This window comes from Lates calcarifer, linkage group LG7_2 (assembly GCF_001640805.2).
Source record: "Lates calcarifer isolate ASB-BC8 linkage group LG7_2, TLL_Latcal_v3, whole genome shotgun sequence".
NCBI classification, from domain to species: domain Eukaryota; kingdom Metazoa; phylum Chordata; class Actinopteri; family Centropomidae; genus Lates; species Lates calcarifer.
In genome coordinates, this window is record NC_066854.1 from 742,439 (window position 1) to 964,026 (window position 221,588).

General features: G+C 43.3%; 5 protein-coding genes and 1 long non-coding RNA gene across 8 annotated transcripts; 3 read left to right on the plus strand and 3 right to left on the minus strand.

The window, feature by feature from the left end:
- The first annotated feature begins 6,891 nt into the window (after positions 1-6,891).
- LOC108873196 (zinc-binding protein A33-like) lies at positions 6,892-10,569 on the plus strand. The gene is made up of 2 exons (XM_018661318.2): positions 6,892-7,062; positions 7,172-10,569. Exon 2 carries the CDS (start codon positions 7,183-7,185, stop codon positions 8,575-8,577), a length of 1,395 nt encoding a protein of 464 aa, XP_018516834.1. The 5' UTR covers positions 6,892-7,062; positions 7,172-7,182; the 3' UTR covers positions 8,578-10,569.
- A 19,664-nt stretch (positions 10,570-30,233) lies between these two features.
- On the minus strand, positions 30,234-34,602 carry LOC108873210 (fas apoptotic inhibitory molecule 1). 2 transcript variants are annotated; one of them, XM_051065911.1, is made up of 8 exons: positions 34,074-34,602; positions 33,732-33,800; positions 33,179-33,374; positions 32,615-32,695; positions 32,233-32,382; positions 31,359-31,587; positions 31,109-31,158; positions 30,234-30,578 (listed from the first exon to the last, which is right to left on the minus strand). In XM_051065911.1, the coding sequence occupies exons 5-8, from the start codon at positions 32,347-32,349 to the stop codon at positions 30,429-30,431; spliced, it is 546 nt and encodes a 181-aa protein (XP_050921868.1). In that variant the 5' UTR covers positions 32,350-32,382; positions 32,615-32,695; positions 33,179-33,374; positions 33,732-33,800; positions 34,074-34,602; the 3' UTR covers positions 30,234-30,428. The 2 variants fall into 2 exon arrangements, with proteins under 2 accessions (XP_050921868.1, XP_018516854.1); XM_018661338.2 differs by lacking the exon at positions 33,179-33,374.
- A 656-nt stretch (positions 34,603-35,258) lies between these two features.
- On the minus strand, positions 35,259-39,634 carry LOC108873209 (ras-related protein ralB-B). 2 transcript variants are annotated; one of them, XM_018661334.2, is made up of 6 exons: positions 39,479-39,634; positions 38,259-38,286; positions 37,910-38,066; positions 37,619-37,827; positions 37,365-37,539; positions 35,259-37,004 (listed from the first exon to the last, which is right to left on the minus strand). In XM_018661334.2, the coding sequence occupies exons 3-6, from the start codon at positions 38,021-38,023 to the stop codon at positions 36,897-36,899; spliced, it is 606 nt and encodes a 201-aa protein (XP_018516850.1). In that variant the 5' UTR covers positions 38,024-38,066; positions 38,259-38,286; positions 39,479-39,634; the 3' UTR covers positions 35,259-36,896. The 2 variants fall into 2 exon arrangements, with proteins under 2 accessions (XP_018516850.1, XP_018516849.1); XM_018661333.2 differs by having other exon boundaries at positions 37,910-38,069; positions 39,479-39,633.
- Positions 39,635-42,134: 2,500 nt separating this feature from the next.
- On the plus strand, positions 42,135-52,802 carry LOC108873208 (inhibin beta B chain-like). Its single transcript, XM_018661332.2, is given in 3 exon segments — positions 42,135-43,136; positions 43,138-43,246; positions 48,350-52,802. Coding segments are annotated over 3 exon segments (1,173 nt in total). The 5' UTR covers positions 42,135-42,848; the 3' UTR covers positions 49,126-52,802.
- Positions 52,803-56,435: 3,633 nt separating this feature from the next.
- Positions 56,436-136,735, minus strand: LOC127139112 (uncharacterized). Its single transcript, XR_007809030.1, has 3 exons — positions 136,694-136,735; positions 134,704-134,881; positions 56,436-56,534 (listed from the first exon to the last, which is right to left on the minus strand). It is a non-coding gene; the product is annotated as an uncharacterized LOC127139112 (long non-coding RNA).
- On the plus strand, positions 129,579-198,276 carry LOC108873211 (zinc finger protein GLI2-like). The gene is given in 15 exon segments (XM_018661339.2): positions 129,579-130,044; positions 139,918-140,028; positions 164,690-164,795; positions 173,447-173,649; positions 176,092-176,274; positions 184,394-184,595; positions 185,203-185,320; positions 185,322-185,396; positions 186,157-186,267; positions 188,184-188,324; positions 190,512-190,661; positions 191,784-191,948; positions 192,750-193,028; positions 194,920-195,268; positions 195,398-198,276. Coding segments are annotated over 14 exon segments (4,308 nt in total). The 5' UTR covers positions 129,579-130,044; positions 139,918-139,928; the 3' UTR covers positions 197,524-198,276.
- Positions 198,277-221,588: the final 23,312 nt, after the last annotated feature.

Consider the following 221,588-nt stretch of genomic DNA (forward strand, 5'->3'; position numbering starts at 1 on the left):
TCTCTGAGGTGTCTCCCTTCATCTCAGGAGGAGGAGGAGGAGGAAGAGGAGATTAACCCCCTCCTCCTCCTCCTCCTCCTCCTCCTCCTCGGCCTCTGACGCTCTGTGGATTATTACTGGGATTAATCAAGATTAGAGGAGCAGCCGTCGGCAACTTTCTCCTTTCACCTCACCAGTTTTGGGGCGTAACACAAACACAAACACTGACGACATGTTTGCATGTGAAACACTGACACACACTTTAATTTACTGCCTGTCTCCTCTCCCCACATCTTGTCATGTGACACCGAACATCAAACGCACCTTCAAAAGACCTCCACCTGACGACACATGAAAGCAGGCGAGGCGTGTGACGCTGAATGCTGAATGCTACTGAAGAGGACGCCATGTCGCGTAGTGATGTTGCAGACACACTGAGTCTTTTCCATCCAACCTGAGCTCCAACAGAAATAAACACCACTGAGAATCATCTGAAGAGATCTGAAACTTGCTTTAGATCCATCGAGGTTAGAAATGTAGTCCCCTAATATTACAAAGTTGTGTAATTATGAGATAAAACTCTCGAGATTAAAGCTGTAAATTTAAGAGAAAAACCCTTGGATATTCTCTAAGAATGAAGCTGCAAATTATGAGAAAAAAATCTGGATATTCTTTGGGATTAAAGTCGTCTAAGTCTAAGAAAAGGGTGCCGGCAGTAAACAGAAATGCTGCATCAAATCACAAATATTTCCTCATTGCTAAATCTGACTGCAAAGTATAATTTGATCAGGTCACTGGAGGAGTTTCTTCTCACAGATGTATGACTTTAATCGTGTTTGTTTCTTAATATCACCCTCTTCTCCTGCCTCTAAAATGTCTTATTCTTTTCTTTAAACACACAAAGCTCTAATTAGCATCATAAACGATTCACGTCTCATGTGGAAATCAGTGTGGTGGACGTCCTAAATATATCACACCAGCACAAACCTGACCAGAAGGTAGAGAATCAATCTAAAATACTGATTCAGAATGAAAAGCTCTGCTCCTCCTTATTTACAGTCACTGAAGACAAAGACTCCTCCTCCATAATTGCAGTCCAGACCATGAAATCTGCCTCAATTAACCCAGTTTGAAGTGAGTCTGGAGGAGGGGGGATGGGGGGGAGTCAGGGGGAGACCACCTGTCCTCAGATGCTAATGCAGGAGATTTTGCAGGAACATCTGACACATCTTTACCCCTGATTCAAGAGAAACACGACACATTTCGGGAATTAGCCGATGCTCTTATCCACGGTAATTTCACAGAGCAGGAGGGTCGGGGTTAAGTGCCTTGCTCGAGGGCACTCAGACGAGATGCCAATGGCCAGAAAATTCCTGCTGTTAGTCAGGAGTGTTCCTATCGATCAGATCAGCAGGGAAGGAAACAGATCGTCCTCCAAAAAAGCAGCTCCGGCTGCCGATGAAGTCACAGGGGCAAAATGAAATGTAACACAATCTGGACGGAGGTATCAATTAGTGGTGGAGGAAACATTTCTGCAGCGCACAATCTGTCAGCTGAGAGGGTTAGAAGTCAGCGGAGCAGAGCGTCGTACCGCTGTTGTTGCTCTGCTCTTTTTTCTGTCTCTTTCTGGACTGTCAGGGTGTAATTGTGGCGAAACCCCGACCGAGCTGAAGTCAAATAAAAATGTAGAGCTTCATTCCTGAGTGACCGGATCATCCCCAACACAGGACGGACTCAGCCTCCTACTCCTGATGGCTGCAGCCAGGAATTACTCTCCTGACTAATTGATTAATTGTCCACAAAACAGCCTCAGATATCTTGTTTCATCTGACCGACAGTCTACAGCTGCAAAACATTCAGTTTACAATCAGAGAGGACAAGAAGCAAGGCCTGAAAATCCTTCAGATCTGACCAGAATAGTTGCTGATTAATTTCCTGATGGGTGAATTGTTGCACTTCCTGTCTTGTTACAGACAGTTTGCTCAAACTCAGCTCTGATTGGACGGTTACTTCCTCCCAATCCCAGTTCATTTCAAAGTGAAAGTCAAAGAAAACAACTCTGTTCCTCTGTCTCAGAGAACCATCTCAGCTTCCTGTCACTGCCTCACAATTAATGACGCTTTACTGCACTGGATCAAGATGTTTACTCCCTGTTTGGTCTCATCTAATGAGCTTGTAAACAGGAAGCAGACTGTCCTCTCTGCAGCAGGTTGCTTAGTTGCAGAAAATACGACAAACAAGGAACAGCGACGGCGAAAGGCAGATCTGCAGACGACGACAAAGAACAATCCAACAATATTTATGTTACTTTTTGTCCATTTCAAGGAAGCAAAGCAAAAAAAGACAAAGAGAAAATACAAGAAAAGATGGTAAAAGCGTAGTTTCCATGTAGGACACCTGCTGCTGAGTGTTCTGAGGCTGTTTGATGAGGTGCGTCTGTCTCTCTAAACCCTGCAGGAGGCGTAAAGTTTGAATCTCAGAGCAGCGAATTGAGCGAGTGCAGAGGTCTGCAGGGTTTTAATCTGTCCACAGGTCTCTGGAGACACCGAGGTCCTTATCAGGACCTGCAGCCTGCAGCTCTAAACCTCCCCCCGCTCCCCCTCGACCCTCCCAGAACCTGACCCAGCATCCACCCTGTAGTGAGAGCAGACCAGCAGCTCCTGTGATGCTGGATGTTTGAAACGGAGAGGGGTGGAAATCAGGAGGGTTAACCAGGGTCAACTACAGCGGTGAGGCAGGTGGAGGCTCACAGCTGAGATGGAAAATGAAAAGACGGAGAGATAAACGACACAGGACGGACGGGAAATGGAATATTTGATGCTCAGTCGACCGAGGAGAAAAACCACAGCAAGAAACCAAACATTTAAACATCTCTACGACTGCAGCTCAGACTGAGGAGAGGGTTCAATTAAAAAAAGACTTGAATATTATTATCACTGACAGACATGAGAGTGGTGTCAAACTGATTAACACAACAAATTCTATCTATTCACAGATATTTATTCATTAACTTTACTGTGTATTAAAGTCAAAATGAAGAAGAAGAAGAGGAGGAGGTGTTTATCTGCTCTTCTTCTTCTTCTTCTTCTTCTTCTGTCGGACAGTTCATCCATCTGCTGCGTGCTCTCTCTGTCTCCATCACATGAAATATGTATCACATGGCTCAGACAGAACTGAGGCATGTCTGATGTTGCATGACTGCAGATAGAATCTACAGCGTCTGAATCACCAGCTCATTATATGATTATTTTTCCATGAATCCGTGTTAGTGTTGGAGTCTGAGTCTGCAGGTGAATCCACATGTTCCAGCTCTTGCACAGAATCAAAAAATGTTACAGCATCAACATCTCATCATATCATTATGAACTATTATAAAATAACTCCTAAAACACTGGTTAGTTTATTATTAATAAGAACTTAACTTTTTATTCTGTTTTATTCTTTGACCATCAGGTGTCTTTTTCAGTCACTGTGATGAAATATTTTACTTTTATTGATTTTAAACCATAAAATTCATCTTGTTTTATCAGTTTTAACAGTCGATCAACATCCTGATAAGATGACTTTACTTTTATTGCTCGTCCCTACCCAGGTCTACAGCTGCAACCAGTCATTATTTTCTTTATTGATTATTTAACCAACAACATGATTTAAACGTCTTTTTTTGTCTAAAATCTGAAATATTCAGTTTATTTTTGATGTAAAGCAGCAAATTGTCACATTTTAAAAACTGCCACCAGAGGATTTTTGACATCTTTGCATCATAAATGACTGAAATGATCAATGAAGAATCAGACGTATTGATCAGTAAACTGATCGACTGCTCACACACAAAGTTTAGGTTTAACTCTCAGCTCAGGGTTTCACACGAATTCTGCAGGTTAAAACACACACACACACACACTTCCCACTGTGACAGTTGTGTTTAACAAACAACCCAGCGGGGGGCGCTCTAATCAAACATCACTCACACACACACACACACACACACACACTCCTCCTACAGGAGTTTTTTTCTGCATCAAAGAGCGAGGGAGCAGCAGGAGGTACAACTCCCCCCTCGCTCTGCCTCACCCCCCTGGAGACGAGGGGAAAATGGGTCAGTTAGCAGAGGGAGGAGGGGGGAGCAGAGGGAGGCCCCCTGCTGGCAGGAGGAGGAGGCACATCCACACACACACACACACACGCTAAAACACAACCAAACTCATAAAAATGCAGCAGCAGAGACGCAGCAAGAGTTTCATTCAGCAGGGGATTCTGGGAGTTTGTGCACGTGGAAACATGGTAATACACGTGCACGCACACACACACAAACACACACTATCTGTATGCACTCTCAGGACTCCAGGAGCCAAGAAACAAGAGACGAGGAGAATACAAAAATATGCACACTTCCTTCGCGCTAACGCTAAAGCTAATGCACCAAAACACCCTGAGCGACCATGAGCACGAATCAACCAATCACATGAGTGTGTTTTTTAAAGGCTGGGACAGGTAAAGACACCTGTGGGGAGGAGGGAGGTGTGTTTTGTTCTTACCTGTGATTGGAGGAGGCGGCAGACAGGTGAGCAGCAGCAGGACATGAGGAGACAAGAAGAGAGAAGAGAGGTCCGATCAGAACAGGTTTATTACAAACAGGTAGACACAGGTGACAGCAGTCAGATGTCCTCTCAGGTAAAACCTGTCAGGTGTCATCGCTCTGAGCTACGGCAACAACAGCAGGGACAAACTGTGACCAGGCTGCTCAGCATTTAAACAAGGTGGAAGAAAAACACACAGACAGGCGACCTTGAAGAGTTTCTGCAGGTAACAGTGTGTGTTATAGAGGAGGACAGGTGGACAGGGAGAGGAGAGGAAACACAGGGGAGGAAAAGAAAGGAGAGGAAAGGAAACAAAGGGAAGGAAAGGAAAGGAGAGGAAAGGGAAGGAAAGGAAAGGAAAGGAAAGGAAAGGAAACACAGAGAAGGAAAGGAAAGTAGGAAAGGGCAAAAGGAAAGGAAAGTAGAAAAGGAAAGCAAAGCAAAGGAAAGGACGGAAGGAAAGAGGAGAAATCTGCCCTGCCCCACCCCGTGTTCCAGACGCAGAGCTGTTGCCATGGTGACCGGCTGGGGGCCTGCATGGCTGGCTTGGCACTTGATGGGTCTGAGTGTGTGTGAGTGTGTGTGAGTGTGTGTGAGTGGGTTAAACAGGGATGTGATGCTGAGCACGAAACCAGCATCAGGACCAAACTGGAAACAGGAAAAAAAAACAACTAGAGAGCTGAACCAAAGCTGATCAGACACCAGACTCCATTGACAAAAACAGCCGTTTTAACAGAGCAGAACACAGGAGCTGCTGGAGAACTGCTGTTAGTGTGTGTGTGTTACTGTGTGGTACTTTTACTTCAGTAAAGTATCTGATTACTTCTTCCACCACTGAAAGTCACACAGTAACACAGACACACTAACAGATGGAGGCAGTGGTATTCCAGCAGCTCCTGGTTAAATCCCTGTTTTTCTCTATGGAGTCTGGTAGAGATATATAGAGATGTTTCTGGTTAATCTAAAAGGATTTTAGTCTTTAATAAAAAGCTCTGTTTATATTATTTCACTGTGTGATGTTGATTATAAATGTGATTTTTTTTTTCTCATCTCTGCTGCAGCACAGATGGAGGTCGGCTGATTATGAATTCATGAATTTCTGACAACAACTAAAACGTCACAGTAACACACACACACACACACACACACACACACACACACACACACTTTTAAAGAGTGTAGGTAGGAGGGAGAGGAGACAGCTGATGTCCAAAATCCCAGGAGAGTCCGGGCTCAACACAAGCTAACAACCTTAATATGCAAAAATTAAAGAGCCACACACACACACACACACACACACTCACACACACACTCTGCTGTTGTGTTTTAATCCCTGGCTACAATAGGAAGCAGATGCTCGGCTGCAGACGGAGCTGAGGTAACGCCACGTTAAAATAAGACGGCTGATTGGTCTGAGGCCAGGAAGTAACGGGAGGTGTGGGGGGGCAGCTGGGAGCAGAGAAATAACGGCACTTAGACAAATCCCATAAGATTCAACACAAGACAGAGAGAAGACGAGGAACCTGAGGAGGGGATGGGTAAAAATGAGACCTTCCTCCACCTGGTCACTGCAGCCACATGTGCTTTAAGTCAGATAAATGGTTTGACTTTGTGATCCAACAACAAGCTGGAAGCAGCAACAACAACAACAACCACCAGTAAAACACAACCAGAAAATCAGGCAGAATTTACTGCTTTTCTTCATCTCTCATGATAATAAATTTAACATCTTTGAGGTTTGACTGTAGTTTCAGATGTCACCTTGGGCTAAATCACAGTTTGTCAATGAAACAGTGGTTAACTGATCTTTAGAAACACCTCATGTTCTCATTGAACTCCTGCACTTTTTCATGATTTTTCAGTCAAAAGAACGGAGGAATAAATAAAATATTTTAAAGTAGAGTTACTTTGTTAAAATACTCATTAATTAAATACCAGGGCTACAACAGCAATCGAGTAGATGTATTTAGTTCCTCCAACATTAACAGTTTCTCGGCTCTCAGGATCAATCAACCACCTACACACACATTCCTCCCATACTGAAAACACCACAGCTCACTGCTGCCACCTGCTGTGGAGAAACCAGCAGTGCACAACAAGACCTGCTTCATATAACCTGCTGGCATTGTTCCCACCATCACAGGATACTCTGCATATATTAGGACCATGAGGCACCCTACAGCTACATCTGAACTGCTGCATCATCTACCTGCACATTATCACTCAGGGTTACCAGCAATAAAACAAAACATTTGTTACAATTAAAGCAACAGCATTTACTACAGGAAGTCTGACGAAGCTCCACCCCTGACAACTCGCCTGATGCAAAACAGAAAACAGTTTGTTCTTCCTCTCTGCAGAGAGACACAGACTGAAGAACAGACGATCAGATTCACCTTCAGACCAAACTAACATCGTCCTCTGAGTGAGTCCAGCTACAGGAGAGAAAAGAGGAAAACTACAACACTGCTGCTTCAACCTGCTGACTCTCCACACACTGAAGGTGAGTTTGACTAAAACCACCACTCAAAGTGAAAGTGAATCTCAGTGAAGTTAGTAGAGGGGGGAGGGGAGCCATGACTGACTGTACTTTCTGTCTGCTGTGTTTTCAGCTTCAGACTAAATGGCTTCCAGATTAGAGGAGGATCTCTGCTGTCCGGTCTGTCAGGAGGTCTTTAGAGATCCTGTTCTTCTGGCATGTAGCCACAGCTTCTGTAAAGACTGTCTGAAGAGATGGTGGAGAGAGAAACAAACACCAGACTGTCCAGTTTGTGAGAGAAGATCTTCAAAGGAAGAACCACCTTTAAACCTGGTGTTAAAGAAGCTGTGTGAGTCCTTCTTACAGGAGAGAGATCAGAGATCTTCAGAGGCTCTCTGCAGTCTGCACTCTGAGAAACTCAAACTCTTCTGTCTGGACCATCAGCAGCCAGTGTGTGTCATCTGCAGAGATTCAGAAAAACACTCCAACCACAGATTCAGACCCATCGATGAAGCTGCACGACAACACAAGAAGGAACTTCAGGAAACTCTGGAGCCCTTAAAGAAGAAGTTAAAGAGTTTAGAAGAAGTTAAAGTGAAGTTTGATCAAACAGCAGAACACATTAAGGTCCAGGCCCGACACACAGAGAGGCAGATTAAGGAGCAGTTTAAGAAGCTTCACCAGTTTCTAGAAGAGGAAGAGGAGGCCAGGATGGCTGCACTGAGGGAGGAAGAGGAGCAGAAGAGTCAGATGATGAAGGAGAAGATGGAGGCTCTGAGCAGAGAGATAGCAGCTCTTTCACACACAGTCAGAGCCACAGAGGACGAGCTGAGAGCTGAAGACGTCTCATTCCTCAACAACTACAAGGCTGCAGTGGAAAGAGTCCAGCAGCGCCCCCTGCTGGAGGATCACCAGCTGCTCTCAGGAGCTCTGATAGACCAGGCCAAACACCTGGGCAACCTGACCTTCAACATCTGGAACAAGATGAAGGACATGGTCTCCTACAGTCCTGTGGTTCTGGACCCAAACACTGCTGGTCCAGGACTGATCCTGTCTGAAGATCTGACCAGTTTGAGACCAGGAGAGAAACAACAGCTTCCTGACAATCCAGAGAGATTTGATTATGACTGGTCTGTCTTGGGCTCTGAGGGTTTTAACTCAGGGTCTCACAGCTGGGATGTGGAGGTTGGAGGCTGTACAACCTGGGGACTGGGTGTGTTAGCAGAGTCACAGGAAGTCAATGAGTCTGGAGGATGGGGAATAGGGCTCAGTAAAGGTAAATACTCAGCAGTGTCACCACCAGCTCCAGTCACTGTTCTCTCAGTTCAGAAGAAGCCCCAGAGGATCAGAGTGAATCTGGACTGGAACAGAGGAAAGTTGTCGTTCTCTGATCCTGATACTAACACACACATGCACACCTTCACACACACTTTCACTGAGAAACTGTTTCCGATCTTTAGCACTGACGATGACAAACACCCACTGAAGATGTTACCTCTGAAGGTCTCTGTGACAGTGGAACAGATCAGTCAGAGATAAAGAGGATGATCGTGTTTATAATGTTGTTTATTTCTTAAAGGGAAAAGTCAGAGGATGTTGAACTCATTATTACAAAGGTCTGTTTATCTTTTTATTCTCACTGCTCCTTATTTCCTTTTCTTTCTTTTGTTGTTGTTTTATATTTATCAGTAACTCTAAAAAACTTTTCAATCATGTTAAATTACATATATGAAATGTTTGACATGTAAATCTACTTTTCTTATTTTTACTTTCTGTTTTTCTCCATGTACACTGTCACATCAGTTACACTTTATTCTCATTGCTTCGTTTTAATTTGATTATCCAATAATTACTTCCTGACTGAAGTTTCCCAGAACAAAACTTTAAGTTGTTTTAAAGTTTAAGAAGTTATAAAGGAAGGAAAAGCACCGGGGAGATCTGTGCCTGTTTCAGATGATTTTAAAAACAGATATTGGACACACTCAGTCACCTCTTCGTGTTAAAAATGCACATATTTCCCTTTTGAAAACAGCTTTCAGCCTCGACTTTGTGCCTCAAACCTCCCTGACCACAAACCTGTGACAAACCTCCTCATCTGATGAGGAAAGGACACGTCATGGGTTTATTCAGCCGGCAGAGGGCGCTGCTGACTTTATAAAAGCTGCACTGACTTTATTATTATTATTATTATTTTATTAAAATAAAAGTCTTATATTACAGTTTTTATCCTTAGAAAATCATTTAAAAGATACTGTCTAAATAAGGAAACCTGGATTTATTCAACCAGGAAAGATTAAAAATCTTGTTTTCAAGAGCGTCCTGGCCTTACAGGCAGCAACACTGAGTTCAAGACAAACAACGTAAGAGATGTAACACAAAATACGCCACAAAATTAGAATTATATTGTCTATATATGTCTATATATGTAATTTCCCTGAGGGAGTCATCCCAAAGGGATCAATAAAGTCTAAGTCTCTATACTGACCACAGTGACAGGTGATAAAGAAACATTTATATGGCTCTGACAGGAACTAAACTTTAATTTAATAGTTAGAAAATAAGACCTCCATGTAATTCCAGGTTGCAGCTGTTTGTCTAGCCTGCAGAGGGCGCCGGTGCTCACAGAATAAACCCACACTGTGATTTACTGGGTCAGATTCCACTGTGCTGGTTAATTTTTAATAACCGTCTCTGTGTGTCGAATGTGTGTAAACACACTTTCCCTCCACCTGGAGACTCTCTACATCTCCCAGAATGCCTTTCAACAACACAAAATATAGTGTGTTCTTGTGATAAGATTATTCTGTGCACCAAACTGGATGAGGCCTCGAGCTGCGTGTTAAAACGGCAAATTTCCAATGGAGGTTTTGAACTAGAGAGCGTAAAAAGACGACAAAGAAATCAAAGCAGAAGGATGAGAATACGCACAACAAACCACCAACTAGACACAGAGGGTTCATCGTAGGTGTTGCTGCAACTTTTCAACTGTTTAAACATCTGGTTAAAGGGACATTACACCTGAAAACAGCAGCATTTACAGTGAAGACAACACGAGGAGCAGCTGTGACGAGGAGCAGGACGAGGCCTGTTCTGCAGCGACTAAATCATATGTGACTGAGAAAAGAACAAAACTGAGCAGATCACACACACACACACACACACACACACACACAGCCCACAGGAATAAATGCAAATGCAGGGAGACAGATACAGAACCACAGTAACAGCCGTGAGCCAAACACACCAAGATGTAGCAGGAGCACACACATGTTCAAAACGCACACACAGACACACACATTAACACACACTCTCAAATATTAAAGGGCAAACACACACCAACACACACACACACACATGTAAATTCACTTACCACAGCTCCTAAATACTGTCAGCTGTCATTAACCAGATAAATAAAACAGCTGCTGTCGCTGCAGCCGTGGACTTTTCGATAACTTAATTTACCCATCTTATATTATTTTTTATTTTATCTAGGTTTGCTCACTTTGATTGTATTAACATAAATAACATGCAGGTTTTTGATCATTTTTGTTATCAATTTGTGTTGTTTTGTCCGACAAAGAGGGAAAAACCCAGAGATATTCACATTATAATGACGTAAAACAAGAGGAGAGCAGCTGATCCTCACAGATGAAAAGAATTTTTCATACTGATATTGGTACTGTATCTCAGTTATTTCACGTTTATTTGATGGCGACAGTAGGAAACAGCCAAACGTCCTGTCTCACAGTCCTCACCAACTCATACATTTATGTGTTTTTTAGGTCGTAGGAGAGGCCAGAGTTTCTTCATTGATTGTTTTGTCTATAAAATGTTTAAAAACAGCCTCAGTGTCTCCCAAACTCCAAACATATTCAGTTTCACTATGATATCAATCACAGAGAAGCAGTGAATCATCACATTACAGAAGCTGGAACCAGAGAATTTTTCACATTTCTGCCTGAATTGTCGGGTTGTGTTTCTATGTGTGTGTGTGTTTCCATGTACAGTATCTGGTGTATAATTCCCCTTCATCCCCAGAGAATTCATCTCTGGGAGGAGAGAGTGTGACCTTGAAAGGAAGATATATGGCTGCCACACAGAGCTATAACTCTGCTGCTGTATGAACCAGGCCACAGCGGGACAGCACTGCACCAAAGACTGGCTTTAACACCAAACACGTCCCTGTTATTACTGTGAGACCTGATTATTCCTATTAATTCTCTGCATATGAACAGGTATTTAGTAAATAAATGCCAGAGGGTTGCTTATAAACTTAAAAAAAAACACACATAATCTATTTCAATGGCTGAAAAAGCTCAATATAAAACATAAAAGTGAGATTATTTCATTTCTGAGCAGAAATAAAATCTGATCTCTGACATTTCATTCAGATGAAGACAGTAGACGGTGATATTTCCAACGCTGCTCAGCCTCCCTGAAATAGCTCGGCAGCAGAGCAGAGAAGAATCGAGGGTCTGTCCGACTCAAATGTTTGGGCCACAAATTGAATTGGCTGATGTTTACTGAGCTTAAAGATCACCACAGTCATGACATATCAACAATACAGGAAGTAACAAGACCCGCTGGTTGAGGCAGGGCTAGCTGGTTAGCATGCTAACTATGCTATGAGAAGAAGTGAACTAGAGGCAAAACATTTGCCTTGTTTTCCACCTCTGGAGAAAGCTCGTGGTGAGTAAAGGAATAAAGTTTGATGCTGAACTCACAGCGTTTCCTCTTGACTGACATGTATATGGTTCTATTAGTATTTCTGATTGTTTCTGACTTCAACAACTTTTACATGTTCTACAGAAATAGTATCGATCATCTCCACCTTGTCAGTGTTTTCAGGGAACCAACATGGAGATTTGTCGCTCTGAAAAGCTGCAGGAAGTCGATACGGAGCCTCTAGACGCACAAAATGATTTCTGTCTTAATAAAGTGTTGGTATCCTCACTATCAGAAAAGATAAAATTACAGTTATCACTGTATTTGTATTATTTATTCTAGAGAACGTGTTGAGTTTCTACAGCGCTGTTTGTTGTTGGTCACTGGTTTCCTCTCGACTGTTTTCCCTCTTGACTTCTGGAGGAATTTGGGGCTTCCCACTCACGCTACATTTCACAGAAGCCTTATTTTTCTCCCACAATTCTTTGTTGTTGGAGGCGTGGCCATGAGGGATCAACTTTCCTCTCCTTTCCTTGTTTCCTCTGACCTTGTCCTTCCAAATCCCCCTTCTCTCGCTTCCTTTTCTTTTCTTTCCCCCCTCTCCTCCTCTGTTTCTCACTTCTGTCCCTGATTCAGTTTTAATCCTCCTCCTCCATCATCCTCTCATCCTCCATCATCATCTTCTTCTCTCTATTTTCTGCTTCACCCATTCCAGCTCCAACACAACAAAACAGCTCAGCTCTGTTTGGAAATAAATCCCCCCCACAGCACGAGGAAGGCACCAAACTCCATTCACACTTCTTCAAATTTTAACAGATGTTTTTGACCTTTTGAAATTCTGCAAAAATATCAACTTCCTGAATTTAAAAAAGGCCATTTCTCTCAAAGCCACTAGATGATGCCACAAGAAAACTGTGTGCATTGAAGTGAGTGGAAAACCCCTGGATTTATGACTCAAAACTGCTGCTTCTTTCTTCTTATTTTCACACAAAAATGTGTTGTTTTACAGCCAATTTAAATGTGACTCTGTGCAGTGAACTGTTGTAAAATGGAGGAGATAAATAACAGTATCTCCATGTTTTTTCCTACAGAGTCTGTGGAGATGGATGAAGCATCTTCCTGCAGAAACATGAGGGGAGAAATTTTGACGCAGTGGGAGTTTCTGCTGAAATACTGCAAATCCATAAAAGACTGACAGACACAGAGAGATGCTTTTAGAGTGAGTCACAGTAAAGTCACTGAGGAGTGGGATGAAAAGAGAGGAGAGGAGAGAGGAGAGGAGAGAGGAGAGAGAAGAGGAGAGGAGAGAGGAGAGAGGAGAGAGGAGAGGAGAGAGGAGAGAGGAGAGAGAAGAGGAGAGGAGAGAGGAGAGAGGAGGGGAGAGGAGAGAGGAGAGAGGAGGGAGAGGAGAGAGGAGAGAGAAGAGGAGAGGAGAGAGGAGAGAGGAGGTGAGGAGAGAGGAGAGAGAAGAGGAGAGGAGACAGGAGGGGATGGGAAAGGAGAAGAGAGGAGAGGAAACAAGGAGACAGGGGAGAAGAGGAGAGGAGACAAGGAAAGGAAAGACAGATGAGTGTAACAGTGAACTGATGTGTGATTGTCTGAGGAAAAAACAAAGACTCTCTCTCTCTCTTTCTGTTCATCAAAGCATGAAGCTCGATCGCCCTGCAGGGATGACTCACACTTTCTCTTCCATCTGTGGGGGTGAGGGAGGGGGGAGGGAGGGGTGAGGAGGGGGCGATCGGTCCCATCAGGAACATTTTACATGATAATCACCAGATATTTTTACCCACAGCCACCTGAGCTGCATAACTTCAGCTCACATCACTGACATCACAACGAGCAGGTGAGAGGTCAAAGGTCAGAGGTCAGAGGCAGCAGCTACACCTGAGTATTTTAACTCACTACAACAGACTGGGAGGTGACCCAGCGTCTCAGCTCCGAGTGATGCATCTGTCAAACACAGAGGATCTGTGTGTGTTTGATCTGTGTCTGCTGCATCCAGAGCCGCATCACTTCCTCTGGGCCTCATTATCCTGCAGCCATGGCAACAACACACACACCTGAGGCCCAGGCTCCTCCACAGGTGTGATCAGCTGACAGGAAATTAATTGACGACGACATTTAGAATTGATTATTTGTGGAAATCAGTTAAAGTCGAGATCAAAGTCCAAATATCATAATAATAATAATGAGTTTTTGTCCTAAAATCACTGGATTCTTATAAAATCATGACATGTTCTTAAAATCTTTTTTTGTGAAATTAGGATTTTTTCTCATTATAGTACAACTTTTTAATCCAAATTCCAACTTTATTCTTGTAATATCATGACTTTGTCTTAAAATTATGACTGTTCATGTAATGTGCATTGACATTAAACAATATTATTCTTAATTTTAAATCATATTATTGAAGTTGTTCTCATAATTCTGACATATTGAGGTCACTTCAACTTATTATAAGTTAAATATCTTTAGTTTTCAGACTATGGTTAAAGAAAACAAGACTAAAGATAATGATTATAATGAAAATAATCTCTGTTAAAGAATAATAATTGTCCATGCTTCTGTCTGATGTGTGTGTTTGGCTGTGTGTCGTCTAAACAGCTTACAGCATTAACTCTGCTCCCGTGCCAGAGGCTCCGTCCGGCTGCCAAAAACCAAAACCCTCCGATCTCGGCAGGGTCAGCGCTTCTCTCCAACTACAGCTGAGGCAGATTAATAATCCCTTACTTAAAATGAAGCGATTTACGTGGCCGGCCGGTAGACACGCTGTCCCCCGAGTGTGATACTCCAAACCACACCAGGCCTCCCTGGTTTTTAACATCTTTACATCCTCATCTAGTTGATTCTGAGACAGGAGCAGATTATCATGAAGTGTGTGTGGTCAGATCTGGAGGAGAGTGTATTATAGATCAGTTAAAAAGACTCAGAAGTCTTTAAAAACCAGTGTTCATCTCTGATATCCAGCCAGGAGACCTTAAAAATATCAAGAATTCTGAATGGAGTTTGGTGTGTTTGTCACTTCCTGCTCCAGGAGCTGAGGATCATGGGTAATATATATGTGTTTCAGCAAAAACAAACGTGTAATGACTAATAATAAGTCATACATACTGCAGCAACATTGACCTGATGTGATTGTTATTGATCCCTGTCCCCAGCACTCAGAGGTCAGAGGTCAGAGCTTCCTGCAGTCTGACACAGACTAAAACAAATCACACACTTAAAGCAGAGTGCAGGTTCCCTCACTGATTACTGCTGTGTCATCCAGAGCAGGCCACACACAAAAAAACCAAAGGAGGACAGGGCATCCTCCTGCCAGATGGTGACCTGATACAAAGACAGAGTCCTCTGAAGACACCGAGGGGAGGATTGATTTTCTGTATGAAGGACAGATGGGCCAGAGTGCCGCCTGTTGACCCTATAAAACCACTTTCTGCTGTCTGTTGGGTTTATGGCTGCTGAAGGACGCTCTGACCGAACAGAGGAACGACGTCTCAGCAGCGGAGACGTCGGAAAAACATGGACGCTCACAGGAGTAAACAGGAGTAAACTTTCTTACGATTACAAGTCATTGTCACTTTTTTTAAACAGCCATCAGCACCTTACTCACGTTGCGTTCGCTGAACAGCGACAGACTGACACTGATTTTTAACCTGACGCTACTTTATTCACCATTTTTACTGTTTTAATCACCAGGTCTGTTTTAGAGTGAAACCTCGGTAAAAACCTCCTGAACACTGAAGGAATCTGAACCTACAGACACAACATGCAATGACTTGTATGAGTCGTTTAACAATGCAAAATATAACGTCTGACTGGTTCTTTCATGGACACTGTGAGCTCTTGTGGAAAACCCAGCACCTTCAGAACAAATCTGCTTCACCTGAAGAAAACCTCAGGTCGTTATTAGGATAATTTGGTGCCAAAACTCAGGATTCTTCAGCACCTCTTCCTCAGCCTCCATGTTCTGGTTCACAGAGCTAATTAGGCTAGCTGCTGCTGCTGCTGGTGGTGGCGTTAAATTAATTAGACAATAAATCATTAATCGGTGAACGAGGCGAGGCCTTGAGGGGGCTCCCGAGCATCTGCTGCGAGCCTCAGAAACATGCAGGACAAACGGAGCTCTGGAAGAATCAGAGAATCATCGGCCAGGTCTGCCTCCGTCCTCCGAGACCTCCAGTAGCACCACGCCTCACGAGGGGCGATCGATCAGGCAGGAAGTGACATCAGCCTCCCTCGGGGGAGTCTGTGGCTGATCCCCCTCACCCATATCTTCCTCTAAACAGTATGTATAATCTGGCTCTGCCAACAAGACAGAGAAACAAGGCAGAGCATTGTTCAGGGGAGAGCAGGAAGCCGGTGAGCCAGCAGCCTATTTTTATACCTGAGATCCGACGCTGGACTCGGCTCGGCTATTGTTTTGGTCAGGTCAGTGTCTGCAGCTTCCCTTCATAGTAAAGAGAGTGGAGGGGGGAGGGGGGGAGGGAAGAGGCCTGATGCAGCTGGACGGCACAGCTGCAGAGACCCTGATACAGATCCAGGTCTCTGCTTCCGGATCACAGACGTATAGAAATCTGTATCACTTTCATGGTCGCGCTCCAGGTCAATAACAACAACTCTGATCATCCAATAATCAATTCATGATTGGTCCTCTGTTTCTCTACATGGTTTCAGCCTCATCTCTCGTGCAGACGTATGTACAGAAAATCAGTTTTGTGGTTGTGATGTTTGTGTGTGTGTCTGTGTTGATAAGGAACAGAGAACAGAACTGAAACTGATCAGGATCTGGAGACTAATACGCCGTCCAAACGGTCACACGGCGAGGGAAGTTTAATTCATTTTGTTATATTCTGAAAGTCTCACAGTAACACAGACACACTAACAGATGGAGGCAGTGGTATTCCAGCAGCTCCTGGTTAAATCCCTGTTTTTCTCTATGGAGTCTGGTAGTGATATATAGAGATGTTTCTGGTTATTACTCTTTAATAAAAAGCTCTGTCTCTGTAGGAATCAAGAGACCACTTCTTAACTACTTCCCTGTGACCTCAGTGTTCATCTCTAGACGCCCTGCAGGTCGTTGGTTCGTATTTCTTGACTTTCCCGCGCCGTCGTTTGCGAACAGCATGGGAACAGTTTGTCTTCTAAACTGTGAAACTCAGTCAGTTTCGCTGTCCACAGCGTTTGTTTTCCCTTTCTGTTCGGTAATCTGAGCCGAGTGTGATGCACGTCCACAAATACAGGAGGAGAACGACTTATTCAGCAGCTTCAGCATCATTTTACCCGCTCTGAAAAACAACGGCTGGACCCTCAAATATGTAGATTACAGACAAAATACAGTGGTTATTGTCTATTTATGTCTCCTCCCTACAAGCTGAGGTATTAAATGGCTGATAATGAACATTATAAATCCACAGGTTGGTCAGAAAGGATGAGTTAAAGTAATCAAAGAGGCTGAGAGGAACCGACAGCTTCCTGCTTTTTAATCCTCTCTCTCACATCCTCAGTGTAACTCGACCGTTTAGCAAAACAAGTTCAAAACGTTGGGTTTCCAGGCCTCAGGACGACATCCACAGCTTATTAGAGGATCAAAGACCAAACGTCTTGTCACCAGACCGACCTCAGACTGAGGACTGCGACGGTAACGTCTCAGCTTTAAAATGAGGAACCCCAGTGAGAGTACAAGCTGCAGTAAATCAGACGGGTTCCTCGCTGCAGCTCTGTGGTTTATCTCATTTGCTGGAGAAGTGAACAGTTCCCTCTGCGAACGACGGCAGATAAAAGTGAGAAATGATGCTGCAAACTGATGAGATTCAGCTGAATAACTGTGATGCCCTGATTGCTGCTTATAATCTTCATTAAGTGCACTGATTGAATGAAAGAAAACAGCTTTAACAAGGTGCACTTTGAAAACTTCACCAGGTAGACATGACTCATGAGAAAACATAAAACGTTTCTTCAAATGTCTTCTTCTGCTCTTGGTTGACAGACGAGATACACCTGGACAGGTTTTCAGTCCATCACAGCACTGATACAAATACTGTAGAGAGAGATATCCACTCACACTCATCCAAAAACAGCAAAACAACTCAGAGACGTTTAATAATGTATAACGCCTGTTAACTTCCGTCCATGTTGAACAAGCAAAGGGCAAAAAAGGACAGATATTCATTATTCGTCCTTTGAAAACAAACATTAAATAAATAAAACCTGACCATGACTGCAGCTGGTTAGAGGAAGAAAGCTGCTGCTTGTTCCTGTTAAAACTAGCTGAGGAGATAACACTGACATCAGGCAGGTGGAGGCCTGAGAGGAGCAGCTTGACCTCAGCTGTCAGCTCCGTTTCTCATCAGTCCGTCTCCCCGGGGAGGAAACAAAGCCGTCCAGCTCTGCTCTGAAGGAACAGGACGGACAGGTAAAACCTCTGTGGACAGAGGCGTCACCTTTCTGTCAGAGCGGCAGGAAAGGTGGGAAAGCTGCTGACAGGAAAATACAGGCCAGAGCAGGCGAGAGGGTTTCAGCTGCTGGACGTCTTAAGAAATCTTACGGTTAAATTCTGCTGGTGGAGCTATGACCTGGTTTATTTACAATACACTGCTTATCTACAGAAAAACCTGGCTGGAGGCTTAAAAACACAAATTCTCAGGATCATTCAGGATGTGTTAGTGGTCGATGGGAGGTCCTAAGGTCTCTAAGGGTTTCTAGGAATCTTTTGGAGGTCCTGGTGGTCACTGAGAAGGTTCTACATGTAGTTTTAGTGGCCAGTGAGGAGGTTGTAGAGGTCCCTTAGAAGGTTAAAGGAGTCTTGGAGGTTTTAGTGGTCCTTTAAGAGGTCCTAGAGGTCATTCAGGAGGTTTCTGATCACCCTTAAAGCCTTTTAAGGGCTCCTCTGGGTGGTTAAACGCCTATGGGGAAACTCACACTGCTACACGATGTTCTACCTGCAGCTTTTAGCCAAACACCACCATTTTAATTCTAGTAGAGAAATACTGAATGTACTTATTTAACTAAACTAAACTAATAAACCAGCATGTCCACTGAAACAATAAAACATGTATGTGTAGAGTAATGCCAGAGCTCTGATTTAAAGACTGAGGGAGAATGATTCAGGGCTACACAACAACACAGTGTCCAAAACGTCAATCCAACACATGCAAATTTCTGCACGCTCTTATAAAACAGCCTGTCATCAGTAGAGAGATGTGTGGGTTTGTGTTAAACTGTCAGAATCAGTCTGATGCAGCTCTGCAGACTGAAACAAACTGAGACAGCAGCACTGCAGAAATACATTTATGTGTTTTTTATCAAATCTAAATGCTGAGAATTTCTCCAGCTGGGATAAGAGGCTCTGATTCTGGTCCACGAAATGACTCAGCCATGACTCACTATGACCTACGACCTCTAACTGTGAAGTGCAGGAAGTGGAAACAAAGCAGTTTGACACCAAAACACGAAGACGCACTGGTCCAAACTGGACAGACCTAAACAGAACGAAGGGATGGATGATGGCAAAAAAGAACGACAAGACACTGAGAGATAGACGTCAGCCAATCAGCAGCAAGATGCCAAACCAAATTTAGCAGCAAAGCCTGGAGCTCTGCATTATTCAGACACAATGACCCATTAAAACTGTTTTTGAGGAGAAGGGAAGCAGCAGAGTCTGACTGACAGATCAGCTGAGACTGACAGATTTTCACATTAATCTATAAAGTTTTGGTTTGGTTTTTATTAATCTCTCTGTCTATACGATGCCAGGAAGTCTTTAAACCCAACATACGACACTGGAACCAGAAGAATTAGACGTTTTTGATCATTAAAGACGTCTCACAGCACCATCTTTACGTCTTTAACTTTGCATTCATTAAAAAAGGAAATACACCAGTCATGTTTAAGCCTCTTTACAAACACAGAGCTGCAACAAATGAGTCATTAATTCATTGGCAGTGACCTCAATTATCAGAATGGAAATGACTGATTTAGTGTACATCTATCCCCTGGGTCAGTCTGGTCTGGACTCTGGGGGCAGGGGGGAGTCCACAAGTGTGGCCTCATGTTAAAGGACCTGGTGTGATTCGACCAGGCTGAGGGATTAAGAAACAAACATTGGGAGTCTCAGCAGGGCGTCTGGGACGACACAGATTAGACATCAGCAGTCTGCGTGGAAAACAACCAGAGACAACAGACGTCGCAGGAAAAACGACCTGGAAGACCGTCAGGAAAAATCTGACTTTAGAAGGAGCTTTGAAAGTACTTTGTGAATAAATGCTTGCCTTTCTGAGCTGATTTCAACCTGTGAGCAAGACGCTGGTGTCTTCAAACACACTGAGATTAAAGGAGGGACAGGTCAAGACTCTGATCTGATCAAAGGACTTTGTCATGAGAGTGTGTTTCTCTCCCTGCAGCAGAGTCTCTGTTTCATGTTTCTTCATCTGTGTTTTCTAGAGCTCCACAACACAGACACTGAAATCTGACTCACTTTATATAAAACCATGAGCATCTCTGTCACAGTTACATCATTTTGAGATGGAGATCAATCTTATATCTGTGTGTTTTTGAACCTGAAACAGCCATTTTATCGCCACGTTCAAAGCCACCAGACTCCATTGAGAAAAACAGGAATTTAACCGAGCAGGAGACAGAAGATTCTGGAATACCACTGCCTCCATCTGTTAGGGTGTCTGTGTTACTGTGTGGTACTTTGACTTCTGTAAAGTATCTGATTACTTCTTCCACCACTGAAAGTCTCACAGTAACACAGACACACTAACAGATGGAGGCAGTGGTATTCCAGCAGCTCCTGTGTTCTGCTCGATAAAATTCCTGTTTTTGTGAATGGAGTCTGGTAGAGATATATAGAGATGTTTCTGGTTAAACTAACAGGATCTTCCTCTTTAATAAAAAGCTCTGTCTCTATAGCTTTCTCTTGAACCTAAACATGTCATATTCTGTAAAACTGTCACTGTGAAGGAACAGTTCAACAAGTAACAGACGTAGGAAGAGACACACACATACTCAGCTTTAACTGTTGTATAATACGGGGTCTCGCAGCCTTGAGGCTGTTTTTAACTGAGACTACATCACCGACCATCATCATTCATACAGAATAAAGTCTCCTGGCTTCTACTTCCTCAGTGATCCACCTCTAAGAAAACAGAATGTGAATAAAGAGCTTTACAGGCCGACCAAGGTCACAAACAGATAAAAGCATCAGACGTATCGCTCATGTAAAACACCCTTACATTCGAGTGCAGTCATGTGTTTGACAGTCACACACAGAGGAACGGCTGACAACTACATTTCCCTAATGGGACCCTGCAGGCAGGAGGATTTTACCCAGAGATCCCTGCATCATCTGCATGCACGGCACAAGGACCGGTGGAGTATTTTTAGCACCGTCGCTCACAGGTGACTCTCCCTGAGCTCGGTACAAATTACAACAAGTCAGGACGTTTACACATGTTTAAGCACAGGCTGATGACACTGTGTTTGCCTGTCGTCCCTCTGCACGTTTATACGCCGCTGTTACACCTGCACATCCTGCTCTAATCACTCAGGTTCAGACACAACGGTGAGCTGAATTACTATTTTATTTAATCATCAACCAGACTTTATCCTGCCTGCTTCCTACTATAAAATCTGTGGAATGTCCAACTGAAACAGCTAAAAACTTTGGCTCAAACCATTTCTGAGAAACTAAATATTCAACTGTGTACGCTGGATGCATTTGACATCAAACAACACGTAAACAAACAAGTTGTCACCCCTGAGTCATTAGGACATTAATCAGACCTGTGCTTAGAATATTAATGTTGAATTTCAAGTTTTATCTTGGCTGCACAAACTCAGACTAAACTGATGCAACTCTGTCCTGATCTCTGAATTTTCATATGAGGCTGAATGACTGGCTCATTAAGGTTCTATTATCTACTTCTATTTATGTCCAATCAATGAAATAAATACTGTAAATGCCATTTATTTCTACAGCTACCTGGAGCTCTTAAAGTGTTAGAAGCTCCTGGGAAATTAACAGACACCTTGACAAGACGAACATGGATCTATAATCACTGTAAGGTGGTGATAACTCTGTAGTGTGGTCTCTCTGGTCTGTATCTGTGCACATTAGCATTAATCAGCAGCTCACACACTGAAAGCTTCACAGAATATTGTTGTATGGACGTCTCTTCTTCTCGTTAAGAACTGATTAGTTCAGTCAAAAAGATTCAATAAATTAATAATGACACAAACATTAAATGATCCTGACATTTTTATGAGTCTGTTACTCGGCTGCAGCAGGTGTCTGATGATGGTTTATCTCGTCTCCCGTGGCAACAGCTACAAACCAGACCTGACGGCTTCAGGCTGGATTCAGACTTGACACCTAATCAAACGGACTGAGCAGCTCGTTTGACTTGGTATTTAGGTTTCTGATGCGTGTAAATCCGTCTCTGACAGCAGCATGAGGACAGTGAATCCCTCCCATTCCAGCACATCACATCTCTGACATTTTCTCCTGAATCAATACCCCCCCACACAACGAGCTGCTTCCTCCACAGACCGATCGATGAGCTTGTCAGGCCGACCGCACAGGAACCTGCTCGGGGACGCTCGTTATCTCGTTAATCTGTGGACACATGCAGCGCGAGCAGGACTCTGCACTGACACACTGACATGTCAGGACGACTCGGTTAAAGCATCTCTACGCAGTGTTTCTGTCTGTCCAGTGTCTGTGTGAGGCAGCTGGAGGTCTCCACCTCTAATCTGACTTTAACTGGTGTCAGCACAGATCCATATAACCCACTGAGTGCAGATTAAAGGAAGCAGGAAAAGTTGTGATCTGCAGCTAATCCTGGAGATCCCAGTTAACCTTGTCTCACTGGTGGATTTCACATCAGATGGTAACAACACCGAGCGACCTCTGACCTCTGACCTTTGTCTGACACGTGGCAGCAGCAGCAGCTCCATATGCTGCTTTGACCTCTGAATGAAAACATGATTCCCCACCTCCTGGGACAACAGGAAAGATGATATCTTCCTCTACTTGATGTCTGATTAAATGTTATGTTACCAACTACCACAATTTTGTTTTGACTCCATTTACTGGTAAAAAAAATAAACAACATTTATCTTGACTGATGTGTGACCATTAGAACCAAAAGGGTCCAGTAGAACCATCTTAATGACTGCTAAAACCATAAAGGACCAGTATAATCCCATCCTTGACCACCAGGACCTCGTTCAGGACTAAAGAACCTCTGAACGTTCTAATATAAACTCCTGTAGAACCTGCAGAACCTGGACCACAGTGCCAGTGATCAAACTGTACTTAAACTGAATCTGTGTTTAGACACAATTAGCTGCTCGGCCCTGATACAGAGCCACATTATCAGTCTGCCTCCCCCGCCTCCACTGAGCGCGCTCACTGTACTTGAGCCTGATGATGACTCATGCTTCACCTCTTACATTAGGCCTAATGAAAGAAGGCCTGCAGGAAAACAAATGACTGTGGGTATATATATAAAAAAACATAAGTACACAACCACTTTACAGAGAGAACATAATGTCTGCAGTTGGCCCTAATCTGGTGCAGTCAGCATGGGTGGGGGTGGGGGTGGGGGGTTTATGGACAAAAGGTGCAGAGATCTCAGCATAATTTCTCAAGACAGACTGGCGTGCTGGCAGCGGTCGCAGTTATGTAACGGCTAAAACCCTCGTTTAAAAGCATCCCCGCAACTTCTTCTTACTGTTATTACTGTTATTCCCGGACGTCAATCAGCAGCGGCGTTACATAATCGCTCTCTGACGGACGATCTGCCTCCCAGCCTCCATTTAGCACGATTACATTGTTCTGATATTGTGTGAGCGTTGAGGGAGAGTGTGCTGCAGTCAACAAACAAATAAACAAATGGCTGCAAACACTGATTCCTCTGATAAGATGCTGTTTGTTTCTGAGTCACTGAGTCGTCCACAAACGCTTATTTATCTATTTGTCCGCAGGGTTTCGACAAAACTACTACAACAATTGCCTGATAACTCAAAGCAAAATACACACTCTGAATCTTTCTAGAAAAGTAATGAGTTTTAACAACCTTTTATCATATCACATTCATTAGAATCATTAGAACTAGTTAGTAGAGACGTGCTGTGGACTTTCTGCACCTCCACACCAACAAAACAACACGTTTGGGACAAGAACTGTCCAATAATCTGATCCAAACATTAACTTTAAGAGTCTTAAACTCTGCACAATGAGCTGGAGGTCGTTTGAATTGGAAATATCACTTTTAAAACCTGGAAACAGGAGCAGCAACCAAGTCTCGTGCTGAAATGATCCATCAACGAACCCACAGAAAGACAAATGATGACGAGTGTGAAAAGAAGAAATGTTCTGCTTCCAGCTTCTTCGATGTGAAGATTTACTGAAAGTTGAATATCTTTGGGTTTTGGACATTTAGTGTTTGGTGCCTGTGTTGGTTCATGAACACAACTGTTCTCGTTTTCCCAGAGATTCTGCCTTGATGTGACTAATGACTGTACTTTAGCCAGAAGAAACAAACAGGAAAAAGACCACAAACTGAGAGTAAACAAAGCAGTGAAGCAGCCAGAGCAGCAGGTAACGCACTGATTATTCTATAAACATTCAAACCCTGCTTGGTGTTCTTTTGGTTCCCTGGCAGCACAGGAGGGTTTATGTCACTACAGGTGGTTCCAGTGGGAGTTGAACCCCAAACCCTGCCCGCCTCTGTGCCTTACTTTATCCCACGCCGGCCCTGAACATGACAGGAGTTGCATCAGAGCAAACAGCTGAAACCTGAGAGCGAGCGCTATGTGGGTACGGTCCTGACAAATGAGAGAGGATACACAGAGCCTGGAGGGTGAACAAACACACAGCAGTGAGGGCTAACTGGGTCACATGGTGCGTTCACTGACTGTAGGCCAACTGTAAGACAACTTCAGACAAAAGCAGCGGGAGACAAAGGCTGAAGTGGAAAAGAAACGGCCATGTTACTGGAGAGCAGCTCTGATAAAGAGGCCGGAGAGATTAAAGCCTGTCGCTCTCTACTGCACCTGTTCTACTCTGATCTACTGTAATCTACTTTCTGCTCACAGGCCACAGCATCAACCAAACTCTGGGACTACCTCTTCATTCCAACATATTAATGTGTCCTGTAATATCTGCACAGCATTCATTCTCATTTAAGTTTTCTTAAAATCTGCTGCGCCTGCCTGTCCACGCTGACTTACACTGAAATAACCATTTTACTGTCATTATATCGAGTGCTGTCGCAGTCTTTATTTGTGAAATTAAGACACACTTTGGACCATTTCTTCCTCTCCTTCTCAACTCCCTCTTCCAAGTTTTGGAAGCAATTTGGAACGGGATTGTAACTGGAACAGGGTCTCAATAACCTAACCCTAAGTCCTTAAAGTGCTCAGGTACATGCAGAGTTTTAATATCTACAGTTCCATAGTGAATAAGCACACATCATCTGCTAATAACAGCTCCAAAACAAGCTGACAAAACTGGCTGGAAATGACAATATCTGTCTGAAAGGTTCCATCAGATAACTCCGAACCAAACATCCACGACAACTTCCTGCTGACACAAACACAGAAGAAAGTCTGTGCAGCTCTGGTTCTGTTTTTAATCATCATTAAGTCTGATGTGAGTCTGTAAACCCCTCTGAGGACAAACCTGTTTGTTAGAAACCTCCCCATGAATAAAACTTCACTGTGTTTCCTGCTGTGGGAAAACAAAGTGAGTGATGTTGGAGGCCAGACGCAAAAAGTGGGTCAGTGTCACCTGGCTGGCAGGGCTTCCATCCATCCTCAAACACACCTCACATGCAAATGAGCCCCACAGCGCCGGAGAGACGTGAGTCACGGCACCGTAAAACTAGGCCGAGTCCCGACGTCTCCTCACCTGCTTAATGAGAATCAGAAATCGGCCGAGAGGAGCAGCAGCAGCGCGAGTTTCTCTGAGAGGAATCGACAACTTATTTACATAACAACACAAACACAGAGTTGGGACGGCGGCCTCTCGAGCTGGGAGGTTGCGTAACATGACATGAATCTGAGCGACGCGTCCAGATGTGCGCTGAGGGGCGAAGAAAGAGGATGACAGCACTGCTGCTGCTGCTGCTGCTGTCGTTCTGGGTCATTTCCAGCATGAAAGCAGGCTGAGTGAGTCACTGTGTGCCAGCAAATTCAGGGGAAATGGAAATGAACAGAGGAGCGGCGAGTCACCGCTCTGACTATTGTGTTACGTCGCTCAGACAGCTGTGCAGCTGCGTGGCCGCTGAGCAAGTGCTACTGTTTGTAACAACACTAAAACTGGTCCTGATGGAGAGTCTGATCCAAACCAAACCCCATTCATTTTAGTCTGAATTTATCACAACATACAAGCATCCAGGAGGGAACAAAACTGCAATAATTTGGTTTTTATCAATAAAAACCTTGATCTAAGTCAGTGAAAATCGACTATTAGCAGCAGACTTTGATATTTTCTAGGTGGGAAAGTAAAAAATCTTAATAGAAAATGTATTAAAAACATAGCTTTTAAATCTGTCTGTAAACAAAATGAGGTTTTGCAGAGTTCAACATGTGTTTTCAGAGACACATCTGTACCACTAAACTAAACAAAGCTGACCGACACACAAACACAGCAGCTTCCAGTTTAGGTCTAGACAACACATATCCACACTCTGGTACGACACAGACAGACTTCATCCTCCTCCTCTTCATCATGTGACCCAGAGGTCTGAGCAGAAATAGAGCTCAGTAGTCCTCAAACTAATCAAATAAAGGAAGAGACTGAAGGAGTTTCAGTTTCAGTCTCTTGTTGCTAACAACAACCCTGTGACTCATCCCCAGCAAAAACCAGAGTCCCTTTAAATTTCTGCTGATTTTACTCAATTATAAATGATGCTGTTTTCATGTTAGTGATTGAGAATCACCTTGGATCAGCAACACTGGATTTCCAGTAAATGATGCCGTCATATTTTATCATCCACCACCATATGGAAAGACTTTAAGGACAAAACTGCTCATTTAAGCAAACTGCAACAATTCCTGTGTCCAGTCTTTTACTGTTGGCACCAGTGACTGTTTTCAGGTGTTAGTATGGACAGAGGTAATTTCCAGTTAATACACTGTTTTAAAATGAAAACATACGAGTGTAGAGTCTTACAGAGCTGTGAGGTGATACAGAAGAGACACTGGACCAATGTGACACAGTACAGCTACACACCTGTGCACAGTCAGGTCACACAAACAACAAGCTAACACCACCTGTCGTCCTGAGGCACGACTCCATCATTTATTCCACATTTTAACACATATTTAAGTCTGAACGCAGAAAACCGTCACAATAACAAAACAGGAAAACAGAAAATTCTCTCAGAGCATCACAAGCAAGAAGACTCGTTTTGTGCAAAAGCCTCGTGATTATCAGACTCTTTGTGGCCTGTCTCCACTTTACATTCACTTCAAGTTTTACCAGACTTTTTAATAAAAAGCAGACAAGCAATTTCATCAGTTAAAACTCTGACTTCCATCCACCAGATCAACTCTTCACACACATTTGCACAAATTCAGGCTCAAACTGCTTTTAAATAGATGTTTGTTTAGGTCATAAGAGGTCGTGTTGCTGTTATTTTGATGTTAATTTGACTGACTCAGCTAGAAAAACACAATCAGACAGCTATTAGTGCTGCTAATAATATGTAATAAACAACACTGAGCCTATGTGTCAGATAATACCTGAGCTGTCACTGTAACATCTGTGCAATCACTGCTAAAAAACACCAAATATTTACATCTAAACTCACAGATTATAAGATAAAATCACTGACAACTACTAGAAAAAGGAAATAGCTGTTATCACCTCACCTTCACATCATATATGAGTGGTAATAATCAATACTGGATCAATACTGAATGGCTCTTATCAGGTGTCATGTGTAAACAGAGCTCCCTGGTCTCATCTGCAGCAGCAAAATTTCAAGGAATTGAAGCGACAACCCTGTCACTTCGCTCTCTGTGCAAGAAGACTCTGTCAAACCCTCATCAAAGGAAACCACCAGGAAATGAAACCAGCGTTTCTCACCAGAGAAACCACAACACACGACAAGGACTCAGCTCAGTGTAAGGCCATCAGCTAGTGCGGTGTCTTACCTTCAATGGCGATGACATGCTCCCGGATCTGGTTCTGCAGCAGCGGCTCCTCCACCCGCTCCAGCAGCTCGTAGATGGAGTAGATGTTGGGGTGGACCGACTCGAACCTCTGGATCTCGGATCGGATGGCGGCCGAGTTGGCGAGGTGCTGCTGGTAGTTCATCGCTGCAGCTCCTGTCCGGGTCCCAGGGTTTAAACAAAAGGAGAGGAGAGGGAGAGGAGACTAGCTGGACTTTCTCAGGTGATCAGACCAGGTGTTTTTGTAAACAGGAAGCTGTGACCTCCAGGAGAAACAGCCTCTTAATTCATGCTTTTCCCTCTGTATCCTGATGAACTTCACACACTATTCACCACCAGGTGTGCAGCTAATTTAAATGTCTATGTGGGTAGTCTCTCGAGGCAAATAAGACTCTTTATCCTGCTCTACATGCCTGGAAGTTTTAACAACAGTAATATGTCCAGGTTGGTTTTGGCGGAGGGGGCCAGGCTGCTGCTACTGGCCGCTGAAGGCAGCTGTTCCCCGGGGTGTCCCAGCTCCCAATTCCGGTGCGGCGACAGATGTGCGGCAGCCCGAGCACCGCCTCCCCATATCCTCACAGTCCGTGAGAAATCAAACCGACACCCGCTCTGGTTTAAAACAGCTTTTAGAGCCACTTACAGTCATAACTGACCACAGGAGGAGGATAAAAAAACGGCCTTGTTGCTAGGTGGCTAAGGGCTAGCCGGCTAAAGCTAACTAGCTGTAGCTTCCAAGCCGGGAGGTGAAGAGGGAAAACTCACCGTTTTTTCCGCCGTTAAAGTCGGTTTTCCATAACGACTGAGAGGGAAGTTAAAGCTCCGGAGAGGAGGTTAACGCTGCCGTTTTAAAAATATAAAGCCAAAGAGCAGCTGGTGACAGTTGGTAAACAGTTACTGGGTCGTGGTGGGGGAGTTAGGATGCCTGTTCCCGTCCGTCCGTTGTTTTGTCTCCGCTCCGGGACCAGCTGCGTAAAAAAATAACGTCCTCTGTCCAGATTCAAACCCCAGCAGTGGGAAACCAGCGGAGCTCGCGCGCCTCCAAAATTACTCCAGGTGTTGTAAACGACGCGTATTTACACAGGTGAGTCCCGCAAAACACGCAGCCGTTGCCCCCCTGCCAGAGCGGTGAGGTCCATCCCGTGTAGACCGGAGCCACTGTATCCCAGCCGGGAACGTCATTACCGTCAATGTGTTTCCTCCCACGAGCTCAAGCTACACGCGCCGAACAGCGAGGGTTCCGGCGCGGATTTTCAAAATAAAACCAGTGCGTTTTCGGGATTTTAGGAATACAGAGGTCACGAGTCTCTTTGTAATCACTTTATGTCTATTTTTAATCACGTTATGTCTCCTTGTAGTCATATTATGTCTTTTATAGTCATTTGGTGTCTCTTTGTGTTAATTTAATGTGTCTTTGTAGTTGTTTGACTGTTGTTTCCAAGACAAAGAGTGAGCTTTTAACACACAATGCAGTGGACATCCAAATAAGTCAGATATAAGTAATCATGGAGAGAGTACTGACCAGGACTTTTACAAAAAGTAAACATGTTCTTTATCAGCCATTCTGCCAACTATCTTTTTGATTACCTGATTAATCACTTTGTAAAATGTCAGAAAGTTAGAAATGTCCAGGACAAAGTAAACAACAAATACTCATGTCTGAGAAGCTGGAAGAGGCAAATCCTTTGACACCTTTGCTAGAAAAATAACTCAAATCATTAATCTGCTATTAAAGTAGTTTAAAGCAGATTAATTGATCGACTGGATGTTCATGCGTACACAGCTACTCTACCTGTTAAAAAAGATGCAGGTGAAAGCTCCATTAAAAACTGCATAAAAACATAAAATACACACACAATGCAATGTTAAGAATTCAGTTTTGACATTTATAAATTAACCTGATACTGCGCTTCTTCTCTTTTATTGCTCTTGTGTTTTAGTTTTTATTATTCCCATAAAATTATTGATCTCAGATGTTGTGTTAAAGTAATAAATAGAAATATGGGACAGAAACTGTTTCAATTACCTCTTTTCCATATGCAATTCATTTCTAGAATGAATTCATATTCAAAGTTGATGCAGTGATTTTGATATTGCATATTTAGTTGCGCTAAAGTGCTTTTATTTTGACAGTAACACATCCCATGTTCCGGTTTTCTTCTATCCAACTGCTGCGCACTTGACGCACTTGCATCAAGCAGATGGTTGCTGCGCGGAGGCTGCGCACATGAAGAAAACGTTTATTCCCCTGATTTCTTCTTTTAATTCTCTTATTTTGACAGCGGCATTTATTAAATGTAGAAACCCCTTCAAAATAAAGTTGCAAAATAAGAACCCAGTGTTAATACTGCATATTCCAGAGTTTATTTACTATAATTTGCATGAACATCTTTCCATCTGTGTTTCCTAAATGTGTAATAAATCCCAGCTGAATGATGAGAAATAAAAGTATTGATCCCTCTTCATGAAGCTCAGCAGCTCAGTACCTCATTCAGAGTCTCTCTGAAAGTTCAGCTCTGCTCCAACACTCTGGTCCAGCACTATTGTGTAGTAGCTGGTATTTTCTCTCCGTCCAGCAGCAAATAGTGCACAATGCCGCTCTTCTTCTTCCCACTGCTCATAGCCTTGATGCAACACTCGTGTTCCCCGACCATGAAGTGTGTCTCTGTGCCGTCATCCACAAACTCTCCCTGTGGACAGGAGAGGAAAAGATGCTCAGAAACAGAGGTTTAGAGTTTCCCTCCAAAAGGTTTTATATCTGATGTCAACACCTTCATCTTCATTAGGTCAAAATCCTACAGAGACAGTGCTTTTTATTCAAGAGGAAGATCCTGTTAGTTTAACCAGAAACATCTCTATATATCACTACCAGACTCTACTGACAAAAACAGTGATTTAACCAGGAGCTGCTGGAATACCACTGCCTCCATCTGTTAGTGTGTCTGTGTTACTGTGTGACTTTCAGTGGTGGAAGAAGTAATCAGATACTTTATATGAGTAAAAGTACCACACAGTAACACAGACACACTAACAGATGGAGGCAGTGGTATTCCAGCAGCTCCTGGTTAAATCCCTGTTTTTCTCTATGGAGTCTGGTAGAGATATATGGTGATGTTTCTGGTTAAACTGAAGGTTACTTTTTAATAAAAAGGTCTGTCTCTTTTTGAGTTTACAGCATATTAAATGTTTATATTTCCATACAGGAATAAATGATTCTCACCATTGTGTCCATTTTCTGCCCGTTGCACCAAACATCCATTGTGTCTTTTTCTGTTAAAAAAGACGAGAGTAGAGTTTTTATTTAGTGCCACTAAGCGGTCAGGTTCCTGCTCGTCTCCTAAAATAACTGCAGTGACCTCGGCCCTGAGCAGATTATACTACAGTGGGTCAAGTGTTCACCTACATCCTGTCCACGCTGCAGCTGCATCATCACACAGCAGATTAAAACAAAACTGAAGTGAGCCGCTCACCCAGGACCACCCTGTAGTCCTCCCCGTCCACTTTGAGCAGCCATGTTTTGGTGGTCTTGGCCCGGTTGTCGATGAACTTCTGCAGGCTCTTCCCGCCCATCTCCAGCGTGTACTCGTAGGCGAAGCCGCTGACGGCCTCGATGTTGATGGTGGCTTTGGTGTTGGAGTTTCCCACCATGAAGGTTTCCTTCCCGACCAGCTTGAACATCCAGTCTTTCCTGATGACTTCCTGTCGACGAAACACAGAGGTATTCATCCATTCACCAGCTCCTCTGCCTGTTTACTTGCACACAACGACTGATTAGTGGTGGAAGAAGTACTAAGACTAAGTACTAAACTTTATCTAAAACAACTCGTTTTAGGAGATGGAATCTGGACTGCAGTGAAGAGCAGTGAAGTATGAAGATGTATAAAGTAGATATTAAACAACCTCTCAAACATGTTTCTCTGAGTCTTAAAGACACACAACTTGATTTATATTCATATTAAATATGGAACATGTCTCTTCCACAGTCACAGCCACAGAGAATTAAACAATAAAATCTTGTTTTTTCTACTTATTTAAACTAATTTTAACGTAATTGTAATTTTTCATACTTAAAGTGCATTTAGCTGCTGAACTTTTACTTGTAACTGAGTATTTTAAACTGTAGTACTGCTCTTTTTACTGCAGTAAATGTTGGGAGTACTTCTACTACATTAGAGGAATTTTCTCTTGAATGTATGGTTCCCACACTGAGGTTCAGGACCTTAGAAGGGGTCCTGATATAAATCTGAAGGGTCATGTGGTGTGGTGGATGATGTGGTGTCATAAATAAACTTCATCTTCAGAGGTTACAAGGTGAAAATGGTTGGAAATCACAGAGCGTCTCACCTGTCCGTTGACAGTAACGACTCGTTTCCCGGTGGTGGTGCCGTGAGCGAACTCGATCCTGTAAACGCCGTCACTCAGCGCCACCTCCCACACGGCGACCAGATCTCCACCCAGCATCTCTGACGCTCCTCTGGACCTGGTCTCAGACGCCTGGAAATCACAACATGGGCTGAAATGTCATGTTCAGGAGCTGGAAATACACGAGGAGAGTCCGTCCGGTCGGAGCCCGGCTCTGCTCAGCTCTGCTCGGCCGTGGTGTCGGCTCAGCAGCAGGTGTATTACTGTAAGAGGCTTAGAGTGTGAGCTCACTCTACACTGCCACACATAACCAGGACACGCTTTGGTTTGTAACTCAGAGGTGTTTGAAACTGAGGAAACCCACCTGCTCTATGTGAAGCTCAGCTGGGACACTCCTTCAGCCAATCAGTGAGGCTGTAGGTCCAGCTGACCTCTGACCTCTGACCTGCACATGGACAAGACAAAACAGGTGAGACACATGTTAAAAACGGACACACAGGATCAAATAGAAACAAGGCTTTGAGAGAGGAACCTTTTTATTAAAGAGAAGATTCCTTTTTGTTTCACCAGAAATATCATTATATATCAGAACCAGACTCCATTGACAAAAACAGGGATTTAACCAGGAGCTGCTGGAATACTGCCTCCATCTGTCAGTGTGTCTGTGTTACTGTGTGGTACTTTTACTCAGTAAAGTATCTGATTACTTCTTCCACCACTGAAAGTCACACAGTAACACAGACACACTAACAGATGGAGGCAGTGGTATTCCAGCAGCTCCTGGTTAAATCCCTGTTTCTGTCAATGGAGTCTGGCAGTGATAAAACGGCTGTTTCTGGTTAAACAAAAAGGATCTTACTCTTCAGTATGAATCATTTACACCCAAAAACATGCTTAAGTGTTCTTGAAAATCTAATTTTCCCAGAACCAAAGTGGTGTCATCGTGAACTTCAGCAGTGAGAAGTGAATCCGACAGTGTGTGCATCGCTGCATCCAGCAGGAGTCTCTGTTGTGAGAGCAGCTCTGATGGCTCCAGCAGTGACTCAGAGACAAAGCTTCTATTGTTGTTGTTGTTTTCAGAAGACACTGGATCTACAGACGGGTTAATGTGTCTCATATCTGAGCTGCAGCCAAATCATGCAACAGAGAAACAGAGAAACTCTCAGCAGAGGGAAGGAAGTCGTTAAAAACTGAAAACAACAGCATGAGGAAATCTGTCAGTCATAACACGTTTAATCTATTCATCCTCTCTTCCTTTCCACAGGGAGGTCAAAGGTCAAGCTTTAGCTCAGGATTTACTGGTTAAAGAAACACAAAGTGAGGGGGGTCTGAATACTTTTTGATGCTGCTGTAAAGTTCAAATCAGAGCAGGACGAACAGAAGAAACAACGAGCAGCAGCAGCAGGAGGAGGAAGAGCTGCAGCCGGTGGTCCGACCAGTTCCACCTGTACCAGGTTTAAGAGTCTGGATTATTACCTCACCTGGTCTAATATGTGATAAGAGCTGAGGTGAGATCAGGTCCACGTTTCACTTCAGGCACAGCTACATTCCTGTGGAACAGAAACAACAACATCACTTTCATTTCACCTCATCAGCCTATTAATAACTCACCACTGAGGTTTGATCTGTGGCTGCACATCAGTTTATTCAAATTAACGTTGTTCTGAATCTGATTTTACCAAAACATTTGATATAAGTCACTGTAGTTTCTGAGATACAGACATTTCTGTGTCATTAGTCACTTTATTCATGTTGAAAATCTCTTTTGTCTTTTTGAATCTGCGTCATAAGAATCCAGACGATAATGAAGATGTGAACCTCACCTGTTGCTGTGGACGTATGTTCATGGAGAGTTCACGCACCAGGTAACAGTCAACACCTGAGGACAGAGCAGAGCTGTTACACACTGACACCTGCTGGACAAAACATGCTCCTGCAGCCGGAGGTTAAAGGTCAAACACCTGGAACCGCTCACTGTTCTTCATCCTCTGACATAAAAACCTTATTTTCTAAAACAGCTCCTGCACATCAGGAAGTTATCGCCTCAACTGGAGAAGATTTCAGGAGTGAGATGTTGTAAATAAAGTGAGTTCAGCCTGTTTCAACTAGAAACAACAATCAGTTTGAGCTGCAGCTGATGATCAGTTCATTATCAGTTCATTTGCTGATTATTTTCTGGATCATTTGGTCTGTAAAACACCACCTGAGTGACTTGACTTAATGTCTTATTTTGCCCAAAACCCAAACATGTTCAGTCACTATCATGAAAAAACTCTGACGTCTAAGTTAATTACTGCAGCTCAGGCGTCAGTGTGCAGCGAGGACGCTGCAGCAGAATCAAGAAAAATGAAAGTTAATACAAAAACTGGAAACAATTTTACTTAATTGAAGAAATATTTAACAACCTGATTCTGACTTTAGATGAGATTTAAGAGTAAATACAGGTTTTGATGAGATTCACTCTTTAAAACTGAGCTTATGGCGCCATCTTGTGGCCACAGTGAGCTGATACACTTCACTGTTTCATTCATTCAGTTAAAGTCTAAATCTAGAAACAGATAATTAAGATGTTTATGAGTCGTCTGCTGTTTTTATTAAATTAACTGATGGTTGTTTTTATAAATATTTTCCTCCACTCTGCATCTACAGATTTAACTCTGAATCAACAAATAAAAACTGATTCCTTCAAATCAAAGACAAAAATAAAGAACTGAAGAACTTAACTGTGTTATGAGGAGCAGTTTGAGTCCAATGAACTGTGTTAACATGTTTATTTTCTTGATTTATTCTTATTTTTTATACATTTATAGGAGGTTTGCAGGTCATTTGGTGCAACTTTTAGGGAAAATGTGACTGTATTTGACAGAAAAGCTTCATTTTCTTTTATTATTTATTCACTGTTATTTAGACTAACTAACCTGCTGTGCACTAATACCATATTCTGGGACATTTAAGCTTTAAAACACTGGATTAAACCCATGCGATCGGCACAAAGGAAGCGTCAACGATCAGTCTGTCTTTCCTTTTATTATCAAATGAATACGAGTTTGTCGTCTGCGAGTCAACGACGACACAAACACAAACTGATCTCAGCTGGAAAAGTGCAACAGAACGAGTTCCCCTCAAACCACAGACGTCATAAATACAAACAGCTTTAGGATAATGATGCTGCCAGTGATTTAAATAGTATTTCCCTTTGAAAGTGTGATTATAAATTATACGTGTTCATCAGGGAGGTGGAGAGGGAAGGAGTGTGTGGTTACATGTCAGGAATGTGTGAAAAACACATGCAACACATAGAAAATAAAGACTGATTAAAGGGCATTCATGACAAAAACAGATCAAACTCTTTGGCTTCTGGAGAACAGCACAGGTCAGAGGTGATTTCTTCACAGATTCCTGGAAGTGAATTAGTTTTAAAACAGTTTTACAGAGATGACAGAGACCAGGAAACACAGTTTAAGGCACGACATCTCACACTGGAACATTCTGGAAAACAAAAACACGACTTTTATCGAGATTGTCGTCAGAGCTTCTCAGACACGCTCGTCCTTCATGTCTTTGTTTTCCACTTTAAAAAGACTCTCGGCTGCTTCCTGTGAACACTGAAGCTGCAGGAGGAGAGAGGAGGCAAACAGCAACACTGAGAGGCCAAAAGTATGTGGACACTTTGGTCATTTTAAAAACAAAAACGATTTCCATCGAATGGAAGACAACTTTTCCTCTGCAGAGGTTTAACGGGAAGACGTCACAGCTTTTTCTGTTTGGGATTTACTGGAAATTTGGACGGAAGCGGGGACGACGCAGAGCAAACACTGCAACATGAATGCTGATTTCTACCTCTGCTGTCAGAACAGAGGATAAATGACACTGTCAAGCCCCATTTTCCTCCAAATCAGCTCCTGGTTGCAGTGAATTTCCACCAGTTTTGAGTGGAACCACTCTTTTTTTCTCAGACTCTTTCTCACGTTACTCCTCCATCCTCTCTTTCCTTCCTTTAAGACACGATTTCCACCTCAAAACCTGATATTTTTGGGGTGTTTTTAGGCTGAGATATTTTGGTCTAAAAGCTCCAAACTGTTCAAATTTAGGTGCACAAACCAGAGGTGGAGAAGGTGTCACAGTCTTTAGAGTTTTAGTGTCTGATACATTTTCCACCTTTAAAAGTAGGGATGATACGAAGCTGGTGAAGGAAATCTCTCGTGCACAAATCCAGCTCTGTAAAGAAACGGTTTTCTCAGAGGAGCTGAGGCTGTTAGAGCAGGACGTTCAACGCATACATCCACATACTTTTGGCCATGTAAAGTAGTTTGACTCAACAGGATCTGTACATAAAGAGGAAGCAGAATCGGGGAAGTACCGAGGTTTCCAGACGACTTTAAAACAAACACACAGCAACAGAAGTGAGACTCCTCGAACACAGAGTCACTAACACATTTTAAATTTGGGTTTTATACATTTGGAGAAAAATACATTTTAAGGTGTAAAAATAAATGCCCCAAAGAGACGAGCAGGTGAGGGACTGTCAGGTGTTTCCCTCACCTGCTGCTGAAGTGAATGTTTGGACTGTTCCTGCTTTGGTTCAGCCCGTCTGAGCGTTTCTTTCTCTTTATTTTTTCTGGTTTTGGCACTTTGTCACCTCGAGGTTAAAGTATGCAGCAGGGCTTTTTCTTCTTTTTGCCGCTCGGTCCGTTTTTGTCTTTGCTCTCGGACATTTTCTTCTTGCGAACCTCCCGCATGAGGTCGAAGAACACCTGAGAGGAGGAGGAGGAGGAGACAGAGAGCTCAGTTTAAACAGTGGGAACAGGAAGGTGGAGGCAGACACAGGTAAACTCCCTCCAGGCAGAAAGAACCGAGGCGACGACGTGTTTCTACAAGATGGTCATTTTTTAACTGCACTGAAAATGCTGCACTGATCCTGGAGCTGAGAGAGGAGGGAGCAGGGAGGAGGCTGAGTTCTGCTCCTGGATGCATCTTCAGCACTTCAACAAACATTTGTAAACATTTTAAAGGCACAAACAATAACTTTACTAATTATTATAAACATATAAGAACCTCCTGATGCGTTCAGGAGCTTCAGAACGTTTATAGTTTACAGAGGAGGCAGCGAGTACCTTGTCGACGTTGGCTCTCGTCTTGGCTGATGTCTCCACGTACTGAACCCCCCACTCGCTCGCCTTCGCCGTGGCCTCGTCGGCAGACACCTGCCGCCGCTCCTCCAGGTCCGACTTGTTCCCCACCAGGAGCAGAGGGATCGCCTCCTCCTCCTTCACCCTCAGGATCTGCTCCCTGACAGAGAAAAAACATCTGGGTGAGTGTTTTCTTCACCATTTTTATGACGGCGTGCGCCAAGCGTGCGTTCACGGACCTGAACTCGGACGTGGCCGTGAAGGACTCGTGCTCTGTGATGGAGAAGACCAGCAGGAAGCCCTCTCCGCTGCGGAAGTAGTTGTCCCTGATGGCGGCGTAGTCCTCCTGCCCCGCCGTGTCCAGGATGTCAATCTGAACGTCCTCGCCGTCCAGCACCACCTTCTTCCTGTAGCTGTCGGCCTTCGTGGGCTCGTAATCCTCCACGAACTGCCGACCAGGAAATAAAGAGATTACGTAACAGGAAACAGAAGCAGAGGGGCTCATGGGAAATGCGGTCTTGGAGCCTCACCTCATCATACATGAACTGCAGCGTGAGGGCGGACTTTCCCACGCCGCCACTGCCCACCATGATCACCTTGTGGAGGACCAGAGAGGTCTGGTTCTTGTTCTTTCCGGAGGCCATGACTCTGGTCTACGTCAGTCCAGCAGTTCACAGCTCCGCCTGACTACTGGAGACCAGCAGGGGCAGGCAGAGACCAGCAGAGACCAGTAGAGACCAGCAGGGACAGGGAGAGATCAACAGGGAAAAGTAGAGACCAGCACAGGATGAAAATATTATTTATTATTTACTTATTTTATGACTGATTTGATAAATCTAATCTAGATAATGTATCTGTAAAAACATATTTCCTACTCACCAAACTCTTACACCACTGTAACACAGGTCTGCAACAGAGAAAAGGATTTATTGATTATTATCTAGCATTAATGATTATTTGTTACCCACAGTTTTCAAAGACAGAGACAAAACTCTAACCATTAGCATCTGTTGCAGTTATAGCATTCAATATTTAATATAAAAATACACATAATAATGATAATTAGTCACCTAAGTCGTGTGATAAACTATCAAAACTTCTCCTATCATCTCTCTGCTGTCTGATAACAACACGTCACCTCCTGAAAAACAAACACTACATGGAATCTGTGTCAATGCAGATTTCATTCAGTAATATTTTCATAACACGTTTATTTCCCCTGCGTTGTGGTCGTGTCCAGCTGCCGGCTTAACTGGGAAAACTGGTTCTGATTGTTTGAGTTTTCTACAACGATGAGGGATTTATCTTTTCTAAAATTTACACTCAGCTCAGCTCCAGATTCCTGTGAAGTTCAAGTTGATTAACTGATTACTCCACTGACAGAAAATTTGCTGACAACAGTTTAGACACTTGGTTAATTGTAAAAGTCAGTGTTTGAAGCTAAGAAAGCCTCTAAAAGTTAATAATATCTACTGAAATCTGCAGTAAACCTGGGGCTTCTGGGGCTGTTACCTGGGTCTGAGGCTCCTGGGTGTGCTCCAGTAGCAGTGTTAGAGAACGGCCCTGAGATAAAAAGCCACTGTAAATACACTGCTGAGGGAGATATGTGGAAAAACCCTCTTGTCAGTGACCTTTCCAGCTCCCTGTCAGGGCAAGGACACTAACTAACATAAGGCCAGAGCAGCATGAATAATGGAGGGAACTTTGAACATCCTCAGCTGGAGAAACAAAGAAGAAATAAATGAATAATTGGCCTGGTTGTGCCTAAAGAGGAACTATAATTCATCCTGTCAACACACAGCCTCAGCTTCCTCTCTGTATTAGCCAGCTGACAGCTGTAAAACACTTTCTACAAGACACTCAACAGCCACCCCGCTGCCCGCCTTCAGCCCGAACGACGCCTCTGATTGGACGACGCCGCGAGCAGGACGCCGCTGATTGGCTGCGCGCCGGTGTCGGTCACCAGGCTGATAGCTAGCCAGTGAAGCAGCTACAGATAACGCTTCTCTTTCCCTCAACACACATTAAACCTCTCCCCCGGCGGAGCGGAGAGAGTTTAAACCCGGGTTAAACAAACCGGGAAAAGTCCGCTAACTCACCTGCTAACGTGTTTTCCTGTCGCTCGCTGAGAAATCCGCCATTAAGCGACGAGCACTCAACTTTTACAAGTTGACCAAGAGACTGCCCCACCTTGTACCCGGACTCAGCCAAAGATCGTCTATGTCCACTCGGACGGGCCACTCTGTCGCTGAAAATGGCGCTAGCTGCTACTAGCTAGCGAAGCCTTAGCCGAAACGACACGTTAAAAACAACACTAGATACAAACGAACAATGTTCACATGATATGATTTAAAGTAAACTCACACCACACGTGGATAGATGTGGCAAAATGCAGCTGCGTCGTTTGGAAGCGGCACGTGAATTGACAAACCCGGGAAAAGCACGAAGTGATACATCTTACTTTTTACCTCCTCTCAGGGCAAGACCGATAATATTAACAGGATATGATGTCACGGAATTCCTCGTGTTTATCTATGAATTTATTTATTTATCTATTTAGTTATAGATTTTGTAAATACATTACTTTTAAAATTATATTAAAACATAAATGTTTGTCACAAACTATGTTTTTCTTTTTCAAATTTTGTCAGTGAAAAATGTTCCTGATCTAAAACACAACGAGGTTCAGTTCACTGCAAATTATAGAAAATCCTCACAGTCAACAAAACTGATTATTTCTATGTCTCTTAATCAGATTATTTCATCTAATCACCTACAAAACTTTCAACACCTGCCATACCAGCACTGATAAATGACCGAATTTGACCTTTAACCCCATGAACAGTGACCACAGTCAACACCCAGCTGCAGTCTGAGTATATAAACCATACAGTGAGCTGCATTGTCTACTCAGAACGACTGAACAGATGAAAACATTAAAAATAAAACACATTACATTCAGTTTTTCATGTATTTCTGAAGTTTCTGAACTTCAGCTCATCTACAGCTGATGTACGAGCATGTAATTCCCCTATTTGGACCAAAGATGGCGCTGTTTCATTACTTTGCAGTGTGAATCCAAAGAGGAGCCACAGCTTGTAAAGACATTTAACTTCCCTGAGTTTCCCTTCAAATGACCTCTGAGTGGATTTAAAGTCAGGGACGATGTGTTTTGTCTTGTGGCATCATTTCATAGACAAAACAAGATATAAACACTGACACGTTTAGTATCTTTGGAAACTTTAAAAAGTCAGATTTGCACTAAACAACATGTGGTATTATTAATCTATGGTGTCTGAATAAGTCAAATCCGCCTGATGTGACTTCATTAAAAACAGGGTCACATGAAGGAGAAAAACAGCCCTGACCTGCTTCTACACTTCTTGTTGTTTTGCTCTTATGATAATCGCCAGCTGAAAGGTCAAAGGTCGTGTCGTCAGCGGCTGCTGCGTCTCGTGTTGTGAGGAGCTGATTTGGTTTCTGGAGTTTTTACTAACAAATGTTGTCGGCGACGTCCTGTCCTGCCATGTCTCAGGCTCTCATTAGTCTAAGCTGTTTGCGGATTGTGTTGAATTTGACTAGAAAGGCTCAGGTAATTTGTGTACGTGGACGTCTGTTTAGGGTTTATAAGTTGCTACAATAACACGGTGATTAAAACTGGTCGTTAAAATGATCGTCAATCAACCGTCTCATGAAAACAAACCTTCACAAAAGTCCCATTAGGAATGAGTTGATTTTAGAACGCTGGAAAACACAATAACGTGCCATAAAAAGTGAATGTTCAGCAGCAGAAACACAGTAAGGTATTGTTAGAGTGTTAGGGATCGTACATGAGATAAAATCATCTTTAAAAGCATTAAAGATCCACTGATTATGTTTGGATGTCTCAGTACAGGCTGTAACTTTATCTACACTGAATATTCTATGAGGTTTTGACATTAGTTCTGCATATTTATGTTGTATGTTTTATGTGCTTCATACTCAAATCAGACTTTTTTCTCCTGGCTGCAACACAAACTTCCCTCAGTGAGGATAAATTAAAGTTGAATTATCACAGATCAAACATTAAGTCAAGGCTTCAGATATGATCTCAGCGCTGCAGTACAGTGCTCTGCTATCAGGCAAAACTAAAGACCTGAAATAAACACAACAGGAAACAAGAATAAGAGTTTTGACTTGTTTTTCCTGGGTTAAAACACACCTCACATCCTCTGGTCAGAATAAATCAAAGTGTCACTATGAGACATGTAGGGATTTGACAGCTGGAAAGTACAGATCAGGTACTTTTCTGCTCCTTTATACTTTAAATAACTACATTTACAATCACTGCATGTGAACATTTTAAATATGAAACACATGATTAGCTTTTAAAATATAAAAAATAAGCTTCCTCTGAATATTTTTGCAGTTTTACTTTAAGATTTTGAGTTTCATGCTGCCACTAGTATCTGATTACTTCCTCCACCAGCTGACCAGTGAGATTGCTGAGTTGTACTGTGTAGTAATTAAAGTAGTACTCGCAGTTTTTTGTAAACAGGAAGTACTAGAAGCTACAGGAATATTACCAGGGATTAAAGTGCAACATGAATCCCTTTAGGAATAATTCAATGATTTCTCCTCGGGGAGCGTTATTAACACCGCCCCCCCCTCGCCTCCCCCCCTCCCTCCCCCCTCTCCCTCTCCTCATTGGCCGCGCCCACCTGATTTGACCCCCCCCCCTCCCTCCTCCCTCCCGTATATAAAAAGTTTTCGGTGTGTGGCGGCTCCCGAGTCTCAGACGCCAGAATGGAAACGCTCCTCGGTGCGCTCACTGGCACACCTCCCTCTCCTCCTCCTCCTCTTCCTCCTCATCATCTTCTTCATCTTCCTCTTCTTAATTGCGCATCGGCACTCCGGCAGCAGCAGCACACTGGGAGTCACGACCACGAGCGTTTGAAGTGAAGAAGTGAGGATGATGATGATGAGCTCTCTGCGTCTGTGGAGCGACCTGATGATGGATTGAACTTGAACCATGTTGAAGGCTTTGTTGGATTCAGATCTCGGTTTGTGGAATATGTTGCAGGGAGATCTCCAGCGGGGCTGATGCTGATTCATGAAACCATGACACGTTTTCTGCTCCTGACTGAGGTGATGCTTTTTGTGTGAAGCTGCTCCAAACTCCGACGCAGAGAGTCCCCCTGAAAACCCGGACTAAAGAGGACTCTGCTTCCCGTTTCTGACAGGCCGCTGAGAAAGACCAAAGACATCCATACAACGATGTAATAAAAGATTTCCTGCACACACATCTGCGAGTGAATGGAAATAAACTGCACCGACTCGCATCCAAGTGCGTCAGACCTGAGCGGACCGCCGTTACGCATGGAGACAGCTCTGGACTGAGAGGATTCTTTACCTGTTTATATCCCAGTTGATGATTTTAACTCTGATAAAAGAGGGAAAAAAGTTATTCCACTCCTCCTCAAACAGAAAATGAGTAGCTGTCTCTTCCGACTGGCACTCCTCGTGGCTTGCGTCCTCTCCATCCGCTGCACCGCTGCGCCCGGGACCGAGGCGGAGGCGCACACGGCGCCCCGGGATACCTGCGCGTCCTGCGGCATCGCTCAGCCGGAGGACCCCGAGTCGGGCCGGCTGAACGTGGACTTCCTAGAGGCGGTAAAGAGGCACATCCTCAGCCGGCTGCAGATGCGGGAGAGGCCCAACATCACGCACCCGGTCCCGAAGGCGGCCATGGTGACGGCGCTGCGGAAGCTCCACGCCGGGGAAGCTGCGGGAGGACGGGAGGGTGGAGATCCCCAACCTGGACGGGCACCCGATGAGCAACGAGGTGCTGGAGGAGAGCTCGGAGATCATCAGCTTTGCAGAGAAAGGTGCGTGATGGAGACGATGCTTAAATATGAGTTTTCCTGACGAGGAGGCACAAACATCTGATATTTGCCAATACGAAAGTTCCATTTGATTTTAACGCATTTAACCCTTTTCCTAAAACACTTTCATTTTCATCAGGATAAATGATACATTCTTGTAGACGCTGCAGAGAGTAAGAGGAGACAGGATGTTAAATAAAACAGAAATCCTTCTGCTCAGTTAGTCTGTGAAGGATAAGAACAGCTGAGGCAGAGGAGAGCAGGACACAGGTGCTGCTTCTCAACTAAAACATCACATTTTACCCTGAAAAAGACAAAACGTCCACCGTCTCTGAAACACACAGAGTCAATTACAACAACAGGTTGTGAGTTTTTAGAGTCTGATGTGGCTCTGCTGAGGGTTCAACACATTTATAAAAATAAAACAGGACGTTTGTCTCCATTAAACTCAACCTGAGAGGGTTTGATGCCTGGATCTGGTGAGTCAGGGACACACCAACCAACTCTACTGCTCTGTGTGTGTGAGTGTGTGTTTAGGTGTGTGTGTGTGTGTGTCTTTATATACTGACTGAATGAGAAACAGCCCAGAGAACATGCTGATGTTGAACAGATGTTGATGCAAGGGCCTGAAAACCCGCCAAAATAAGAGCAGAGACCATCTGTAGCTGCTACCTGCATCGCTTTGAGAAACTGAGAGCTTCAGTTTCTAAACATCTTTTTATCTTCTTTTGTGCTGTTTGGTATATGTTGGTTGTTCCCTGTGTAATCAGGCACATAGCTCCAGTAACAAGTGCTGATTTTGTTTGGTTTAAGACTTTAGTTTGTCCTCTGAGGCTCAAGATTTTCACACTTGACAAATAAAGTTTTGCAGGTTTTTCTGTGATAAACAAAGCTGTAAAAAGGATGTTATCATCTAGAAAGACGAACCAAAAATGGTAAAATTCAGACTGTAGTTTGGTGTGTAGAGAGCTGGTTCACAGCCTGGTTTGTCCTCCTTTAGAATTTGGATTTTTATGCATGAACTCCTCCGCTGCATTCATGTGCTCGAGAGAAAGTTGGACTTCTGGGACTTCTGGCTTCTACCCCAGTGCTGTGTTCACGTTCCTAGAAAACTCGGGCAGCTCTGCTCGGTGTCGGCGGAGGTTTGCTCCCCGCTGAGAGCCTTTTAGTTTCAGATGTTTCTCTCTGTGGCCGCTGTGTTGCGGACCTTCCACCTCGGCGCCGTCCGTTTGCCAAGTTGGCCGCGTCGCCGGCACCGAGCGGGGCTGCCAGCGGGGACATGGCACGGCGACAAGGCCCAGAGGAACAATTTACTCAGGGGGGCGGCTGAAAAGGAGCAGGGCTGAAAATGATCAACGACGCCACCTGCTTCGCCCACGTGCGTCCGTCCGCTCGCCTCTGAAAGCGACGGCACTCCACGGAAACATCTGCTTTCCACACCAACCAGCCGCTGCTTCTCAGGACTGTCGCTCTGAACCTGTGTGATCAATATGTCACATGTCTCCCTGTTTGTGTTGTAGTATGAGGGCTGTTGTGCGCCTGTTTTTTTAAACTCTATATCCAGGAATTTGTGTGTTGGTGTTGATGTGTGTGTGTGACATGGCAGGCTTGTGTTGAGTCAGTCCTCTCAGTATAAGGTCAGAGCTTTTGTGTCGGCCGTCGTGCAGCCTGAATGCAGATTGACGGGCTGAACCCTGCAGCCTGGCACCACATTAGAATTCACTGTGTGTGTGTGTGTGTGTGTGTGTGTGATCTAACTATATGAAAAAACACCGTGGCTCCAGTACATCGTGTTAGTTTGTTAGTTCACTGTGAAAACATTTTGTGTGGCAGAGTTTAAAGGCTGAAACTTCTTTGTGAAGTTTGGGAAAACCAGTGAAATTCATGAGCTGTTGAGTTGTTTTCACGACTTCTACAGACAGAGACTTCCTGACAGCTGCAGGTACTGACTGTTAAACATCACATTAGCTCCAAACAACATTAAAACTGATAAAACATGTGTCTGGTAGCTGCTGTGGAGCTTTCAATCATATCAGACGATCTTCAACAGCAGATGCACTTTCTAAATGTTCACATTTCCTTTGTTTTCCTTTGTACAAGTTTAGAGACTGTATTAAAAACCTGTTCTGAAAAGTGAGCTACAAATTTCAGAGCGCCGTGTTGGTTGTAAGTCAAAAATTGTTGCCTGACATAAAGCTTTAGAGGCTGCGACCAGGGCCGTAGCTGGGATTTTAGAAACACTGAGGTCATGAGTCAAACACCTCCAACTGGACACCAAAATAAAAGTCTCTTATCATGGAAATGTAACATTCTTTTTATCTGTTATATTTTCTGTGAGTTTTATTCAGAAAGGAGCAGCTCTCTCTAAGAAACTCCTCTGCAATCAACTTATTAAACTTTAAACTAAAATTATTGGGGAGATAAAATGTCTGTTCATCATTTTCCTTCATGCCACACTGGCATAAACACCATGTGGAAGTTTTCCCCAAATTTGAGCAAACACAACAACAAAAACCTCTGTGTCCTTTATCATCTAGTCTTTTCTATTTTTTTCACTGTAAAAAAAGAAAATCATTCACTAATTTTAAAAAGAAAAAAGAGAAGGAACTCGAGCCCCCGCATTTGATGCCAGTCGTTTAACCCTTTGGACACCAAGGATATCGTGTCCTCAACTTCCCTCAGCTGCACTTCAGCAGCGGCGGCCTCAAAACTGGAAGAGAGTCAGCATTTCTGTAGCCGCAGGTTTCCAGTTAAAAAGTCTCGTGTTCATGTTACCAACAAGGTCTTCTCCTACGACATGTATTTAGCAGCTGAGGGATTTTTAAATGTGGTGGTTATATACTCTTTTCCTGGCAGAAGGTGTCTGATTTTACAGCTGATTTTAGCCTAAATTTAGTCTTTTTTCTTCCTATATTAGAGATGAATTTGGGAAGCCATGATGGAAGTAACTCGAATGTTACACAATCGCGTCATTGCTGCAACACAGTGTGGTTTATTTATCTGTCTGTTACTCCTCGCTAAACAGTCACGGCCCTCACCAGAGAGAAATCAAAACCTAAATATTTGCCTGATGTAACGTCAGGCCTTTCAGAACAGCTGCTGTCTTTCCTTCTCAATGCACGATCATCGCTTTATTTTAGTGGACACTTTCTGTTTTTTTGTTGAGCAGTTGGACGTTATCAGACCGTCCCCCGGTCGTCTCCCTGCTCCTCACTTTGTCTTTGAGTTTATCTTGTCCTGGAGTTCACCATCTCCTCATTACCATCTCAGACAATGCAGCTGGTCGTCTGTGACAAATGAATTCCCTCTCAAACCGTCGCTTAACTATCCTCCTCGATCTCATTGTGAGGCGGCCACTCCCCAACAGCCGCCGATGCATTCAAGGGACTCCTCCTGCAACAGAGCATTTGTTTATATCTACATTGCAGGCGTTTTGGCTCTCGCTTTGATCCCGGCAGTTTAGAGTAAGTGAGCGAGTCAAGGTTTTAGCAGTTTGATCGAATACTCAGTGACAGATCCGTACCACCCGTGAAGTCTGCACCTGCAGCTCAACTTAACCTTTGTTTGATTTTGCAGGCACTTAAATGCATCGCTCTTGATTTTAACGCGTCCTGGTTGACAGCAGCGCTCTAATCTGAGGGCACTGTGTGATCTAACATCCAGGCTGCTGAGTAATGACTCCAAGATTACCTCGTCTTGTGATGGATGAGGTAATGCAAGTGGAGGCTCGCTGAAAAGTGCCTTTGATGATTGCAGACAAAGTCCGCTCCCCCTGAAACTTTGAATAATCCCTAACATTTCAAATGTTTCTGCTTCTTTGAAAGCTTTCACAGCATCTGGTTGGACTCTTCCTGGTAAAGACCCTGCAGTGCACAGGGTGCATTCTGTTCAGCCATGAAATCCCAAGTTCATCCACTGGACTCTGTGTCCTCCTGTGCTCTGATTTCTCACTAACTGTCAATCTCAATTTCTCCCAGTCGGCTTCCCTCAGAGTTCAGGAGGTTCAGACCTGATGAATGGCTCTAATCTTCTTCGCCTGACAGCTGTCAATCAGCCTCTCCATGTGTTGTCCTTGTCGCCGTCTCTGTAGTCCAACTGCTTTGCGGTTAAAAAAGCAGGAAGTGATGGAGATGGTAGAGCTCTGTAAGCTTCTCAAGATAAAGTGCCTAAAATGTAAAACACAGTAGATTAAGGAGCTTCAACTCCTCAGCGTCCTGTTTCATCACACCATCAATAACCCAGGAGTACTCTCAGGATATTTACACATCTCTGCTCAACATCAAAACTTTATCCATCCTTAATGGGAGCACTGGCTTGCAGAGAAGCACAGAATGAAACCCACAAGAGCAATAAGTGAAGAGATAAATTGCAAATACAGATTGAAACAATCTTTTTGTTTTAGCTAAAGCACTTTTAGTGTTCATTACTTAGGGGAAAAGTTTCAAATGACTCAGGAGTGGGGGGGGGGGGTAATCTGTATAAACTCTTTGTGTCCCTAAGGGGATTGAACTCCTCAGCCGCCCTGCTTCCAAACTTTTTAATCGTTCCACACATGAGGTGATGGTTACCAAATAAAGAGCCCAAACCATTTGCAGTCAGTAGCAGAAGCAGCCACAGCTTCAGCTAATGTCATGTAAATGGTTTTTCTTGCGTCTTCATTCTTCCAGTTTGTTGCTGCATCTCCTGCGTCTTGTGAAAACAGTTAAACTCCATAAGATCACACAAAGCCTTTGAACCTTTGTGTGCCGCTCTCTTAACCCCCCTCCCTCTCATATCTGTGCTGACTCGGAGGCCAAGTGGCCCTGAGCCCAACACCTTCCTGTCACAGTCCACAGGATCTGTGCCACCCTTGAGCTGAGGGGAGGCTGGGGGCTGTGGTCCCACTTTAAGCTGTTCCCAAAGTTCACCCCCTCCTCCAGGGCTCCGTCCCCTTTGCTGTTGTTTGGTCTTCAAAATGTTGCACACCAGGAAGAGCTGATATCACTGTTGTATTGTCCAAAGACTGTTCTCAGAAGCCATTAAGAAATATGTAGCATAGATTTACTTTTTTTAACAAGCTTTTACTTTATCATTAATTAATCCCTCTGGTGTGTTTTTGTTCCTCAGATGACATGGTGACATCCAAGTCCAGCCTCTTCTTCCTGATCTCCAGCGAGGGCAACCAGAACCTGTATGTGACGCAGGCCACCCTCTGGCTCTACTTCAAGCTGCTGCCGTCTCCGGTGGAGGTGCGTTCACGGCGGAAGGTGACGGTGAAGGTGTACTACCAGGAGCCCGGCCTCAGCAGCAAGTGGAACCTGGTGGAGAAGCGGGTGGAGCTGAAGCGCAGTGGCTGGCACACCTTCATGCTGACTGACGCCGTCCGGCTGGTGTTTGAGAAGGGCGACCGGCGGCAGAACCTGGACGTGCGCTGTGAAGGCTGCGAGGCGGAGGGTGTCATGCCCATCCTGCTCAACCACAATGACGAGTCCCACCGGCCCTTCCTGGTGGTGCAGGCACGGCAGGCCGACAACACGCACCGCATCCGCAAGAGGGGGCTGGAGTGCGACGGCAGCAGCAACTTGTGCTGCCGCCAGCAGTTCTACATAGACTTCCGGCTGATCGGCTGGAACGACTGGATCATTGCGCCGTCAGGCTACTTTGGGAACTACTGCGAGGGGAACTGTCCGGCCTACATGGCGGGCGTCCCCGGTTCGGCCTCGTCCTTCCACACAGCGGTGGTGAACCAGTACCGCATGCGGGGGATGAGTCCGGGCTCCATGAACTCCTGCTGCATTCCCACCAAGCTCAGCACCATGTCCATGCTCTACTTTGACGACGAGTACAACATTGTCAAGCGGGACGTTCCCAACATGATTGTGGAGGAGTGTGGCTGTGCTTGAGTATGTTTTATTCCTGTTTATTTAAGGTGGAACTGAAGAACTTAACTGTAAACAGATTCACAATATTACAACAACAAAAAAAGAATATAGAAACAGAATATTTATGGACGATGGAAAAAACATGTGCACACACAACCTCATCCACACATATCTACACACCCTCATGTATGCCTGCACAAAAACTTGTATATATATTTATGTTTGTTGATATATTTTGTTATATTCTCTGGTGGAAGACTGTTTCTGTCTAGTCTCCTTCAAAGAGACATGAAGAGTTCGCTTCCAAATCTTTACAATCAATATCCGAAGTTCTTCATTAAGTATCTCTAAGATAGTGAGGATCTGGTTTGCTAAAGTGTTCAAGACTTACATTACCTACTAGCCTTTACAAAGCAGCATCATTTGATGTAACGTTCTGCTCTCAGCCACGTTGTTAGAGTCGATGCCTCTTGTTTAGAAGTGGGTATCGTGTTTTGGAATGAAGCTCTTCATGTATAGAAAATAAACCCAACCTTGAACGTCTCCAGAGGAGGTGTAGGGAGCCTTACATGAGTCACAAAGAAGGTTGGGGTGATTCAACTATGCCTCTTTTAAGAACAGTGTGTGCAACAAACACTTGGGACAAGCACTGACAATGTCTTCACACCAGTCACCAACGTACAGCACTTCTGGCCGGGACTCACATTTACACTTTGTTCCATTCACAATAAAACTGGCTTCAAGCAGATATAAACATTTGGACGCATTCCAGGAATGGATGGAAACAGAGGAACAAAATCTGTAGAGACTTTTCAACAAGGATTCTGTTACACTGACGCTGCCACCAAACCATGAATTAATCCTCCACACTGACAGCTAAAGGCAGACTTACCAATGTGAGGTGTCACACCTGAAATTCAAAGAAATTCTAACTGTTTGGGGGGCGTTTCTCTGACCGTCATTCTCATCCTTTTTACATCTCTGGATTATTCTCTTTCCATTATCTTCATTGTTGAGTTAACACTGAGGCATGATGCTGAAAGCTGGAAAGTTCACCTTCAGCCTAACCTTAACTTCTGATGGGATTTCTACACAGCTTACTAAATGTTGTGGGATGTGAAATGAATTAAATTTGTGGACTCAATGTTCATATTTCCTTTCTAAATTTAGGAATTTGCAGCCTCAAATTATTTGATTATTTCCCTTGAAAAAACATCAACTCTCAAATTACAAAACTGATCAGATTAAACCGTCACTATGAGCTGCTCAGATTTAAAAACACTTTGATTTTGATCTTTAACTGTAAAATACGTTAAACACAACAGTAACTTATCTTTAAAGGTGTATTGCAGCCCACTACAATCTGTAGATTTCATTAGTCAGAAACAACACAAACTATGTCCAGGTCTGCCTAGTCCAGTCCATTTACAAAATCCCAAATGGACGACTAAATCTGATGTACATTTCATCATTTCTGACTTGTTCCAGACATTCTGACTGGAAGTTTATATTATACGTGACTAGTAATAACTTGACCAAACTTCCACCCTTCCCTCTTGGTCTTGGTATCATTTAAGTTAAAAAGAATCTTCTTGTTTTCCACAGTTTCGGTTGAACAAATACTCTTTTATAGTGTGTGACCAGCACATGAAGATGGTGGAACGACCTCACATTTATCAGTCTTTGTTAATGTTTGGATACTGCAAGCAAAACCTTCCCTCAGCTTCTCCTCGAAGGGGAAAGGGAGGCTCGATTCCCTCCAGTTTCTCAAAATCAAATCAAATATTTCTCTCATTTCAGTCAGTGAAAGTGAAAAGTTGCCATATTGCTCAGTTTAGTGATGGTGCAGCTTCGCACTTCCCGACGCACACTTTGATAGCACTTGCAGAATTGAAATGCCTTTAACAAGCCCTATGTGGCGCACCATTGCCCACAGTCCTTCTAAAAGAAATAAGTGCCGCATGAGCTATGCAATGTATAGTATTTACCCATACACCAGACAAGCTGAACTTAAGCTCTAGTGACAAACTATCACCTATACTTGAAATGTAAGTGTAGCAAGCGGGGGCAGGTTGGGCTTCAGCTGGGAGGCAGGAGAAGACAGCAAGTCTCAACAAAATGCTGATGGGATGGTTAAGTCTGACAGAAAGACCATTTATTTGACTCTAACTGCTCCACTTAAAAATAAATAAAAGTTTAAAAAGCCTCAGTATGTCAGTGTATAACAGCCCTAACACTTCTAACCACAAGTGATGACATTTATGAAATTCTCACTGTTTGGCTGGTGGAAAAATATCAACCCTGTCTTCTAAAAATGACAGTTACGTACTATTAATTGGCTTTGACAAATACGTTCTGGAGGAAAATATAATTGTTGCTGTTTTTTCCAGTCCACAAACTGCTAGGTTGTTGGACTGGACAGTTTGTTGGGGTGGATGGTGGGGGGAGAGGACACAGCAGGACTTTGACAAGGTTTCCATCGTCCGCTTTGGTTAAGGTTAGGAAAAGATGGTGGTTTTGGTTAAATATTGAAAAATTAAACACAGCCTTTCTGTTGAAAAGGAGTCACGACTGGAATAAATGTTGTATCTACTTTAACTGCAGTGATAATGTCAGCTGAAAGTGACATATCTGTGACAAAAATATCAATAAATTATTATTAACCACTTCCCCAAGGGGGTCATGAGATAAATTTAAGGGGCTTTGAGATGATTAACACGATTGGAAAGAGTGGAAACATATTGAATTGTTAAAACAGCAGTCTTCCATTTATTCTGTCACTCCCATTATGTCATCATTAAATGAAATGTCTGAAATCTAAAAAGAGGCTAACTGGGGCTAACTTTGACCCAAATGTGGTGATTTTTGGAGTCTAAATGAAAGTGTCCCTGTGGAGTTCCCATCATGGCCTGTTTGGCACCGTAACACACTTTGAGACACAGTTTCAGGCCTCAGTCACTTTGACATCACTTTGAGATTTTCAGGTTAAACGTTCCAGCGACCTGTTATTTCACTAGTCTATTACATTCTGCTCCCATTCGTAGGCTTCACCACCATGAGGTATACATTTAAGAGAAATACCTGAGGTCCACATACTGCTTATTATCTCACCTTTTCCCGCCTCCTGTCCGACACTCGACCTGGACCTTGCTTGCCACTGTAATCTTTCGCTTATTCTTCAAAGCGAATGGTTGTTAGAATATTTGCACTGAGGACTTGCGTGACTAGTAATAAGAAAATAAACTAAATAGAAACTGCCATTGAATAAAATAAAAAAAGTTATTTTTATAGAAGCAAAATTGAGCTCTGTTCAAATGTATTATACCTAATCATGGAACCAAAGAGGCCAAGAGGTTTAGCTATTGAAAGATGGCACTGCCGTCGTGTTTTTGTTGTTGTAAATTACTTTGACAGTTAAAAGAGGCCTAAACACTGTATCAGGGTATAATATCAGTCCATAATCTGCTTAATCTCTTTTCTATTTTGTACCTAGACATGGAATATGTCATATTTTTTCATCAAATTACTTAAATATTCCTAGTTTTCTTTCTTCTTTTTGTTAGCGCTTGTTCCAGAATCATTTAGAGTAAAGCACACGCCATCTGATCCCTGTACAGTTGATGTAACATATGAATATGCTTTTGAAATATTTTGTTCTTTGTTATTGTTGAAAAATAAATTTCTTATTACCAAATGTATGGATTTGTTGTTGTGTCATGACACTGGAGAGCAGTTCCTGGAGGCAAAAATCAAACCCTATCTATCGTTTGGACGGATGGGTCGAACGGTTGACAAACATTCAAAGGTTGTTTGAAAGTTCTCAGTCATTCTTATCAAACAAATGTCAAATCAAAGGGCCCTGGACGTAGTTGTGGATACTTAAAGACATTTCACCTCTCATCACAGAGGCTTCTGAAATGAAGAAGTCTTTGAGTATCTACAACCAAGTCCAGTTGCCCTTGATTCAACTTTTCTTGGAGCGCTCAGGTTAGTGGTTCTAATCCCAAAATAAGTCTCTGCCAGAAAAAGCAAGGTACCAATACTGTAATCACATCAAAAGAAACAGAGGAATCACGTCACATCTTGTTGCTACAACAAAGTACAGGCTTTTGCAAACATCACTTCAAAGATGGTGATCGTAAAGCCAGCTGTTGTTGTTCCTTCTTATCACAACATATTTAACATTCAGTTGACGTGATATCTTCCTCTGAAAAACCACAAGGCGCAATTACCTTGGGTGGCTGACGGGTGGTTTTTCTGCCATGTTTACCCACATGTGTCGACACATCTCTACAGTTCATGATACCGGGTCGGAGAAACTCCCTGTATTTGTAATTATCAGCAGAGAAGCTAATGTCAGAGGGGTTTTCCCAGCTGATTGCTAATCCTCTCAGGTCATACTTGATATGTAACATGAATTTAGCATCTCGCTTTGAGGTTCTCGTTCATGTTTTGACCAACTTTGAAATGTGGCCTACATCTCTTTTCATGGAGTTGTTGCCTTGATAATGATTCATAGTGAAATAAGCAATTACATTTTAAATAGTTATGATGACAAACTGGTTAAAAATAATATTTACATTGATAACAACTGAAATATTCCAACTTGATGAGCAAGGATTTAGTTTAAATTGGAAAGGCATTTACCTTATTTGTTTTAAGACATAAATTGAGATTCATTTTACATATTATTAAAGTTATTATTATTAGGGAGGAGGAATACGTGACATGATTGAAAGCTCCAAACCTTGGAGTCAGATTTTTCTTTAACATGGTTTACACTTACAGATGTTTTTCACCCAACTGTGCTGGGCTGTCATTTAAAGTTCTATATTTCTCAGAGATAAGGAACAACATGTAGCTTCATGACAAAAAGTAATTATGGATATTTTTAAAAACTACTCAAAAATAACATTTTCCTCTGGGCTGTAGCTGTGGAATGCCAGCAAACTTGATGTTTCACAATTAAAGCCATATTTTACAAACTGATTCCATCATGTTTAGACTTGATTTACTCCAATTTGATTACAACTAGGTCAACAAAAAAGGGAAAAAGGGACTTGGACTGGATATAGATACTACTGCTAATATGATACTATACTTATATCACAAAAAAATCAACAGAATATTCATCAATCTTCTTATCAATCTCTGCTATAACAAAAATGTTTCCTGAATCTAATTAAAAAATATGTGACTATAGAATGAGCAAACAAGCCAAGAATATAACCAAGAACTTGAAATGTTTCAATACCCAGCTCGACAAAGGATTCGTTTATTTCTGGTAGTTTGGAAAACTAATGAAAGATCAATTAACTACACTGATAAAACCTCAAAAACCTGAACTTTTAAAGGTGCAGGCTGCACTAATATGCATTAAGGTGACTCACGACTTCAGTATTTCTAAAATCCTGGTTATGGTCATGATTAGCTGCAATGCTTATACATGTTTTCTGCAGTTATTGACATAAGAGAGCTGTGGAAGGAGTATCCATGCTGACAAGAAAGTACAAACAATCTACACGAAGCTCGGCCGCCTAAAACCAAACTACATCCCATAAGTCCACTTAGCACGTTCCAACTACAACAATAGCTTTTTTTGCAGAGAAACAGCATACATATTCTCCTCAGTGGCGAGGTTGTTTCCTCGGGGCTGGGAGTAAGAGCAGACCACTCTATAGAGCTCTACATGTGCCCACTCAGGCATACAAAGGCTCTAAACAGGCCTAATTATACCTAAGCAAATCTCAGCAGGACTTCAAGGGTCAAGTGTTTGACCTGCCAGGGTCACACCCTTCATGATTGGGAGGAGAGACGCAATCTGTGTTATTCTGTGTTGATTTAGTTTTGTCCCCTGCCTGAGCTTGTAAAAAAAAAACTCACATAGACGACAGCTAAACAAGAAAACTGAAAGAAAGGTGAAGAAATACCTGAACCATGTGGCGGTACATTAACGTGCCATGCTGACATTCATCTGGTATAATTGCTCCTACAAATAATCTGGCGAGCATCGGCCAAAGTCGTGAGAAATGTTGTTGTTAAGTGGTTTGAAATGATATGTTTCAGAGAGAAAACAGCTGCCCCTTAATCTGACAGGTGATGAGCGGATGAGTCAACTCTGACATTGTCTGCTGCTCCTCAGGAATGAGAAAGAGAAAGACAGATGGAGACAAAAACAAGGACAGAAAAGGGCATCAAAGGAAAGAAAAGAGAGGGGAATAAGTACGTGCTAGGTGTATTTTATGCTGCAAGAAAAGCTTTTTAAATAGAGGACAGAATGGTTCACACACTGCTGTAGAGGTAAACTCCAGAGCCAACAACCATTCTGATTTATAAGTATATTAAGCTTAGACAATTATTCTCTTATTCAATTGGAGGTTTTTGTGCCATAAACTGCACAAAGGTGGAAATTGTTCAATATCTCAACATAAGGAAACATTTCCTCCAACGTACAGTATGTAATTAGCTATGTGCATCAAGCAGTCTAGACTGAGCTCTATCAGTAATAAAAATGTACCTACATAAAGTTATTTTACAGGTGCTATATGTAGTTTTGCTATTGCTACATAGCTAGCATTAGCATTAGCAGCTGTTCAGAATTAAACTTTATTCCTTTTCTCACTAAGAGCTGTCTGCAGTGAAGGAAACCAGCTATTGTTGTTAGACAGCACAAAGCATCTTTGCTCTTAACACATTTAATTTGTACAGGAGATTGTAGGAGCTAATATTAGCAGTAGCATGTAGTCGGTCAGTTAGCTAAACTTCTTGGCTAGTTAGTAGCTAAAATGAGCAAAGTAATAGCAGCATATAGTGGAGAACTGCAGCATGGCTTTACATTGGCTTTACATTGGTTTTTGTGGTTGTAGTTCTGTAGAAACACAAAGCTAAATCGAAAAGGGGAAGGCAGTAGTCTGGTTATGTTTTGAGTTTCAGAGCAGCAGGCGTGTGGTGGAATTAAGTCAAGATTTAGTCAATTATAGAGCGGAGTCTGCGGCGATGTCAGGTGACAGACGAGAGCTGTTTTATCATGTTGCTTGGCATCAGCAGGTCCACCACACAACACAGGAATGTTAATGAACAAAGCCCCAGGGCCACGCCGCGTGACATAAACTTACCTCAAATCAACGCGCTGTCGTTAAGTTTGGCAGGTCAAAAGAGTTTAGTGTTATGACAGTGTGGGGATCCCTGACAGACACATGAACGGGACTGAATGTGCTTTTTCTGATGATTTATGGCAAATGAGTGGCAGATCTAATTTGTTTTAAGACTGGGAGAGGTTATGAATCATAAATCATACATTTACAGTATGTGACAAGGTACTGTACCTGTACCGCCTGGAGGGAGGGTTTGGAAACTGCCGTGAAACAGGAGCTCTCGTCTCTGCAAACCGTGATTCCCTCTCTTCACATCAGATCCTGATTGCATGTGCTCTGCAAGGTTTAAAAGCAAAAACACGTAAGAGATAATTACATCAAAAACACATTCATTTCTTCAACAAAAATGCACTCTTATATGACAAATATAACCTAAATAAATACAGAAAATAGCCCAGATTATCAAAACTCGACCAGAGCAGTTTTTACAAACCCACTTAAATAAAAAGCCGTCCAGTCTTCACACCTCCCAGATCTCAACAACACTGTGTTATCCAAGTTTCTTTGTAGGTCAGGGGAACAAACAATTTTGGGGACTTTAGTGTGGTTATGGAAAACCTTTGGCTGGGACACAACAATGCAGGCACATTACTGTCAACTCAAAGAACATGTGTGTTGGATTAATGAGGCCTCTATGTCCACTTCAGGTCGACGTTCCCACAGAATAATGAGAATATCGATCAGCTTTTTCCATCTGAGGAAAGATCAGGGGAAAGTCGACGTGTTCTCAGAGGACGCTGTGGTATTTCAAGGCCATGTGCAGGTAGATATCAAAAAATCATTTTTATGTGTTAGAGTAGAATTCAAGATGTGGAAAAAAACTAATGTTGCATGCCCTTATGGGGAAAACTATAATTTCTAGAGGTTCATCCCTCAGCATCCTTAAAATATACTGGTTTCCCTGTGCAGAAGGTGCCATTAGTTTCTCAACTAAGGGTTTAAAGTCTCTTATTATACCTCATTTAGCACCATAACTCACTCTGATTTTACTTCAGGTGTTGAAAAATGTCTTGTGTTTCCAAGAACTTTGGCTCTGGTGAGTGGTGTATCCAGGACAAAGTGTTTACATTCACAGTTACATTAGCGGTCGGTGGAATGTGCCGTAGGGAAACAGAGATAATAGAGATAACTCATCACATCATAAAGTGTTTAACAAGGACTGTGGGCCTGTTGAACAGCACACTGATCACTGTGGAGGCTACATTAACACTTTTAATCATGGATTTTATCAAGACTGATAAATATTCCCAGAGGATGAACCCTAATGACTTTAGTGATTCTTCTACTTTCACTGTTGCTCCCCCTTAAGTTTGAAATATTTTGGTTTAAAGTAAAATAACTCAACAACTGACTTTTCACCATCATCAGGTCAAAGTTCTTACTTATTCTCTGGAGTATCTCAGCAGCTTATCTCAACTTTTCTTTGGCTAGTGCCATCAGCAAATTGAATTCTTCAAGTTAGAACTTATCTTAGTCATTCAGACATTCATGTTCCCCAGAGGATGGACTTAAATAAGTTATATTAATAGTCATGCTAACAACGCGGCTGCAAAGATGGTAATATCAGTCGGTCGGCTGAGTAGTCTACCACTTTGGTTCAGACTGAAATATACTGACAACTGTTCAGACATTCATGATTCCCAGAGGATAGGTTGACCAGTGAGAGAGCAGTGCACATCAAAATGGCTGAGATGACGAGTCTGATGTGCACCAAAACTGCCGAATAGCAGACGTATCACAATGCTAAATATAGTTCTTAAATATAGCATCTTTTGCTTGTTTACGTTGTTTGTTAGCTTGTTAGCTTGAAGCTGGCAAATCTCACTGTTTGTAATGACAAGTCTGCTCTACACTGGATGTTTCCAGGTATGAAACCCAGGCTGGCTGAATCCATACTTTTGAGACTGTCATTGGTTCACAGCAGCCCCAGGGTGGAAATACTTAGCTGTGGCATTGACTGCTTTGCTCATGTATCATATAAAAACACCATACAGACATGCTAACATGGTTAACATCTTGATTTCCACTGAGGGGGTCTTTAACTTTACAGTCATGCTGAGTGTTTACGCTTTAACTGTCAGACTCTGGCTTGTAATTAAGCCTTTTTCCACTGCAGTGTTGCTACATCAAGTCCAATCTTTGGGTAGTTTTTCCACCGCTGGTTGCTTGTAATGTGGGCGATCTAACATTTCTCTGCACTTGAGCACAGTGCAGAAACATAAACACATCTAAGTGCATTTCAACATCTCAGACAAGTGGAAACCTTCTCATACGAAGCCTCATTATGTGGACGTGAGTCTTCAGTGAGCATTAGACAGAGAAAACATGACAGGAGCCCGGCAACACGTCTGAATGAGGCGCAGCGATAGCAGGGTGAAGAGGGATCTCGCTCTGAGGGGCGTCGGCCCCTCGCCGCTGCTCGTTCTCATGAGTTTATGGTGGAGAATGACTGGAATGTTCCACAGCACTTATCAAAATATGCACGTTACATCTCCAGGTTTTCTTTTACCCGAGGCATCAGCAGCCGCGACCCGCAGCTTCGTCCTCACCTTATCAGTTTTCTGCAGTTTCTTCGACACGCTGTAAAATTGAAGTGAGGGTTGGAGCTGACACGCTCACCACCTCACCCCTGATGCAGCAAGACCTCCAGGGAAAAAGATTACTGTCATACAAGATGAGTGATGGCTCAAACTCATAACAAATGAGGGTCAGTAAGATTTTTACGCACTAGTTTCTCTGCACTTTAGGTTGTTTCTGGAGTGATTTTAGATTAATTTAGATCATTTTATGACAAGGTGCTCTGGGGTTAAACAGAAACAGGCAAAACAAGAAGGATTGTAATAAACTTAACTGCTCTTCCTGCCACCCTGGATTATATGGGAGTTCATTTCTGCCAGGAAAACACAAAAATAAATGAAAAGTTTGAATAATAAAATGGATTTAGACTATAAAAAGACTATAAAAACATCCTGAAATAATATCTTTTACATAATTGTTCTTGCAATGATGATGCAATGATCTCTCTTTCAATCTTTTAACATAGTATTTCATTATTTTGTATTAATATAATACATTCTTAATATCACAAAAAGTCACAACACTTTACATAATTTTGATTATTTTTACTCATAATTTTTACATTTCTCATAATTGCACCTTAGCATCTCATTATTGTGACTAAATATACAATCGTTTTTAAACTGTAATAATTTTGACATTGTAAATGATAATTTCCACTTAATTTCTCATACCTTAAACTTAATATTTCATATTTTAAACTTAACTGCAATTTTGTAATAATTTGTACAATTATTAAAATATTAACTTAGTATCTTGGAATTTTTATTAAGTAAATAATCATTTTGACTTGATGTTTTTATCGTTACATGCGTAACATTTAAACCAACATATTTTTTTTTTATTATTCTGGCAGTAATGAGCCTCCATATAACACTGCATTTAACAAGAAAACCAGTATTTTTATAGCACATTTCTTTCCAAAGAAGATAAAAAATGTGCTTCACAGAGAGCAGAGACACAGCACGTCGCCATAAACAACTAAAACTATCATAAACACAACCACAACAAAACAAATCTAATCAAATCTGGAGAAAAGGAGTTCAGTCTGGTTTTTAAGAGCATTCACTTTGGAGCATGTCTAAAATATTTCAGCTGTTAGAGCCATAAAAAACAAAAGCAGAAACAAATAAGATAAAAACAAGTAAAATAAACACGAGAAGTAGAAAAACATTTAAAAACAGAGACGTGATGAGAACTGGTCGGTGTTTGGTGCCAAGCTGCCGCTTGATCGTCCTTATTTTGATTTTCACTAGACAGTTTCTGCCTGTTTCCAGCTTTCAGGTGTTAATTCACACCTCCAGAATGCTTGGTCTCCTTCCAGAGGCGTAGGGTGGATCAGAGTCTGACTTGTGGTTTCCCCCTCAGCTTGTTGTTGTTGTTCAGATACCTCCTGACTCACGCTTCAGGCATTCACCCCGCTCAGGTCTTTGGGACACTGGCTGTCCACTTGCAGTCCCACCCCCAAAACACTTATGGATATCAGAGTGTGAGACTTAAGGGACAAAGCTCGGGATGATAAGTGAGTCACAGTCTCTGAATCACAACAACAACTCCTCCCTGATTAGTCAAGACTCCTCAGGTGACACAAAACAAAGTGTCAACACAGTGCAAAAAAGCTTTGTTTATCATACAGAAGCTCTGAACCAGTGAGTTAAAAATGAAGAGAGGTTCAGGTGTTTTTATGTACAGAAAACAAAGCCTGAATCACCGCAGAATGGTGTATATTACCCATGATCCCCTGCTTCTGGAGCAGGAAGTGCTAGTGCTGCAACAATCACCAAAACTCCATTTTAAATTCTTGATATTTGCATCAGTTTCCTGCCTGAATATCAGAGATGGACGCTGGTTTTTTAAGACCTCTCGGTCTTTTTAACTGATCTACAGTTCAGCCGCCGACTATCACTCAGAGAGTTTAGGTAGAGACTGAGATGAACCACAAGAGGCGCCACTCTCTTTTGAGCACCTCATCTTCCATTGAAGAGAAATTGAGCGATAAAGTCTTTTCAGGCGTTTAAAAATGGTGGTCAGCGGTGATGCAATTCATCTTGTACTTTATTTTTTGGGGGGAGCTGATGGGGGTGTGGCACATTGTGCTCCCTAAACGCTCCAGATGGTTGGTTAAGCCAGAGCCGCTGCTGGATCACTGCGTCCAACTGACCCGCACGGTGACGAGCGTCCTCCTGTCATGAATATTCATGAGCAGGAGAAGAAACTCGCCGCGGCCTCATTAGAATATTCATACCACCGAGGGGCTCATGAGAATGACGTGCCGGCCTTATGACTATTCATGAGGTTGGTCTAATCTAATGGTTAAGAAGGAACCGTTTTTCAGTGGAAACGTCGCCCCCTCCGATGATCAGCACCTCTAATAATGAGAGCCTCATTCATAAGTGTACAGTGAGCAAGCTGCCATTTTTGTTGCCTGATTAAGCCTGATGCTTATCCCTGTTTCTAGGTCAGGGAGAGGCATACCAAAAGCATTAGAGCATCAAGAATCGGGCTGATGACATGGTTAAGAAAACATACAGTACACTGGGGCACGGTTTAACTGCGACCACCAACTTTGACACTGCAAACAACTTCCTGCAAATAAACAGAAACTCTCAGGATTTCATACCTGTTTGCTTGAGTTATCACACACACACTGTGGAAGCTTTTTCCTTCCTTCCCTCTTTCTTTCTTCTCTTTTTTTTGTTTTTTTTTTGACATTTTCATTGTTGCACCCAGTGCCCAAGGAAAGTAGGACAAAGCAAGTTGCAAAAGGCACAATGGGGGACAGTTTGCTTTTCTTGGTAAGTCCCAATTAGGCATTGTTCTTCACTTGAAATGTTTCTTTTGAATAATTGACAGTAATTTAAAGGAAACTAAAAAAAATAATAAAATAAAATCCATCCATTATCTAAATCAGGCCACGTGTCTCTCCAGGCTTACATCAATATTATTTAAGAGCTCTCATTTGAGTGAGGCACCTACAACGTTCCCTCGGAGCATTAACTGTGTGCCCTTGGCAGTTATTGCTGTGTTTTTTCTCCTCCTCCTCCTCAAGGATTCAGAGGTTGTGTCCAGGCAGGTTTGGTCTTGTTTCAGGGCTAAACTCCCTGAATAAAGGGTTAAAGCTTCGTTACAGGAGCCGTTTTGGCTGATTTACTTTTTTTCCTCCTGCTCTCTAAGGGTGCTGGGTCCCTGTGCTGCTGCTAAGTCTCTCTAGGGCACATACTTGTGGGGCACATATATTCTCTCTCATTAGTTCTGCAGATTTGGGGCCCTCAGGGTACTCCTGTGCACATGTGTTGGGAGTGTGGTTCCCACTGTGCTGCGCAGCTCTGATTGAGTCTCTGATTGCCTTGACATTAAGGGGGCTGCAATTCCTGTGTCATGCCCGGCCTGATGAATTGGCAGTGCAGGAAAAAGGGGAGGAGGCGGGGGTCGGAGCACACTGAGCTGTTGTTGTCGTTCCCCAAGGTTCGCGGCTCCGTCACTCGGGACCGGAGGACTGATGGAATTTGGCTCCGGCACCTGACAGTTAAAATCAACCGGATCCTGATCAACGCTAATCAGCTCTGGACTTCAGGTGGGCGGGGTTGGACTGCAGGGGCTGACTTGTATGTTGTGGGCAAGCCTAATAAATCTCTCCTGATTTAAAACCCTACTCTTTCATTTATTTTACTAGCAAAGGCCTCAGAACAAAACATTTATGCAGTGATTCAGCTGAACAGCACAGAGAGATTCAGTCCTACAAAAAGTTATTTAAACCTAAACAGATTTCAATGAAGGATTTAGAGGATTCATTAAAATCCTGTTGAACCCCAGACCTCAGTAGACGCAGGTCAAACAACTAGTTTATGCCCATTAAAGCAACAAATGCAACTGTTTAACCTTAAAATCTCAGCTCAGAGTCACTGTGATGGTTCAGTGACTTGTAACAGGGAGAATGGACTCTGTCATTTGAACACCTGTTGTTGCTCTGTGTAACTTTGGTTTTTCAGGTTCAATCTCCCTCTAACTGAGTAAGGCTGAACTGGTAGATGAGTTAAAAAGACTTAGAAGTCGATAAAAACCAGCGTTCATCTCTGATATCCAGCCAGGAAACTGACGCAAATATCAAGAATTTTAAATGGAGTTTGGTGTGTTTGTTGGAGTGACAGCACTTCCTGCTCCAGAAGCCGTTTCCTGAAGGCCACACTCGGCGGCCGTCATAGAGAGATAATCCACGACATATGAAGATACTGATGAAAGCTTTCGGACAGTCTTTCCTCCTTGACTTGGATTCACTGTGTTGCATACAAAAAGTGATGATAAAAAAAGGAGGAGAGTCGTGAAATCCAGAAGAGTGATTCCCTGCTTCCTCCTGTGCTGGCACTGAACTCCAGGACTACACATAAATCATGAGGCAGGGAATCATTCATTAAGAATGCACTGTAATCCTGGGCTTGATCGGGCACACCTGGGTTTTAGATCTGATGCATCTGAACGCACTCAGTGACCCGTGAACTGAAGGTGAGGTCACCAGAGTTCAAGGTGAATCTTTTGGCCTTCCCTCCTCTCAGCTTGTTTCTCGTCAGTCCTCCTTCATGTCAACCTGTCAGACTGGGAAAACATAACTCTGCTGCTCTGCTGCTGTTTCATGCACACGATGTGCTTTTTTTTTTTCATCTTTAATCATCGGTTTGTTTGGAGCCAGGCTGTGATAAACTCATTAACACTGGAAGAAGCAGCTTTCAGCTCCAGACTCTGCTTTGTTTTTCTCTGTCTGACACCTGGTCTGGATTGAACTGACGTGAACAACACAATGACTGCAGCCCACGTGCACAGCAAAGGCATCTCAGCTCACCTCACCTACCTCACATCATGGGTCAGCAACGAGCTGCCCCGCTCTTTTTGAGGTCGAGGCCTCCCAGTCAGCTAATCTCCTGGTATGAGTGACTTCATCGGTTAAGAAGGCGCTCGCCAAAAGACTGTACAACTCATATAATTAAGAGGCTTAGATGAATTTGTGCAGCAGTACAAAACGCCATTATGGTCTTAACATGGATTTGGTGTTGAATTATTTTCCTCATAACCACACACTTAGCAGATTATTGGCTGAATAGCTGTGAGGCGGCGTGGTGGATGTTTAAGCTCGCCTCAGCGCTCTGAACTGTAAGAACACGAGCTGAAAGATTAATGAGTGCAGTTGTTTTTCCAGGAATCACAGGAGTCATGATGCATGATGAGTATAAGGCAGTTGCTCCGCTCGTGGCTCAGTTTAACAAAGTAAATAATACTCATTAGTTATGACTTATAGCTCTAACTGCTAATCCTGTCATCGCTGAAAACCAAACACTTCAACAAGAGGCGGTTTTCAACACACACTGTAAACTTTAGTGTCATCTGGCTGATGGAGCAGCTCTGTCGGCTCCAGTTCCTGGGCTTCTGTTTGCCTGACAATCATTTTATTAGCAATAGAAAAAGTACAGAGATTCTTTACCAGACTAACCAGCTGTGGATGCTGATGGTAACAAAACAATACGAATTTTATCCTCATAATAATGAGCTGAGTGAATTTACATAATGTACAACTTCCACTTCAAGTCTCTGACTTCTATTTTGATTATTTAGCTCATTTTAGCTAGCAACTATCTAGCCAGCAAGTTTAGCTAGCTGACAGATCTACATCTAATATTCGCTCCTACTAGATATAATCTCCTGTACAAATTAAATGTGTTGATAGCAAAGATGTTTTTTAAGTAGCCACAGAATGTCTAAAAGTAAAAAAACTCCAGGGCAGTCTGGACCCTACAGTGTGACGCAATCGGAAAGTGACAAGACAGGGAGGGGCTAGCTAGTTAGCATGCTAACTTAAGCGATAGAAGTAGAGGCAAAACATTAGTGCTGCTTTCCACCACTGGAGACAGCTCTTGGTGAGTAAAGGAATGAAATTTAATGGTGAACATGCAACATTTCTTCTAGACTGGTAAGTAAACAGGTGCTAATGCTAACGTTGGCTATGTAGCGATAGCAAAACCTTGCATATAGCACCTTTAACTGTTAGTTTTATGCACAGTTAGGTAGTTTAATCTTCAGAAGTGCATTATACTTTGTTTTCTGTGTAAAATTAGTCTCTACAAAGTAATCAGTAATCACAGCTGTCACTGGTTTGAGCTCCTTTAAATAGCTGCACAGATGAAGACATGACAGTTTTATGGCTTTAGAAATACCAGTAAATTATGAATACTAGTGTGGTTCAGAGCATAAGCTAAATATGCATGTTGACGTGGGTTTTTTTTCCAGTTCTCACACAGTGACAAAGCAAAACCACATCATGTGGGTTTCCATCGATGTATTTGCATAACGAAATCATCGCCAACAACAGGCCAGGCCAACATCCAGTGAACTAATTTAACCCCTCTTGTTTCAGGGCATTTTTGATTACTGACTGACCTGGTAATAGCACGTGCTAACATGTGTGAAAATAAAGAAAGCCTCCACACACACACACACACACACACAGAGACTCGCAGTATCCTCCAGGAGAGATGGCAACGATTCAAGAAGGCAGCTATTAAGGGAGCTTACTCCATTCTGTTTCAGTTCATTGCTGAATGTGAAACGCCGCTCAATGAATGACATCACTCGCAGCTTGTGTTCATACAAATCTCGCCCGCACCCCAAGATCTCATTTGAGGCAACTTGAACAAATATTGGCAAAGGACGATGGCTCTTTAACTCAGGAGCATGAATGTTCCTTTCCTCTTTTTCCACACACACACACACACACAGGCGAGCATTTTGATGGATAAACCACAATCACCATCACTGCCTAATATGCTGTGATAATTTATGGTAATATATGGTCGGGGTGTATATTTACTTTAAAGGCAGCCTGATAAGGATCATGTGGCATGTTCTGGTGAGCGTTGGGGAATACAATTGGGAGATTTGTTGCGGGGCTCTGGGGGCCCCCGGTGGCCCCCCGTGGGGCCTGAACAGAGCGGCTGTGGTCTGAACACACTGAGGCAGTGTCTCCGCCTCGGGCTCCGTCCATCACTCACAGGGCTGTCCATCAGAGCCCGGTGTCCCCTGGGTGAATGAATGAGGGGCTGCTGGGACAGGATTCATTCCCAAACATGATTCAGCAGCATTTCTCTGCAGTTTCCTGACTCGCTGGAGTGTTTCTGCCAGAAAGTCATTCAGGGGAGGTTAGAACACACAGGGTATTTACAGGGAGGATGCAGAAGATCCTGAATGATAACTCCCTACACGGGTGACATGATGTTGTCATGGCCGATTAAAAACTTCTTGTGTTGCCACAACACAGCAAGAATTTATGGCACTATGATCGGTCTGATCTGATCTGGTGACCATCTCAGCCTTAGATGAAAAAATATGGCAGTCGTTTCTGGAAATGTATCTGTGCTCTCACCAGGTCAGAGTTAGGTCCTGTGCAGAGGTTAACATGAATCTGAGTCTTCTAAACACCTGTTCTTATTCTAGATTAGAGAAAATGCAGGATACTAACTCTGATTTATTACTGCAAAGACGTGTGTTCTTATCACAGAAGGAAAAAATATTAAGTTATGCATCAATCAATTATTACAACTTGGAAAAGTGGATAAATCAAGAGAGCCAGCGAGTCCAGAGAGGCAAAGTTTTTGAGGCTTTTGGTTCCTTTACAGCAGGATTTAGGAGGATCATGATACTGTTATTGTTACTAGTTTCTTCTTTTTGTTTTTCCACTGGAAATATTTATATACTGCTGGACAGACAGATTATGAAAAACCACTGCTGTTTGTGTTTTACTGTCACCAACACATTGTTGGTTGCACCACAGTATGTGTAGTCTGGAGGAGGAATAAATAAACATGTTCCTGTTTGAAGCCACAAAAGGTTGATTTATTAGACAGTTGGCTACTGAAAAAGGATCGTGAAGGAGTTTTACACTCTGCCGAATTTAAAATCAGTTTAGGATGTAATGTTTTGTTTACATTGTGAGTGCACATCCTGGCTGTAATGGTCATAACTGTGCTTCCTTCTTCCTAAGGAAAATATATGATGAAATTATAAAACCTAAGTGAGAATGTGTTGCTCTAGATCTTGATTTTGTCTTATCTGCAACTGTGCAGTTGAAGTCTGATGTGCTGGCTGCCATTTTGTGCCAGTGACTGCTCAGCAGCAGCCTTGATACTTGATACTAAATCTGTCCCACAACGGTTTGCTCAAAGCATACAACTTAGTCAGTCCCACTTTTACCTTTTTAAAACTTTAAACTCAGCAGGTTTGAAGCTCAGGTTTTGTGCAGTAAGGCTCCAGGATACGAGCTGCAGTGGAGACTTTCTCCTGTTTTCATCAATGCTCAGGTTTTTTTGTTTTCACAGAGAGGTTGTCAACATGCCAACGTGCAGGGACCTGCGTCCATCAGTCCACATGACTGACACAGAGGAGCCTTGTCAAGTCTGGGCGTCTTCATGAATGTCTTCATCTGCTCAGTGGAAACACAACATCTGAACAGCAGCTACTCTGTAATGTGGATGATGTTGTTTTAGCAGCTAACAAGCTATCAATCACAGCCGCTCGCTGGTGTCATTATGATGAATGACGTTCATCTACATATTCATTTCTCCTCGTTATGATGGCGGAAACCAGCACAACATGACAATAAACTGATAAGAAGTGTTTCTCATTAATCCACTCATGGGAAATAGAACATGTAAAACACTAAAGCTGGAACACAAGGAACTCATATCAAGTCCAGCAGTGATTCTGTATCTGTTCATTTTATCCTCAGTATTTTCCATGTGCAGATTCCAACAGGAAACGTCTTCAGCTGAAAGTCTAGAGTTTATAGTTCTGTGTAGAACTGGTGCTGTAGCCTCCCTAGAAATATTAACTCCACACATTAGGAGAAGGCAGGCTACCTCAACTGTGATTGGTCCTCTTGGAAGCATCGCGTTTCCTCCTACACATCTGCAGCTGCTCCTTCCTCGAAACCGTTTTCGGACTGAGCTGAACAAACACAAGAGGTTACTTCAATGTGATCTGCTCAGTTTCAGTAGTTTCAGGATTTAAAAACCACAGACAGGAACAGAAGTCCAGAACTGCAGAAAACTCTTGGACCAGAGGCGAGTATCTACAACCAAATCCAACTGCCCTCGAGTCAACCCTTCCTGGATAATGGACAGGAAGTCAGAGAAGGTTGTTGGTTTTGGTCTTTTCATGGGATTTGATAACAGAAAGAAAAACAGAGAATAAAACCAGACTAATACTTTAGGACATTATGATTTTAGATATGGATGTTTTGTAAGGAAATTAAAGAATTCACTCTGGCTCAATGCTTCTCTCCAGTGTTTGAAACTGAAACCTTGATGTGACACAAGCTGCAAACACACAGAAACTGTCTTCTGTTATTACAAAGGAGACAAAACACGAGGCCGAGGGATTCCTAAACCTCGAATGCCAACATCTTGGACAAGATGTCCTGCCGGGGAAATAAATCACCATCAGAGGTGACGCTCCCAATCACATTGTAGGAGCGGGCCTCTCCTCTGCAGCCTTCTAATCAAGCCTGAGAGCGGGGACAGAAACCAGCTGCACGGCTGATATGAAAGGCAGTGTTTCATGAGAAAACAGGTGAGACGCTTCTCTGCTGTCTTTGATGATTGTGAGGAACTAAACAAAAATACAAATGGCCTTTTTTCTCCTCTGTGACACGAAGGAAACACGACCGAGTCTGCAGCGGCGTGTCAGCAGCAGCTTTACCTCCAGATGAGTGATTTCCATGCTGCCCTGGGTCACACGTACAGTAGTTGAGATGTTTCAGGATGCTGGAACATTCCCATATCTCAGAATAACTAGAACAAGATGTCCTCTGGGGTGATAGCCAGTAAAAAGGCAAATGGTTTGCATGAAGGAGGGGGCGAGCGGCGAGGGCACGGTGCGAGATTGAGTTGGAAAGGCGAGGGGGAGAATTGGAATGGCAGTGGGCCGGGTTCCTAATGCACACAGCGAAGGCCAAAGTTTAGAGCCGCTCTGTGCCGGGAATACCAAGCGCCTGGCTCCCCGCTCGGCGGACAATGGGCTGATGGGCGTGCTACGGCAGCTTAATTTTCAAAGAGCGAGAGGCGAGCGCTGCCCATCTCTTTCAGCGCTGAGCAACAGGCCCAAACGACATAAAGACACATTGTGAACGTGGCAGAAACTGAGCCATCCGTGTTTCCACAGAAATCTACACATCCAAAGTCAGGGAATCTTCAGCTAAACCTCCATCGACTGGACTTCACACTGACTCTCAAACTTTTTCCAAGCCTGGTTACAATTTATAGCAAACCTGAGCAGGCTGGGAAATCACCACAAGCCAACAGCTGAATGCTGCTAAGTGAAAGTTTGGGGCCTTTAACCGCTTCTTTGGCAAGATTTCTGCCTTAAACCTGTCATTGTTTGACAAAGTTATTTCTAGAAAGTCTTGAAACAACTTGATTTCAGTTGCTCTTCTTTTAAAGGGACATTCACTTAGAAAAAAACCGTCAAAACAGAATCAGCAGAGGTCGAGATCTCCTGGCTTCAAGTCCCTGAAATTGGTCAAGCTCCAAAAATGAAATCCCATGATGCAACTGGGTGGTGTCTTTTATGACACCCTGCCTGCCTGGTAAATGTCAGTGTCTTTCAGATCCCACACCTCCGGTTTGTGATGCAAATTGTCTGTTTTAAATTTGTCATGAATGAAGAACAAGTCCTGCAGAGTAACAAATTATCACCTCATGGAAATCTGCCAAGTCCTGACTTCAGAGTCCGGATCACAGTGTCTCCCAGGTAGGAAAGAAAAGCTCCAGTGTTCTCTAGAAGCAAAATGCCTCATACTTGAAGAACTGTGCAGAGATGCATTCTTGAGTCCAGCCAAACCAATAAAGTCGCCTTTTTTGTTGCTGTTTTGTCCCAAAAATGCAACTGACTGGACATTCCCCACAGCTCAGCACGGAGACACTGTCAGGGGAGACTCTTGATTTGTTTACCTCAGACTGCTGAAGCCTCGATTCAGCTCCAGCCGAGAATTAAAATACATTTTTATTGTCTTATAGTGCAGTCAGGTTATGGTGCTATCAAGAGGAATGATTATAGCCACCAATACAAATCATGAAAACAGCCTCCAAGTCCAAAGCAGAAAGAAAATAAGACTTTAGGAGTTTACAGAGAGAAACTTGATCATATGGAGATTGTTGCAGTGATGGCTGTATGAATAAATACATATCCCCTGATGGGCTTTTTATGTCCTGCATGGAGCCAGTGATTCACTGTTAGTCCTGCTTTTGGAAATGTGAACATTTAGCTTTGTTCTAGAGGAGTCCTAACCTGATACTGTGAATGACTTTAGGGCCCTTAATGAAACAAAAACTTTACTTAATCCTGAGACAGCTCTCATTATTGTAAATGACACATCACTTTCCAGATGGACTGCTGTAAATCTTGTGTCCTTCCACGGGATTCCTCTTTCCATGCACTTAAACAAACACGCAGTCCTCAGTCTTCGGGGTGAACTTTTCGCTCTGTAAGATGTTTGAACTGCGAGCGAGAGGCAGCACGCTGCAGTTTGTGCAGAAAGTTTTCGTCCTGACAGCGGCGCTGACGGCGGCTCTGCTCCACGTGTCCCATGATTAATCTGCTGGTCATTAGGCTCCGCGCAGCGCCGCTGAAACCCGATCCTTTTCACTGCTCACTTTTTTTGTTTCTCGGCCCCGGCACTGAATTAGTAGAGCGAATACATTAGCATACTAAATACCAGCGGCAGGGCCCGGTGAGAGAGGAGCTGGGACCTTTTCTCAGAAGCAAACCTTCGTTCTCAGGAAGTCAAGTTTACACATGACACACAACGTCAAACTGTTTGGCTAAAACAAGGCAGAGGGAGGTTTATTTGTAGAAAGTGAGAGTTCTTAAATGTGTTGTCCTCAAGTGACTGAAGGCTCATTTTATGCAGTTTGGTTTTTATCACGGTTTTCTACTGATTATTGGTTCTATTGATTCTAAATCATTTCCTTCAAAGTAAAACTTTTGTTAGTTAGTGTCCCAGCAGGTCTGAAATAGTTGTTTTATGAGAAAAGATGAATTACAAAACTCCAGTACTTTCAGGTCCATGATAAAGAAAGTGAAGGACAACAATGCAAAATAAAAAAAGAATCCATGATTTGTATGGTGCTGCCCATAAAGGCAGGCAGGGGGGTTCATTACCATAACAAGTGCAGCGCAACCAAAAGCCATTTTGCTTCCTTTGTTTCAGCTAAGCAGCTGTCATTTGCAGAACATTATGCATTTTGGATTCTTCTATGCTAATTTTTCGGGGGACAATTTTTCCAACAATAAGCACTCGGGCATCTAACAGAAAGCCTTTCATGGCACAGACCCCGGGGTGCCCCGAGCCGTGCCAAGTCAAACAATGGCTTATTGCTCTGAGCAAGCACATCTCAGCCCTTCAATAAAACATTAAGTTCCCAGCACACTGCAGCTCAAATCCCCCAGAACTGCTCATACACACGTACAAACACACACACTGAACCTGGTCCCCAGGGCCGTCAGGCGATTAATCAAGATATTAATCAATATTGACTGGGACATGCATGGAAATCAATTGTTAAACGCTGAGCGACGTGAACATGATAAACTGCACGAATCGCAGATCTCAGAATCTGGACTGATGAAATAAACGACGACGTAGAGATTCACAGTTAATGTTTGACCTTTTAAAAACTAAACTAACTCAAGGTCCACGTGCTCATTTGTTCCAGAGCTTTCAACAGAATCACACAGAGTGACACCGATGAAGAAACTGTGGCTTCCTGTGTCCAAACTGTCTCCAGGAAATGACGTTTATCTACAAATAAAAGCCAAATATTCACTGACAATGTGTTTCCAGTAAAATATCCAATCTCAGTGCAACAGTAAGATTTAAACATAAGCAGCATGTGTTAAGGTTTAGAAAGTCAACAGTGACTTGAGATTAAGTCGAGACCATGATCTTGAGTCTGGATGTGAACCCTGGTCACCTTAATCACCTCCTGGTGACTGCAGTGCTAATTAATCTGATTGTCTTTACTGAATATTAGATGTTGAAATCTTTCTCCCATCAGTGCTACTCACTGATTTTGGAAAGCAAACATGCTAAATGAGTTTGATTCAGTGCCTTCAGTTACAGTAGTGTGCACATGGACCTGACTCTTACACTCTCCAGATATAGGTCACCCTGTTTTCTGTAAGCTGCCTGAATAATTGGGGTCAGACTTAGCAAACAGTTTGATCCTTCACAATAATATAATTACTCACTGTTCAAAAGCTTGTTTTCTTTCTTCTCACGCAAGTAACGTGTCATTAATCTGTCTACATAACTGACTCAGCTATTTACTCAGCAGAGTGTTTCACGTGAAGGAGGTTTATTTTTTCTTTGTTAATGTTGTTTTGTGTTTGTCTTTATCTGAATTAAGGGTTTAAGGATACAGACTGTACTATACACTTTATACACTCAACCTAATGCTGAAACAACGTGCTGATTCATAGATTACTCAGTCAACACACTGTTCTGATGTTTTACAGACTAAATGATTGTTGAAAACAATCAACAAATGTGAGAGCTTATATTTATGGGGGCAATTTTTTCAATATATTTTTTCAAGCTGTTGTGTTTGTCACAAGTGCTTCCACACGGGACGTGAACATAACACAGTGGAAAACACATTTTCAACTGTCAGAGGGTGAAAGGATCCAGTAGTTGATCCTCTGCCTCCTCAGATGTGGTGCTAGCATCCCTAACAAAATGTCCCATGGACAGTCTAAAATATGTCTGGCACTGGCTGTGGTGGAGCTTCGGCTCCTTTATATTCACAAAGTATTAGTTTGCATTTTCCTGTTGTTTATTCGCCTGGTGGTGTGTAAAGACCTTAAACCTCCTCATGACCCCTATTGCAAGATTTTAGCACTTAACAAGTGCTTAGCTCCACAATTAAATATGCAACCTGCGAATGAAAAGAAAATGTAGTGCTGAGAGAAACAGCTTTATCGCCTCAGATCGGTCCAATGAATGAAATGTTTGGTGTGAAATGTATTTTATTGATCCTCTCAGCAGAGCCTTTTAAAAAGGCACTGAATGAACAGAGTGAGATCATGTGTGTAAGTGAGTATATGAATGTGCGTGTGTGTGACAGTGCGGGTAGATAGGGTTATGTTTGACTTCATTGTATTACTTGAATTATAACAGTGTGTAGCCCCGGGCCACGGCTCTCCCTGAACGGGCAAAGTCAACTCAAATTGGGTTATCGGAGACCTCGGGCTGAGCAGCCGGGCCACCAGGAATCCAAAATAAAGCAGCGGCCCCCTCTCCCCCCCAAAAATAGACCACCATCAGCAGCCAGAAACCAGGTTAACGCTGAAAAAACTTCCCAAGGATTTTCAGTGAACTCATCTCCTCCGCGTCTCCTCCTGATCTCCAGGATCCGATCGGTTCAGTCCGCAGAACAGCAGATTAAGGGGTGAGCTTGTAATGTGATTTTCAACCTTGCGGACCAAACAAAAGGGAGGGGGGCGGTTTAGAGGTCATTGCTTGACCCCTGAGGGCAAAATCAATGGCATTATTATTACGGGGAACAACGAGATTACATTCAATCAGCCAAGATTTGAGAGGATGTGGAGGTAAAAGTGCCGATGATGAGTCGGCCTTTTTACTCCGTCACATCTCCAGCCGACACTCAGACAATAAAGTTGAATAGAGAAGTCAGAGTCCACGATGCTCATTGGACGGGTAGGGTACCTTGCAGAGATTAGGCCTGAGGGAAGGTCAGGAAGGACTAAAAGGGGAGAGAGAGACGATTGTTCTCCTTCATTCAAACCCACCATTTCTGTCTTCTGAGTACAAAACGTCATCATCCACTCTTTACAAGTTCTTCCTCCACGAGTGAAATATTCTGCGTTTTATTCCACTGCATTCATCTAAAAGTTTTACATTCAACATGAGATAAACTCACAAGCTGTCACCGTTGTAAAGGAGCAAGTCTAAAGCACACCGATCATCAATAGGATTCATCCTCTGGACATCACCAATGTTTATCCATCAGATAACTGATGCCATCCACTGAGCCAAGGAAGGACAAACAGCTGAGCTCTATCTTGTTAAAGAGTTTTAAAAAGACAAGCAGGTTATATAATCTATTCAACCTCAACTGTAAAAAACACAGAAACCCCTCCCTATCACAGCACATCCAAAGCTGCATTTTATTTTGAAAACATCAAAATATGGAACAGCTGATTTTCATGCATATTTTTAAAACTGTGTTTGTTTTGGGGATTTTCTTTCCCGTGTTCCTGCATGTTTTAAAAATGCAGCCAACATGAATGAAGCCCATGGTGTGATCGGTGACGTTGAGTAGATTCATTCTCTCTCTTTCACAGGATAATCAGGCATGACTATACCATGCGGTATGGATCATATCACATGTCTGGGAGTGGGGGTGGGGGAATATGTGTGTGGTGGTGGTGGTAATGGTGGTGGGGGGGTTGCTTTACGTGAAACAGGGGCTTCTAAGCACGGGCTTGTCCAAACATCTTGTCCAGCCCTATTCTGACAGCGGGATTAGAAGCACCTGCCATCGAGACAAAGGCAGGCCTCAAGCCAGATGAATGAAGTGCCACTAACTGCGAGCTCCGCCCCCCACCCCCTCCCCTCACCATCCTCGCCGCTACGAGCCCTCGCTGATCCACGTCTTCTCGACTGCGGGCCTCGTCTGAGGGCAGATGCAATGAGTCAATTCAGCTCTGAAGGCTGATGACCAGACGCAAATAGAAGACCTGAAAGAAAAGGCCTGAAATAAGAGTTTAGTGCTGGAAGAAGCAGCTTCTCTCCTCATACTCTCAAATCACTTAGAGAAGGAAAAACTGGCAAAAGAGATGGAGCAGAGGAGCAAAGAGACAAAGTCTCTAAAAGGTTAAGTCTCTAAAACGGTGGCATCCTCCTGAGGGGTCATGAGATAAATTTAAGGGGTGGCAGAAACATATTTTTGCTCAATAAATTAGCCACTATTCTCCGGCAGAATCACATGTATCAAGGAGACATACTGCAGCTTTGTTTTAGTCAAAAAAAGATTTGGAACCACTGCTTTTAAAATGAATTAGATCTGGACCAAGAAGTGGAGCCATTATTCACCCTGATTCCTGCTTTATCTATGTCACAGTACTATACTATGGTGTGTATAGTGTACATTATTATTACTGCACTACTGGACTCTTTTGCACAAATATTTGTACAATAACTCTTCTAAAGCTAATCTTATAAAATGTAAAATCAATAAAATCTTATCTGAGTTTAATCTGAGAAGTAACAGAAAACTACTCAAACTATTGTAATCCAGAAGAATGTGAGCTGCACATGGACGTAAATCAAAGTCAATAAATCGTCCACCTTGCTGTTATAACTGAGCGTCTGTCTCTGCTCCTGTAGTTGATCCACAGATCTCACTGTGAACACTTTTCTTTGGGACTATTAGTACCAGTTTTAGTCCAAGCTTACATGTTACTGAGGCCTCCGTGAGCCACACAGCAGGTTCAATGTCCTGCATGTGTGAAATTACTTGTTCAATAAAAGAGATTTTCATAAATTATGTCAAAAAGATGCTGAATTATCTCAGTGGAGGATAATGTCCTCTGCTTGGGAAACCCCAAAGCCTCCTCTAACACCGGGTTTTGAGGTTGTTGGGGAGGTTGTTGGTGTTGAAGGGAGGCACAGGGGGGAGGAGGATTATGGGAGGAAGGGGAGGGAGGTGGGGGAGTTGTGCAGGGTGACAGCGCCCTCAGGGATCTTTCTCCTCAGCGCAGCGTGGCGCTTGTCCCCCGCTCTGTCCCCTGATTGAGGGAGCGACCCGGGGGCTGGAGGGCCGGCCGAGTTTGCCACAGGCTCCGGCCACGCCAAGTCACTCTGAATCAGGCATCAGGCTGACGCAGGCTGGACGGAGGCCATCAGGTGCAACGTGACATGGATACAAACCATGTGTGAAGACACGTTCAACAAAATCCATCCATCAGGAGCTGCATTTGACTGGTTATTTTCTTACCACTGATCAATGCTTTTACTTTGACTTCGTACTGTGAAAGGGGTTCTTCTTTCTCACAGCTCGTTTTAGCCTCTTTCAGCTCCTAGTTTTGTTTTTTGGGGCACGTCAGAGACCAGGTGGTGAACATAGCAGAGCATTTAGCAGCTGAGGAGTCAGATATTTCCCTCAGGAGACCAAAAACTCGTCAGGTGAACACTATTTTTTTAAATAAAGGAAATGAGATGTTTATAAACTGAAAGGCAGTGGCTGGTTGGATGCTCAGGCTTGAGGTGGTTACATCTTAAATATTTTAATATCTAATATTTTACAAGACAAAACGACCATCTCTCCTGAACCTTAATCAAAGTGCTGTGACCTGTCTAAGCATAGCCATTAAAGAAAGTTCTCTTTTATCAACGTTTCACAGCTTTGTAGAAGCTCGCTTCTTCTTTGTGACAATAGAGAACACAACACCATTAGGTCTCTTACAAAACACATTAGCTGTGGTAAGTTAGTATTATATAAGCTTAGATTTCTACTGTTAATTACTCTTATGTAATCCTACCTGATTTGGGCAAATGCACTAAATCGTCTTAGTCTGGAGCTATGAGGATTTTCTCTGTTGCCGCTTGTTTCTAAATGTTCTGCATGAACAAGCTTTGATTTTCTTTATTGCCGAAGTTAAAGGACGAGCTGTCTTTCTAACTCTCTCCATTCACTTTGTTTTTTCTTTCTTTCTTTGCTGCTGTCAGCTGGTGTTTCAGTGTCAGCTGTATTAAAATGGACAATCAGCCTCCTCAGAAGGTGTCTGTCTTGACGACTGCTGCTCGTTGTGCCAGGACTTATTACTCTGTGCAGTCACTCTGGTCTCAAACTGTCCCCTGTTGGAGGTAGAAGGAGGTCTCCCCTTGGTATCATCCAACTGTCAAACATGAGCGCTCCCCACAGTGACGTATTTGGAACAGTCCTTTTTTTTTTCAACCCTTGCATGATTCCTGGGTGGTTCTCCCCCCTCCTCCCTCCTCCCTCCTTCCTCCGTCCTCCATCCTCCCCTCCCCGTGTTTTTTTGCCTTTCTGGTCCAGTTCCCATTTCTAAGCCCTGGGGTGTTGACAGCAGCAAACATGATCATTGGGGTTCACATGCATGTCCAGGCTCTGGTTTTCCACGGCCTCTTTATCTGACAGAGCTGGAGAAGCTGCTGCTCTGGGAGCTGTTGTGTGGCGTACAGGTGAGCGTTCGTTAAAGGAGTGGTTACCGCAGGACATCCAGCGTGCTTTTGATCCCTCCTCTGCCATTGATTTGTTGCACGACAGAGCACAAAAAAGACTTTGAATGCAGCACCTTTCTTCCTGAGCATCAGGGTTGACGGGGTTAATCTCTCTCTAAGTGGGTGAGTTAGGCAGTAGCTCATTGAAAACTGAGGGGAACGAATCTGTTTCATCACTAATACAACATAAATGGAGATTTTCAGACTTCATGCAGCATCTGCAGTAGAAAAACTGCATCTCACAAGAGGAGTTGATTCATAAAATGATCAAACTTTAAAAGATCCAGTCTGTAAAAGTGATTTTTGACTACTGACCCTTAATATTGTTTCTTTCTAAGCCTCTGTTTCTTCCATAGTTTGTCTTTTAAATACACAAACCTGATAGTAAAGCCAGTGGATATTGAGTTTCTCTGTGCTGAGTTTGGGTTTTTCCATTGACGTGCTGGGGAGGCTGGTTCCTATTTGTGCCTCTCATCACTATCCATGACACGACTTCATTTCTCACTGCCTCCTATAACAACATACACAGGTATTTTCTGATCTGGCGCCCACGCTCGTCAGCACATTACATAAAGTAATTGATTATGAAGTTCTTGTTCTGCCATCTCTGTGGTTAAGGTCTGGTCAGGTTTACACACTAAAACCACTTGGTTAGGGCACAGTTGTGATTATGGTTAAACAGGATGGAAAGAGCAGTCTCCTATGTTGACGTCCACTGGTTTGTTGACCTAACCGTCCACTCCACATTTCCCCTATGAGGCTCTGTAACAATGGCATGTTCCATCTGAGTCATAATTCATACTGACACTAGAGATCTTTGGCAGGAAAGCAAAACAGGTTGTTTCAAACCAACAATGTAGATTTTCCCATTCCAGTACCTTTTTCTTGCCAACCAACTGACCCATCCGAACCCAATGTTTCACCTGACCAGTGGGGTCAGTCAGAGTCTCCTAAAGGAAGAAATGTGCATCAACTGATACGTCCATTTCAGTGAATGACGGAGCCATACAATTTAAATAAATGACACAGAATTGTCAATTAAAGCTACATAAGGTGAAATAAACAGTGAAAAACTCTCTTTAGAAAGACAGTCCAGAGTGTCATTATTGGCCTGAGACTGTCCATTTCTGCAGTAATAAAATACACATGATAAAATCATGGAGGATTATGTTCAGCTGTCTCTCAACCTCAACCAAAAAACACTGTTCTCAGGGTTTTTGGTTTTCTTCAGGAATACTCCAACATGCTTGGTTAGTTTAACTGTCCTGAAAGCAGAACTCCAGATCTAACAGATTTCTTTGCCAGGCTTGTTTTTCCTCAGATATCGTTATTACTGGTATGAGCGCTGGTATGAAATGTGACTCTGCGTGACGAATGCACTGTTGGGGTTAGTTGTGGTGGTCCAGGCGTAAAGGAGGCTCCCGGCTATAACTGACGCTGCAGAGAAAACAAGAGCGTGAAACGAAAGCCTTCTCTAAACGAAACCTGGGCGGTGATGAAGTCAGATAGCTAATCCTCGGCTTAACATCTCGGTTTGGACACTGTTGATACTTTAAGATTCTAGGATTAAAAACCAGAGCTGGAGAAATTTTTGTTTTTCACCCACCTGCAGCACTGATGGATGGATGCCATTCATCACCAACTACTCTTACTATTCTACCATCTAAATTTGATCATGACGCTGAAAATGAACCGCCAGATGTTTGTGTACAAGATACACGAGACACAGATGTTTCCTTTTTAAACCGCATTTTGAATAATGTCTTTTAAACATGTTTTAAACATGTTTAATTGGATCCATGGACCCATGACAAGCGTATTAAAAGTCATCAAACATCTTGTAAAGGTGGGCGTTTGTTTTGTCGTGTGATTGTTAAAGGAGAACCAAAGCTCTTCGCGGTGGAAAACAGAGGTCAGCCCTCCGCTGCCCTACTCTTTCAAACGAAAACACCCACTCGCCTGTGTATGTTTTTTTGGTACTTACTGATCCAAGACCTGCTCTGTTGACTGACTGTGGTCGACCGCTGTTGTGCTGCTGTTTGTTTGTCAGCGTGGAGACCTTAAACTCAGGGCAGCGATTCCTGCTGACTCCTATTAACCCTGACGTAAAATGCTGCCAACATGAAAAAGAAAGACTGAAGATTTCAGCGTTGAATATCTGGGGGAAAAGTCACCGCCATCTCACTGGTAGGTGCAACCAACTGACATTTGCCTTGTTGGATTCAGAGAAAAAGAATAGTTTACAAGGAAGCATAATCCGGAAGTTTAATTTTGGGAAGTTTGGGAAGATTTATGGTTCCAAAAAACTATAATCAGTAAAAGCAAAACCTCAAGACTGGCAGTACGTCTTTGGAGACATCTGGAGACAAGACTCTTCTACCCCTTGGCTGCTCAGTGAGTAAATTTTTTTCACCTGTTTAACATTGTGCAACAAAGATGACGACTGTATACGTAAGCAGCAACAAGTCCTCCGCACTAAACAACAAAATGTGTTTCTCATTGCCCTCCAAAACCTCCACAAAAGTACCCATCGTTCCTTGGATCCAGCCAAGAGAGGAGACACACTTTCTGAAATTACTCAAATTTTGTCTTCAGTGTGCAAAGGAACAAGTTGTTTTGCTGTTTTCATTGTCAAATATAATCAAATAAAAATGGTGATTTTATTATGTATATAAATCAAGGGGAATATGGCCTTTTAAAAAACTCAGATTTTTAGCAATAAAAACGTCTGGTTGAAGAATGTGGCCTGAGCTTAAAAAAAGAGGACTGTTTCAGCAGAGACTGTGCAGGGGTACCAAACCTCAGGGCGGTGGGTGTCCATAATTTATGTATAATTCAAGCTGTTAAATGTCCCTCTAAGCATGCAGGGGACCTGACTAGCCTCTCTTTAGAGCGTCCTTCACAAACATTATTAATCAGGTCCCCATTCTCACAGGCCTCTGCTCTGGCTCTAGACAATGGGCTAAATGAATCCCAGCACATCGGGCTTGGGAATGGTTCTGCTGCACATACAGTATTCATCAATCATAGTCTGAATCTATTGTCAGGATGCTGTGAGTGCAACCCTGACACCGCTCACTGCCACTGCTATTAAAAGCTCCGATCTGGGAACGTGAGGCTCATTCTACTGCTGTAATAACATCAGCTCAGTGACTAAAATGTAAATGCACGAAAATGCTCAATAAAACAGCGAGTCAGGGTCAAAGGTTGATCACAAGCAGAACATATCCTCAGACATTAAACTTCAACAAATACAGAGTTAGCAGCAGAGATTTGCCTTCATTAGTTTTCCAGATAAAAACTATGTTATATATGAGGTTTCATTTAGTCTCCTCTCAACAGCCTCAGTGCTATTTATCTTGCTTTTTATCCACTTTATAGCCTATTTTTTAAGATACACCTTTAAGATCTTGGTTGTTTTTAACTCTATATTTTAACCAGATGAAGGATTTCAGTCGTCAGACGTCTGGATCTGAAGCTATCAGAGAAACTAGCTGAGCTAACGTTAGCAGCAGCAGCTCAGCTCCACCAAACCTCATCAGAGAAACACAGATTTTTAACATGAAAGTGTTTTATTCAGAGTTTTCCTGGTTTTAATCAGCTGCTCTGTTTGTTTTAAAGAGGAGGAGACGACATCACCAAACTGTCTTTTGTTAGAAGTTACATATTGAGAGTTGAAATATTTCTAAATAGTTGCTATAGATGGACATATCCTGAGATGATTGGTTGGTCTTTGATCATAAAATACGATCAGGTCGTCTTTCAGTTATTATTGTACCACAGTTGACGACTGTGTTTAAGAGCTGAATTCTTCTGTGTCTGGCTGTTTGGACATAAAGAGGTCAGGCAGCAGCGGAGGACAACAGATTTAGACATGTTCTCAGAGGTCAGTCGACGGGGGGACGGGCGGAGCGACAGGTAACTCAGTCAAGCTGGTAATGAAATGAAGCTCGCCTCTGGGCTGGAGGGGACGGAGAGTGCTGCCAACGCCGTCACCACCCACCGCTCTCAGTCTACCTAAGACAGGTCAGATTTAAAGAACTGTCTTTAGATCAGTTTGACCACACTAGTTTTATCAGGTTTCCATAAAGTGAAATCATTGTTAGCTTCTCCCTTTCAGTTTTTATGGCTACAGGTTTGTGCCCTTTGCTTTTTATCCAAGAACCATAAATTTTCTAGGAGAGCTGTTCATCTTTTGAACTCAGGATTTGACCGGCAGAGTTTCATATCCATCCAAGACTTGAGAAGAAAGACCTGTCATCCTCATAACATCTAAAAGAACACAAAGCAGACTTTTACTGGACGTCTCAAATAACACGGTTGGCAACGCTGTTACCTTTGAACTCGACTTAGGATGTTGAATATTTTGGCAACCTTGGTGAGACGCTGTCTAGATGACCATCCTCTGATCTAACAGCACTGTGGTAAATCTAAGTAACACCAGCAGTGCTGAGGGTTGAGTTCCCACCAAGGCCTCTCTTACTCATCAGTAATGTGTCGAGTGTCTCTCATGTACTGAAGCAGCTTTTTAACCACAGCTGTAACCTCATGTGCTCCCAGATCTGCACTGAACACGCCTGTCTTTGATGCACGGATCACCTCTTTCTTTGCTCAACTCAGGGGCACCTGGGAAAACTTAAAAGACAGAGGGACGAGTCGCGAGAGTCTTTGCACATCAAACTGCGGTATTATCCTAAGTCAGAATGTGGAGCACTTTACCCCTCATTTTTTCTGAGAACTTTTTTCCTCCTGTTGTTGTTGTTGAGAGAAGAGGATTATTGATGTATATGCTTTGAAATATCAAAGCGTTTGATCCACGCCAAAAATAAAGTGATGCCTCCGTTCTTTTATGCCATCACTCATTAGGGAACTTGTGCTCAAAAGGCAGCTTTGTACGGGGAGTCGTTTTAAGTTGGAGATGGCTTTACAATAGATTACCACGAGCACAGTGAGATTTCAGGCCGAGAAAGTGAATGAAAGGCTATGCAAATTGCAGCGTGTACATCTCTGGATGAAAGAAAAGCATCAAGACTTTCTGAACTTGAATACCCCCCTCTCTCTTCCCCCCATCTCCTCCTGCTTTATGTTCTCTTTTTTAAAAATCCCAGAGTTTTTTCTCTTACAGTGGCGAGCCCAGCATGCTCGGCTTTGTGACAGGTGAAATATTTATCCAGGGAGAGACGAGGGAAGGAGTCAAAGGCGGCCTATCTTGTTTGAGTCCCCGCGTAGACAAAAGCTATTGAAGAGCTGACAAGCTTGTGCATGGAAGGGCCCAGCATGGCTCGGAAAAGTGGTTGTAAGCGATTGAAAGTGAGACAAACGGGGAAGAAAAGAAGGGTGTATCTCCGGGCGACTATAGGCTATATGACGCTGTAATCTGGGGTCTTTTTAAAAGCCATCTCTCCCCGTCAGGATGCGGGGGTTTCTCTCACGCTGAGGCCGAGAGCGTGGAGACGGAGCCTTTTCAAAACCGCTTGACTTCTGCCACGGTGGCTGGCCCCAACTATCTGATAGCCTTTCTCCTTTTACACGGTGGCCTTTATCGCCTGGCTGAATGGAGACAAAGTGCCCTTACCTGACCTGACCCGGAGCAGCCTTCATGTACTCTTTACAGGACTGTTACCAAGTCAGCAGAACACTCGGCTGAATGAAGAGACTTTAAAACGAGACACAAAGAGAAACCTTTTACTACAAAACCAAGAGAACACTTGAATCTAGTTCTGAAAGAAATAGAACAGCTGACATGATTGATTTGTTATCAATTAATAAATCGCTCCTTTCATTACATTTCATGGCTTTGTGGGTTGTTTAAACTGTTTCCTTGGGATCTACTTTAGGAATCAGAGCTTATTCATCTGCTGCTGTCAGTGTAGGTCACTCTGGATCAGTCAGTCGCACTTCTCCACCAGCAGCCCTGACTTTTCCGGTTATCTCCAGCCTTTCCTTTCAAGCTCTCACTCACATTTTACAGAGAGGGTTAAAAGAACAATAAAAGCCTTTGAGGGGGTTAGAGGATCGCCCTGCCCTGCCCTGCTCCTCGTTAAACACAGCCAGGCACGGACGCTGCAGGGACACAAGGTAGATGATTATCAGGTCACATTTGTTTGACCTTGAATTAGCCTTGACATTTATGCTTGACCACCTCAGCCCGGGCTTGAAAAGGAGCGCCGCTGCCCGAGAGGTCAGGGAGTTCAACGCAGACACATAAAGTGACAGACGAGGCGAGAGGAGAGGCAGAGAAACTCTCAGTTCTCGTTGCTCTGCAGCTCAGCTTTTCTGTAGCGTATCACTGACCTACGCTTGGCAACAGACAAAATGATGAAAGATTCACCACATTAACTCGCAGCCAAACCACAACTGTTGAGTTGAGTGTGTGCAGACACACAGCCTGTTTCCCCTCAGCAATTATCCCAAGATGGGGAAGATTTAGGAAACATTAACATGACATTTTGGTCGCTCCGAGGGGGTTTATGTTCCACTCTTTGTGCTCCGCCTACAGAGCTGGTGTATATGTTTCTTAACTGACGAATGAAGACAATAAGAAGAAAAAATACTGTAAGGGAGGAATCGAATTCAGAAGAGAGGACATTTTCTTCACAGAGGAACAAAAACAAGGTGAAAAATGAAAATCAAAAGTTCAAATGGTGCAGAAAAGTAATAAAATTTGAAAAAGGCAGAGGTAAAAAGGTAAACATGAAACAAAACATAGCATTTCTTTGGAAAAGGAAAAAAGAAAAGAGAGCTGGAAAGTCCGAGCGTTGAGTTTAACTCCTGGATGTGATAAATACTGTCTGGATTCAGTTTTCTTCTCACGGGAAATTACCATTGCGACCATTTGCAAGGTTAACCAGAGCTATTCAGAGTCGGTCAGTGTCTCTCTCTTTTGTTTTGAGATCTGTTTTTGAAAATTAGCAGTGGTTTGTGAGAAACTGTCTTGTTATTGAGTTCGGGGAGTCAAAACATTTTGTGGCGTGAGACTCTGACGTTTTACGGCAGGCCTGGTTTACAGATACAGGGATGTTATCTCAAACGCATAGACGCACCTCTGGTTTCTGCAGAGCGTAAACTACTGCTACACACACCGCCAAAATAAAAGCATTTGCATTCTGCATCTCAAATCCTGAGCAGCTGGAAACTGTAATCAAAGCCAAAACCAGTGAAACAGTATCCTGAGAAATTTCTGCAAATGGAAATTTCTCCATCTGTTTACATGTGGTTTTCATTCCTAGAAGGTTTTAAAGTAAATTCATTAAGAGTCAGGAGAGAAATTACTGTGATAAGACGAACATTTATCTGAGAACGAGCCCATAACATGTCGACGTCTGCGCTGCTGCAGCTGCATGTTGCAAGGATTTGTCCTGGTAATGCCTCTGACAGCTCCTTACTTTTGTTAAATTCTTCCCACCCACTGTTCTGCCTGCGGGACACTGCCACCATGTAGAGCTGTCACAGGCTGCTTATACAGAGAATATGAACATGCAACACATGAATCAATAGATTAGACTTTTCAAAAGGAATGTCCTGAAATAATCCTGCTACAAGGCACAACTGAAACCAGTAAAAAGCAGTTAAACAGAGCAATAAATCCTAATAAAACTTTATGTCATGTCTTAAATACACTGCGAGGTTTGAAATATCCAGGTCGTAATTTTAAAAAAAGTTCCTGCACGCCATAAAGTCACAGTGACAGGAGCAGGATCAAACGCAGAATCCTGACGACTGTCCACTACATGAACTCAGGCAGGACTCAAACAGACAAAACAAGAAATGCCTTGTGAACAAAGTGAGGTGACCGACTGTCTGCTGGATTCTTTATAATATAAATTTGTCTGAATAAAACTCTGGCAGGTCGACTACAGTGAATGCTGCCTACAGACGTCTCCAGCTGAGCCTGGCTGATTGTTGCTGATGTGGATCAGTGTGGGTTGAAAATCAGCCCTGGTTAGAAGCTCCAGTGATGCCCAGCATCAGTCCTGATTCAGATTCAGACGCCATTACCACCGAGATTTACAATGTGATCAACCGATGAGGAAAAACACGTGTCTCTCAGCAGGTGTTCAAAGTTCAAAAGTCCTGACCTGGGACATGACGTGTTTGTTCTCCAGGAAAATACATTCACACACAACTAATTTACTCCAAATACAGCATGTTTTTTTTAACATAATAAGCAAATTAACGTTGGCAAGTCACAAAAATACTGATGCTGAACGTCTCAGTAAAAATATCTGGCAGAATAATCTGCTTTCTCCAGCATGATTTAACTATTTTCTGGTTCTGTTTAGACTCTCACAGCTGTTGGTTAAGGTTTGGGAAAAATCCTGGTCTGATTTAATACAGAAAAAGTTTATTTGTGTACCATCTCTCACTGACCAGCCTGAACCGAACTGAACTGAGTCTCTGGATGTGAACCTTGGACTGGACACAATTAAAAACATTTCTCTGAACATAATCCAACCAGTTGTCACCACAGCGTTTTGGAAAAACACTGAATTAGTTTGTTGACAAGTCGTTGTATGTGTATGATACCAGGCAGGGAGTTAAAAATCAGAAAAAAAGGGGAAGAGAAAGTCATCTAAAAGGAGAAAAATGATCTTTGTTTGGTAACAATCAGGGATGGAAGACGTGAGACGTTCCTCCCCCAGAGGAGCACACAGTGATATCTTCATATTCTCATAGCTCTGTAATAATTTATTTCTTTGCTGCTGGACCAAATTGAAAAAGTTTGCACTGAAGCAAATAAATTGTTCATTGTGCTAAATTCAAGTGTCAAGTGTCTGCACGCAAACCAGCGCCTGCCTAGGAAGAACATGAGGCAGGTTTGACAGTGTTACATTCCCATATGTTAACACACAGGTTAACTCTCTGCACAAAAGCCACTACAAAGACCAGTGTTTGTCCCCGACGCAGCAGAGCGGGGATCTGCGGACGAGCCCCTTCATTTTTCCTCGGAGTTGTATGTGCTGGTGCATGCATATGTTGCCGAGTCCTGTTTATACGAGCAGATGTTCGCCTCAGAATGGCGTGCACGGAACAACTTAGTTGTCGTGGTTTTTACAGGAACACGCCGCAGCGACACAAGTTCAAATGGATCCAGGAAGCAATGGTCTGGAAAGAGAACAACAACCTCTTAAGTGTCCTGAAACTATAATGAACCGTCACATGGTGCTGATTGCCAGGCTTTAATGTGGGCAAACAAGACATGAAAGAGAGCCATAAAGAGTCCAATGAATAGATAATCTATCTCTCTTATGGGACGCCTGACAAACGAGGGGTTTAGAAGTTTACTGCACCCAAAACACCCTTGCTTTTATCGGGTGTCATTGTCTCTGAGGCCTCACCTAATGCCGTTTAATGCATAGGTTTCTTCCACAACATATGCCTGAGCATTAAGAATCAGACTCAGCATTCAGGCGCTCCTGTTGTGGCCTCTTCAGCGCGTCTATTGCCGTTCGCGGTGTGGAGAACAGAGGGTTAATCACCTCACTAATTGGCAGAGACTGTGCTTTTTCCCATGACCCCTCTACACCCGTTATTAGCCGTATTGTTCTGGAAAGCAGAATTATCATATAGGCTGCACAAACATCACAATTAGTACGATTTGACAAAAATAAATGGCACAGCAGGTGACCCAGCCCTCCGCTGAACTCTGGCTTTATGCTGAGAAATAAACAGAAACCGCTGATCTGAAACAGGGCAGAGGAAACGTGAGAAAAAGGCTGGAAATTACCAGGGGAGTTTTACTCCAACATGACACACAGTTAAGACATTATTGTTGTTGTTCATCTAAAGAGACAGAGCAAAGCCAAACTCCCATGAGCTGCATCATCAGTGAAACATCCTGAGTGTTTGTGGTCAGTTTAGTTTGGATCAGCGATGAACTTAACTGCTTAATTGTGTCTGTGGTTGCCTGGAGTTTAATATAAGCCAAGTACTGCTTTAAGTTGATGGTTGAACTTTGTAATTTTTTTGTATTTACACTTATCGGCACATCATGGATAAATTCTGGCGTGCGTACCGATGCTAACGTGAGCAGATGTGGAGCAGGAGACTTTTCTAAACTCATAAAAAAACACTCGATCCTTCACCAAATCTGGAGGACTGAGAACTTGATTTTCACGGGACAGGAAAGGTAAGTAGGTAAGAAGTAACTAAAGCTGTCAGACAAAGGTAGTGGAGTAAAAAGTACACGATGTTCCTCTGAGATGTAACGGTGCAGAAGTGTGGAGACATCAGTGACCAAAGTCCAGAAAATAACACTATCATTGCTCAATCAAGATCACAAGACTTCTACAGAGGTTCATTCTCACTGAAACCAAAGCTAAACTATTTCTTTTGTTTTTGAGGCATCTGAAACTGTAGTCTGCAGATGATTATCAAATCAGGTTCGATGGCAGGGATTATCAGCAGACCAGGTTTTGGAAAAGGCTTACTGGCATTAAAAGGACTGTATGTGCTGTTGGATAAAATAAGACAAAATAATCTTCTCTGTCAAAAGAAAACAATCTCACACCTGCCGATCGAATACGGACTGAATCAAAGACACAGACTGTCTGCTCTCTGTCTGTTCACACACACTGTAAAAATATGAGTCAGCTTCATGCTATAGAAACACAACATCAGTTCAGTCCAGAGACCCACACCTCGTTCCTCATGTGTACCGCTCCCCCCCCTGCACCTCCCCGAATCGACCCGTCCTAACCACGGCAACTGGAAAGCATGCATAGCTAACGCCTGCTGGATTGTGTGGAGGCTTTTGTCTGGCCTGCAGGCTCGGTGAGAGGACTTGATTGCCCGGGACTTCTTTGGCATCATACCCCGATCCACTATCCTTTTTTTTCTGCAGGATGCAAAAGGAGCCGTCGTACAAAGCTGACATTCATAATATGAAATGAATTCCCAGGCCGGGCCAGTTAAAATTCATTTTAAACTGTTTACCCAGGCAAAACAATGGGCAGCGGTCACGGCTGTTATCTGCTGATTTATTAGAGAAATGGAGAAAGAGAGAATTGGCAGGCATGCAGTCGGTGACAGTTTGGTGAGAGGGCAAAAGGAGATGGGTGGAGGGGGCGGAGGAGGGGCAGAATAGATGCACTTAAAAATCACTTCTTTCACCGTTACTCCTTTGGTCGTCGTCTGTCGCACAAAAGGATGAAAAAGTCCTGGCACTGAGCGCTCCTTTCACTCAACACAGCTCATCATTGTGTTTGCAAAAGGCCAATTTCCATAAGCGATTGGGAGGACAATGTCATAAACAAGCGTGCATGCAGAGTGACAATAAGAGAAGAACAAAAGACTGTCCTGGATCGTCTCGGTGTGGGCATCCCTTATGTTACAGTACAGAGGCTTTTGATCTCTGATGTTGGGATTAGAACGAGGGCAGGAGAAGTGGGAAAAATGTTCTGAAACTCAACATAGCGGCAGAATTAACGTTAGTTAATCACTTATCTTCTTGATCCACTTGCCTCGTTGTTCTTTTTGGTGTCTGAAACAGCAAAACTAGCTCATACAGTTCACTGGAAAACTACACTTCAAGATGCTAGAATCAAAGATGAACTGCTAGGTAAAACCATCTGATGATGGTTGGAAAAAGAGAAATGTGCTGTCACAGGACGACATCAGGGAGTGAATCAGGTAATGAATGTCACCTGACTTCCTCCTTCACTCCCGATGAATCCCTACAGCCGCTACAGGACATCAACTAAAGCTTTAATTTCTCTTTGGATCAGTGTCTTCAATCGAGGACGACTGCAGCCTGACAAGACTGTTCAGGCTTCAACTTTGGACTAGAGTGATGTGCATTGGGCTGTCAATGCTGTGAAAACACATCTGAGAGCGCAGCAGAGCTGTGGCTGAACAGACCCAGTGTCAGACGGGTGGAGGACTGCGGCAGCTGCTGACCTGCCGCTGTTGACGAGGACTCACAGCTGCAGAGAGCGACCGCGAGCCGGCCACAGCACACGACACGACGGCTTCCCACACTCACAGAGGAGGAGAGTGTCTGAGCGCAGAGTGTTGGCAGATGCTGAGCGAGCCGCCGCCGCCGCCGCCGCCGCTGCCAGTCCCCCACATCCTCCTCAAGGCGGTGATGTCACAGAGGAGGAGGAGGTTATCTGAGGACACGAACGAGCTCCACTCAGCTCGAGTGAAGAGTGGATGACAACCAAGATCAACACAGGAACCAGAGTGCATTTGGGCTTCATGTGTTCACACACACACACACACACAGAGCATGTATTCACTCAGTTTGTGCAGCCTTGACACTCCCCTCATGGCACATTAACACACACTCACATGCATACTATACACTCTAGTATTTCCTCCCTCTCTTGGGCATACAACACACACACACACACACACACACACACCACACACACACACACACAAAGTAGGGAGTAAGAGCTTTGTGGGGAGCGGAGGATGTCATGGGCCCCCCGCTGTGCTTCACACTGCAATTCAGTGATGGGACATTGCATGACTGGGAGCACAATAATGTGTGTGTGCATGCATGTATCTGTGTAGCGGTGTATGTGTGTGTTAGAGGTCTTTCTTTTAATGTACTCCTGCACACACACACACACACTCACTCACGTCATTGGAGTGGCCCCCTGCTGTGTTCCTATCAGCGTCAGCAGTGAATCGGCGCGCTCAAGCAGCAGTAAAGCCCCCAAAATCTCACTCCACTGACCCTGTGCGGACAATAAACTGCATCTAATTACTGGCGCATGCACTCCCAGCACTCCCGGCGCGGCGCTCCCTGGCACTGGCCATGGATATTCACAAAAAGCAACCGGAGCGCAGGCCAACTTCTCTTAGAAGATATAACGTTTTTTGACAGCTTAAGCCTTTTTGGGTGATGCGCAGCATGGCATACACAAAAAAAAACAAAAAAAACAAAAAGGGGGGAGGAAAAAAAAGGGCAGCGCTCAAGTCGTGCGGCGGAAAACAAATTTCTGTCTGTGTGGACATGAAGCCCCCGCTAAGTGCAACATGTTGGCCTGTTCTTAGCAGCTTTCAGAGGGGATATAACATGTCTTTGTTGGCCTCTGCTGCCACGGTCCAACACTCTGGTTTGGTCCAATTGTTGCAGCTGTGGCCATCATTTCTTGAAGCTACAATAAGATGTTGATTATTAGTCAGAACATCCACCCTTTCTGTGCACCACCTCCCATATAGGAGTGCAGGTTGAATTCCTTTATGTTCCCTCCTTACCTCAAAAGGAAGTGGTGGAGGGGACCGAGGGCCTCGCCAGCTGACAGCGAGCCTTTATTAATGACAGCTCCCCCACCCTGCTCTGAATAGGTGGGCCGTGACAAACAATAGCTGTTGTTGGGACGTTGGAGGGGCAGCTCGGGCTTTTGAAAAGGGCCTCGGCGCGCCGACAGGTGCTGCTGAAAAGACGAGCAGGGTGTCGGTGCCTCGGTGCCCTCGCAGGTGTGGAGACGTCAGGGATGACAGAACACCTGCGACATCTCTCCCCTTCACGCTGATGATTTCGCCGTATCGCTTTTCATACACCGCCGTGATAAAAGATACAGGGGGGCGAGGCTGTGACCGCGCTCCGCTGACAGCGCCGCCACGCTCCACCTGTCCATTTCATAACACCAGATTCAATACGCCGCTCCAGAGCATGGAGGATGCTGATATTTGCCAGTTTTGATGCCTGAAATTAAATAGCTGGCTTCATGCACCGCTCTCCTCCTGAATAACTAAACACCACCATCACTCAGCTCGTCACAATCACCAGGTTTCCTGGACAGACCCGTCACATGGAGAAAAATCTCTCAAATTCTACCTTTAAATGCCTGTGTGCCACTTTACTGTAAAGCCTCAACAACACTCTTCTTCTTCCATAGATCTTATAGATACACCAGTATTTTGAAAACTGATACGAATCAGAAGCTGCAAAGGAAAATTCTCACGTTACAAAATCAGCCTCAGGGTCTTAAAGCAAATCAGAGTTTCACAGGTGAAACTCCTCTTTTATCCTCTGCTCTTCGTCAACAACGTATCCCCTCGCCTTGTATCGCTCTGTGTAAAGATGGAAACACAGGCGCTAAGCTAGATTTCCAGCTTTGATTTGGACTTTGCTTTCATCTTGCATAGTTTTATAAACATTACAAATGTTTAACAGGTTGTTTAACTCTATTTTTATTGGTAGAAAACCCGAGCAAAGACGCAGCTCTCCAGGTTTCTTGTAACACAAGTGGTTGGTGTATAAGCAGCAGCGTGCAGCGTGGGTGGCGTTACGCTGCTCTGATAATGAAATAATTGGCTGCAGGAGGAGGGAGGGATGTGAAGGAGGTGCTTATCGCCACACACCCAACACCCAAGCACAATTAAGTCTATTAAGCCAGAGATGACGAGCAAATAATCATGTGCCTTTTGTTTCACTAAACCTTCTTGGTAAATATGTATGAAGTGACCTGGAAAAACGCACAATGGCAACTTTTGCCTCTTGAGTCCTGCAGCGGGAACAATGCTCGTATTCACTGACGGAGATGTCGTCATGGCGCTGAGTTATCATCAACAACCTGCCGTGTTTTGTCCCCCATCACCGCTCATTAGGCACATACATGTATGCATATGCACACACTCTCACACACACACACACACACACACACCATTCAGATGGTTCCCAGGCAGCATGAGCGATAAGGAAGGAAATTCAGATTCAGGTTCATCAGTACAGACGTTTAAAGATAAATCAGCGCTGCTGGGGCCTCTAATGTGCTGTGTTTGATCAGATTTTGTAGCTTTAAAATAAAATATTGGCTCGTTGCAGTCTATATTAAAAATATTAAAACTTGACACCAATAAATATTTGATGTCCATCCAGAAAGAGACAATCTGACCCTACAACTTTTCTTAAGCACAATGTTGAGCACTTCATGCACTTCTTGTCCTAAAGTTTAGACGTTCAAAGTTTATTCTTGACCTTGGAAACTGGTTTATTCTCACCAAAAGGTCCAATTTTGTGGTTGCTCACGAGCTTTTCCAACAGCTGCAATCTGTCAGAGCTAAAAATAGGAAATGCACAAAGTATAGATTTTTCTCCCCATCAGATCAGCTTCAGTGGGAAGTTTTTAATTTCCCATTCTAAGATTTACTTGCAACAGTTTCCCATTAGGGCAGTTGTGCAGTAAACTGCTGCCAAGTGCCCATTAGCAGAGAGAATATACAACATGAGCTGAAACACAGCGCTTATGTTACAGAACAATGGCAACAAACAAACACTACAATAAGTTGCGTGTTGGCCTGAGAGGCAGAAGTGAATTGTGGGAAACTGGGCAGACAAAGTCAAATTCCACCGAGCCGGGAGTTTGAATTATCATAATTGGAGGCCACAGCGGCGGGGGAGAGTTTGGCAGCCAGTTCAAAATGTGATATTATGAACCCCAAGTGCACAAACAATAGACGTGATGTATGATTATGCATGACTCTCCTCTGAGCCAGGAGGAGAGGAGGAAGAGGAAGAAGAGTCTGAATCTGGCATCAGTTTCTTTCTTCTTTGTTGTCAATTTTCTTTTTGAAGAGATGAGAAAAGACAGGCGGGTTTCGACTCCCTCCCCCTCCTCCGATGTCTTAACGATCGATGGTCTTTCCAAGTCACTAACCATGAAACCGCAGTGTTTGATCTGCTCTCAAAGGTTACGGAGGAAATACTGAAGGATGACTGCAAATTTGTCGTCAGCGTCTTTGTTGTCAATTCTTGGGCAAAAAGGAAAATCTGTGCCCTTTATTTTGTTCACCCTCCTCCCCCCCAAAAAATGTACATCAGTAAGCGTCTGACTCGTCCTCGTCTGTGCAGCCTGAACCACAAAACCAAACTGGGAAGGTCAGGAAGTGAGTACAAGACGGAGGGATGCAAGTGACCAAAACACATCTCCTGTTCTTGTGTGTTTTTTAGGGCAGGATCACACAAACACATGTTCAAGCTGGGAGGAAACCAGGGGATTTGAGGAACCATCTGTTAACCAAAGCCTTTGGGAAGCACACTAAGATGATCTTAGGATATTGTTCTCTCCAGGTGGGAATGGCAGGGGCTCCGCGGGGCCCCTCGGGTCCGAGCAGAAAAGGGAGGGAAACAGGGAGCTTAGGGAGCGCCGGCTCACTCATGCCATAATCCCATTTTCATTCATAACACTCGGGCATTCCAGGTTAGAGAGAAAAGGAAAAAATAACAGAGCATCGCAGACCCGGACTTGCGTAATGTCGCGCAGGTCACAGGGTCAGAGTTTGCCTCTTCTTTGAAATCAACTCCACAAGCAGAAAAAAAAGGATTATCTGAATTTTTAAGCATTGCACACCGCCCAACAGGACATCGCTCACAGGTCAGGAAAGAGAAAAGAGGAGGACGGAGGGAGGATTCCTGCGTTTAGGCAGGAAGAAAAAAGAATCACCAGCGGCCCGTTAAAAAACATCCACCATCCTCGTCACCGTACAGTACAGGTTCAGCTCTGATGGAGGCCTCCGGGAGCTTAAGCAGCTCTAATGCTTTTCAAGAACTTTAAGTCATTCCTGCTCCGGTGTGAGATCATGAAGTGAGAGCAGACTTTACTCCACAGAGAGGCTCTTGACTGAGCTTAAGACGGTTTTCCAGGTCGGTCTGTTTGAAACTATTAGCTGCTCCTCCTACCTGCAGTTACACCTTACACATCCCTTATATCATTTAATGTCATGTCCCAGGTTAATCTAAGAGCACAAATGACCAATCTGAGATCTTTCAGGCCCCTTACAGACATCATGAATCGAGGGGAATGACGGCCCTGGGCACCCACAAGTCCAGTTCATGAGTCTACAGGTTTTGGGAAGTCAGAGTTTTTACTGATTTCAGGACGAGACCTCTGAGGAGAATTCATCTCTCGGTAAAAACCTCCTGAACCATCAACACTGAAGGAATCTGAGCCTAAAAACACCGGAAAAACACTGATTTTTAACATGAAACTACTTCATTCAGTGTTTTTCCACTTTTATTTAACAACTGAAAACAATAACTCAGGATGTCTCTACAACATGGGAACAAATGTGAATGAAATTAGGTGAAACATGAGGAGCATGAGCCTCCAAACGAGTCATTCATTTTCATTCATCTTGATGTTTTGTGCTCTAACTTCTGCACAGATGTAAAACTCTGAGTGTTCTTCACCAGCAGCTCAGTCACAACAGCAGAGTGTTGGATTTAATGATGTGTTTCCTTCGTGTAAGGAGCAGCATGTGTTTGTGTGTTTGCACGCTGGGAATCAAACCGACGACCTCCTGATTACAGGACAGGACCACGGCTGTGCATTGGTTAAAGATCTCCTTAAAAGCGGCTTGTGCACTGTTAGGAGCATTATGGATTAGTTACAGTCTGCAGGCTGCAATAATTACCACAACAAACAAGAGGCCCCTAAGCCGGGCACTTTTCTGCTTCCAGACTTTTCCAACCTGTAATTAGGATTTTACTCATCTCCTCCTCGGCCTCTCCTCCCTCCCTCACCTCTCTCCTCCCATGTCCAAAACCACCTCCTGATTCTCCTCATCCTTATTCTTCTCTTTTCCACCTTCCTCCCTCTTTTCCCTCTAATCAACCTCCTCTCCATCATCCTCCTCCTTTCACCCCCCCGTCCTTCTTCTTCTCCTCCCTCCCTCCAAGGTAATGAGTGATTTAAGTCGAGGAAAAACAAATCTTGGCGGGGCGAACAGATTGTTGGATGCTTGTTGACCTGTCAAAGCGAACAGAATTGTGGCACAGGATTGAAAATCTAAATCTGCATTAGAGGCTTTTGTTGGGCCTGAGGCGACTCGCTCCGCACGAAGGGGTCTTTATCTCACCGTGGAGAGGAGGGGACGACACACACACACACACAGTACACAGAGTACCACACACCCTCCCTACATTTAAAGCCTACACAAAGTCAATGCAATGTCAACGTGTGCGAGCAGCAGCTTCCTTATACAAGTTGCACTTTCACGTGGTTCAGACAGATTTCTACTTTCAACACAAACTTCAGTATCAGTTCAACTTCCTGCAGTGAGGACGCTGCAAACGACCATTTCCTGGAGTCGTACTGACGCAGCGTTCAAAGATGCTCCAACTTTTCAGAGTTAAGTTTATTAAAAATGTAGGAAAACTGAAATTTAGAAGTTTAGAAGTTATGACTTTAATCTGAAATTCTGACCTCAGTTTTATGACTAACTCACAGTTACTACTTTAAACCAACATTATGACTTTAATCCTACATTATTATACAGTGATTTTAGGATTTGAAACCCAAATTCTGACTTTAACTAAAATCATAATTTCAATCTTATGATTTGACTCCAAATTCTAATGTTAGACCAAAATATTTAGGATTTTACGCTAGAAAATTATAATTTGACCTCTGAATTATGAATTTAATTTTATATTAATCATGAAAATATGACTCTAACTTTATGACTTCAACTCAAAATTATGATTTGAATGCAAAATTCTGACTATACTTTAAACCCCAAACTATTAAAGTAATTAAAAGTAAGTAAAAATGCAACTTTAATCTTAAACTCTGAGCTCATATTTGTTACTTTAATCTAAAGTTAAAAGCAGCTAAATCTAAATCTGATGCCTGGCCTTCAAATGATTATTCTCTTGTCATTTTGCCGTCTACATTTTTGTTATTAGTGACTGAAAACACACAGCACATCATCTTTAACTATGAACTCATCACAGGCCTCAGAAGATGCCACATCAGAAACCTGATAAAGTGTGGAGATGGTTGGATCACTGAGGGATCAGAGGCAGCAGAGAGCAGAGGTATAAGACTCTGTACTGTACGTTCAACACAGACGGGCTTTAATCTCGTCTGCATGCATTGTTTGTTTGTTTACTTGCTCCGGTTGTTGTCATATGTGAAAGCATGAGGGTCGTGGAACATGGATAATCCTTCCTGTGGTTAATGCCCTGGCCCAGATTGCTGCACAGTCCAGCATCTAATAGATCAGATCAGTTTCCTAAACTGTGGCTCCCGACTCAAAACAGGTCATCACCTCCTCTCTGAACGAGCTACGGGTGCCTGAGGAGGGACAAACTACAGTAAAGAAAGAAAAGAGAAATATGTGGAAGAAAGGAAGGCAGAGGAGGAGAGGAAAGTCACATGTGATAACAGAAAAGAAGAAGTGTTAATTTAAGAACTGGAAAAAGAAAATGAGAAGAAAAAGGGAAAATCTGACGAGGAAATGAAAGAAAGATGGGAGGAAATACGACAAGAAAACAGCGCAGAAGAGAAAGAAAAAGAGTAAGAAAGGTGATGAAGAGGAAGAAAAAGGGGAAGGGAATTTAATGAGATGAATGGAGAAAAAATGAACATGTGATAATGGAAAAGAGGAATGAAAACAAGGGGAGAAAAAGGGAAAATCAGATGAGGAAATGAGAGAAGGATGGAAGAATAAATGACAAAAGAGGGGAAAGAGAGGATGATAAAAAGGGAAGGTAGGGAGGGAAAACAGAGACAAGAACTGAAGAAGAAAGAAAAAGGACAAACACAAGAAAAGGAATAAAGAACAGAGGAAACACTGAGAGAAAAGACGAGTGGAAAATGACTGAACAGTTTGATGAAGACAAAAACTACTTCTACTTCTCCCCTCTCTACTATCTCTACTACCAAAACCACTGCCACTACTTCTTCCCCTTCTACTACTACTACCACTACTACCTCTCGTCGCAGCACCATCAGAGGTGGAGGAGGTGATGCAGTCATATGGCTGCAGGACAACACCCAGGGGGGATTAATTAAACTGATGCGTCCCAGAGGCGGTCCTGCTGATCAAATCAGCACAAAGACGCTTCTTAGCAGATTAATAGCTCCAACATTAAGCCATTAAAATCTTATCTCAGAGTAATCATCTATCAAGGAATTCATTCATTCATGAGCCATCAGGACCAGATAAGTCCTGATTAGCATTAGTCAGGATGACAGTCTGTCCACACCAAAACAAAGCTGGAAATATTAAACCATTTCAGATCAGAGCGTCTTAATCTACACTAATTATTACATCTACTAGACTGTTGGTGATCTAACTAAAGTTAATCATCTCTTATATTAGACATAAACTGATACCTGTTTCTCTGTAACTAAAGGCCTGTTCACACGCAATTTGCGATGTTTTTTTTTTCTGAACGGAGGTTGAACTTTCTGAGCTTTCGCACCACGAGTAAAGGCATCACAATTCATCACAGGCTGTCAGAGGCAGCTCTGGGTCAAAGGATCCTGGTAGTTAAAAAATATGTCTGAAACCAGCCGCAGTGGAGCTTCAGTTTCTGTACGTTCACTGGGTGAGTTTCTGTACTAGCTGCAGAAAACATCTGAAATATCTAAACATCTGACTGTAGCAGGAATGTGATTCAGTGAATTCTCAAACATTTGTTTTATGATTATTGCACCGATTTACTCTTTCACTGCTGAAAGAACTGGACCTTCGGCTAGTTGCTGGTTGCAGCAATTTACATTCTGACTGCTGAAGGAGTTGAATCTCTTATCACTGCACAGTTTGACCCCTTGACTGATGCAGGGATTGAAAATATAACTGTTGCATTAACTGAGCTGGAACCACTGCAGGAAATGAATATTTGATGGTTGCAGGAATTGAGTCTTGAGCATGAAGTGCTGCTTAAGTCCTGTTCCACGTCACTGGTCGTTGAGGGGATGTGGGTGGTGGTTGTGGGAGGCGGGGGGCTGCCAGAGCCACAAAACACACCTTACAGTCACTTTTGTGTGGCTTTGATCTGAGATTACTTTCATAGTCCTGAAGAATGCACAACGAAAATATCTCACTGTACATCTCTGCAGTTCCCTTCCGCTCTCTTCTTAACCTACGGTTCAACTGTAGCGGGCTTTGTTCATTCTGAAAACCAATGTGAAACACAATTGAAAACTTGGCAACAGCACGGCAGATACATAGTAACTCAATCTGGACTGGCTGCTTTAAACTCTATCTTAGGCAAGGTGGCTTTTGTAAACCGTCAGACAATGGCGAGCTCTGTTGAAGGCTCAGAGGTTGATTTTCACCTTTTAAGTGAGGACACCAGATACCTGCCTTTTCACTGTGTTTAGTTTGAGGACAAACTTTCTTTCTCAAGGCCTTTTTGAACATGAGCAGAGGACGAAACATGACACAGGGTCAGCGAGCGCGCTCCAGTCATAGCTCGAAAAATATTTGAATCGCTCAAGAATTTCTCAGGCAATATTCCTTCTGTCTGCGGAGGGTTTTCAAAAGCGGATTAGGACATTGTGTATGTCGCCCCAGAAGATCGCTGCGAAAAACGTCCAACCCTGTAATTTGATCAGTGTAAATACATGCTGAGCTGTCCGCAGAACACTTCAGATGTGGTCGGGATGTGACTCGTGTAACCACAGGGCCATGAGATTAAAACACCACTTTAGAGCACTTCAAAATAATTTCATCTTTTATTTTTTCTGCCTTTGAGATAAAATTACTCCTCTGCCTTCAACTTGCTTGCATTTTTTTTTCATAAACTCTGAGCACTGAGATGTGCGGCTGCTTCCTGACAAAAAAAGGAACCGAGAGGAACTGAAGCCTTAACCCCAGAAATGTCAAAGATGTGTTCGCCCCTTTGAGCCAAACAAGACCTCAAACCACAGGAAGATGTTTAAAAAGCGACAGATATTAAACTTGACAGCCAAATTCAATACTTATTTAAAACACTTCACTGCTTCTTCACCCTTCACTTTGGGTTTATTGTCCAAATGATTTATGAGCAAACTTTCTTTGAGCACAGAAAACAACCAAAAACATCTTTTAAAATACTGACTTATGGTTTAAAGCTGGACATTTTTTTTCAGAGTGACCTCTGTGTCTTCTGGTCCATTCACTCCTGGGACTTAAAACCAAAAGAAATAACTGATGTGTCCATAAACGTCAGCAGATTTCAGACGACAGCATCTTCAAAGACCTCCTTTACTTTTCATCAAGCCTCCCTTCTCTCTCTAAATCCTTTACAATAACACACGCAGTACACAGCACATCAGTCAAACAGGGATTTTCTACGACAAGACACTCGATAGTAGAGTCGGACAAAAGCAGCTTACTTTAAAAAAAAAAAAAAAAAGCGTTTGTTTATTTACACAGGTTAGCCTGTGGTGCTGAAGGAGGCCCTCTGACATTTGAGAGAGGCAGCGGGCATCAAATATTGAGCAGTGTGAGGTGGAGTGAGCGTCCAGGAGGTGGACCTGCTGACCTCTGTGCTGCTGTGTTGACTGTCTGCAGAGCTACAGCCTTCATCCAGAGAAGAAGAAAGTCTGAGACATCGCTGGGCAACAGTTAATTAGTGTCTGACAGCATTATAGACAGGATTCCTACTTTATTTCACCAGAAACATTTCTGTATATCACCACCAGACTCCATTGACAAAAACAGGGATTTAACCAGGACCTGCTGGAATACCACTGCCTCCATCTGTTAGTGTGTCTGTGTTACTGTGTGGTACTTTTACTTCAGTAAAGTATCTGATTACTTCTTCCTCCACTGAAAGTCACACAGTAACACAGACACACTAACAGATGGAGGCAGTGGTATTCCAGCAGCTCCTGGTTAAATCCCTGTTTTTGTCAATGGAGTCTGGTGGTGATATACAGATATGTTTCTGGTCTCTGTTCTCTGTAGGAATCCTACCCATAATGTTGTCAGACACAATAATAACATGACAAAGTAAAAGAAGTTGTTCTCACAAAACTTTTTCAGAGCGAAAATGTCCAAAATCCTGAAGCCAACGCACTCTACATTCAACTTACACACATCCCAAATCCTAAATATTCAAGCAGGGGTTTTGGTCTTTCTTCATTTGCTCCCAGTTCTTCTCATGTCCCTCCTGCCTTGTACAGTAATGCACTTCAGGTCCAACTGGCCTGTTAAAAGCCCTTCATAAATAAATTGAAGTTACAGTAACTTCACTTTAGCTGCGTGCGCGAGTCAGCGGAGGATGGAGAAACGAGGGCATGACCCCGGCTGACTCCTCCTGTGCTCCGAGGAGATGTTCTGAGCTTTCCCACCTGCCACTGGAAAAACATCAATCTGCGTTTACGTCCGGCTAATTGACGACGTGTCTGTCCTCCACCCACGTTGTTTTCACAAAAGCTCATCCCTTAATGGAGAGAGCTGTGGAAGTGCTTAGCTCGTTATGGGCGGCCTTTTTGGGCGGCAAGCGGCAAGTGGAGTAAGAGCAGGTAGAGTACTGAAGTACAGGCATGAGGAAAGAGCTGATGTGTACGGACGATGCTGCATTAAAACATGATGTATATTTTATATAGCTACACACACACACACACACACACACTCATCAGGCGTCCTGAGGGCAGCGGTGTCTGTGACAGGTTAGTGGGACTAACGACATGGTGCTAATCAGCTTTATTTGTGCCACTAAAACCAATCAGTGGGGATCAGACGTGCCAGCTGTCTGCACTACAGGACGATTATTGCAGGGTTTCATATCACACAGCTCAGGAGAAAGACAGTTATGGTTCCACCACTGAATCATTTTCACCGGCGCTGAGTGACGATTGGCTAAGAGCAGAGCAGAGTCGTGCTCGCCTGACGCCTCCAATTAGCTACGATCGTGACAACCTCAGGTGAGTGAGGCGTCAGATCAGTCAGTCAGAGTAAAGTGGGACTCTGATGAAGAGATGACAGTGGCTGACGCCCGCCTCCCCGGGCTCCTGTAATCTGTTGGTGGATTAAACGATTCTTTAGCTGATTATTGTAAATCGATTAACAGCGCAAATGAAAACAAAAGGGAGGCCTTCGGGGGAGGAACCTGAACAAGTTGTGCGTGGTCTTAACCTAGATTCTGCTTCGTCAAGGTTTGATTTAGACTGAAGACGCAGGAAGACTGACAGGATGAGACAGTGGGTTAAAGCTCCAATTAAATGATTTGGTATTAAACGATAATTCCACTTTATTCAAAGAGTTAAAGGAGGTGGTTTTAAGATTAAGTTTTAAGACTGACTGCACTACATCAGACACGACCCTGACAAAGTAAAGAAAGCAGAAAACTTGGCACAGTGGAATTGCCCTTTAATCCTTTTTAATAAATGCCTTTTCAAACTTGAAGAGTCATTTGACTTCAGACTGGTTGTTTGCAGCTGTTGCTACCGCGGCCGCAGGGTGCAACCATCAGCCTCCAAACGACGGGAAAACAAAGTCGAAACCCCCTCGGACGTCTTTGATGTCGCCAAAACCCTCATGTTCTCTCCGTGTTCAGACACGGCTTCGCTCAACACCGCAGCACACAACTGCTCGCCAGCGACGTAAACACCCTCTCGCCGCCTCTCTTCAACATTCACTAATGACTCCCATGCAGTGCTGCGGTGGCAAGGGGGGTTCAGAGAGAGTTCAAGCCACACGTTCGCCACATGTTTGAAGCACGCTCACCCCCCTCCTCCTGCACCACACCATCAAAACCATCACCCTCATCAAAAAGTCCTCTTTGAATCTGGGACCACATGTGTCCTGGACGGGCATGGATTGGATCAGAAATAGTGTGACTGAGCTTTTTCTGCTCCTCAACCCTCCCTCTCTGCTTGTCCACGGTCGAAACACAAAAACAAAAAGGAGCTTGTGACGGAGGGTGAGAAAAGTCCTGTCAACACAGATCACAGTATTTTATCTCCGGACAGTGATTGATGGATGTCTTCAGGATAGAACAGGCAGGATTTAGGCCTTTACATTACAGCACAGAAAATCATCTGAAAGTTATTTCTTATGCTACTGATACATGATCTTTGTGTGATTATATGGTCAACATCCAGCGTATGAGTCAAGTTGTTGGAGGTAAAGGAGGTCAAGTGACTTCTGTGTTTGACACTGACAAATTACGATGACGCTAGCAAGATGTGGAAAAAGTCAGGTGTCTGGAATAACTTCCTAATCTGAGATGATAATCCTCAAAAAGCTGAGCGTCAGATCTGAAACTGTCAGTAACAGGTGAAGCCTCTGCAGCTGATAAAATCTGCTTTTTTCCTGTTATGGCTGATGTCGGTGCGACCTGCATGCTAACAGAGTCGCTGTCAAAGCTTCAACTCTTCTCACTGAAGCTGCGAAGCCCCAGAAACAGATTTCAGAACAGCTCTGTAAAAGTCAAACTCTGTTTCATCTGTGTCTGCCTGAAGCTTCACTGAAGCTGCTCCACGCTCTGTGAATGATCCAAGAAAGAAAAAACCCTCCTCACTCAGCATGAAAAACTCTCTGACAGCACTTTTAAATAAAATGTGATGGGGCTTTGATGGACTCAGCAGAGACAAATGAACCACTTTAAAAACAATCCCTCTTTCCAATAATTCAACCTGCTGAGGAACCTGTGATAGGGACGTTAAGAAAAAGCTCAGAGAGTGAGATGAAGAGGAGGACGGACCGGATCAAGGAGATCTAATTTGTCTTTAACAATGTGTGGCTGTGTGAGCGACGCAGCTGGACTCTGTTAACGTCAAACCTTCAAACAGAGCTGCGGTTTTTCTCCTCGACGACACGAAAGGCTGCGGGAGAATGGATCGTCTGAGGAAGAGACGCAGCCATACACAATTTCATGTGCAAACAGGAGCTGGGCTGTTTCATATGATGATACTCAAGATGCAGTCTCAAAGAAAAGGACGTAAAGTGACAGATGAAGTCAGGGACTGTCTGAAAGGTGCAGGCTAACAGCTAAATCTTTGTCAACAGGTTCCTCATTTTTCCTGACCTCCTCCTATTCCACGTTCAACCTCTTCTTTCACAGCCTGGTATCATCAAATAACTGACTTCATCATTTCCCTACTTAATAACCGCTAACCCTGACCAAAGCTGGTGTTAAACAAGAAGTGAAATGTCCATGAGATCAGGTTATCTTCTTCTAAAAGAAGGAAAAAGCACCTTCAGGTAGAGGCTGTAGAAGACAGAGGTCAGAGGTCAGGCTCAGGGGAACTTCAACAGGAAAGATGCTTCCAAACGAACAGATGTAAACCTAAAATCCACCGGTTGAACCTTCTATTCCCTTTTTATTGGATCTTTATCTTATTTCCTTTAATATCTTTTCATATTAAACCAAAGAGACAAATCTGTATTTTTCCTCTGTGGATAAAAGCTGACTCCAGATGCCCGGGCCTTAAAGTGAATTTCAGGTGGCACGTCAACGGAAAGAACGTGAACAGATGGAAATTTGTTCTATGTTGCGCAAACTAAGACCCAGACTGATCTGTGCAGGTTGAAGAGTGGAAAAGTCCAAAGCTCCAAACCTGAACGACTCGTATTCATGAAGGTGCTGAGACAGAATAGAGGCAAATAATGGAAAGAGTTCCTGATAAATCAGAGTCTGAGCCACAGCACACATCTGTAAAATAAATATAAAGTGAGTCTTTCCTGAGTTTAGGAGGAAAAATTAACCTGAATTTGTGCAAACGGAAAACTTAAAGAAATCCCATCAACACGTAAAGTCTGTTTTGAACAGGTGTTTTTTTTTTTTTAATCCTCATCATCACATGATGTAAACGCTCCTCGATCACACATTTCACCATGATTCCTCCCAGTCTTCCAGGCGCCAAATTAACAGCTGACGTCATTAAAGCCCAGAGCTGAGTTACGACACAACGGTGACGCACTAAAAAATATCCAGCGATGGAGCAACAGCACCGACGAGACACGTTTACTGTAAGATCGAGTCCAAACACGCAGGGTCAGCATGACACATCAACTTTATCACCGTGTGTTACTTCATCTACAAATGTACATCTCCACTGTCACACACACACACACTCGAATCATGACGCACAACATGAAAACAAACTCCTCAGAATTTAGAAATGTTTGCTCTCATATCCTGCAGATGTATTAAAATACAAGGGTGAAATATTCCTGTCACTTCCTCTTTTACACATTATCCTCTGTTCTTAGAAGACTTCAGCGTCAGCAGTTTTGATGCCAGGCTGTACGATCTCTTGGGTTTTCCTAACGTACTTGTGAGGCTGCAAAGGCAACAAGGTCGTCTGCATAAGTTCCATCGGTATGCAGATCAACAATGAAATATCTAATCCCGACTGTTTCTGTTCTATATGATTCTCATATTAAAAGATGATTAAAAGATATTTAAACTCCAGGATTTAGTCTAAATAACACCCAGCTGACAGGAACTACTTTTTCTTCCGCCTGTCATAGTCATACATGAGCATGCAGGACAGGTTGACAGATTAGACTCTCGTCTTTTTGGTTTTTCTTTAGCAGACAGCGGCCGTTTCAGTTTTTGCATGTTGTTTTTACACACTAAATATGGCCGCCAGTGTGTCCCAGACACACAGTGACAGTTTACTTTAAATTTATCTGATCACTAATTTCAGGACGACCTGATTAACGAATGGTAACGTGTCTTTCTTTTTCCCCTCCCTCTTCCCTCCTCCCTCCTCTTCCTCACCCTCTCTTATCTTCCTCCCTCTGCTCTTTCTACTTTTCTCCTTTCTCCTCCTCCTCCTCTTCCTCTCTGCCCCACCTCCCTCCCTCTGTACCAGATGGACACATAGCGCCCCCCTCCTCCTCCTCCTCCTCATGCCTCCTCCTGCCTCCCCCTCCTCCTCCTCCTCCCCCCTCCTCTCTATCTGTATTGTCTCACTGGACTCTTTAGAGAGATAAGCCTCGCGGATTTCTACGCACGCCAACCTCGTGAACTTGACCCCTGGACGAATTCATCAAAGGAAAAAGCCTGGTTGACCCCCCCACCCCTCCTCCTCCGGCCCCTCCTTACTCCCCCTCCCCTTCACAAACACATCACCCAATCTCCCCCTTCCTCCCCTTGCTTGTTTTGTTTGTTTTCCTTTTAATTATATTCAGCTTTTTATTGATTTTACTCATTAATAATCTATATTTATTTTGCTTTTATATCTTTTTTTTCAAGAAAAAAGAAAAATATAATAATAAGAATAAACCTGAGGAGGGGGTTGGGCTGTGTCTGTTTAAAGACAATAATAATAATGAATAAATAAAAGATCATTAGGATTGACATGGACATGTCTTCACTGCAGTTTCCTTTCCTGTCTCCGTATTCTTTATAGTCTCTGTTAAAAGTTTTAGACTTCATGTTAGAGCTCGACAGAAAAGTTGAGTCACTACACCTGGACGGAGTCTGACACATGCTTGGATTAATATTGCTAAGTTACTATGACCTGTTACAACACAACTAACAACAAAAGTCAAGAGAAAAAGAGCCCTCATCTCCACACTCATCTCCAACTTCCAAGTCTGGATGGAGTAAATGCTCAAGTCCAAGTCATCAGCACTCAAGACCAAAATTCTGTTTTGTTTCCTTTGTTTTCTGTGATTGTGAGCTGATTAGTTTTGAGTTTTAGTCTTTTGCAGCAGCCTGGTCTCATGAAACAAGAGTATGAACGACACAAAAAGTCGTCTCTAGGTGTTATTTATCATTTAACGCCACATATTTCATCCTAACTCAAACCGAACGGCCGGGAAACAACACGTGAACAGTCTTGAAAGCGGAGTGGCGTTTGCACGATATCCCATGAGATCATGTTGTTTGGAGACATCACCGCTGGCTCAGGTGAAGCATGGGGGACATTTTTCACTACTCTCTGACATTTTAAAGAGACAGAAGGAATTAATGATCGGCAGATTATCACCAATCAATCAGCTACAGCTCTACCACACCTGTCTAGAGTAGATATAGTACTGTACATACTGTAGCATCTGTTCTTCTACTCCAGATTTACCCACAGTACTTATAAATGTGCTTTTAATTCTTCGTTGTTTTTAATTTGTTGTCTTATGTGCATCACGTTTTTACTTCTTTTTTAAAAAAATGTTTTCTAAATAAGGAGAGCTGCTCCCAAATGAGCCTTTAGAAAATCATTATTGTTGTTCCACAGTCTTAATCATGTCCCGCTCTGATTATTATAATTATTCTGCAGCAACAATGGGCTTATAAATAAACCTTATCGTGCCTTATGGGCATCATTTCAAGCAGGAAACAGTGGAAAAAAAATCAAATGAAACATGCAAACCGGGATACACGCTCTATTTAATGGTGGGTTATTAAAAACAACAGTGTTACTGTCTGGAAACAGAGAAAATTAGATTAGAAAAGCGGGAGTTGTGATTTTATTGATTCACAACAGGAATCTGTGATCAATATCAATGATGTAACAGCGGTGAATCTGCTCTGCCTCATACGAGCACCAGATGTCGGGTTAAAAACTGTAAAGGCTGAGGTGAGGAGGACAAGGACAGAGGAAAAGGTAACAGAGGAAAGGAAGATGAGGAGGAGGTAGAAGAAGGATGGAGAAAGATGAGAGGTAATGAAAAGGAGGGAGGAGAGGGAAGGTGAGACAGAGAAGAGAAGAGGAATAGATGGAGTAAATAAAAGAGGGAGGGGGTGAGGATGCAGAATGGAGGAGACAGGAGGAAGAGAGGAAGGAAGGAGGACTGGATTCAAACGGAGAGATGGAGGAGGAAGAAGGAGAGAGAGTGCAGTTTGTTTCCAACTAAAGGCTTTTATATAAAAGAGTCCAACCTGTTGTTCCCTCAACAATCAGCTCATTAGATCATGTGGTCTGATCCAAAGCTGGATCACAACAACGCTGCCAACTGTTGTCCAACGGTTGGCACCTCTGGTCGGACAACACAAAACCTTTAAAGACTCAGGCTCTGGGCACATGTGACAGACACGGTTCACACTTTTCTCAGAATAAACCTGATGAATCAGCTGATAATTACAACAATGCATCGCTAGGTGATTTAACAGGAGTGGACTCTGGTGTGAAGCGGCGTCAGGGACGAGGCTGTGGCTCCACATTTCTGCTCCGGTGTCAGTTCAGGCCACGCCGCCCCGAACTCTGCCTCACAGGCTTAGTCAATGTAAATCTGAAGGAGTCCCATTAGGCTTTGAGAAAGTCTAGACTCTGACTGTGCGGCTCGGACCTGAAACTGTGGTGTTTTATTACCCTGGTCCTGCTCCATATCTGCGCAGCATAAACACTGATTAGCAGCCTAAATCCCCTGGAAATGTTACGGTTTGTTGAGACACACAGTAAATCCTGCCGCTGAGCTGTGTGATCCAACTCCATGTGGAGCGATGTGGGAAAAACCTGCCGGCTGTGACTGCTCGAGACAGAAGATGTGGGTTATCTGGCACAGCTGGACCGTCTGTGCGAGCTATCAAACCCTCTACGACCGAGGCCCGATGCTGGAAACACTCTGAGCCAAAACCCCCACGACTGAAAAAGTACTTCCACAGAAACTTTAATCTAGCGAACAGAGAAAATAACCACAGTAACTAAAAATAATTTTTTTGTGAATGACGCATGTAAAGTAAAAAAAAAGGATGTGTTAAAGGATGTTGTGTTGAGGCCAGATTTGTTCCTAGAAAAGAGGATCTTAGTGCCTCATGAGATTTATTTGTCTAACATTGTTTTATTACTGGACTACGTGTTTTTATGGCATGACATATTGTTCTTGTTAATTACTCTGTCCTGTCTTGTTAAATCACAACCCTTCCTTAATGAATATTTCTCTTAAAGTAAAAGAAGATAATAAGACCCAGTCATCGCCTAAAGAGAGGATCCTGTGTCTTTACAACAGTTAGAAAAATATTTTTTATGGTTTATGTGGTTTGATTAAGTCACGTTTGATGCAGAAGTGATGCAGCTATACAGTTATTCAGCACAGATTTCATGTGCACAACAGCACAACTACCCAGATGATCTCCCTCTGACTGAGTGAGAGTCAGCAGCTTAAACAGCTGGAATCAGAGCCAGAGAGTTCAGAGTGATGCTCAACTGTACATCAGCTAAAAACCAGAGTTCATCTCTGATATTCAGCCAGGAAACTGACAGAAATATCAAGAATTAGAAACAGAGTTTGGTCTGTTTGTTACAGCTACAGCACTTCCTGCTCCAGAAGCAGAGGATCATGGGTAACGCAATGCAAAAACAAGGTTTTCAGCCACAGCAGGTAGATGTTTTCAAAATAAAAGTCTACTCAGTGAACAGTTATCACTCTGCTCTATAAAGAATCAGTATGAAAAGTTTGATAACTTTACACAAGCAGCAGTAAATGTTGGTGGAGCTGAGGTTAGTTCCTCACAGCATCATCAGGAAGTGTGTTGAAATTCATTTCACACACCAGAGGCCTCAGTGCTGATTCACGCGACCACCAGGGAACGGAAAAAGGAAGGACAGGAGGGTTTTCTTTCACTATGACACCTCTCAGAAACACCTCCAGGAACACAGGAACGTCCAAACTGTAGACAGAGCAGACACCTTCTCCTCCGGTGCCGTGTCCTCACTCCATTTCTCAGATAATCCTCAGCGTCATATCTGATGCTAACAAACTGAAGCCACCACATCACACAGATCTCGGCGGGCTAATTGCACGTGGACTAAAACCTTGTCAGCGGCGTAGTTAAAAGTGATCCATGGGGTGAGCCGTGGTAGAAGCCGGTCCCTTCTCCGAGCCGAGCCAGGGGGCGAAGCAGAGGTTGAGGCCCAGGCGTGCTGCTCGCAATCGGCCCCGTCCGGTTTTAAGAGGTGCCGGGTGATGGGCTGTAACAGGAGGAATGCCTGCTGCAGCTGCCCGCCAGTCAAGAGGGAACCAGGCCCTCTCGAGTCCACCTCAACCCCCCAACAAGGCTCCCGGCCCTTCATTTAATCCCCTCTCTCAGACCCTGACGCCCAAACCTCAAAGCTGAACCCAGTGTCCTTTAGTCCCAGAGTCGCTCCTGCCTCTCCCCTCCCCACTTCAAACCGTTGTGTTACCTCTTAAACACTACACTCCTCCAACGATGTTGATTTGATTGAGTGGGGAGTCATGTGAGGCAAGTGGCCTCGACGGTGCTCTTTTCAGCCTCACAATGAAGTCAACAATGACCTTTTCACCTTGTCAGAGAACTCGACGTTCAAGAGGAAACGCAGGACAACAACAAATTCTTTTCTTCTTCTAATATTTTTCAATCAAAACCTCAGTGTTCCCTCTGTGGACACAGCGTGTCTGTGGTTATCGTCCTTTTCTGTCTGGATTTGAGTTGATAAATGAGAGTATAATTGGACTTTTATGTCCCTGCAGGGCAAAAACACATGAACATTTGAATATAGAAGTGGAACTTAGGGCTAATATATCGAGTTTCCTGAGGTTTCATCCTGTCAGAGTTTATTTATTTTGCAGAATCTGACATTTCTCTTATCGAGTGCTAACAGTCTTGTCCTCTGTCCAGGTCTTCAGGGCCAGAGGAGGTTTTGTGGTCCAGACAACCAGTCCTGATCATTCTGTTTTCTCTGTTTAAATGACACGCACCACCTGTCTGTCCATCAGCAGGGATCCTTCCTCAGTTCATTCTTATTTTTTCCTTGTGTTTTTCCATGTACATACTTTTTATTTGTCTGATACAAGGGTCTAAGTAGAGATGTTTTTACATGTTGTAAAGCCTTTTGAGGATTTTCAACTTGTTTCCAAAATAAGATAAGTGAAATAATCTGCCAGTGTCAGTCGGATATTTCAGTCTGTTTCAGAAAACAAATCAATTAGTTTTAATGAGTTTCTAGAAATGAATGAAAACTAGAGAGAACAAGGCAGGTTGTGGCTCTGGAATCAAGAATTTCATTTGTTTTTACTGAATAATTCAGTTTGTTTCAGGAGAATACAACTTTAGAGACTCAGTTACAGCCCAGAACTTTGTAAGAATTAATTTTTTACAGTGTTGTTTTTACCCACATCAGATTAAAGAAGTAAAACTCAGTTAAAATGCAGTTTCCTTGTGACTTTCCAGATCCCCTGCCTCCTCTGCTTCCACAGAGAAAAACCCCTCCATTAACATTTAATCCTTTCTTAAAAGTTCTTGCTCGCTCATCATCCATTCTCGCAGCTTGGACTCTTGTATCTTTGCTCTGCAGCTGGGACTGTAATCTAACCCTGCACTCACTCTGAGCTGACCTGGATAACAGCTCCAGCTAAATGCTTAAAATGCAAAAATGTCAGCCACATCCAGTCCTCAAAAACTGGAGCTCCCGGGCATCCACACGCCTCGCTGAGACCTGCTCTGTTTACAGTGTTCGGTTTACAACATCCAAGGCCAAAAAATACTTGACATTCTTATCTTGGACGTTTGTATCCTCATTTGGGGGAAGCTGAGTGCATCTGCATGTCCACACCACCTCATCATTTCTGCCTGGGCCCAAACACATGTTTCCCTTTTAAAGTCACTTCGGAGCGGAACATTTGTACGTTTAGCATCAACATTTTGACAGGCTGCTCTGTGAATCTTTGCCAGCCCTCCTGGGAGGCGCGGTAGAAAGCGCCGGCAGCCCTCCGGCCGGCCAACTCCTGCTCGACGAGGAGAGGTCACGAAGGGTCGTGGGTAAAATAAGCAGAGGGAGAGAGAGGTCTCTGTTCCCGTAAAAATGATCATAAAGAGCGAATAAGAACACATAAAAATCCAGTGTAAATACAGAAGATGTGGGAGGCAGATCCAGTGTCGGGGGAAGGACTCTGTGACCAGAATCTGAGGAATTTTTACATTATTATTATATTCAACTGTGCAGTGAAGAACAACAGATCCAGGATGACCCAGCCTTCATGTCGAGGATCCAAAGACTGAAGGAGATGTGTCAGGGTCAGGAGCGAGACCAAGAGCGTGCTCCTCGTTTTCATCTACATTCACTGGTTTGTGCAGCTTGAATTCGTCCCCCCAGGGTCAGACTGAGAGAGGACGTTCGGCACAAATGGCCTGAACAGCGACGTGCCCTGATGGGTGCTCCATCGTGACTTGCAAGTTTTTTGGCTGCAGCAGCACAATCGTCACTCTAAACCCGCTCTACATGCCCGATTTGGCTCCCTGCGACTTCTACCTGTTCCCCAAAGTGAAATTCAAGCTGAAGTGTCGCCGTTTTGACTCAGTGGAGGAGATCCAGTACGAGGCACAGATGGTTTATACAGAACAGGTGGGAGCAGAGTATCGCTGCACAAGGCGGCCATATTTAAACCAGGTTGATTTTAAATGTTATAGGTGCAGTCTTTTTTATCACATCTCATTTGTTAAACTAATTTTTCTATGGGAGAAATTCCTCTACTGTTTGTTGTTGTTTCCTGACCTGAACACCATCAATCCACCATGCAGCATCCATCACACACACACACACACACACACACACACACACACAGGACACCGTCATCCATCCTCTGATCCCACACAAAATGTACACAAAATCACCAGACATCTACACACACACACACACACAGCCTGGATGACCTTATCTAACACACACAAACACACTGCAGATTCCTTCACCTACAAACAAACACACACACACCCTGGATGCTCTTATCTGATGACAAAGACGGCGTCGGCACATGAAGAGCTGCAGCGAGGTCGTGAGGTCAGGCGGAGGTGGAGCCGGCTGGAAAAGGTCCAGAGATCAGGAACGATAACCCCGCCTCCCGATACAGGCTGATCCCCCCCCTTCGATACAGCCCGTCGCCCAGGTCAGCGCTCTCAGGTTACTCGCTCGTGCTTGTTTGGACACACCCCCCCTCCTCCTCCTGTAGCCTTGGACATGGACTTGAGTGCCGTCCAGACATGAAAGATGGAGCAGAAGCAGAGGAAGCTGCAGGTTTTGAAATGCGATACCTCGGTGTCTGTCATTTATGGCATTTAAAAGGAATCGTAAAGCTTCAAAATGCTGGATTATTGTGCTTAGAACCAGTTTTCCTCAGTTTATTGGACGCTTTTTCTTCTTTACTGAGCACAGAACATGACGTGCAGCGTTCTTGATCACTGCTTTTTCACTGACCTTTGACCTTATGAACTTTTCGACTGTTCTTTAGGAAGCCATTTACAGAAGAACAGCCCTGCCACAGCGTGCATAAAAACAACACAACGATGAATGCGAACACTCCTGGAAACTCGGCCGCAGATCTTACCCTTCCCCTCCATTTGTGCTAAAGTTTTAAGTTCATTTCTAATGAATAAAATGTGAATTAGTTCATGTTTCTGTCAACTAGCTTTGCACAAGTACGATCAAAAGCAGGCAATGAGATGACGGAGTTAATGGAGCAGCTGTAGCTGAAGCATCAGGGCCAGGTGTGAGGACTTGTTTGCAGTTTCTGGCATTTCTACTGAGGATTTTTTTATGCACTGAGTTATACTAAAGTAGAAATAAAGGTCAGTTTATTGCTTAAAAATGTAAAATATCTGGTTCAGTGGGACTGTGTGGGTAGAGGTATCAGACTCTGTCTCAAGCTCCAGAAAATCAGCAAATAAAAACGCAGATCACACTTTCATTTCACCGCTGAGGGCACGCTGACAGTGTTCTCTACCCAGGTTCTTCCAGATGATGTTGGATTCAGTCCAGTAATATTCTGTGTTTCTACATCTCAAGGTCCTGACGGGATGAAAAGCCACCGGTGGCTCTTGATAAAAGCCCAGGTGTGAGGCTGCAGGACAGTGAATCAATGGGAATTCATACACAAAGCAGGATGAGTTGTTTCTCAGAGGGTTTACTGATATTATATTCTGCATTCACAGCAGACTAAGAAGGAGTTCATTGTTTTTTTCTTCCAAATCAGTGGGACTCAAGGCCTTTTGCAAAAACACACTTCCTCCAATCATAAGGTCACTCTGCCCTGCAACCACTTCTCACCACCGCAGAGCTGGAACAATGGAGAAGTTACACAGAGTCACTGATGCAGTTCATTTTAAGCCTGTTTACAACCATGAGCTGTAAACAAGGCAACCAAAACAAGGCCCCCGTTTAGTTCAGTGGCTCTCAGACTTCTTGTGACCCTTTGTTAAACATCTGTGGCCAACCAAAGAGTGATTGTACAGAAAACCAAAGAGGGAAAATTATCCACTAAACCCCATGAAATAAGCAAACTGTCATTTTGTGCCACATAAATATTCAGAGTCCTGTTTGTCTTACAGCCTAGGTTTGGTTTACAGAATGAGATGTGTCATCTCAGGATAGATATTTGGTCAAACTGAAGTTACACTGATGAAAATTCAAGACAACTCGTCTGAGATATTTCAGTCTGGACCAAATTTCCACTGTAACTCAGAGGAGACTCACTGTGATTGACACTTTTTCCACAATGTTTTTGCAATGTAGAATCTCAATTTTCATACACTTGCTAATTTAAGTGCATAGATGCATCCGCACTGAGTAGTAGGGAAACATGTGGTGCACTAAAAGAACCAGGATGTTGAATGTGAAGTGACGGACACTTCTCATCTTTAACGGTCGCCATCTTGGCTGCGAAGCAGAAGAGAAGGGACTAAAAACTTATTTCAAACCTGTGAAAATGGCAGCCGAGGTCATATGCAGAATTTGAAGCATGATGTGTGTGTAGATCCCTCGTACATCAAGAAGTGACTGGTCAAAATGTCCTGATGCACACAGGTATTATCGCCTCAGACGCTGCAGCTGATGTAATGTATATGTTGTTGTGGTATACAGAGTGTCTGACGTGCTCAGGAGACTCTTTCATCCCTGCAGCTTTCATATCATATGTCACAAAGCTCAGTCTAAGCCGGCACAGCGATAAGGTCAAACGGCAGCTTATCACCGCTCTAAAAAAAATGCCGCTGTGACCTTTACACCCGGCACACAAAGCCGCCAATCAGGAAGCTCCCTGGGCTTCAGTTCTCCCTCTGGTTGAATGACGCTGCCGGCCAGACATCGATGACATGCCAGAGCGGCGTGTCGCAGACGCAACGGAGCACCGCTTGTCATCAAATGCATCTATCTGAGAGAGGAGGGGGGCGAGAGGGGCCCGGTCGCCTGGCACTGAAGTTCAAAGTGACCCCGTGTGATTGTGATTCATCACTGCCGCGGCGTGGGAACAGAAGAAAAAGATGAGGGGAGAGGAAAAACAAAGGAAACCTACTGACCTTTTCCTCCACACACCTACACCTCCCAAACACATCCACTGCCTCATTCATAAACACATATGTCAACACAACTCTGCTGCCATCCCTCACAGCTGAAACTCACTAATGATAAGCTACTGTATTTTAAAGCTAAAAACACCAGCGCTAGGCGAGAGGTCACAGGGTCAGTAAAGTCTCCGGAGTTCACCCACTGGGGAGCTGATTCAGAGGATGTCATGTGCAACTTTTGGCCTGATGATGGAGTGAAAGAAATCATGATTATACATCATCGTTTACTGAAATCCAGCCACATTAGTTTGGTTTTTCGACTGGAAATTCAGCCTGACTCGGCCTTGTTTTCAACGTCCAGTCATTCCCAGGAAAACCGTTGTTTGTCATACTTGTGAGACTCAATCCTGGAGAGAAATGCTTTGATGAGATGGAGATTTTTTTGCAGTGTGGACCAAAGTGTTGTCAAGGTATGTCTGTGTTCTCCCCGTCATCTCCCAGCCATCCAATATGTCCACTCTTAAGTCAGGAATGTGCGTCGCCTTGATACTTTACAATCTTTTCTCAGCTCGGGGTCCCTCTGCCTCATTTCCTCGCTCCCAGATGCAGAGGAATTCCTGCTCTACAGACACACGCACATGTCAAACCACAAACGCTGCCGTCGAGCGGAGCGGAGCTCAGCCGCCGGCGCACAATGGCCGTCCGAGCTTTCGGCTATATCTGGAGGAGGTTTAATGAAAGTTGGGATGGATGTCAGAGGGGGTTCAGAGGAAATGCCTTGATCTGCAAGGCCTGTGCTGAATTATGATGCCGGGGGTCGGACGCATCTGGAGCCTGAGACAGACATGTTTCCCCCGGCCTGAGACTCTGCGAGCGGGGCCAACTTCTGCAGACGTCCAGGTGGACAGGATGATGGCGATGCCGGTTCCTCTCTCCTTACACAAACATGTGCGCTCCACTTTATTGGACGACATTTCTCAGACAGAGATTCCTCTCGCAGGCTTGGAATGCAGAGGAAGCTTATCGTACGCTTCCACCAAAATGAGACAGACAGCGAGCTGCTAACAGGACAGCTGCAGGGTCAAGTGTCCCAGATAAAGTGCACATGATCTTTACTGAGACAAATAAATCCTGTGATGGCGGTCCAGGCATCGCTGCCAGTTGTGTATATATAAAATGCCTTTATTTAGAAATGAGAACACATGATTCACAAGTGAAGCTCCTTTATTGGAAACACTCAAAAGAGGGAAAATTCTGAATTTCCCACTCATGAGTGCTTGTGGGTTGTTTAAAACTCTGAGGCATTTCATGAGAAATCAAACGCTCAGCACTTCCTCATTTCAGATTTCTGGCGGAAACTGGAATCTATATTTGTCATGATTCATAACCGGGACATGATTACTGACCAGGAGCTGAGCTGTTGTTTGTAATCGAGCACAGAAGGCCGTTGAGGAAGGACTTCAGACGCTAAATATTTGTGGGCAGCGGGAAGCTGACTTGGTCTGCTGACAGTCATTTCTAATTATTTCCATATTAATGTTCTCCAGTCTCTCTTTTCTATTTTCTCCACTCGTCGCATTTCTCCAGTTCCTCACGACTGTTTCAGGGTTATAAGTCATCTGCTGTCAAGGTGCCATGACCTTTGACCTTCTCAAGCCTTACTCCAAACTGCATGCAACAATGAAGGTTTAAGACTTTCGGTTTATTCTGAGGTCACTGTCCGTATTGTTTCAGATAACTGCCTCGGCTACAGTGAATGTTTTTGTAAGTGAGCTGGACTCAAAGCCTCAGTGGTCAGATCCTCAAACATAACTTTGGCCACACACAAAAAACACAGAAATGCAAAGATTTCAAGTCATTTTCATCTGTAATTTGAGTCTTTAAAACCTGCCAGTGCCGTAAAATTTCCACTTGCATCCAAAATAAATTGGATCCTGTCTTCCTGGTCTTTCTCTTCATAATTTGGTCCCATATTGACTTAAATCAGGTTTTGTTGTTCTGATTTCTGTTGCAGTTTTTCTCTTTTCTTATTTGCAGGAACAGACACAGGTTTCCAGAGGTTTCCTGAGGCAAGTTGATTCAGCAGCTTGATTCAATTTCTCTGAGCAAAATGGTTGTTAGGACTCGATTAAAAACAGAAATGACTTGATCGAATGGGGATTTTTTTTGTTTTTGCAGAGTCACAGACATTCCTCCTCCCGCCTCATGAATAAAAGACAAACCAGTGGCCTCTACAACAACCCATATCCATCACCTCTAGTTTTAAGGTTTGGTTCAAAAAGAAGTAGTTAGTTAAAGCTGGAGGACACAACACTGACGTATCATCAGCTTATAAATTGATATAAATTGTTATTAGACACATCCAGCTGTTACAGACCAACACACAAGGCCCAAAATTTCACTCAGACAAAAAGGAAGTGATGATGTTTTACACCCAAAAGGTCAGAGGTCAAGCTCACCGTGACATCGTTCTCAAGGCCATAACTCAGGGACAGAGGGGGGCATTGTGACCGTATTTCACATTTAGTTGGATACTGATCTGGTGACACTGATTTTGAAGCTGTGGCGACTGCACAGATCGTCTGTGCTGCCGGGTTGAAGATGCTGATACTGAGCTTCAGGTGATTGTCGCTGCACCATGTGACAACGCTCTGTATCAGTCCTCTGTACTCCCTCTGTAAAAATAGCCTCTAAGTGAGGACAGCATGTTTCTCACTGGAAATTATTCAGTGGAATCACACGTCTGTACAGTGATAACTTCCATTTCGCCAAAAAATGCACTCACTACCTTTTACTAAATTCCATCCAAAGTCCTTGCTACATATTTTATACACGTCTGGACAGACAGAAATGCAAACTGCATCCTGTCTGGTCGGCAGAGGCAAACGACCATGAGGTGGTAATTCTAGTTGCTCTAAAAATATGAGTCCTCATCTTGAACTAAAGCCTCAGTAAAGCCAACAAAACGCCTTCACTTGGCCACATTTCCCCTCACATCTCAGACCAGGTGAGGACATGTGTCAAAATAAAATCATCACACGCACCCACACACCTGAAGACGATATTCCTCTCCTCGCTCTAAAACAGCCATCGTCCTGTCTAAATATGATTACACTCACTCACTCAGACAGAAACACACACCTTCCCGTCTCACGTTCCTCCTCCAGTCGTGTTACAGTGAAAACAAAGACTGGAAATATCATTGATCTCGTGGCGGCCAATCAGCTGCCAACCTGAACAAAAGCTGAAACTGAAACATGGCTGGCCGGGAGCGGAGCAGGCGCCAGTGAGAGCGCCGCGGGCCAACCAGCAGGTACAGGTTCGGTGTCTTGCCCGAGGGCACTTTGACAAGATTTATGGCTGCTGTGGAGGCATACGTCACGGTACCTGCGACCTTTAGACACCCAGCGTTAAACGGAGGTGAGGGGAAACACCTGAGGCACGTGGTGTCTCTGACTATACATGTGCTTATTGTAGAAGAAGCTGCTTAAATCTACCTAGACCATCTTCCTGCTCCTAGCTGGAGTTAGATTTTCCAACAGGTGGCGATATATCGAGGTCACACTGGGCAGGAAAATACAAAAAAATTCAGACTTCAGGGAATCATTGGTCTTCCCAGCCGCCACATCACTGTGCTTCCATTACATCACTTTACAAAGCTCATTCATCGTTCCTGACGTCCATATTCAGGTCATCTGTCGGCCACGACAACATCGTTTTATCTGAACTGAGCCTTAACCAGTAAAACCAGACTGATGAAGGTTCCTGGCCAATAAATGGGAGTGGAAGTGGTTTATTTTGCAATAATTTTGAGAAAGCACATGACTGGAGACTTAAATTATGCAACACAAGTGCTGTTTAGCCAAACTTACGTCCATATATGAACAAGTCAGGGTTTTCTTTTAACATCCAGTGCTGTTTTTTCTTATTTTTCCACAGTCTGGGCATATTGTGGTTAAATAAGAGACAGAGTATGTGACATCTGTCAACAAGAACATCGTATTTTGATGCAGATTGTGACGCAGGTTCAACTTTCCTACTCTCTGTGTCTTTACAACAAAAATAAATAACTTAAATCACTTTGGATCAATTCATCAAACAGACGTTGTTTTACCAGTTACAGTGTTTGCATGGCGGACAGAGAAACAGAAAACTCATCAAACCCTGCCCCCACCTCTCAGGGCTAATTGTTAGCGATATGTAGCATTAATATTTAAACTTATCCAAATTTTGACAAGGCCTGATTAAACATTTATCCAGTGCGGCTTGTGGCAAAATGTGGAGCACTGAACACAATCGTAGCGAGAACAATAAGCAGGTCAGACATGAATTTAAGATAAATCTAACACCAGTTTCCTCTCATTCGCCACAGATTTCTCTCCACCTCTGCTTCTCCTCTTTCCTCTCACATTTGTGCATCATGTTTGTCCACTGCAGGGTCACAGGGATATTTTGTTACGTCCGCTGACCTCTGACCTTTCTACTATTAGTTACTTGTAATGGCCATCGTGCAGGAATGGATGTTTATTTGTCTGGATGAAAGTCTGAACTGACGGCATGAAATTAAAAGAAAATGTTGATTTTTGGCAGAAGGATGTTTCTCCTGAATATTTTATGTGAAGTCCAGAAAGAAAACACACTCACACACACACACACACACACACACACACAGCTCCTGCTCAGTGATGGATGAGGCAGGCAGTCATGTGATACACTCCCCCGACATGGGACAGTGGCCTGGGGTGAAGGCTGCCACCTTCCCCAAACCCACACACCATCAGGGAGGCAAAATGTTCCTCCTCCAACATCGTTTAGTCACGAGCCGTTTACATTTAACAATATGAAAACATCAACATGAAAATATGAATATATAACTTTTTAAAATGATTTATCTCCCTTAAAAGACTGAGAGGCAGGTGAGGAGGTCTTCTTCTTTGTCTATAAACCTCTAAATGTCCGCCCTCCATCCGACACATGCTTTAAAACTACAAGACCTCTCAGGTCAGGGACTCTGGCTGGACCTTTAACCGTCAGGAGCTGAGCCCAGATTCTTTTCCTCCATCAATAAACTTTTAAAATCTTCTGTTTCCATGCATTTTTTTTCTTGCATGTGTGGATTTGATTTACCAGATAATCTGCACATGAATATTCCAACCACTTAAACGTCTCAAACCACAATGAGCATCATATCCAATACCTCCGACCACTATTACCCCAAATAAACCCATGATACAACGGCTGTTTTGATAATAATTTAGCTGCTGATGGACTTGATATGAACCATGAGTCCACCTCAGTGGAAGTACAACACGTTACCTATGGAAGAATGAGGATAATGACTGATTCTTTCGTTTTTAAAATAACATTACCGAGAGCATGTTTGTGCTTCAGCTGTCAGCCAATAAGAGAAGAGTATTTCCAGGGGGAGAAAAGGAAGGAGGAAGGGAACAAGAGAAGAGAAGAGGAGGGAAGTGAAGAGGATGGTGATAAAGGAAGAAGGAGAAACATAAGGAGGAGAGCACAAGATGAAGGAGGAGGAGGAGGAGGATGAAGCCCTCACCTATGTGGAGTAAGAGAGCAGAGAAAGAGGGAGGGTCAAGGTCAGAGGTCAGAGGTCACAGACGGTCTACATGTCAGTGAACACACCACAAAGAGATCTCCAGAGTGAAGAGTGTTTTATGTGTCTGATAAATAAAGAAGTTCATTATGTTTTAGATATTTGTTTTTATATCTTCTCTAACACTTCTGTCATCCTCTGTAAATAAAATTAATTCATTTTAACTCTGCTGTTTCCTGCAGAACAGATTTTTCCCTTTAGGTCTGTTTAATAGAAAACATATAAGAGGTAATAATTTAATAATAATAAGCTGCATTTATTTATTTTCCCTGTGGATTTAATAACTGGAATTCATATTTTTAACCAAGCATTATTTAAAAAACAGCTACAGGAATCTTACTGTATCTCTGCTGCATACTACCACATACAGTTATATATCTGTATATAAGCACAGCCTACTGTTTAATATATATGTTCATAGGAGGCCATTTATCAGGTTTTTATCACGTCAGCTTGTCATTTTTGTAGATTTTCCCATCATCTGATGTTGAACCTGATATATTTTCTTTAATAAAGAACCTTTTAAAGTCTCAGTTTCAGACTGGGATTACAGAGATGAAAGAATCTAATATAAAGTCCCAGGACAAACTGGAAGTCAAGTTCAGAGGTCTGAGATGTAATCTAGTTTTCAAGTTCAATGTCTTTCCAACAAAACTGATGTGGGAGTCTTGTTTTTGGCCCACAGCTGCTTACTGACCTCTAGTGGTGGAAGCTGCTGATGGTTAAACCTGAGTTCATCTCTGTCCACACACTGGTTTTCTGCTCTGAAACCAAACTCGCGACCTTCTGCGATTTCACACGTCCGCTGACGTCCACCATCGTCATGCTGAATTAACCGAGCCGGGGCTCGCACCGTAGCAAAAGCTTGGGTCAACCTTAATTCAGCTGCGAACCACAGCTCCTCTAAACTGCAGATCATTTGAAACAGGCGACCTGAAGAAGACCTGGATCACCCTGCAGCCTGAGTTTACTCAGGTGAAAATACTTTGTGGTGTTAGAGCTGTTTGCTTTCTCTGCATGGTGTATCCGTCACGCCTGGTGACTGAGCTGCTACAGGACAAATAATCCTGCTATGCAGAGATATACTGTCCTTACTTGTTTGGAACTGTACTGATAACTTCTCATATTAACGGAGAGGACATATGTCCCCTTCAAGAGGACGAAGTACAACAAATTGAGTGTGTTAGTTATCAGGAGATTGGAAAAATAAATGTTGAACTGAAAGTTAGACCATGCTTAGAAAGAAATGGAGATGATTCCTCATTATTCATGCAGCAGAAACCACTGACCAATGTTTTTATACAAAGCCACATCTTGCATTTTTACCTCCCACCAACTACAGCTGCAATAATCAGTCAGTTTATCTATTTCTACCTCTATCTCAAACAGAGGAATTTTCTTTGTCAAACATGATGCTAAACTGAATATCTTTGGATTTTTGTCCAACAAAGCAAAACATCTGAAGACATCACCTTAGTTTGTAGGGAATAATAAAAGGCTTTCGTCAATATTTTCTGGCATTTTATGGATAAAACGATTGATCCATAGCCCTACAATGAACCCTGTGACCAACTATGACCAGTGCAGGCGACAACACAGCTCCACTGCTGTTTTCAGTCTCAATGTGACCTTCTGAGAGCATCAGGCTCCATAAATCACAGGAGGATAATAGAAACATCACATCAATCTCACTCTCTCATGTGTGGGGACATGACACTGAAATAAGGCAGGGGACACCCAGTGTTAGTAAATCCACAGGCGGGTTTAGCCGGGGGGGCCCTGAGCCTAGAGTGAACACCCCCCTCCATACGAGTGACAATGAACGGAAGCTGCCCTGCTGCTGCACATCGAGCAATTCCCAACGCCACAGCACAATGGGGCCAAACCTGCCTTCATCCCTGGGCTCTAATCTCCTTTCTTTCCCTCCTTCTCTCTCCGTCTCCCTCCCTCTGTCCCTCATTCACAGCCTCGGTCCGGACGAATGACAGCCCACCATGCGGTACGTTGGCACAATGGTGCTAGTGTCCCCACTCCTCCTGTCAAACAGTCGAGGTTCGTGTCCTGGTAAAATGGCTGCTGATTGAAGGGAAGGCGCTGTTTGAATGAAGGGTCTGTGCACAGATCTAATTAAAACACAATGCAGCAATTACTGCTGTTCTGTATGTGACAAATGAACAGTTAGACGCTGCCAGGCCAGAAAACACTCACATAGTACAAGTACACACCAATCTAAACAAAAGTAGGGCATGTGTTGTTTTTACAAGCAGAGCTGAATTTAACGTGAGTTAGACACAACAAGAGCCCAGTGGTTTCCAAAGTGAGGTCTGAGGAACAAGCAGGGGTCTTATCAAGAGTTCCATGACTGACAACTTAATTTATCATGAGATCACAGCAGCTCATTTCCCCTAAAAACAACAAACATTTAACGTAGAAAACGTCAGGAAATAAAGAAAATGAGTCGTCTCCAGACGTCCTGTTTCATTCCACCAACAATCCAAAACACATTCAGCTTACAATGAGAGAAAAGCAGCACAACCTCACACCAGAGAAAGTTTCACATTTTTTGATCATCCAAGTCTTTAAGTCTGTCCATTGAGGGCAGAGCTGTTCTATTTTTTCTTGCTTAAAATCTTCATGTGAAAGTTCAAGTCTCAGACAGGTGAGGTAGAGGCAGGTAAATAAATAAATTCTTCAAATCTGAATTTTCTATTTCTGCATGAGATAAGAGAATTCTGCTTTTAAAAACAGGTTGGTAATGGTGGCAATGTCATCTTAAAATGACCCAGAAGCTGCAGATGAATTTGTGTATGTAATTAGTAAAACATGTGGGAAATAAACTCCTTTTACTGTGCAGGTTGGAGTTAATTAAATGGCTTTTGAAAAAGTTAAAGTGTGGAGAACTTTCTCAGAACACAGAGAATCCTGTGATTCTTTGGCTAAATTGCAAAAATAAAAATGTTTGATTGCTGTAATGAAGCTCTCACGCAACAATAAGGAAATATCAATATCTTTTTTTTTTCAGCTTACTGCACTCCTAAAACTAATATTTGCCATAGGAAGGAAGGCCACAAAAGGAAGTTGGACCAAGCCAAAACAGTTACCACTCCAACGCAGGCCTCATCTGAAGTAGCTCTCAATAAAAAAAAAAGAAATCACCACAGAGACCAGTGTGAACCAAACTCCAGTGAGAACAGGGAGATGGGACTGGTCAGATGTGACGGGACCTCCACGAGGGGACCCCACTCTGCACTTGACATTCATCTCCTCTCAGATCACTTGAGTGTGACTTTCCCTTGGCTTTGCCCAGCGTGGAGCCCGCAAGTCCTCAACGACGGCGCTGACATGCATTGTTGGTGTGTCACTGGGTTTTGGAGAGGGCCACGTGCGTCCAGTCGGCTGAGACAAGTGCTCCCATACATGATGTCAGACATGAGAACGGACGGTCTCCAGAGCAAAACACGCTCCCATCTGCAGGGCTTCACGGGCACAAAGAGACTTATCTGAGAATCGGCTCAGGGACCGTTAGAGCCGGCCGCTTTATGCGCTTTGTGCAGAGAATGACGTCTTCGTGATCTCCGGGAGCCAACAGGAATTTACATTTTTAGCGTTCTGTGTGGCTGATGCTCTCATACAGAACAATTTGTGCAGGTCGAGTGCTTGAGAGTTTTGCTCAAGGACACTTGAGCAAGAAAAATACTCAATGGCTGAAGCATCTGTAACCTTCTGAATGCAGGATAATCTCTGAACCCACAGGGCCGCGCTGCCGGGCCGTTAGAACGTGGATTATGAGGGAAACCAAAACGCACACAGCTGCTGCAAACTGTTCACCTGTTGCTGCACTCACACTGTTCACTGTTTATTGTACAATCACCCACTCATTCTATATAAAAGTTAAATGAGTTCAGGACGGCAGAGCGTATCTAAAAAGTTCTGTATCAAATAAAGATCATGTTATATTCAAGACAATTAAATACCTGTAACAAAAGACAGGACGATAATTATTGACATTTATATCACATTTTTGTCGGTGCTTTCCAGCTGTATGTGACAGTAATTCATTATTTCATCATTAAATGTGACCTGAACCTGGATAAGCAGCAGAAAACGGATGGATGAACAGATGGATGGATTAATCAATTAAAAAATAACTATCATTTAATAATAATTAATTCAAGGGCCACATGTGGAGATAATTCCCCGCCAGAAATCACTAAAGAAAATATTTTATAACTAGTTTTATACTTTATAACTCACCTGCCTGAGGCAGAGAAAATATTTAAGACCTGTGTAACTGAAATTTAAGACTTTTTAAAACGTAGTTGAGGGTGAGTTAAATGCTTTTAAAGATGTTTCAAGGCCTGCAGATATCTTGTTAAAGCACTTTCAGATACTTTAAAACTGAGGCTTTAAATGAGTGAGAACTGAGCAGAGAAGAGACAGTCATGAGGAAGAAACGTTGGATAAAATGAAACACGAAAAAAGGAAACGAGACAAAATCTTGTTGTGAATCTGGTCAAACTGCAAAGTGACAGCTTACTCATTCCTCAGTGTTATTTGCAGATCAATCAACGGGGCCTCACCGGCCTTCTAATAAACCTAACCTCCATGTCTCTGGATCAAAGTGGAGCACCAGGGAACAAACTTATGCAAGTACGAAGGTATGAAGAACATGCAGACTCCACACGGAAAGGCCCCCGGTGCAGGCCTCAGTCATGACATTTTAATTTGTTACTGGTCAGAGCTGCTTCATCTTCATGGTTTTCTTCAAGTTTACATCTATCACTAATCCACCAGGGATGAAAATGTCAGAACAAGTCTGTAAGTGAACTTTGAGTGAAGACTGTCTTGTCAAATTTGTTTTTCCAAGGTCAAGAATAAACAAAGTACAATGAAAAACACAAAGCCTGAGCATCTATAGTTCCATGAAACTCCATCCGCTGATAAAGACCACGTGACACCATTGAAAGCTCCACTTAGTGGACCTTGAGACAAGATACCAAGACCGAACTCTCAAGCTGTTACATGGAGTTCAGATGTCATCGTTATCACAAATGAGCTGAATGAGCTAAAGAGTGCAGAGGGTGATGAACAGCCTCAGACCTGCTGGGTGTGAATGAATCCGTGTCATCAGTTAGTCAGACAGCGAGACAGGCTGAGACGGCAGGGGAGTCTGTGTCGACTTCATTGTCCTGCCGGACAGAGGCTGATGGGTCTCTAAAAGACTGACAGATTTCACTTGGCCTGGAGCCAGCAGACAAACACACACTAACATTAACGCACACACACATTTACATACAAGCGGCACCCTACACAGCATGGGAACTTTTGGGGCTGCTGGTTTCGATGAATGGATGACGGAGGCGGAGGACAGATTGTCGAACTATTAGTGTCAAACACGGGATTCAAAAATCTTGTCCCCCGCCAGTTAATGGAGAAGCAAACACTGCAATCATTTATTTTTAATTGAAAAAGAGTGACGTGTTCTCTGTGAAGCACGTTGAACTGAAAGACATCCTTTTCAGTCACGTATCATGAAAAATTTGACATAGATAGTCCGCAACCGGTGCTCGAGATAACAAGAGCGCAGATAAATTAAAGTGATGAATTCTACTTTTCACAGTGTGAAAAAAGAGACAGTGCGTGGGAAAGAAGTTGAATTATTTCCTTTTGTGTCCCACGGAGGATCTGAAGGTCAGACTGAACCTGCTCCTCCTCCCAAAAACCAGACAGGCCTCACAGAGAGCAAAACTAATGGTGCGTTCAGGCACTCCGTGTCAATTTGAAAAATAAAATATCAGGTTTATAGCCATCGGTATTGCTCTAAAACAATCAATATAACTTAAACTAAGTAACAAATATGTTCTTTGCTGTAGTTCATATGATAAAATCTACCTGTGACTTCTACCTGGTAAATGCAGTGTGATATTTCCTGACATTACGAGCCGATGAAGGTCACCTGAACGCAACACCACAAGGTAACAACCGACTAAACCACTGTGAACCACTGGATAAAACAAAGGGATTTACTGGTTGAAATCTTCTGAATCTGGACTCTGGACTCAAAATGAAGCCTCAAGTCTTTGATGACAAGTCCACATCAAGTTCCAAGTCTCTCAAAACAAGTCAAGTCAAGCATCAGATCCTTGAGGACGTCCAAGTCAAGTCTCAGGTGCCTTAAAAACAAACCTGAGTCAGGTCTCAAGTCTCGTACAGCTTTGTTATTTTTCATTAACACCTGGTTTAAAGGTAACGGTTCTTGATTTGTCTCAAACTGAACACAGCAATGATGAAACAAAGAACAAAGCAGGCCTGTCAACAACCTCGACCCACTGCTCTCAGTGTTAATGAAGACCAACCTGTGGTCTCGGTATCTGCCTTTGAACCGAACTCAAAGAATGTAGCTGTTCAGCCTCTTTCACACGTAGCCATTTCCTGTTTTTCTGACACTGATGTCGTCACCCCACCTATGTGGAACAACAGTGAAAAAAGGGGCTGAGGTGGGGGCTGTATATTAATCTGCTCCCCTGTATTAAGGTCAATAGAGCCTCCCAGCAGTCACAGCAAACACAGTGGAGACTCGGGTCTAAATCAATTTACTTAGGAAAACCTGAGGTCACTGAGGGTTAAGTAAGAGGTGGTGGGGGGTGGCGGTGTTGTTCCTCCATTCACCATATCTGATTTAATACGCATCGGAGCAGGGGAGGCGAGGGAGGAGCGGAGGGGGGGACGTAGCAAATAAACTCAGCGGATATTAAAGGTCAAAGGGTCGTCTAACATGTGTTTTCTGAGACAGACTTACTGAAGACTAAAGCAGATGAGTCACAGCTGAGACAGAGGTGGCACAGATGTGGACCCGGGTCAAAAACGAGACCTGTTTTTATCCTGAACCACTTCGACGGTAAGGTACTCAATATTTACATCCAGTACTTAAAGGTTAAGATCATAAGTTTTATTTTCAAATGTATCACAGCTCAGGATTAAAGCAGCTTCTTACAGATGTTTTGCAAAAAGTCACAATACTGTTACCTCTACTCTGGTTTCCATTTACTCGCTTATATCTCAAAATAAACTCAATTTATTTCTAATGAATCTTTAAGTTTGATACATTAATACATTAATAAACACTGACATTTCAACTTTTAGGGCAAAATTCACCCAAATTTTTTTTAGTTTTAGTGTTGATGAAGCATTTTTTAAATTTCCATGAATAACAGACCAAACACTGATGATGTTACATCAATTTCTTGCCTCTTACTTACTTACTTTCTCACTTTTATTTATTTCTCAGAGTTGTTTTAGTCTTTGTAGCCAATGTTGTTTGATGTTTGGTAATAATACAGATGATTTTATACACCTACAACATCCAGTTGTACCTGAAACGCACCAGGAATCACAGATAAATTGTGGTAAAATCCAGTGTAATCCCTATAGGTTTAGAGACTGACATGTTCAGTGCCTGGCTCAAGGGGACTTCAGCAGTCTTATGTATCTGCTGATGGACTGAAGCTGTGAACTTTGTCTCCCTCCACTCTGACGCACTTGAATATAAAACCTTAATAAGGCAGATTTCCACGTTTTCCCACACTGGTGACAGATACGAACACGGTAACGTCTCATGGGTGGACGCAGCTCTGTGGAAGTCATCAGTATCAGATGGTAAGATGGGGAAAAGATTTCTCACGCAACAGTTTTAAAAGACATTCAATATCATTATTGCTCCGAGGTAAGATTATTTCCATATGGCGGCGGGACAAGTGATACCATCATTTTTTAACAGTTATGATATAAGTTACGAGTTCTATTTTCATTTAATTTGAGTCATTTCACTGTTGTGCACTTGAACTGGCCGGCCAAACTCATACAGTCTGAGAACAGCCTGCAGATGGTCATTTTTTACTGTCAAAGCTTTTACATGCCTAGAAAGAGCTGAACTGAACTGTCTATAGATTGTGCTTTATCTCTCTCTTCAACAAAACCAACATCACACAGTCACTTGCTGCTGCCTCAGGATAGCAGTGTGATTGACCAACAGAAAACTGAAGTCAGTTATTTTAAGGAGCATTATCAAGACGATAAAATGCACCTACACAGGCCATGAGACTGTTAAAACAGCCCACAGTGTGTTTCATGTTTCAGAAACTCTGTTGCAGTTACACAATTTGTCCACCAGAGGTGGTGCTGTTTCAACTCAGTGCACAGCCCAGTAACAACCTCAAAACTCCAGAATCCCTAAACGTACTTAAAGCAACATCTGCAACCGTTCTGCTGCCACTGATTACATTTCGTTTCCCTGTGTATTAATGATATTAATGATATCTTAATTGTTTTTTGTGACTTTGTGACTCAGTTATAAACAGAAGTGCACAAAAACCTATTAAAGCTGCTAAATAAATAAAGTTGGATTCACTGGCTGAGTCAGTTGTGTATATATTTAAGTTGTCTACGCAAGTCAGATTCAGAAAGTTCAATCTTAGCTTTAAGTTTTGCCTCTACTCAAACACTAATGCCACTGCAATCAACTACAATGATTTAAATGGACAGTCAGGTTAAAGTTTCAAAATGAACACCACCCAAACCACATATATTTAAGCTTTATACATACATCTACATTAACATTTAGTCATTCAGCTTTTATCCAAAACAACTTACTAGTGAGCGACAACAGTAAAGCTGAAGGCAAAATGAATGTAGAAACAGGGTTTCCAATGCTAAGCCTTCCCTGTGATCTAAAATCTAATGAATTCTAAGAGTAAACTGTGCAGTAAGCTGTTAGAAAACTACTTCACAGACATTCAGACATGAAACCCAGTACTTATATCTACTCAATCAGCACAGCTTGATGCCTGAGAGGCAGTTATCGTGGATGTAGATGTAGTGGATGTGAGCTGCCACTAGATGTCAGTGTTTGATTTAAAATGACCTCAGCGGATAAACAGCAGGTCTGAAAACTACCAAAGTAAATTATTCACTGTTTAATCATCCTGGAATTTAAGTTATATTAGTTTAATAAATACAACAGTTACACATGTTCAGTGTCGCGCAGGACATATATTCTTAAAGTTAAATTCATTATATTTATATTGATCCTGGGACACTTGTGATATTTGGATTTACTTTAAAACCTACAATATATTCCTATGAGGGCTCACACTGTATCAGAGACATTAGTTAAAGTTTTATTTAAATTCTCAGTTAATTCACTGTGTCATGATTTCTCACCACATTATTTTAATTTGTCATCTTTAGTTTAAATCCATGAAACCGGTGATTACAGAGGAATTCACAGATATTATTTAACTTTAAAAAAAACTTTAACAATGCGGAAGAATTACTAATACAGCTGGAAATAATTCTTTATAATTACTTTAGAAAATGAGGAAACTGAGTTGTTGATTAATAACACAGTATCGTGTTAAATTAGAGTTAATCAGCTAATTACTAAGTGATAATCGATATTTTTGACTGATTTAACGTGTATTTAACAGGGTGGTGGAGTGAGAGCAGAAAATAAAAATTACTAAAATTGTTGATAAAAGAAGAAAACATCAAAACAAACCGCGGATAAGAGATAGAAATATAATGATAAAGAAGGGGAAATATTTCTAATAATTGATAATCAATGAGAATAATTTGTTTGTGAAACTTAATCGATACTTTTTAGATAGATGTTTTTTTCCTGAGTTTTCCCAGGAGCTGCAGCCTTATAGTCGTGTTAAGTCTCCGTTAGATTTAATAATCATTTATCTATAATAGGTTATTGATCGTTTATATCGACGTATTATTGTAGGAATTTAAAAAATAGCGCATTTTTGATGATCGGGTGTCCGAACAGCGGTTTGTCTGTCCCGTCTGAAACCGGAGAGAGAGGGGGAGGAGGGACGGGGGGAGCGAAGGAGGGAGAGGAGTAAAGTGTGGAGAGAGAGAGGGGGGAGGGCGCGGTGAAAAACAGCGCATCCTGGAGACTCTGCAGCTCCGCAGCATCCTCATCAAAGCCAGCGGTGAAAAAGTTGCGCCTCCTCACTTCTCTCCGTCACTCCGCCGCTTCTTCTGCGGGTTTCAAACTTTCCTGCTGCTGGATGGATCCGTGATGCGGACAAACGCGGAGAAGTGAACTTTTTCTCTCTCTGTCTCTCTCTGCTTCTTGTTTTGTGTCCATGCTGAGGGGCGCGGACTCATTTTGGGAATACTTTCTTCTTTTTCTGCCAAAAACTCCGCTCCGTGCGCACCGTCCTGTAGATGTGGATTTCACGTTGTTGCAGCGGATTTTCTGCACCGTTGTGTTTTTTCTTTCTTTTTTTCTTCCTCGCTGAGAGAGAGAAAAGAAAAGTTTGACTTGAACTAAAGCGAAGAGGGAAACGGGGCGGAGAGGTGTCCGGACACACTGCTCGGCCGGGACGAGAGGAGACTGGGGACAGTCCGGGTGAGTGACCATGTGCTCAGAGAAAACAGTCGTGTCTCAGTCTTTATCGCGGACTGAGCTCAGAAACTGATGATGAACACATTCGTTGAAACTATCAGAAACTTTAAAGTCATCTTTTATCGCTTTAATTCACTCATCGTGATTCTCCTGTTTTACTTTCTCTTTATTCACTTTAACTCCTCGCATCTTAACAACTCTTCACCTTATTGTTATTTTATGAATTTATAAAGACGCCAGTCACTTCAGGCGCTTTAAATAAACACAGGAAAGCTGTTTTTAATGCCTGACTGTCCTTATCACTTAGGGTTATTTGAGGTTTACACTGATCCTGGAATTCCAGGAATTTGCAACCTGATATTTAAGATGCTGCAGTGAAGCAGCCTGCACAGCACTGATTTTAAAAGTTCCTCACGGGTTAAGGAAACTTTCATTCTCCCTCCTCGTTTCCCTCCAACCTCTCTGCATCTTTACTCTAAAATGAGATAAAACCCTAAAGGCTTCTTTCGTTAAGTTGAAATAAAAGGCTGATGTGATTTTGCAGAGGAAGTCAGGTTTTATCACTCACAGCTTGGACTGATTTCCTCTCACAGAAGCACATAAAAGCTCATTAAGATTAAAGTCTTTAATTGGTGATTTAGGTGTTTCTGTGCACATGAAGGCCTCACACATTCAGCCTCATCTCGTTTTCTTTGTTGCACATTAAATAAAATCATCTGCACATTTTAATAATTAAATAAAGACAAATAAAAGTGAGTAAAATCTAGAAAAAACAACTAAATACAGCAGGCTGGTTTCCCTCCCTCTCAGAGTAGATTTTTTTAATACTGAATGGCCGGTTGCATTCATTTGCATCAGAAAAAAAGTTTTAGTGCATTTGCTATTGTGCAGGATGAAGAGTTCCAGCAGTCAGGGAGCAGGGGGGAGTGAAAAGATGTGAAGAAATAATGGGGCCCCTCACATTATTCAGGATGACATGGGGGCTTCCCAAACCTGTGATGGGGATGTCACTTTCATCCTGCCCCGAGCGCCTTCCTCCCCTCCTCGCTGTCATTTTCACACATTTCCACACAACCCCCGCGTCCCGGCCGCTCGCCATTAACCACAGAATCTGTGCAGCGTTTAATGACTGAAAAAATGTGGGGAAGTTAGCCGACGGATTCCATGCAGAAAAAAAAAAAAAAAAGGGAAAGAAAGGAGTCTGGCATGCAGGCGGTTGCGGGGTGCGATAAATGTGAATTGGAAGTGAGTAAAAACGCCCCGCTGTGAGGACTCAAAAGTCTCTTATCCCACAAAACAACAAGTCCACACCAATTACGCCATGTGGCCCTGGGGCAGTTGTTGTTCCTTGTGAGGGTTTTTTTTTTTTTGGTGGAGAAAAGAAGCATCAGTGGCTTTACACAAGCAGGGTTAGTAAATCCACCAAAACCTCCAGACCTGCTTAAACACACACATTTCATTTAACAACAGGCTGAGCCACGACTCGGTTTATCTTAGCCTTTTATTTCCTCTCTAGTGTAACTAACTATAACCATAATAACCAGCTATTAAACCAGAAATTAACTGCTGTTATTTAAGAAACTGCAACTTGTAAATTTCCCCATTGTGGGACTAATAAAGGATTATCTTATCTTATCTTAACTTGAGAGTTTCTGACATTTTTTCATAAAATATGACAAATTATTCTGATTAGTTCTCTGTCATTTCACTAATTAATTCATCAACTAATTGCTCTAATGACAACTTGATCATCTCTTTTTCATCAGGGAATCATTTAAGGTATTTTATGCAGAAATAACAAACAGTCTCTGGGTGCAGCCGCTTAAACATGAACATTAGTTTTCTGTCACTGTAAACTGAATTTCTCCTGGTTCCTGATCCTCCTCTGTCTGATCAGGAATTATCACAGTTTTAAAATAATGTGAGTGTGTGTTTCAGCCTTTGTAATCACAGTGAAACTCACACTCCTCCTCCTGCTGCTGTGTGTGTGTGTGTGTGGATTACAGCTGTTATGGATTTCTGTTTAAGTGGATTACACTGTTTGCTTTTCTCGCTGACCTCGGCTAATCACCGGCAAACAGCTTCAGAAGTTAAAACAGGATCAGATTATTCTGACAGTAACGGGCACATGAGGACAGATTCAGCTACAAGTCAGAAACTCTTAAAGTTAAATCAAATCAAATCATGTTTTTCTTTTTTCCACCCTCACACACACACACACACACACACACTCGCTCTCTGCAGCTCTACATACATTTATTCTGTGAAACTCTGGTCACTTTTTCCACCAGATCTTTGATGACACCAGAAACTTCCTCTGACAGAGGAAAGCAGCTATCAGGCAGCAGCAATTACACATGATGAAAACAGAGCTGTGTTTAATGCAACGCCATCACACACACTCACACACACACAGAGCGAGAGACGTCAGAAATCAAAGGTCCAGGGGCCGCTGGGGGCCTGTAGTTCCTCCTCTTTGCTGTGTACATAGAGCTCTTCGGGATGGGCTTTGATGCGTCTGTTAATTAACTCCTGAAGGGACGGCAGCAACGCCACGTTCAGGCCTGACAGCCGCTGAGCAGGGGCGTCCATGAGTGTGTGTGTGAATGTGAAGGGCGGATGTGAAGGATGCCCCACACTGTGAGCAGAGACGCCCGTGATGACATGTCGACACGCTGTGAAAACGAATGATCCCACATCTCAGAGAAGTGTTGGGCTTTTTTCTGCGGAGGGGGACAGATCGTTTCTCTCCCGTCCTTCGCCGGGCTGCGATTTGCTTATCACAGTCCCAGTTATCACCACATCTGATGGCTTTTGCCGTGTTCGATGATCGCCGGGCGCTGCGTGGAGCTGACTGGCTGCTCCGTGATGAAGAGCCTCTGCCTCTTCCTTCAGATGACGAGCAGCGAAAGCGAAAACAAGCTGTGAAACGCTGCCAAACCGCACAAGCATCAACCAGGCCGAGCAACAAACGGGAAAGAGCTTTGTTGCTTTTTTTTTTCCTTCCCCAAAATTTTTAAACATGTGGCGTCCCTGCGGGGCCATGTGGTATTCTTTAGCAATCAACCCCCCCCTCCACCTTCGGCCTCGTCTTTCCGTGAGCTCAATCAGACCTTGAGGTCAGGAGGAATCTGTCCGGCCCCCGGAGGCCCCCTGCTTCTCCTTCTTCTTCCCGCCCTCCAGGAAGGGAGGGGACCCGTCACAGGGGCCCGGGGACAGACTTCATCCCTGGGGGGGGGGGGGCCCTGCAGGTCCTGTGACATGCCGTTAGTGACAGGGGGGCCTCAGCAGGTTTTCCGCCGTGTCAGCGGCTGTTAGCTGTGATTTCAGGTGAGACCTGAGAGCATGTCCACACCAGAAACAAAACTAGAAACATCACTGCTCAGAAATACTGCAATCAGAGAGAAAACTACAACTATCAGCAGCAGTATGTACTCTTCTAGTACTACAAGTAAAAGTACTCGCTACGCAGAAATGCATCTAATTACAGATGTGAGTTGGAGGCGATTTTAACTACGTTATCTAATGTGGATCATCACAGATAAATCTTAATATGCAGTGTCTCACACATGTAGAGGAGTATGAAGTACAGTAAAGTACAAATACTTCAAGCTGTACTGTAGCACAGTACTTGAATAACCACAGAAGCTGCTGGAAGAGTAAATTACTGAAGGTGTTTGTTGCTCAGCGAGGGTTTGTGGTTTTGTTTTTGAAGATTTCTGAATCTTTTTGCTTTTATTGATATGTGATTGATCAGTGATTTAAACTTCATTATCAGAGAACCATGCACACACAGACCAGCTGTAGGTCCAAGTCCTCCCCGGGTCTGCATGACGTACATGTTCTCATATGAGCGTGTCCTCAGGGGACTGCACTGTATGTGCCAAAAAAAACACCAACACAGAAGAAATAAACATGTGGACAGGTTCAGGTCCACAGACTCTGACCGTGAAGTAAACACACAGTTACTGAACTAACTTTATGACATTGTGATGCAAATTCAACTCAAGTTATTTTTGACTGCATTACGCCGTGCAGGTGTTCACACACAGTATTATGTAGGCAGACATATGCACACACACACACACACACACACAGAGTTCTGATTAGCCAACTGTGACAGAGCAGCAGGGAGTTTCCCTGGACGCTTCGTTTAAGAGCTGATGCCACGATGCTGAACAGTTATTACCTCCAAACTCTCAGAAAGCAGAAAGGATGGAGAGGTTGAATGTGACTTGCAGAGGCAGTAAACACAGCGGAGACACATAAACAACCAGAACTACTTAGATCCGTTTAGCAAACAGCCTAAAAAAGTCACAAGCCGAACAATCCGACAGCGCGAAGCGACATTTCCTGTTTATTTGTGTAAGCTGTGTAGCTGTGGATGATGGAGGTTCACACATTTATCTGGACATCAGATTCAACGGCTTTTAAATGAGGTTCAGTCTTGTTTAGTAAAGTTAGGGGACGCTACACATCAAGTTTTATGAAGCACATAAATGTAAACCTGCTGCTGCCAACGGTTCATTAAGAAATACTGGTTCATTTCTGGGATGAAAAGAGTTAAATCAGGCCTTTGTTGGACCGTTCATCTCCCAGGTGTGACAGCACGTGGACAGAAACCTTCACTGGAAGAATAAAGTTAAAGAAAAAAGGACTCACTGTGGGTGTTGATGAATTAAAGGGTCGGTCCAGGCGGCGAGGAGGAAGTGAGTGGTCCAAACTGTGGCTGTAAAACAGCGAGCGGCCGTGCTGCAGCCGGACCATTTGGCCGAGGGTCAGGGATCAAAGCAGCGGGTCTCGGCGGTCAGTGTGAGCTTCACGCCGTCGGCAGGCCGAGCTGAGGAGGCACACATATGGCAGGAGGTCAGAAAACTGAGAGGGAGAACAGGGATCACATTTTAGACTGTTAACTGATGAGTGTTCTGCTCATGGAGGTTTTGGCAAGATCTGAACCCTCCACCCCTGCTGCTTGCCGTCATTTTGTGCCTCTCTCTGAGGTATTTTGCAGCTTGACTTTAACTTTAACGGTCTGCTGCTGCTTCATGACTCCTGAATTGCAGTAGTTTGTTAATGTAAACCGCAGATATGTTAAATAATAATACAAACGCTTTTCTCATGTCACAACCAAAACTAGCAGCTGGGCCTTGTTCCTATTCTTTTCCCCTTTTCCTTTTGCATAATTTCGAGTTTATTTATGGGGCCAGTTTTATCTATACAGTTGAACAGTAGGTTTTTATTCACTCCCTCCCACTCAGACCTCTTCACCGAAAACTAGTAAACATTTTGGGTAAAAAGACGCAGCTCAGGGCTGCAACTTACAATTATTTTAATTATTCATGAATCTTTTGGTCATAATTTCCTAAAACTCAAGGTGATTTCCTTCATTTGCTTGTTTTTTCTCACCACAAGTCTAAAAATATTCAGTTTACGATTTTATAAAGCAGGAAAATGGTGGAGTTTTCTCCTCAGGTAATGACAAAAGTATGGAGTATGGCCGAGGAGCATGGATGACCTGTGTGCATTCATACAAGCCTCACAGGAAGCAGTCAGCTACCTTTAAGCACCGCTACTGCTCAAAAAAAAAGAGAGAGAAGAGCGAGGTCAGGGTCTGCTGTGGGAGGCGTTGGTTGGTTCTTTCGCTGAGTCCGGTGGAGGAGCTGAGCGGAGTCCTCCTGCAGCGGGGGATTTCTCCTCTGAACTCCACCGCCACATCTGTTTGCTGTTGGTGAGGGCAGGAGGAGATCAGCCACAGGATATTGAACATCCAGGCTGAGAGAGGGGTGTGAAGCTGCTGTTTCTTCCTCTCCCAGGAAAAAAAAAGACACCGGTTGATGGTGTGATTCAGAAACAGTGAAAGTATCATTCAGTTGCTCTGGTTTTTCCTGCATTTCCTCCTCTCTCTGTCCCATCAGTGTCCTCTGTTTGTTAGGACAAACAGTGAAACAAGTAATAAAATAAAACACAAACAAGAGGCTTTATCATGTCTGGCCTCATGGGAACACTTCCTCTCTCCCCTGTGCTCTGTTTTTAGCTTTCAGATCGGGGATTTTGGGCCTCATTGCTTCTCTTCTTGAAGTTAAGAGGAACAAGTCTCTGGAAGTCGGTATAAATTCAAATGTCACTGTTAGCCTCTATTTGTGCATTCGCCGCTCGTACAATAAACAACCCCCTGTTCGGTCGAAGCTGTATTCTATTTTAGACTCGCCACCGACCTGGGCTTCTTTTACGGGATAGCTATTATTCAAAGGAGAATAGGTGTAGGGCCCAACCATAAATTCCAGCAAGTGGCCCTTCGAAAGGGGTACGGCGCCGAGGAATTGACTGCGTGCTCTGTGATTTTACTCTGCTACGCTGTGACCTTTTGAGTTGAGACAGAGTCATTTGTTTGCTTGACAAGAGCTGCTCTAATAATTCAGGGGGACAGTGGCTGCTGGTAATATCCGGTGATGAGCCAAACTGTACTCCTGTAAGCCGGCTACACCTCGAAGGCAGAGGCATTTGTTTTCCTGACGCAGGGAAAACCCTCTCGCTGCGAGCTGTTTGATTTCTGCGAGTCGTGGCCCTCCACAGGACTCATATATATCCTGAGTGTTTGTGGGCCCTTAGTTAATTTACAGAGTGTCAGAGGTGTTACTCTGGGGCGACTTACTCTGGTACTTTCAGGAGCGTCCACAGCCTCCGTGCAGTCTCTGTGGAGGGAAATAAAAAACAGGAGATCATGATTTAAGATGTATCATCATTTAATTATTAAAGCTTTCAAGTCTGGACCAAGGTTCATGTTGCATTTGATCCAGTTAGTTTTGGTTTTATGTTTCTGTTTTGTGAGCACACTTAAGAACTTTGCCCACGTCTACGTCTAAATGTGCTGCATCTGATACTCGACACTGATAGTTTGACTGGTTTCTGAACAGACGAGTGTCTCAGAAAATAAGCTTTAGATTTCCTGACAGAGTAAAAGAGTAAAAGCTACAATTTTGTGACATTTATGCAGAAACCAAACAGCACAAATGGATGACAAAGCTATAGTAAAAGGTCAAATCTTCAGACAGATGCAGCAGCAACTGATGGAAACTAAAATCAATCATGTGTTGTCTCTACAAACAGATGAGTGTTTCTGTTCCTCTCAGAGTGGTTTAAAGTGGAGAAGCAGTGACTTAGTGAGGGGAAAAGGATGAATTGACAGAACAAACAGTCATTGATTTCAGCACAATGACTCGACAGAAAGGGGGGGAGGGGCTCCTCTGAGGTTGTTCCTTTAAATAACCTTATTGTAAGGATCTCTTTGTTGGCCATTATACTCAAATGAATCATTGTGAGCCCTTTGAGAGGAGCCTCCAGTCAACAGGGGGAGGTGACAGTTAATTACACCACTAACTGAGCTATTGACTTGCTAACCTGGTTGTTAGCTACCCCTACACGTAACTCACTGATTCCAGGCAGAAACTCTGCTGTGTCACCACGTCTCTGTCCTCTCTGGTGTTTCACAGAATCATTTAGCTGAAACCTTTATGTATGAGAACTAGACAAAGGTTTTACAACAAGATTAGAAGTTGCTGGGCTAGCTGAAGTAGCTAGTTTGGATTTTTTAAATCAGGTTTGTTTAACCAGAAACATCACTGTGTATCTCTACCAGACTCCATTGACAAAAACAGGGATTTTACAGAGCAGAACACAGAAGCTGCTGGAATACCACTCCATCTGTTAGTGTGTCTGTTACTGGTGACTTAAGCAGTGAAGAAGTATCAGATATTTACTGAGTACAAGTACTACAGACACACTAACAGATGGAGGCAGAAGCTTCTGTGTTCTGCTCTGTAAAATTCCTCTTTTTATCAATGGAGTCTGGTAGAGATATATAGAGATGTTTCTGGTTCTTCCTCTTTAATAAAAAGCTCTGTCTCTGTAGGAATCTTATCATCAATGTTGTCACACACTTAGAGTAACAATCTGAACCCATCAGTAGCAACAACAAGAACTTTGATGTGAACAAATGTCTGTTTGTTTACACTGCAGCAGCTGTTCAGTCACCCAATTCACTGAACTTCCTACTGCACCGATTCCAAAGGTTTATTTCCCTTTTTCCCATCATAAATACTGGATTTATACTTTAAGATTATCAACAGTTACTTAAAAAAACAACAAAGATCCTCTCTGACTCCACACTGTCGAGGATATACTGTAAATCAAAAGAAGAGCAGTGTGTTATACTGTAGTTAATCTTTTTTTTCAGGCTGCTACACCAATCACTAAGCACCTCGACGTGTGAACAGCAAATGTTGAGCCTGACTAATAATGATTTGCGAGGACAGATCAGAGGAGTGTGAGCGTGAAAGACTGCCATTATGTGCCTCATATATCACCTCAACTAGAGGGGGTCTGTGTGTGTGTGTGTGTGTGGGGTGAAGGACTTCCCATGAGGCTTCACTCCTGGCCTCTCACACCTGTTACACTGATTCATCCACAGCAATAAAGACACCAGGCAGAGCTGTCAGTCAGAAGCTCAGCTTTGTTAAAGAGGTAATAAAACGAGTTTGGTCATTTAAAGACTCAGTGAACTGCTGCTTCATTTGAGCGTGTGACCTACAACCCTCCGGTGGTTTAGTCAGCGTTGTTACAGGACCTGTCCCGTAACCAGAAGGTCACAGGTCTGGTTCCTGAAGCGGCAAATGATCAGGTTAACAACTGTTTCCAGTCAGAGATGCAGCCAGTTTTACCTGAAGAAGTGAAAACTCTGAGAGTTTAAGAAGTAAAATCGACCTCAGTGTCCTCTAAAACTCATCATGTACATGTTTCATTTATAAATGAATCTATTCATTATTTTGTCTATGAATTAAAATGACATCAAACTGTGAAAAGAAGCAAATCCTCTCAGGTTTCATCACAATGCCCACTGGTTAACACCAGATCTACCTCTTGGACTCAATCCAGTCTGAGCCTTAAAACCAGGTCCCCAGATGTTTAGTTTTTAGTCTCAGTGACCTGATGGAGGCTGAGAGAAAAGTCCTCCTCACTTCTCTCTGGGCTTTGAAGATAAAGTTGTATTGTTCTAACTGTTCAAGCCACAGAGCCGGTCTGAATAGCGCTGGCAGAAAGGTCAATAGTCAAATAAACTTTGATGACATGCAAGCCAAGACCCCCACCTCTTCATCCCCCCTCGCCTTTAACCCCACTACCCTCCCAGAAAAAAAAAACCCTTCCTCCTCGCCGACCCCCACTGCCCCGCTGCCAGAGAGCAAATTGAGTTGTGAGTTGCAGGGGAAAAGAGCCCTCGCATGGTGAGCTGTCTTTCATGATGAAACCCTCGGACGTGTTTGCACCGCGGTCGAGGATAAACTCAGAGAATCGCGAAAGACAAACACGTGGCGGCGAAGGCTGCGGGCGCCGAGTCACGTGGAGACGGTCGAGGGTTTTAGGCATCATGCTGCTGTTATTTTCCATTTATTATGAATGAATGAACAGGTCAGTGTTTCTGATGAAGAACACTTTGGCGTTCACCTTTTGACCTTTCCTATTTCCTATTAGTATTTATTCCCTCAGAGATGTGCATGTATTTGTTCCATCATCCAGCTGGCTTTTTTCTTTGTTAGTTTATTTTCACTTTTATTTAAATGGTAAAAACAACCTGGCCTTAAACAGGTAAACCAAAGGTGTGGATGAATGTGTCTCGGCCTGACTGTCTCACTCAGCTCACACTCCTGACCAGGCCTTTTTTAATCAGCACTCTTGAGCAGGAACATCTAAGTACTCTCAGTGAGTCCTGAGTGTACTCATCTCATCCCCAAATTAACACACCCTTTCCTCAAGCACTGGCCCTCTGAGTGTACTCCACTCATTCGGCATTAACAGCTTCCTTTTGTGTTCCTTTGCTTTCAGGGACGTCGGCCATGGAGACTTCAGCGTCGAGAGCCGCCGAGAAAAAAGACAAAATGGACGGGAACGCTTTCGGAGACCTCCCGAAGAAGCCCTCGCCCTCTGAGACAAGAGGTAACATGCTTTTGAAACTTTCTCTCAATGCACCGATGTCCGGTTGTCTGCCAGGACTTTGCATGCTGCGTGTCAGACTGAGCCGAGGTCTCGTAGGTGCTCAGCCAGGGGGCAGACGGAGAGCGAACACGACTGATGAAATATACATTTCAAAGATAAGGTGCCATCTCGGGAGCCGATGCTCGTGGCTCTCCTCAGGCCTGATAAGGTACCAGCAGCAGTCAGAGGTGACTTACAGTAGATGTCTGATAGGAATCCTAAGCAGACCCAGGTCTTAAAAGAGCATCATTAATGCGGATCGCCCCGGTATCAAGGCCTGGTGTGTACAGTCGAGGAGTGTGGCACCATTTGAGCCTGTAAACGCTGATGAATAGGTAACATGACAAAAGAAGAGGGGGGTCGGGGCAGGTGAGAACGAGTGTTTGTGTTGTTGAACTAAATGAAAAGTAGCAGCGATCCTCTCTCGCCGGGGAGGGACAGGCAGAAAGAGAGAATACATGTTTTAAAGATGTCAGTGAACGTGTGATGAAAGCTCGGCATAATGAGGCCGAAAGACCTTGTTCTTACCTCCAGAGTATAAAGGGGGAAAAAAATGGCAGTGGCTGGTGGAGCCGAGGACGACACGGAGCTTCAGAGACTGACAAAGATGCAGACTGATGGGCTGCCTTTGAAATGGAAATTAAACGTGTGATTTAGTGACATTTTTACGCATTAATGAAGGACTTGGTGGCCTGCCATTATAAAGAAACACTCATTAATTGATAAAGAAGGAACAAAGCTGAAAATGGAGCTGGTGTCTCACCAGAAAACAACTTTAAAGGACAATTCTGGTTTATTGTAACTTGGACGTAACAAAGTAATTGCTGGAATCTATGAATGAGGCAACGTCACTACACGGCAGTCAGGTAAAGGTAGAAATTACCTGGTGGAAAGTGAAGTGTTTCCAATGGAAGGTGGTCAGTGAGTTGTGGACGTTCATGTTTATGGTCCAGACAGAAATGCTGGTTCTCACTGATACTGTGGTTGAACAACAAAGTCGAGAAACGTGAGCAGTCGTATGATGAAGGCCACAGACCAAAATGTGTTGGTCTCACACTCAGTTTGTCCTTTATACAAGTTTTTTTATTTAACTGAAGTTGTAGACAAGCCACCAGTTTGTCCAGATCATTTAAAAAACTTCACTACTGCCCCACTCTAATCTCTCTGGTTAAACTGCAACCAAAACTATGAAACATCAGAATTGTAAAAATCAGATGTATCCTTTAAGTTTCTTGTACCAGATATATGTAGATGTCTCCGGAGCTTTACAGCATGTGAAGGAGAAGAGACGTATCCAATGTTCCCCTCTTAGCATTAAAAAATCATCTAGAGATCCAAATGCCAAAAAAAAGGGGGGGGGGTGGTTGTACAGTAGTTCAGCCTGTCAAAGCACTGACCCACATTTAATCTACACGAACAACCTGCTGAGGTGTTTTTCATGGCAAATGTCCCATGAAGAAGAGAGGCGAGGACAACATGAGAGGCAGAGAGAGCGATGGAGAAGGACGCATGTTTTAAAGATGTCAGCCAACGTGTGATGAAAGCTCAGTATAATGAGGTTAAAAGACCTTGTTCTTACCTCCAGAGTATAAAAGGTATGAATTACTGAGGGAAAAAAAAGCTGGTGGATCGGCACAGAGGACGACATGGCAGCGTTGGAGAGATGGATGCAGAGTGACGGGCCACGTTTGAAATGGAAATCCAGCTGGTGATTTAGTGACATTTCTTCTCTTTAATGAAGAACTTGGTGGCCTGCCATGATGAAGAAATCGAACATTAATTGTTCATAAGAGAATATCAATGTAGGACAGTTTTACATGTGGAGCTGGCGTGTTGGCTGCTCCATTTCTTTACATGATCTTCTTCAATATTTGAACAAAGCTGTGAACTGTCGACATTTTCTCTCCACTGGGTTATAAGCACAGTTCCCAGGATGCATCAGTGGTCACATGTTGTGTCCGGTGTCTTTATGTGACTTTTTTAAACTAGACAAATACGGTCGCTGTCTACGTATTCGTTATGGCTTTATTTAGACATGAAAGGATCGTCTGCCTGTGCTGTAGGTTGTTTTAAGATTTGACTGAACTGATGGTGCATTCAGGTGCTCCTCAGACGGTCCGATTTCCCCAAGTTGGGAAAGTCATCCTTCTGATTTACATGCTCCAAAAGTGGAAACAACATGGACACTACAAAAGAAAAGATGTTGGCAGCTGTTTCATGTAAAATTAAGCCTGATGTCGCCCTGCTGTCACTTTACCTGGACATTTAAATTAAATGTTAGCAAAAGAATGATGTGCAATATGTGAATTTGCACCATTATTCCAAAGTCTTTCACCATCAATTGATTTATTTTCCTCATATGTGAAGGAAACTGTGCTGCAGCTTGAGTAAAGTCTTCAGACTGAAAGCACAACATTAAAAACGAGCTGGTTTTGTGCGTTTGCGTTGCTTTAGGAACCAGTGGGACAATGAGAAATGATCGAGTCCAGTCTGAGCTTATCAGACGCCAAAACACAGCACGGCGGTTTCTACCACAGCATTATGATGTTCATGTCATAAACCAAACAACAGAGTTTCCAGGTGACGTCATGTTCTCTGCTCTGTGTGTCTGCACCCCCCCGCTGTGCCAACACAGTGGTCTCATTGAAATAAACGAGGTGGGGCTTGTGGTTTCTCAGGCTAATGCTAATGTCGGCCTGAACACGGCCTTAGTGTCCTTGAGCAATGCACTGAAACCAGATTCACCCACAAATTAGAAGCTGCACAGACATAAAAACATGAAAATGTAAAGTGGTCCAGCTGGTTGAGGCTGGAACAGAAGAAGATCAGTTACAGAGTATTTTTCGACAGAGTAGCACAGGTTAGGTCGTTAAAACGCCCACTCTGGATACAAGTCCCAGCTGAATGCCTGAAATGAAATTGTTCATGTAAAGTTGGGCATGAATGGACACTTTTTTCAGCTTCTTCTATAGTGGAGTATTCAGGAAACTGAGAATAAAGTTGACATTTTATAAAAGAAAGTCATAATATCATGAGAATTTAAAGTAATATCAAGTCTTTTTTCCTCTAAATATTTACTTTTTTACTTATTTCTTTCTAATAGCAGATACATTTTTGGATGTTATTGAGGAAAACAACACAGACCAGTGAACAGAAACAGTCCAGAATAAGACTGAGCCTTGTTTTACATGAATCTTGCTCCTCTGACCCTGAACCCAACCTCAGCTGAACCTCAGTGCAGCTGTATATTCATGCACGGCCATTTTCAATATCAGCTGCTGAGTTTTTAATCTCCTCATACCTAAAATAAAAAGTCCCTCCATAACTCTTCTCCCCTATCAGCTGTTGTGTAAGAGCCCCGTATTTTAATCTTAAATAAACAAGACGCCACCCGCTCCCGTCTCGACCAATCAGATATCGCGGAAGAAGCGGCGCTAAAAACCACGACCGTCTGCCACTGCATCGAGACGGAGCAATTACTTATCGCGGTAATATGCATTATTATTCCAGTTGCGAGCTCCTGATAAGTGAATATGCAGTTTGAGAGGGAGGCAGATGAGACAAGGGTCCTTGAACCTGAGAGCTTATTCCCAAACAAGCCGGTGGCGGCGGCGGCGGGAAAAGCAGACAATTCTAATATACTGCTGCTGTTCGGGGCCTCTTTTATTGTCAGTGTATGGTTTACTGTTGGCTGCAGAATTCCTGTCACCTAAGTCATGCCCACCTCTGAGCCTCGACGCCGGCTGTATAACAGCCCGCCCTGTTTTATATTCCCATCCCGCGTTATTTATTTCGAACAATTTCCTCTCTATCAAAGGACATGGCTAATGCCGAGTTTTAATATGTTATTTACACATAAAAACAAGCTATTTACAGCGGTGTATGTGTGCAGAAGGGAGGAAAATGAATGGGCCCCCGCGCCCCTCTCCGATCTGTTATATCACAGTTTAACAATCTGGATTGCTAATAGAACCATTTATCATGGAGCGGTCATTTATTTTATGTGAGCAGCCCAGGTCCCGTTCCCAGAGGCCTATGGAAATGGGGTGCGCATATAATGAAGCTCAAGTGAGAGTCACTTTGTTTAAAAAGTGGATACGCCACGCTCCGAGTCAATTAGAATGGACCCAGGTGCTCCAGACGCTCCTATCTGCTCCTTTTTGATGATCAGCCCCCTCCTCGCCTCCCTGCTCCGTCCATCCTCCTCTGACCCCCTCCCTTTGTGTGTTTTTTTGGGAAGTGAAGGAACAAGCTCTAAAATAAAATAAAGCTCTGGCACGTTGACTCCTGGACCCAAGTTCGGTGTCGTTTACCAAGAACCGGCCTCGGCGGTGCCAGTTGTTTTTGGGCCGAACTCCCCCTCTCCTCCCCCCTCATCCCCTGGCCGAGCCCGGGGCTCTGCTGCCCAGTTAATAGATTCAAATGAGCGCTTGTATTTCCTCTGACAGCACACATCTGTCTGCTTATACAGGCTCGGGCCGCTGCGTTCAGATTTACACCATCTCAGGGACCTTTATGATTTCAAACCCATTCGTAATAACCGAAGGTATTTAGAGCGAAAATATCAGGGAGAAATAAAGGAAAATGACAAAGAATCCACCGACTGTTATTGATGTATGTGTCAATTTCTAGACTCGACTCTCAGAGAATTAAAGTCAGCCTTTATTAGGGATAGAAATTTCCCTCTGTTTATATACGTATAAGTTCGGAGACATTTCACAACGGCTTGGTTGGAATCTGATTTCCACTGGATTGGTTAAATTTAGAGTTATTGCCTTTTCAAAAAGCCATTCTTTTATTTTTTTTAAAGCAGTTTCAGGTCACAGCTGAACTCGATTCTGATTGGCTCCCTGCCTTACATGACTTCCTGATGTCTGTCCAGTCAGATCCGCCTGCAGGATGTGAACTTATTTGGATCAGAAGATGATCAGTTTGTGCACATCTGAGCTAAGAATAGCTTTTTAAATAAATACAGTAAAGAACAAGCACTTTGAGAGAAGAAATCCAGCTTTCAATCACACCACATGATCTTCATCGAGCAGACAGACTTTGTCCTGGTGTCTTTTAAGCCTTTTAAGGAGTTTTGATCATGTCACATGACTCAGCAGTTTCAAGAACAAAGCTAAAATTTTAAGCCAGTGAAAAATGGAAATTTGAACATGTTCAGTAGTTTTGTACTTATTATTTGTTGTTGTAAAGTTGTGAAGTATTTTCTTATCCTGAATCAGAGGCGGTTTGAAACCCAGATTATGGAATCTGAAGAATCTGTGACCTTTAAATCCGACACTGGTGCAGATTTCTTTTAGGGAATATTTTAGAGGGAGCTGTGTATTTCGGAGGTTTTGTTGTACGTTTTTTCCTCTGCTCTCTGTCTGTGTCTGTAAACTAGGCCAGAGGAAACTACTGTGTGCTGCTAATGATTTGATTAACTGGCTTTGGTGGCTCATGACATACATCTTGCCGAGAGTGAGTTTGTCATTTGAGAGGGAGATTGATGTGCCGTGCTCAGCGCCCTCCCCTCCCTCCCAGACTCCGATTCCTCCCTCCATCCCTCCCTGCAGCCTCCCAGGTCTTTCTGCTGAGTCTGGCTGGTCCGCAGGGAGGGACCCTAAGTACTTAGCACCTCCTAGGCTGCCCCAGGGCACACTGGGTGGGGGGTTGAGGGGGCGGCAGACCTAAACAGGCTTAGTACTCCCTAGTATATCTCTCTTGACGGGCAAAAAACACACATTTTTCAGGAAAGAAGAACAGGAAGATTATCCCCTCCCTGCCCTGAAGCACTGTATTTTTTAAACACTGGATGTGAAGCTGCTGCAGATTAAACACTGAGCTGACTGACAAAATTAATATTACAATTAATAACAATTCAGTTTTTCTATGAACCAAAAATGCCAAATAATATATTGTTCTACTTCATTAGAGGGAGAATTTGCAGTTTCTTTTCTGTTTTATATAATTTCCTCCTGAGCTCTGGACTGGTCAGACATCACCTTTACCTTTTTTCTTTTTCTTTTTTTATTTATCAATTAGTCAGAATGAGAATTAAAAGCCAAATCAGTAAGAATTATTCTTATTTACTGACTTTCAGTGGAATAAAATCATGATTTTATCATTTTATCCTACAACAAAATTGATGCTAATGACACTGCCATTATGGCTGTATTTTTCTTACTATTGTGTCTGCAAATATTTGGGATTTTAACAACCTCACGTGCAGTTTACATCCTGTAATTACATACAGATTAAATATATTTAATTTGGATGTTTAATATCAAAACTGATTAAAATATATGGAAGGCAAACAGCAGAGTAATGGAGAACCACGTTAACCTGAGAGCAAAAATAAATATGAAGGACTAAACATCTCTCTTGACACTCAGTGCTGCAGTACAGATGCCACTTTTCCCATGTTTAGCGCGGAAATATTTCCTGCAGTGTGCAGTGAGGTTTTCCAGGGTTTAGGGAATAAATTCCTCTGGTCAGCCCTGAAAGTAACAAGCGATCTTTAAGGTGCTTTGAATTAAAGTAAATACTGGCATCTGCCTCAGCAGAACTGGAGCTGAGGGCCTGGTGGCCAGGCTGGCCCATTAGAAACAAAGGGATTAGTTTGATTGTGATGAATCCTGAGCTCTGGACAAAAGCGCCTCCGTTAGATGAATGGAGACGGGGGCCAGGCTGTGTAAATAGTATTTTAAGAGAGGTGGGTTAGCGATAAGGACAGATTTCTTTATCAGGCCGGTAAAGTGGGGGCTGTGGACAGTGAGTAATTGATGGTGGCTGGATGCGCAGGCCCCCACCACAAGCTAGCAAGCTGCACAGGGAGCACTCAGGGGGTCAGGCCCGCTGGCAGAGAAAAATGCGACCGAAAAAGGCTCAGGGTCCACCTCCTACTCCAAAAGGACAGGCCACTAATCTTCCTGAGAAGAAGAAGAAGAAGAAGAGGGGGCGGCGGTTCTTTTCTCCTTCCCTGCCTCTGTGCTGTCTAAATGAGGCCCAGCTCGGGGAGGCCTCGGACAGGCGGGAGCAGAAAAATAGCCCCCTGATATTAGCACAGGCTCACTAACACACAAACCTCTACCTCTGCTTTACTGTGGGCTGGGACAGCAGGGCTGCATCATGCTCATTTTCTGTTTGATTCAGCAGGAGGTGCCATGTTTGGATTATCAGTCGACTTTCATATAAAGGAACATAAAAAATTAGCATCAGACACAGTGACCAACTAATGTGAGGCTATAAACCAACTACTCCACAGTCACACGACGACAACCTCTGTAGTCTCATTTAGACACTCGTTAGCAACCGCCTTTTTTAAGACACGTAAAAGCTTCAAACATCAGGAGTGGGGGATTTACTGACCCATTTTATGTCGGAGAATAAAACCTGAAAATGTCTTGGAGCTTGTGTTAAAACCACAGACCTTATTTCAGACATTTAACCAGAAACACACTGACTCTGGGACGAGGGAACAGGAAGTGCTAACATGCTAACATGCTAACTGACTCGAGAATTTCAAGCTGACATCAGATGTTTCTGCAGCATGTGGCCCCTGTGCACGGCCCCGCAGTAACAGTACCACTTTCCAGTAATCACAGTGACTCTCTGGATGGCTGTTTCCACATGAGAACCCATATGTGAGCCCACTGCACACACAGTCATCTGGGCTAATGGGATTTCTGCACACACACACGCACACACACATTTCTGTGGCTCTTTGTAAACATTTAGCTTGATGACTTTCCAACGTGCCCTCGTCCCGTTTTATCTGAAGTCTCACTCAGGGGAAAGGCTGGTCTAAGGAGCCTCAAGATTAGATATACTAAGTGAAAACAGGAATGTTTTTTCTTATATTTAGTCTATTTATAGACAGGCGGTAGATTACTGGATAAAAATCTGCTTTAAAAAAAAAACATTAGTCTTTCTGCGCTCAGTGGCTCCTCACTTATTAGTTGTTTTCAGGCGTGAGAACAGTCATTAAGGAAACTTGTAAAAACATGGCCTAGATACTCCAGATGAACCACATGTACTTTAAAAGCATCCAACATAGAGTAACCAATCTACTGGAAATATACTAAAAGGAGAATCACCTCACAAGAGCCAGGAACCTGGGGAAACCAAAAACCGCTAGGAGGAGAAAGTGTGTGTCCTTCTCTAAAATCTTGTGTTTTTTTAAATGTTAACATGTAAAGCTAATTGCTGTTTCAGTTCTCACCACTCTCCGGGCCTGAGGATCAAAGTGAGGTTTCTCAGAGTTTTTACTGAGCATCGCTGGTTGACTAAAGCCATCCCAGCGCTGAAATATGCAACCGCAAGCTTCAGGCAACGTCTACAGACATCAATCTCTCAGAGCCATTAAGGTTTGCTTGCACTGATTCCAAAAACAACAGGCTACATTCCTGGAGATTTACAACTGTGGGGAGTGAGCGGTTGGGAGCGATATATGGATGTTTTAGAGGATTAAGCCAAAACTCCCCCACCTCTTTTTCCTTTTTTTTCCTATTTGGTATCCTATCCCTCCTTTCCCGGTATAGCAGACTGCAAATTAGTTCCCCGCCCCCCTGAGAGGTGGCCTCTGAGGTTTAGGGGCAAGTCCCAGGTTTGTCTGGGTTCAGCCTGAAGACTGAACAGCACTTACACGGTCTATCCTCTACAGGCTGCAGATTTAAACACGAGGAACAGCCACAGTGTCACAGTGCAACAAAGAGAAAGTTTCAGCAGCAACAACAACAGCTGCACTTAATGTAAAAGCTTTTAAATTATGACATCTGGAGCTGCTGCATCTTATAAACTGCATGAATCAGACGGGAAATTTAATTTTAATCAGCCACCAAGTAAAAATGCTTTTATAGCTGCAACAATCAGACAAATCTGCTGCATCCTGTCGTCATCAATACACCGACTTCATGTCCAACGTGAGCTCAGCTCCTACTGAAAGACTGAAAGAGAAAACTGAGCTTGTGTTTTTTGTTTTTTGCAGCAGCAACATGAACCTTAACAGAGTGAAAATGACTCTGAAAGTTTCCTCTGAGTTCACTGTCTGAACGCAGCGCACATCTCCCTTAAATATAATAAACACAGACGGGGGAGGAGGAGGGGGTGCAGCGTCTTGTATAAACAGGTCGGGGGCCGTGGGACGCTCTGACGAAGACTCGACTCAGATTGGTACGACTTGTCTTTTTTTTAAAGCTCAGACAGATCTGCACGAGTCAGAATGAAAACACTGCACATGTGGAAATACTGCATCTGTGTGTGTGTGTGTGTGTGTGTGTGTGTTAGTTTAACTTGTGACCCGCTGAGCAAACAGAGGGATCAGTGTACGTGTCACTATGGAGGCCATATTGTAATAGGCTCATAGATCAGGGGATCAGAGTGAGTTAAATAAACTGGTTGATCTTTGTTTAGAGCAGAGTAAGATAACACACACTAATACTGAAGAGGTATCAAAATATACTAAAACCTAAATATAACTGGGATCAAAGGTCGTTCGGAGCAGCCCACAATTACCTACAATTACCACCAAATCAGAGCTTCCTGAACAGACAGAAGGGTGAGTTTATACAGGCAGGAATCTCAGGTAATCATTAATTTGATTGCACTGATCAGCGCCCTCATTAATCCACAGATACAGTGATTCAGAAGGTTTCCTGTAGCTTCACAGCTCATCACTTCTTGTTTCTGATCTGGGATCTGGTCTGAGAGGAGACGGACTCCGAGGCAACAGTGAGGGTCTGACCACTCATGTGCTACTGATCTGATGTGTGCATCCGACCGGCCACGACGCAGCGAACAGACCACAGAGCTCCTAATCACCCTGCTCCACATAAGAGCTTATGTGTCCCCTAAAACACATGTAGGAGCTGTTGGATCCTGACTGAGTTCATACCCACAGTTTATAGAGACAAGCATTTAGACAAACAAGGAACGCTAAAACTCTCCACTGAAGCCCAGATAAATTAAACTGTCTTTGGGTTTTAGCAGCTTGTTTTGGTTCTAACCAGCACGACCACAGAGTGGAGGGCCACCCTTGGTGTTACAGGATGAGGAAAGTAACTGTAAGAGAGTGAAGTAAAAGTTTTTGGAGATTAAAGCCGTGGTATTCCAGAGACTCCTCGCTCTGCCAGCTGATGGAAATCCCCTGGCGTCTGGCCCTCCAAGACAAATACCAACTGCATAAAGTAAACCAAAAAAAACCACCCTCTACATTTCCTAACATCAGCCCGTGTCACGTAAAGCCTCGCTCCGCTCCACGCCTCTTCATCAGTCACTACAGCCCTGAAACCTGCTCGGTGAGGAGATAAAACTGGTGCAATGAGAGAAAATGTCTGAGCTCTGAGATCAGCAACATTAACAGAAGCACAGAGATGCAGGAACATGATAATAATACTGAGAATTATCATTATAACTCACAGAGAAGTGCTGGTAACAGGCATGGTCAGAGGGTGTGATTCAGATGGTGAAATCATGAGTCAAATTCTCAGGAAATTCATCCACAACACTGACAGGCGATTGTACCTTTAACGTCCAGATAATGTCACACAAAGAGAGAGTTGTGGAGACATTTTAAAAAGTCTCTGTCTGGATATTAGGGTGAAAACTACCTGTTGAGATGGATATTTCTTGCAGTGTGTTGAGGAGGATGAGGGTTGAGTTCATGCTAAGCAATGGGCGACTCCCACGTCCATTCAGCTCCCCTGCCTCAGCTGTCCATCACCATGTGATCTGGTTTGGTTTCTCGTGCTTGTTTTACCTCTGCACACACATGTAAAAAGTCCCAGGGGTTATTTCTGTTGTTGCTACCAACCAAAAACTCAATTATTCCATGTTACTCCATATAATTTCTGTAACTCTGAGGGCCAAACATTTCAGCTTGACACAGTCTGAGGTAGTGACAGGCCTGAAGTGTGAACCTCCGCCCTGTGAAACAGCACACAGCTGCCATCTGAGCGCTACAACACTCTTTACTAAGTTACAGTGAAATGAGAAGAGGCAGACTAATTGCCTTGTAAGTATTGCAGAAAGCAGCTGGAGATTAGCAATAACAGCTAATTAGCTCGGCTACAGTGGAAATCAAAGCTCGCGCATGAGGATAAACACACAGTGTGGTGTTTGTCTGCCAATTATAAATCTTTATGAAGCACCGGGTTGTCACATTCAGAGATTTTAAAAGCTCCGGTCTGAGAGACAGCGAGGAGTGTTGTATTTCAGAGAGCTGCAAACTTTCCCCCTAAACACCAAACCTGTGTCTGCATCGCCACCGGCCCGTAGCAACTGTTAAAACACTGTAACATATGACTTGGCTCTTTTCTTAATTCAACGCCGAGCCGCTCTGAGGAATATTTTCCCTCATAAACACGCTGAAGTAAGTGGTTCCCCATTAGCCTGGCCTCATGTTCAACACTCAGAGAGCAATGAAAACGATTAGAGTCTCAATAAAAGAGCTTTTTGTTGGAGCTGGGAATCAGTTCTAACACCTTGGACTGACTCTTTAAAGCATTACGTTCAGAGGGATTTGGACAGAGGGGATGGTCCTGATGAAGACGGAGAAATTAAAAACATCGAGGTGCAGAGCAAAGCTGTAATCTGGTGCCAGTATTGTGAAATACAAATTTGAAACTTGACACTTTTTTCTGTGGTGGACTGAATTATTGTGGCTTGTTGTGGTTTTAATGAAGAGATGTTTACATTATACACTCCATATGGTGGAGTTAGAGGCTGACTGGTACACTTTAGGCTCATATTTTTAACAATAAATGACTTAAACTGGGATAAAATTCATATTTCTACCTCTGAAAACTGCTGTGGGTGTCTCACAGACATTACCCATAGACACATGGGTGGACAGATGAGAGATGAACACGGTCTTGCGTTAGCAAAAACGCCCAAAAATGAGTTCATGAACTCGACGACTGTGCCACAGGTCTTGGTAGCTCTGTGATGTGGTCTGATGAGGTTTTTCTGTGAAGTCACTCCTGACTGACTAACCTCCACGCTGAGTAACGGTTCCTCTCTGACTCTGTAAAAGTCGTCTAACTTCCCAGCATTTTCCTCTGGTTTATTTTCCTGTATTGAAACTCATCCCACTCTGAGCTGCTCTTTGTTACCGTGGCGACTCCCCCCGCCCTCCCTGCCGCCTCCACTGAACCCACAGAGGGTCACGGTGTTGCTTCCACTTGAAGACGTCTCCTCCCTCTCTGCCTGACTTACGGACTCTGCCTTTGTACTTTTGCAAAAGGGGGGTGTGGATGTCTCGCCCGCCGTCCTCACAATATTCCCATCATCTGACTTCGCCCCAAAACGAGCTCTTTACCACACGGAGAGGACTCTGGGAAAAAGTTACAGATATGCACATCCTGAAAACCTAACTTAAAGAATAACCTGCAGGTGATGATGTTTGTTTTCCTGATAGTTTCAGCTCTGATCCTGGAAGCTGGATTCAGTAAAAATCTAGCGACTGCTCGGGTGATGAGTGTAGCTCCAGTAACTTATCCACAAAGCAAGTGGAGACCAGTTCAGTTAAGATGGTGCAGTAGAGAAGGGGGGAGGGAGTGGGTGAGAACAAACAGACAGTGATTGATCTGTTTTTAGTAAAGATTTGGCAGCTGTTCAGATGACACTATCAACAAGCTGGACACAGTTTATTTACAGTCCTCTCCTCCACGGCTAGTTTCTGTCAGTCCACTGCCATCAGCAGAGGCCCCAGACCTTCTGCAGCTGAATCCAGTCGTAACTGTAAAAGCACTTTTTCATTCGGAAGTCAATCTGTTTCCATCCTCCAGCTCCTGGAGCGTCAGAGAGCAGCAGGAAGCAGCGGCAGGCTTCAGGATAATGTATGTAAACTGTCTGGATGTGGGTGTAATGACACGCTCCGTACTGACGGGGAAACTCGATCACGGCTGACGGCCTCGTCTGCTGGGCCTCGTACTGACAACACACCCGGCTCAGGTGGTAACACGAGCCGACGCGAGGACGAGGACGGACGCGAGACCTCGGCAGGCAGCCTCCTGCCCCCGTTCAGGCTCAGCTGGGCTGCCAGAGAAAAGGGAGCCTCCCCTCTTTCAACAATCCCCTCGGCTGAGCTCTCGTTTCCTAATCACGGGCTTCCCCTCCGTCTCTCAAATTGCATGAGGAGTGAGTGTAGTCCCTGAGCTTTCTGCTGTCAGGAGGATCAATCATGGGGCTGAAGTGAGTGATGAAGGATTAGCTCCACTCAGGAGCCTAACAATGTTTGTTTTAGCAGAAATTCAGTAGTGATTTTCAAATTCTCTGAGCATTTCTACTGAGTTTCACCTGCTAACTACATTTCTACTTCTCCTGCAACACATTTCTGAAATACTATACTTTTAACACCAGTACTTATGTACATTTATGCACTTAACATCTCAAAATTATGACATAATTATAAAGATCTCACAATTAACAGATCGCTAAGATTTTGTATCTTGTAACTAAAGCTCAGGTTTTCTCGCGATAAAAACGTCCACAATCTCGTATCGCGATAAAGGAAGACAGAACAGTGGATTTGTTACAGCCCTCTGAGATAGCTTTAATATATAATGCATCAGACAATCTGCTAATGCAGCGTTAAACCAAAAAAATGAATGGATCTGCTGTGAATCTGAAAGGTGACATGCTTATTTTGGCCTCAGTATTTGTGGCTCTGACGCTGGGATGCTTTTTCTGCAGAGCCTCTAATTTGGTCAGGAAGCTAATGGCTCTTTTAGACTAATTGTTGTCCTGACGTGCTTTGTCTTCTAGCCATTGGTGGTGTTTGCACGAGCTAATTAGCCACCAAACCAGGCCAAGCGAGGACTGAAATAAGGTCAGGAAATATGTATATTAGCGCTGCTCTCATTTATACCATCTCTTTCTTAATAAGTCGATACACGAGTCACAGGAAACTCATTAGACAGGACTTTTAAGATGAATCACTGTAATGATGCTTCATGGACAGAGGGTTTTTTTTTTTTTTGGTCAGCATTATGCAATGGGAACAAAGTTGAAAGGCGGCTTGTAGTTAATGTTTTGTTCTATTTCAAGAGGGATTATTTTTTTCGTTTGAAATCGGGTGCTTGATCCCTGCACGGTTAAAAAAAAAAAAGTTGTTTTCTTCTTCTTCTGCAAATGCTTTTGTCCTGCTCCGGTTTGCTGAGACGAGACGAGATGAGGTGCGAGTCAGCATTTAATTGTGCGCCGTGCTCTCATTGTGTGAGGTGGCCTCTTCTTCTTCCTCTCTCCCCCGGCTAAGCACTTTATCATTACACACTGCCATGTTTGCCGGGCTTTGTGGCCCTCGCCGTCCCTATTCAGCGGCTGAATTGTGCAGGTCAGAGGTGGCCCGCTGGGGATGAGACGCAGGGGGGAGGAGGAAAACCTCACCCTCCTCACCCTGATCCAGAGCCAGATCAATACTACACGTGGAGGCAGTGGTATTCCAGCAGCTCCTGTGCTCAGCTCGGTTAAAATTCCTCTTTTTGTCAGTGGAGTCTGGTTCTGATATTTATCGTGAGGGTCATCTCTTTAGGCTGGGAAACTCTCTCACATGACATTTCTCACTCACTTGCACTGGTTGTTTGTTCAAACTGTAACTCTAACCTTAGAGGTGGCAGATGAGAAGAGCCTCGCAGTGGATGCAGAGATGGTTAGAGGAAGAGTAGCTCAGAGCTTTGGCGGCTGGAGATTCCCCTCCTTGACTTTCTGCACCTAAAATTTGTGCAGAACAAATGTTTAATCAAGTACACTTCTCTCAAACTGCTTTGTTCCTCGTAAAAATACCCCTTCTCCCTTATTTTTTTCCATGTAGCGGCAGCTGTCTTTACTCACAGACAAATAGCTTCATGACAGCAGGATTTGCGTGCTTTGGCGTGAAGCGTAACAACAGACTCACAAAGGCTGCTCCTGAAAAACGTGTTCACTGTTCAGGGCTACTTTTTTTTGTTTAGCTCTCTTCTTCCTCTCAGTACAGCTTGATTGGGTGCGTGCAGTTCATAAGACCACATACAGTAATGTTGTTTCAGCCGAGGCCTTGCGGTTTAACCAGCTGTCCTTTAACTAAACCAAACAATCTCCTGACAAAGCTCCTGCTCATCAGCAACATGTCTGTACTTTAAAATTAAAAGTCTGGACACCATCACGGCCTCTAATCTTCCCAGAGGAGCTGGGATAACTGTTCCATCAGTTATCCTGATGAAGTGTCTCAGTCATCTAAACTTTTACAACAGGAATTAAAAATTAAAACTGTTGAGCTTTTATGTTTACAGTGCTTGCACAAACTTCTAAAACACCATCAGTGTTTACAGGCGAGTGCTGAGAATGACTGTTGCGATATTTGAGGCATGATAAATTCTGTGTTTATCCACTTCTTGGAAAAGTTTCTGGGTGTAACAAAAGGCCAGAACATGCTTCTTTAAGCTCGGAGGTCTACATGATGCCGGGTTGAGATTTGGGAAGTGAGAGACATTTTCCTCTATGTGTAGAAACATCACAGGGGAGGTGGGGAATGAAATCTTCACTGGGCTTCTCAGTAATTTAACTCGTTTGAACCACTGTGAGATCTTTTCCATAATGGACACGAATACAAAGGAGGAAGATAAAAGAGTCAGAAATCATCATCCTCCTCCTCAGAGTCATAACTCAGTCACATCTGAACACACAGACATGACTTACACTTCCTGAGGATGTCAGTATCTCTGATGTCCACCCAGAATAAACCTCCAGAAATCCACTGAGAAATCAGGGAACAAAGCTTCAGAACTTGTCTGAGAATCGTCGTGTTCTGAAGTTTTCCTCAGTGTCACAGTAACCCAGTGATAGCTGTCTGTACATCAATGGGTACAATGGCTAATTCTGGATATTTTGATGGTGCTAAATTGCCAAAATGTAAACAAATATAGGCCAAAAAACAACAGGGCTCAGCAACAGCCTTTACGAGGCCTCGATCTCCTGATGGTTTCAGTGTTTTCTCTCATCATAATCCAGTCCAAATGGGGCTTTAGTGAAGCAGGCGACTTTTCAGATTTAATCAGTCGAGTGAGGACGTGGTCTGAGGACGATGTTGGAGACGTATCTCCAGAAAAGCATCAGTCAGATCCACCTGGTGTCTCGCAGGGTGTAATCACACCTACAGTCCCCTTTTTCTTCCTTTTGAACCTCAGTGGTTCAAAAACCTTTGTGTTTACTAAACGCTTTGCTTCACTCTGCTCGATTACAAGCCAGCTGAGGCTTGTAAACTAAACTAAGACGAACTCCTGAGCAGCCTGTTTATGGGAGTTTCTGTAACGTGTCATCGCACCGGGGCAGAGAGTTCGGTGGCGAGGGACGTCAAAACAAATCAGAGTCCAGATCTTGTAATTTTGGCTCAAAGTGATGGGAGCTCAGTGTTGTAATTCCCCCCCTCTGGTGTTCAAGGGCACGAAGAAAAAGCTGAACATCATCATCAGATGAGATGATATCGGAGTTGGATCCAGTTTCATCATGCTCTCTGTCCTGTTAACTCATTTTTTCCTGGTTTCTTTAGTGCACTCTCAATAAAAAAGTGAATTTTCTTGAGTAAATGACCAAACATCTGTACTTAAAAAGTGCCTTTAAGCATCCTGACCTGCCTCATCACTGAGATATACGCACCATAGAAAGGTCCTCTGCAGTGGGAAAGTGCTAATCAGGATTAGAAAGTCAATTCTCTTTAGGTTTGTCTCCTTTTCTCTATTGTCTTCTCTCAAGCCGTCTCCCACATGCTTCTCTTTACCAGAGAAAAGAAGAAGGGGAGAGGAGTGAGGAGTATTGTTGGGGAAAGGTCATTTTGAAGTGTGGGTGAAGAGGGCTTTGTGCAGAGGCAGGAGCAGAGTCCAGAGTGTGAAGACAAAGGCCGTGATGTGTGGTGGGAGGAGGCAGTGGAGAGGGGCAGTTGTTCCTCTGCAGTATCAGATCATAGATACATGTTTTCTGCTTCATCCCGCTATAACACCTCCGCCTTTGTTGTTTCTGAGGGAGAGAAATTCATTTCTCATTACGTCAGATTTCCCACCTGGGTCAGAGACCTGAAACAAAGCTTCGTCAGATTTCCTGCTGCGGCCTCTGCGTCTCTGTTTGAAGACGTTTACTCAAGCTGAGGAGGTGCGACCCATCTTTAGAGGACTGAGGAAGTCAGCCAGGGGCCTGCTCTCCATCACGCACAATGGCACAATGTCAAACACACAAAACACAGCCAACGGTAAAATAAAGCTGGTTAGGAGAGCAGAGCCAGGGGAGCAGCTGGGTCAAAAAATAGAGACAGTTCTGCTTCAGCAGATTGTGTCAGGCATGCAGCCGAGTGTTTATCGACACGGGAGGCGGCCGAGTGCTGACGCAACAGCGCGGACCTCGATCTATTTTGGTAGATCGAACTGGAGGTCCGGGCCTCCTCGGTGGCGATCGGGGGATTGGCGAGGTGAGCGGTGTGAAGCAGGAAAAGACGTCTTCTGCTTCCACCTGCGACACATTCATCACCACGAGGAAGGAGAGGAGGCGCATCACTCAAAAGATTCCCCTGTGTTCCTTCTCTCTCGTCGTTCTCTCCCTCCTCCAACATCTGTATCTGCGGAGGCCTCCACCTCATTAAGACATCACAACAAGAACCTTACAGAGCTAATGTGTAAAACTGACTCGCCTGTGCTCAGGTGTTATTCTTAGCTCAGGTTTTCTCCCCTCTCCTCACCCTCCTTCCTCATTTTGGAGAAGAACTAGGTCTTTGTTTAATTTACAGATGGCCCATTGGAGTAATTTCCCATTCAGCTGCTCAACTAGTCCGGGACGAGGCATAATCCCAGGCGCCCCCCTAGCAAGGGTGCCAGCGGGGTAATATGGATGTTAGCTGGGGAGCATGGTGACAGCCCTAGAAGCGACAATTTAATTCATTGTATTTTAATTATCGCTCTCATTCACCAGCTACAAGCCCCTTTCTTTGGCTCCCCTCGACAGCGAACCTTTATCACTGGCCCGTCGAAGAAGATAATAAACTTTTGCTTTAAGGTAATTACTTAATCTGGACAAACCTGTGTGTTAAGCAGTGCTATTAAGCGAGGGGGTGATAAATCAGGCATGCATTGGAGGTGGGTGATTACTCGACGGTGCAATCAGTCTTTGAACCCTCGCAGTCTTTTAAGTACCTAAATTACACAAACAGCATGCTAACAACATGCCGCTCGTGACACGGCGAGCGGAGGAGGCCCATCAGCGCCGCTGCCTCGCCGCCTGCCTCGTTTGGTTAATGCCAGCCGCCGCACGCTCACCTTCAGCCCAGTGATGCATGGAGGTTATTAGCACGTGGCCTGAGCCCAGCTGTCGAAGGCTGATAAGTAACTCTCCCTCGTGGTGGTTTGCCACTGGGGCCACCTCACTACAGCCACACAGGTTAGCCTGGATGGAGAGCAGAGTGGAAGGATGGATGGTTCACTGGTGGACTGGATTAATAGGCAGCAGGGTGACTATGTCCAAATGAGACCATTTGACAAGGCAAAATAAATTTTTTTCAAGTGGTCACACCTTCATTTTAAGGAGCCACAAGCAAATAAGTTTGGGAGCCAGGGCATCAAAGGGAAGTAGGAAATGTGTTTTTTGTAATTTGGATGACCTGAGCCTTTTAGAGATGTTTATACACAAACATTTTGGTTTGAATGTTGTGGTTTTGGGATCTTCTGGTATTGATTAGTGTTTGTTTTCTACTCTCCAGTTTATAAACTCATCTCCTCCAGCTGTGGAATAACTGACACTGACACGTCACGATTTTCTGGATAAAAAGTCAGCACTGAACAGGAAGTGATGCGTTTTACGTTCTCTGCTCGCGTTCGGTAAAACAGACGAAGGAGAGCTGTTGTCGTGTGATGATATCGTGATCACACAGCTTGAGTGCAGTATGACGGCCTGTATGCAATAGTCTGTGGATTCGGGACTTGAGCCAAAGTTTTCTGCTGCAATTTCCTGCCAGGATCTTCAAATTCCCCCCTCGTAGAGTGAGTAAGACAGAAAAGATTTCACTGCAGAGGTCTGTAAATACTTCTGTCACTGAACAGAATTTTACTGGCTTTAGTCTGGTTGTTACAGTCAGTGTAAATCACTGATGATCTGCTGGTTTATCTGACTTTCAAGGTCACAGAGATTCTCCAAGACTGATAACTACTGTCCAGATGTGGAATGTAAAAGTATGTAAAAGCCATAAAAGTAATCCAGAGTTAACTGACTCAAACGGTCTTTGCATGAGGAACCTGAAGTGAACAGTCACATGCCTCAAGAAAATATAACCTCGAATCTGAGGTTTCCTACAAGACTTTAAGGTATTTTGGACAATATCCACAGAGAGGAGAGTTTAATGTGGATTCTGCTGAGCATTAGCAAACATTTGGACAGTCTCTCTTCAGCTCAAAATACTGAATTTCATGAGTAGTTTCCAACGGAAATCAGCTGTTGACAGTTGCTGTAAATCTGCAGAATATTGTTGAAAACTGGTTGGACAACTGGTTTAATTTTTAAGTTTTGATATCAGCCTCAAAAATTCAAACAATTTACAGCCACAACCTCTCATGTAGTCAGTTTACTTTAAAAAGAAGTGCTTGTCAGATCGATGAACAGCATCTGAAACCTATTCCTCCGAACCTTTCCAACATTAGAAACTGACATCTCGTCATTGGAAACAGCGTTACTAATGTTTTCAAACTCAAGAATTAACTTTGAAACTTGACCTGCGAGACGGCAGTGGAGGGAATCTAATCACAAGGTCCATTTAGTAGCTGTTCTGGAGCTTTCCATCATATCATATGATCATTGTTAGCAGACAGAGTTCAGATTTCAAGCTAACATGGATGAGAACGTCCTCAAAAACATCTAACCGTGACAACAGGGGAAAGAATAGTTTAGTCAACGTCTCATAAACTGAATTACTGCAGAACTCTCACTAGTTTTAAAATATGCACACAAGCACGGTTACCAGACACACTGTTTGAAGTTTTAGCCTAAATTTAGCTCACACTAAACTTAAAGATAACATGCTGCAGCAGTATGAGAAAACAGCATTTCTGCTGCGTGCATACAGGAGGGGGGCCTGACTTTGAAAAACTGTAGCCGGCCCACTGCAGCGCTCCACCAGACGCTAAAACAAATGTTATCAAGCAAAGACTAATAGATGGCTGGAGCCTAAGCGGGGGCACGGCAGCGCTGCCTGACGCTGCGTACGCCCAGGGGGGATCGGGGCCCAGTGAATCAGGTAAATGTGCCTCTTGAACTCTCATGAGCGCTCGCCTTTTGTTCTTCCTGTGGCGGCAGAACAATGGAGCTGTCTCAGTGATGGAATAAGCCTGCCTGGTCAATCCCCCGGCCAGGACGCCGGGGCCGGGCTGACTGGCCCGGGCCCGGGCCCAGGCCTGCAGAGGGAACCTCAGGCCTGGATGACTGGATTGTGACCGGTTGAATTACTCCCTCTAGATCCGACATGTCCAAACTAGAAGGGTCATTCTTGTTGAGACATCTGTGACTAAAACTTCCTCTGTAACAAGTCATCCACTCTGAAGTTTTTCTGGCTAAACAAACAAACAAACATTTCAGTCATATTTTCTATTTCTGTAACTGATCCATCAACATACTTGAGACCTGATCTGGTAGGAAAAACTACAAGTACTTTCCACTGTTGTACCTTGACCTTTGCTTAAAGATTTAAAGACGACTTCCCCTCCACAGGGCGACTCTGACCATCATGTTTTTGTGACCCAGATTTAGCTGCTCTTTGTCTCCCCCCCTTCTCCTCCTCCCCCCTTGACCCCCTCTTATAATTCACCCCCAACTGTTATGAATGGTGCATTAACTGGAGCTGCTCTTTGAATGGGGCCCTTTAGCTCTCTCTCTCTCAGCCTACACAGTGTATGGAGGCAGACGGAGGGTAATTATACCAGAGTGAACCAAATTACAATGGAGAATGTCTGGGACAGAGAGGGCGGTCAGTTTGGGCACAGAAAAGGAGGGAAAGACATAATCGAAATACATTTCTATTGCTGTTTATATCTATAAAGTAGAGATAGAGATTTATACAGAGAGACTGCATTAAACATAGATTTAACTAAAGATAGAGAGAAAGTGATACAGAAATGAATAGAGACAGATTCAGAGATAACAACTGATAGAAATAGTGATAGAAATATAGAGAGATGGACAGAAATAGAGAGAGAGAGACAGTGAAATAATACAGAGTTGGACATAGACATATGGAGTTAGAGGTATATAGAAATAGTGAGAAAGAGAAATAGAAGTAGTTGTAGAGCAGCAACTGAAGCAGATGGAGATAAATTAGAGATAAACAGAGATAGGTAGAGACTGAAAAGATGCAGAGGTGGGGATGAACAGACAGGAAGAGAGATAGAAACAATTAGAGATGGTGAAATATAGAGATAAGAGATAAATATGGATAGACCAATATAGCTAGATATAGCAATAAAATGCAGATTTACATAAATAGAGATAAACCGATAAATAGAGGTGGACAGAAATTGAGATAGTGACTGAAATATAGCGAAAAGAGATGGAGATGTTAATAAAGATAGAAACAGAGATATAAAGACAAACAGAAAGAGACAGGAAGAGAAAACTAGAGTTGGTTGATATGATGATACGATTAGAGGTGGAGATAAATAGATGTATCAATAGAGACACTGATAGAGATATAGCCTGACTGATACACACACACAAAGACAGGCTGATCAATAGATTTCCCTCTGCTGTTCTACCTGTTGTCATGTTGTATTTTCTCTGCTCACAGCTGCTCAGCAGTACAGCTGCTGCTGCTGCTGCTGCTGCTGCTGCTGCCGTGCGACTTTTGAATGTCAGGTGTGGCGTCTTTATTACAGTGTTTCAGGTCAATTAAACGAACGACCCCGAGGGTTTTTCCATGACAAACACGAAGTCAGTCGACTCGAACACACGGGAACCATCATCTAGAAACATTCAACAGATCGTAATGTAGTGTTTTTGTTATTAAGTATATTTATTCTAGTTACATTAGAGCTGAAACTATTTGTGGATTAACTGACCGACAGGAAAATAAACTGCAATTATTTTAGCAATCGATTAATCATTTTCAAGCAAAAATAGTGAAAAATTGCCAAATATTTCTCTGTTTTTAGTTTCTGAAATGACAGAATTTGTTGGTTTACACTGTAATAATACTATATAAACTGAATATCTTTGAGATTTTGTAGCACTTAACAGTAGTTTATCTTGAGATTTTTTTTGCTAAAAACATTAAATCCTGTGGTTGGTCTGCTTTGTTTTCACACCACAAACAAACTGCACCAGAGTCTGACTGAATCTGGGCTGTAATCCACCTTCTCAGTGTGGTTACCAGCCCAAATAAACTGAAACAAATGAACAAGAGTTTGTTTAAACTGCTCTTAATAGGTTTGGTGTCACAGCACCTATAACAAATCTGCAACATGCCACTGATTTAAGATCTGAATTTGCAGAAATGCACAGTAATGAGCGCTGACGGACAAAGATGAAGAAAAGTTGTGATGATGAAACAAGTTCATCCAGAATTCACATCAACGGCTAAAAACACACAGAGGGATCAGTAAACGGGGTCACAGTCTGTACTCTGAATCACGTCCTCTTCCAAACTAAACACAGCTCAGACGGCGGCGTCGACATTTTCGCTTGTCACGCCGCCGGTCGCCTGAAGGAATCCAGCCTGGTCCCATCAGGCCTCGGTGCCATTGTGCAGACCAAAAATGAAGTAAAGAGGGCTATTTCTGCGGGCGTTCAGGGACCAGGTCTGTCTGTCAGGCTGTCAGGGCGCAGAGTGAGAGGAATGGACCTGGAATGCTGACTCACTCAGGTCCCGGGCCCCTGGGAGCCCCGGGAGGCCCCGTTATCCCCTCTCGACACTCGGCCGAGAGCAGATAATGATCCATGGCCCTGACCCCTCCGCTCCAAAAATCCCAGGTCACCCCCGCAAGATTCCCACTAGAGTGTGTGCTAATGTGTGTGTGTGTGTGTGTGTGTGTGTGAGAGAGAGAGAAAGGGGAAGAATTTTAATGCAGTCCAGAGATCAGCTGGCTCACCTCTCCCTCCTCTCTCTCCATCTTGTCTTCTCCGATCCGGCAGCGCGGAGACGAGACACACCAGGTTGCAATTAACAGGATCCTGAAAACTGTACCAAGGGCGGGCGAGGGAGGACATGATGAGGGAGAGAGAGGGAGAGAGGGAGTTAGGCAATGCCCTCATGGAGCTTTTCCAAAATAAAAACCTGAGAAAAATGTTAACAAGAAACATAACTCCATAAACTGAGTTAAAGACCCCAAATGGCTCCGTTTATATGGTGGTAAAATAAAGACACGACATCTTCTGCGGTTTGCGTGTTATCGCAACAGCTAATTAGTTCTGATGTTTTTGGGTAAACTTCCCAGATCGGAGAAGAATCCATGAAAGGAAAACAGGGCTTTAATGAAAAATAACAAGGGCCATTAAAAGGATGCAACGACGAAACACACAAAGCTTGTTAAAACAGACGACTATTAAACGGAGACAGGGTTAAATTGGAAGCAGAAATGTACCTTCATCACAGAACCTGGGCTTTGTCTTCAGGTTTGTTTGACATAACTGTATATGCACTGAGGTGGACAAAGTGATTTTACCTTATGGAACTGATAAATTGTAAACAAACGCAGGGAAACTGTAACTTTACTGTAAGATTTTCATCTCCTGTGGTTGATAAGGTCGCACTAAAATGTAAAGGAACAGCTCAAGATTTTGGGAAATATAGATGAATACTGATGCCATGTGTTAAGTGAAGAGCTTTAGAGTCCCGTCTGTGGTTAGACAGCTTCTGATGAGGTTAAATATGAACAGGTTGTGCCTGAAATCCCTGTTAAACCAAACCAGGATCTTACACTAACCTTAACCTAAGACCCGTGTGCATCAACAGAACCACGAATAAGGAAATGCATCAGTACATTAAATGTTCTGACGTGAAGACGCAAAGATTTTGACCCAAACTAGACACTAAAACTTTGGAAATCTTGGCCTTTGCTGCTGGAATCATTAAATCCTGAGAGCTCAGATCAGACAGTCAGACTCATGCCCATCCTGTTTACAGCTGACACAGGAGTATGTACTGTGTGTACTCAGTGTTAAGTGAGTTCAGGGGGTTTGGCTGTGTTTTTTTGTGAGCCCGGCTGTGCCGTTTGCAGTTTCGGATGCGAAGAGGGAAGAAGTGCGAGCAGAAGAAAGCTTTTCCCAGTGCTGTCAGTCCCGGTTTGAGTCGGGGCTGCAGCTTCCCTCCACACAGTCCATCATCCCGTCTAGTTCAAAGACCGTCTAGCTGCAGGTCTTTGTCAAAAGCCCGGTTGGATATCTTTTATGTTCAAGATGTAGGATTTCTTAGGATGACTTTGATTATTTATTTATTCCACTTCTCTTGTGTGATAGTGCCAATATTTTACACGAAAGTGCTCAGCTTGCTCTGAAATTCATGTTGCTTTATTGTAGCCCTTTTGCCTTTGAAATTTCTCCCTTTTTTTTTGTTTTGAAAGGCAAGCTCTTTTTTGAAGTCTCCTCTCCCTCCCTCCCTCCCTCGTCTAACTCTCTCTTCTTCTTTGCTTTTCTCCTCTTGCAGCCCCCCACCACATCTTCCCAACCTTCCACACGCCGATCCCGATTGACATGCGCCATCACGAGGGACGATATCACTACGAGCCACACACTCTACACACCATGCACGGGTAAGTGGCCTGTTTTTTCCTGCTGGGTAAATATTTTCTACATGAGATTACTAACACGCAGGTTGAATGGAGTTAAAGTCGTCAGATCTTTTTGATGAAAATCGTTATTTCATATTCAGTTACGGCTTTACAGTGCAGAGGTTGTTTTGCTTTTTGAACTCCGGAGGATTTGCTTGCGAGTGTATGTTAGCGGGCGCTGATGAGAGCTGAGCGTTCGCCAAGTTCAGTATCAAAAGCAGATGACAACATGCTGACTTCCAAAGTGAATAATCAATGCTCGTTCTAAATTTCCCCTCTGCATCCCTTGTTTCCGATACAGTTTGATTATGTGGGCAAGCCTCGCTCTTCTGGCTACAACCATCAGGGGATGAAACACTCTGATGCTTTGAGAAGTCAGCTCGCTCTCTGAAGTTAGGCTACTGAGATCCAAACTGGGAAATTCTCAGAGAGAAAAATGAAAAATTTCTTCTCCTCCAGTAGCTGAAGTGCCACTGAGCAAGGCATTTTATCAGCTGAAGTTATGGCATGTAATGTGTCAACTGTGGATATGAGGAGGAGCTCATCTACACTAGAGAAGCAAGGACTTAGATCTTTCACTGGATCGCTCAATATCACTGCCAGACTCCATAGAGAAAAACAGGGATTTAACCAGGAGCTGCTGGAATACCACTGCCTCCATCTGTTAGTGTGTCTGTGTTACTGTGAGACTTTCAGTGGTGGAAGAAGTAATCAGATACTTTACTGAAGTAAAAGTACCACACAGTAACACAGACACACTAACAGATGGAGGCAGTGGTATTCCAGCAGCTCCTGGTTAAATCCCTGTTTTTGTCAATGGAGTCTGGTAGAGATATATAGAGATGTTTCTGGTTCTTCCTCTTTAATAAAAAGCTCTGTCTCTGTAGGAATCCTCTCATAATGTTGTCAGATGCTGATAATAACAATCTGAATCTTTAGTGGACAAACTTTGACATGGACAGTTGATCAATACTGCATTGATTCCAAACATTTGTGTCCTTATCAATCATTTACACCCAAAAACATTGGAAAATAAGGCCCAGCTTCAAAAATACCAGAGTTATCCTTTTAGTTATTCTTGACAGATTAATTTTTTCCTACATTTGAGCAGTTACTTAGTAAATGGAATTTATCATTCCTTACGTTTTTAGTCTGTTAAATCTAAATTATCCTTCTCCCCTCATGTTTCTATTTCTTAGAATCTGTGTTTTTACTTGATTAAATATATTCAATTCTGCATTAGGTGGATCCAGGGTTGAATGTAACAGTGGTGGAGTTTCAACTAGTGTTTGATATGCAGCTTAATATACTCCAACATTTTTATTTTTCTAACATCAAACTAAGGCTAAAATGCACTCTAACGTTTCCTCTTTTAAGACACCTGATACACCTGGATTCTCTGACTGAAACATTTGGTGTCACTGAGAATAAGAGCTAAGAGCTGAATGAAGAAGATGAAGTAATAATGCAGAAACTTCTCAGCTGATATTGTACTAAAAAAACTGAATTAATCATATTAGTAAACCCTGGGTTTGTTGGGCCCCTGAGGAATCAGGCTTTTCCCAGCTGGTAATCCAGCCCTGTATGCAACCTGCTTTAAATTAATGGCTCTCAAGCCAAAATATGGAAAGTGTTGGCTTAATCTAGAGCAATGCATCATATTTAATAAACTGATCATTTGTTTTATCTGTAAAATCTTATTCTCCACATTAACTTGGACTAAAACGTCGAGGAATAGACACATAAAATGCAAATACTCAAAGTAAAACTAGCTGGAAAATTACATTTTTGTACAGTCTTTGAGTAAATGCACTTCCTGGATGAATAAAGGGGTAAAAAATAAATAAATCTCTCTCAGTTGGCTTGTATCAACCTGCAGCTCGCTCCATCAGCTGCAATCAGCAGGGCCGGATCCATCACCAATGACATAATACACCCAACCTCCGTCCAGCACCTCTTTATATTCATTAATGGCTTGTTGTGGAGCTAATCTGTGTGGTGCAGGCCGTGTTGCCCCCGAGCTAGCACGGTAATTAAACTCCCAGAGTATAGAGGTCACAGCGCAGGCTGCCTGTGCTGCTGCAGCGCTGGTGGTGAGTCCGACTTACAGGCTGCTGTGGGGTTCAATAACAGATGCAATCCCATTTATTTTCCTGAGGGAAATTCAGTTTGTAAAGAAAACAGAGTGTAGTATACACACCAAGCTGTACAAAATTCAACTTTACACATTTGTTATTTCTATCAGGAGAAATCCCCTTTTTTCTTGCTGTTATTCAAATGTTTACACCACGTCATTTTCATCAGCAGCTGCAGGTCAAGAATTAACTCTGAACGAGAAGTCATTAAACTGCAGTGAAAAAATAGAAATGTGAACGTCTACAGCTCCGTAACAAAGAGGCAATTTGATCAAAAGCTCCAGAAAGGCTACTAAATGGACTTTGCAGTGAGACTGTCTTGAAGATTTCTTGTTTTATTTTGGTTGAAGTTGCTTTCTGTTGTGGGGTGGTGGTGCGTTCAAGCACCAGTGAGAGGCTTCTAGGAAAATATGAGTTTGTTAATTGACCCAGAGTTCAGAGGCAGTGACTTTCTGAATCAACATCTCAACAACGAGAGAGCAAATAACAACAAAACAAGTTTTTGATGTAAAAATGGTGGCGTGCGGTGATAGATGTGAGAGGGATGAGATCAGCCAGAGAGCAGCTGGAGTTCGTGGCACACTTTGAAACAGAACAACGAGGTTCCTGCAGGAGTTTACTTTATCACAAAAGAAAAACTGGCGCCAGGACAAAAAAAGTCAATAGAATTCTCCAAATAGTACTCTTACATTTAAATTCACAGATTTGATGGTGATGCATACTTCGCGCCTGGCGGAAGCAGGGCTATTCATCACGCCGGCTGGGAAAGTGGAGGGCGGGGGGAGGAGAGGGGAGGGAGGGGGGGCTGTCCGCGGACTCGGCCACCTTGATTAATGTGATTTGATCTTGACAGTGGACCCCTAATTCATCAAGACCTTGATCTAGCTGTCGCTCCCCCCTGCCTGTGCCAAATTCACCTAATTACAGGAACATTGCGCAGCAAATTAAGTGCGGTGTCATTTGTCGCCTGGTGCGGCACTTTATTATACACTCGTGGCAGCGTGTCAGAGGTCCCCTCCTTGATTGTCTAACATGACATCTCCGCGCCATCCCCTTTATCATTGTTTGCATATACCGTAATGAGAGGGCTGGTTATTTTGTCAAGCCTGTCATAAAAAGCAGCCGAGGGGAAGCCTCTTTTTTCCTCTCTTCTTCCACCAAACACAGAGGACGGTTTTTCTTCCCCTCGCCATCCCCAGCAAATGACAGTGAGGCGAGGAAGTTGCAAGAAGAGGAACACAAGGGAGCGGGGTGGGGGACACTTCCTCCTCTTCCTCCTCGTCTCAGGCCAGAAACCATCAACATGTAAGAGGCTGAGACAAGATCTGGACAAAGAACATTTCTAATTCTGGAGATGAAACACTGAGACTGATGGAAGTGACAGTCAAGTTTTCAAGTCTTTATATAAAGTTGCTCCAGTTAATCAGCCACAACAAGGACCTGATCAAACTAAATAGAAGCTGTGCTCACATCATATGTAAATATACAACTGTTGTTCTATAACTGCAGAGTTTCTGATTTTGAGAGTTATAAATACTTTAAAATCTGTGTTAAATTACAGTGAACGACAGACTCTGGCTGACACGAGGCGTCCATGTTTGTCTTACTCTGAGCCAAGAATCAGAGCTTCCCAGTCGTGATTACAACTTGAAAGATGTTTACATATCAGAAAACATGACATTTCACATGATACCATGCTGCACTAGAAGCACAGGGCTGTGATTATTTTCATTATTGACTCATCTCGCATTTAATCTTCCAATTGTTTGCTCTACGAAAACTCAAAAAAGGAGATAAGGTGCGATTGCAGAGCCCAAGGTGGCGTCTTAAAATGTCTAGTTTGTTCAACCACAAATCTGAAAATCCAAAAAGATGGAGTTTCCAATCAGATATGACAAAGAGGAGGCTTTGAACCTAAAAAATGTCACTAACAAAGACAAATCAAATTGCTTTTCTTTCCATAACTTAAGTCTCATCTGGTCTGAACAACATCTGAGAAAATAAAGACACAATTTTATGCTTCTTCTGTTAATTAAATACTGATTTGTTCCTTTGAAAGATGCTGTAGGAACACACACACGTACAAACTACATATTCACAAACAAACTCACAAACACAGTCATCAGGCAGAGAGTCACCTCCTTAGAAAGGAGTCCTGAAGCGCAGAGATCGACTGTTAATCCTGAAAACACCAGCTGCCCCGAGGGGACGGTCACACAACAATCCATTACTTTAGGAACAACCTGTCCACCTTGGACAGACAGGTATGGTGAGGCAGCCCAAAGAAAGGACAGTCATTTAATTTATGCGATCAACTGACTCACTGCTCTTTTATTTTTAGTTATGTGTCTTTCAGAAAGTGATTCTTCCTCCTCAGGAGCGACAGAATCATCGCTGCTGCACGGCTGCTGTAGCTTTTGGTTTGTGGCAAAGAATTTTTTAGAAAAGAAAAATGTTTCAGCTTCTTCATGTACGGTGACGCCTGGGTGTGAAAAATGTCTCAAACTAAAGCTCACACATAGAAAAATCCCTGTCCAGCTCTGAGGACGGAGCAAACTGGAGGATGAGATGATGAAATGACTTTTTAAGGAGGCCATGATTTGCAGCACCGTGATCTGTTTGTTTGTATCTAGGTCATTTCTTCCTCTGCATGAGGAGGAAGGCGTTCGGGGGTTTCAGGATGAGGTGGTGGTGGGGAGTTGTTGCCTGTTAAGTTTGAGGTGTCCGCTTCACGCAGCAGACTCATAAACCTACAGTGGGAGTTTATTCAGCCGTGCACTGGACGACGTGATTTATCTAAATCAGAGAGCTCCCTGAGCCCCGACACCGGAGACGAGACTCACTGTCACACTGTAATTCATCTCTGGTGTCGCCGAGAAGAGGCTCGCAGCACACACACTCCTGCGTATGCACACAGACAAATGACAAAGACACAAACACTTGTACAGGCGCGTGCAAACAAAAAGAAACACACCTTAGATGCATGCAGAGGAACGCCACGCAGAACAGCTCAGGTAGAACTTTTACTCAACAATTCATCACTTTCTAACATTAGATTTAACATTTTCCAGCTTTTCCAGGGTGAGGACTTGTAGATTTTCTCTGTTTTAAATCACCTGTGTGTTATTTAGCTTTCATTCAGACAAATTAAGCAGGTAGAAGACGCCATACTGGGCTTTTGAAACTAAAAAAACCTGACCTGACCCACCCCTCATCTCCACAAGTGGAACATCTCTCTGAGCCTTTTCACCAGTCACCAGGTGTGTTTAACACTGGATTTTCAAGCTGAATCGATCATGAATTGCAGCTTTTAACAGTGGAGCTTCAAACTGCTGGTTGTCGAGCTTTAAACCTTATAAACAGTTTTATATTCAAGCTGCTCTGTCGACGCCCTCATTTTAATATTCTTTACAATTATGGTAGAAAAAGCTTCGAGTACAGGATCTACATTTTCATCACGTTTCTGGGACCCTGGACTCATTCTGGTGCTGAGTATGTGTTTTAACACGACCATGAAGTCGTACACCTCATTAATGGTACTGATATCGTGGAAGCACCTGCTGCAGCCTGTGCCATTAAAAACAAATGTAAACAGCAGTAAAAAGAACAGAGAATAAGGTCACGTCTGCTGTGAGGTGTGAGCGGCGTCACGCCTGATTTACCCCTCCTTTAAAATCTTACCACTAAATACATTTAATGCTCAGGCAAATGTGTCGGGGACGTTTGAGCTCCACGTGGCCCTGCTGCCTGCTTTTCACATCATCCAGACGTGTTTCATTCAAGAGCGAATAGATTCAAGCTCAAGCTTCCAACAAGGAAACATTTAGACGCTGAATAAACTGCGACACATTTAGGGTGTTTCACTAAGCCTGGTTTTTCAGGTTGGATCTCCCTCTGACTGAGTGAGAGTCAGCAGCTTAAACTGCTGGAATCAGACCCAGAGAGTTCAGAGTGAAGCTGAACTGTACATCAGTTAAAAACCAGTGTTCATCTCTGATGTCCAGCCAGGAGACTTGAAAATATCAACAATTTTGAATGGAGTTTGGTGTGGTCGTTACAGCGGCAGATTAATTGTTTTTCCCAAACCTTAACCAGATGGTTATTACTGTAACATCCTCTGACATTAACCCAAACCATGATCGTATCTGGGTGAACGAGTTAATACGGCCTCTCCAGGACGGCTCCCTCCTGTATCAGCCTGCTAACCCGGCGCCAAACCACGATATGCTCTGACGGTCGAGCATTGTGTTCGCCCAGCGCCACGCAGACGCCCAGAAAACTCACCCACAGCCAGACCCCTTTCTGAGCATCTGAATATTACATGACTTATTCACCGCGACCACTCGTGAAGCGCGGCCTCTCTAGGCAGGCGTTTGCTCAAACAGAGCTTTTCAGGCTGGACGTAAAGAGAGAAATATTTATATTCTTCATATGATTCACTCTGTGATTGTTGGAGGAGCTTGTTATCACGGTAAACAAACCCTATTAGACTGGATTCAAAGACAGACAGAGCTCACCTGCAGGCTGCTACATGATGAGAGCATTAATTATTAAAACAGACTGAAGGGCTGATTATCTTTTTAGGTGGAAAATCAGATCTTTATCTTCGGCACGGAGAGAAAGAAAAACATTGCCTCACTCGTGATGCAATCCAACAATCTGGCTGCGGGCTAATAAAAGCCTTTGTTGGATGTTGGATGATGGAGATGGAGAGTGTATTTTTAAAGAGGGAGCCAGGTAGGAGACAGAAGTGATTTGGTAAACACTGAGGATAAAGATGTGGAGATTTACAACCTGAATCATCAGCTGGTTTTCCAACTTTTTAACCCTTGAAATCTGTTTAAAACTCTTATTAAGAACCTCGGTGTTAATAGAAAATGAAAATATTCATCTCATCAGTCTTGAAAAACTTTCCTCCTTCACATGAAAGGTTTTTGCTGACAGTGACTTTGGCTTTGGAGGCGACTCTTTGAACTCTTTTCTGGTGCTGAAACATGAGGTCAGCACATTTTTGCACAATTAACAACTGAAGAGGTGATTTGCGTAAAAGAATCTACCTTGTTTAATTTTTCCTTTTTAAGAATTTGCTGCTTTTATGACTACATTTTTCTCACCTCATGCATATTTAACATCACTGTACGAATGGTTTTCTAGACTGAAAGCAAAGCCAATTTCTGAATTTGAAACACGTCTTTCATTGTCTTGTGTCAGGACCACACACTAAGGATGAAAAATAAGGTGATCGATGGACTCAAGTAATCAAACACTGTTTCACCTGCACAGTTTCATCAGTGCGTATGATTATTAGTCTACACAGCGATCTGTAAAAAGTCCTGTAAACTAAGTCCCCTCTCTGATATTTGATGATGATGATCAGTGTCAGTGGTTTACAGCTACATGGGATGAATTAATGATGGAGTAGGGATGCTACAGTTTTACTCTGATTCCCCCTTTTCCACCAACACGGAGCAGCTTCTATTCTGGTTTTTGTGCACCTAATTTTGAAATAAATTGGTGAAGAACCAAACAAAACAGCCATTTTTTGAGTTTGGAAAGAGAGGATGCAGAAGGCATCATCGGAAAGACAGATTAGATATCTGTAATCAAAGTACAAACACTCAATCCACCATTTTTCTGCTGCTGCTTGTGCAACATCCTCCATTAATGATCTTTGATGACAGTTTTTCTGCTCAAAACTGGTAGCAGGCTGGTAAACCATATGCAAACATATGTGATACAAGGAGACACTACTGACACTACTATGGGAAATGTAGGCTGCAGTGCTTTTGGAAACAGATGTTCTTCAAGACCAAGGTGTCAGCTTTACGTCTTTAATCAGGCTCATCTTCCAAAAATCACAAACGTCCTACGATTCACCTCGCAGTATTTTTCTCTCCAGATGATCTAACACCGATAACCGACACCGACAATGCCCCGTGGATAAAAGTGTAATCTGGAGAGGTGGTTACTCGCCATACAACGCTTCCTCCCTCCCCCTGTCTGCTCGTCTCCGTGACCCCGGTCTCACCCTCTTCCCTCTGACTCTCCCAGATCAAAAGCTTGATAGAGGAACCGCGTTAGACGTGATCTCACTCTCAACGCTGTCTGTGTACACACAGAGGTGGAGGCTCAGAGGATCGGGTTTGCAGATGGATTACTCAGGACGCTCGCCAGAGGAGTTTGTCGAGTGTGAAGGCACTTCAGGTGGTCGTGTGAAAGCGTGCGCGCAGTTTTACAGCGATGTTAAGGATGTTTACTATAAACTGCTGCTGAAAATAGTCCCCAACAAACGCACAAATTCCTCCTGTTTGTTTGACAAAAACTACAGTAAAGAATCAAAGTATATATTAGTGAGGTGGAGCTGAGAGCCACAGACAGAGACATGTGTGGATCTCAGCAATGAAAAATGACTAAACAGACTGATCTTCAAACTGAGCTTCACTGATTCTGTGATCTTCATTACACCACATCACTAATTTCTCCCCTCTCCTCCTGCAGCCCTGCGGGTTTGGCCGGCAGCCCCGTCATCTCTGACATCTCCCTGATCCGCCTCTCGCCTGCTGCCGTAGCGACCGGCGACTCCCCGTTCAGCCCGCCTCATCCCTACGTCAACCCTCACATGGAGCACTACCTGCGCTCCGTGCACGGCAGCCCCACCCTGTCCATGATCTCAGCGGCCAGAGGACTCAGCCCAGCCGACCGTAAGTCCACCAGCCGACATCTTTCACCCAGTTTCTCTCCTAGAATCTGCTGTGAATGTTACGGTCCAGTCATTTTTCATTAGAGTTTACTCTAGCTGGAACTTGCACAGGAACCCTTAACATAAAACAACGTAGACATGAGTCCAACCAAAGAGTGATTCTTTAGAGAGCTGATGAGGTGAAAATGTTCAATATTTCATAAGAAAAACAGCAAGAATTTTAAGAAAAGTCAGAGAAATTTAACATATTTAAAAAAAGAAAAAGAAATATTCCTAAAAAAAACATTTTTTAAATTTTGATTATTTCTTTTAATTTCGTTTCTTTTAACCTCTTCAGGTCTTTAAATATCTTTAAAATGAAGCCATCACTTCCCTAATCTCATAATCAAACAGATGTCTCACAAACCAGAAAGTGTAAACACTGCTCACACACTTCTGTTTTTAATTGAACTACAGTCAAAAATAAAGATCACTCAGCCAATCAGTCAAGCTGATTTCTAAAACACGACTGACTGTTTCTAATTCTTCTTTATACATGTATTCAAGTCTGTATTTTTCACTGTATCCTTGATAAAAAGAGGTTTTATTTCAGAGTAAAATCCTAAAGCGGTGGAAATGCATTATTGGAAAAGGCCTGCAGCAGCAGAAGCCTGTGGTCTTCTTGTATTTTTTAGCAGGAAAAGAGACCTTAAGAGGACCTCGGTCAAAAAATGATATTCAGGAGGGAGCGAGGAAATTGAATAAAGTGATTGCTGTTTGCTACATACAAACATGATTACATGAATCGGCCTCGCAGCGGAAAAACCTTGACCTGTGCTTCCAAGTGCTTTGATACCGAGAGGGGATCCTTTAAAAATAAAATCTGTGGAAATTGATAAAAGAGAAACAGCGCTGGCAAATACTTATCCACCCCTCCTCCTCCTCCTCTCCAAATTTACCAGGACGTGATGACAACTCTTTCTTCAGCGCTGAATTACAATAACAGATTGGAGCGCAGCAGCGGGACGGGGTATAAATCTTCTTTTACAGTCTGTCAGTGGTAATGTGGCAATGCTTTTAAACTTAAATAAGCGGCCGCGCCTGAGATCTGCTCGTGATAAAGCCGAGCGAGAGGAGAGAGGATGGGGGGGACTGTTTGCGGTGGAGGGAATGCAAATAGCTTGTTGAAAGACGAGGCCTCGGGTTTGGGAACGGAGGCCGTCGGCTTTTATGTGCTCCAGGTGACCTTCCTTTTTTTCCCACAAACCGCTCACAACGTCGGACGTGTAAGATCGGATACCATCCCATCATCACCTGGAGTTTTTGGAATTAGGACTGCTTTATCTTTAAAACATTTTTCTTTTTCTTTTTTTGTTTTTAACCCTGCGGTGCTCTGTCTGCTCTCTGTCACATTCCCCCACAGAGTTTCATTTCATTAAGGGGGAAAAAAAACTCTGGCCTTCAACTTCTTTCCTCATTGTTCAGATGTTTTTAAGCTGGAAATACGATCCTGTAAGCGAGACATAAGGGCAGCTACTTCAGCTATGAAGTCAGCACGAGCACGGCGTCTGTTCTTCTTTACGTCCCGAGCCCTAACGTCGTCTGAAACATCACTTAGGAGACGAGGGACGGGAGGGGAGACGTTTGGTTTGTGGGGCGGCATCTTGTGTGCAGGAGTTTATATTAACAGGCCAGGTGAACACATGAAGGAAGTTAAATTTAGATTAAACACATTTTTACTCATTTGAACATAAGACAGAATCTCTGACTCATGTTAAACATGATCAAAGCTGCAAATTTATAATAATCTAAATGTAATTTTCTTTTTTGCATCGACTAAATTTGTGAAAGTAGTAGTCCTGTTGCTTTGAAAACAAAGCTTCACTGACTTATCTTTTACATGATCTATTTTTATTCTAATCGCTGTTTTCTTGTTATTATGCATCTTAAAGCAACATTATATAATAATTTAACCTTAAAATAACAGCTTCAGTATCAGTTAAAAAGATTAAGAAGTCTTTAAAAACCAGCGTTCATCTCTGATATCCAGCCAGGAAACTGACGGAAAGATCAAGAGTTTTAAATGGAGATTGTTGTGTTTGTTACAGTGAAAAAAATGTGAGGATGAAACAGGTAAAAACACTGCACTGATAAAGATGTTTCATCATTACGGAGGAGAGAGAACCCTCAACATACTCCTGCATCTTTGGTAAAGAGATGAACAAACTCTAAGTGTCAGTTTTCTTTCTGAGACAGAGGAAACAGTGGGGTTTGGTGGGGGCGCCTACACGGGCCATTGCACATCAGTGCCCCCGCCCTGCCGGCCCCTCAGTCCATTCAAACATCTCCTCAGCGTGAAGCAGGACGCACCAGGAATTCACCCCCTTTACCCCCCCCCACCTTTACTCCCTGCCTCCTTCCTCCTATCCTCCCTCGTTGCTAACCCCCTCCCCCTCTCCTACAGTGGCCCATGAGCACCTGAAAGACCGCGGGCTGTTTGGACTTCCTCCCCCTCCTCCCGGGGCCAGTCCGGCAGAGTATTACCACCTGATGGCCAGCCACCGGAGCCCCTACGGCGAGCTGCTCATGCAGGGGGCCGGGGCCACCGCGGGGGCCCACCTGACCGACTACATCACCCCCATCGACGGTGAGTAACTCTGGGATTCTGCAGCGTTTCCAGCCTCTTCTAGCTCCTAGTTTTGGTCTTACTGTGCCTTATGTTTACTGAGGGACTGAGGACTCAAGTTACCCAGTACACATGACATTTCTTTCCCCCTCTGGATCTATTCTTTTTCCAAATTTATGTCGTGGAGTCTGTCTGCATGAAAAAAAACACAAAAATAACATTTATAATCAGAGGAAACAAACTAAAACCAGATCTTTCAGAAGGATGGAGCAAATTTTGGCCATTTCTGCTTGAAAAATAATTGGAAAAAAAGAAAAATGAAATTATTGCATGTGAGCTTTCTGTCCTTTGACTAATATTTTCAGCCTGAGTTAAAAGCGTAGCTGTGCTGTATATAGAACAGACGTAGACTGAGACATTTCTCCCAGTTTGTCTAATGACAATTCTGACTTTTCTCATTATAATTGCCATTTATCGTTTTCTCGTTCTGATTTCCAGTGACTTTTTGAAGGAAATCCAGCTTTTCAAACACCTCTAGAAAACAACATAAAACCCATTAAAACACTCATCTCTTTATTTTCATAACTGACTCTGATTGAGATACCAGAATTCACTTCAATATAGATAACTTACACTACTTTTCTGTCTGATCAACAGTCCAAAACAACACATATTGACTTTATAATCATAGAAAACTCAAGTCAAATTGACAGAATGTATTTGCTCTGCCACTCAGACCAAAAAACTGAAAAAACATCTGAACTTCTTTCCAAATTTTGCTGCCACAGCCACAAACACTCCAGGAAAAACTCTCCATGAGAACTGACATGTTGCAGATGATTATAACGCAGCTGCAGAAATGAATAAAACAGCTAAAGGGAAGATGTGCAACTTCCTCCTCTGGCATCTGATGGTGAATGTCAGGACACTCTGTCATGCAGATGCACCAGTAAAGGGCAGTTGCTCTGTTTTTACGGAGCTTGTACCCGGGTCATGCAGTTAAAGGAAGCTCTCCCTTCCCAGCAGCCCACCCTGCTCCGTCCAACGAGCTGCTTTGACGCTGATTAAGGAGAATGAAATTCCTATCAGAGCGTCGAGTCCAGGTGGATGATGAAACAAAGATCACAGGAGAGGCGTATAAATAAAAAAGCCTTGTATACATTTTTCATGTCAAACAACTTCAAACGGCCGAGGGCCTTCAGGTACCGGCCGCGCGCTGCACAATATTTCTCCCCCGCCGAGCCTCCGCCAGCACTTTTCCATAAACAGCGAGGACTTATTGTGCCGCTGTGACATTTCCAGCGTACGCCATTGCGGGGCACGTTAGGTCGCAGCAGGTATATTTAATGTAATGAGTGCCTACTTTGATCCGGCGCTTTGCTCGGCACCTTAAAAGGGTAGCCGTGTCTGAGAGGGAGACGGATGGTGGAGGGGAACTCCTGATGATGAACACCAGAGAGGGTAACGTCACGTCTCCGGCTCTGTGATGCTACATGCCAGCTTCACTTCTCATCTCTGCTCAACCAGTAAAGTGACACCTCCTTTCTTTGTGATGCTCAGATATAAATCAACAGGCGCACATCACTGCCATTACTCTGATTTGGTTGCATGTGTCTCCTCTGCAAATGTGCAAACAATTATCTTTTTCTTGTCATCCAGCAGTGAGTTATTTTCAAGACTCCGCAGACGTCTGTTGCCCAGAACAATAAAATGTTCGCTCAAGGCAAACTGAGATTTAAATCCAATATTTCTACAGACTGAGCTGCTCAGCTATGCTCCCCTCCTTTGCTGGAACTTGCATTAAATCCACTGCAGGCTGTGCAACCTGACAACCAATCATGCTTCATCTTTTGTTTGATCAGGAAACAAAAGAACAGAGTTGCAACTCTGGAATATTACGCAGGCGGCACGTAGGGCTGTGCCATAACACCGGTACTGTAGCACGCAATCTAGTCTAGAAGCCAGAGCGGCTTCGACCTCTGATGAGGAACTGGTCCCTAAAGGAGGAGATATGTTTGCTGTGTGGACGTGGTCACAGCTGAAGGCGGCAACACAACCAGCTGTGGCAAAATCACAATATGGCGTCACTCTGAAGTCGCCTGAGGAGCAGAGTTTATCTGCTGTAGCTCAAGACGTGCAGCCAAAAAGTTGTACGACTGCAATCTTTTGTCATGAGCCAGGTTAAACTTTATGGCTAAGTGAACCAGGTTTTTTCACGCAGCCTCACACCTCCTCCTAACGTACAGCAAGCGAACGAACTCTAGTCGATGGATGGAGCATGAAAAACTGTTTTTTTTGCAGAGCTTGTAATTCCTCCCTCTGGAAATGAGTAAGTTTTAATCATTTCCTCAACAAGAATGGCTATTTTCTGTGATATAGACACTGTTACATCTTATTATACTGACTGACATTTTACAGCTGACAAGTTCTGATGCAAACTCTCTAAACATCAGATATCAGAGGGAGAAGGTAAACACCAACTTTATATTCCAAACATCAAACTGGTTTGTAACTCTCAACATATTTGTTGAGTGTAGGCAGTGCACTAACAGTTAGAGTCAGTTGAAAAGTTGATTTCCAGCCGTGGAGGCCGTGCGTGCAGAGCTCAGTGGCTAACAGGCGGTCAGTCGGGGTTAAAGCCTTCCCTGCAGGTTCAGCAGACACAGCTCAGGGTTGTGAATGAGCCTGCTGTGTTGTGGTGTTGGAGGCCAAACTTGTGCTGCTGAGAGCGACGGCAAGCTGCCAGCAGCGTGAAGCCGGCCTCACTAAAGCTGTCATAACTTAGTTTCCAGCCGTCCCGAACACTGTGCAGGCGCTGAGGCCAAAACAAACGGAAAGCACGTTTGGCTCTGTCTCGCCAAAATGTCATTGTTAAGTTATTCAGTGAAACTGCTGTGGCTGTGAGAAGGGCAGAGAGCGAGCGCTAAAAATCATTTCACCTGCCAAGAGCAGTGTGTGTTTGGTTATTTGAAACTGTGGAACAGGCTGAGAACTCATATTTTCATTCTTGTACATCCAGAGAAGAGGAAGGAAGGCTGATGGTGTTTGCATCTTTGACAAAACCGCACAGAAAAACTCCAAAATGACAAAAACTCAAACACAGAACAGACGTTTCGCTGCTGATGTGACATGAGATAAGTCCAAGATCTTTTCTGGAAGAACAAACATCTTCTCTTCCTGTGTTTGCACTCAAATATTCAGACTGTGTCGGACTCTTCTCCAGTGTCAGTGAAGCATCGTTAAACCTTTACAGTCAGGTGAGGTTTCTTTAACAGCCTGATTTACTGCCTGACTCATCACTACATCACACAGACCAGACACATCAAACAACGTCCCACAGATCCTACACTTTCAGCTGATACCTCTACGACGGCAGTTTAAGTTTCAGAAACATGATGCAGTCCTTTTAGGATGACCCTGATGACCTCCTTTCCTGATTGTCTTTATTTCTGTTTTATCATCGTGTGATAAAGAAGCTAAGAGCAGATTGATTTCTGCACATTAACATGTAACTAGAGAAATAATTAAAGCAGCTGTGCAGCTCCTTCTTATCGAGTCCTCTCTGCCTGTAATCTGAATCCTTAACGTGATGTTTTCTGAAAAATCCAGAGCCTGGTTTCCTGATAATTCAGATCTGATACTTATATGTACCTGGCAGGTTGAAATAACAGGCGTAGACTACTTAATTTGGCACACTTTAATTTCCACAAGCTGCTTCATCTAAGGTTTCTAAACTTAAACTAGAGGAGAGGGAGGCTGGCTGTAACATCAGGATGTTTGCTGCACGTATCTACTGTGTTTAAACATTTCAGTTTTATAGTATTAAAAGAAAAAAGTGTTCTGTGGACTAAACATATTAGAAAACTGTGTTAGACAGAGATACTGGAAATGTCTTACTTCTAGTAAATAGACATAATAATTAGCTCCATTTTAATATAAGACTTGAAAATGTTATCTCAAAGAATGATAAAGGTTTATTTTGTTCATATTTGGAAAGATTAAAAACAAAGCAATTATATTGTTAATTAATTATTATTAGAAATTCCACCTGCTGAGATGTTGTTTGGATTTAAATAGGGCCAGATATTCCATGAAATGTTCATTTTTCTTATCTTAATTATCTTTGAATTAAATGCTAAAATTGTTTTAAATTTGTTGTAACTGTGGCATTTTGAAATTGTGCCAGCCAAACCCTTGATGTAGCTGGTTGGCACAACATGACTTCCTAATTTTAGAACCATTTGTGTACATTAAAACATTTATTTGACACTTTAACCTTCCAGCTGCTGCTGAGTAGAATATTCTAACATTAAATTACACCAGGGAAATACAGCAGAGAGTGAAAAGCGTCTCCTCCTGATATGATATTTTTTGAGCAATAAATGTTTTAGACAACAGTTGTCAGTCATGCAAAGATTATGTGACTGTGTACACAACACAGAAACAGTGGTATGGCCCTTTAATAGCCTTCTGCCACGGCGTCGTTTAAACAGTTCACACACACTCTCCAAATCACTCCACACACACTTCTCCGTCCCATCCAGCCCTCCCAGTGGCGGCTGCTGATATAAATTACAGTGGTGGGGGGCGGGGGCTGAGGAGAGGGTGAGGGAGGGGGGTCGACCCAGGCTTTTCCATTGGTCCATTTATCAGGGGAAGTGGCACATTAATAAACACATCTCCCCAGAGGTGAGAGGAAGTAACAGAGATGAATACGACTGCCAGTCCTGAACGGCTTCACCCGAGCCGCCTGCGATCATCGATAACAAAAACAAAACCACACCTGATCCTCTACACCTGCCCCCACCCTCCCCCCTCTCCTCACCCCACCCACCACCATCACCATCAACCTGAGCTACATCTCAACTTTAGCTGGTTAAATGTCCAAATTAGCGTCCCATGACAGCAGGCCCACAAACGGTAATGTCTTTGGTAATAAACCTCCTGAGCTGAGACGTCCCCCGAGAAACGAGCGTCTCATGTTTTTCTCTTCTGAGGATCTGTTGTATCATCATTCAAATTCCATATGTCCCGGGATAAAGACATCTCCCCTCCTCCTCAAGTCTCAGAGCACCAATTTCCAAACAGATAACATATGTTAGAGATTTGTACCGGAGGACGTACTTAGAAACAACCTTTTAGCCCCCGTCATTAAGGACGGCAGTGAAAGCAAACAAAGCAGAATTAATCGGTGGGGGGAGATTACACACTGTCGCAGGAGTAAGCTGAACGTCAGACCAGTGGGTTTCCTGAGAGGCTGTGACAGGAAGTGAAGGTTTGATCCACGCCAGATGTGGTCCTCCCCCGTAAAGCCGTCAGTAGAGATGGTCTTAAAGTGGAAGGCGGATAAAACATTTTAATATTTTTCTCTCAGAGGAACCCTGAAGAGTTTATTTACGTACGTTTCCTGACAAACCTTCACTTTTGCAAACTAGAAGTCGTCGTCTTCTTCTTCTGTCCCCTTTTTCTAGCACACTGCTGCAGTTCCTTTCACATTATGACCACCAGCTGGTGAACGGTGGGATTTTTATTTGACAGAAACAGCGTTACTTTGGGTGATTTGATGCGCACACCCCTCAGGAAATGTTTTTAGCCGAGGGAAAATGTTTGATACACACCTTCACATCTTCATATATTAGGACAAATAGTTCATTACGGGGCCGTAATGATTCTGAAGCTGGGACGGAAAAGTTACTGTCGGCCTCTCATGTCCAATCCTTTATTCATCATCACTAGGTAAAGTTTATTGTTGGATGTATTAACCTAATTTTATCCTTATTAGCATTGCTGATGTATGAAAGGGAAACCAATTAGTCAATGATTAATTAGGTAATTTTGATAATAAATGACTAATTTTAGTCAATTATCAAGTAAAAAATGCTAAATATTTCCAGTGTGCAGTTTCTCAAATGTGAAGGATCTGCTGCTTTTCTTTGTTTCATGTCATAATAATCTGAAAACTGCTGAGTTTTAAATGGCCGGTCAAACAAAACAAGATATTTTAAGGTGCCTCACTGAGCTCTGGGAACTCCAGTGTCACAACATAAACAAACAGGAAGTTAAACAGTTTACTTCCTCTGCTCGTGGAAGAGTTTAAATCTCAAGTCCTTGTCTGAATTTACATTTCAGAGCCGAGGATCGATCAGATCGCTCTGCATACATTTCCTCGCAGTTGAAATCAATTCTCTGTAAATTGCCCTCATTTAACATCGTGAAGTACAACCCAGACTCTGTGATGTTTATCTGAAGTAATTACGGGGAATTATTGTGGGAAGATTGATTAGTTATGTCTGAATCTTAATGGGGTCGCCACATGTGGGCAGATGTCAGCCGCACAGCTTCACTGGCGTTTTATACAGACACATTTTAGGACCAAAGACTGATGGGGCAATGTACTGCTTCGTCCTGCTCAAGGAACGTCTGCAAGGAAGATGCTACTTTTTGTCTGTAACTGAATGAAAAAACTGCCGGTGCCTGACCAGTTTATCACTGAAAACACAGTTACGGTGCCTCTCTCCATTCATTTAGACAGGAGCCTGGTCTTGTTGGCCCAAAATAAGCGGCCAGGGACGCTGCCAAGATGGCTGCCGAGGGGCGAGGGACAACAGGTTAATTCATGAGCTTTAGAGGTGCAGGGAGGAGGATTTGTTTCCAGTTTGTTTTTCCTCTTTCCAGTCTTTATGCTAAGCTAAACTAACCGACTGCCGGCTGGAACCGTATATTTATTATTTATTATTATATTTAACATGTAAATCTCTATCAGCACTCACAATAATCACAGGTAGTTTCTTTAGGAAATGCTTCTCTATTTGCTGGACTGAAAAACAAATGAAGGAAATATTCACATCATTGCAGATTTCCTTTTTTCTGTATCCAAATACTGAGTCGTATCTGTGAAATTACTGACACAAACTGAAGCGGAGTGAATTGTTGTTACTGTACTGGGACATTTTCCCACTCATTTAAACACAGTTAGGTCAAATGAAGATGGGAATTAGAGATTTTTCCTCCTCTTCCTCCACCTTCTGCTTAAAATTTGTGTCACTGGGACAAATTTCCACCGGCTGCAGGTAAAGACTTTTCTTTCAGTGGATTTCCTGCTGCTGTTTGTGCCTCCATGAGACCCCAGTTTATTTAATAATACCCTCTGCCAGGCTCAGTTTCCATCACTGTGAACAAATTGTTTACTGTATTAGCTGTGAATCAATCTTCAGCACTTATTGATAGGGTTGTCCTGTGTCCGTGGGGTTTGAGTGTCGCGGGGAGGCTGCGGCGGCATCAATCACGTCGGTCCCGGCTGGAGCTAAGCAAAGCAAAGCTCTCTCTCTCTCTCTTTCCCTCCCTCCTCGACACTTTAACGCCACGATCCTGAAATAGCACAAGCGAGCGACACGGGCCGATGCTAAGACGACAACGACGAGGAGAGGAGTGACCGTTTAGATTTCAGGAGTCATTCTTTTAGATTGAGGGAGTTTAAAGTCTCGGAGGTGAGCGGAGGGCGTCAGCATCGAGGATGTGCAGCATTTATCACCTCTGTCACATTAAACACCAGGTATCTGCTGAGACCTTTGAGGCTTTTGGAAATCATAAAAAATCTACCTTAAACAAACTCAACTTTTTTTGTTTTTATGCAACGGAACAGTTATATTTCTCCAGTCTGTTTCTCCTACTTTAAAATATCATACAGGATCTCTGTCAAACTACTCTTGACTCAAGGTCTCCTTACTAGGTTTTTTCCAGAGTTTCCAGGACTTTTACTCTCGTGCCACAAGCAGGTTGACATTTGTAATTTCAGACTGAAACATTTCATGGACTTTGATGCAGACTTTTCATTAATTGCAGTGATTTTTGGGTGTCTGGATTTTAATCATACTTACAGTGATCAAAGCTGTGATGTCTGGTTGGAAACCTAATGTCTGAACCCTCACAGTTTAAAGGTTTGCACTCATGTAGGTATTCCAGGTGACTTAAAGGATCCCTGGGCCTTATTTTCCCACATTTTGGGGGGTAGATGAAACAAACAAACTGACCAGTCAAGGCAGCGCTACTCCAAAATTCCTGTTTCCTCTCCATAATGTCAGAAATAACGAGCACTTTGTGTGGATGCACTTTGACGTGGACTCACCTGTGTGTCTTGCAGTGTCTCGGTTCTCCAGCCCCAGACTGACGCCCAGGCTGAGCAGGAAGAGGGCTCTGTCCATCTCGCCGCTGTCCGACGCCAGCATCGACCTCCAGACGATGATCCGCACTTCTCCGAACTCGTTGGTGGCGTACATCAACAACTCGCGCTCCAGCTCGGCCGCCAGCAGCTCCTATGGACACCTGTCGGTCGGAGGGCTCAGGTAAGTCAGGTGACATGACGTCCGCTGACGTCTGTGTACTTACAGTGAATGTGAGATGATGTTCTCTGTGTTTCCCGTCTGACTTTAATAAAGTTATTCAGAGACTTAGGTCCAGAGAATTCCACTTTTTCTTTGAGCACAAACACCTGCAGCTCTGTGCTTTCCTTCCTCAGAGTGAACAGGTGTGTGTGTGACTGCATGTTTGTCTCACCTGACCAGCTGAGGAAAATAGGCTGCATTCTGCTTCTCTGCCTCCCTGCCTCCTTCTCTCCTTTCCTACTTCACCCTCCCATCTGTTCCTTTTCCTTCCCCACTATTTAGTTTCCTTTCCTAGCCCCTTTTCCTTCTGCCACCTCCTTTTAATCTTTCCCTTCCTCCTTCTTTCCTTTTCTACCTTCTAATTTGTTTCTCTCTCCCAGTCCTTTCCTACCTTGCCACCTCATTTCCTTCCTGTTTTGTCCCCTCATCTACACTTTCTCTACCTCCCTTCCTTCCCTACCTCCTCCTCCTTCTCTACCTTCCTTTTCTCTTCTCTGCCTCCTCATTTAATCCAAACTAATCTCAATAAATTCCAGTACAATACACATATTTCTTTTGCTCCCTGCAGCCCGTCCTTCCCCTTCCCTCATCCCATCAACCCCATGGCCTACCAGCAGCTCCTGTCCCAGCAGCGGGGGCTCAGCGCCTTCGGACACACTCCTCCTCTCATCCAGCCTCCGCCTGCCTTTCTCCAGCCGCCAGCCGGGCCTCGGCCTCTCCTCCCTGCCCGCCTCTGCCCACAACAGCGACCTGACGTCCAAGGTAAAAACACACACACATCAAACACGATGTCTTACAAGTTTACATGTCTTAGAAAGAAAAGAAAAACTTCTGCTTCTGTTGCTGGAACATTTTTGGGTTAATGATGTGAACTTTAAGATAATTGGGGTTTGTGTACTTTGCGCTCTCAGGATGATTCAGTCCTCCCATTGTTCGAATGATTTCTCTGTGGATTTTGGCTGAAGGAAATTCCCCTTTCAGCTCTCCAGGTATTTTACGTTGGCAGCTGCTGCAACAACTATTTAGCCAAACCTGGAATTTTGCTGCTCCAGTTTCCAAACTGTTTGTTCCCACAGTGGTTTTAGTTTGCCATCGCTGCCTTTTAAAGTCAGCGTTATCGCCCTGTTTTGCTGGGGAGCAGTGCACCAGTGTTATGATTTGTGGCGTCGACCCTCAGCACAAGCGATGTGTGCAGTGTGTGCAGCGTCCCCTCGGTGGTAAACACTCGCTGGGGGAGACTGTTCAGAGGGAGACCCATCATTTCCCTCCACCCACACAGCACTGAGCTGGCCTTTCTCTTATCATGTCAGCCTGAAATTACAGATGTGGGTCAGAGGTCAACGTGGGCATGGGAAGGTGGAGACGCTCAACCATTAGAGTGGAGTCTCATACAATAATTAACCACTGTATCTTTTTAAAGAAGGTCTTATAAGTATAGGCTCATCACGTGTTATAATTGTTTAGAATTTAGATTTTTTTCCACAATAAAAAGAAGTTTTAACGCACATTTTTCTGTCCTCAGAACCCCGGCAGCGACTCGGCCGTCAGCAGCACAGTTGACCCCATGATCACCAAAAGGTCAAAGGTGAAGAGCGAAGCAGAGGGACTGAGGCCTTCGTCTCCTTGCTCACCGGTATGAGAAATAATGAAATAATGATCCTTTAATGCAGCGAAAAGAGAGAGGAATACTGTGTGGAACGAGTGCTGGGGAAAAACTTTCTTAAGGAAGTCTGGTCCTGTAAGTAACTTCAGTTGTTGACGAACATTTTGGACAGCGAGGACAGTTTGGTGAAGTCAAGACACTTTCAGATAACGATGACATTTTTGTAAAGTGCAGTCGTTTCTGGAAAGCGTCTAGGTTTGCGAGTGATGAGCTCCTGTGTGTGTTTTTCTGCTGTTTGGTTTGTGTCCTGCTCCGTGGCCTGACTCGCAGCCCCAGGGAGCCACAGCCTCCCCTGACCCCCTTGTAAAATATGTCTCAGATAAAGAAAAACTCCACATGATAAGAGCTTTGCATCCATTCATTTGGCCACTCCTGCCCCCCCCTCCTCCTCACCCCCTCTTCCCTCCCTCCCGCTCTCTCCCTCGCCACTGTAAACTGTGCCAGAGCACTTCATTTTCATGAAATATTGGCTGGGCTTTATTGTCATCTGAGGAGCCTTTTTCTCTTTCTTTTGACAAATTTGCGGCTCCTCTCCGATAGCGAGGCAGGTTTGGGCTTGATGCATGGGGACGGCGGTGCGCGCAGTCGTCTTGGGGCCACCAGAATTGATGAAGATACCGTGCGTGGGGCAGAGACAAACATGCTGCAGTCAGCATGTTGTGTGTGAGTGTGTGTGTGAGTGTGTGAGAGTCTTTGTGCTGGTGGAGGCGTACAGGAAGCCGGGTGGGACAAGCTATGTGTCAGTTTCTGTCTTACACATGTGTCTCTGTGAGGACAGTTTGAGTGTGAGACATTTTAAAAGTAGTGAAAACAGATCTGGAAGGTATGTGGGGACTTTTTGGAAAGTGTGAGACATTTATGGACAATCAAAACATCTTGGGAAACACATAAAGGGACACATAAAGAAAGTGAAAATGTCTTTTAAAAGTGGGGACAGTATTTTGGAAAATGATGACATTTTTGAGTGAAACTTGAACAAAATGAGGATATTTTTCAAAAGTTAGGACTGGTGAAAACATTTTTATAAAAATAAACACGTATTAAAAGTGAGGACATTTTAGAAAGTCAGGGATAACAGTTCTGCAAACTTAGAAAATCTAAATATTTTGGATTTTGAGGAAATTTTGAAAGCTACACAAACACATTTTTAAATGCACAGACATTTTTGTCATTTTTGGAAAGTAAGGGACTTTTTGGAACCTTGGAAAGTTTTTTCTTGGACAACATCTTGGAAAGTGAGGACTATTTTGAGTTTGGACCTTTATGTTTGAGTGAAAATATTTTTAGAAAGCTGCAACAGTTTTGGGAAGTCACTGTATTTTTGGAGAATCGGTGAGGACTTTTTTGAAAGTCAGAACACTTTTGGAAAGTGAGAAAATATTTTTGAGGGTTGTCACCTGTTGAAAAAGACCCAACAGTCTGACTTTTTTTTCTAATGTCTGAAACACAAAGTTCACGTTGTGGTGTTTTTGTGTTGGGCTCGTTTAGGTTCACACTGGCTAATTACAAGCTGAGCCGGTGGTTGTAAACAGAAGTCACGTGTGTGTATCTGTGGTGGAAGTTGTCAAAACAAATCTTATTCCAGCCTCTTTAACTTCAGTGGAGCATGATGGCATTGTGTGCACTTTAATCTGTAATTTACCATCTCTGGTGATCGTATGAGGTAAAACATATGAACAAACAGCTGAATGTGATTCCTAACAGCTGTGTTTTAGGCTGGAAGCTGTTCCACGTGTGCTCAGAACAAACTGAGAGGATGAAGAGTATGTAAATCAGTGAAAATTAATGAGAGAAATTAACTTGTTTCACTTCAGTGTAACTAATTATCGGGGTTTTCTAGTTATGGGCTAATTTAACACATGTTCTCTGATGTTTGATCTCCACAGAACCATCATGGCAGCCTGTTGGACCTGAAGGACGACGTGGACCGGGACGAATGCAAACAGGAGCCCGAGGCCGTTTATGAAACCAACTGCCACTGGGAGGGCTGCAGCAAGGAGTACGACACGCAGGACCAGCTGGTCCATGTAAGTGTGGGTTTGGGAGTTTGGCTGTGATATCAAAAGGACCTTCAACAAACACACAAAATATCCTGTAATCTGGGGAAAGACCTTCTCTATCAAACACTGTCTGACCTTATACTTGGGTAAAATACTTCTCAAATTTAAGATAAAGATTGTTGAAACTAGATGATTTGTGGTTGTAGTTCCATGAGGATCGTTAACAAGTTTCATACTGTACTTTTTCTATTTATTTTTTGTTTTTCCTACATAAAACAGCTCACACTGCACATATCTGACAGCAGACATATTACATATTAACGTCATTAAAGCCTTTAGATGTTTGACAGTTTAATAACTCTGGTTTAAGAGCATATCTCCTGCATGTTTTCTTGCTAGTTTGTATAATGTTCTACAGTACTCTGTTGTGTTGTTTCTGTTGTTTGGATTTAGACAGCCTCTCCAGGACCTTCAAGGCCAAAAATCAAGGACCACTCACCTTGAAACAAACACACACAAGATTATTTTTCTTGGTCTTGAACTGCAGTTAAGATCAACTTACAGGCTTTTTCTAGAGCTTAAAACCATACGAGGCAGGACACTTGAGATACCTGGAAACTGATAAGAAAATTCCCACAGAATTCTCCATTTAATTCTTGCAGATACATGTTCAGAGGTTTCAATCTAGTCGAGTATCCGACTTTTAAACCATCGTCAGTTTCGTTTTTCTCCCCCATCGCAACAAGCAGAGTCTTGGTTAAAAGGGTCTTAAGCATTCCACACTTCCACTGAAGCACAGAGAGAAAGGACGGAGCAGGGTGAGGGGATTAGTGAGGGTCTGGGGGACTGGTTGGGGCGGTGGTGCGTCATTCATTAAATTCTTTTTTTCTGTCTGAAGAAAATCTCACATAAACCACCCGCCGCCGCCTCACCTCTGCGACTGTTTACAGATTTTAAAGCAGCTCTGTGCAGCATTTTTAAACATCAGTGTTTCATTGTCGACATAATGCTGATGCTTTGAAGTGATTCCTGTAAACAAATGAGACTGTGGTTGAGATAATTGTGAGCAGTATTGTTATAGTGCTATTGTTTTCTACAAATTAAGACCACATTTCCCATAAACTCCATTACTTCCTTCCCTGTCCCTGGCAGAACTCCATGGTTTTTCTCTTAGATTTAAAGATAAACAGCTAAAGATCATTTTTCCACTGACCTTTCACAGAAACCCTGACAAATTTAACTCTGTTTGCTCTGGAAGAACAGCGCCCTCCCTCTGTTTCTCTCTAGCAATCAAAACCTGCACTTGACAACCGACTGTGACGCTGCACAGAAATACAGGACGGGTCGATGTTGTGTACAGGATTGAACAAACGAGATACAATGAGCTGATCAGTGGTTTTGGAGCTGTTTCTAGGTGAACTTCTGACAGAGCCAGGCTAGCTGTTTCCCCCTGCTTCCAGTCTTTATGCTAAGCTAAGCTAGCTAAGTCCTGAGCCCAGCTCCAAGTGAACAAGATTAATCTTCATCTATTCTGTTTTAGGACGTGATTATAGACAGAAATGACTTGATAACAAGGAGGACAAGAGAGGGAAATATTCATCCTTTAAAATCATTTTTATCCATGATTGGATTAATTTTCCTGAGAAAACTGACAAAGCAGCATATAATCCCAATATTATTTTAGGTAGATTAACAAAAAGACAACAACAATATGAAGAAAAAAGACGGCTGCATGTGGATGTTCTACAACTTTGACATTACTACATACAAGATGTCCTCATTAGATGACCTGAAGATATATTGGTGGTATTTTTTTATTAGTTAGACCAGTTAAAATAATAACTTTAACATCAATATCAAGAAATAAGAGGAGGGAGGTCAATAATTAAACTCATACTTGATAAATATTTTTACTGCCCTGGCAGATTTTGTCACTTGCTTTAAAAGAATAAAAATTTTAACTGACGTTACAGAGAAAAGTGCATTGTGGGAGACTGCCTTTCATTTGGGCTGATATAAAGGATCTATGCGGTCCTAATTAGTGGGACTGTAACACTTTCCTCTGCTGCAGCCTTCCTTAGAGATTTACTCTGATAAGATGGATTTCTACAGAAAAACCCTGCCGAGAACAACATGAGAGCCTCTTAGTGGACAACTCTCTCCAGAAAACCACTCATTTCTGTGTGTGTGTGTGTGTGTGTGTGTGTCCCACAGCACATCAATAATGACCACATCCACGGAGAGAAGAAGGAGTTTGTGTGCCGCTGGGAGGACTGTTCGCGGGAGCAGAAGCCCTTCAAAGCTCAATACATGCTGGTGGTTCACATGCGCCGACACACAGGGGAGAAACCACACAAGTGCACGGTGGGTAACAGATGGCCTCGGCGCCCCCACGGGCCCCCGACGGGCCCCCGGAGGGCGGTAGCTCACACACTCTAAACACTGTATGCAATTCTGTGCACACACACACACCAGTTTTTTACAGATAGTGTAGGTAAAACACACACAAACACACACCCCTGGGATGGCAGGATTGAAGATTTCTTTCTTTGTGTACTCATGACCTATTATATAAACACATAAATCTCACAGCAGCTATTTGATGTGCAGTTTTTTCTGTGAATTAAACAATTAAAAAGACGTCCAACATCTTAAAATATGAATACTACTGCATATTCATGTAACAGTTGATCAAAATAACTCAAACTCTGAGCACTTTGTCAATACTTTTATTCACAACAGGCTCATTAATGTTCATAAAAGTTACAAATAAACAGTAAGAAAGATTTTTACTGATCTTCGGGGCTGCAAATAATGATTATTTCATTATAGATCATAAAAACAATGTCCATTATGATTTCCCAGAGACTAAAGTGACATTTTCAAATGTCTTGTTTTGTCCTAAAACCAAAAAATATTAATTTACTGTGATATTACATCGTGAAAAGCTGCAAATATTCACTTCTGAAAACCTGAAAACAGAGAATATTTACTGAAAAAACAGATATCTGACATTAATTGCTGAAACAGAAGCCACATCTCTTTTTAACATGCAGCCCAAATCAATGGTCAATACCAAACTAAGACCAAAAAGTTTGTGTTAGACGAGGGTCTTGAACTCATCTTTCACTCAGCTGAACCTCAAACAACTCTACACATTTACCAAAACCAAAATGAAAACATCAGTTTCATCCATCAGCAGGAGGTAAAGTTAAGTTAGTCACCGGAAAAACAAAACACTTGTTGCTCTTGTTGCTAAATTCCTCAAGGAATAAACATGTAGACATGTTCTTTCAGATGAAAATGAAGCAGATTATCTGTAGTGTTTTGGGAATAAACATATTTTAAGTTGCTCAGGTCCAAGAATCTTCATACTGACATTGAAATAAAGGTTTGGCCGTCTGTCTGGACAGTGATCTACTTTTCTAATATTAATGTTTGAGAGAAAACAGACTAACTCTGCCTGTTTTCTTTGTTCCTCTTCAGTTCGAGGGCTGCTCCAAGGCCTACTCCCGTCTGGAGAATCTCAAAACCCATCTGCGCTCACACACTGGCGAGAAACCCTACGTCTGTGAGCACGAAGGATGCAACAAAGCCTTCTCCAACGCCTCGGACCGAGCCAAACACCAGAACCGGACGCACTCCAATGAGGTACAAAAGACTTCACGTCACCTTCCCTCCTCCAGATGAAGCTGCTCTCGACCGCTGTCCTTCCTCACACACTGAAACTTCACACAGACTCCTTCATAAGAAATTCTCTCAGAGATGAAATCTGCTCGAGCTGACTGAAGTAGCCGAGATGAAAAACTGCACAGAGTGACAGGGGTTCACCTTCGTCTGTGGTGATCTGTGGCCTGAATTTCCTTTGCACAGAGATAATTAGATTTTAGGCAAATTGTTCCAGTCTGCACATTTGCCTCCGTGCAGGTGTCGGCACAGTGTTTGTGTGTTGCCTCGGTACCCCTGTGTATGTCTGCAGACGTCTGTGAGTAAATAATGAGGTGTAGACATAATGAGCACGACGGCCCACAATGCATTAGGGCGAATCATGCTCGCCGCTCCCCCTCCGCCCCTCAGAGTGGGACCACCTGCAGACGTCGGGCGGGAAATGGAACCTGGAAGCGTTTCAGAAAGCTCGCTGCTTATCCATCACTGCAGGGCGGGGGAATTCACCGTCACTGCAACAACCCACAAACACAACGAGGCTCTTATACCACACACACAGACACACAAACACACCTGTACACCAACATTAACTGTATGCAGATCAGTTGATGCTCTCGTTTACAATCTCAAATGGCAGCAATAGGTTATTAGTGACTGACTAATTTCTTTCAATTACTGATTAAATGTTTAGAGTATAAAACAAAAATAAGCTTCAACATTTTCAACAATCAAAGAAATAAGTTGATTCAACTGTCCATCATCTGTGCATTTCTTTCTTTTTTGCAGAAACCTTACGTATGTAAGATCCCCGGCTGCACCAAGCGATACACAGACCCCAGCTCTCTCAGGAAGCACGTGAAGACGGTCCATGGCCCCGAAGCCCACGTCACCAAGAAGCAGCGCAGCGACCTGCCGCCCAGGCCGCCGGCACCCAGGGAGAACGGAGAGAACGAGACGGGGCCCAGAGAGAGAGTCCAGACGGAGGACAAGATCTCTGACAACGGCTCCTCCAGAGGCGTGGGGGACTACCTGCATGTCAAATCCATCAAGACAGAAAACTCTGTGGTAACTGCTTTTTATTCAAACAGCTACACTATTAACATTCAACTGAGTACTGCATTGTCTATCAGTCCTGTAAATAACAACACACCTCTTTATCCTAACCTCTCCTCTGCTTGGTGCTTGATTATCTTCATTTTTCTCCCTTTCCTGACTTTCCTTATGGATAGACCTTGCTAAGGTGAGCTCACCTGTGGCTACTTATTCCATCTTTCACCATTTCACCATTGTTTAAAATGTCTTTTGCTGTTTTACTTCTTCATTCAACAGTTTCATTCCAAAGTGAGATAATTACTGATAAAAAAAAAAAAAAAAACAAGGGAGGAAGCACTGCTTGACTTTCTTGTACTATAAGAAACTGAATGGATTCTTCCTCCTTCAAAAAATCAAGTTACTGTCCTCTGTTCTCTTATTACTGTATGTTTAAAAACAAGGCCACTGTTTATCAACCACATTTTGAGAGGAAAACTGGTGTTTCATTGCAGCAGTGAGAGAGATAACAGACAACTTACTATCCAGCCAGACACCTTTGCATACAATAAATTCAAATTTCAACCCATCACTGGTTGAAATAATCAATTAATTTATGAGCCATGTAGTGAAGGTTTCAGTTAAAATGCAGATCCTGTCAAATGTTTTGGAATCAACCTGTGAACTCATTTCTTCATTTCATCATTTACTACAGCAAGTTTTTATTTGATTTTTTGTTCCAACTTTGATGTTTTTATCATAACTATCATTATAATAGTGTTTATTTGTTTGTCTGCTTGACTTTTTTTAAAGACTCAACACGCTGTAAATGAGAATCCTTTCAAGGTGATAGTCCAAAGCATCAACAACGCCCAGTTTTACAGCTCATGCTGAAGAAACAGGGATTCATCTGTTTATATTTGTCATGTGAAGCTGCTAACCTCATCCAAGAGACCATGTCCGTCACTATTCCTGCACACAGGCAGTTTAAACCTACAGTGGAGACCTATCAAACAGCCGTCAGAGAGCCTGAACATGATAAAAGCCACTCCAGGATTAATATTCAAACACTGGGAATTGGCTTTGGTGCTCTGTGCAAACAGAGCCAGCTATCAAGCTGTGATCAAGACAGCTTTTTAGCAGTGAATATATTAGAGCCTGCGAGGAAATTGAGGATGGGCAGGGTCGATTCAAGTGGATACACACTGTATAACCACTATTGTCTTTAAAAAAGAGAAATGAACTCATGATGTTGGACCATATGTAACAAATTAACTCCCATTTACACCAGTAGAAGTAAATATCAACATAAATTTATGTCTGTGTGACGCTCATTTGCACTTGTGCAGCACAAATCTTTGAAGAAAAGAAGAGGAAAGTCATGCAGGTGACAGAACTTTAAGCTCTGAAGCCTGTTTACCCTCCATCTAACAGAGACAAATCAGTGTGACAAGCACAGCTTCATTTTCACCTAAAAGCCTCCACCCTCAGAGTTGAGTTTTTTGGAGGAAGAAACGTGATCACATCTCATGATGAATGGCCCGGCACTCTGGCTCAGGCTCAAGCAGTCTTTCATCCTGCCCATTTCTAATTCACAGACAGACTAAGACAGTCTGTAATCTGTGGTGCACCCCCACCTCTTTGCCCCATCCCAAAAAACACTCATTATTTACAATTAAGCTGGGAGAGGATAAAAGACTCAATGATTCACTGTTCTTCGTGCCATGTTTACCACTGCACCACTTTTGTTCTGGTAAAGAAAAATTGTTTTTTTTAGGACAAATAGTTGTGTCTTTTCTGCTTTTCTCATGCTCTTTTTATCTCGTCTGCTCTCTTTCTTCCTTTTTTTTTTTTTGCATTTCTCCATCACACCCTCGCTTTCCTCTCGCTCTCTCCACATCCTCCGTTCTCTCATTCCTCTTTCTAGATGTATCAGTCCAGCCCTGGCGGTCAGTCATCATGTAGCAGCGAACCATCACCACTTGGCAGTGCCACCAACAATGACAGTGGAGTAGAAATGGCGGCGCACAGCGGGGGAAGCCTGGGGGACCTCAGCACCCTGGACGACCTGCCCTTTGTGGAGTCCTTGGGCTTTGAAGATTCCACCGGTGGAGTCGCGGCGGTGGGTCTCCACTTCCGAAAGCAGCTCGGCACCAGCCAGCTCCTGGAGCATCTGAAGAAGGAGAGGCTGAAGACGGTGAGGGACTCGTGTCGGTGGGCCAACAACCTAACACCCCCGGTCCTCGGCACCAAGCTCCCACCCATACCAGCAAGCGGTGAGTAGAGAGACAAAGAGCTTCTTTATGACAGTGGTTGCGTTAAAGATGAAAAAATTAACATAGATTTGGTTTATCAGAGCTCATGTCAGCTCCAGTGTCTGAACATTTTCATCTGCTCATTCACAGGGTCCCTCCTGGAGAGTCCAAGTATGGGTGGTGGTCTGGTCTCCTTCCCTGGTTCAGGATTGGGTAAGCTGAGCTCTGGTAAATCAACTCTGCTGGAAAACCTTTCAGAGCGCCGTGACAGCACCTCCAGCACCCTGAGCTCAGTTTACACCCTCAGCCGCCGCTCCTCGGGCATCTCCCCCTGCTACTCCAGCCGGCGCTCCAGTCAGGCCTCGCAGTTTGGTGCCAACCGCCCCAGCAACGTCAGCTCTGCTGACTCTTATGACCCCATCTCTGCCGACATCTCACGGCGCTCCAGTCAGGCCAGCCAGTGTGGAGGAAGCAGCGGAGGAGCAGGAGGATGGGGAGGAGGAGGACTAGCCAGCCCCCTCAGCCTGACCCCAGCCCAGCACTACCGCCTCAAGGTGAAATATGCAGCTGCCACTGGGGGTGCACCACCCACCCCTCTTCCATACATGGATCAAATGTGTCTAAAGACCCACACAGCCCTGTACGGGGACCCCCAGAAATCCTCCACCACCAACAAAGGCCTGTCTTCCAGGCAGTACAGCAGCTATGCCACAAGGAGCCTGATGCCCCATGAGGTCCCGTCTAACATCCCCCGCCGAGCCAGTGACCCTGTGAGACGGGTGACCTTAGACTCTCTCAGCCAGCCACAGATGCAGCGCTACAACAGCATGGGCACACTGACCATGCAGCCCCATCCACCTCCTGCATCAGATCGCCGTCATTCATCCCAGCAAGGCTGCCAGCGATCAGATGGCCTCCACCACTACCCCTACAGCCTGCGACCGCCCAGCATCTCTGAAAATGTCACCATGGAGGAGATGACGGGTGACATTCCTGAGGAGGACCTGATGCTGCCTGACTTCAACACTGACAACGGAGACGCAGCCTGCAGAGTGTCAACCAATCAACAGGACTTCCAGCAGTCGTACTATCAGAGAAGGATGGCCATGACCAACATGAGCCCCAGCATGAGTCCAGGGCAGCAACGACAGACGTGTCCATCTTCACCGAGGGACAACAGGTCCAATTTATCTGTGACACTGGGACGTACAGACGTTGGCCAGCACTACTCCAAACTACAGGTCCGAGGGAACCTGGCTGTCCTCCAGCAAAACCAGAACTTTGGATCTTTTTACAACAATCTGGGCTCCAACCAGCAGATGATTCAAAACCATGCTAACACAACACAGCAGAGATGCAAACAGCTGAACACTGAACCAGGAGCAAACTGCATCCAGCAACAGAGATTCCAGCAGCCGTCAAATCTCAACGAAGCCACTGGCTGTCAGTACAGGTTTGACGAAGGCATCGGCCCCTATGATAAGAATGGTAACACCACCTGTCCGACTTACACAGCAGCAGTGAACGGGAGCATGCTGAGCCCCACCTGCAAACAGGAGCCAGTTAACATGGAGAATGTTGACATGCACTTTGCTGATGCTGGATTTCAGCCTGTGCAGGTTAAAGTTGAGGACCGTGAGGGATCTATCATGATTTCAGGTCAGCAGAATTGTAATATGACCTCCCAGAATCCCTTGCAAACTGGCAGTCAGAGTCATCTCCAGCCAAGACCACCAACAGAACCCAAATCTCTAAACAGGCACCTGTCAGGGCCGAAGGTGATGCAGCAAACACGGCGCCCAAATAATGCGAACCCAGAATTATCAAGTGGTGGAGTTTTAGGACTTCACTGCAGCAACAGCTCTGATGACAATGCCATGTACTACACAGGGCAGATTCAAGTATTTGAGCCAAATGGGAACATGGACCATCGTGTTTCTCCTGCAGTGAACGTCCCTCCTTTTGAAAATGATGCAGCGTCTCCCAGTTCAGGCGACAACCAGGCGTCCAGGACTGTAGACGCAGCACTGGAACAAGCGCAGATAGACTTTGATAGCATGCTCGACGACGGGGATCACTCCAGCCTGATGTCAGGAACCCTGAGCCCAAGTCTGCTCCAGAATTTGTCCCAGAGTTCCTCTCGCCTGACGACACCCAGGAACTCGGTCACGCTGCCCACGGTGCCAGCGGGGACCGGAAACATGGCCATTGGGGACATGAGTTCGCTGCTGACTGCTTTGGCAGAGGAGAGCAAGTTCCTCAACTTGATGTCTTAGCCACATGTCATAGAAAATTTTTGCAGAAGTCTTGAACTCCTTATGCACAATAAACATTCATCCACAGACTTAAAATTGATGTGACTATGTGCCAAAAAGCCTCTGCAGTGTGTGGCTCTTTTCTTTGTTTTCTTGTACAGTCTCATTTGATGATTATTTAAAATGGCAATTTTCTATCTTTTTTAAAAGCCATATTTTTTGTTTTTTGCCTTAGGTAGTAAATATTATGTAAACAACAGGTCTGCAGTAAAATCAGTTTACTAAGTGCCTGGCTCAGCCGAAACATCACTACATTTAAAACGTGTAAACAACCAGGTAATTATCTGACACGTATCATCGTCACCAACATGTTTAAAACGTTTTACACTGTAAATTACTTGAGGTCAACTTTATTTTATCACGTTGCTCATTTCTGCTTGAGGAGAAAACTGTTTCTCCATCACCACAGCATTTCAAGTTTACAGTCACTGTCCTCAGCGAGCCATTATTTGATTGCTGCATTGCTGCTGAGATTAACTGTGACATCTCAGTGTCAGGCATCACAGACTTGATATGTGACTGGAATTATGAACTCATGCGTTGAAGAAAAAAACCGGCAGAGCTCTTTCAGCGAGAACAGAGGACTTCAGTGAGTAGCATCTGAGGAGAGAATCAAACTTTTTCCTTTTGTACATTGTTGCACCAGTTTGTTGTGCTGGTTAAATGTAAATATCATTTGTACATTTTTTTTTAAATACAATATTGATTTTTTTAAACAAATATTGTTTGTGTTGTCCTTCATACATTCATGTTTTTATTAGGATCAGGATTTGCAGGATCATTTGTCTGTGACCACTGAAATATGACTGTTTCTGTTTTTATAGTTTGGTTAGGCACAGAAGCTACTTTGTTAAGGTTATAAAAACATAATTATTTGGGTTGAAATAACTGCTTTCTTTACAAAACAAACTATAGTCACCTACGTCAAAGTCACACACATCACCATCTGAAAAAACAACTTTGTTATGGTTTGGGTCAAATTCTGGTTTAGGTTAAAAACTACTACTCTATTTACTTGGTTAAAGTTTGGGAGAAATTGTGGCAATGGTTAAAAGAAACAAATGCTGACTGTAGGAAGGTAAAGGACGTGATAGAGGTGAGGTTGGTTGCACCCGGTTTGAGACGTTGCTGTGGCCAGAAAAGGATACTGTAAAAGTTTTGTGTCTAAGATTCAAAGCGGCGGCAAACTGCATGAAATGAAAACATGAAATATATTCTGTTCTCAATAACTTCATGTTAACTCAGGCTGAGATGACTGCTGCCCAAAGCATGAAGACAGCTGTGGTACAATTAAACGCACCCTGAACTCAGCCGTGGTCTGTTCTCTAACGTGTGCTGTCATCTCCTGCTTCATGTTGTAACTGAGTAAATATTATTATTCATCAGTCTGTCTCTTCATCGCCTCCTGTAGAATGAGTGTTGATTGCTTCAATAATTCAACAACAAAACTTTTGTCTTTGAAGCCACATTCCCGCACCCTTTGCCAACAACGCACTTTCCTCAAACCTTTCTTGTTGAATGTCAGACTGAGGCGCCACGCGTTCTCGAGACGTTGCACGACCTCTTTCAAGGCAGCTTTGAAATAACTTCCCCTGACCTCGTCTTACCTCGCCGGCAAGAGCAGGCTTGACATAATGTAAATTCGCAGTCGGAAGCTGATGAGAAAGGACGCTAACAGGAGGGGAAGAGGCTAGACGTGTGCAGAGAGGCCGCTGCTGCTGCAGTTAGCCTGTGTGTACTTCAATATTAGCTCTGACAGAGCGGCCCACAGGACGCAGCTGCTGAAACCACATAAAACAAAGCAGCTGAGAGGAGCGAGAGGTTCCGGGGACGCAGCGCTGAGCGTTAGCGAGAGGAACAAATGATTTTAGTCTGTCAGGGAATTCAGCCGAGGACACGTTTGATCTAGAGTTTGTGATTGCTTTTGCCACTGGAATTCCTTATTCTCTCAGAGATGTGAAGTGGGAGAGAAAATAGCCCCGGGCTGCGAAATCACACCAGGCCCTGAACAAGAGGTGGAGATGAGACTTGCAAAGATCGTGCATTACCAGCACCTTCATTTATTGATGGAGATAACTGAGTGAGAAAGATGAAAGAAGGGTCTCAGCACTCTGCCAACAAATTCACAGATTATAAATGTAATTATAGTTTGTTATAAACGAACAGATTGCAGTCATGAAAATGGCTGATTTTAGAGGGACATTTAGACTCCTGTGACTCATTTTAGAAACAACTCAATTAAGCAGCGAGGAGCAGTCAGAGGCTCTTGACCTTGAAAGCTTTTTGGAGCTGGGTTTAATTCCTGAGATGGTTCAAGTTTTACAGAGTCCAGACCAGCAAACGTAGAACTATATTTCACTCTTTCAATCAGTGCAGAACCGATGAGAAAACATGGGATGGACATCATGAAAAGCGCTGTATGAATACAGCAGTTTCACTTGAATGTACCACTGTTGAGTCTAACTAGCACATGAATGCACCACTGCTTTCTTTGGTTTTTCTCCCTCAGATGTCATAAACAGAAAATCATTTTAAAATGCCAGAAATAACAAGAAATGAATCAAGAACGTCTTAAGCGTACACAAACTGATAAGTGAATTCCCAGATCACCCTTTCTCAGATTTTAAAATGAACACAAAATTAAATGACTTCTACAGCTCATCTGAAGTAAAGTACGACTCACCTAAGAGTCTTCTCCTGAGAGCACTTGAGGCTGTTGGAGGTTTTACAAGCTGAACTCATGGCGGGGCAGTAAACAGGCCGGTCTGCTGAGAGTTTAAAGGGCTTCAGAGGAATGTGTTTTACAGCGAGCGTTGACATTCTCCGACGTCTCTCGGGGCTTGGAGTTAGAGAGCCTCTTTATGAGCAACGAGCTTTTCAAAACAGTCAGACAAACCTCAGCACGGCTACCTGCAACCAACACACACACATACCGCCACCCTAAGTTTAAAATCACCTGAACTTAATCTTGAGATAATGAGATGTTTTTTGCAGCACGGGGCCCATCAGTGATCAGGGTCCACTGTAATTTTTCTGTAACTTACCGAGCAGCAGCAGCAGCAGCAGCAGAAAGGCAGGAAGCAGCTGAAGCTGGAGGATCCATCAATAAGTGGAGGTATGGGAGAAAAAACATGATGATGCTCCCTCCAACACCGACCATCAAGACCTGCTATATGCTCAACAGATTTCTCTCTGTGAAAAATAGAAAAGAGCACTCTCAAACTGTGAAATAATAAATCAATATACATGTCAGTGAATGATGCTTGTTTCCGCTGAAACTGAAATTGTTTTGACTCGTTTGAGCGTGAATCCATTTCAAAATCCATCACAATACAGATTTAAAAGTTCATTATGATTATATTTTTGTTTTTCCTCACTCGGCCACTTTGGAGCCACTTTTAGCATCATGACGTTTTGTGAACGCAGCCCCAGATATTTCACTAAAGTTCATTTCTTTGCACAGGAAATTAATTCTTATTCTTCTGTGGTTGTTCGTTTAAGCACCAGCGACACCACCCACCAGCACAGGAGTCACAGTGACTCGTCGCTCTGTGCGGTCAGACACCGGGTTGCCATCGCTGCAACGCTCACCGTGACGATATGGAAAGTGACGAGAGTCTCCGCTCTGACCTCCACCGCCGTCTTCCTTCCTCCCTCCTGATGACACCACATCACATTACCACAGCTCTGCATTACCGCGTTATTATTACACATGTGACAGTCTAACAAGGCCGATCCCTCCTCCAGCTCCCACTGTCAGCGCAGATGATGGATAGTGCTCTGCAGTCACTGATGCCTCATTCATTTCTATTAGACTAATATGTAAATTCCCTCCAGAGTTCAGCCTCTGCCTCCTGAAGCTGGGAGATGATATTAATCTATGAATCAATTTCAGAAGCTTGTGGTCAAACTGGCAGCTGAGGAGTGTGTCTGTCTCTATTAGTATCTGATCTCACGTCAGAAACACAGTCCTGAGTGTGATGGAGAATTCACACAGAAGGAAACTCTTCCTAATTTTCCCTATAATCCAAAATGTGGTTTGGCCTGTTATGTCAAAGTACAGACAATGTTGGTACGTCCATAAACTTTTTCTTGTAAGCATTAGCGAGGATGTAAAAACTGACAAATCCTTCTCTCAGTTTGGGCTCGGAGGCTACGCATTTATGGACTTTAAAAGATGTTGCTTGGGTCTGATGAGAAGCCAGAGGAAACCAGAGGAGTTCAGGCTCTTATATAACAGCCTTGGTGTCACAGTCACATGCTCAACTATCATATGTTCACGTGTCCACTTGTGTTTAGTCATAAAACTTGTAAAACAACGTTTTCTTAGGGAGATGAGCTTTAAACTGTTCAGGAATGGTTTGGTGAATTTCCTAAAAGCATCTATAAGACGTCAGGATTTGTATGATCCAAAGCACCTTCCAGCTTCACAAATGCAGACACTTTTTTCCCCTGTGGGATAAATGTATTATTAAGGTACAGCTCATCTCATTTCAATAGGGCCACCTCCCCGCCAAGAGCGAGTGCCGGGGCCCCCGTGTCAGCGCCTGCTTAATATTAACTAAAGCCCTCTGAATAATCTCCATCCTCAGAAACTGGGGTCAGCGCTGCAGTACAGTCTTAAAGGACAAAACACTGGTATGGTCCTTTAACAAGACATTCAGCACTGAGCCTTAAAACTTTAATAGAGAAAGTGAAGAAATGTGCAGAAGCTGCCAGCAGCATGAGGCAGGTTCACCAGTGTCCAGGCAGTTGTGCATTTTCCCAGATGAAACAACACGTTGACCTGGCTAAGCGGAAGATTGTCTGGGAATGTTGGTGGAGATGTTTCCTTTGTCAGAGGTGAGAAGTTTCTGACGGGTTTGAGGTCTGCAGACAGTTTGGAGAGAAACTGCAGCTCCTGGAACAAATGCTGGTGATTTATGTTCATTCATTGTGTTCATTTTGCTCTTTGGTTTATTTCCTGATCCTACTTAACTTATTTCTATTGTATAAGTTCTAGTGAAGCCTGATTCGACCCTGTCAGGAGGGGCTGTGACATGAAATCAGATTTCGTGGTGCAGGAATGACCCAGGAAGTGAGTTAGCATGTTAGCATGTTAGCACAACAACAATATATAATGTCATCAAAGATGATCAAACTGTGCAGTTGTGTTACAGTTGTGGGTTTTGTTCAGAGGAGGAGAATCGCTGGCCAATCATCAGCGGGGCCTTCAGTGTCATGAACTAATACAACATGCATATTCATGATATGTTCCTATGCAAAATAACATCTGTTTTCCAACAACGTGCCATCTGTTTGAGGGACTTTGTGATATTAACAGCTCATCACTAAAAAACAAAAAACAAAAAAACACACCACGACGACAACACAGAGGCTAAAAAAAAAAAGAAAAAAGGATTGTGTCGCTCATTATCTGCGGTATCTCATGCAAACAGAGTCTCCAGCACCATTTACATGTAATCACACACACCTGAGAGACAAGGTGTTCATTCACATTCCACACAGGCTGAGGTTTGGAGTGTCGCTCAACAAAATTTGATGGGAATCGAATCTGTGACCTTTCAGACACAGGGTAAACACTGCAAGACCCTGAGGACACACTGATTTACTTGTTTTTTTAATAAACTGTTTAAGAATTATTTAGGAAACTTATCATCTCAGCTGTTCTCAGCATCAGAGAGAAGTTTGTAGGTTTTAATTTATTGAGTTTTAACCTATGACCACTGAATTTTATACCCACCTCCTCCTTCTTCTTCTTCTCATTCTCCTCCTCCTCCTTTTTCCTCCTCCTTCTCCATCTCCTCCTTCTCCACCTCCTCCTTCTTCTTCTTGTCGTTCTCCTCCTCCTCCTTTTTCCTCCTCCTTCTCCATCTCCTCCTTCCGCAGAAACCTCGAACAGAACCAGACTCAGGGTGGGCGGCCATCTGCCTCGACCGGTTGGGTTTAGACAGAGAGAGGGGGGTGGGGGGTAAGAGAAAGACAACATTGCAAATACAAAGTAAAAATGTAAATAGTAATAATAATAATAATAATGATAATTCTAGCTAAAGGAATAATAATGACAGAGCAGTGAATAGCAGAGCAGGATATGGAAGATGAAGACGAATAAGGAGAAGGAGGAGAAGGAGGAGAAGGAGGAGAAGAAGGAGAGTGAGAAGGACAAGAAGAGGAAAGAGGAGAAGGAGAAGAGGCAGGAGAGGAAGGAGAATGGAAGAAGAAAGTGGATCTCAGCCTCCCTTCATTGGCTTCCTATTCATGTTAGATCAGACTTTAAAGTCTCCTAATGACTTATAAAAGATGGGCTGGCCCCCTCATACCTGTCTGATCTTCTTAACCCTTATATTCCCTCCCGTGCTCTGTGTCCTCAGAGTGCAGGGCTGCTGTCTGTCCCCAGTTAAAAAGAAGTCAGCAGGCTGCAGGGCATTCTCCTCCTCCTCCATCTCCTCCTTCCGCAGAAACCTCGAGCAGAACCAGACTCAGGGTGGGCGGCCATCTGCCTCGACCGGTTGGGTTTAGACAGAGAGAGGGGGGTGGGGGGTAAGAGAAAGACAACATTGCAAATAAGTAAAAATGTAAATAGTAATAATAATAATAATAATGATAATTCTAGCTAAAGGAATAATAATGACAGAGCAGTGAAACAGCAATAACACTAACACTAATAAAAGTTTAACTGTTCTTACATCGTCGGTTGAGCTGGATCATGGGAGCAGCAGGAGACTCTACAGCTCCAGAGACAGAACCCTGCAGTAAGAGACAGTAGAAGAGAGAGAGAGAGAGAGAGAGAGAGAGAGAGAGAGAGAGAGAGAGAGAGAGAGAGCAACTGGGCACTAATGTGCTTGAGGGAAGAAACACACAGTTAGAGTGATGCAGCCACATTAAGATGGTTTATAGTAATCTCGTCAGCAGGACAACATGGACAACATTTATTAACTACTAAGCTTAACTGATACAACCTGCCAAAGGAAAAATGGTAACCTGAAATAAGGAGCATAATAAAGTGCTAACTGATAGGAGAAGGCCCTGCAGCCTGCTGACTTCTTTTTAACTGGGGACAGACAGCAGCCCTGCACTCTGAGGACACAGAGCACGGGAGGGAATATAAGGGTTAAGAAGATCAGACAGGTATGAGGGGGCCAGCCCATCTTTTATAAGTCATTAGGAGACTTTAAAGTCTGATCTAACATGAATAGGAAGCCAATGAAGGGAGGCTGAGATCCACTTTCTTCTTCCATTCTCCTTCCTCTCCTGCCTCTTCTTCTTCTCCTCTTCCTCCTGCTTCTCCATCTCCTCTTTCCTCTTCTTGTCCTTCTCACTCTCCTCCTTCTCCTACTTCTCCTTCTTCTCCATCAGCTCTTCTTGTCCTTCTCACTCTCTTTTTTCTTCTCCTTTTCCTCCACCTCCTCCATCTCCTTCTTCCTCTTCTTGTCCTTCTCACTCTCCTTCTCCTCCTCCTCCATCTCCTCCTTCCTCTTCTTGTCCATGTCCTCCTCCTCCATTTCCTTCTCATTCTTCTACTTCTCCTTGTCCTCCTTCTTCTCCTCCTCCTCCTTCTCCCTTCTCCTTCTCCACTTTCTTCTTCCATTCTCCTTCCTCTCCTGTCTCTTCTCCATCTTCTTCTCCTCCTCCTCCTTCTCCTTCCTCTTCTTGTCTTTCTCATTCCTCCTCTTCTCTTTCTTCTTCTCCTCCTCCTCCTTCTCCTTATTCCCCTTTTCTCCAGAGAATACAGGTCAGTGCTCATGCTGGGTGCCTCAGAGATGGATACGTGGTCTGACTTGTCTTCATCTTCCATATCCTCCCTTGCACATGAGGTCTGGCTGTTAAGCAGCAAGTTCTCATCATTGAAGGCTGCTTCCTGGTCAAGATGACTCCTTGAGACAACTCCTTTATTCTCAACCAGCCCTGCTGCAGTGTTGTTGTCTGCAGACTGAGAGGGGCTCAGACTGACCTCATCTGCAGACTCCTGACATACAGTCACACTCATCGTAGCACTGTCATCCCCGAGAGCAGTGGACCTCTCCACTTCCCTGACAACCAACTCCTTATTCGTGGCAGTTTCCGAGCCACGGCTCCCGCAGAGGTATCGACCTCTGGTGCGCCGGTCACAGACCCGCCAGCCGCCAAAGCGGCCACATCCGCCGCTCCAAAAATGCGAGCGGCTCCGCTTGGCGTGAACACGCCATTCTCGATCAACTGGTGAACACAAGGTTCACTTTTCAGGAACACGACAACCGCCTTGTTCATGCCAGAGGCATACAAAATGTTGTCATGTTCTACCTGCTCACTTGCTGTCAGCAGAACCTCCTCCAAGGAGACTGAACCGTCTGGAGGAACAATCTGTGCACCATGCCAGACAGTCGGAGGAGGCGTCTCCGCAGATGCCATACCTCCCGACAGCAGCTAATCTCACAGACTCAGAGCGTGACTGTATGTCATCAGTCTGCAGATAAGGTCAGTCTGAGCCCCTCTCAGTCTGCAGACAACAACACTGCAGCAGGGCTGGTTGAGAATAAAGGAGTTGTCTCAAGGAGTCATTTTGACCAGGAAGCAGCCTTCAATGATGAGAACTTGCTGCTTAACAGCCAGACCTCATGTGCAAGGGAGGATATGGAAGATGAAGACAAGTCAGACCACGTATCCATCTCTGAGGCACCCAGCATGAGCACTGACCTGTATTCTCTGGAGAAAAGGGGAATAAGGAGGAGAAGGAGAAGGAGAAGAAGAAAGAGAAGAGGAAGAATGAGAAGGACAAGAAGAGGAAGGAGAAGGAGGAGGAGGAGAAGAAGATGGAGAAGAGACAGGAGAGGAAGGAGAATGGAAGAAGAAAGTAGAGGAGGAGGAGGGAGAAGGAGAAAGAGGAGAAGATAGAGGACAAGGAGAAGAAGAAGAATGAGAAGGAAATGAAGGAGGAGGAGATGGACAAGAAGGGGAAGGAGGAGATGGAGAAGGAGGAGAAGGAGAGTGAGAAGGACAAGAAGAGGAAGAAGGAGATGGAGGAGGTGGAGGAAAAGGAGAAGGAGGAGAAGAAGAAGACTGAGAAAGACAAGAAGAGGAGATGGAGAAGAAGGAGAAGAAGGAGAAGAAGGAGAGTGAGAAGGACAAGAAGAGGAAAGAGGAGATGGAGAAGCAGGAGGAAGAGGAGAAGAAGAAGAGGCAGGAGAGGAAGGAGAATGGAAGAAGAAAGTGGATCTCAGCCTCCCTTCATTGGCTTCCTATTCATGTTAGATCAGACTTTAAAGTCTCCTAATGACTTATAAAAGATGGGCTGGCCCCCTCATACCTGTCTGATCTTCTTAACCCTTATATTCCCTCCCGTGCTCTGTGTCCTCAGAGTGCAGGGCTGCTGTCTGTCCCCAGTTAAAAAGACCTCCACCTCTTCCTTCATCTTCTTGTCGTTCTCCTCCTCCTCCTTTTTCCTCCTCCTTCTCCATCTCCTCCTTCCGCAGAAACCTCGAACAGAACCAGACTCAGGGTGGGCGGCCATCTGCCTCGACCGGTTGGGTTTAGACAGAGAGAGGGGGGTGGGGGGTAAGAGAAAGACAACATTGCAAATACAAAGTAAAAATGTAAATAGTAATAATAATAATAATAATGATAATTCTAGCTAAAGGAATAATAATGACAGAGCAGTGAAACAGCAATAACACTAACACTAATAAAAGTTTTACTGTTCTTACATCGTCGGTTGAGCTGGATCATGGGAGCAGCAGGAGACTCTACAGCTCCAGAGACAGAACCCTGCAGTGAGAGACAGTAGAAGAGAGAGAGAGAGAGAGAGAGAGAGAGAGAGAGAGAGAGAGAGAGAGCAACTGGGCACTAATGTGCTTGAGGGAAGAAACACACAGTTAGAGTGATGCAGCCACATTAAGATGGTTTATAGTAATCTCGTCAGCAGGACAACATGGACAACATTTATTAACTACTAAGCTTAACTGATACAACCTGCCAAAGGAAAAATGGTAACCTGAAATAAGGAGCATAATAAAGTGCTAACCGATAGGAGAAGGCCCTGCAGCCTGCTGACTTCTTTTTAACTGGGGACAGACAGCAGCCCTGCACTCTGAGGACACAGAGCACGGGAGGGAATATAAGGGTTAAGAAGATCAGACAGGTATGAAGGGGGCCAGCCCATCTTTTATAAGTCATTAGGAGACTTTAAAGTCTGATCTAACATGAATAGGAAGCCAATGAAGGGAGGCTGAGATCCACTTTCTTCTTCCATTCTCCTTCCTCTCCTGCCTCTTCTTCTTCTCCTCTTCCTCCTGCTTCTCCATCTCCTCTTTCCTCTTCTTGTCCTTCTCCTTCTCTTGACTCTGTGACCCTGTGGAGGTACAACGTGAAGTCCAGACTGAGGCTGGAGTTTTCTTCCACAGGATCACAGTGAATTACATGTGTTTGAACAGCAGTGAGCTCATGAGGAGCTGTTGTGCCGGGGTGATGGTAGAGAATTAACATTTTGCATCATTCCTCAACTGATTTATTGATTGTAAAACTCTGTTTGTTTTTCAGTTTTTCACTGTAAATAAAGTACTTTCTTCTCCTTGTCCTCCTCCTTTTCCACTTTCTTCTTCCATTTCCTTTCTCTTCTCCATCTTCTCTTCTCCTCCTCCTCCTTCCTCTTCTTGTCCTTCTCATTCTTCTTGTTTCATCTTCTCCTTCTCCTTTTTCCTCCTCCTTGTATTTCTTCTCCATTGTCTTCTTCCCCTCTCATTCTCCTCCTGATTGTCTGTCCTCTTCTTTTTCTCCTTTCCTTCTTCTCCTCTTTCTCCTTTTAGACGTTCAGCTACAGAGATACTTGTGATCCGACGTGCAAAACTGAATTTTATAAAATCAGAATTAGGATCTGATGACAGATGTTGTCACCAGGAAGATGTTGTTATCAAATCAGATCTTTTCAAACCACACTGATGAAGCAGATTTTTGAATTTTTGGCATTAAACTCAGACGTATGGTGAAATAATAATTAATTAAACTAAAAAATCAGCTGACAAAGAGTGGATGTCCAAAGTTTTCCTGCATCAATAAAACTTTTTAGTCACATTTCAGGATTGGAGGCGGAGGATGAGGAGCAATGCGGGTTCAAACTCTCCAGCTGAAGGGGGGAGTCAGGGGTTTCGCGGGGGGAGTAGCGGATCCCGGCAGCAGCTGAGGGAGGTCAGCACCGCCACCTCGCTGCTCGCCGGGGCCCTCTCCAGGTCTCCGCTCTCTGGAGGTTTTGAGGATGGAGGTCCTCATTAAAACCTCCCATCGCTCTGCCCTCTCCTCCTCATCGCCCAGTCCTCCTTCTCAGAGGATTCACGCCACTAAACATATGCCGGGACAGACCAGGTGTCATCCGGCAGGTGTCTGCTGACAGCTGGACTGCTCTGATTAGATCGCACAGGAGAGAGATATTTCAGCCATCATTAATAAAGTCCACGATTTCTCTAAATCCAGTTGTTATTTAAGTGAATAAATCTGATTATTTTACTACATATAATTAGTTCTTTTGCTCTGTATACAAGATGGATGTGTTTTGTTGTGTCACCATAGTGCCAGTAAGAAACTCTCATGTCTCACCTGCCTGCTGTCTCATAAAGACAAAATAATGATATAAGTACACATATATGTCTTTATAGGTGAGAGCTTCATAAATATTTTAACTGCTGCTGCCAGCTCCATCCCCAACTCAAGGGGACAGATCCACATTTTGGAAAAAATAAACAAGTGTTTGCCTCTTGAAAATAACTCTCTCATGTCCACACACTAAATACAGATTAGCCTAGCTTAGCACACAAACATGGGGTAACAGCTGGTCCGGCTCTTCCTCAAGAAACAGAGACATCATGGACTGGAATAAACCAGTGTCCATGTGAAGAAAACAAGCTCTGCTGTGTATACACAGACAGAAAATGACAGTTCCACCTATACTTAGGAGATCACATGATACATATACATTGCCTGTATAGGGTGCATAGCCTGTGTTCATACGAACATTCGCAGGTTGCACTAATAAAGGAGTTTGGAAATGTCAGGGTGTGGACGGCCTCTCCTCCTCCTCTGTCCAAGTCCCTCACATCACAACACAGGTAGATCTGTGCACAAAAAACAATCAGGGAACCGACGCTGACCCTCAGCAGGAAACAGGAGTCACAAAAAGTCACAGCTTTACTAAAAAATGTTTTGCTGTATCAGCAACAACTCAAAATGTGACAATTCAGGCGTGAACTCTCTCTCTCTTTGTTTGATTTGGTGATTTCAGACGTCCCACAGCTGCCAAATTAAGCTTTTTAAAATCAATGTTACACACAAGAGGCAGTTAACGCTCCAGTGTTTTTCACGCGGGAGATGAGAAGACAAACGTTTCAAGTGGAGCGTACAAACCTCCACAGCACCTCCGTGTTACCCTCACTCAGGAACACCTGAACCTGAGCTGCAGCCATCTTTGATCTGGCACATACAGTAACATCAATGGTGTTTATTTATTTATTTTTAATCCTGACAAGAGAGGTGGTTTTTTTTGGAGGATGGTATCCCGTTGTGGTCGGGCAGAGAAAACACATTCTCCTAGAGGGGAGTTCATCTCTTCTCGCCGTTTCAAAGCCAAAAAGCAAAAAGGCAGAGAACAAAGCAGCTCTGTGTGTTCAGGCTCGCTGAGTGTTTGTGTCTCCAGTTTTTACTTCCCCCTCCTCCTCCTCTTCTTCTTCTTTCTCCATCACTGGCAAAGGCAACGCTTTAGCAAGGAGTGAGCACTATTATTTCATAGCCCGTGAAAACAGAGATATGAACTGTGCGTAAATTTTAACCATGAATCATAAATACCAGATTTTCTCCAAAGACTTGTCAGAGGAGTAATCAGTGTGAAGAGAGTTGACACACCTTGTTCAGAAACTCTTCTTTATTTCTGCGCTGGAGGGTTTTGCCAAGGAGTACACAAAGAACACAGACAGCATAAAACATTCACCACCTGATGCAACGGTGATTTAAGTTTGTTAATGTTTTTCTCCCCATGGTGAAAATGGGCTCACGTCGTGCCAAAAGACCTCCAAAGCCTGATTATTCTTCCTCGTCTTTAAGACTCTCAGTTTATAAATCAACCTTTTCTCTTTGGAGGAGGGGTACGGATGGAGATGTGGAGGAGGAGGAGGAGGTGGAGGAAGAGGAGGTGGAGGGGGTTGTTTTCTTTACAAGCTGGTTCAACAGGCGGGAAATGCAGCATCATTTTCCACTGCAATTAAGAGGGAGGCCCTGATGCTGAGGCAGCGCCCAGTGCCAGCTCTGTGTATGGCTCTGGCACCTTCCAGCCTTTTTTCTGGGAAAGACTTAACAGGGGTCCCGGCTGCATGTCTTGGCTCCGGGTTTTGAGCTGGGAGTCGGGCCTCTCCCTTGACGTAATCCTTTAAGAAACGGCTCTCCCCGCTGGCTGCGAACCACGCCGCCTCTCCAGAACATAAAGGAAGCCTTGCTGTGATTATCAGCACGGTTAATAACCCACCCGATGTGGAGCCAAAGTTAGCAGCAAATATCTAAAAAACGCTCCCCGCTCTCCTCTCCAGCTCCACATTAGAGTCCATTTATGCAAAGCGTAGCTCGGCCTGTCAGCAGCTAATCATTACAAGGATGATCGATGGTGTTTATTTTCTGATGATGGAACGCAACCCCCTGCCTGATGATAATTGTAATAAAAAGGACAGATCAAGCCGGCAAAGTTATTAAATTATCAGACCATAATTTGCATTAATGCCGGCTGCAGAGATGTAGGGGTGGGGGGGGTTTGACGGAGGCAGGGTCCACCTTGAAAAGATCCCAGTGCCCTTGGCCCCCCGCAGATCCTAACGACACACCCATCACTTGACTGAGGCGTCAGATGGACGGCTCAGACACTCTGAGGTCTACATTTTCTAATAGAAAATGCTCCCAAATTTCTCTACTGCATGAAAGCACATTTCAGGACCAAAAGAGAAGAGTCATGCTGAACTGAAATCACAGTATTTAAGGATAATTCTGGTATTTTTGAACCAGAAACAGCTGTTTTACAGCTATATTCAAACTACCAGTGTGATTGTGTTACTGTGTGGTACTTTTAATCATGTAAAGTATCTGATTATTTCTTCTAAAAGTCACACAGTAACAGAAACACACTAACAGATGGAGGCAGTGGTATTCCAGCAGCTCCCAGTAAAATCCCTCTTTTTGTTAGCGGAGTCTGGTAGTGATATATAGAGATGTTTCTGGTTAATCTAAAAGGATCTTACTCTTTAATATTAGACACATTTTCCTCAAACTCAGCTGAATATAGTTTGTAGTTCTGTGGGTTAAAGGAGAGGAGTTGAAGTGTCTTTGAGTCGCTGGATTCAAGCACCGTGGTAAAACCTGAATCAAGCTGCTGAGTGTCCCAACACGCACCAGCATCTGTCAGAAAAGCCCTCTCAGACCTGAAGTCGAGCCCAGATGGACCCTTGAACCATCAGAGCCGAGTGATGTTCATTAGGCAAGCCAAGGACTTTTCTCTCAGTTGTCATTTTTCCCTCTACTCTGTTGGTTTTTGTTTTTTTTTTTTTGAACCGGCCTCAAGGGGAACGGGAGCTTCTGGTTGGGAGCCAGCTGGACGGAAAAGATCCAACATGGGGGGAGGGGGGGGGTAACCAGACCAGAGAGAGAGGAAAAAAAAAGAGGGCAGTGGCTAATGGGGCTCCGCTGCTTTTAAGTGCAGTGTACCAGAGGAATACATGAATGTGGATAATTCCCCGTTTCCCCTCAACTGAATGTCTGTTTCTCTGAGAACTTCAAACCAAAACAACACAGAGAGGTTTCAGACAGTGACATACATGTATTAACAAGTGGCTGAGTCCCAGACGAGCAACGCTGTGTTACAGGTTGGAGTCCGTCACCTGACTAACTCATCACGTCTCATTCTTCTCGTTTTAAGGGTATGTGTGCAGCCAAATGTTGCTCGGAATTGTATGTTTCTTAATTTAAAATCCAGGATTTTTCAAAGCTACTTAAAGCTGGCAAATGTCCACGTCAGCAGCCAACCACTCAGTGTTTTTTCAGATGTGTCCCGGCTGATTTAAGGCCCCGACACGAGCAGCTTCACGTGTCTCTGCTCTTAGTTTAAACTCAGAAGGCTCGTGTGCTCTTAAATTGTGCTGAGAAAAATAACAAACAGCTCCTCTGCTTTCCAAACACACACAGACTGAGAAAACAAAATAACGCCCTCAATTATCACAACAGCCAGTTTAGTCCAGATGTACAGTTCAGCAAGCAACGTGTGTGTGAAGTCCTCCAACGGCCAATCAGGACAGAGCGAGGCCTCTGATGACCCAGAGGTCGGGGGGAGGAGGAGATGGAGATATGAGGATGAGACAACCCCATAAATCCTATCTTTGTCTCTCTCAGGGGAAAATATCTTTCACTTCCCCTCTAAATAAAACCGTGATCAGAGCCTGATGTTGAGCCAAGATTCAGATTTATTTTCACACATTCGTTTGATTTTCACTCCTCTATATTTTTCATTTGGATGACATATCTTTACCATCCTGTCCAGGTGGTTTCTGGGAAGTGTAGTCCACTTCAACAACAATAAAGAGCCTGTGACCGGCTTTAAAAGGCCTGTACCTGCATGTTCCTGCCTCATAAATCCACACTTTAACACCTGACTCTCCTCCACGTTAAGCTCCTGTTCAACAGGTACAAGTTACAGTCAGCAGCTCTGAAGCGCCATCCACTGGCACCACATGGAACAGCTTTACTGTGCAACAACAACTCACACAATAAAATCAAACCTCCTCTGAAAAAACGACAATAAATCTGCTGAGAAGCTGCACAGGAAGAGAGAAATAACAGGAAAGAAGAGAATCATTTGATAATACTTTGAGGGTCATTACTAATAAAGAGCAGTAATTATACAGGAGCCAGATGTTATATTGAAGAATATTTCTCTGCATGTTTCCCTGTGCTCAAAATTAAATGCATATTTTGAGATTAGCCTGCAATTTCACACCTTATTTGCCTTTTAACAGCTTTACTGTTGTTAAAGTGTCATATATATTAAGCATTGGCTTGTTTTAATTGATTTTTGAAGGTGTAATGTTCACACTGTATGAAAAATCTAATAATTTTTTTCTCAGGGAGAATCCTCTGCATCATTTTAAACACATTTCACCCTGATTCAGACAAAAATCATTGGTGTTTTTGAGAAATTAAATTGAATTTAAAATAAAGTTCTGCAGCTGCAGACACTAAAATAGGCTACTGGTAGATTTGAATCCCTCACTGCAAAGTTCATTTAAAGCATCAACGTCAGAAGCTTTCTGCATTAATTCTGCATCTACATCTGTATCTGTAACCTGGCTGATTTGTTGTAACAAATTAAAGCAGAATAATTATGATTTGAAGTAGCAGCAGAAACTTTGGCACCATTTGAAAATGTAGAAATTAAAAGAGAGTGAACAGGCTGAGTATGTTGCGGCAGAGCAGCACTGCAGTGCGGGTGAATCCTGCTCTGTTAAATAATCATGATGAATAATGAAGGTGTGAGTCGGCCTGGCAGATCTCCCCTCCTGGGCGGACATTTAGTGTCAACCTGACAGGTCTCAGCGCAGCTCAGGGACGAGGGGGGGATGAAGTTGTCTCCATATTAAGCAGGCAGATTAGACCTGTTAAATGGAGGGCAGCGTGGAGGGGTTCTGTACGTGGACCTCCGGGGTCTGCATCTCATCAGGTGAGCCCAGGCCCAAGCTGCAGGGGCGGGTGAGGGAGAGCAGTGGCCCGGCCTCTGGCCCGCCTCCACCACACCTCACGTCTTCCGCATCCACAAACTGGAACTGACCCTGCGCTTCTGCCAGCCTCCGCCGCAGCTAAGCCCGGCCCTTCCCATCATGCACAGGGGCCGCAACGAGCTCCCATGAGCCTCGGCTCGCTCCCTGCCATCTGCCGTGATTTATAGAAAACGGCCGATGATTTATGGGCCAGTCATCTCACAATGAAGTTGTTCTCTTTCATTTGCGCGACCTCCCGACCCAGCCGCCACTCCCAGCCAGGTTGGGGAAATGTGCGCTAATCATACACTATGAGGGCTTTTAAACAGGAGGAGCTGGGCGGGTGGAGGGAGCGGGTTGGGGGCTGCAAATAGAGGGCCTTTAATGAAATTAATTTTCAACAGCGTGTGCATACTGATGATACAGGCAGGCCTCAGCGACAATGCGCGGCCACCACTGAGACACGCTAACGAAGCCGTTTCAAGGTCTGATGGTGGGGAGGACTCATCCAACACCGCAGCACCGTCCCCACGCCCCGCTTTGATCTACGAATGAAACGCCCCATTAGGAGCCAGTGATCCAAGGGATGTGTTTAAAGATTTATACAGTGTTGGAGCAGAGCTTGTAAACCAAACAGTGTGGCCCCTGCAGGCTGATCATCTGTAATCACCAATATGGCCTGATCAGATCAGTGGAGCTGTGCAGACACCTGACCACACACAAGTACTGTAATTAAGTACAATCTACACTACATTTTACTGACGGTTACATTTCAGATTCAGATAAAAGTCTAAAAACTGAAAACAGATCTGTGAATCAGAGCTTCATATTTTCCTCCTTCCTGTCCCATTTATCACGTGCCGACCCCTCAGATTTATCTGGTGACCCTTCGGAGGAGCCTAACCCTTAGCTTGGGAACCACTGGACTGAACTGTGTATGGAGCGGTTAAAACCAGCTCCAGCTGGAGCAGCTACAACAGTAAAATGAATATCAGTCACAGGGAATAATTTATATTTAACTGATACTTGTGTACTTTTACCTGCGCAGGGTTTTACACCCAGGACTTTTAGTGATAATGGATATTTTTACGTTGTTTTATTCTAAATTTGGCCTTAACATATTCTGAATGTTTTTATTTATAATTGTTCTGCCTTTGTCCCTCATTTGACAGATAAAACTGATAAAACCAGGGCCTCCTCCTCTCACCAGTCAGCCATTTTATACTGTTTACACTGTGTGAGTATAGAGTAAATCCTCCACAGCATTACTTTATATATTTACTACAGTACATCATTATATTCATCAAGCCAAAATAAAACTAGCCATTCAAGTACATTTGAAATATTAGCACCGTTTTCAGTCTTAGTTTTTAACAACCTCCCACTTTTCATTATTTCAATTAACTCATTGTTTTATTTTTTTAGTTATTTGGTTATTTTATCATCTTTAGTTTTATACATAATTTCTCAGTTTTTGTGTCATTTACTGTTAATATATGTTTAAATGTGTGGTTGATGGCAACAACACATCTCTTCTAAAATGTTTGTCTCTTCTGTTCCTAATAAATATTCAATTTAAATAATCTTTGAAACAAAACAAAGTGTCTCACAGCTGTAAGCAGTGACGTTGCTTTGTGTTTCTAAAATATAATAATTTAATTTACAGAGATCTTTTCATACAGAATCAAAGGTAAATATTTCCAGTATTTAAATTCCCCATTTGTATTATTGACCAAAAAAGCCACCTTGTTATAAAAATGTGTTTTTGCTGATGAATTAACAGAGTTAAAAGCATGAAATAGGAAAACAAAGGTAAAGTGGTGTCACAGTGGACTGTTACTGATCATCTGTACCTGGTAGCAGCTGTTCTGAGTCGACATCCTGAGTCTGAAACCCTGACCTGAGCTGAGCTGTCCCTGCCTGCCTGCCGCCGTCTGTGGATCTGACTCACTCATGGTTTATGGGACGAAACTCACAAAAAGGAATCCAGGAGTACTGGTAGTACAGGCCTGTAACAGAGACAAGTCACAGGTTTGATCTCCACAGGAGCAACACAGTTCTACTGTAGCGTCCCTGAGCAGCAGATACACAACAACCAGACAACTCATGAGACAGAAATGTCAGAATTCATCACATTAACCAAAGAATGAACCTGTGATAAACACATAACCTCAAACTGACATATTTAAAGATAAGTGATCAATAAAATAATTCAACCACCATTAATAAGGATGCACAGTGGCAGCCTGGTTAATCGTGTGTTTAGGCCGCCATCTGGTGGTGGATTTTGGATTTTAGTTTCTGATGGTGACAGCAACTGTCGGTCAAACTATTTCACACAAAACAATATTAAAAGTCCTAAAAACCTTCATATCAGCACACTTTAAAAGCAGGCAAAGCATCTGAGTGGGAAAGACCTGGAAAAAATTTAATTCTCAAATTACCTTCAAACACAGTGTATTTTTCATGCAAGTGCAATGCAGTTCACAATTGTAGTTTTCCAGGCACAACTACGCAGGAAGCTCCACATGTAGAACATACAGCAGTGGAGGATGTATTCTCACCTTTTACTTAAGTAAAATACTCAAGCAAAAATCCTGCACTTTAAGCCTTAACTAAATAAAGGTTGTACCTTAAAAAGTACAGTACAAAAACATTAGTAAAACAAGATAAAGAAATGACAAAAGAAGATAGAAGTCTGATAGTTTATTTCAAGTTCTGCAAAGTCTATCACAGGTGAAAGAGAACCAAACATGTAAATATATACAGTCATACACAGGAAAATAAAACATAATATAAATATTGTGAAGCATGAAATAAAACTAATAACCTAAAAAAAAGCGAGCCATGCATTGTGAGTGGTCTCAATGGAAAATATTGCCATTTCACCTCTGGCTTGAAGCTTATTTACAGCACTGCATCTCTTCATTAAAACGCTTTGTTCTCACATTACGTCCACTTTAAGAAGCAGTGTGTTGTAGTGTTAGTACAGGTTAGTATTGTACAGGACAACCAGGTATATTGCCAGGAATCTTTACCCAAAGGCACACATTCAGGAAATCAAAAGTACATTTCTCTTAAATTTGGAGTTTTTGCTCGACTGCTTTTGTCAAACTAACTACATTTGACGGCAACACAGGCAGAAATATCCTACGCTTCCTGTGGAGTACGCATGCAGACAGATTTTAGAAGCTGTAGTTTTAAGTCACACTGTACAAAAAAAGTAAAGGGAAATTAATTTCAGTCGCCTAAACTGCAGCAGGCTAACACTGGATCACTGATACTGGACGACATGCTGCGGAGGACTTCATCGGCTTTGGAGGAAACATTCAGTCCAGAGTGAACAAGTTCTATCAAATTGCCAACTTCTCACAACTGAGAAGAACGACAACGGGCACTGGTACAGTACATTTAACAGTCCAAGTAATGTGTTTGAAGAGATAAAGTAAGGCCTGGAAATATTCACTAACAGCATCCTTCACTCTCTGGGCTCTCGTGTCCCATTAAAGACACATCATGACATTTTTGGGAGTTTGTTGATTCGCTTTCTTGCCAAGAATTAGAAGAGAAGACTGAGCTAGAGGGCAAAGACTAGAAACAGCCTTGTTTGTTTAGTTTGTGCAAAAACTTGAGGCTATGTGTCAGATGATTTCTACTGTGGGGTGCAGTGAAGACCGAACAAACCAGACTAGCAGTTAACATAACACACTAACAGATGGAGGCAGTGGTATTCCAGCAGCTCCTGTGTTCTGCTTTGTAAAATTCCTGTTTTTGTCAATGGAGTCTGGTACTGATACTGCACTGATTCCCAATATTTCTGTCCCTATTAATCATTTACACCCAAAAATACCAGGCTTATTCTATAACAGAACTGCAATAAAGTTAAATATATTGTACATAATTAACTTATCTTCTATTAAATGCTGGCTAAACACAATGCACAATTTGTAAGGTAAAGTTAATTCCACTCCTGGGCTTTGTTAAAAAAAAAAACAAAGGGAGGTTCAGGTACAGTCCCTCAGCTAACTGTCTGTAGCTTCATATACTGCATAAAGACATTAAAATATTAATTATATTATAAAAAATAAAATCTTATCCAACTCTTGGCAAGAAAACAAACTAGTGCTTTCCCACAAAGTCAAACTAGTCTTAAATCTCCTCTGGAGCATTTGTTTGGACTTGCCTCGTGCGCCAGATGGGCAGAGTTTAGCACCAGGGAAGCTCAACCTGCCAGAGGATTTAATAATTTCAGTGTTCATGGCAACAGGTGTGTTTTCCATTATGGTAACTGTACCTAAACCTTTCTGCTGAGATACAGTACCATATACTGGAGTTATTAGGCGCGTTTGTTAGTATCATAATAAGCAGCAGTAACATTTAATTATAGGTGCGATTTTTAAAAAACTGACACTTCTGTACATTGACCAGCGAGAGCGTCTCAAAGGAGGAACACAATGGAAATTTACAGTGCTTCGACGTGATAATCCGAACTGGATTTCTCAGAGTTTATTGCTAATGTCCAAACATCAAACAATCTTTTGTTCTCTTTTCATTTTCAGCAGGAACCCTCTTCACACTGGCACTTCACGATTCATCAATTACCACTGTCGCTTGCCTTTTAGTAGCATATAATCATTAAGATTGTCAATCTTTCTGTCTGATTTAGGTATTGCCTATTTATCATTTGCTAAGATATTTCACATTTTAAAGGTTGAAGTCTTACATTCAATTTAGGAACAACTGATACAGAGGAGTTTCTTCCCAAAACAATTCAACTGTTAAACCATCTCTTCAAAATAAAAACACAGTGACAGTTTGTCAGCATCAGCACAACTGAAGCTTTAACCACTAATTATCAGATTACTGCTGACAGAACCATCAGAAATTTAAATACTGAGACTATTTTTGAGACATTTAGACCTTCATGTTGACCTTTAGATTAATTTTTATTACTTTTAACATATATCCTGTATATTAAAGTATTTTGGAATGAAACTCAACAAATCACAGTAGTCTTGACTTGACAGCAGACATAAAAAAACCAATAAACTCCCAGTTTAATCAGAACTGAGACTTTAAATTCACATCCTTCAGATAAAAAGGCAGGTGCTGTCATTTCAGTGGTTTTCTTTCATTTTCCCAAAATGTTTATCCATTGTTTCTTCTGTGACCTTTCAGTTCTTGACAGCCATTAAAAACCTACTGCATGTTTTCAAATATATATATATGTATGTATAGATGACAAATTAGGTCCATGTGAAGCTCATCAATTTGATTTTCCATTTATATCAATAATAGAAAGGTGGGTAACTGAAATCACCTTGTAAAATGTTCATTTTTGTCAGTTAAATCATTGTGAATATTAAAAGTTTGGGCTCTTTTTTCCCTCAATTTTCTGCCTTTGCGCAGTGGATTGAAAAATGGAAAAAGAAACATTATTTACAGAAATGATTTAAGATAAACTGTGAAAACAAAGCAAAGAACAGTGGGTATCTGGGCATTTTTAAAGAGAGCATGTGTGAAACATTTTAACAGCGGTCTTATTATTTCAAGGGGAAGTTATGCAAACGTCTTTGGTCCCACTGTAAGACAATATTATCGCTACGCTACGCTGCTAAACATCAGGCTACGGTGTCTACGTCTTGACACAAGCCCGTTACAGTTAAATGTCTCCACCACTGTCTCATGAATTAGTGTCAGTGTCCTTTTTCCAACACAAACCCAAAAGAAAACTGTTTAATTATGTCGTCGTTGTGACACTATTAGCATTGCTAATAATATTTTATTAGCATAAAGAAATTGAACTATCAGGAGCCCTGAACCCTGACGTCACTAACGTTCGAGCAAATTTAAAATTGAAATAACGAACTAACTAAAATTAAATGCCTTGACAGGAACGTTAGCACCTAACGTTACATTCTAGTTTTGATAGCAAGCATTCGCTAAATCTAAAGAACTCAACATTGTCAGGCTAATTAACAGTCCAAAGCTTGACATATCGTCATTTACGCCAATTAATTTTATGACATCGCTTCTTACCTTTCGGTAAAATATGGGTTAACTCCGCAGCGACAACTCCTGGCAAGTGCGGTGCGAGTGCCAAACACAGAAGCCAGTTGTGATACTATTAGCATTAGACACTATTAGAAATTGAACTATCAGAAGTTAACGTCCGAACCCTGACGTCACTAACGTTCGAGCAAATTTAAAATTGAAATAACGAACTAGCCAAAATTAAATGCCATGACAGGAACGTTAGCACCTAACGTTACATTCTAGTTTTGATAGCAAGCATTCGCTAAATCTAAAGAACTCAACATTGTCAGGCTAATTAACAGTCCAAAGCTTGACATATCATCATTTACGCCAATTAATTTTATGACATCGCGTCTTACCTTTCGGTAAAATATGGGTTAACTCCGCAGCGACAACTCCTGGCAAGTGCGGTGCGAGTGCCAAACACAGAAGCCAGTTGTGATACTATTAGCATTAGACACTATTAGAAATTGAACTATCAGGAGTTAACGTTCGAACCCTGACGTCACTAACGTTCGAGCAAATTTAAAATTGAAATAACGAACTAGCCAAAATTAAATGCCATGACAGGAACGTTAGCACCTAACGTTACATTCTAGTTTTGATAGCAAGCGTTCGCTAAATCTAAAGAACTCAACATTGTCAGGCTATTAACAGTCCAAAGCTTGACATATCGTCATTTACGCCAATTAATTTTATTATATCGCTTCTTACCTTTCGGTAAAATATGGTTAACTCCGCAGCGACGACTCCTGGCAAGTGCGGTGCGAGTGTCAAACACAGAAGCTCCTTCTTTGTCGGCTTTTTTTCCCCTTTCATCTGCCGCGTCAGACGTATGAAAGAAAAAAAGATCACGTGACACGGAAATAGCGCTTGAGGGTTTCATTAGTTGAACAATTAACTAAATGTACGATTAAAAGTGTTTACAGATAAATGTATTAATCTAAAAATATTATTAACTTTTTCTATGACACTTTGGGCATTATACATTAATAAATTAGTTTGTAAAGAAATGCATTAATTATTATTTTTAATGTACAATTAGTTATTCATTAATGAAGTGCTTTATTATTACCGTGACACTTGGCAAGTTTGCAACTCCTACATAAAATACTGTTAATTAAAGTATGTGCAATTAGTATTGTAGCTCCTGGATTTCAAATCATAACTTGAATATATAATATAATCATTCAGCCCTTAGTAAAGGAAATGTATATGAGAACACAAGCATTATTTAAAGGGTTTATC

Excerpts from the sequence above, each read along its gene's own strand:
- LOC108873196 (XM_018661318.2), top strand. The coding sequence starts at position 7,183 with ATGGCTTCCAGATTAGAGGAGGATCTCTGCTGTCCGGTCTGTCAGGAG.
- LOC108873210 (XM_018661338.2), bottom strand. The coding sequence starts at position 32,349 with ATGCTGGGTGGAGATCTGGTCGCCGTGTGGGAGGTGGCGCTGAGTGAC. Across the intron at positions 31,588-32,232 it reads TCGTTACTGTCAACGGACAG|GAAGTCATCAGGAAAGACTG; the intron begins GTGAGACGCTCT and ends TTTCGTCGACAG. Across the intron at positions 30,579-31,108 it reads GGCAGAAAATGGACACAATG|GGAGAGTTTGTGGATGACGG; the intron begins GTGAGAATCATT and ends TCCTGTCCACAG.
- LOC108873209 (XM_018661334.2), bottom strand. The coding sequence starts at position 38,023 with ATGGCCTCCGGAAAGAACAAGAACCAGACCTCTCTGGTCCTCCACAAG. Across the intron at positions 37,540-37,618 it reads ACGGCCACGTCCGAGTTCAG|GGAGCAGATCCTGAGGGTGA; the intron begins GTCCGTGAACGC and ends TTTCTCTGTCAG. Across the intron at positions 37,005-37,364 it reads CGAGAGCCAACGTCGACAAG|GTGTTCTTCGACCTCATGCG; the intron begins GTACTCGCTGCC and ends TCCTCCTCTCAG.